The sequence below is a fragment of the Eucyclogobius newberryi genome, unplaced genomic scaffold (assembly GCF_026437365.1).
Source record: "Eucyclogobius newberryi isolate DKJ021-1_F unplaced genomic scaffold, fEucNew1.0.hap1 SCAF_6, whole genome shotgun sequence".
Lineage (NCBI taxonomy): Eukaryota > Metazoa > Chordata > Actinopteri > Gobiiformes > Gobiidae > Eucyclogobius > Eucyclogobius newberryi.
The window spans coordinates 26062775-26308973 of record NW_027316278.1 but is presented as its reverse complement, the minus strand read 5'-3'; the positions used below and the strand labels follow the sequence as shown (position 1 = coordinate 26308973).

The following is a 246199-nucleotide window of genomic DNA, read 5'->3' as shown; positions in this document are numbered from 1 at the left end:
TGAATATTGGGGAATGATTTCTCTGTTGTTTTATTGTGGTGTCAATAATCGTTACGTTGTGATGTTATGTACAGTGTCTAAAGAGAAAATCCCCAAATCATTGTGTGGTAATTATTAACATTTCCTTTTCCTGTGTTAATTTGTGTTGACAGAGTAGACTTTGAATTTCAAATATTTACAGGCCATACTGTTAAAACCATAAAGTTATATGTGTGTTAGAGGAAATAGACTTAAATAAACACAATTACAGTACTTCATTACAGGTGTTTTTTTTGTTATTTTTTAATATACAACTAAAAACACTTGCCTAACAAAGACATGACCTAACAAAAAGTTTAGTTTTAACGTTCCATCTCAAATTGCTTTAAAAAACACTGTTTAGTTGCTTTCTTGGATTAATTACTTTGATGAGCCGCTATATTTCCTTTCGACTCAAGTCACATCAGGACAATTTTGATTGTGAAATTCAGACTAACATTATTATTGAGCCTAGTAGGAAATGACTGGAAATGAAATGCTTAATTAGAAGCAATACAATAGTTTGAACGTTGAACGGAGACAAAGGAGAAACATATTTTGCATTTTGGTGCCGAGGGACAATAGACACAGCCTTTTCGCATCATTTTAACAAAACACTTTTCTGATTGTTCTGACTTTGGTCCTGCTTTGAGCCCAGTCGTGACGTAAACCTGGTTCGGACCTGTTCTAGTTCCAGTTTAGTTCTGCCATCTCATCCATGTTTTGCTCACATTTGAATGCGTGTGAGGGTGTGCAAACTGTGGATACGCACTCAGTCTGTGCAATAACAATAAAGTTCACTTCCAATATCATAAACCCTTACTTTAACAGATGATAGGCGCAGACAGGTTGGTGTGTTTAACCTGTACTGACCGTTTCATTGCACAGTGCACATTAAATGGAACATGGTAGAGCATGAAACAGGCCTATCCCCTTACCACCATATGCTGTCCACATAAATGACGTGTTACTGTACGGGACGACATACGCCACAGCTGACTTCCACTCAGCGTTACGAGGGGGAATACCATTGCTTTAAATACTTTGTTAATACATAGGTACACATGGGAGCAGTTACGTACGAGCCCAGATGCTAGACCCTCTAATTTGAATTGCAGGGCTATAATTAAGAGACAGAAAAAAACAAAACAAAAAAGGAAAGCGCACGGATTTGGTGCTTTGACATGAAACGCGGCGCAAATTACAGCGAGAAGAGGCTCGGTTTGTGCGGTCGCCGTTATTAGACGTGCGCGTTTCAGGGGGAATAAACACGGGGGGCCCTGAAAAACACGGGGCCCGGGCAGAAGAGGTTAAACGTGTTGCACAAACGCGTAAAAAGGAGAGCGTGACGTGAATTAGTCTGAACTTGAAGGCGCATCAGAGGCGTATAGAGTGTCTGCGTGCGCATTTAAAGTTCATTTCAGGGTTAAACGTGTCTGAAAGGATCATTGTCATAATCATAATGAGAAAAAATATAGAAGATGACACTTAATACACTGTAAAAGGGCATGACAAACGTGAACATGCATACCTACTATATAAAGCTACATGCAAATCATTTTTTTTTAAGTTTTTTTTTTTTATCAACTAGTGCGTAAAAATCAGGAAAGATTATCACGCCTTTGAGATTGCTAAAATATGAAATAGGGAAACAGACGTGGAGGGGAGCGCAGGTCTGGAGTCCGGCCCGGCCCCTCGACACTCCGCTGGGTTGGATGCTCCGGGGGGGAGACGGGGCATTGAACCCTCGTCCTCCTATGATTCTACCGGATGATGTAGAAGTCGTCGCTCCCGGTACTTTCAGCCTGTTTTGGCAGCGGAGGCTTTCGGGATCGATCGCTTACGCAACCCACCGCTCACTCACACAAGCACATGAGCATGATTTATCATTTCTAGCATAATCCATAATCAATTAATATCAATATACGGAAGAACATGAGCATAATTATCATGGTGGCGTTATTCATATACTTCAATTCTAATTCATGTTGACTGGAGTCCAAATGGGACGTTAAATGATTTGTTCTGCAAGAAAAACAAGAGCTGATTGGTGTTCAGACGTAACACACGCGTTATAACAACGTAATTACACCTTTAACAATGTCAAAACTACATGATAACGCGTTTTATCCGTTTTTTTGCGCGTAAAACGTGACGATCTCCCCCGGTGCGTAAAAGACACCGCGGGACCATTGTCACCGGGGGAAATGGTGACAGCAAAGTTTAGACTCACCCGTGTCAAAATGACTGAAAGCCGCGGAGGAGACGAGCCCGGCCAGGAACAGCGCAGAGGTCACCGTCCAGGGATCCATTGGTGAGGCGGTGCACGGCGCAGGGTTTGCGCTCCTCAGGTGGACTGCGGTCCGGGGAAGAGATGCGCGCGCGCCGGCTGACCCACGGGCAGAAGGAAGGAAGGAAGGAAGGCAGGAAGGAAGGAAGGAAGGAAGGAAGGATTGACTGGGGGACTTCGTGTCGCTCCCTCCGCAACCTCGTTACAAGTCCAAGTGAAAAGTTGATACGTCTCCAAGCTGCGTCTACTACGACTCGACTGACACCAGCGCGGCGACGGGAGCAGATAGTAGAACGCGGGGATCCGATTTCCAAGCCATGTGACAGGAAACAAGGGCAAACTGATTCAACCTGCAACTGCGCTGGAAGTGTGAAGCCGAGGGAGAGGAGGAGGGATCGGGGAGGGAGAGGCAGGAGGCAGGAGGCAAGAGGCAAGAGGCTGGGCTCAGGGTGCGAAGAGTGTGGAAAGTTCACATCAAGTGCTTATTTGATCCTAAATGTGAGTCCTGATGTGGGTTTGTTTTCTGATTTAGTCCTGGTTTGGTGCAAGTGTGAATGCGCCATCACTGTTGCACAGGCAGTTTTTGGCATATGTTGCATGGCTGTGTTTCTCCTGGAATGCCAAAACATAGGCAGGGGCACATGTTAACTCCTGCACACAATCATCACATCCACAATGAGTCTAAAGTCAGGATCCAGGGCAAAACCAGGGAGCAGAACAACCACAAAAAACAAGTGTAGATTAAGACTCGATATCGGTTCAAACCAGGACCAAACGATGCAAAGTGTGAACGTGAATAAGCATCTATGGATTTATTTAACCTGGATAACTGGGTGGGCAACACCAGGTAGCCAATAGAAAAGGGAAAAAGTAATTTAAAGGGAAAATCAGAATAAAACATTGTGTACTTTGACTATTTGGGGCATATGTGTCATGTTTTGCTCTTCTAGTACCCCAAACTTTATATTTCCATTCATAAAAATACGAGCAAGCCTGGAATGCCAGTGCACCTGAACGTGTGTCAAACAGCGCCCCCTTATGGAGTGCAGAAGCACATTTCACACAGCAGAGGAAATGTCCAGAATGACCAAGCCCAAGTCATTAGAGCTAAAAACAAGAATGACCTCATCGGTGTTAGGAAAAACACAAAAAGACCCGACGCAGAAGTGACAGGGCTGAGATGTGGTGCACTACTGGGAAAGTCATCTGTGACCAGTGATGTGGGTCTGCTGTGGTCTAAGGCGTGGAAGCTGCAAGAGGAAGTCCACTGAAATAAATATTTTTAGTCAACATTATCCTTTTATGGGACCGCAAATGTATAGTTTTGGTTATGAAAGTATAACACTATGTCTAATTGTAATAACAGCTTTTTTATAATATACATAGATGACTAGATAAAACTGAAGAAACATTCATAAAGCATCTATCTAGGCTTTATATGCTGACTTGGCTCAACTTGCTGTGACTGATAAGATGCATTATACATGTACATACATATGGTATTTTGCTCTCAGATCAAGATAACTGCAGAATCACATCAAAAAACAATATGCAAGATTTAAAGTGCATATGACAGGTTAGACAAGACATTTCACTAAAACATCATGAACAAAATCATCGTGATATAAAGTTTATGATCACACTTCCTGGTTGGATATGAACAGTAGACAAATGTAGAGGTAATATCATAACTGATACCTAGCAACCATATTGTAAACAATTGGCAACGCTCATCTGATTTGCACAATAGTTAGACAAATAAAAATATATGTCACTGAATTTTGGATGGAATTTTGTGTATGAAAATTATGTTAGGACAATGCCAAACAATTCATAATCCAAAACCAAATATAATATCGTTTGATCGGGCCAAAGTCCTGAACTCTCGCCTACAAACAGGAAGCTGAAAGACATAAATTGCACATAGAGGGATTATTTTTGAGAACTCGTCACTATTTCCAGTATTTTTCAGCTTTTTTCCGCCCAACTTTTCACTCGACCGGTGTAAAACTATTGTAAATATTCACGTTTTTAATGCAGTAAAGCTGGACTTAATGTATTACACCTATCTACATAAATAATATACTGTTATTGGACTGGATTCAGGAAAAGGTAGCCTGGTTTTAGGGAATATATTTCAGAACTAACTTTAGTTCATCTAAATCTCAGCATATATCTGTGTCATAATTACTAGAATGCATGACCCATTGCCCTCAGACAAAGCAGAACCATTGTAGTCTATCAGTGCTTTGTCCTCTACATCCAAGAGTGTGTGAGGACTGCTGGGCTTGTCCGTGCACGCTGCCTGGCTACATTCCTCCTGGTCTGCTGGAGTTACTGTAATTCTTCTCTTTGTACAAGTTACACTGGTCAAATATATCAAATGTGGAATATCTGGCTCGCCTGTCAATGAATGAAAAGTTATGCATAGTTGAATTAGAAGTTGGCCCGTGAGCTCCAAATTCACAGAAGGATTTGGTGAATGTCATGTCCTCGTTCAGCGTAAACAGTAAATGTCTGGCCCTGAATCCTAATGCGCCATTTCTCTTCTTTGTGGTCGGACCGCTCTTTGCCTCGCTCGCTTTTCTCCTTGGACTTCAAGAGAATGAGTGGCTGTAATTTATCTTAGGAGAAAATGCATTTATTCATATCCTACAACTAGAAGGAATTGAAAACCAATAGCGAGGCTTGTAACACTTTATCTTCTAGTCGTCTATACTGTATAACAATGCATTGAAATGATATTGTGCCACTCAAAGACACATTCCATTGCATTAGACATTCCCTTTCAACCAACAGAGAGTTAGAGAATCAAACAATAAAACAGTCACCGGATTGTAAATTGACCAACCAAAAACAAGCGCATCAATAGCTGTCCCCAGATCGAGTTGTGGATGCCCACGCCAGCCAACGGCCTTTACGACCACCACCTATCGCTCACTACTGCGTCATCTTCATAGAGGTCGGGATCGAAAACGCCAACAAGCGATCGACAAAATCTGTGTTCAAAGTCCATGGAGATGCATCAGCCAAAAGAACGTTAAAAAGTCGACAAAAGCGAGATGGAACGGCAGTGGAAATGGTAAATACAGTTATGACCCAGTCTGTAGTGCCAGAATACTTTTGAATGGCAACTAAACTATGTATTGAGTGCCTTAAAATCTCGATTGGTTTAAGATAAGGCTAACGGAAAACTCTGATGTGTGTTGATAATCCGAGCTCTAAAAGGCAAGGACAAAACAGCCATCCATCTTTATAAAGAGAGAGGTAAGGAACATGCAGATTACACTTTGAAATGTCAAACTACCACCAGTTAATTACAACAAATAATGGATCTTCAGTGTATTGGCTCAAGGAGTCGCAAGGGGACTTAAGTTGTACCCAAGTTCTTCATTTTTTACATTATGTTGACTTTTGGGGTCATCTTTTTACGCAAACAAATCAACAATGCATTTCAAACCTGCAGCGATAACCTTCAGGGACCGAAATGTCTTTGCACAGTTGTTTGCCTCTGTTCCTCTCATCTAAAATCCCTCTCATTTTAGAAATTTGTCAATTATTCATAAGTCAATCCGAGTCTCTGAAAGCCCCATTGAGCTGTTGTTTGCTGTCAGATTCATTCGCCGTCACTGTCGTTGTAATCGCTGCATCGCTTGCCTCAATATACGGTAATTAAAAACAAAAGAGGTTGGCATGGTGACGCACAGCTCCTCCCGCTCTCTCCTACGGGGCACACATTTGGGGAGTCGATGTGCTTAGTCAAGGCAGCATCTGGTTGTTGTCTGAAGTGAATTTTACCGCAAACCAGACTATAAAACTCTGTAAAAAGTTCAACACAACTCATCTTAAATTATCCAGCACAAGACGATTCACCTACATCTGCATCTGAGAACACATCTGATGACGATAGGGATGTAAAGGGCATGAAATATATAAAAAGATAAAGAATAAACAGCACATGTGGTCCATACGATAAAGAAATAAAGCAATTTTTAGCTTGATTTTTGTTGCGTGTTTGATATGCTCTTGAAAGATATTGTATGATATGCGCATTTTTTATGCTGCAATAGTAAAGATGTCAGATTCAGGACCTAAAATAACCATTAAACCACGAAAATAAAGATACTAGAGCCAGTTTAGTCCTGCTGTAGATCTTTTTAGGTCCTTTTCTGGTCCTGTTTAGTCCAGGCTTAGCGAGTCTTGAAGTGGCAGTGCACCCCAACAACATATCTTTTATAATCAAGTGAAAATAACACATTTTCTTCATTAAGATTCACCAAAGAGTTCAAGAGTTTACTAGAGAGTCTGACCCCAGCACCGCCGTCACTGCTGGTGGCTCTTCTATGACAAATGGCTCCTGCCCGTGGCCTTATCTGGACCAACCCTTCATCTCCCTTTAACTGTGCACACCTGAACAGCCCCTGAGCTCAGCCATGTTCAAAGCTAAAGATAAAAGCTAACGTTTTGGATCCAGCCACCTGCAGCAGCCAGCAGCAGCCCTCTTTCTCCGCCTCCTCTGACACACACAGCCGTCAGCCCTGGTCTCTAATCAGGCCCGGCTGAGGGTGTCACCCCCAGGAATGTCTTACCGTAACGCGAGGCAAACGTGGAAACAAAAGGGAAAAACAGGCTGAAAGATTAGTCAGACAGAGTTCAAGGTTTCATCGCAACAACAAACAGCAACAAATAAGTAAATACTGAAGGCAAGTAAACATTTGATATAATCCAAAGCATGATGGTGGTAGATTGTTATCAGTTGTTAGCCATCAGATAAAGCGTAACATTGTTAAAACACTGGAAACAAACGTAAAGATCAGAAGAACTACAAATTCATGGCAAGGCAGTGAACACATGCCTTTAATAACGCTTCAGCCTTCAAACATGCTCCAGGTCAAAGGTCAACTAGAAAGTTCAAAACAATTCCGAACTTTACAAGTACATTACTGTTTTTAACCAGTGTACTCATCTTTAGAAAAAAACATCTTTATAAGAGCTGGGAACAACAATGGCGCGTTCACACTTTCCCTGATTTTTGGTCTTGATTTGGCAAATCTTGTTCAACCGCATATTCACAATGTCTGGATAGTAATAGATTGTTGAATTGTTATCTTGCCATGTGGAGGCCATTGTAAAGGATCACGAGGAAATATGAGTAGAATACGATTTGGTACAGTCAGCATACTTTACATTTCAAAAAGAAGAACATTTATATATCTATGCCTCGAGTGGTTAATAAAATAAGGTAACCCACAGTGGATTTGCAATAATTAAGACAAGACCAACTGGAGGAGCAGCGATGATAACATTACCGTATTTTCCGGACTATAAGTTGCACCTTTTTTCATAGTTTTGGCCGGGGTGCGACTTATACTTATATAATACTTATACTCCGGAGCAACTTATATGTGATATTATTTGTTATTTTCACACTTGCAACCGCATTTTATACTCCAATGCAACTTATGTATGTTTTTTTCTTCTCTATGCATTTTTTGGCTGGTGTGACTTATACGGTACATCCACTAAATGTGTACTGACTACAGAATCAACACCTGATTTATGACACAGCCTGTGTTTTTGGGAAATAGTTTTGCAGCGACTAAACAAATTGCATTATGTTCCCGTCTGAAATACTTTTTGACAACCGAGTGAGAATGATGTGCTTTGGAAACCGGTCAGGGCTGCATCATCTTCAAGCCAACAGCGCTCCGGTTGGGTAACTCCTGGGGGTGAGCTGTGTTTGAGACCAGACTCAGATCCCTCCCTATTTTTCTTCCAGTCAAAACCCCACTGAGGCCGGCCATGCGAGGATAACAAAGTGTAAACCCGCTGATGAGAAACACACTTTTTGAGGCCGTTTTGGCACAGAAATGACAAGTGCCAAAAAGATTAAAACCATCTTGACGTAACGTTTCGTCGCAGCGGCTGAATATTTTATGGAAACCGAATGGGAATTGTGTACATTGTGACACATACGCACGTTCTTAGCCCGCAGAACCTGTAAATAGATGTATGTTTAGAGCTGTGCCTGGCCGGAGCCGTAAACAGGGGAGTCCCAAGTTGACCTCTCACTCTCACACACTTTATCAAACCAAAACAGCCGGGCCACACAAGCCACGCGGGCCACATGCAATATACCAGACCAATACAATACGAGCGCGGAGTGGAGCAAAGGGAGACAGTGATGAAAACAGGCTGTCGGCGTATTTATCCGGCACAGATGGCACAGAACAGTGGGTACACTTCAGGCCAGCACATCGTGGTGACAGGAGTAAATGGTTGTGTCTGTCAATGCTTGAAACAAAACAGTAATAAAGTATTACAATGTTTTTTTTTTTCCTTGCTGTCTGTCCGTTTTGTATTAAAATGATGGATTAGATGTTGAATCAAAAGATATGGAATTATTTGCTCATGTTGAAGAAAAGGTGAAGGTCATCCCGAGTTGTTATTTTGGTTCTTTATATTCTAAGTTATCACGTTGCCAACTTGGAAAGAGATGTCGGTTTTTGTTGAAATATTAAACCACAGCCTCAACAAGCTTAAAAAAATGTCCACTTTGAACTGGAGTCATAATCTTGCCAACATCTGATTTGACATTTTTGATTAAAACTGAATGAAGCGTCCTCGGAAATGATTGTTCCCAGATGATAATGATAATGTTATATCAAATAGCTACTTTTCAGGACGTTTGAAACATTTTCGCCACATTTACCATATATTTCACACTTTACAACATCTATCTTTTTGCATCAGGTACGGTAAACATTCTTATTATGTTCAGGTCAAAATACAAAATACATAAAACTTTAAGTTACCCAGTGATATGAATCTCCCCATCACAAGAGAGAGAACGGGGAGTCTGCCCCAGAGAAACACTAAACAAAATCTCTATCTCTGTTTTCATCTCACAGATTTATATAGTAAGACGTGGGCCTGCAGGTAAGACTTTATCGTGAAAGTAATATTGTCTTGTTTATATTTTGGAGCATTGGTTGACCTTTACAGGAATCGCACAGTAATTTGTGCAGTTTCCAATTAATTGCCAAGAACAAAAAGTTTGGCAACTTACATTCTTCACAGTGGGTTAAGATTAATATTATTAGCATGAAATTAAGTAGAATGACTAAGTATACTTTATAAAAGGAACTATGACTGCTGCTGATGAATGGACTTGGATCGGTTATGAATTTGCATTAAAAGTTAGACAGTGTGACATTAAACTTACCGTATTTTCCAGACTATAAGTTGCACCTTTTTTCGTAGTTTGGCCAGGGAGTGACTTATACTCCGGAGCGACTTAAGTGATATGATTAACTTGTTATTTTCACAACCGCATTTCACTTGCCTGACCAGCCATTCCCAACAGACAGAATGTGGGAGGGACTGGCTGGTCAGGTAAGCATTTCACATGTTGATTATTTTCACATGACAACCACAAGAGGGCGCTCTAGGCTCTAAGCGACGCAGAAGAAGAATCAGCACTTCCTCTTCCTCCAGAGTTTGTGGAGTTGTTTAGAAGTGACAGAGGAAGAAGAATTCAGTGGATTTAATGATTTGGGGTAAAACTGATGCTTTGGTAAAATTGTTAGCATGTTCTTTATGCTATAGTTATCTGAAGAACTGTTATTATGTTACGTTAACATGCCAGACACTTACCACAGTTTGTTACAGTTTGTTGTCTATACTTCATGTAGCTGAAAGTGTTACGTTAGCATACGTAAACCTATTCACCGTGTTGTTCTCTAAACTGTTATTATTTTGAATTGCATTTCAAGATGAAATGTCTGTTCTTGATCTTGGATTTTATCAAGAAATTTCCACAATTTTTTTTTAATTCTCTATTTTGCATTTTTTGCTGGTGCGACTTATAGTCCGCAAAACACAGTATCATACTCATACGTAATTGAATAAATAAGATCTATACATTTACGTAGATACTGTGGCAAATTCCAATAACATTCCAAGTAATAACATCACGGAGTCAAGCAGCAGAAAAGTTACATAGTGCAACTTTAAAACAAAGTGTAAAGGCAAACAACAGACTAAACACTCACAGGAGACTTGTCTGGGCCAGCTCTGGCAGATCTTCGCCCAATCTGTACCATGCTTCTTGTGTGGCATGTTTACCACTGATTAGTCCACAGCGCTGCGAACACAGAGATTACTACATGTACACACAAGTGCTGTTTAATTCCCCTGTATCAGATCTGGTATCCTACAAGCCCCTTGGATGGAGCAGATAAGCAGAAGAAAGGGGAAAAACACAGGACGAGATCTGTTTGAAGTCATAAGGTCTTCTTGGAACTGGCTTTGGCGTAGCATTGCTAGTTAAGCAGGTCATTAAGTCTAATAGTTGGGAAGAATTGTAAAGAAAGAACAAAGTTGTGGAGGATCTGGGGGATTGTGCAGCTGGATCGGATGGGACTTCCCGCACTGAGCTGCACTAACAGACAGGTGCTATCATAAATCTTCAATCAGTTTCACCTATAGAGGGATTGAAATGCCATGGGAGAGTGTTCAGAGGAGGGGGTATAGGCATTCTAAATTGGTATTAAAAGTACTGTAGTTAAATGTATTACTCAATTCGGATGAAATGTATGGTATAAACTTCCATAACAACTTTCCTGTCCAGCTGAACTGTCACTATGCTGCACTATGCAATACTTTGTATTTCAAGTATTTTAAATAAGATAAAAACAACTGGAGTTTCCAAGAGGCTGTGTAAAGTTTATATTTGGTTCTGATGGCGTGGTGCACTTCCCTGCCCTGGCAGCGTGCCTCTCCACAGGCCCTCCACGGAGGCTTCCACGCTGGAGACTGATTGATTGGCGCTTTAATGGCTTCCTGTGTTGGCCGGGTTTGGCTGCGGGTGAACATCTGTGCGGGCACACGGGCACAGCCTGAGGCTGGATCCGAAACCCTCATGTGGTTTAGTAAAGGGAGGATTCTGACTTTTTCTGTGGTTGGTCAGAATTACGTGTGCCAGTATAAAAAGATCGGACATCGGTGAGAAGAATGACCAAGTGGAGGGAACTGCTGGGGCGGCCATGTCTGAGAGAACCAAGCTGTACTTGTACTGAGTTAGTCATTATTTAGAACTGTCTTATCCATGGTTTAGTCACAATTTTTACCTGGTTTAGTTGCATCTTAGACCATGTTGAGCCGGAAAAAGTCTAGGTTTAGATCCGGTGGTTCTTGGAAAGCAAAATATGATCTTATGTGGTACTTATTAAAGTTTGAGACCCACTGACATGTTCAATATATATTTGGGAACCAATCCTCTATCTGAGACTTTGCAAAAGACTTTATAAATATTTATTTTCTAACAGTTGTACTTATACCTTAGCATTTTAACTCTACGTTTGATTCTTACTTATCTGGATGATTAACTTGACTATATGATGACAAGACAAAACACATTAATCTCAGCCCACGGCCCCGTTAAAAGCAGAGTTCTAACATCAGAGGGGACTCGTAAACCACAAGGAATTAGCCTTAAAGGACAATGCACACCTGCAAATCTGGCGAGAACATGAAACAAAAGAAGCACACCCAAAACAAAAGACTCATCCAGAAAAGCCACTTCACAAGACTTTGTTCCTAATCCAAGGATGTACGGCAGAGCTGAGGGGGAAAATCCCACGTGAAAGCTCCAGGCCTCCAGTATGTAGCCCGTTTGCATCTATAGTTTGAGCTTGATTGAGCTAATTGCGGCGCGTTGCTGTGACGATAAGCGCCGTAAACACTGGGGCGCCCACAGAGATGAAAACGTTCCACTTTCATCTCTCCACAGTAAATCAGAGTTTGACTTTGCAAATAAACACGGGAGCCTGCCCCATTGCCTCATTAAAGCAGTAACATTAGGGACCATTCAGTCGGAAGATTACACAGAAAAGATCTGATCTAATACTGCGAGCGAGACTGCACGCAACTGAGGCTAATGTGGACTTTAGTGTTTTGAAAAGTAGTAGTATGTTCTATGTAGGCCTAAAAACAAGTCTTGTAATTAGCAGCAACACTAGCCGCTGAACTGGCCGAGGTAAATTTAATCAAGAAGACCGTACCCAATTTCTTTCTTTTTTTAGCTGTACAGTAATATTGCCCCAGTACAGACATAGCCTGTTGTAAAAGCAGATCCTAGGATCAAAATCAGATTGCTGTGTGCCGTTGGATTCTAATTACAGTATAAATCTATTTTACAAATCACAAGCCTGTGAGTAATACTGGTGCAGGGACTCACTAAATACTCTGCATTTTGTCCGGGACCTTGACATTCTTTCTTTTCTTTCCTTTGCATTATTGGTTATGTCAGCACATTTATCATAACCAGGTTGAGGTTAGGTGTTAGAGTTAGGTTTAGGTTAAAAAACAGTTCATTTTGGTTAAGGTTATTGCTTTGTCACAGGATTCTTCCCTGTGGATGAAATGCTGAATACAAGTAAGAATGCTTCACTAGGGCCAAATACATACTAAAGCCAGTATAAATAATATTTGCTGAATATTTAGGGAGTCCCACTGGTGCACTGAGAGTTGTTGTTTGCATTTCAGTAATTGCAAGACTCCGCTTTGACCTCTGAAAGTTGTGAAGCACGCTTAAAAATGTATCACAGTGAATAATTAGGATGCTAGTGTGTGTATTGAGAAAAAGAAGAATGAGCTTCAACTCCTGCAAACTATTCTGTTTTTCACTTTTTTGATTTTGATTTTATGATATTGTTTTGTATTCCATGTAATCTACAGCTGTTTGGAACTTAATTCTCCTCGAAAACTGTAATGTAGAGACAACAGATCCCACAGTCCCCTAAAGGCAAGACAGCACAGCAACAATGATCCGCTGCAAAAGCCGGTAATGGCTACAGCGTTGCACAAGAGCTAGTAACATGCGCCCACACAACTTCAAAGTCTATAAAGTACAGGTTCTTTCAATTAGACCTCATCACACGAAGAGCTGTTCCTCTCCAGCTGGACCCCCTCCTATCTCTGCCCGGGAGTGGACACATGGGACCCCGTCAGTGGCCCCTCCAGGGATGTGTTTTGGAAAAAGGCCACTCGGGTTCAAAGTGTCGGTGAGGTCTGTCCAGAAGTGCAGCTGTGTCAAAGGAAAGCTGCAGAGTGGGATCACAAACAAACTACACACAGTAAACAGTTTGTATAGAAAGTGTTCATGTTTGCTTTTTATTTTTTGTTTTAATCCATTACAAAGGAAAATGTAAGCGTATGCTGCCAATGTGGGTAAATCTTCACAAAAATGCTTGCAAATATGATCGCAAACAATGTATCTAATAAAAACTCTGAGGATGAATTAGATAAACTCTAAAATGAATGAAAATTGTAAGAATGCCACAGTTACTTAAACTCCAGTGAATTTACATAATACAACATTTTTGGAAGTTTTGAACGGTAACTGAATAATTGCAAGATACATACATACTGTGGAACATTCCAAGTGAAGCCATAACAAGCAGGAGGCAGACCAGTTTGTTTGATGGTTTGGTTCACATATCACCTTTCGAATTTCTAACTAGGTGAAAAGTTAACATTTATTGTAATCCTGAAGGTTTTTCACATTTCACTTTTATTACGTAGACCCAAAAGTTACAAGTGCTATTTTGGACACCACAGTAACAATTTAGATGTATGAACACAAAAAAATAGGCCTATAAATCATCAACAGAGCATGGTATTTACAAAGACATGTCTGTCTAAAACTTTGCCTCCAATTTCATGCAACTTTGTTACATTTTTAAATGGTACAAAGAAGGCATATGGACATAGTTATGATCATAGAACATGTTTAGTCCCTCCGCCAAGGGGCAATGTCAAAGTAGATAACCGTCAAAAAGAGAATTCTTTGTTGGCCACATAATGATATATTTAAAGTATGTTTATTAATGTAGACTATTCCCTAGCAAATAAACAAGATAAAACATAAAATAAACAAGCATAAGCAGTAAAGATAAATATTTGAAGAGATATTTTAGCCTCATTGAAGCAAAGGGAGTTAGTCAAAAGCAAAATAAAAACACATAATGTCAAATTAGCCTTTTAACAGTTTATTTTTTAATGATTTTTTGGAAGAGGAGCAAAAGTGTATTTTTTTTGGATACTGGCCTATAGATCTTGAAAATGTATCTAGGTCCTGTTTCATCAGAGTATTCGAGTTAGCCGCAAGCAACTCCTTCTCATTCATCGCAACTAGACAGCTAATTAAAATCATTAATTGAATGCTATTGGACTGCGGAAATAAATGGCTGTTGTTTTATTTACTTGGAAAACATTACAGTTAATTATAGCACCCAAATCTATTAGTCACTTTAAAGTTGCATTTGTGAAAGTTAACTTTGGTCAGTAAAGCAGGTACAAACGCAGATTAAAAAGAAATGACACGACTGGAGAGATAGGTCCAGGATACTGTTGAATTTTTTTAAAGGGGACTAATTATGCTAATTTCTGATACTTAGTAAACTATGACATTAACGTAATACAGAACCATGGATGGGATGATATAAGCATGCAGGACGATTACTAAAACATGCATGAATAAACAAGGTAATGATGAGAAAATATGGTCATAAAAGTCTATCTTGTGAAATAAATGTCCAGTTGTCCAGGTAAGATTTATAGCAAAAGAAGGTTAAATTAAGGACACTGTTTTATGCTTTTCTCCTTTTCTGAGGCTTTTTTGGTTCTACTTGTTTATAGTAAGTCTTACATGCATGTGCAATTCCACTCACAGATGGCAAGTTAAATCTTCTGGAATCCAAAATACTCTTAATTCAAGTAACTTCCCTAGTTACTTGAATCTCCTCCTCCCTAGATATACCATCTCTCTGATACAACCTGTATAATACTTGTGTGTCATGAAAATTCAGTCTTTGGTGCTTTGGTGCAAGCCCCCGGTGACATCTATGTAACGTTTTCCTCAGTCAAAGCTCCACACACAAAGAAACTAGCAGAAAAACAAGCAGAAACTACAGGGTTAACGTTTGACATGAGCGTGAACGCATCTGCCACTGTTTACAACCCAAACAAGACAAGTGCTGATTTTTATAACGATTTTTCTACACACAACATTTACAACAATCAGAAAGTTTTTCAAAAAAGAGAGAAAACAATTATTTCTCAAAAAGTTGTGCAATCTGGAAGAAGTTGAGATCTTTGTTTGAAACGTGTGTTGTTGTTTTAATACTGAGTTAATAAGCTTTTTGGAGGATTTGTTGGACGGCAGAAATGAATGCGTGTTGTTTTATTTGGTGACATAACAATATTCACACTCCAACCTGCCTGTCTTTTATTAAAGCTGACATATTATGCAAAATCAACTTGTAAGAGCTTTTAACCTGATTACAATAGTTTTTCATTTTCATTTACACACTCAAAGTTGTATTCTGAGTGATTCATGCATGTTTGAGTAATTTTTATTCTCAAACAGTAACATTAAAAGTAGAAAAATGAAATAAAAAGTTTGAAGTGCTCTAACTTTACTAGTGGAGGCCTGCCTCCTGTGTGCAGATGAATAGAGTTATTGCTTTGTCAGAAATGTTCCACACAATGAACTTTAGAATGACCACCAGGGCAGGTTACAGGTCAGATCTGTAACGAGGTGAGTCTGCTCACAGCAAGAAAGGTATTTTTTTTGCAATGAAAACAACTGTAGCAAGATGGATAAGTGCACTTTGGAACAATCCAGGGAAAGTATTGGAGATACATAGATGGCAGACCCACCATCAATGCACACTACAACTGTGTAGAAACAAATCACGCTGATTATGTACATGAATTGGTGTCAGTTACCAGTTGCTTCAATATTACCATTGGCTAAGAGGCTGGTTGATGTTATTTTATCATACATTTGGACACAGATAGTTAGTAATAGCAACTACAGGATCATACGAGGAAGAGATCAAAGTTGTCTGTAATCCATCTGTGTATCAGGGTTGTCCTCGAGTCTCTGCTCCAGTTCTGATTTTCTTTCTCTGGAGACAAAGAGGTGCAAAAATAGTCAATTAAATAATTCAAATGGCAATTTTGTATCTTGTCTATCTTAATGGCATTTCATGGACAACAATTTACAGATCAATTAAATGTTATAGCAGCTCTCAACAATATAAAGGTTGAGATCTCAAAGAAATTCAACAGAAAACCCAACAGGAGCTGGAAGAATCACATGAATACAGATCTCCAGGAGAAGCTTGCAAAGGAGAAGGACAAGAAGGAAGCCCTGAGGAGTCAGATGGAGGAAACGTGCAGGAGAAAACAGCATGAGAATGAAAAGCTGCTTTAACAAATAGAGGAGACCAAACAAAAGGCAGCCACACGACCATACGACCATGGAAGGCACCAAAGAGCTAATGAAGAAGAAACTTGACAACTGCAGACAGAGAAATGTGAAATTGTAGACGGATATACAAAGATTAAAAGAAGTAGAAGGGAAGCTGAAGCCCACTCAGGATGTAAACAGAGATTTGCAACAGATCTTGTATGATCTTCCTTTCAAAGAAATGAAATGAGAAACTCAAGCAGGACATTGATAAGATGAGATCATGTTGAAAGAACAAACCAGCAAGGACATGAACAAAGCAAAAGAGCAGAGAGAGAAGTTGGCCGCAAAGGAAAACTATATCGAATGTTTGAGGAAACGCTGACCAAAAAGTTAAATGAACAAAACAACAAGAACATTGCATTGTGTAAGAAAGAGGAGCAGAGAGAACATCGAGAGGTCGGGTCATGTCATAGGCAAGAGGAGAAAAGAAAGTGGTACAACAGGCTGTTCGGCCATCCTAATCCTAATACAACTTCAAAATAAAATACACAAAGACACATTAAGAAGCATGGGTAAACAAAGGTGGATCATCTGAAGCATGATTCTTTTAATAAATATAAGTAGTGTTACGTGGTACCATACAGCAAGTTAGTTACAGTTACTATCCAGATACTAATAAATAATAAAACTAGTATTGAAATTATACACCATTTTTTTCAATATTGACACAGAAAAAACATTGGACCTTTGCTGAATAATTTTAAATAGTCTTGAGCTCTAGACTAGTAGAAGACCTCACAATAATAGTAGACAAAGCATTTGGAAGTATTTTTTAATCTGACGGAGTGTTTCATTCACAGAGAATAAGCTGTCAACATTTTTGGCTACACAGACTTGAATATCTTTTTTGGACAAACAAAGGTCAAATTATATATTCAACATGCATATATATACTGTACTTACTGTACATACAACATATTCTTAACCATACTGCTCTCAACTTTTCATGTCCTCAGAGGCTTGAAACTGTATATTTCTCTTCATTTAATCCGTCTGTTTAATCTGTCTAAAAGATAATTTCCAAGTTCAGACAGAGCCCCCTATGGCTTTTGATGTGTCATGTATAGATGCAGCAGTGTACATACAACATATTCTTAACCATACTGCTCTCAACTTTTCATGTCCTCAGAGGCTTGAAACTGTATATTTCTCTTCATTTAATCCGTCTGTTTAATCTGTCTAAAAGATAATTTCCAAGTTCAGACAGAGCCCCCTATGGCTTTTGATGTGTCATGTATAGATGCAGCAGTGTACATACAACATATTCTTAACCATACTGCTCTCAACTTTTCATGTCCTCAGAGGCTTGAAACTGTATATTTCTCTTCATTTAATCCGTCTGTTTAATCTGTCTAAAAGATAATTTCCAAGTTCAGACAGAGCCCCCTATGGCTTTTGATGTGTCATGTATAGATGCAGCAGTGCACAGTGGCTCAGGTTGTAATGACTTTCCTGCCCCTGTGGTGAGAGGGTATTTAAACCTGCTTGAACTTGCATTGTTCTCTTAGATGTGGAAATAACAGAAACAGCCAGGTTTACTGTGGAAGAGGAGTACACTAGCTTCTACACACCAGCGCAAATGTCCACAGACAATTTTAGTGTAGTCTTTAGGAAACATTGTAGTTTTAATCAAGATTTAATCAATAATTTAAATTTAGTTTTAGACCTATATGGATATTGTAATACTATATATTTGTTGATTGAAAATGTTTATTGTTTGATTCAAGTTATAATTTTTTGTTTTTCACAACTTGAACATCAAGTTTGTATGGACTATAGGCTTAAGGGATTGAAAAGGAATAAATGGCAGGCTACACTTTTACACTTCAACAAAATATTTAAAGGGCCCATATCATACAAAAACGACTTTTCAGAACTTTTAACCTTCTCACTTCTTGCTATTGACATATATGTGCCCAAAGTGGATTTTTGATGGATTCTTGCAGTCTTTGGCTAGAGAACAGTCTCTATCCTTCGCCTTGGATGAGCAGAGAGACGGGGCCAGACGGCACTCACCAGGATGAGTCAGCCTGGTGAGTGCCGTCTGCATTTCCGGGTTTGTGAGCCAAGATATGGGTGATACTCTATAACTATTATGTTATGGGTGTTGCACAACACTTTATTATTATCAAAATATGCCCTTAGGGTAGACTATGAAATGAGAAAAATAGCATAATATGGGTCTTTAAACTTTTACTCCTAGTTTCCTGATCACTTAATACGTTTTAATTTCAGTTTTTATCTGCAAAAAGTTCGATCAACAACTATGTATATCAGTCAACAAAACTGCTAAGCACACACAAACTCAGTGTTATACTTTCTTCCGGAAGTGATTTGAAATAGGGTAAGACCTTCATCTCTTAGTAACGGGGCACTTCTACTAGAGTGTATTGGCTAATGTTTGTATGTATAATGTTTTCCAGATTTACCCTTATGCAACTGAACAAAAGTTAAGAAATATACAATGTTTTCAATATAAGAAAACGTATAAATCATGAGGAAAATTAAATAAACACATTCATTATCTTTAGATATCTTTTTAAACTAGTCTTTACACCATGTGACATTTACATTTAGTCATTGAAAACTGCACATATATGATATTAAGAACATTGATTGTATTTTAATCTGTGAATAAATGTCCGTGATTTGATAAAAAAAAGATATAATAATGTATTCTATTGTGATACTGTTATTTAATTTAGTTTCTTCTTGTTTTTTGATAACTTCTATTTCTTCTGCAGGTCGTTTGCACGTCTTCAACAAAAGTAATTTCTGATTCTGATTCTAAAGTTTGTCTCAGTCTATAAGTCAATTCTAACAATTCTAACAGATTTCATACATTTATTTATTAATACATTATAACTTCTAACATCAGAACTTGTAGGTTTTGTGAGGGTTCAAAATGCAAGTCAAGTCAGACTCGAAAACAGGAAAGGCAAGTAAAAGCATGCAATAAAAAAAAGCACATGTTGCACTATTTGGCAGTTTTTGGAGTGACATGACATCAGCTCCACCTCCTGGATCAAGACTCCTTCAGAGGCAGGTGGGCTTTGGCCTGCGGTCGCTGTAAAGAGGCGCGGTCTCAGGGGGGGACGTGGCCCTTTTGACTCTGACAGCCTGGGTTATAAAGTAGGGGAAAGCCCATACGAAGTCTATGAGCCCATAAAACAGGCCTTTAATTTGCCCGAGCGCAGCCTGGAGCTAGCACTAGCGTTAGCCTCTTGTTTTCCTGATGAACCCACCGGCTGCACTGATCCAGTCAGAGGAAATATTTTATGAGTGGAGCTTGTAACACAGGGATCTGCTGGACTACAAATACAACACATGTGGAAGGAATAAAGAGGAACACGTCCTGTGGCAATTTAGTCTTGCCTCTTAAATAGAGAGTAGTTTATTAATATCCAAAGATGGAAGGGTCAAATGCAGGACAAAAATAAAGTAAACCTCAACCATGGACGATGTAATGTTTCTGCTTGTCTCCATGGAGATGTTTCTGCTTTGCTTGGAATGTTGCACAGTATGGCATCTGCGTTACAGATCAGATCAGTGGAGAGATGACCCAGCTCCTATGTTTAAATGCAGGTGTTTTTGTAGCAATCAATGATATGTTTAATGTCATACTGTGGAACATTACGAGCAAATAAATAACATCTCCATGGTTACATAGTGCACCTTTAATTTAGGTGAAGGTAATTTGCCCATATTTCTAAGCAGATCATCTTTATAGCAGCCTTATATTTTACAACGATATATTTTTTCAAAGCGGTAAAAAATAAAGAAACAGATGGAGATTGCAGCAGAGTTCAGTTCTTGAAAATACACGCAACTTGATTTCTCAATAATACCGTTACATCTTTTTTTTTTTTCATGTCAATGCTTCAGGCTCTCTCAAACAAAATGATTTATGACATATTTTAGTGCTTAAAGTAGAATGTCTTCAATTGAAACGAGCGGAGGAATGACTTGACGCCAACATTTCTCCAATGCCAAACGTGATCTAATCCTTCAGCAAACAGCACGTAATACAAAGGCCAATTCAGAGCTGCGTGATTAGCCGCACAAAAAGACATTCATTTCTCAAATATTTTTTAGATACATAACTCGATCAAGCTCTATCAAAAATCCAGTAAAGATATACAAAGGTAGTTTTTTTTTTATTCGACCAAGGAAGGCCTGTTAAGCCAAGGAAGGCCTGTTAAGCTGTTGGCTCTGGTGGACACTGAATTGAGACTTTTGAAATAATGCTTTTCTCCAGTTAATCCAAGGTGTAAACTCACCTTTCTTGCTGTTTGAGATGTCGGTGAGTCATTATAATCATAGTGACAAATGTAGCGATGACTCCAATACCACCAAGTATGAGGTTCAATGGGTTATCTGAAGGAAATACAAATAAAATTAATCGTTAATATAGCCCAGTTCAAAGTCTGATTCAATATAGTACCCCCACCTCGCTCCTGGTTCTGTGTTCCCTTTTAATCATTACTATTTATGTGTAAATATTTTGTTCCGCACAGTTATGGACCGTTTTATGTTTCATGTTTTTGACTGAATATTTCTAACTCGTTTACATTGTAGGTACCACTTTATAATAACTACAACTTAATTTTTCTGAACAAAAACCTAATTCATAGTTAACAAATAGTTTATTAAGATTTTTTCAGGCTTTCTAACAACTTAATTTACGTTACTTACGTTATTTAGTTACTAAGCCTGGATGATTCTTAATACATTTTTGTACATTATGAATTAAGTCTTTGTTCATGCTTTATTGAGGCTGATAAAAGTGTAGATAAAGGGTTGAAAAAGTGAAGCTTGTTGAAGTGAACCTTTGTTAATATCTATATTATTATCTACATTTTTATTGCATTCACAATTTCAACTTATTTATTCCTATCTGCACTTCACTCTGTACTAAAACTCCCCTCACAAATTACTTCCTGCACCATGAAATTAACAAACTTTAAGCTCTTCTGTATATATTGGTGCACTTACTTCAAATTCGAAGGATTCAGATGAGAACAGAATTTACAACATGGTTCTTCCCCGTTCATTCTTGGCAATGCAGATCGAGCACAATTGTCCCATTTTCTGTTTACATTCATCTTATTAAGGGGATTTAAAGTTACGTCGATAATGCAAACATGCTTGAGCAAATATCATAAACACGTGACCTAATATAGCCTATAGTTAACAAGCATTTCCCTGCTGTTTCTGCAAAATACATTGATGGAATAGCACTGCATTTTCCTTGGGGTCTTGGCAAGATGTATGAACAATTCTGTAATATATTGGACTATTCAAACAGTGACTGAGCCAGATTCCCCCCCATAAAATAACAGGATAGCAAGGTAATGGAGATACATCTTAGGTATTGCGTTTGCTAGTTGCATACAAAACATATGCAGTTGTTTTGTAACTGTTGTTTTGTTTCTAATTGTATGCAACTAATAACAGTTAATAGTAATTCCTTTCTTTATTTGTATTTAAGGATGTTACAAAATAAAATGTTAGTGTTACGATTATTCTAATTTAATCTAATTTCCATTGTAACACATTACTATTCCTCAAGATTGTGACCAGCTACAACATTTAACTTTTAAACTAACAAAACCAAGTTGAAGTGACACAAGTTAGTTGTATTTATTTGGATTACAGATTGAAGTAAAATATTTAATTTTGCGTCTAGAATTGTCATGCTTATAATTTTTTCAGTTGTATTGTATAGTGATTATTTTGTGACCTGAATAATCACAATTATTGATTAACCAGATAATCTTGACATCCTTGTTTTCTATTGCAGATTCTAGTAAACTGTCATAGAAACACATAGACGCTGTAGCAGCTCTGCGCAGTGGCATAGTCAGTACACCTCACAGTCAGAAGGTCACAGGTTGTAATGGGGCTTTTCTGTATAAACTTTGCATGTTTTCAATCTGTCTGGCAGATTCTTTCCGACTCGGGAACGCCTATTTCCCCAGTTTATCCAAAACATCCAGGTATGAACGCCTGATCAAGATAAAACTGAAACTGTGGTATGAGTATCACAGGGGGGTTATTCTGATCTGGTGGTACTGAGGAGGAGGAGGAGGAGGAGGAGGAGGAGGAGGAGGAGGAGGATGATGATGGGGACCTTTAATTTATCCCACCAAATGTCAGTCTTGTAGCAAAATATAATAAAAGAAGCACTTAAGTTAAAAAAAAAAAGTACCAGTACAACAATAAGCAGCATATACCGGTATAAGGATTCAATATCAGGCATTAAAAGTAGGCATTTAACAAGACTATCAAATATACTTTGAATAAATTAAGATACTTAACAGGGTAGATTAATAAAAAATAAATAAATAAAACATATGTGGATTAGTTTAGTCCTGATTTAGATTTACTCTGTGGAATATTTTGACTTTGTTCATTAAAGTGACACTTGTAAGGCCATATTTGAGGTGGTACTTGAGAATCACCGGTTTAACCTGTTTAGTATACAGCACTACGCCAGTTTTTCCATCACTTTATCTCTCCAAGACCCATTAATACATTTGCACTGACAAACATCAAGACATGGTTTATATTTGAACTGGTTGACCGCAAACAATGGCGAACTGACTAAAATGTATGTTACTCAATCCAACTATGGTTTTACCTGCAATGTTAGTCAAGGATGGTTAAATAAATACTAAATATACAAAGAAAAAGTGTTGTTTTGTGGCAGAAAATTACACTTGAATTTGCTCATGTTTGGCAGTGTAGTTAAGCGTAAACCTTTTTCATATTTGTTGTATCCGTTTACAACTCTCAATTTTTATCTTAGCTTATAATCTCCTGAATATATACAATAGATTGCTTTAAAAAAAAATAACATAGTGGAGACAAGATAAAAATCCTTCGGCAGTTCTGTGGCGAGAACATCATCTGACAGCACAGACGTTTTTTCTTCTTGGTAACACTATTTATTTCTAAAATACGCTACTCTTGTCATCGAATATTATGCCTTGTCTGATTCTGAAGTATTCCTGGAATGTATCGGGGAACTTTTGACTTTAAAAAATCCACGTACTACGAGCTGCAATTGAGATCTAATCACACATGAAGAAATATGCACCTATGTTTTCTCACGTGACATTAAACTTCTATTACACAATACTTTCACACAATAACTTTATAAGATATTTCCTATTTTGGAAAGAAATATCCAAATAGAAACGTCACAAAGGATGAGCTTTATGATGAAATGTGTGGGATTGCATTTAAATCTTATAGTTTTAAGTCCTTTCAACCGACAACAATCTCGCCTTTGAGATTGAATATTGGCCCCACTTTTTGAAGCTATTGTGATTTTAAAAAATAAAATAAAAATCACTTCTTTATTTATACTGACAAGAGTTTTTTTGTTTCAGGGAGATAAGCCCAGTAATTACAAAGATATTAACCATAAAACAAATCTCAAACGGACAGTTAAAGAGCATAATAAAAATAAATAAATAAATAAAAATGATATACTGACTTTACAAATTAGAGGGTTTGAATACATTTGTTTCAACATATAATAACAGCTTGTCCCTATTCCTTTTGCAGACACATTCCCTTGACTTTCTAATAATATCATTTTCAGACACTTGCAAGTCATCACCACGAGAGAGAAGGCCATATTGAGCTGACGAATTAGTAGAAAAAAAGACAAAAAGGGATGATTAAACCAGCAGAGCCGCTGCAATGATCATGTTCAGCATCTTAACAGAAAACGGTCTTCAATCACAGGAGACGAGAAATTTGAACAACGTGCTTCAAAGTTTACTGATGCCCTTGGTTGGCATTTCATCTCGCAACTTCTCTTCTGTACGCAACCTGCATTATCGCGCACTTCAGTGACTCTCTGCGCTGTGCTATCTCTAGAGAAATCTGAGAACAAGACTGTGGACAGAAATTTAAACACGCTTTTTATCTTGCATCCGAAAATGGCCGCCTTCTTCCTCTCTGCTCCTCCATCTGTCATCTTGCCTTTAATCTCTTTCTTCTCCTCTGTGCATTAAGTCTGTTAAAGTTAAAAAGTTGTATTAGCATGGACAATATTGATAAAATACCAGTTGTTTCTGGGATCATGCTGTAAATGTTTTGAGGTTCAAATATTACACAAATACGTATGAACAAAAATGTCACTTTGCACCTTTTTTTTGTATATTTAATTTGCACTGCAAGTTTCTGTGTGACACATGAGAAAACAGCGCAGTGACAGCTGATAAGGCCAGATCTGTTTTAAAAAGTTTGATTTAGTTTTATTCAGTGCCACACTTCAATCTGTCCATTCACCAGTACGTTTGTATTGGCTGAACTGGTGGTAGGGTGCCAGCCCCTCAACCAGCAGATTGTACGATCAAACCTCAAAGAAGGCACTTGACTACATTGGAAATACAAAAATGCTTTGTTTGTTGTTACAATAGTGACACAATAGTTTACATCCATCCATCCATCCGTCCATCTTCTGCCGCTTTATCCGGGGCCGGGTCGCGGGGGCAGCAGTCTGAGCAGGGACTCCCAGACTTCCTTCTCCCCAGACACTTCCTCTAACTCCTCCGGGGGGATCCCGAGGCGTTCCCAGGCCAGCCGAGAGACATAGTCTCTCCAGCGTGTCCTGGGTCTTCCCCGGGACCTCTTCCCGGTGGGACATGCCTGAAAAACCTCCCGAGGGAGGCGCCCAGGAGGCATCCGGAACAGATGCCCGAGCCACCTCAGCTGGCTCCTCTCGACGTGGAGGAGCAGCGGCTCTACTCCGAGCTCCCCCCGTGTGGCCGAGCTCCTCACCTTATCTCTAAGGGAGCGCCCAGCCACACGGCGGAGGAAACTCATTTTGACCGCTTGTATCCGCGATCTTGTTCTTTCGGTCACTACCCAAAGCTCATGACCATAGGTGAGGGTAGGAACGTAGACCGACCGGTAAATAGAGAGCTTTGCCTTTCGGCTCAGCTCCCTCTTTACCACAATGGTCCGATGCAGCGACTGCATCACTGCAGCCGCTGCACCGATCCGCCTGTCGATCTCACGCTCCATCCTACCCTCACTCGTGAACAAGACCCCGAGATACTTGAACTCCTCCACTTGGAGCAAGGACTCCCCACCCACCTGGAGAGGGCAAGCCACCTTTTTCCGGTCGAGAACCATGGCCTCGGATTTGGAGGCGCTGATTCTCATCCCAGCCGCTTCACACTCGGCTGCAAACCGTCCCAGTGCATGTTGCAGGTCCGGGTTTGATGGAGCCATCAGGACAACATCGTCTGCAAACAGCAGAGATGAGATCCTGTGGTCCCCAAACCGGACACCCTCCGACCCCTGACTGCGCCTAGAAATTCTGTCCATAAAAATTATGAACAGAACCGGTGACAAAGGGCAGCCCTGGCGGAGTCCAACATGCACTGGGAACAGGTCTGACTTACTGCCGGCAATGCCAACACAGCTCCTGCTCCGGTCATACAGGGACCGGACAGCCCTGAGCAAAGGGCCCCGGACCCCGTACTCCCGGAGCACCCCCCAAAGGACACCCCGAGGGACACGGTCGAAAGCCTTCTCCAGATCCACAAAGCACATGTGGACTGGTTGGGCAAACTCCCATGAGCCCTCGAGCACCCGATGGAGGGTATAGAGCTGGTCCAGTGTTCCACGACCGGGACGAAAACCACTCTGCTCCTCCTGAATCCGAGGTTCGACTATCGGTCGGATTCTCCTCTCCAGTACCTTGGAATAGACCTTACCCGGGAGGCTGAGGAGTGTGATCCCTCTGTAGTTGGAACACACCCTCCGGTCCCCCTTCTTGAACAGAGGGACCACCACCCCGGTCTGCCAGTCCGGAGGCACGGTCCCCGAACGCCACGCGATGTTGCAGAGACGTGTCAACCAAGACAGTCCTACAACATCCAGATACTTTAGGTACTCAGGGCGGATCTCATCCACCCCCGGAGCCCTGCCACCGAGGAGTTTGCGAACAACCTCAGTGACTTCAGCTTGGGTGATGGATGAGCCAGCCTCCGAGTCCCCGGTCTCTACTTCCTCTTCGGAAGACGTGACTGAGGGATTAAGGAGATCCTCAAAGTATTCCTTCCACCGTCCGACGACATCCCCAGTTGAGGTCAGCAGGCCTCCACCCGCACCGTAAACGGTGTTGGTGAGACACTGCTTCCCTCTCCTGAGGCGCCGGACGGTTTGCCAGAATTTCTTTGGTGCCGACCGATAGTCCTCCTCCATGGCCTCCCCGAACTCCTCCCAGGCCCGGGTTTTTGCCTCTGCGACAGCACGAGCCGCGGCTCGCTTGGCCTGCCGATACCCGTCAATGACCTCCGGAGACCTACAAGCCAGAGTGGCCTGATAGGCCTCCTTCTTCAGTCTGACGGCATCCCTTACTTCCGGTGTCCACCACCGGGTTCGGGGGTTGCCGCCACGACAGGCACCGGAGACCTTGCGACCACAACTCCGAGCAGCCGCATCAACAATGGAGGCGGAGAACATGGTCCACTCGGACTCAATGTCCCCAACCTCCCCCGGGACATGGGAGAAGCTCTCCCGGAGGTGCGAGTTGAATACCCTACTGACAGAGGGCTCCACAAGACGTTCCCAACAGACCCTCACAATGCGCTTGGATCTGCCAAGTCTGTCCGGCTTCCTCCTTCGCCAGCGGATCCAACTCACCACCAGGTGGTGATCGGTTGACAACTCTGCCCCTCTCTTCACCCGAGTGTCCAAAACACGCGGCCGGAGGTCTGATGACACGACAACAAAGTCGATCATTGACCTCCGGCCTAGGGTGTCCTGGTGCCATGTGCACTGATGAACACCCTTGTGCTTGAACATGGTGTTCGTTATGGACAATCCGTGGCTAGCACAGAAGTCCAATAACTGAACACCGCTCGGGTTCAGATCGGGGAAGCCGTTCTTCCCGATCACCCCTCTCCAGGTGTCACTGTCATTGCCCACGTGGGCGTTGAAGTCCCCCAGTAGAACAACGGAGTCCCCGGTCGGTGCACTGTCCAGTACCCCTCCTAAGGACTCCAAGAAGGCCGGGTACTCTGCACTGCTGTTCGGCCCGTAGGCCGCCACAACAGTGAGAGACCTGTCCCCCACCCGAAGGCGGAGGGACGCGACCCTCTCGTTCACCGGGGTAAACTCCAACACGTGGCGGCTGAGCTGAGGGGCTATCAGCAAGCCCACACCAGCCCGCCGCCTCTCCCCGCGGGCAACACCAGAGAAGTGGAGCGTCCAGCCCCTCTCGAGGAGATGGGTTCCAGAGCCCAAACTGTGCGTGGAGGTGAGGCCGACTATAACTAGTCGGTATCGCTCAACCTCCCGCACAAGCTCAGGCTCTTTCCCCCCCAGCGAGGTGACATTCCATGTCCCCAGAGTTAGTGTCTGGAGATCTGGTCGCCGAGGCCCCTGCCGTCGACTGCCGCCCAGATCTCTCTGCACCGGCCCCTTATGGATCCTCCTGCGGGTGGTGGGCCCACGGGAGGGCGGCTCCACGTCGCTCTTTCGGGCTGTGCCCGGCCGGGCCCCGTGGGGTAAGACCCGGCCACCAGGCGCTCGCCATGGAGCACCCATCCCAGGCCTGGCTCCAGGATGGGGTCCCGGTGACGCCGATCCGGGCGACGTAAACGGCCTTGTTCTTGTAGTCATCATAAGAGGCTTCTGAACCGATCTTTGTCTGACCCGTCACCTAGGACCTGTTTGCCTTGGGAGACCCTACCAGGGGCATGAAGCCCCGGAAAACATAGCTCCCGGGATCATTCGGGCACTCAAACCCCTCCACCACGTTAAGGTGTCGGTTCAATAGTTTACAATTTAGCCAATTTATATAGATGACTGTTCTGGACAGGTGCAGCAGGTGTGGGAGGGGCCGGTTCCAGTCATGAGCTCTCAGACTGAGCCACAAAGGCTCCATCCACACGACGCTAAACTCAGGCAGATCTGCAAAGATATTTAGAGTAAAGGAGGTATTATCCACATGGAGCGGGCGTTTCTGGTGTCTAAAAACATTTTTGATACCAGCCCCCAGAGTGCAAAGATCTCAAAATAGCGGTTTGGTGTCTCTGCTGTTATGCCGTTATATATATAATGAATATTGTCCTCAATATTACACAGTGCCACTTTAAATGACAGCTGTTTGATTGCTCAAAAATTACATGCCAAAACATACATTCTTATTATGTGTACTGGCTTGCCTCTAAACTGATCTGACCTGTAACTTGGCCTGGTTTTGCCACTTACTTGTCTCTATGGAGATTGATAAGCACAAGGCCATACTGTGGTGTGGAACATTTCAGGCCAGAACATCTCCTTAGAGACAAACAGGTGGTGAACTATCCATTAGAAAATGTGTCTAGTGCACCTTTAACAAACCTGGTTTATGGTTAGGTATTCTGACACCTATCCATAGGTGATTGGACCAGTTGCAATTGAGATGAACAATTAACAATGATAAAACCTAAACATAAACCTAACTCTAACCCTAATCTTACCCTAATTATGGAAGAATATATTGTCAAAAGTTAACATTTGTGAAGAAAAGGCCAGACTTCATGTCCCTATGTAACTTAGCATTGGAATTGTCAATGACTGTGGTATGAAATAATTTATGCTAAAATATGTTTTTACACACTATGTTAAATTTTAACATAGTATACCATTAAACAGATTTAAGGACAATATCTATACTTTGGTGGGGGTCGGTGTAAACCCCCCCCTCGTCTAGATCCATGTTTCAAAGGCAGTATTAGGAAAAAATATTTCAAAATATTGTCCATATGAAACATTTCCCAACATGTACTTTGGGGTTTATTTTTCACAGTAAACTGGGTACAAGTTTCCCATAGTCATGATTACATTAAAACACTTGAAGGACGTCTATTGAAGCCACACCCTCATTCAATTTTACACTCCCTTGAGTCCGGCCAAAGATATTAACATTGATCATCAGAACTCACCGCGCCCCTGTCAAAGCTCAAGGTCATAAAAAATGCTCATTGACAAGTATTGCGGTTCATTCAAATCAATCTTGTAGGTGGAGTTTGACTAAAAGAACCTCCATCACCTCTGTAACAGCAAAAGATGTTAGAACTCCAGGTCATAAACGTTAACGTTCTGAGATGGGAAATCCGCCATGTTTTTATTAGCAGGCAAAATATGCATAGAAACACAACATAAACAAGCAAAGAAAAGATCTATAGAACAAGCTTTAACTGCTGGGTCGCTTTTGGTATTGCTTTAGTATTTGTACTACAGCGTCTGAATATATTTGGGTGAGAACAGACTCAAGTAGGTAATAAATATTGAAAACTAACTAGAAATTCTTGGTGTGAAGACACAATCCAGGGTACAGAGCAAAGCATGAGCTGATCGACAAAATAATATATATATATATATATATATATATATTGAAAATGTGCTTTTGAATATTCAAAACTCGAAGAGCAAGCATGTTATTTTAAAAAGAAAATGGTCTGAAAGGTTCAAAGGAATTTGATTTGTGAGACATAAAATAAAAATAACAGATCATTGCAGTGTAATCTTCCAAACAAGAGCATAAGATAATATTTATTTATTTTCTTCTCTTGCATTTATGGAATTACAAGAGCTTTTATTGCTTATAATATTCCCTTCCAAATCCAAAGTTGTATTGCACTTCTTATGAACACAGGGATTAGTCACACTGGCCGTTTAGGACCCTGACATGGCCCAGGGTCACTGAGGGGAATGACAGGGGTAACACCTGCTGCACACCTCTAGGCTTGTTGTTAGCTGTTAGTGCTGATTTGGCTAATGAGAGTTAAGAGTGAAAAGTGTGATCATGGTTGTAAAGGACAAGCACTACTGTGAGCACTTTGAACAACTTTTAATTGTCGTAATAAGTGAGAACATATAATGAGAATTCTCACTGAGTCACTGAGCATTTTCAATTCAATGGATTATTAAACTTACATTCAACAGTTATTCATATCAATAATACAAATTTCCCATAAAGTTATACCAGCCCATGCCCTCCATATGAAATCATGACATAATCATATTTAAGAACTTGAATGCCAAGTATTAGATGTAACATAAAATGATATACAATACTAAAGTTCAAACATCTAAGACCTGCAAACCTTCCCCTGACACACATTGTCTTTGCTTTTTATACTGTCTATATTTAGCACAAAGGCGAAAGAGGAGGGCATACATCTGATAATTTAGAAGAAGAACCGCTGTGGAGACAAATGCAGAAGAGCGAAACGACGCAATAAAAAGTTGTAGTGTCTGTCTCTGAATTAAAAGCCTGTGACAGAGAGAAATATCACATAGAGTGTTAGAGAGAAATAACACATTGAGGCTAATAAAAAGCACTTTTAAACAGTGACATATTCATGATAATAAACCTGCTGAATTTGATTGTGTGTTGCCGTGCACAGTGACTAGGCCTTACAGATGCAACCTATTACCAATAAAAAATGCAGTAATTGTAATGAAGTAAATATGGAGGACAGGGAGCCAAGGACAATTAATCATATACACACATGCTACTTTCTATTTCCTTCTATAACAGTGTTTATAACGTGAATACAAATAACTGATCACTCTAGATTTTAGTCATTATGGTAATTTGAAGTTGACTAAAACATTCCACAGGAAACACTGCCATCTGTAGACAGAAGACTAGAACTACAACAAAATGCAGAGACTAGTTCCAATTCCTCGCTACAACTTATCAAAGAGGGGAAAACCAGAAGTCAGGGTTATTAATTTAGGTAACGAATATTTGGTCAAATCCGTTCACACTCTGTTTGATACTCTAATTTAAAGATGCATTACAAAACTTTTCTGATGGAACAACTACAACTACTCTCCATGGATTTCATTGCTTTACCTTAACAAACCTGTAATGTGCTTCTGTGATATGGCACAAAATGTTTTATGTTTGATCCCATTAAACGCATCTCTATCCTAATCCGATCTGTGGAGAGGTGTCCCCACTCACAAAAAGAATTAACGTTTTCATGTATTTTGAGCAATAAAAACACCTTTAATTGAATGAATGCACAATAGAGGTGTTTAATTGCATACATACAATATTCCAGTCAAAGCAATAATATCTTCATGGAGGCAAGTTCAGTATGCTACATTAATCATCATGCTAGAATTTAAAAACATTAGATAAACTCAATAAAAATAAAATGTCACCATAAGCTCCAAGTTAAACCCTGTACCGGTCATTTGATTCAACAGCAGGTATCCAAACTAGGTAAGATATGACTCTTTTCATGACACTGGGGCAGATGGGACAGACGTAGGAGGGTTTCTGTATTTTTCTTTGAGATGGTCCTTTTCTTTTTGATTTTACCTTTCGCCCTCTGGTTTTTGTTCTGCTTGTTTGTGTTTCAATGTAAAAATGTTGAAAAAAGTACTCTTTTCAATATTTTTTCTGAACCAGTCAAACTGACCTGTTATACAGTGAGGCCGGCTTCCTGTCCACGCCCCGTCCTCATGACACGTACGCTCTGCAGATCCATACAGCACAAAACCCAGGTCGCACGTAAAACTGACCACGTCCCCCTTCAGATAATGAGTGCCGTTCTTTCTGCCATTGTTAGGTGTCGGGAGCCATCCACATGAAGCTACTAAAATACAAAGAATACATTTGACTAGTTATTATTTTAAACAAGCACTGGAGGATATCAATAAATCTTGTTTAATTGGAATATTTGCGGACAGATTTTGACAGTTTGCTACACTACTAAAAGAAGCCCATTCATTTCAAAAGATGTTTGTGGATGTATAAACTATAGGCTTAGCAGCTTTTTTATACACAGACATAGTTGCACATATACATCATTGCGGACGATATTACTTTACTTAAATAATTATAGCTTGCGATTTAGCTGATCCCGATTCAAACTGACATTTTTGTAACTGACCATACCTGGTTTCAAGTCTTTAACTAGGGCGAGGTGCCTTTGGAGGGACATGAATGTGGAATTTCCGATGACCAGGCTGCGTGTGAGCAGTGTATCGTATTTACAGAAGAGTGCTCCTTCTCCAGAGCACAGAGTCCACATGCTCATCACCAGAGGGTCCCCAGGGTCCTCCGACGGGTGAAAGACAGGCACAAGAGCAGGTCGTCCAGCTGCAGGAGCGTGGTAGGTCTCCAAAAGATATGTGGAATCATAAGTGAAGAGGGATGACGTCTGTGAAATTTCCCCTGTCAATTAAAGCCAAAAACAATGTAAGTAAAAGGCACATTTAATGGATTTTTGATGTTGTAGACCAGTGGTTTCCAACACTTTTTTCTCGAGCACCCCCTAAACGTTTTCTCACACCTAACTTGAGTATGATGATTATTGAGTCTGTTTACCGGTCTATTGTCAAAGATTACAATTAAATGTTCTTGTTTTTATGATAAATATGTTCAAATCTTAAACATTCCCAAAAATGTTAACGTGTTTATTTATTTTCAGGCTTTTTCGTTGATAACTTTATTTTCTCAGTTCAACAACTTTATTTTAACTTTTTATCACATCATAACAAGTTAACGTTCACATTTTAATGAAAATGAAAAAAAAAAGTAGCTAAAATGACTTGACTGATATTAGCCTGTCAGGCTATTATCAGGAGGTTCTGCCCGGTGGGCGGGGTCCTACTCAGAGCAGGAGAAATATCTGAGTTCTCAGACTAGATCCACAGATTGAGAATGACTCTTGGATGAGAGTCGAAAAGTCTTGTTTTTCTAAACACATTGTTCAGTTGACTACAACTGAATCTTTTTCTACAATGGAACGCTCCTGGACAATGAGGGATTACACCGACTTGTTATGGAAATAAAGTAATTCAAATGTGAAACTTAACTAAATAATATGGCTTGTTTTACTTTCTCGTTTGACATTCACTACAATTCAAAAGGTTTTATATTTCAAATTCATAAAAAATGATTAAATAAATAATCAATCGTTTGTTTATTTATGTATTCTTTTCTGAAAATGTTAATCTTATACAACTGGGTTTCTTAAGACCTCTAAAGTGTGCATTCTTACAGAAAAAAAATGCTTTATTGACACAGAATTTGTCATTAACCTATTCTATTATCTGAAAACAGTCAGAAGTAATTTACACCAGACATACAGTAGGTAAATGTAGAGTGCTATTTAGTTTAATACTCACACTCTTCTCCTAATTTGAAGATATTCTCTGGGGTGTCCGGAGCTGTGAGGAGGGCTTTTCCAGGCTGGGACATCATGTCGCTCGAAGGATCAAAGTTCATGACACCGAGAAGGCCTCTGGTGTGAATGATGTACTCTGACAACAACAGCACCCTCACTGCCATCATTCCTTCATTCAAATGGACTTCTACACCAACACCAGAGGAGAACATAACCCTGACGTGCTGAGGACTGGCCGAAAAGAGGAACAACCCTAAAAGAAAGAAAAATATATAGAATATGTAAAAAACAATGACAAAAACTAGAGATTAAACCAATGACACTATGTAACTTTCCTTGTGACCCAGATGATAGTAAGAATGTATGTTTCTCTAGGTATTCTTGAGCAATAAAAGAAAACATCGTAATAACACAAATGCTAGATGTGTTAAATGCCTTATCGGGGAGCACTTTAGGCAAAGCAAAGAAAAACTCTATGGAAACAAGCAAGTATCAGATCTTTAGGCCAAAAAGTTACATTATGCACATTTAAAGCAGAAGTGACCCAAACCCTAAACCTGAGAAATAATTATAATGCCATTCACACTATTTACATTGTTTTGGACAAAATAACATATACAAAATTCCTATGTTTTACTAACAGAGTGTGTCTTAGTACCGTGTAGGTCCATCCATGTTTGTTCATTGAGAGGTAGGATCTTCTTGTTCCTCAACACTTGTAGATAATCCTGCATGTGACGTACTTCAACAACATCAGAGGATCCTTCCTTCATGGCCACTGATGACACGTGTGTAGCATTGACTGAAGAACCTGTGGACAAAGACACATCGAGTGTTCTGTACATACAAATAGGGATATCAGGATTATTTGGTTCATCGATAATCATAATCGATTCAGATTACAGCATCATTTTGACCATTTCAGGAGCAAAATTTGGTAATAAAACAGAATATAATATAGTCCAAAAAGGTAAACCAAAATGTAAACTGCCCTTTTATCTATAACTCTACTTTGTGATTCAGGACGTATCTCCACTGATCCTAGTCAATTGTTTAACATTTTAGTGCAAACTAGGTTAATTTCCAGCTTTGTCGAGCCTGAGTATGTTCCGCTAAACCCGGTCACTCCCTTTTAAGAGGCCTGAGACATCACATTCTCTGATGCCGTGAAAGGCTCAGTCAGACACACACCTGCTGGGAGTTTCTCCACACAATTACTATGGTGTCATTCCTACTTATGAATCGTTTTAACCATTCTGTGTTAAACCGTCCAGATGCATGTTTTTAATGGGCTAATAAGAACATCATCAGTCACTTGGACAAAGGGGATTAGGTAATGCACGTTTGGCAGAAATTCGCACCAGTGAAGCTAACATCTGCTCTCCCTCCTCGCATCACTAAAATACAGAGGTAAAACAGAGAAACATGGGACATTCCTATGGTGCACTGTGAATAAATGATGTAATTATTTTTCATAATAGCAAAATGTGAAACTGTTTAATGTAATAATACAGAAGGTTCATCATTTAATTTATTTTAACTTATTAAGCAAACCCAATTCCAGCCGACTGCATTTGAAAATTCAAAGCTAGAGCTTAATAAATTGTTTAATAATTTTTTATTTATTTTATGCAAACTAATATTTGGCTGATGCTATGAGGGCCAGAAGATGAGATCAGCACTGAAACAGAGACATTAATCAAAACAAAACACAATAGAGGTATGGTGTGAATAGAAAAAACAAAATAAAGTAACAAACATTTCATGAATTGTTGTATAGTATATAGTGTAATTTAATTGTCAACCCAGGAACAGTGACACTCACCGTTTTTAAGTTTCATCTTTTCAGTTCTGGCCTGAATCTGCAGTTCTTTATGTGGGGATGAAACCAGGCTGTACTCTCCTTCGCCGTTAAAAGTGTAGTTGATTCCATCAAATGTAATGAAATGTGGGTCTCCAAGGACAACAGCTGTGAAGCATTCAGAAACACAGCACTGAAGAACAATATCATGCACAAATTAAGTTATGGGTGAAACGCAGACAACACAGTTTCCTGAAAACTGCAGGAATGAGTATTTTAACGTTTGCAATAGTCCCCTCCAGGAGGACCCTCAAGTGACACCCATCAACAGGTCCCTGACTATTTTTAAGTAGTTTACTCTGCAAAAGCCATTAAGATGGAGTCGAGCTGCAGTGTCATGAGATCTGACATGCACACAAACCACTCGACCACCACAATGAGTTTTCACAAACACAAGACACATGATGGTGATGAGGTCACACATGATGTAAATATAGCACATGGGATGATAAACGTTATAGTTGTAATTTGTCTGTCTGCATGTGTCTGATTAGGATTAGGCACAAGTCTGTTATAGTTAAGGTTAAGAAAAGGGTTTGGGATTGTTTATTGGTTAATCTGCTTCTCTATTATTGACCAATGACGGTTTCATTGTTTGATTTTCTACTTTCTGTTGGTTTAATCAACATATTTGAGAAACTGCTTTATGAAATAAATATAACTGAATTGAAGGACACAACATCAACAACAACGAAAATCAGTATTCATCCACAACAACACCCAGGTAATTAATTAATAAATAATAAATATAATCCTGCCTGCGTGTGGTGGTTGGTAGCTTTGACATCCACTAGAGGGCCGATTCTTTAGATATATGGGGCAATTGTCTGACCAAAGGCAGCAGTAAAAGAAACTCATGACGTCATAGAGCCAGTGGGAATAGCCTGGAACTCGCGGGGGCTTTCCATAAGGAGGAGAGCCCCAGTCGTGAGCCCGATCAGGAGTGCTGCCGCCAGTCGAATCTCCCGTTAGGACCAGATTACCAGAGCGATCATAGCAGCACTGCTGGCCAGCACCATATGTTGGGCTGTGAAAATGACAAACAAGGAGTATATTATAAGAATATCATTATTATTATCCAGACGTGTTAATATTACCTGGCTTGGACTGATCTGACACAGTGGACACAACCTGGGTGATAAGTGCACACACTGCCTGTCTCAATGTTACAGCTATAGTCAGTCTGAAATAATAGAACATATTATACTGTAATATTCACCAGCACAAATTAGAGCAGGGCGATATGATGACAAAAATCAAACTGTATTCTGATTCCTAAAACGATCAAATATTCTGGTCATGTCGTCATTGTGATTCCGTGTGTCTCAGTTTAATGCATGGAATTTATTTTTTGTATTGTTGTGATTTAAGCTCTAAGAAAATTGTGATATACCGGTAATTTTTTTATGATCACCCGCCCCTTGCACAATTAAAAAATTATAATTGACACACATGAAACCTTCCAGTGTCTGCTCGGGCCTGAGCTAGCGTACAGGGACAGTCCATGAGTTCATTCAGGAAGTTGGGTAAGGTCTTCTCCAGGACGTCCCACTGTAGACATTTACTCTCGGCCCACGCAGCAGAATTACGTCTGAAATCTTCCTCCAAGTGCCAGGCTAAAACATGGCCTCTGCTCCACAGAGCTGCCACATCTCTGTAAAGACACACTGAGAGGTGGGCAACACATCCTCAATACAATACATCCTGTTCTGTTGTCCTAGAGATATTAAACATTTTAATATTGAGTAAATTGTCTGTATATTAACCTTAAATTGTACCTAATACCTGCCACTATTCTCATATATAAATTACTGTCTGACAAGCTAGGCCCAGTTAAACAAGACCACACTGACTGAAACAACTGGACAACTCATATAATCATGGTAAACAAATATGGACATATATAAATAAATATAAATATATATAAATTGGGATGAATTAATTATCCATTCAGGCATTATTCTAGTGTACCCCCTTCATGGTCTTGCCCCACGCCCATTGAAGTAGTTCTTACAGTTAGTGATGAGTTTTGCACACATTACAATCATAGGCAGTTAGAATCCAAAAGGCAACAGTGAATTGTAGGTCTATACATACATAATTCTACTCTTTACCTTACTCCATTTGGGACAGAACTTGCAGTGATTCGAACGTTGCCCAGCTCTATGCCTGAATAGTTGAGTGAAGACTCTGGGAAGAAGCTGAACAAACCGTTGTTGGAAACCTTTGTGCCGAGGGAGTAGAGGTAGTGGATGCTGGCTTCTTTAGAGAACGTCTTATTTGTCTCTTCCGTCCCAGTGTCGAGCTCTTCATACCCCCACAACTCAATGTTCACTGTGTCTGCTCTAATAAGTGACTGGTTCCAGGTCATCTCAAGCTTCCCCGTGATGTTCTGAGACCCATAGTTGTGCCATTTTGTTCCATTCACCAGAACAACTTCAGAAGTGGGGTCAGCTTTGCTCGGGTGGACTGGCGTGGAAAGGAAATCAATTATTTAAGCGTTGACCCCAAAAATATAATGCCATACACCAACTATTGAATACAATTTACGACAAAAAAAAAAAAAAAAACAGTCCCAAATACATGTTGTGGGTTGTTATTAAATCAGAATTGCACAAAATATGTTATTATTTTTATTTTATTATGATAAAAACACATATTCTTTCCATTCTAGAAGTCCTCAGTCAGCACATTTTTACTTAAATGTGGGTAAAGGTTTATGGAGAAACTTTAGAAATTATTGCTTGACTTTCCAACAAGTCAAAAAACAAATCGCAGACTAGCTGACTAATAAAATAATCATCAGTTGCAGCTTCTTACCAGACAGGTACTCTCCACTTCTGTTAAAATGACTCCCTCCTGTAGAGATGTCAAACTGAATCCAGCCTGTCTCATACAACAAAGGAGAGACACAGAAAGCTTGACCCTCAACATCAACAGTCCCAGGTCTAACTATTTCACCTTTGAACCTAACACAAAAAGTAATTGGTAACTTTTCAATTTTGGCCACGTTGTAGATATCGATGCGTGACAAACCTGCATATTAGCTGCCCCCATGGTGGAAGAAGAAGGTTGATGATCCTGAGGGGTTTTCCTCCTAACATGGAGCTGGAGTACGGGCTCACCTGAAAACAGAACTGGCTGTAATCCACACAGCAACTCTTCAAAGACTCACAGGTCGCATGGCAGGAGCACTCAGCCAGCTTAGATCCACACACTCCCCTACACAAGTCACCTATTTGAGATTTGAGACAAAAAACATTTAAAAAGCAAAATATAATGAATTTACTTAATAAAAATCTAAATAACCAACTCACCAGCAGCAGAGGAAAACATAAGCCATATAATTGTCCATAAAAAATAGCTTGGGTCCATTTTTTAATCAGACTTTTCTGCATTCAAAGCCTGAATCCTTGTTAGTAACAAAAGCTACAGTCAAACACTGTTAGGTTTTCTGATTAGAGGTCATTCTAACAGAAAATGACTTTCAGTGTGCAGTTTCGAGGTTATTTTTTAACCCAAAATATGTAGCCTATTAAGAATGTTAATGAACATAGACCAAACTGTTGGTTTTAAAGTTAGATAAGTTTAACATAGGCTCGCGTGTGTCATTGCCAAATGATATGACACTTTCTGTCAAACTACTAAAGAGAAAATAAATGGAGAATGTTATGCTCCCGTTATTATCACTTCACTCGTGAGTTTGTTTATTTAGCTTTTGTATTCTCGCGAGATAAGGATTTTATGCGCATGCGCAGAACCGTTTTACATCTCTGAAACATGGATATTGAAAGGACCAGCTCAGCTTCATCATGATTGAGAAGGAAACAACATCTTTATAGTCTATGTAAAATACATATGCAAATGAAGGTCGATCATTTGTAGCGAGACAAAAAGATAGGGAAGTTAATATACCGTCAATGTATAGCTGTTAGCACTCTATGCTAGATAGTGTTAGCCTTTAGCTCAGCGGCAGCAGCTTAGCTTCTGCAGCTGTGGTATTAAAATGTATTATCTGTACACTATTATTGCGTCTTTAGTTTCCTTTCTCGTCTTAAAGTGGATGAAAAAGAGGAAGTACTATATCGATTCTAAAAGACTGGATGGCAAAACTGTTATCATTACAGGTAACAATAAGTATCTCTGATTTGACATACTAGTGTATATGTATTCATGGTTGTGTAGCTGTTTTGGTGTTTTTTATCAGGGTCGACCACTGCTATTCAGGCCCCTGCCTTTTTTACTGATTCCACTTGAACTGTATTAAAAGTACAATTTAAAATAAACAAGAATATAAACCTAATTCATTTTGAAAATAATTCAACTTAATATTAATGTGAATTGGACAACAAATAAATAAAAATGCATGAGAAACCATCTTACAGACATATGTATGTATATACATCAGTATGCATGTATGCAGTGTTCGGAAGTAACTGAATGTACCTAAACTATAGTCTATTTATTCAGAATACTGAGTTACTGTATTCTAGTACAATTACTCTTTCTTTTGGTGGTATTCAGAATACAGTTACTTTTCTAAAATCAGAGGACTACATTATGGTATCTGAGCACCCAGTTTAGGCTTCAAACATCACTGAATTAGTGAGAAAAGTAGAAACTGCAGCTCAGTGGGTGCATGTACATTTTTTCCTTCTCTAATTAGTGATAAAGGTTCTCTTAGCTTATAAATAAATGCATAACAAATGGTGAATCCAAAACAGTTGTATTCTTACGTTGTGTTTTTACACTATAATTGAATGTAACTAAAGTATTAAACTATTCAGAATATAGTACTCTGACTGGACCATGTAACGGAATATATTACAAATACATTTATTGCAGGTATTCTGTAACTAAATACCTTTTTAAAATGTTCTTCCGATCACTGCATGTACAGTATGTAATCAGGCGTATGTGTATCTTTATATGCATGTATGTTTTGAATGCTCCGATATGTGTGTGTCAGAATCAGTGTGTACCGTATATATTTATATGTGATACAGTGGAAAATAAAATGATTGAAAATTGATATAAGATTGATAAAACTGGAAAATCACCTGCTGTTATTGAAGTTATTTTCTATGAGTTTGTCCCTCTGTGCATTACCCCATTTAACAATTTGTGCCTAATTTACTACAATTTGCGATGGTCTCTAGTTGTTATTGATGTTATTTAATTTCTGCATTGCAGGGGGAAATTCTGGCATTGGAAAAGAGACAGCTGTAGCCCTGGCAACACGAGGTGCCCGGGTTATTATCGCCTGCAGAGATGTGGAAAAGACAGAGAAAGCTGTGAGGGAAATCAAGTTCAAAAGCCACAGTCTTAACGTCCTGCACATGGAGCTGGACCTGGCCAATCTGCGCTCAGTGAGAGAATTCTGCAAAAAGTTCCTCCAAGCTGAAAAGAGGCTTGATATTTTGATCAATAATGCAGGTTAGATATGGCATTCATTTATTTATTATGCTGTGTTTTAGACCAGGCTTTCACAACATTTTTCTCCCAGCAACCCATATTTTACCAGTGGCTACGTACACCACTCCATTCCCCTTCTACCTGACAAAACCGTAATGATTATAAATACTTACAGAAGCATTTTATTAGCCTTGTCAAATTGATCATTGATGGATGGATTATTTCAAAATAAAATTAGAAATATTTGACACTGGGAAGCTGGAAAAAGTAACTGCTTTATTATTATTGTTATTATGTATTATTATTATTATCATCATCATCATCATCATCACCATCACCACCATCATCATTATTATTTTTATCTGTCCTGTTTCTGCTCCTCAGGCATGCCCAGTATTCTTGACTGGACCGACGATGGATTCAGCATGTGTTTTGGCGTTAACCACTTGGGTCACTTCCTCCTGACCAATTTGCTTCTGCCCCGTCTGAAAGAGTGTTCCCCCAGTCGAGTGGTCACACTGACTTGCTCCATTTACAAATACCAGAAGCTGGACTTTCAAGATCTAAACTACAATCTCCTGCCGTTCTTCACCTACTGCCGCAGCAAACTGGCAAACATTTACTTCAGTCAGGAGCTGGCACACATCACAGAGGGCAAAGGAGTCACCTCGTATGCTGTTCACCCAGGTATGCTTCTGAAATGAAAGATGGCAACTACAGATGGTATCACAATTGAAGGTGTGCCAAATTGTGATAGAAATCTAGTATATTGTCTAAGAAAGCGCTGTAAAAGAAGGTATAAGGTTATATTTAGGCACAAATCACATTCACAATTCACATGTTTTAAATACAAGACACTTACAGGCACCTTTTTGTGCTTTCTGATTGCTAAAATTTTATCTGGTTATTGTTATTGTGAGAATCTGAAGTCATTACCGCCCACTGCTAATTGCAACCCTATTTAGTGTTTGCAAGTAAACAGTTCTTATGTATGGCATACCTTTTACTCAGAACTTACAGCTCGCCACTCTTTAAATGTCCTGCAGGTTTTGTTCGGAGCGGCTGGACGTGCCACTACTCCTTCCTGTTCCGCATGCTGATGGAGGCGGTGATGCGCATGTTCTTTCTGTCGTGTGAGGTGGGCGCACAGACCGTGGTGTACTGCGCCGTGTCCGATGAAGCCGCCAAACACAGTGGAGGATACTTTGTGGACTGCAGAGCGGCCAATCTGCGCCCTTTTGCTAGAGACGCCGGTGTGGCTAAAAAACTGTGGGAGGCCAGCGAGAGACTGGTAAATTAGTCTGGAGTACGCCCAAACATCTGGTTATTTATTTTGTCTTGTTTATTATATTTATGTCAATTGCAAATGTTTTAACTCAACATGTTTAGTTTGGCAATATAGCCTAACCCTTGTAGCCTGCGTTCACCTTCAAGAATTTGATGTCAGATTGAGGACAGGGGCCGATGTAACTCAATGGGAGAGTCACAGCTTTTGGAAGAAAGCTATGAAGAGATTTGCTCTACAAACTTCTGATGACTTTTGTGCTTGTGTAACGACTTCCTGAAGTTATTCCAGTTATGTTTTTGTTTCATGGAATATTGACCATTATACAGGTCAAAACAGCTGCATTTTGAGTCACGGTTAAAAGTCTCACTTACTGAATTCCTGAACCACTTTTTATAATTTTGTTTTATACTTTTGGAAATGTTATTTATTCAAGTCAGCAGCCTGGTTGATGTCTTAACTGATAGTGGACGTTCCTTGTCTCAACATAAATCACTTTTTTAACATAAATACCACATTGAAGTAATCTATGAAAACCAATATGTACTGTTAACTACTACATGTTACTACAAATGATAAAAAAGTGAAGCCTTGTGGTCGACAGATTTCTTTTGTCTTTTTATTGATAATACCGTAACACATTTTCTTGAAGTTAGAGAAACACATGTTGCACATAAGAGAACAGAGCAATAATCTGCAGAATGGAGAACAAGAGGATTGTTTTACAAGATAAACCCAAACTGACAAAAAAAAAGTTCAGACAAAAAGATAAAATAAAAGCAGAACTGGTTGGAAAAAAAAAACTTTGAAGGGTCAGGAAAGAGTGTACAAAAGCAACACAACTCAGTGTTGTCAGTGCATTGTAGTCAAAGGCAGTTCAAAAGCGTCTGTGTGATTCTTCAATCTGATTTAACAGCGGCACTACTCCAGCAGGTGGCGGTGAAGTTGAAAGAAATACATATTGGTCACCCATTTTATATTATGACCATGTTTTGATCTAAAAAAAAAAATCAATAAAAACATTGTTGGAAGTAGAAATTGTGCTGGATTGTCTCATGGTCTTGCGTTAATAGAGTAAACATTGTGCTGTTTTTACCTGTGCTTTATATTGAACGGCAGTGCCCCCTGCTGGAGATCACGATGTATTACATTTTTTATTTCCATCACCTTTTCCCTGCTGGACACAGAAGGCAGCCAATTGCACTGAAAACATAGAGTACCATACAAGCATGCATTATAATCATCACATCATTATTACCATCACAGCCCCCCCAGAGTCCCCAGAGTCAACCTTGGGGCCACAGTCAATATATAAACTTTCTAAACATCTTCATTATATCTTGAGACAAAAATAGTTATATGCACTTAAAAAGCTCCGAAAATACATAGAGAAAGGTTGAGTATACCAGCATTCAGTAGAAAATAAACAAAATTAAAAAGCATAAAATAACAAGTGCCCCCGTTGACAGTCATGCACAAAGAAAAACGCCAGCTACACGGCTAGCTACGTTGTATGTTTATGTAATACTATGTACTCCTTTGTTGTACTGTGACTCTTATACGGATTTAGAAGTAAACACAGAAATAAGCATATGAATAAGTGAAGGACAACACGTTTGAACTGTACATGCTGCGTATTGTTCACCATTTTGAGTTGGGGTCAAGTTGAGTTAATCACAAACACAAACTTTGACCTTTTAGTAACAGACCACATCTACTGTATGTAACAATGCTACTGTGAGAGACAAGTACCCGGTATTATGGTGGAGTGGTTATCCTAAAGAATGGATGATGTGCAATTGCCCTGTTCAATCGAAAAAAAAAAGTTCAAAAAGAATTACACTTAAAACAATGTCATAACATAGTAAAGCAGAAAAAGCAGAAAAGGTGTACTCATCACCAAGTTGGTCGTAACAAAAACAGTACATGCAGTGTCCAAACTGGGTGCAGGACCCCTTCATAACAGCCATACACAAAGCAGTGTCCCTTTGAACAATCACATACAATTCTTGTACAAGTGCATGGGTTGTACAGTAAGAAAAAAGCACACATTCAAATAAACTCTAAAATAAATACATATTCTAAATAAATATAAACCTGAGGATACCAAACCGACAGCTCACTCTTTTGAATTTGGGACAGACAAACAGCCTGTCAATGGTAAATGAACAAAACAGGAGCTCAACACATTTATCATACACAGGTTTACAGTGAGCAAGCCCTCTGGCACAAGCACTTTGTATCATAAACAAAATTTAAATATGAACAAAAACATGATAAACATGTCATATGAAAAAGTCCAGGGCTAAAGGCGGAAAACTGATATGTCCTAAAAAATAAAGCATTTATGTTTCTTTATCATAAACATCTTCACACTTGTGCCCCAGGCATGTGGAGGGCACACACAGACACACAGCAGTCAGCCACACCATCAGACACATAAACACAGCTTTGATTATTCATCTCAGAGCCTTCTGACATGTTTGGACACATACAAGTGCTTCATGTTATATGACATTAGCACATTTTTAGTAGATACATTTTTGCCACTCATTTGTATATTTGACCACTGATCACTGTTACTTTTAGAAAAAAGTCAGCTTTAGTAAGCACCAGCCAAACTCCACCCCTTCACTCCAGTGCATGCGATGAGTTAGTCAATTAAATAAAGAATTCAGGCTTTGGGAATCTAGTTAATAAATAAAAATAAAAGAACTAACATTTGTGTAACTATTTAGACAAACTATTTGGAATTCTCCACTAGTTGTATAAATTTTACATCTAAATAAATTTGATGACCATTGCATGTTATTACACATTTCACGTTTCAGCACTGGAGGATACTGACCATAGGCAAAAGACAATCTCTGGGCTCGACCGCATGAGTCCCAGACTTGTGCTTGGACTGGCTCACATTAATGTTGCCACAAACCACAAAAATCAAAACACAAACCTTGTCTTGTCTTGTAGTGCACCTCATTCAAATAGTATAGACAATAGTAAAAAAATATGAATGAACAATGCAAACAAACATGTTGACTTGAGTGTGGGCGCTGTAGAATACCTATCAAACAATAAGCAAATTACAAAAACTGCCAATATAATTTTCCACTTAAGCCACAATAGAAAACAGCCACTGGTAAAACATGCTTCTTAAAAAGAACAAATAACCCTTGACTCTAGAAACCACTGGCATTAAGAATTTTGAATTATACAAATTACAAATACAATTGCAAATGTGAAATTATAATAATTCTAATAAGTATGATAGTAATTATCTTAAAACTTTACATACTGTACTTCCAGTGCAGTGTTTATGTCACACTGAGTGTGGATGATTCACGTGAGGACAAGAGGGCTGTTTGGGAGGAGACCACAGGACGAAGGAATCATGGACGAGTGCTGCTCTCCTCAGTGTGTCAGAAGAAGAGGAGGAAGTCTGGAGCCAGTCGCTTCAATTGTCGTCAAAGGCAGGTGATGGTCAGGTACAGGAGCAGGAAAGAAGAGATGCATGCTGGGATTTTTAACCCGTGTCGAACAGGAGTCAGTCCCTAAAACGACACTGCACACCTCCCTCCTCTTCTTTCACTTTTTCTTTTGTAGAGCACTCCTTTCAGACACAACATGGCATTCAACCTAAAAAGAAAAACACGTTGAGTGTAGTGAAATGTTAATACTGTTGATAAGCTCAAACAGCAATATTTTGAGATATGGTCAACCAGAAACGCAGACTTCTGCCAACCAGTGGCTGCACCAAGACAGAAGAGCTGTGGCGGATTGTTTGGACAGAGATCCCACTGAATACAGAGAGTTGCCAGCAGCTGACCAAGTGTGGGTGCAAGTCGGAATGCTGCGGTCGATGCAAATGCTACTGCTTTGGGCTGACCTGACCTGCAGATGTGAGGTTTAAACGTATTGCAGTGATGGTGCCAATGACAGGGGCACTAATCATGGGTCCCCTTATGATTTCAGGACTGATATTATGGTACAAAGAAACTAGAGAACAGTTACAGTAAATGTAGGAGAGCATTTTCCCATTGCCCTGCCGTTGGCCTGTACCTCACTGGAGCGGCGCGGCGGGTGCCCCGGAGCAGTGGAAGTGGATGTTCTGCCACTTGCTGTCTCTACGTTGCCACACTCGAGTCTCCTCTGATTGGCTGGAGCGTGGTCGTCCCTGGCCGTCCACATACTGTGTCAGGCGGATGTAAGCGATGCAGGCAGCGTCCTCCCCGATCAGATGCACATGGGGATTCAAGATGGTGGTGTGGATGGGTTTGCTGTTCTTGGCCAAAACTGCAAAGTATATGATGTATGTAGATGAATATGTAGAGCTCAATGTCAAGAAAAGCATAAATAAACCATGATTAATACAAGTGAGGTAGGATATAAGGTTCGAGGCGCAATCCCCCACTTCTGCAAAGCCTTGCTATGCGTGAATGTGTGAGTACAGATGTCAATTGTTGAACTATTCCATGGTAAACACTAAAAACAGCAAATGAAAGCAATAAAATACTCACGGTTTTCAAAGTAAAATCTGTGGAAATCCATTCCTTCTACCAGGTTGCCCAGGGCCTCCGGTTCAAACGATGTCAGCCCAGGATCACAAATCTTGCTGAGGAACAAAAGGAAACACATGTTATTCATAAAATCAGTCAGTGTTTCATTAAGAACAGGCATTTTCCTGGAGGTTTTAGAGTATAGATGTCAGTCATTAGGATTCAGTAAAATGTGTGGGGTAAAAATAAGTACTCACGCATAAGCTTCAAAGTCTCCATTGTTGATGGCTTCTATGAGTTGTTCTGTGATCTTGATAATTTCTTGTTTGCGTGCTGCGGAGAAATGGGTACATTTAAATTAAACCATGGTTACATAACATATATACATAACATTACAACATAGAGGTACAAAGCGTTTGTGCTTCAGCAACTCTTATGAAAACATTACTTACACAATTTGTCACCAAGCAGCACGTGGGTAAATGGTAAGTAAAATAACCACAATTCCCAGACACATGTCCACAACCGCATTAAAAAAAACAACTCAAATCAAATGTTATATCCACAGGCGGATTCAAGACCACTGCATTAGGATTCGCGGGGCAACAGTTTGTTAGTTGGATCATTGCATGCCTCTTCTGTGATCAAACCCATCAATCCAAACAGGGCCATGTCTGAACTCCATACTCACTCTGGGCGGAGGTCGGGAAGGGGCTGGAGGGAGGCTGAGGAGGAGGTGGGGGTGTGGCATGGGCATGAGCTGGGGCAGAGTTGGACCTGGGACTGGGCACGGGCGCTGGTTCACTGTCAGGGGGAGGGGCCGCGGGGGCCGGAGGGGGAGCAGACACCTTGCGTACACTGCTAACCAAGTCTGTGAGCCTCGACACTGAACCAGTTTAAGGGTGGAAAAGACAAAGAAGGAAATGAGAGGAAAACATTCACGTAAATGTGTGTTGTTGTTGTTGTTGTCGTCGTTGTTGTTGTTGTTTTAAACGTTTTGTTGTAATTTTATTATTAATATGATCATAATGCTCTGAATGTAAATAAAGGTTTGTATTTATTTTACTGAACTATTGCTTCTAATCAGAAATTCATGTTGGTAACAAAAATAATATTCTCTTTGAGATATAGTAATTCTGATTTTGATTCCTTTAGATGTAGAAAATATAACTTCAAGATACAATAGGTACTGATTAAAAGGTTTTAATAGCTTAGAGTTAAGTTAATATCTTGTATATTAAGGGAGTCCTGTAATTTACTGAGGGAAATTTATGGGTCCAACTTTTGGGTGGTGTACATGTGGCACATGGACAGCCACAGTTACCGTTTGACACATTAAACAAAATAATGAATATTAATAGTTTATCACTTTGTTTTTTTCATCTGTTTGCAGATATATTACTTATAAAGTAAATAGTGAAACTAGCCTCTGTCTTGAGCTCGTCTTACTCACTCTGCATTGGGACAGCAGGAGTGTGAGGGGGTGAGGGGACTGAGTAGGCTGAGGGGGGTGGGGTGGCGGATCTGGCCTCTCCGTCCGGTGTGGAACCTGAACCTCTGCGCACTGAGCCCAGAAGGTCAGCGAACTTTGCAGCCGCTGAGTCGGGATGAAAACAAGAATGACCACACTGAGGATGACAACACTAATGACTGCAGACATCATTTATACTGATGGTGATAATGACAAAAATGAATATTGAAATATTTTGGGAAATTATACTGATAACAAGAATACCCTGAGAATGTAATGAATGGATTAAAATTAGACAGAAAAGGGCAAGAATGTCACTTAACACACTTTTGGAACGATTGGAAGATTACCCAGCAAAATGTTTTCATTCCGTTGGCAGATCATGGGTGTACTTTCAACACACTAATATGTTTCATATTGTTTGATATTAAAACATACTTGTAGCGGAGGGCCACATGCCCAGTAGTCAGTACATTAAATCATTTAAAATGTAACATACCGGTAATTTTGAAGTAGCCACTTTACCTTTAATAAGGCTTGTAATCTTAAGTAGTCCATGATCATTTGGGCCAATTTAGCAATTTGTCTGAGGCATTTTGCCCCCGGCTAGTGTGAACACCTCTGCTCTAGTCCATATATTCCCCGTCTCTATTGCAGATATGTAAACATGGGTAAAGCAACCAGCACACAAACATAATGGTGCATGATTTGGTGGCCTCTCATCTCTGATCATTAGATGGAGCTAGGGAGTTGTTCTAATCACTTGATGCGTAGGCGAAAGGTGGGAAGGATGCCAGAGAACATGAGTAAAAATACTACAAAGCCTCTAAGTGTTCATCCAAAAATGTGTGATTTAGACTCTCACCACGCAATTAGACTTAATCTATTTGATAACATAAAAACCAAATGAATACATATAATATCAGTGTAATACAGTGACCCGAATCCACAGACCTGTTCCAAAACAATATGAAACATGTTGTTTGGGACCATATTCATTGTAGTATGTTAAAGGTACATTCAATTTCTTTTCTGATGCAGTTCTGCCGTTCAATGGAGAACGGACATATGACCGCTATGTCTGCATTTTGTATGGAATTAAACGTGTTTATTTTAATTTTTTTAAACTACCTTAAAATACATGCATCTTACTGTACAAAGCTATAAAATGGAGAAAAGCAAATGTCGGACCCTCCAAAAAAAGTGACATAATGCACATTTAACATTTGAGGAGCAGAGGGTTATATATAGTTTTATCTATGACTATATCAGTACTGTGGCACTACTGTGCCATTTATTATTAGCAGCTCATGCTTTATTTAGACAAATGTTTGCTGGGATTATCATGCGTTTATTGTGTCAGCTTAAAATATTTTCTATAGCAATACATCACACTTAAATGTGTTGACAGGCCTATATGGTTTAAATGGGGGTTGTATTAAGCTGCAGAGGCCATGCCGACTTACAGTGCACAGCAGTGGATGCAACCTGACTCACAGACTGGGAGCAGGGGCTGGGCTGGGCCTTAACTGAGCAGTTTCCTATAGTAACACACATGTACACAAGTGAAACACAGAAGACAATAGAAATGTGAGACAGTGATCGCAAACTGCAAAGCAAGCGTCAGGTCAGATATCAAACTATTTAAATGTTTCATCAGGAACAATGCACAAAAACATTAGAAATAAGAACATATGCCAGGTTGTTATGGGAGCAAAGAGAGCAAATGGAGGAAGTTTAAGCTTTTAGAAATATGCTCAGATTATACACTATAACAAACATTCCCGTCACTAAGGATGTCAAGATGAATCAATCAAGTGTGTACAGACGCCATAATAATTGCACGAAATGTTAAGTGAAATTGTGATATTGAAGCAAAAGTAAAAAAACTATGTTGAAAAGTAAGTAATGTTACATGTTTCAGACACAGACATTTTAATTCAGAAAGTTTGACTTCATAAAGTGTCGTCGAACGTTCCGAGAGCCTGACAATGACAATAATTTGACATTGTGACATTTACCCATCGAGAATCTTTTTAATTGTTCCGATTCATTTGAGTGGGGTTTACAGTTTTAGTTGGTCAGACTTGTGATGGGAGAGGATGGATGACAACACTGATGGATAATGAGAAATGTATCTGATACTTACTACCGCTTATTTGTCTAATAAGCGTCCTCAGAGGGAGACACACACACACAATACACACCAACTCAAACACTGACTAATATTAGAAAACAAAAACTGGTTTGGGAAAAAGTTAATTTCAAAGACAATGGCTTCTTTTATATAAGAAAGATACAAAACCAATAACACAAACGGCTGTAAAGGGTCTAAAAATAAATAATGATGTAATGTAAATGTTGTTATAATATATATTATTGGTTCATAAAATGTCAGTTGAGAATGAGTCACAGCAGGCCCCAGAACAGCCACAGTAAAGTTATGCTTCGCTATAAAAGCATTGACAGCAATAACACAGATTTGTCGGATGCTCCAAACGCCACAGAGGCATTAGGTTTCAAACCAGCTGCCCAGCACTCACTGACCCGACGAGAACCCCCTGAAAACATCCACATGACTCAAGCATTCAGCAGAGTCCTATACTCTCCCACACTCACCTGGTTCTTGTAGTTTTCTCCTCCTCCGCTAAAGGCCGGATGTGTCTTAAGGAGCTCTAAACTGTGTTGGTCTGGAGTTAGCCCGCGGTGGCGCTATCAGGACAGTGTGGCTTTAACCCTCCACTGGGGCACTGGCTAAATTTAGACGCCTCCCTCTTTAGCAATGACCCTCCTCCCAAGGTGTCCGTGCCCTCTACATTTTTAACAGTGAGAGGTGGGACTGCGGGCTCCAATGTGACAACTTTGAAATATGTATCTGCTTTTTAATTATTATTTTTTAAATCAAATCAGTGTTTTTTTATTTTTTTATTCACTGGTTTACATTAAACTTAACGTAGATGCAATTCATCAACCACACTAACAATTTAACAGTTTAAAATAATTCAATTTAGCTTTTTATGTTTGTGCCTTTTATGTTCTTTAATATAAACTTCAAGTTTATGCCCAAAAGTTTGAAAAGTTTGAAAAGGGACAGCACTGCCATCTGTTGGACATTTGAGATATTTGTGTTTACAAAGTTACCATAGTCTCTTCTGTTGTTTGATATGCAATATGAGTGATAGATGCACTACGTCATCAGTATTATATGCACTAGTTGTCTGATACTGTCACATTATATTTGAGATAAAAATTATTAAAAAGGTAAGGTCTATATTGAGGTCTAGTTTTAGCTCATGTCCAATTTGGGGCATACACAGTGTGAATGCTTTACACATTTCAGGCCCTTTGCTTTTTTACAGGTTATTTTAGCATAGTGTAAAAATAAATGGGATAAAAAAACAGTATGACCTCATTAGACTGCAAACATGATAATAGTGTGATAGACCTAATAGGAGGCCACACACCAAAGGCCACATTTGTGTTGTACCAGACAAATGGAGGCCACGACCCATGAGACATGAGCTAAAAACAGAGCATTTGGTGAGATATTCACACCACTCGTACATTACCATATTATTTCACAATATTACACATGTAAAATATAGTAATTTCCTTATTCTTTTACTCCTTATCTCTCCAATAGCGCTGATCCTGCTTCATGAAGAATGACACACCTGCAAAGCCTCATGGGGAGATGAGGAAAATGGAAGCGCACATTTTGTTCTGTATGCTTGGCACAGAATCCCTCTATTCCTGACCTGTTTTAGACGCATTGTACTCAGCCTAGATGTGGAGAGCGCGCCTGTTTGAGAGTAACCGCAGTAACCGTTCATTCTTACAGCAGCCCTGGCATTGGCACGCAGCTTAAAGATCGACACTGGATATTTGTGATGCCTGACGCAATGTCCTAAAGATATGCCCAAACACCAGGCGCCTGCTGTGACAAAATGTCTGGCACGCCGACAGCACACGGATCGGGGGCATTTGAGAGGTGCGATTCTTGGTACTGGGGTTACAACAAACATTTTGGGAAAGCCAGGGCACACAACTTCCAGACACACAAACAAATGTCTCTTAGGCGCTTGCTCCAAACAACATTGCAGCAGAATCAGTGTACAGAAGCACCAACAGGGGTCACTAACGGGTCGCAAAAGAGCAGGGACGCCGGTGATTCTTTACTCACCAATGCAAGACAAGCCCACACATGCAGCTATAATCTGTTTTCATTGCATTTTATCACATTTTATCACATTTGACATGGTAGCATCCGAAGTCTAGACAACAATTCCTTCAATTTCAACACAAAAAACTCTTAACCAGCGCTCAACAAGTTCAACAACTGCAAAACAATCACAACTGAACTTGGGTTGCCATTTTCCCTTTTGGGTTTAATGCAAGCCAGTTTTAGTCGTAAAATCTGGCAACCCAACGTGAAGCGCTAATTCTGCTTTCTGATTGGATAATAGATAACCAAAAGACACATAAAAGTACACATAAACAATACTACATCCATTGAAAATGTTTTTTGTTTAATTCAATATTTGATTTCAACATGTTTACTTCAAAACAGAGGACACATATAATTATAAAAAATACTTATTGGTATTTCGTGCTTTAACTTGAGCGTTCAAAGAGTAAATAGTTTTAGTTTATTGTGATCTTACCTTTCACATCTTCATCCTCCACTGTGGTGTTGCTGCTGTCCGATGATTCCTGCAACAAAAGTGCAAGTTTGGCTTTGCATTGACCACATATACAGATATATGAATGAAAGACAAAACTAGAACGTCCACACAAACCAGCAAGTATGTTACAAAGCAGATAAAAGCAGATAAACACCTTCTTTATGGAGGATTAAAGATGACCATAGAAATAAATTAAACAATAAATGTAGAAATAAATAATAAATAAAGTCAAACAAATTGTACATAGTGAAATATAATATAAAAAAAATATTTACTTTTTATATCAAGGTTGTATGCATGAATATACTGTATATTATTATTTAGACATCTCTCTAAATTCATTAAAAAAAGAACACATTTCTGCATTCATTGTTGTAGCTAATTCATGTCCACTTAAATCACTTTTAGTCCTCCATAAATCTTTCATCTTCGTTAGTATTTGACTAAATGGTTGTCTTAGCTGTAATTTTCTATGGGGCTTGACCCTGCTGCTCGGCTGATTCATCGGCCTAAGCCATTGAAGCTGTGAGCTTTAAACTCCAATTAGCAGATAAAAAGGACCAAACTCCTCGGCACATCAAGGAGCGACAAGGAGCGCTTGTGACCTCATTAAACCAACATGAGACTGGGAGACAAATTACATGCACCGGGAAACGTGTTTTACAGCAAAGCGATAAAGAGGACTGTGACACAAAATGACAGGTGGATTACGAGGAAAAATGTCATCAAATACAATAAAACATGATTTTCCCCAAGGCATATGTTACTCTACAGCCTTATATAGATGTGTAAAAGTAAAGGCAACACTATTTTTCTATAAAGGTGAAGCTATAGGTATATTTTCCTCAGCATTTGACTCATCCATAAATGCAGCTTGGTCAACAAGGAGCAATTGGTTACCATAGGCACAGTCAGCACCCGTATGCTGAGAACTGCTCCAGAAAAGCTCAATTAGTTAACCCTGGTTCATTTTGTTGTTATGCAGGAGCTGCATCTGTTTGGAAAAGTCAGTGAGCATCCAGTTTAAGGTGGATTTCATATCACGTAAGTAGCCAGATCCTAAAGGTGCATTGTGTATCTTTACTGAAAGAGGGTATGTTACCTGCTCTTCTCCAGAGAAATGTTAAAGCTTTGCCTGGAATACTGCACATTGTGGTGTTGAATCTATTTAGAATTTACTTCATGACTCGGAGTTTTATTCAAAAAATGAATAAAAACCTCCCACTTTCCACAGATCTAGAAGCAAATTTAAAGGCGGTATGGACGATTTTTCGGCGATTTGAGAACGCAGGTGGAAGTGCGCATGCGCACTCCCCCGTGCGGCCTGATACAACACACACGTGCGTTTGTTTATTAGCGCAACGGAGCGCATCGCATCGCTCGTCTCCCGTAGATTTCTGTCCACTTCTGCGCCGGCTCGAACTGTCTTTCTCCGTCTTCATTTTGCCCCGTACACTGAGGGAACTATATTATGATAGATCCATGCACTTAGGCACGCGGAAACGTGGGGACGAGCCTGACGCGGCTGCAGGTGAGCAGTAGGTGCGTTTTATGATTGATACGTGGCAGGACTAATGATTTATCCACGCCACGAGGAAATATGATACAAAATTTGCTAAAAAAAATCGTCCATACCACCTTTAAGTGTCCAATATATAGTGCAAACCCCCCCAATAAATATAAAAACTTATTTTATCTGACAGCTGTTATTAATTATTACAAATTACATGTTGTAAAGGAATAGTTCACTGTTGTTTCGTCAGAGTCTCAATGATCGTGAATAATCGTTAAATAATGATGTATGTAACACTAAAATTTGATATTGTGACATCCCTAGTTACCATTCCCTAGTTTCCCTTACCTTTATTAAAAAGACAACTTGTCCTGGGAATATGCATTAAAAAAGTCTGAACTTTTGGAGATGAAGAAGTAAGCATTCTGAGCTTAATTAGAGAATAAAAGAAGCTTGAGTATTTGCATTTTATCCGTACGTACACTTTAAGTCTGAATTCTACGTTAACCTTTATTCAAGAGGTACTAGCCTGTAACTTGGCCTTGTGGCGTCAAGCAAAAACATTTCCAAAGAGACAGGCAGGTGGCGAACCCTCCACCGAAAAAGTTAAGAACAGCTAAGCTAGGTTTTAGTCAATGTCTTGGTGGATAGCGCCTATAGCTTAAATATTAGCCTTCTGTGCATGCTGATGTTGGTGGTGAAACCTGTGGAAACCCAACCAAACAAAAATGAAACCTCAACATGATCTGGGAATCAAACCTTCAATCTTTCCTGATTAACTTAAAGTCTGAATCTACTGAAAAATGTCACCATTTTATGCAATTATACACAAATTACGCAGGTTAACTCTTACCCAAACCAAACTGTTATTCTTTATCACTGACAATGTGTCTCGAGCGGGAGTGAGACAAACGCTCAACACAATTAAAATGCTTTGTTAGATACTGCATGAGTCACTCCACAAAACCTAGCAAATCCATGCGTTTCTCCGTAATTGGGCCGCGTATAACAAGATTAGATGTCATTTCTTTGCCTCAACATTACGAGGTTAACTTGAATCTTCCGTTTCCCTATCCACAGCAGGACCCAGGCAAGATAGTGTGACCCCAATGTCGAAGGGAGATAGACATAGAAGAAGAGAAGAGCGAAGGTACAGAAAATGCCTGGGCAGCTTGAATGGCGTGTACCTTTGTCCCGTCCACTGGGTTATGGATGACAGTTGTCTGAGGCTCCTGGAGGGGAGGAGGAGAAGGGGCAAGTGGAGGAGCATGGCACATATGAGATAAAGGAGAAAATAGGGAAAGTGAAGAAAGAAACAAATACATACTTATGACAAAAAGGTATAAAAGTGAGCAGCGAGGAACAAAGATAGTGCTGTGAATGTTCAATGGAAAGAAAGAGCTCGTTAAAGTTGTCAGAGAAGCGAGTCGTTCTCTCAAGTGATGGAGGGGGCGGATGAGCTGAAAACTGTAATTTGAAAGTCACTTGTGTTCTCATCCCAGTCTCACGGCAGAGGACATAGAGAAAGAGAGAGAGAGAGAGAGAGAGAGGCAGAAAGGGGTCAGAGAGAGAGAGAAGGAGCGAGGGAGAGAGAAAGAAAGAAAGCAAGCGAGAAGGAGGGACAGAAAGGGGTCAGAGTCAGATCGTAGGGAGAGATGAGAGAAGGGGAGAGGAAGGGGGAAGAGCAGGAGACGGGGTGACATCGGAGGGTGAGATATCGAGTGGGTAGAGAAGGGTCAGAGAGAGAAGAAGCAGAAAGGACAGAAGGAGAGAGAGAAAGAAAGAGAGAAAGAAAGAAAGAAAGAAAAAAAAGAGAGATAGAGAGAGATAGGACAGAGAAGGCTTAGAGAAAGACAAGGGAGGAAGAGGGGCTAAGAGAGTGACATGAATAGAGATAGAGGAAGAGAAAGAAGAGAGAGGCAGAGAGAGAGGAGGAGAGGGAGAGAAAAGGAAGAAGGAAAAGGAATGGTTAAAAGAGTAGAGACAGGAAGAAACAGGAAAGGAGGGAGAGAGAATAAGAGAGGTCAAAAGATAGTACAGTGAGATAGAGAGAGGGATAGAGAGAGAGTGAGAGGGAGGAGGAGAGGGACAGAAAAGGAAGAAGGGAAAGCAGTGGTGAAAAGAGTAGAGACAGGAAGAAACAGGAAAGGAGGGAGATAATGAGAGAGGTCAAAAGAAAGTACAGCGAGAGAGAGAACGAGATAGACATAGAGAGAGAGAGATAGGGATAGAGAGAGAGCGAGAGAGAGTGAGAGAGCGAGAGAGCGAGAGAGAGACATCGCCCCGGGTCAAGTGTCTGCCATGAGGACATTCATGTTCACACAGCCGACAGCGAGACCGTTCTGTCACTGCCCCGGGACAAAACAAACAGCTCTTTAGCCTCCGTTTTTGCTCGTCTAAGTTTAATAGAGCACAGAATAAGCACATTTGATACATGACCGTCGGAATACGCCAGCGCCACACACTCGCAGGCAAAAATGACAAAGAATATGTCTCGAAAGAGTAAAGACGTTGCATCACAAAGAAAACAAAACCTCCGAAATGCCAGCAGTGTGCGGAGATCTCGCTGAGTCACTTCACAAAACGACAATTCTCACGTTCTCGTTTGTCTCTTTGGTTCCACTCGTTAGCACATGTAGTAGGTTCTTTGAAATTAAATTGACGTGTACTCGGGCTGATGCAGTATTAAAACACGTATTGAACACTTCAATTGTATGGTGGATGGAAATTTGAAAAGATGCGAGCGTGACTTTGCCCGGTTTATGGTCAATGACTCTGAAAACTAATTACGGAACCGAACATCACGGAGAGAAAAGGACACAAGGTCGAACAGAAATGTCAACACAAATTATGTGAGGAGAAAATATTAGGTGAAATGAAATAAGGTGCTTTAGGTGAAATAGTGGGCAGTAAGACCTGTAATTTTCTGTTTCTTTCAATAGTTAGACCCTATCAAATCTGAAACGCTATAATTAAAGGGAATGAAACACATTAAAAGTACCAATAGAAAGATCAGGTCTAATTTGAAGCCAGATATATAACAGGACTATACCAGGTCTAAAATAGGACTTTTACCATTGCTACAGAAGTTTTCAAGATGGACGAACCCCAAAAGAGGAAAACATTTAGATAAAATCTATCCTAAATTAAGTTAAAACTAAAACTGAAGGATCATCTCCGCAAAGCCAATCCATTTATTTATTTGTGGTTAATTCTCGTCACAAGAACGGCAGTAAAACATTGTTAGAGGTGCACTAGGTCATTTCTGGTCTGGTCTCCATGGAGATGTAATATCTTTGCCTGAAATGTTCCGCAGTGTAGACTTATCTACAGAGACGCCAGCGGGTCAGATCTGTGGAGAGACGGGTGAGAATGCGGGCTTTTCAAAGCATTAAAAGTGCTTGTAATACTGTGCCATACTGTGGAGATTTCGTATTGGACACAAGCTACAGAAAAGTTACATAGTGCATCTTTAAAGCAATGGTATCTGCATAAAACATTATGTAAGACATAATTACAGCTTTTGTAATTAGTGATAAACCTTGTAGCCCAAACCCAAACTATAGACCCTTTAAAATCTTACGTTAATTCTTCAAAATACACTTTATTAACTGTTATCAGAACTAAATGGTAATTTTTAAGTCTTTATAACAAAAATAAGCCTTTTTTTCTTTTCCAATGTGAACACATCAGTTAGTTTGTTTTTCTATTATAAAGGACGGAAAAAATTACGTTTTCTAGTTTCAAAATTATAATTTAGCTTCACAAAGAGTATAATTTGTGTAGATTGACAATGAAAAACCCAGAGTGGGGTCAACATTTAAAAATATATAAATCAGGATTCTGCCTTCATCATCTCAAAATCTCAAATAAATAAATTAATAATGTAACATGCAATGTAACAGCTTTGAGTTTTCAGATTTTGTGGTATTCTGAGGTTGGTCCCAGTTTCTTCATTAAAACCCACTTCCACCTGTTCCACTTCACTTTTACTTTCCTTTGCCTCAGTTTTAGAGTTTAGAATGTATTTGTAAACTTTTAAAGGGTTTATACATGTCATTTCTCCCATGTCTAACTGATGCCTCTCTGCACAGCTTCCTTCAGTCTGACAGGATGTGCCTGCTCAAGCACTGCTCTCACTCGCTCCGTTTACAGGAAGTGACACCTCTGTGATGACCAATCCTCCGCTGTCTCCCCCATAAAGATGAGACTGTCACCCTGGGCAACAGGAGCTGCAGCAAGAGATAATGCTATACAAGAGAACAAAGTACCTGGGGTCTGCAGATTAGGAGAGGAGGCCAATGCTGATGATGTTGTATAATTAGACATTAAGGCATTAATGGAATCAAAACCAATGTTTAGTCTGGTGGACCAGGGCCGGTCTAAACAAGGCTTTTGATTCCATTGTAATGCAATAGGAGCACTTCGGTCGCTCTTTTAATGGCCGAATGCATTTCCATGTAAGGGCATGACTTGGGTCCAGGGCGGAGTTTCAAATATAACAATATTTTTTTTTATTATAAAACCTTAATGATACCCAAATTATACATTCACAAACACATTTTAACATCTCTATACTGCATTGGATTGGGTTAAAGGTGCATGATGCACTGGAAACATAATATTTTCAGTCTTGTTGTGAGTGCCGTGCATTGATAAACAGGAAACCGTTGTTGCTAATGTGCTAGCTTTGTTTTGCTAACTTTGTCGGCTCAACATATAAGTTACCATCACCGTAAATACAGAGGTTTATCACAAGATCAAGCCAGCGTTTGGTGAGAAATTATCATCTTCTATTAATAGCTGCTTTTTTCTGTAAGTCTACACTCTTATCCAATCAGATTTCAGAATATCTTTGTAGAAATGTAAACTACAGGGTTAGCCAGATTTATACCATCCCCAAACACAAGACATTTTGCAGAGGACATTACCAAAATAATTACAGCCTTTGCGATTGAGATTAGAATGCAGCGATTCATCTTTCAGCTCTACCTATAATTATAACCATGTATACATACATACACACTTTACTGACTGTTGCAAAAAATGTCTCTTAAGAAACATAATGGATATAATCAGCCCTGCAGTGGAAATGTTGCTCACGTGCAGAAGAGCTACACAGTAAATAGCTGACGTCCCTGGCAACAGCTTTAAAGATCAGAGCCTTCCCACACTCTTATCCCTTCAAGGAACAGAAAGAAGCTGTGTAGCCTCAGCGGATGTGCCCACACTTCTCTGCACACTTGTATGCGCCGCCATATCAAATCCAGATTAAACACGACTGGGCTCATATTGCACAGGCAGCAAGGACAGACATTCTCAAACCAACATCACCACAACATGCACACTAAGACAGACCAAAAGAGCCTGAGGAGAAAGAACATCATTTATATGCTGTTTAGACAAAAGCTCATGTGTTTTTTTATGTCGTGTTTGAAAACTAAAATAAAAATGTACTATTTTAACATAAAGATGTGAGTGGTTTGGGTAAATGGCGATCTAATTTGCACAGAATTAAGAACCAATCACCAATCATAATCATTAATCACAAATGATTAATGATCTTTGGGCTTTTTAATCGACAGGTCTAAAGTCAATGTAGTGCCAGTGTAAGCATGTGGTTTGGAGCAGATTTAAGACTTAGGAAGACTAGGTGCATTTGTGTTTAGCTGCGCCTCGTCTGGGTGATTGATGAAAGCTGAAGCCTCCAGTGAGAGGGTAGAAAAATGCCCAGCAGCCTCATGCACCAATTGAGTTAAACCGGAAACTGCCCCGTCGATCAACACCGTTTGGATCAGCACTGTTTTTGCTTATCCCAAACACGCCTAATAACTCTGACTAGTCTATATGTCTAAATGTCGTATGTTCATGAAAAACATATTTTAGGTGTTTTAATAAGTCAAGAATGAATCAAAAATAGTACTCAATCAAATACGACATGCATGTGGAAAATATCAAATGACAATGATCCTGCAAAAGTCGTGTTTTCAAATCTACCGCAGTTTCTTAAATGTCTCTCGCTGCAAATTTCCCACTTTTCCCCAGGTCCTCGAAAATTAAGTTTCAATCTCAATAGGTTTTTTACCTGGTTAAATAATAATAATAAATATTTAAACAGCTTTTGCAATTCCGATAGCTTTTAAAAACCTTTGTCACTATAAAGGTTTCTCTTTTTTTACTACTGGGTTTTTTGTAGTTTTTTCCGTGCTGAGAAGGAGACTGCTCTAGGACAGTGATCCATTTGCTTATTTCCTGTGAATTTGGATTTGTCTGCTTGTTTGCATTGACCAATGATTGTGTCATAGTTTGATGTCTGTCTGGGCTTTAAATGTTTAAAGCCCGGCGAGGGAACTGTGATTTTGGGCTCTACAAAAATAAACTGAATTGAAATCAACTATATATATATATATATATATATATATATATATATATATATATATATATATATATATATATATATATATATATATATATATATATATATATATATATATATATATTCCATTTTTATTCCATTTTATTTCCATAATTTAGTTGTACTCCTGTTTGATCACAATTATCCAGTCATGTGAAAAGCTCTTCTCTTGACAATAAATAATAAATAATCAACCATTAAACTGCATGAGCTCATGAAGTTAAGTTGCATGTGTGTCACTCTCCTGTGACAGACACATTGTCATGACATGCCTGGAGCCTTGTAGCTTGAGTGACAAAGCTATATTTAGCCACAGCAGAGGCAATACACATAAACGTCCGCTCGTCCTAATCTTCAGCTGTGTGGCATGTGTAAGTGGGTGAGGTCATTAGTTAGGCATGGACTTCCTCTCATGGACAGATATTTATTCCTGAGCAGCTTCTGGGCTTATATAAATGGCACTGGAGTAGTAGACTAATGCAGTTGTTCTGCTCCAGTAGTTGTGGTGGGAACTTACTCTAGCTTTCTTCAACAACAACAACTGTTTTTCTAAGGCACATTTCAAAAAAAGGCCTAAAGGCTTTATTGGACAGGACAGCTGTTGCATGAAATGGGGCGAGAGAGGGTAGAGACAATTAGCAAACGGTCAAGGCAGGCCGGGAGGCAAAACCCACAACATCAATATTTGAAATCATTTTTTTAGTTTCCATTTTTCTAGTTGCATTTATAGGTTGGCCTTCACATCTTCTTCATCACAAGTATATACTGTTCCGTTTATTATTATATATATATTTTTTTTTACTATAGTTAAAGTAAAATTTCTGGACAACGTTAAAGGAATTCAATAGAAAATACCTTATATTTCTTGCATACATTCAAGAAAACGTACATCATTAAAACAGCTCCACAGTGTATCATGCCTAAACAAAATGATGTGCAATACTTAAGGACGTTTAGGACCCTCAAAATGTTAATGTTAATGTCATGAAACACCAAAAACACAGAAAAGCGCAGATCTACCCTCTTAAATGTTCAACTCCAGCACTACATTTTACAACAGCAGGAGAAGTAGACTTGTCATCGCCTCAGTACCTACTGAAGCTGGCTGTCTGCTCCTCTTTCCCAAACTTTCATTCAACACTCAGCACAGCAGCAGTGTATAAATCTGAACTGTGTCACACTTTGGCATCTCCACCTGTCAAAGCCAAATATTCTATGACACTACCTGCTGCTTCTCCAACCGCTGTGGACCAGAGCAGCAGGCAGAGACCGGCACACATGAACCGTGGTTAAAAGTGCACTATGGAGCTTTTCTGGTGGAGGGTTCGCGAGGCCTGGCGATATAGATATATATATATACTCATCATTCTCTAAAGACGAGAAAGAGAGGGAAACCTTATTTTATGTACTACAAGCTGTCGAGGCTTGAATAAATAACATAAATGACTCATTATAGATAATAACTACTTAAATGTTTAATGTTACCGATATGTATCTACCCCAGTTCATGTTTTGTAACAACAATGTACTATAAATTATCCTGCTTTAAGTTGTATGAAGTAGTTTAAATATGATCGTGTATTGCATTATCTTTTGTAGCAATCCCCCTAAAAAAGTGTTATTGTGACAGGTCTAAGTTCTGTTGTTTTTTGTTGCTTGTCTCCAGGGAGATGTTATTGCTATGGATTGAATGTTCAACAGTATGGCAATAAACAAACGTTAAATCTGTTTATACGCGTTGCCAATCGTCGCAACAATGCATATTTTTCTAGGTACTTATGACCATTCATTTGATCAATAGAAACAACGATAATAGAATAAATGGCAGACCAGTTCAACACCCACCAGAAGAGTTACATAGTGCACTTTTAAATGCAGAGTAGAAGGGAAAGGGGAACAGGAGGCAAGGTGCTGGAGGATGAGGACGGACAGATATATGCACAGACTTGGACACAGAGGTGAAAGGGTGGAGGCGGTAAATACCAGAGCAGGTGAAGGGATGTTTCCTTTGGGGCTGGTGACTATGCTGTTTTTGGTGCTGTTTGTCTGGGGCTGTGCAGGAGAAGGAAAGAGGAGGGAGGGAAGAGAGGAAAAGAGGAAGAGAGGAGGAACCACAGTGTTAACAAGAGCAAGGAATCTACAAGAGACAGACCATGCGAGTAGAAACAGAAATCTTCCCACATTGGACACATTATTGGAGACACAGTTTACATCATGGTTGTGCCAAAGGCTACATTCATATATATATATATATATATATATATATATATATATATATATATATATATATATATATATATATATATATATATATATATATATATATATATATATATATATATATATATATGTATGTATGTATGTATGTATGTATGTATGTATGTATGTATGTATGTATGTATATATATATATATATGTATATATATATATATATATATATATATATATATATATATATATATATATATATATATACAGAAGCCTATACAGTATATGGTGCTCAAGATGCCCCACAAAATCTAGAGCAGAATAACTTGGCGAATCTACAGAGACTTTTAAAACATAAATAATAATTAGGAGTGGGTGATATCAAAATTAAAATAAAAACAAAAAAACAATAGTGATCCTGTGAGAATCTTCTATTTTGATGAGAGACAGATAGATTTAACCAAGCGTGATCACGCTTGAACATATGAGAGCTCATATGACTGGATCTCTGCTCCAACAAAACGTGACAGGATTTATTTTAATGATAATACACCTATAAATGTTCTAGAGGTAAACAATATTGTGACCAGCACCCCTGGTTCATATTTTATTTGGTAAGACTAGACCTTTAGGTAGTATGAAGAAAAGGGTTGAGATAAACATATAATGGCAGGAAGATACCACAAAATACATTTTTAAAAGTAGTCATTTGTATGGTAGAGTACAAAATTACAAAGTATTTTTAGGCATGAAACACTTAATGGCAGAAGGCAGAAAAAAATTCTTTTCTAAGGTCTTATCTTCTAGAGAAATATAGTCAGCCGCCACTAAGGGCTGAGCTATTAGCTAAATGCACCAAAGCTGTGTCTTGTGAATTAAACAGCTGTACCAATTACACGACCAGACTGAGTTTGTAATACACATAATACACAACATAATGGTACTATATGTCATAACACTCATGTGTTTGGATACACCTGATTAAAGATCTGGGTTGATTTCTACAAACAGACAACAGATTTTTACCTTTAAAAGCCTTCATCAAATGCCGCTTTGAAGGCCGTACATCAAAGTGTGGAACATCTTTATTAAAATGCACTTCTGTCAAAATCCTCACCAGCGGTGAATATGATTATAGATAATTAAGCCTTGTAACTAAATTTAGTTGTGTCTAGTCAAATTTATGCACTGCAAGATCTACAAGATCAGAAATCAGACAAAGTCATTGGCGTTTTGTTCATGGAATTGGATATTTGTTGTAATGTCGTTTGTAAAAGTTGTGAAAGAGTAACATGAAGACGGAAGGGAATAATGACAATAAATATTGCATACTTGAGTTCTCAAACACACTCACTAATATCTCCAGTAAACAAATGACATTTTTCCAAGTTGAGAGGTGAATGATAAAGAAGAAAGAGGACATTAAAGGTGAATTGGATGAAGATTAGGAAAGTGGTATGGACTTTTTAAATTGAAGGAAAAAGAAGAGGTGTTTTGGGAGTCTGCTTAGGTTCCATTATCACATAAGAACCAACATAACACAACTCACTGAATAAACATGCCACAATTGGAGAGTGACAAGAAAAGTAAAAAGGTGTAGCTTAAAACAGGTAAAAGGAGGAAGAAAAAACCCAAAGGGAAAAATTTAAAACTGACACATTGCTCACCATGTACTGGACGGTTGAGCTGGACTTGCGTTTCTGCCCGTGATGAATGGATTATTTAACAATGATGTGACAAAAATGACAAAAAATAAATAAAAATGAATGAATGTATGTAGAATACAATCATACCAATGCTAACTTTACACATTTGGCACACTTTGCTGCCTTCTTTTTTTAAAAACGTCATCTAGACAAGAGTTCCTTCTCCACTGGGTCGTTCCAAAGTGCCATTGAGAAGTTAGATTGAGTGAGTTGAGGAAAAAGTAGGCAGACGATAGTGCTAGCAGCAATGAAAAAGTAAAAGATTAGTGCGAAAACATAAATGCCGGGATTAGTTTGAAAGCTGCATGAATTGTTGATTTGCATGGTGCTTACATTGTCTGGGTATTTGAAAGGATCAAGCCAGAAGGGGGCTGTCAAGAATGGAAGGTGATTTCAGAGGATTTGGAGTGAAGTGCTGAGCAAGAGCTAAGTCAACAAAAATACAAGGTACAGTTTCTCCCGGTCCCAGTGGCTTAGCGTGGTGGTACTGCACATGAGTGGGGAGGGGCTTTATTACATGTGCATTTCAATGATTTACAGGTATTACTGTATTAGAACTATAGGCCGACTAATTATTAGTAAGCCCATTTTAAAAGGGCAAATTGCATTATTATCATCATCCTTAAAACATGCTTCTGTGTACCTCTGCTTTGGCCTCTCATGTTTCTGAAAATAATAATGTGTCTCCAAAAAAGGAACATTGGCAAATAAGTGTTTTTTTGAGGCTGAGTAGGGAGAGGACTAAACGGGATGAATAAAAGTAAGCAGATACATCTCCAAGTATGTTTTTGATTAGGGATGTATTAAACTATGATATGTGTTATTATGGTAACAATAGTGTGATATTTTAAACTACTTTTCACACAGAAAAATTAGTAAAATCTTTAAAAAGTCTAGTCAAACGGTATCAACAGAAACACTTTAAGATATGATTATGTAAGATAAGATATTCCTTTATTGAAATTCACCTGCTTGTCTCCATGGAGATGTTATTGCCTTGCCAGGAGTGTCTTACATAAATTATGACATTAAACATCTCTATTTTGCATTTAGAGATGGGCCATTTTAATACCACACTGTGGGACATTCCAGGCAAAGCAATAGCATCTCCCAAACTTTTTTAAAGTCGCATAACCCGACGTTTGCGTACCCTCTACTACACACTTGATTGTCTGTTGACGATGCACCCGTCATACAATATCAAATTATTTTCCCCAAAATATTATTATTTTTATGTTGAAGCATGTGAATTAATTTCAAACATTTAGCCTAGCTAGGGAGATAAACATTATTTACATGTAATACTTATTGTCTCTCTTATGACTAGATAGATATTTTCATTGTTTCCCTCGTTTGATTGTTCCACAGTTTGAGATCCTCTGTCTTAGGAAACAAACAGGTGGCAAACTTACCACAGGAAAGTTTTTAGCAGAGAATAAACCAAGATTGAATCAAGTCAAAATTAGGAATAATCAAGGGACAATATGACTACAATTTAATATTTGTTCATTTGATATGGATATTGTGTTTTCAGCTTTTTAGGGCTGCACAATAGTATTGCAAAATTATTGTCAACTCACTATTTGATAAGGGAAAAAACAGTTTGACGTGGTGCAGGGGGTTTCAGAAAACAAAAGAACATTGAAGGAGGGAAAACTAGAACCACGAGATGATACAAGCGGAAGTGAGCGAGAGAGAAGACGTCTTTGGGAGAGTTTCAGGCGAGTGTGTAGGGAGCCTGTTGCTAAGCGATGAGGCAGTGCAAGTACAAGCGTCTATTTCTGTCATCTGAGTTTCCAGGGTCCAGACTGGCAGCTATTCCTGGAGCGGAGAGTCGCATTCCCGGCTGTGCATCGCTTGTAGAACGCACACAGCTGCGCAGGAGGAACGGGCACATGCACACACGCTGTTTCTTGTGACAAACAAATGCGACGGCTGATTTTTAAAGAGTCGAAAGCAGGCCTAGGCACAAGATGTACGGAGCTAAGAAAAGCCTTAAGGACTCGGGGTGGCGATGGTAGTTGTGGAGATGGTGCATGCGCGATGAGGATGTCGAGTGGGATGTGTTACCGCGGCGATGTGGATGCGCGAGCGTGGGATGCAGTGAGGGTTTCGTTGAAGGGACGAGGAGAGCAAGGATGAGGTTAAAGAACAGATGGGGTGAGCAGGAAGAGGGAAGCAAAACCGCGAGAGCAAGGATGGGTGAAGGGTTAGAGAGCGGACAGGGTGAACAGAAAGAAGGAAAAAAGAGAGGAATAAAAATATGCATACATTTATGGGAGGATAGATGCATATAAACTAAAATATATGAACATGACATGTAAATATGCCAGATTTACTGAATATTAGCAGTTGGCGATATTGACAAAAATGAATATCTCAATAACAATATTTGGACAATATATTCACATTTACGACACATATATCTTATTTCTTTTTGTCAGACACATTTGTAGTGATGCAAAGGTAAATACAACTCACTGCAAAGTTGTCCCGATTAAAAGAAATAAGATAGATGCATCAGAAAAGTGTTAAAATGTGCCGTTAAATGTCTTGGTGGAAGTTCAAGTGTCGCACTAAACGTGAATGAACCATAAGTTTAACCACATAAGTGCAAAAAATGTTTGTTTGGGAAATTACACAAACTATTTCTTTCTCTTTTTGATACTTTCAGTTATAGATGATAAACTCTATATCCAAAAACAACAATTGCGATATCATAAATCAGATGGATGGTATATATATATTACACATTTTTGATGCATTTCCACCTGTACTGAAGATATCTAGACAGAAATACAGACATAGAGAGAATCGGATCGATTAGACAGATAGAGAAGAGGGAGTAATTGAGAGGGAGGCAGCGTGGCACAGATGGTTACGCTTGATAATGGTTACAGATGGAGAGGTGGCAATGAGCTGAATAATGCCAGAGAAAAGAAAGCTTTGACAAATATGTGCTGCAGATGAAGTTTCTCTGCAGCACACTGATTAAATCTTAAGTAGAACAAAAAAGGAGATATTTTTTGAGTATTAATTTTGTAGAATGGATACTTGGGTGTTACACTTTTGATGCAAAGAACCCTGAATTGAGCATGGAGCATGGACTTCCAGACCAATTTATCCATGATTGCAACTGGTTCATACCGAAACGATTCTGTAATAAAATAACATATATTTGGCTATTTCTTTAACTATTTTTGAGACAGTATGAAATTACTTTAAAGCAATTCATTTACTCTTTTTTATTAAACATTGAACTTATTAAAAGTCTCGAATTTAACTGCCACAGAGTTCTTTTTTTTTTAAACAATTATGATTTAAATGTTGACAAAGATTTTGCATACCATTTGGAAAACGATCCCTAATCTTCTAAATGTCGTACAAACATGACAACACCATTCTGAACTGCACAATTCCATCACAATTCACAACACAGAATACAGAAGTCATAAGTTCAAGAGCAGTTCAAAGGTCAAATAGAGAGTGTGTGGACAGAACAAAGGTATGTGTGATCCTTACCTTGACATCTGCCTTTTTGTTCAGCAAAGTCTTGGCTGCTGCAATGATAAAACACAGCACATTGTCAGTTGAAATGCCACAAAACCAAAACTTATTTAATATCTGAGGTATTTTATTATGGAGAGAAAAGAAAGAGCTCTTTTTGCCAGGATTTGTTGACCTTCTTTAACAAAATACTTCAGCGCTGAAGCACAAAAAATAGAGAGAAAATTTGTTCAAATCCAAAAAGTCTGAGGTGAACTAAGGTGAACATTAAATTAGTGTATTATTTAACCTTTTTCCATTTAAATACTTAAAGTTAAAGTAACACCAAGGAACTTTCTTACCAGAATTATTTCATTAAAATAAAAAAGTGATGTTGGAACATTCTCCATGGAAATATGTTTTATGGAATATTATAGCCAGAATGGAGCAACAATCTTCCACTGAATCTAGAATTCGGCTTGTGGAGATGCAAACCCACTAACAGAGAGGATGCTTGTTTTTATAGGTTTTTCAGTGCAATAAAAACATGCTTTTATTTTAGTCAATTTTCTTGGGTAAAAAGTTACACGGCAGGGCTTTAATTGAACATTTCAGTCAGTATTTGTCAATACCTGATATTATTTCTAATTTCTATTATATAATATGTAAATAATATTATATTAAAACGAGTTATTATTATAGTCATTTAAGTAGTAATTTACTCTGTAAATAACTATAAATCCCCACTGCATTAAAATATTCGGAGACCAACAATCGACCAAAAAAGTTTCAATGCGTTAACTCATTTGACCTAATTATATTTTCCTGGATCAGAGCAAACAGATTATACAATTGGTTCTGGTACATCTCGGATTTTAAGCAAACTGACCAAAAATATAAAATATAATACATAATATATTTATTTTAAAAGTCATACTTTTCTTTCTTTTTGACAAGTGTCCCTGGTTGAGACATGTGGTCTGATTGGCATTAATATAACCACATTTCCACTTCTCAAATTAGTGCTGCAAGTAAAATGACACACGCGTGACTCATATCTGGCACATGGAACAAGAAACTTGGATATGATTAGAGGGAAATTGCACTCAAAATTGGATATTGAAGCGGTAGGATAAAAAGAAGTGTGTGACAGGTATCAAGAAGCAACTAAAGTTCTAAAAACTTTTAACAAGTTTCTATTAAAATCCTTGCAAACTCCTAAGCATTACATAGTAGAGTAAGAGTATAATATGTCTTACACACCACAGCAATGCTGTATCATAGAACAATATTCAGAATTGTTAATCATCAAAGCTGTTAAGGGTATGATCTATATTCAAAATTACATTAAGAGGCAGAGCAGAACAATAAATACAGTTTAACAAACACAGTACGTGCCACTTGATTATCATAAAATTGCCAGTTTTGTCGCCTCTATGAGCTATGATAAAGATAATGATTGTCGAAAGCTCGGACCAGATAACGTTCATGTTTTCTAAATGTTCAAAAACCCCTTCATATGTTTAATAGTGCTTGGCGTTCATTTATTGCACTTTCAAATTAACCCATAGTGCTTTCTCACACAGTGAACTTTGATAATAGCCCAAACTTTACAATAATAGCCTCCAAAATAACCGTCAGCTCAAGTTGTTGTCAGTGAAACAAAACCCATTATTGTCTTGCACTGCTGTGCTGCGTCTCTTTGTGCCTGTGCAGCTTGAGGAGCGAGGAAACAAAGATGGCGTTTGCGCGAGGAAGTCATTTAAAGCCCAATAAGCCGTGCCTAAAGGACCTGGAGGAGGATTACTTAGTCAGTCTGCAGTCTAATGACGATAATACTGCCAATGTACTTCTCTAATGACTGTATTTGGCCTATTCAGCTAACATGGAAAAAACTGTACTGATTGGGAGCAATGGACTGCGGGGCATCTAGCATAAAAGGGCTTTGGTGATTGTCTGGTGTGTGTCACAGGCCTGTGACGGTTACCAGTTAAACTGCATATTTACATGGGTAAAAATGACTTGAATTCACTATATTAATCTTTATATTCATCAATTTGTAGCGATATTCTCCAACACAAGAATGGACAGTAAACTTGAGATCATATGCGCAGAAATATCACTAAATACTTTTATTCAAAACCTAGAAGTAATGTGTATAAGTAATTATTATTTGGGGGAAGTTAATTTCACTAATTTAGTTCTTGAGTAAAATAATTAATGTAACAACTGTTTTTTTTCAAGAAAACTAAATTAAATCAGTCAACAATTCTAACCACGTGGTAAGTGGTTATTGAGTTAAAATGTAGTGTTACGTAAAAGCCAAAATATGAATTTACCAACATTTGGCTGGTAGTATAATATCACGCCCACCAGTAATCGTCAATCTAAAGAGGCACTTTTTTATGTTTGATTATCCAACAATTTAAAATAACCCATAAACAAAAAATCAAAAAATAAAGCATCACAAAATCTAAAGAGAAACAAAATACCACATTTTGTCAAACCTAGAGTTAGAAAAATATTGAACATTCCTAGATTGCATGTGGTCTAAGGGTGGACCCTACTTTGAGCAGGGTATAATTTGGACAGTTGTCACCTCCTCACAGCCAGTCCTGCCTCCTGGACCTGATCCTTTTTGGGAATGTGCCGTTTCAGACTAATCAGATGCAATCACATCACCAGCCCGCCATGTTACATAAACACTATTTTTGGCTGTATCACATTCCTCATTCCGTCGCATCCTTCTTTATTTCTTTATATTCATTGCTCGTCTCAATTGCATTAAAATAAAGTATGCTTTAGGAAAATTTGATGTATTTATTCAATTATTTCAGTGTATGTACTTGTATAATGTGAAGATTTCAAGCAATCCACAGAAATTTAAGACCATTCAAGTCTAGTTTTCTTCCTTGTAAACTAATTATACGTATTAGAGGCTCCAGAAGATGAAGCTCCATGTAACTACTCTGAGCACTGAAAAAGCACATTGGGACATGGCCCGTAATGCGTAGAGCCTGAATTCAATGGTGACTGAGGAGGAAAATCTGCAGGAGCTTTCTTGATGCCGGCGTTAGTTGTCCATGGGTCAAACTTTGGCTCTGGTCTAAACTCCTTAAGGCTCTTTCTCACCGGTCCGACCTCCCCACCCCGTAACAGAGTCAGATATACAGCTCGTCTCTCCAAGTCTCCTCATGTTTCCCCTGTGAAAAGCTTCTTTCTCATTGAAGCAATGATATACCAACAACGCAATACCTTTCTAAAACAGCAGGCGGCGGCAATAGTGGATAAACTATGCAATCGGACTATTATAAACAAGCTAGTTATCAATACACTATAGTACACAATGCGACATGAGCACATGGCCGCACATAAATGGACTAAATTAATACAGCTTTTGGGCATAAAAAGAGGCACTTATGCTTGGATTTACATAAGGCTAAAATGCAGCGCATTGTGATAATTACAGACAAAAGTGTTGTTTGATTCAAAGTTGAGTTAAATTTTGTGAATGGAGCCTGGGCCAAACAGAGCCCTCCTCCTGTGGAGACTGGGGATACAGATTCTATACAAATAGATCCTCCAAAATTCAGCACTCAAGACGTCCTCTGCTTTCCTCTGAGGCCGATGGCGTTATTCACACTAAACACATGCCGGCACCTGTCAATTATCTCTTTAGTGTGAAAGAGCCTTTATAGGTGCACAATGTAACTTTCTATTGGAAGGTCTGCCACCTGCAGGTCCCCGTAGAGATGCTCTTGCTTTGCCTTGAATATTCCACAGTATGGTATAAAACTTATATCGCCATGGAGATAGGCAGCAGTTTAAATATGTGGAGAGGCAAGTGTGCTCATAGAAAGAATACATGTATTTCAAGCAATAAAAGCATCAAAAGTTTAATGTCATATTTTGTAAGATTCCAGGCAAAGCAATAACATCTCCATGACGACAGGCAGGTAATGGACCCCTAATCAGAAAATGTAATTATTTTTGCTTCTAATATACTGGACAGAAGGTAACATGTTAACTTGGTGCCCAAATATATTCCACTCTCTAACAATGAACATGATGATTAACTAGCTTGTGTTATTCACATCATCATCATCATCATCATCATCATCACCATCATCACCATAATCATAATGAACAAGGGTTTATGCCAGAGCTTCTCAAAGTGGGGGGCGCGCCCGTTTGGATTAAAAAAAAATCTCCTAAGGGGGCGTGCCAGAAAACGTTTGAGAAGCTCTAGTTTATGCAATAGAATGATACGCATGTAAGTCAAGTTTAAAATGGCATTGATTTCAACAATGGAGTGAAAAACCTCTGAAGATACCTGGGAAAAAAACAATCAAACATATAGCTTAATTAGCAGGAGAAGAATCAAGGACTCTCCTTACCTTGGCACAAATAGACAAGAGAGCAAGAAAAGAAAGGAGGAAGAAATTAAAAAGTACCAGAGTGTACAGTGTTTTTACCAAGGACACGCAAGATGCACCACTGTGAGATCAAAGCAAGGACAGACATGGATTTACACCACGGTCCCAATCAGAGCACTCCTTCAAGTCTATTCTTGCCAGAGTTTGCCGAGGGGGAATCTGTATTTGTATGCAAGATATAGCAAGGTCGGTAGTGCGGGTGAGCCAGTTTGAGCCTGATGAGCAGCGGCGGCCCCATTATAAATATTTGATTGAAGTCTACTGGAGGCAGGACACAAGGAGGGCTGCAGAATCCCACAGGAAAGAAAAAATAAGGACACCACCTCGTCTGAACACGGGCTACTGTCACGTGAAGATTTAGAGCAGAGATACTGCTGTAGTACTGCCCACAGACATGGTTTGGATTTGGTTTAGTCTGTGGGTAGTTCTTGTTTGGACATAATGTTGTCAAACTAGCAATCAATTATCAAATGTTTGTGTTCTGATTATTGTAAGAAGAAACGTCAACAAGTCCTCACTCTATTGAAACTCTATTCACTTTTATTTAGTCAAATAGATCAAGTTCTTTAGTTTGTGCCCAACTTTATGAAATAAAACTTTCTGAATGATAAAGTTAATGTCATATAAACAAATAAGTCAAAAGCACCTTATCGTATATAGTTCTGCTTGTGAAATTATTATTTTTTTGTTCTTCTTATCGTATGATCAAGATTATTGATTACAGAATCTTAACATCCCTAATTACTGGTTTAGTTTTGTTAGTGGGACTTCCAATTCTGACACTTCAAACCCACTTTTAATTTGCCCTTCTTATCTAGGTTTCATTGTTTAGTGTCCGCACCTCATAAATTCATAGGTTCTGTATGGATGATTTCCCATAAATGTATGGGAATATTAAAAGGGAGCCAATGCAGCTACGAGGAGAACATGCAAACCTCGCCGGGGATCCTCTTGCGATGATGTGAGATTGCTGGAAGCCACTGTTATACTAATCTATTATTGACCTTTATTTAACCAGGAAAGTCCCACTGAGATTTAGCATCTCTTTTTCAAGGGAGTCCTGGCCCCAGAGGGGAGGAGCCTATTGTACATGTTTTTAGTGGTGGAGCACCTGGAGGAAATCTCCACAGACAGGAGGTAAACGTGCAAACTTCACACAGAAAGGCTTTTGGTCAGTAGACAATGTTGTAATATTTGGGCCTCAATCTGACTTTTATTTCTTCTAGTTTAAGGTAATGCTTTTACAGTGTATAGTAAAACTGAGCCCAGCAGCACATTAGTAAATCAGTTTTACACTCATGATTCAAAATCAAGTACAGGAAGTACTGTACAGGTCCTTAAGGCATAAAAACATTTGAGTGTTTGATTGGCCAAGCTAAAAGAAGTGCATGATAACTTGACTTTTTAATGATATTTGCTTAAGTTTTGATCCACCCAGGCATTGCTTTGTCCACAGAGTTCACCATGCACCACATCCTTGTTTGGCAGCACATGCAGCTGCCCAGTGCCCCATGCAGCATTCACCAACAGCTCTAGGCCTTTCCATCCTTTATGTGACAGGGAGAACGTTACAATCATTTTCAAGAGAGACAAAAGAGAAGAAAAGAAGAGAGACAAAAGAGAAGAAAAGATACTGACAAAGATATGATCAGTTGATTAAATGGAAGTGTTTTTAAATGAAAATGTAAATTGAAGACTGGATATGATAAGAGATGACAAAAAGAGAGATGGTCAGAAAGAGAGGGATGATGCAAATTGATAATGTGGGGAGTGGAAAGAGGTAGAAAGGGGTGCAGAGAGACAGCAGAGCAGAGAGGCCGGGTGCTGGCAGGTCATGCTCTGTCTGGACGATGTGAGGGTGAAGTCAGTTAGTGGTGATTACGCAGTCGCCCAGGAAATCTCAAACAGCAAGTGCCACATGAGTGGAGATGGAAGAACACTGCAGTAGCTGGGTTTCCATCTTCGCCAGATAAAGCTCTTTGGAATACTTTGTGTACAAATTGTGCTCTACAAATAAATTTGTCTTTGTCTGTGAATAAAATAAATAATATAAAGTAATTTCTTATGTGAATGAGTAACAGTTTGGTAAAATGACAAAACATCTTTGAAAAAGCTATTATGATTTGACAGTTATTATAATGATCAAAGCTGTATCTTTTAGTCAGCAAAAAGCAGATGGAAACAGCTAAAGCGAGTGATGAAATGATGAATGTAGCCACCATGCTGCTGTGCTCCCATGAAAGAATAGATGAGAAGAAGAAGAGAGGAGGAGGAAGGAGCATATCAGCAGGGGCAGGAGAAGGTCAGGGAGGGCAAAAGAAAGATCAAGTCACAAGGGGCAGAAGAGACAGGCGCAAGTCAGGAGGAGCAAAAGGTCAGGAGGGGAGACAGGAGCAGGCCAGGAGGGGCAGAAGAATCAGGAGGGGCAGGGGTGGCATGCCCTGTGTGTGCCACCGGTCTACCTTGTTCCACCAGGCCTGTTGCGGTGCCTGCCGCAGCTGCAGCAGCTACAGCAGCTGCGGTCACTGAGGCCGGAGCTGTGGTCTGCCTGCTGCCCACTGTTAAAGCCCAGGCACAAAGAACAGACAAGAGCGCATGTCAAGTTGAGTGTGGTGGGGTCAAGAGGAAGGAAGGATAGAGCCAGAAAAGCTTTCAGGATTTAATAAAAGGGATCCCTTCTTCAAACATACATAATGACTAAAGATATTAGAAGATATTATTAGGGCACAATAGTGAATTGAATTGCATATGGAACACTGAAGCTACATCAACACAGATGTGTTCTCATTTCATACTTGGTGCATTTTTACATAGCAGACAACAGTGTTGTTGTCTAGCTGATAGATTGGAGGATGTTGCCAGTCCTAATTATGGACATTATGGAGTCTCAAATACACCAGATTTGTGAGGATTAAATTTGAACTTGGCTAACAAAATGAAAACACATAAATGTGGACTTGCGGCATTTGAAGGTCCTGCAAACAGTACAATAGATGTTAATAGTTAGTGTTGATGGTGATCTCAACAGACTTTGTGTTCATGTTTCATGTTCAGTATGATCAGCACAGATGTACAGTTGCTTGGATCCGACGGCATATAGGCCGCCTACTGTAAATGAACGGATGATTTGTTAAGCCTCCATGTGACTGCAGGCTAATGGTATTATTTGCCTTCATCTGACGACCTCACACTGAAAATTTAGAGGATGAAAACGAGCGTAAATGGTAAGATCTGTGCGTGAGGGGCTGGCTCGTGCACGTGAGGGCAGTTTCTCTTTGCAGAGCTTGCAGTGGCAGAACAGAACATTGATTTTTGTTAAAGCAGCAAGCTGGCAGCACACACAAACATGAAGAGACGTGTGGATGCTTTAAACAGGGGCTAATCACTAATAATTATTATTTCACTGACAACAACAATTGAAGTGACTGACTTATTTTGGATCCCACTGTGTCTATTTTAGATCTTGTCAACACTGATGTGGACAAGATGTAAAATGAACTGTTAAGCATTTTTGTAAGTAAATACATAGACAAAAAGGACACTGAGCAGGCAATGCAATTTCAGTGCTCCTCTAAGTGAGAATGTTCCCACAGGTGACACACCAACTGCTCTTGTTACAAAACATATTTTTTAGACAATCAAAGACTTTGACTGGGGCCATCACAAAACAGGGAGAAACACTGAAGATGCATTGAGTAATGTGATTTTTGACATGTTTCATAAGCTATAAGACAAAGACAATTTAGATATAATGGCATTTTTAAGGAAGTTAACAACACATATGAAATATTAAATACTCTTTAGAACTACCCACTTGCATTGTCAAGCATCAAAATTGAAATCCTGAAAAATCTATTATTTAGAACAAAAACCTCCACCTGTTTATACCATAAATTAGAAGGCAAATGTTCATCACTAACTATATGGACGCATTTTATACACTGCTTTTCTACTTCCATTCGGCACTCAGGGCCGTTTATATCAAGGCATCTGTCTTGCATTCACACAGGGTTCATACACCAGTGTGCACAGGTTTACATGTACACAGGTTAAATGTCTTGCCCAAGGACATAACCATACACAGTATGCAGTGGAGGGGTCAGGTCAAGGTTTGATCTACTGAGCAACGGCTGCTGCACTAACATTATGAAACTATCAGGAGCCATAGAAAGGAAATCATCTACCAAAGAATTGGAAGCAACAGCTAGAAAGAAGAAATGTGCATTAAAGTTTGTCCATTAAAGCAAATCAGATCAAAGTAACTTGATAGTTTGTTATCAATTAGTAGTCTTAGATGCACAATACTAGCAACATTAACACAGCATGTTCATAATTGATATATCACTTTGTAAAAATAAACCAAAAAACTCCATCATGCTCCATTCTAATATTGTAACAGTGACATGAATAATAGTGACAAGTTCTCACTAAAGGGTCCTAGTCATTCATTCCACACTTACCAGAGAAATTTCGAGACACCAGCATGGTTGTGAGAATGGCTCCCTGAAAGACAGAAAATATTTAGTTATGGTTGTGATGAAGTTGTTGAAGCAAATATTAAAACCAGCTGAAGTCAGAGGAAACGAGCAAGAGACCACAGGTGATAGAGATATTAGACATGACATTAGTAGTTCCTTACTTAAAGGTTGAATGGACGATTTTTTTGGCACAAATCTGAGTCTTATTTCCTCGTGGCGTGGACTGCCGATTAGTCCTGCCACGTATCAATCATAAAACGCACCTACTGCTCACCTGCAGCTGTGTGTGGTTCGTCCCCACGTTTCCGCGTGTCTAAGCGCATTGATCTATCATAATATAGTTCCCTCAGTGTACGGGACAAAATGAAGACGGAGAAAGACAGTTCGAGCTGACGCAGAAGTTGACGGAAATCTACGGGAGATGAGAGATGCGATCCGTTGCACTAATAAACAAACGCACGTGTGTGTTGTATCAGTCCACACAGGGGTGTGCGCATGCGCACTTCCGCCTGCGTTCTCAAATCGCCGAAAAATCGTCCATTGCGCCTTTAACCTATTATACTGAGGTCTGGGGCAAAACTTATAAGACTAATACAAAACCAGTCTTCACCTTGCAAAAAAGGCAATAACAGCAATCACATCTTCCCACTTATTTTTTTTATTAATATTTATAAAGCTTCAAAACTTGAAATTGTATGATTTAGTTGAGCAATACACATGTTTTGGATAAAGAACAACTTTCTGTCAAAATCACTACAGAATTATGTTAAAAATCAGAGCTAGCCAATTCAAACTTAGAGGAACAATGTTTGTAAAAAATAGAACAATTTTTGTCTGCAACAGTTAATAATTGAGGTACCACTCTTAAAAATAAGTTCAATTGTATAAATCTCAGTAGATGCATGAATTCTGAGTACCGTAGTTAGTTTTACGACAATAGATAATTTACTGAGGATTGGCTGTGGAATAAAAACAACTGTGTTTTAAAATAAAATCCTGATTTCAAACTGGACCTTAAGAATGTATGAGGGTGAACTGAAAAATGAACAGAGCTAAACTATTAAGACTGGGTGTGCATTCACACAAAATTGAGCCCATTTTAGTCATGATGTGGACTTTGGTTTGGTCTTGTTCTAGTCTTTTAGTCCTGATCCATGTCCAGGTTTATTTTCGAGTTTAGTCCTGCTTTAGTCCCAATTATGATGTGAATTTGCAAGCATGAACGCACCCGATGGATCCTATGCATTTCCGGGCTTAGCAGGATAATGAAATATTATGTGAATTTTAACAGAAAACAATAGTCGTTTCTATAATATTATCATGTGGTCTTTTACTTGATCAGAAGTAATAGTAAAAAAGGATCGGTGAACACACGATTCAATTAACTGTATGCACGTAATATTTATTTTATTATTGTGTTGTGATTTAGTGGAATAATATGTCAGACAAAACATGAATTGAAGATGAAAATGAAGATTACACATAAAAAAGATTAAAAAATATACATTATAACTGAAAGTAAAGTGCATGAAATCTTTTGTTAAGGATGAACCAAAACCAAACATCTACTCAGGTAAGAGTACTATTATTTAAAATGTATACTCTCAAATAGTTAAAGTATGGTGTCAGACCAAAGTGATATTATCTACAATATAAAAATGGTGTGGGAGGCACAGACCTTGAGTTTCCTCCTGGCGTTGAATTTCTTCAGGCACTCCACAGTCTCCTGTCTGTGCATCATAGAGGCCACTGTAGAACGTTGCTGTAGAAAGAAAAGGGAATGGACAAAATATGTAGGTAATGAAAGAATGTTAGAGAATGCTAATTGCGTTTTGGTCCGAGTTTTAAAGATTTGTGACTATGAAGGTTCAGGGGCACTTACGCAGACCCATGGGTGCTTGAGGGCCTCCTGAGCAGTGATTCTTTTGGCTGGGTTAATGGTCAGCATCTGGTTGATCAGGTTTTTCGCCTCGGGAGTCACTGTGTCCCATTCTGGGGAGGGAAACTGCGTACACAAAGAAGAAGGTTTCATTAGCCTTTGAGAAGTATTAGGAAATATGACTTTACATATTAGTTTGGATCATGTAGCCCAATTAAGTCCTGATGTAGACTTGGTTTATCCCATTCTTGTCCTGGTCTAGTCCAGGTTTGATCTGTGTTTAGTCTGAATTTTCATATGGTTTGTGTGAAGACAGCACCAGTGGTTTTGTCTGTTGTTTGAAAATAAAATGTTAATGACATTTTGTATTCAAATTTCTTTTTTTTTTTTTATTGTTGAACTAAAATGACTTGGATTTCCTGCCTCTTTACAGTGGGTACGTCACCACTGTTGACGGCCAGCAAATACTTGGCCGTTGTCCAGGATGTACTCATAACACCCACGAACACTCCCCGCTGTGACCCTTAACAGGAAGAGGCAGTGGAAAGTGAATATTTCCTCCTCTGGTGCATTTTCTATGAATCACTGCGGCAGAATCATTGTCCTGCTCCATCTCCGTATTCGCCTTTGCAGTTAAACACGCACGTAAGTACGCCTCACTATCTTGTACCCCCTGAAATATGAATGAGGTGACAGTTGCGTAACCACAAGCAAAAGGAATGAGGCCAGTTAGGAGAGTTGGGAAGGGGGGGGCAAGATAAGAGGGAAAGAGGGTGCGGGAGAGAGGAAGGGTAAGGGAGAAAGAGGGCCGGGAAGAAGAGAGGATAATAAAAAAAGAAAGGTCACAAGTGTCTTGCCCAAGGACACAAAAGCAGTATTCACCAGAGGCAGCTGTAATCGCACTACCAATCTTTGGGCCAGTGGATCTGACCGCTCTACAAAGAGGAGGAAAGGAGGCGAAAAGAAAGAGAGACCCCTAGGAAGGAAGGAGCGAGGGAGAAAAGGGGAAGGAGAGGGGGACCGAGAGGGAGAGGGAAGGAGAGAGCAAAAAGTGAAAGAGGACAGGGGGGCAATAGAGGACCACTATTGCCACCTTGTGCCATTTCCAAAAATAAATAAATTAAAGTATTTACATTTGTTTACACAAAAACAAAGTTCAAAAATGGGTTACTTGCAGATTGCCTTTTACATCACTTCGGTTCACTGCAGTAAATTTTTGATGAACGGCACGCAGACTCACATGGTTTTGTGCGAGATAACTTGTTTAATGACCTGAAAGCTGCGCCAGACCGCTGCGGTCTCCGGGCAAGATAGACTTGGGGTCGGTGTAACAGGGCACATTGATTTTAAACCTTTTCTAAGTCTAGTGGGACCCGTGCGGGTCCCGAACCGCACCCAGACTGGAATTAGTGTACACGCAGTGTTAGACCTCTCCACCAAACCCTTCAGCGGTCCAAACCCACCTCATCCCCATTCATAGACAAGAGCTCAAACTGCAGCCCGAGCCGAGCTGAGGGAGGAGAGAGAGCGAGAAAGGTGAGGAGAGACAGAGAGAGAGAAGAGCAAGAGAGTGAGAGTGAAAGAAGAAAAAAGAGAACGAGAGAATGAGGGAGAAGGAGGAAGAGAGAGCACTCACGTCGTACGCCCCGGCCTTGATCTGTTGGTACAGCTTGTGCTGGTCCTCGTCCCAGAAAGGAGGGTACCCCACCAGCAGGATGTAAAGGATCACCCCTGACACACAAACACGCCAGAAAAAGGCAAATATGATTCAATATGGAAGTGACTGTACGTGTTTTCTGTGTGTGTGTGTGTGTGTGTGTGTGTTGTGTGTGCGCTCTGCTCGACTCACCACAGGCCCAGATGTCCACAGGTTTACCATATGCCTCCTTTCTCAACACTTCAGGGGAAAGATACCCCGGTGTGCCGGCAAACCCTGTATGGTAATGACACAGTTGAAGAAGCACATAAGGTCACTTGAATTCCTATTAAGTTAATAAGCAAACATTTACTGGTCTAGAGGCCATATTGTGTGACATTCTGGGCATAGGACTGACATACTGGAAAGAAGGTGGTGGACTCTTCAATAGAGATGGGAGATATTAGGTACAATTGGTCATGTTGCAATGTTAAGTATATCGTCTGTAATATAAACCATTAAAAAGGCAGAAAAAAGAAAAGAAAAAAATGAATGAAATGAACTTTCAGTGTAATGTTTCAACAAATGTCAAAGAGTGATATTTCTGCACTTTGATTTTAGATTTTAGTTTTAATGTTGAACCTTAACCAAGACACTTACTGGCAGGTTTTAGCACATTTCTAATGGTTACCAAAACATTGTATGTAAATCATAATAGACATAATCCAAAAAAATAGAGATTCATTCCTATTAACTTCAACTACAAATGTATTGGTCTCACAGTAAAGACAGATATTATTCTACACCTAAAGATAAACAATGAATGTGCCTGTTCACCAACTATAACTGTCTTCATGCCAAAAACCTCAAACTCACCATATAGTCAATGATTAAGATCTTTGATGTGATATTGAGGTGGTTGTCATAGCAAAGAAAATCCCTGATCAGATAAGGATTTGTACATAGACTATGCAATAATCCATATTATTCATTAAGATGTTAGTTGACACTTCACACGGATTGGTTTAATCCTCCTGTCACTCAAGAGTATGGAAGAGGCTGAACAATAGAAAGGGTGGGGACAACAACAGTAAATTAGAACTATACTTTATAATGCTATTTCACACAGCTCTACAATCCACATTTGACCAATTCGTGGTCGAAATAAGGATGACTGGTCGACTAGTAAACTAATTGCAATCATATTTTGATCCGTAATTGTAAACTGGACTTTACAGACTCTTAAGCACATGCCAAAAAATGTTTTAACACCAAGACTGCGGCATTATTAAATCAAAATGTGAAAAAGTTGCAACTCTCACAATTTACATAATGGATACATAGTATTAAGGAATTCACAACTTAACATCTTAAAAGCAAAAACATTTACAAATATCATCTTTATACCCACCAAACCAAGCCTGTTGGTCTCCCTGAACCTCAATGGCCAGGCCAAAGTCAGCCAGTTTTACCGCTGCGTTCTTGCATTTACTCGCCAGGAGCAGGTTCTCAGGCTGGACAGATATTGAGACAGAAAGTTACATTATTGACATTTATATCACACATTTGTGGCGCTTCCGACGGACCATGCAAAAATGTACAGACACTGATGCCACTGTCCTGGATGGTACTGCATTGAAACAGTCAGCGCTGCAGCAGGTTAAATTCAGGCAGTTCTTTTTGTCATACTCTCCTGTGGCTGCTGCTGTGGTCTACAGGCTGGATCTGATCTCAGTGGCCCAGATAATGCAGCTAGCCTCATTATTCTCTGTCAGTAGAGATGTCTAATAATGGGACACTATTCCCGGTGGTGCACGCAATTTCACTTTCCCCTTTTATAATTCAGTAAAGCTCTTTTAATCAATGACTGAGGAGCAATGTGGCAATCGTGAGTGACAAATAATGCACTAGAATAATAATAAGTAATAAAAAGTGAATGACATTATAGAAGTTTCCCGGGGAGAAAGATTATCTTCAGCACGCAGAGACAGTTTGCGCTCCCAGATTATATTTAGGCTTATGTCACTTGCCTCCCCTGCACTGCAGCGAAGCGTCTTTGTATGCCATCCTCTCACTTCAGCTGCGATACCTATTTACTTTGCAGTTAATCGTGACATTTAAATGGAGCTGGAAAAATATAAAAATATCTAAATGCTCTCTAAAAATAAGACAAGAATTACTGTACATGTTTGTGGAGGTCTACTCTAAAGTACAAGGTTAACAGGATGCAAGACCCGAAGGAGACTTGCTGCTTGATTATGGGATAAAAATAACACTATTACTCAGGCATAATTGAAATCATGATTATTTGAAATTGTCATTTATGGATTGGAAAATTTGACTTGCAGAGGAAAAAGAGACACAATTTATTAATAATGTTGTGAAATTCATGTAGATTTGTGCGTCAGGTTTTTGCCATCTCTTTGACTGGAATGTTCCACAGTATGACATTTAACGTATCTATATTGCATTCACTGAGCTACTGGTGTTTTTATTTCTCAGTGAGCGGGCTCGTCTCTACACAGATTTTTCATCACATGTTTTTCTCAGTGGACATGAATAAAGTTAATGCCATATAGTTCAAAAACAAATATTTTTTACAGAAAAGTGAGAGGGGACAGTATATTTATGTAAAAAGGCAGATTCAATTCATGATTCACTTCCAAATCTTTAGCTAAGTAATTCAATGCCTTCTCGTTTCTGCTGCCGTCTCATAAATTAAAAATATCATGTTTTCTATTAATACAAATTTTGATTGAGTAAACACATTGTGCGCTTTTAAAAACCCCAAACCGGTGCTAAGCCTAACTCTAAAGTAGAACTTGTAAACATTGCAGCAGGAAAGATCACGTCTGAAAGCCGCTGTGGGTGGATTTACTGAGGTAAGCAATAATGTCACCAAGGCACAGAAATGCAACGTAAAACAAGCAGGGGAAGCATCCGTAAACAGGCAGCATACCAATATTTTCAGACAGAGCAGAGCCAGAGACACGTGCAACACAGAGCAACACATATTTACAGTCAAAGTCTATGTAAAGGTGCACTCGAGCGCCTGACCTGAGTTAGAGTTCCAATAAAAGGAATGTAAAGATAAAATCAGGAAGGACATTTATACAAAGGCATTTTATTCTATATTTTGATGGTTTCATGACATTTTATAACTATATAAGTTTCTGATCATTTCAGATATCAAGATTTTAAGCAGTTTTGTCATTAGTTCAGTTTGTGCAGGGTTTAGCCAATCAAATGCTCCAATATACTTTAAATAAGAATTGCACAGATGTTGGTCAACACTTAAGTGTCCTACACAACTGGCACCACAAGAAGCAAAAAACAGACTAAATCTTGTAGATAAGTTCAAAAATGGGGACCAACAAGTTTATGGGCTGAATTCTCTGAAAGCAAAATGGTTCAACGTTTCAATACAAGAAAGTTCAGAGGAAAAGTATACATAAGTTCAGTATTTTTTAATGCAGACTTGCATAAATCTATTTTGATTACTGTGTTGACTTTTCATTTGCCATAACCTAATTCCTAATTTGAGTGATCTTGTCACCCAGGCTGTCCTCAGTCATCACACTATGACCTATTGCATGAAATGCTCCCCAATGCTCGGGTGTGAAACCAGATCGGCGTCTCGGCTAAATAAAGAAATAGCCACAACAGTCCTGATCAACACAACACCCTTTGCTGGAATGCCGGGATTGACATTTGCTTGGACCAGTTCAAACTGACAAACGGACATGACATACAGAACACTATATATCAAATCTGATCTCTCCATCATGTTGCAACAGGCTTCCACAAGGAGTAAATCAGCCCTTGATATGCCACTTGGTAATCACTTTATTCTATCTTAAATAAATGACCTTCATACACAACCACAACTGACTGATGACTGTATAAGATTGGATATTCTGTTTGAAGTATTGTGGCTGTTCACTGATCTAAAGAAGCAATCCAGCTCTCAGTGCATCTGATAATCGATCCTAAACTACTCCCCCGGAGCAGTAAATGAAGCAGTGTCACATTAAGAGTCCTCGGGGGCTGCGCCAGATGGATTTATCGACCGAGGCTCTGAAAAAGTCTGTTCCTAAATGTTACAGTGCAGGAGCTGTCTGTCAGCTTGACCAGGAGTGCAGAGGATGAGAATCGCACCGGAGAAAGAAGGATGATAGAAAGACAGTCGTAAATGCTGTATGTAAGAGCTTCTCAAAATGGAGATACTCGATGTAGAGCAGATGCGATGCTTTCAATCAGAAAAGATAGATATAAAATGTGATAAATTATAGAACAATGACTTGTGGCAGATAAAATGTGTTTTGGGGAGATTTGGACTTTAATCTGACTATTTACAGACGGTGTGTAATTGGCTGTGTCCTAAAGTAAATCTTTCTTCAAGAATATCATATACTTTATCTCAGAAGCACCGTTTTATTTTAGTACTGTCCTGATTTTGTACTTGTTATGCACACAAACAGATAAGTTGTCAAATTCACTTCTAAACCGTAAATAGCCAAAACAACAGATTTCTGAACATTGCTTTAGACTAAAATATGTCTTAGTTTTGTGTGACAGTGTCTCAGCGTTGAGCCAACATTCAATCACAAACATACTCATGTGTGTGCTCTTGAGTGATTGAGGTGTTTCTTTGAGTGTCATAAAAGTGATTTGGTGCTGATATTTTTATAAGCAGAGCAATGAGTTAAGTCTGAGCAATTGTGCTAAAAATATGACTGCTACAAATGATTTCATATAGTGGTTCACAGCATTTGATCATATCATCTGAAACAGAGCGACTGCATTTATAAGGAGTGCGACATACAGACGACACAAACATCACAACATACATACAGACGATGACATCACACAGGTACAGACTGGCCCTTGAACTCACCTTCAGGTCCCGGTGCACCACGCCCATTTGATGGCAGTGAAGCACCGCCTCCAATATCTGCTGGATGCAATGACTGCATGCAAACATCAGGGGGCGCATGTTAGTATGAGCAGAGTCACAACTCTCATGCACAGGCCAGGTCCGAGGGTGAGGGGTGCTGAGGGGCACGATATGGGCCATAATGGGCTCTTCTGTTTCGTCCAATAAGAGCCAAAGTTAAAGTCACTTAACGGTATTGTAATCATAGCTTTATGTTGTAGTAAAGTATTTTTGGACAAAACTAGGGCAGAACACTTTAAATGTATTTGGAATTGAATCTTCATTTCCAAAACTACTGCATATTAAACACAATTGTTTACTGAATTCTACCTCTGTTGCAAATCAAGTTCAGTATGTCCAGTGGCTATGTTTACATGCACACCAAAAATCTGTTCATTATCTGATTTTTAGAGTTATCTGATTGAAATGTCATGTACAAATCTGATGGGAATAATCAGATTCCTTTTTGCTTGTTCCCATGCAGGTTTTGACAAGGAAATTATGCATACATCTAATGTGACAAAGACTAAAATGAAAGAGAAAATGTTAAAAGGCTGAAAGAGTTATTTCATTCTTATTATTCTAGTTATCTGAATTTACTGGCCATGTAAACAATGTACCCAATGTATTATCTAGGAAGACAATAACCGGGCAAATGGCAGGTATTTTATGTCTGCTTTTTCTTGCTAGTGTAAAAATGAAAACCAAAATGATCCAACTGTATTAGTGCAAAGACCAGGTTAGATAAGATCTGCACAGTGGATGAAGAGGCAGAGACGCCTGATATATGTATGAAATGTAATAACACTGAAATGTATACAGACAGGCAGCTCATTGTTTGGGCTGCTCCGGACTTCCTGTGCAGTAATCAGTTTAATAAATTGTAAATGCTTGTCTTCTATAGAAGTGAAAATACAATAGATACTCTAAACAATAGACGGACTAGCTGGTGCTTTTGATTCATCAAAATAGGATTAAATTCAAAATACTAAATACAAAAACAAGCACCTGTATAGTAAATGCTAATGCAAACTGGCAGAAATGAGTCTATTTAAATTGAAAATTATGTTATTTAATGCATTTATTTGGTTTTATTGTATTGTATTGTATCTTATATTATAAACAGAGACATAATTGTACTCAAGTAAGTGTAACGTTACTTTCCAAATAATATTACTCAAGTGTAAGTGCAAAGTAAAAGAGAAAAGGAGTGGAAAAGTATTAGGGGGAAACTATTCAAGTCAGAGTAACTGTGATGCAAAATCTGATTTATAGTTAATGATTGAAAAACTTAAATAATGCACAAAGTCTTTGCAAAGGATATACCACACACAAAAAAGAAAGAATCATATCGGAAGAATCAGGGCAATAAATACAAAGGTTCAAATCATGTAATATTGTCAACATGACATCTAGTCAAGCATGAGTATTGTTACATGTCAAATATATTAGTCATGTAGGAGTAAATTATGGTATCTGAAAACTATTCATTAAAGTACAATTTCTTTAAAAAGTTATTCAAGTAAACGTAAGTAGCACTAACCACCTCGACTTAAATATTATATTTTGTCCTCACTGTCTAGAACTGATGTAGCAATGGTGTAGTTTGGCTCTAGTTTAGACCTTAAATAGTCCTGTCATAGACCCAGACCTGGTCTAGATCTGATACTCGCAAAGCCAAATCTTTTCTTAGGTATACGACGGTGAGATTAGGAATCTAGAACAATTTTCCTTCAACGAGCAACTCATTAGAGGAGAAAAGCAGCTCGACTTGTGTGTGGGTTTGTACTATTTTTAGTCGGACCACGTGCAAAATGGATACTAATTAATTTGCAATATTAAACAAAAACAAACTATTATTTTGAGATTTTGAATGCCTTTCTTTGTTTCATAGATCTTTTGGGTATTGATATAGGCTTGAAGGCCGTAAAGAAGAAAAGTCCACTCTTTATTGCTGGGAGAGTAGGAGGATAGAGTGATATTTACAGGGGCTATGTATTGATTTGTGTTTTTAGAGCCCCTATGGCAGAAGTAACTGCTGTGTGGTAATAGCAAACTGATATTTATTACAGCCGCTACAGGTTTGTTCATTGATTCGTCAGTGCAACGGGAGATTTGTGTGTGACTGCGTGGGACGGGGAAATGTCCGGAAGGCGGAATTGGAGAACTATTAAGTTTTTAAAGGAAAACGTGAACGAGCATACACAGGCAAACAGGCAGTAAACAAGACAACACAGACAGAGGGGGAGGCAGAGGGGAGAGAGCAGGCAGGAGAAATCGGGGTGGGTGCGATGCAGATGCCCCTGAACATGTACTAACCTTTAGGTCTCTGTGCACTATGTCATGTTGGTGAATGTGATGGACACTGTCTAGAATCTGATGGATACAGTGACTGTGAAGACAAAACAGAGAGGGGGAGGGGGCATTGGAGGGGGTGGGCAGGGGCAGGGGTGAAGGGTATAGTGGTGAACAGGTGACGATGGGGGAGAGACAAAGTGAAGATGGAAGGTGAGGAGTTTAGAAAGAAGAGGTGCACGTGAAGAGGAAAGGAGCGTAAGGGGGCAAATGGGGACAGTTTGTTTTGCTTTTTAAAAAAGATGTGCAGCAGAACATCATGCCAGACAATACCAGAGAAGGAGAGAAGAGAAAGGGGGACAGGGGAAGGTAAGAGAGAGGGGAGATCGAGGAAGGTGAGGCTAGAAAGTAAGGGGGGGAAATAAATATCCATATACAGATACAAATCAATACTAAAACTAGTAATGAAACTAAATACTCATTTGAACAAGCATTGGTGCTGAAAGAAATCCCATAAATAGGACAAATTAGACCTTTCTTGAACTGTTTTATAATATAAAAACAACTAATAAGTATCAAAATCGAGTTTGAAATGTACTGTGTCAACACTAGTAGAACGTTATATGGAGTCTTTGTAGAGATAATAATAGATTAAGGTAACATGAAAAAGTTATGTTTAGGATGAAGATGAGTCACGGCTGCTGGGGAGATGTCAAGCTGTTTCACATCGCTTTGTCCTAACCTGCTATTCATGAATGTGCAGTGTCTAATGCTCCGGTCAGACCGCGGCGTCTAGTTGGACACCTACGGTATGCTTTTGAGGGCTGACACTAGAGACACGCATCTTTGACGCACACATGAAACACACTCAGGATCTGCATCTTTCTGCCTGTGAAATGACGGCTATTCAGAGGAACGAGCTAGTTTGATGGAAGCACCTGATTGGTTGACGCTACGTTAGGTTCAGTCGTTCAGATCATATAATATCACCATATTCCTTTATTTAACGTCACTTTTTTCACAGTTTGAATCATCTCCTTGTAGCAGTTTGTTCTAAAAACTGATAAATTATACATTCAATATTCAAATTTTGTACATCTTCAAAACAACATTCACATTATTATTTAAAATGCAACATATTGTCCCCCACTAGTTGACGTGGCACGTATTTAGCAAAAATGTCTGTTTTTCTAACGCTAAATTCACTTCATCTACAGCACATTTATGAGTTACTATGCAACTTTTATTTTGGGGTCCGCCTCCTGCTCGTCTCAATGAAGATGTTAATGCTTTGCTGGGAATGCTCCACTGTATGATGATAAATGTACTTTTTGTGTTCTCATTGCACAAAAACACCTAATAATTGTGGCGTCACCTGTCTGTCTCCATGGAAATAGAAAGTTAAAGAAAAATAATAATAATTTGAAACATTCTGTATGCCATAGAAACATTCTGAGCAAAGCAATAGATCACCATGAAGGACAAGCAGGTGATGGGCCCCCACCAGAAATGTTACATAATCAAGATAAAAAGCATATGACAATGGCAGAGTTATGTTCAGCTTTCACGTCAAACTATTCTAATGACTGACATATTATTGCTTGTAAGATGTTTGGATGGACTGCGCATAGTATCGGGTTTCTATCCAGTTGGTTTTGTGCGAAGCCCACACTAACCTGATTCTGACAGACAATATATTTGTCACCGTCCCTTTCAGTGTACACTTTGCGCCTGTCATTTCAAGACTCCTGTATTTCTGAGCGGCTGGTCGGAAAATGTGCTTGGTTTATATATTTTTATCACACAGGCTGAGCAAGATTTGAACGGCGCTAAATCTATAGTGACAGGAGGAAAAGGCTAAGTGCTAGTTGACATGTCATTAGTGGGAAAAATACCAAAGGTATGATTTCTGAGTGCATTCTCTTTTTACCGCTGCCTTAAATTATGATTTTAAAAACACTGATGATAGCAATATTATTTTATATATTACACCTATTAAAGTCCAATAATAAAACTTATAAAACTCCACCTGCAGGGGGAGTCAAGTGCTAGTGCATCAGTTGCCATAGGAGGCAATTGCGATTTGGGAAAAATATCAAATTGCCATTTTTCTGAGAATTACAATTGCAATTAGATTTGCAATTAGATTTTAACAATAGGATTCTGTTAAAAGTTCACATTTAAATGCAAATTGATAAAAAGACTGAAATAGGCCTACGTATCTCAGAGCATGTAAGTACAGATCTAAACCACAGTTAGCAGTTTTATGCAGAATTAGACAGGCTATTGTGTTCATGGAGGAAATTATGGCACTTCAAAAACTGCAGTCGGTTTGATTTGCTAATTGTTGGATTCATTATAAAATACAATATATTTAAATTATAGCCAGTTGAGCAATGATCCTCCTGAAAAAGAGATTCTAAATCTCATTGGGAATTTTGTGGTTAAATAAAGGTTGATACATTTGTGATATAACTAATTCGTATAATTCTTAAGTGCAAAGATTTTTCTAATAAGCAAATGGTATATTATGTTTATTGAAATTAACATTTCTGTGTGCAAAGCAACTAATTGCCAATCAAGTGAATTATTTATCATTTGTCTCCTTTAATCCTGTTGATTGGCTGAAACATCAGGTGGAAAATCAGTTTGATAGGGGGCGACAAACTGAGAAGTGGCACAGTTTTCAAAGGTGTGTGTATGGCTAATTAATGTCACTAATTAAAGTCCTAGTTCGAGCTGGTCTCCAGGGGTGTGAAAGGAGCAGAGAACACTAATGGCCTCAATGACTGACATTCAAAAGGCATGGAAACTGTGCATGTGCTACAGAAGATATGGCCATAAATAAACAATAGATCAATAAAGATCATATTAGCAGGACAGTAAATCCTTTTGAACCATATTATTAGGTAAAATATTACCTGCTAGAATATAGCACTAAAGGGCTAAACTTAAACAACTTAATACATTCTTGATTGACTAAATCCCTGCCTGTGTATTGATTAGTTGACTAAAGTGGAGTGACGCGTGGTGACAAAAGGTCTCTAAACTATTAAATATCTCTGTGTTCTGAAAATGTATATGTCCCAAACTGCACTCACAAGACCACAAGCTCAAAGGAGTTTGCAATTATGTACAGAAAAATACTACTGAACAGCCACTTATTATGGAAAAAGAAGATCATAGTTGTCAGAAAGACTAAGGGGGGAACCAAAGTTTAGTTCCGTGTTTCTGGACGGCCCTCTTTTACTGTTACTATTCAAGCTAACTATTCAGCAGCACCACATATTGTGTGCGTAATTACTATAAAAGTGAGTATTTGGTCGTGTTAATGTTTATCAATTGTATATTGTTGATGTTTATCCTTATCTTTGACAGTTAATGCACTGTATTCAGCTAAACTGCCGCGATCCATTACTTATCGCTGTTTTCGCCGTCAACTAGCTTGTTCTAAAAATAGCTCCGTCATCGGCGCATATGTAGGTTACTAATGTAACCCGAGTTCTATACCGCATATACTGTGCAATGTAGAAGTTTAGTAATGTGACTTAATTCATGTTTACTGTCTTTCTGTTCCCAGACCACACACACCACCAATTTGTAATATGTACAAATTAAAGGACATTCTCAATCAATCCAGTTTCCCCTGATTCTCTAACCGGAATCAACGGCCCATACTGTCCGCTCCAATCAGCGTTATTTCCCCTTGGCTAATGTGGATATTTCTACATTAAATTCTGGTCCTTCGAGCCTGGATTGGAGCTACGCTTTAGCAGTATGGACCACGCAGCACCCATGGAAGAGGAACTTACCAGGCCCCAGAGAGAAGCCCGTCTACCCTCACATCTGATGGACTATGAAGTCAACTATGGCGTACACAGCTCACATCCTCCAAACGCTTCATCCAGCTACAGCAGCAAACACAGAAGCACCTCGAGGAGAGCCCACAGCTCTGTATCTGGCTTCAGCTCACGCTCAGGGAGACACACGGCTTACTCTATTGGTCATTACCCACAAGATGGTCTCTCTCCCATACAAGCTGCAATACTGGAAGAGAATGCTAAACAACTTGAACTTGTTAACCTCCGGAGACAGATGGAAGAGGATGTACAGGCAGAGCGGGAACTTCATCAACTACAGACCCAAGCTAAAGCTGCTCAACGAAAACAAGAGGAAGCCCTTCAAGCTAAAGAGGCCCTGAGCAAACGCCTCGACCAAAGCCGCAGACTCCAGCAGCTACAGACTGATGTTGAACTAGCCAAACTGGTCACGTCAATGCTCAGTACTAACAGCAACTCCTCGAGCCCCTATCAGCCTCAACCAGCAGCTACAGCTTCACCTGCGCAGCAGCAAAGTACTCTAATTCAAGCAACAGAGTTAAACTCTGCATCGCACCCCACTCTCGTCAACACAAACGCAGTGCAGCCAAAACCGCCAATAACATATTGCAAGTGGGAGCAGCCTCCGGCCACATCTCATCCCATCCAGGCTCCCTTACCAGCACCTGCGCCCTATCCTGGTCTACAACCACAACTCGGAGCAGAAATGCTAATTGCCTCTGCCTTTGGCATCCCCAAGCCCATGCTGCCTGTGTTTGAGAGCGGTCGTGAGAGTGACTTTGCCCTCCTGAAGATGGCACTGGATAGTCTGCTCAGTGACCACAGCCATCTCAGTGAGCAATACAAATACCAAGTGTTGCTAAGCCATCTGAAGCTTCCGAGCGCTCTTCAACTCGCAAAGGCATACATGCATCACTCAAGCCCGTATACCGCTGCACTCAACGCACTACAAGATAAGTATGGTCAACCAAGGCAGCTTATCCAGTCCGAGCTCGGCGCCATCCTAAACTCTCCTGCACTTAAGACAAGTGATGCCAACAGTTTCGACCTCTTTGCTCTGTCCATCCAAGCCCTAGTGGGTATGCTGAAAACTCTTGAAGGACACAACGGCGTGGAGCTCATGTGCGGGTCGCACGTTGACCGGCTGCTAAGTAAGCTGCCCCCTTCTTACCGTGACGGCTTTGTGGAGTATTGTCTTAACCGAGGGATTCTGCAATCAGGTTCAGACCGCACCTACACGCTTCCTGACCTAGCTGACTGGCTCCAAGTCAAGTCTCAAGCCAAACGCATTTCAAGTCGTGCCGCAGCCCTCTACCAGACTGAGTCAAGTAAACCAGCTAAATCTACAAAGAGCTTCCCCTCTACAACCTACAGAGAGCGGTCCACACCTGTGCTTCTCACAGTGAAGGAAGAGTCAACTCACTCTAAACCTGCCCAGTCCAAGCCGGCTTCAAAGTCACAGCCCTACTGTCCGCATTGCAACAACAAAGATCACTACCTGAACTCCTGTGATAACTTTAAGAAGCTCACACCCAACCAGATAGTCAGTTGGATCAAAGATGGAAACCGCTGCTGGAAATGTGGGCGCAGTCATGCGGTAGAGAGCTGCAACCTCAAACGGCCCTGCAAAATGTGTAAAGAGCAACATCTCACAATACTTCATGACTCCATCCGTGACACCTCCAATGCTGTCCTGACAATGAGCCCAGGATCAACAAAGGTCTACCTTGACCAACCCAACCGTACGCAGCGAGTGATGCTAAAGGTGGTAAAGATCCTCATTCACAATGGCAAGCGGTCAGTGGAAGCACCTGCAATTCTAGACGACGGCTCTGAGAGGACAATCGTCTTATCACCAGTCCTCCAGTCCCTCAATCTTTCTGGAGTTCCAGAGACTCTTCCCATCCAGACAATACACCAGAATGTCAAACAGTTAGAAGGCCTGACAGTTTCCTTTCAAGTCTCTCCTCTTTCCAAGCCCAATGAGAAGTATCTCATCTCCAATGCATTTTCAGCTGATGGACTATGCTTTGCGGAGCACAACTACCCTATCGCTGCTCTCCAGCGGGCTCACAGACACTTACAAGGCATCCCACTTCAAGCTGTCGACCGTGTGCGTCCACTCATCCTCATTGGTTCGGATATGTGCCACCTCATCAGTCCTGTCATGCCAATTATACAAGGCTCTCCAGATGGCCCTGTTGCTGTCTGCACTCGTCTCGGCTGGTGCCTTCAAGGTCCCATGACTCCAATCCAAACAGCTCATAATCCGACCCAATGCCTGCATATTGCTACAGCTGCAGCCAACACGGAGTTACTCCAGCACGTGGAGCGCCTCTGGCAACTTGACACCCTGCCTTTCTGTGAGAAAGCGGTAACCAGGTCTAAGCTTGACCAGCAAGCCCTCGACCTTCTCCAAACATCTACAGTTAGAATAGACAATGAGGGTACCCTGCGCTATGCCACACCGCTCCTCCGCCGCTTTCCACCGATCCCTCTTCAAGCGCCCAAAGAAGCAGCACTGCCAAGTCTCCGCAGCACCGAACGTAGACTTGCCAAAGACCCAGTAAAGGCCGCCACCTATTGCTCAGAAATCCAGAAGCTCAAGGCAGCAGGCTATGTAGCAAGGATCTCACCTGAAGAAGCATGCAAGTCCACAGAGTCCTGGTACATCCCGCACCACATTGTGCACCATAACGGCAAGGACCGTATAGTCTTCAACTGCTCATTTCAATACAAAGGCCAAACTTTGAATGAGCAACTGCTTCCAGGGCCAACCCTAGGACCAACCTTGCTTGGCGTGCTTCTTAGATTTCGCCAGCACAGTGTGGCAATCAGCGGTGACATTCGAAGTATGTTTCACCAGGTACTCCTGCTTGCTGCTGACAAACCCATCATGCGCTTCTTGTGGAGAAATATGCAGCGAGAGGAGGAGCCCGACATCTATGAGTGGCAGGTCCTGCCTTTTGGGACCACCTGCAGTCCATGCTGCGCAACCTATGCTCTGCAGCGCCATGTCCAAGACTCTCAAGCCAACCCATCAGGTCTTGCCGAAGTAGTGACCCAGGCATTCTATGTTGACAACTGTCTCTACAGTACACCAGACCCTGCTCATGCCAAGGCTGTCGTGGATGGACTGTGCCAACTTCTCGCAGAAGGTGGTTTTGAGATCAGGCAGTGGGCAAGCAACCTGCCTTCAGTCATTGAGCACTTGCCCACCGAAGCTAGATCTGTCAGCAGTGAACTGTGGCTGTCCCGCGATAGCGCTGATCTGAACGAGTCTACACTTGGACTGCAGTGGAACTGCCTTGATGACACCATGGGTTATCGACACCGCCTACAAGAGCCTCTTCAACTCACGCTCAGAAACCTGTACAAGACTCTTGCAAGCCAATATGATCCATTGGGGTTCATAATACCATTCACAACTAGAGCAAAGGTTCTAATCCAGGACCTCTGGAAGCAAGACCTCAGCTGGGATGACCCAATCGAACACCAACAGCTTAAAGAGCAGTGGCTTGCCTGGGTCAAAGAGCTCCCCAATCTCCTTCAAGTGCAGTTCCCCAGAGCTTACATGCCTCCAAATGCTGATACTTCCACAGTGACCAGGGAGCTCCATGTGTTCTGTGATGCTTCGGAGAGGGCATACGGTTCAGTCGCTTACCTGCGAACCACTGATGACCAAGGTAATGTCCATATTGCCTTCATCCTAGCCCGTTCCAGAGTAGCCCCGAAGAAGTGCCTCTCCATTCCTCGCCTTGAACTCAGCGCAGCACTAACTGGTGCACAACTTGTCAAGCTTATTGAGACCGAGCTCACCATTCCAATCCACCAAGTCATCTGCTGGTCCGATTCCACCACTGTACTCCACTGGCTACAATCAGAGTCCTGCCGCTACAAGGTGTTTGTTGGAACGCGGGTAGCGGAAATCCAGACGTTGACCGACCTTACAAGCTGGAGGTATGTTGACTCGCCTCGTAACCCTGCAGATCACATAACCAGGGGCCTCACCTTGAAAGAGCTGCTGTGCCATCGCCAGTGGAGATTTGGTCCTACATTCCTCACTGAAACTCAAGACCGGTGGCCAACTATGCCTACCGCTGCTGCTGAACCTGATCAACGCGAGCTAAAGAAAAGTGCCTTCATCGGAGTTGTTACAGTGCCACCTAGCCCCCAGCTTCCTGACTCCAGTAAGTTCCACACCTGGACAGAATTAGTTCGAGCCACTCAGCAGTCCCGTCACGGGGCGGCTACGCCTGAAGTCAATATCGAAGCTTCAGACTTCATTGCAGCTGAAAGAGCCCTGCTAGTTCAAGCCCAAGTTGAGTCCTTCCCGGCAGAAGTTAAAGCACTCAAGACCCTTCGTCCAATTCCTAGAGATAGCAGGCTCAGTTCCCTCGCTCCTGAGTACGAGCAAGCAACTGGTCTAATCCGAGTTGGTGGCAGGCTTCGACGGGCGGCTGACCTCGAAACTGAAACCATCCATCCAATTGTTTTAGACTCAAGACACCCTATCACCAAGTTGCTTATCAAAGACGGCGACGAACGGCTCCACCACCCGGGTGCTGAACGTGTCCTTGCGGAGTTGCGACGCCAGTACTGGATCCTAAGAGGACGTGAGGCTATCCGCAAACACCAGTACGGCTGCCGTGAATGCCAATTTTGGCGTGCCAAACCCCAAACTCCAAGAATGGCAGATCTCCCACCGGCAAGACTGCGGCTCTACAAACCACCATTCTACTCTGTGGGAGTTGACTGCTTCGGTCCATTCCTTGTGAAGACTGGTCGCCGCCAAGAAAAAAGATGGGGCATTCTATTCAAATGTATGACAACAAGGTGCCTTCACTTAGATCTACTTGAAGGCTTGGACTCTGACACTTTCCTGCTTTGCCTCCGCCGCTTTGTTGCCCGTCGTGGGAAGCCATTTGAGATACTCTGTGACAATGGCACAAACTTCACTGGTGGCTGTCGGGAACTTCAAGAGGCCTTTCAAGCCATGAACCCTCAACTCCAAAAACATCTTGCAGAACATAGAATCAAGTTCCGGTTCAATCCCCCAGCTGCTCCCCACTTTGGAGGGACGTGTTAGAGGGAGGTCAAGTCGATAAAGGCTTCCCTTAGAGTCATTCTAAAGGAGCAAGTTGTTCCTGAGCCGGTCCTGCGCACCCTACTCATCGAGGTGGAAGGCATCCTGAACTCCAAGCCACTTGGATATGTCTCAGCCGATGTCGCAGATCCTGACCCGGTAACACCCAACATGCTGCTTATGGGACGCAAAGATTCGTCACGTCCACAAGCTCTCTACGACAGTGAAGACCTGCTGGGAAGACGCCGATGGAGACACAGTCAGGTGCTCGCCGACAACTTCTGGTCATCCTTCATCCGCCAGTACCTACCTGGTCTACAAGATCGACGAAAGTGGAAGACTGACGTGAAGGAGCTCCGCGTTGGACAGGTGGTCCTCATCGTAGATCCTCGCTTCCCGAGAGCATCCTGGCCCGTGGGCACAGTGACAGAGACATTCCCTGCACCAGATGGTCGGGTACGTACAGCGGCCGTGAAGGTGAGAGAGAAGACCTACACCCGTCCGGTCGTCAGGCTGATTCCTCTTCCTCCGCTGGTGGAAGAAGACGACAGCGCTCCTGATAGTCTTTCTGGTGATGGACAATTATCCTGACTGACAATTGGGGGCGGCTGTGTCAGAAAGACTAAGGGGGGAACCAAAGTTTAGTTCCGTGTTTCTGGACGGCCCTCTTTTACTGTTACTATTCAAGCTAACTATTCAGCAGCACCACATATTGTGTGCGTAATTACTATAAAAGTGAGTATTTGGTCGTGTTAATGTTTATCAATTGTATATTGTTGATGTTTATCCTTATCTTTGACAGTTAATGCACTGTATTCAGCTAAACTGCCGCGATCCATTACTTATCGCTGTTTTCGCCGTCAACTAGCTTGTTCTAAAAATAGCTCCGTCATCGGCGCATATGTAGGTTACTAATGTAACCCGAGTTCTATACCGCATATACTGTGCAATGTAGAAGTTTAGTAATGTGACTTAATTCATGTTTACTGTCTTTCTGTTCCCAGACCACACACACCACCAATTTGTAATATGTACAAATTAAAGGACATTCTCAATCAATCCAGTTTCCCCTGATTCTCTAACCGGAATCAACGGCCCATACTGTCCGCTCCAATCAGCGTTATTTCCCCTTGGCTAATGTGGATATTTCTACAATAGTCATATCATGTCATAATTTACTTTTACTTTAATTATAACCTCACCTTTCTGCTGCTGTCCTTATAAATCCTTGTAAATAGTTAAGTGATACAAATTTTGGTTGGGGAATACTCCATTGATTAATTGTCTAAAGGCCTAAAAAGCAGAATGAAACGCACTAAATAATTTGCATCAATGAAGCATTCTCCTGACGTTTAAAAAAAAAAAAAAAAGTTGTCTGTAATATTAATTTCCTAAACATAAACTCAGACTTTTAATCAGTGCATTTAAGACAAACAATAGTTAACATTCTTCCTCCAAAGTCTGAACTCAGCTTCAAACCACATTATTTTCCACTGACAATAACAAATGACTGACTCTCAATCTCGATTAAAATGATCTTAATTGCACAACACAACCACAAACTAACACCACCAAACCAACTCAAGCTCATATTGTTTTGCCAAATCGCTGTGAGTGAAAAGACGTTCTGTCGTCTATCCAGTATGGTTTACTAAATATTCATATGTATTGTCTACTATTAACAGGAGCGAAGCTATTGTTAAGAACAGATAAAATACTGTGGTGACCTTTTCACTGAGCGACATGTGAGCACAGGCTTCTGCTGCCAGGCATTACAGCGGCGCACACTACCACCAGACATTCTGATGCACTTACTTTAAACAACAAGACCAATGTGCTGGAGGTAGTGTGTCTTCTCCAACAAACCACACTAAACGCTAAAGTGGGGGTGTCAAGGTTAATCTTCATAGTTCAGGTCACAATATATTCATAACTGTAACCATTTTAGTAGCAAAAATAAGTTTATACTCCAAAAAAGTAAGCCAAAATGTAAAATATTTCTGGTTGTTTTTGTCACGTTAGCTTTACTTTAATATCCAAAACATTTAATCTTATAAATTAGTCCTTTACTAGAGGAATGGTAAAGTACTATAAGACAATATATATTCAAGTAAAAATAATACATAATTAACTTGACTAATGTCTTGTGGATGGAATAAATTAGGCTAATTCCATTTTCATGACTTCCTTGCAGTGAAACCAGTGAAACAACAGCTCATTACATTATAGCTAGTTACAAAACCAGCTAGAGGCAGTTTTGTTGCATTTTTTACTATATATTATATTATATATTATTAACATTTTGATATAATGCCCACCTCCAATTAAAATAGTTGTTATAGGTGCACTATGTAACTGTTGAAGTGGGGGTCTGCTAGATGCATGTTGGAGATGTTATTACTTCATCCAGGAATGTTCCACAATATGACATTACACTTAATAATTCATGTTTTTCCAATGTATTTTTGGCAATAATAAATGCAAGTTAGATGTTGCCATATTTTAGAGCAGTAAAGAGTGCCCCTTTAGTGAGAGGAGTGATAGATTATAGTTCTCAACCTCTACGTAGTGTGCGAGTGTAGGCTACACTGCATGAGGGTTACTACTACACTATTGTGCTATAATGCTATGCTCTTAAAGAGGCCGTACCCTGTCGTTTGTTTTTTGTTTCTTCAGTGGTGTGACAGCAAACCTCTACTCTGGCCTGAAAAGCGCTTCTAAACTCATCGCTGTGCATAATTAGAATGATGGGAATGTGTTAGGGAATGTGAGGAATAGATTGGGACCGCTGCACACAGTTTAAAATGAACTAGTGTTTTTGTTTTTCACATTTAAGACTAAAAAACAATTTGAAGCTGTAGATGATTTATGGAAGGAAGCAATGTCATCATCAGGCAAGGGGTTTGTACAATAACAATGTTGGAAGAGTAATACAAAAATCTTTGTGAAGTTGTGAGGGAAGAGGGAACGGGAGTAGAGAGAAGAAAGGAAAAGGGAAGTACACAACAACACAACAACAGTAGACAAAGACTTCAGCACAAAGCAGTGGCTCAGGAAGTCGGCCTTGTACCTTGCATCTGCTTCACTGTAGTATTCTCTGGCTACAATGTCCTCAAAGAGCTCCCCTCCGGTCACCCTGCGGCCAGAACAAGAGTCACAGTTAGAAAAGAATATCACGACTTACAAATAAAAAGACAATTCTGGTCATTGGCAGTCCACTATGCATATGATTCCTCAAATCAATAATATTGTTTTTACTGATAACGATTGTAATGCTGATTTATTTTTGTTCTAAAAAGTGTTAAAAAATGTTTTGTACTAGATGCCAATTGATACTGAAACTAGTATCAAAAATGGTTCACTTCAACAAGTATATACTGAAAAAGCACTTTAAAAGGACAAGATTTTTTACTTTTCCTGATAGTGGCCTTGATCTACATCAGAACTAGTAGACCACACACACAGTAATATCAAATAAATTTCAATTAATTTGTACTGAATTATCAGTATTGCAGTGAGAATGGTGTATTTCTGTGTGTATATTGACCATAGACCAGAGGGCACATGGTATTTATTTTGCTCCATGAACATAGCAAATACATTCATAGGTTCTGAATCAGAGCCCACAACTCGGATCCTGCCGTACACAAGAGCAGCCGGTGATCAATGCGACTGCTGGAAACCAGCAGCATCCGAACAAAAAGCCCCAAAATATATGTTTTAGTCGCTGCACAGAATACGACAAAAAGCAGCATTTATCTGAACAGAAAATAAGCAGATCTTTTTTTTTTTTTTTTTTTTTATTAAAATGTTGTTTTGGCTCATTGGATATCAAGGAAAATACAAATAATAGTAACGATAATAAAAAGGAATGCAACAAATTAATAGCCTATATTTGCAATGTAAGAATGTATGAATTATTATTTTTAGGGCCTATAGCCTCATCAACTTTAACAGCAAAGGCAGGGGTTACAGTCACACTAGATCCAGACCCCTGAACCAGCGGAGAGCAGCTCTGGTTCAGTCCGGGCTTAGATGACTTTGATGCTCGCTGGGAAGCAACAGGCGCCTGGAGCTAGAAGTTATTTAAAAATAAGACTCAAATTGGATATTTTCTAACTACGCTATACCATTATGCAGCAGGACAAGCCAGGCTCAGCTGTTATTGTAGAGACACTTTTGAACTACTGCACGTGCACTAGCTTTACGCCTTGTAGTTGGACAACAGGACGTAAAGGTCCTGTTTAGTCAAAGCGCGAACGCCAGTAGAAATAAAAAACACACGCAAAATAAACCATGCAAATTGCCCTCTTGATTTAGTAACCCCCCATCCCCCCTTCATTTCATACTGCACCGTCGCCATGGAAACTAGAGGGAAAGATGCCGAGAGAGGGATGAATGTGGAAGGCGTGGGTGGAGGAGGGAGAAGGGGAGGTGGGGTAGTTCAAATACAGGAGAGGATTATGTAAGTGTGTATGTTAAAATGGGCGTAGAAGCAGAGTATCGTATAGAAAAAACGTAATGATGACTTACAGGTCGAACAGCAGGTAGTGGAAGCCCTCCTCTGATATACTGTCATGGAGACGCACTGGGGGGAAAGAGGAGGAGGAGCAGATTATTTTTGGTGCAGTTGTTGCAGAGATACATTCCTTACATAATCTGTTTTTAAAATACATGAAATAATGAATATTCAAGAAGCTCAGTCCAAGCAGCATGAAAGACTTTTGTGTCATTTCACAACTATTCTTGATTTTTGACAACAAAACAGTCCCAAATTAATTTATATTCACACTGTCAAACAATTTTATATTAATATTCCTCTAGTAAGTGATCAGCTCTATGAAATACAACTTTCTGATTTAAACACCTAGATTAAAAGCCCTAAACATTTTACCTTACCTTTTTGGACTTTAGATTAACAACTTGTTTTTTCTTCTAAAATTCTAGCAATTATTATTTTTTAGCTCTTATAATAATATTTTGACCTGTACAATCATGATTATCAATTAAGCTCGACATCCTTAGGTAATGTAAAAGTGTAATAATGCATACTATAATAACACAGAATACACGATGCTTACCGATGTTGGAGTGTTTAAGGAGGCGACAAATTCGGGCTTCTCGTTCTAGCTTCTGGTGATCTAAACAACAGAGAGAAGAAAAGAAGAAAACTTTAAAATGCGGGCTTCATTTGACAAAGAAGCAAATGTAGGAGTTCAGGACCATAAGAAAAAGAGATGAACGTGTAGAATGATGGGATGAGATCTACAAGGGAGTTTAAATAATACCCATGAGTAAAACAGCGTGGACATAATGTACTGTAAAACGTTTCAAGACATTTCAACTGAAAAAACAAAGAATATATTGATTTAATGATAAGCAACTTATATAATATATACATAACCGCCAAACAACAAAGGTTTAGAGAAAAGAAAGACACCAATACATGTCTTTGATGTCAGTGCTTACATAAAACACATTAGCAGGTAAATTGTTCATTAGCACAAACTAATCTAGACCTCTATAGCATATCCTGTTGTGTTGCATCAAGGAGTTAATTCAAAACCAATGGAAAGAACTACTACTGTCACGTCACGTAGCTTGAACAAAGTTGATTAAGTCACTCTAGTACAACGTATGAAAGTTTACCGCTTCCAGAAAAGCAGATATTATGGTTGTACAGTAAATGCAACATATCCTGATGAATGTACTTGCTTGCTGGAGCTTATACAACCACTTAATGATGCTAGTCAACCTGGATTCCACGGCGATCGTCACGCAGCAGCGGCAGCAGCAGCCTAAGCCCACATAGTGCACGGGCTCGGGCGCCGTAGGGGGTGGGCCACAGCGGGACAAAGAAAGGCACATGATCTTCTCTGTCGTGTTCCCTGCCACACACGGGCCAACACACCCACACTGACAGCGACACTGGGGAGTGACAGTCAAGTGTAAGCCCTGTGATTATAGTCTTAAAGATGAGAGGAGCGAGGCGGAGACGGGAGCCCCAAAGAAGAGAGCAGGTGTCGTCTGCGGCGGCAAGAGTCATCGCAATTTGTACTTAAATTGCAATTCGGATGGTTGCGCTTTCGGTTTGTTTGGTGACATTTTGAGGACGTCTGACAATTGGGAAGTCGGATTTGGCTGTTTGGACTTTTTAAATAATTTGGTCCCAGATACACGTGCCAGGTTGGATTTGTATAGCGATTTCCGGGGTAACTCAAAGACAATTTACATTAGTTAGAATAGCAAAAGCAAAAGCAGTCATTAGTGTGGGTTGTAGCGTGAGGAAAAGGTGACATCAAGGTCATATCAAGTCGTGTCGCTCGATGGCTCCACGTGCCGCCGCCCGCAGCGTCGCGAGTTCCATTCTGACTCGATTTGCTGAATGTCCTTCCTTCTCTCATCCACGTTACACTGTCTGCTTCTGCTGCACTACAAGCGAGTTCCACAACATATTTAAGAGTGAACAGTAATATACAGAGCTATTTAGGAGACAAGAGGGTGCAACATGATATATAAGCATGCAATTAAAATTCTAAACGCTGCCCTGCACTAAAAATACATGTATGAAACACAAGGTAAATGTTGCACTTTAGTGAACTCCAGTGAACCCAGCTGTAGCACACACAGACAGGATGCTTGCTGGAGACGAAGCGAGCCCAATTACTGCGATTGTTTGACTGAACACAACTCTTTATTGTTCCGAATTTTCAGTTCATTCTACTCTGCAATCAATAGTTCATGTCCTCTTATGCTCTACATTTGCATCTGTTAACATCGTTTTAAGTAAGTGCCATGCTTGATCCAAGCCGAGCCAACCAGATGGCAAACTGTTGACATTGATGATAGTTTGGCCATCAAATTAACCAGAAAGAAATTACTTCTGCAAAAATTATTCTTTGGATAATTCTTTGGAATGGTCTTGTATTGCAGCATTTAGCAGTGGCCCCTTTTGAGTTAGTACTTGTATTTAAAGGTGGAACATTCCAGGCAAATCAATAACGTCTCCATTTAGACCAGCAGGTGGCGAAAGAAATGGTTTGTATTGTGCCGTTGTAAAGTGCTTTACTGCTTTACAGAAAAGTTCCTTAGTCCTACAGTGAGCTTAGACAAATCCTCAGTAAAACAATAGTGTCTGTAAATTATAGGTTGAGAATTTAAAGCAGGATTTTTAGCTAACTTATTCATTTAACCTTTATTGATCCATGTAGATCAATAAGAGAACCAATTCTCATTTACGACGACGACCTGGTAAACTTGGATGACTTAAGATAAGAGACATAACCCGCCTAGTACCAAGGAGGTCACTGTTCAGCTCTTTATCCCTGCCTTTTTAAGCTTGTGAATCAATAAGAGCTTCGTCAATACTTTCAAATGGCAAGTGAGAGCCAGAGGACCACTAAAAGGTCTAACAATGTTGTCAACAATGACTCTGATGACATTATTTCCCCTTGTTTTTGAAGTGTTTGTTAGTCCCCTCCTGACTGTCAATGTATGACACACACGGAAATTGCAGACCTGCACCAAGACATCGGTCCTTCCAAACAATGGTGCCGTGCTCAAACCTTTAAAGGATACATTTTAAAAGGTTAATTTGAGCTGAATGAGTTAGGGAAAAGTGTATATTCTGTTTTTCTGACACATATTTTAATTGTGATCTAACTATGATATACGTTATGAAGATCCAGTTCAAGCATATTGTATTACCTAAAATAATTCCATGCATTTTGAATTTGCTAATTACAACAATTTATTTCGGGCTCCTGATTTTGAAACCGTGAAAGGAGGAAGTAGGTATTCTAACTTGTTTCTAGCTCTCACAAACCCATTGGCTCATCTCTTTGACCACCAGAAAAGCTTTAGAAGAGCTTTCTCAAACACAAAGTTCTGCCTATACAATACACGACAACACAATTTTAGACCACAACCAAGGCACTGGTCCCGTCACATAATGGTGTCATGTATAATACAACTTTGGTACTAAACAGGGACCAAACCAGGAACTACACCCAAACTAGACTAGGACTCAACCAGGACTCGAACACCCTTATGATGTTACCAGTATACTCTAGTTAAGCTCTTTAAAATGTCATTTACCGTACATGGATACCGTTTCTGATGCATGCACGCATAATGATGGTGTGAGAAAAGTTACTCATTTGTATTGCAAAATTACCGGCAAACCCAAACATGAATCTAACGTAGATATATATTTCTAGACAGTACTATACAGTTTGTTTTATTGCCAACAGACTATTTACCTGCTGGAACTAATACTGATGAAGACTTCCCGGAGCAGTAACTGACACAGGAAACGGGGAAGGAAGATGGAGAAGGCAAGGTGAGAAGAGCAGACTGCAATTTTGTGACTCATTTCATAGGGCGCTTATCTGTGGCAGAGGATATGAGATCAAATCACACAGAATGGATTTTGTAGATGACCTGGGACGAGAAATATGGCCCATCTTAAACAGCTTGTGCGCATTTGCTGTTCATGTTGTACCTGTGTGTCCAGAGTTTTGTCAGTCATCAAATAGAACAGAGAATCGCACAAGTTCCTCGAGAGGGTCCTCGTCACCAACTTCAAGGGAACAGTGGCGGTAATCTAGCGGTACACGCATCACCAAACACGGACAAAACAAGAACATTAACTGTAAATCAAAGCGACGACCTTGGTAGAATGCAACACACCCTGTATCTTTGGCTTGAGCCTGTAGTTAAGACCACCGGAGACAAACATGCCCTGAAATGGACTGACATTTCCTTCTCACCAATTTGAATGCTTTTGGAAATGCTTAAAATATGCACTGAGAACTGGTTTCATAACTGTCAAGGACTAGTTCACGTTGTGGATATGTGAGTATAACGCTTAATTAAAAAGTGAGAAATAAATTAGTAATTACATTTTTTTTTGACGTCCATTGCCAAAACGGTATGTGTGAACGAGAGTGATTAACTGATGGCATTGATGTCTCACCTTGGATGGTTTTTTGAACATTTAGCCGTTATAGGGACATGATTCAACAGCAGGCGATCATTGCACTTCATGAACAGGTGTTTGATTTACCAGACGTGTGATTCAGACTGTTATTATGAAATCAGAGCGGGAAAAGGACGGTTAAAACAAAATGGTCCGTTTGGGATGTGGCGTTTGAGGAGCGCGGTGCTGTCCACATCTGGGCTCCGTCACTGACACACAAACCAGGTCAGACCTCATCACAGGCCACTTTCCACTCTCTTCTACAAGTCCAATACAAGTCCGATACAAGACCGATACAAGACCGATACAAGTCCGATACAAGTCCGATACAAGTCCGATACAGGACCGATACAAGTCCGATACAAGTCCGATACAAGTCTGATACAAGACCGATACAAGTCCGATACAAGTCCAATACAAGTCCGATACAAGTCCGATACAAGACCGATACAAGACCGATACAAGTCTGATACAAGACCGATACAAGTCCGATACAAGTCCGATACAAGTCCGATACAAGTCCGATACAGGACCGATACAAGTCCGATACAAGTCCGATACAAGTCTGATACAAGACCGATACAAGTCCGATACAAGTCCAATACAAGTCCGATACAAGTCCGATACAAGACCGATACAAGACCGATACAAGTCTGATACAAGACCGATACAAGTCCGATACAAGTCCGATACAAGTCCGATACAAGTCCGATACAAGTCTGATACAAGACCGACACAAGTCCGATACAAGTCCGATACAAGTCCGATACAAGTCCGATACAAGTCCGATACAAGTCCGATACAAGACCGATACAAGTCTGATACAAGACCGATACAAGACCGATACAAGTCCGATACAAGACCGATACAAGTCTGATACAAGACCGATACAAGACCGATACAAGACCGATACAAGTCCGATACAAGTCCGTGTTGTATAAAGAAAAGGTAAATCTCCATCAACCAAAATAAATCACAATCTATTCCAGCAGTAAACCAACTCCCTTGGCCTTCATTTGTGGGTCTAGTGCTGAGGCAGCTGTCAGGGACAACAAGCAGGGTCACGAGAAAACACTTACCTTGAACTAAACTAAAAATAGATTGTCGTCTTTCATATGTAGTCAATCAATCTCGGACTTTGAATGGAGCTCTTAGTCGTTTATGAGCATCAATCATTCAAATACACGCGTGAACTAAACCAATTTTCTGTTTTATCTTCTGAAAAATGTGTTTTGATACAAATAATTTGAATTGTACAGTCATACACTTCCAGCAATAACATTTTAGAACCTTTCCAAAAATTACCACAATGTGAAAAATGCCCGTAGTTTGATGAGCAACTTCATTCTGCATCAGTTACGAAAGCTACTCAGAACCTTTTTTTTGGACTTTACAGTTTCAGAAAAGCCTCATAATGTCTTCGTTTATTCCTCTGAACCCTGAATAAGACGGTGCGTGGAGTGGAGGGCAGCTGACAGGGTTCACCGGGTGTCAAACTCGTGGATATATGCGCCTGCAGTGTGAGCCGAGGGGCAGATGAGCCCCCCCGCCTCCTCCTTTGCACCCCCCTCTCCCCTTCATCTCCCATCTGCCCACCCCACACACATGCTTTCAGCTCACTAAACTTATCACAATTTGACGACATCTTTGACTTAAAAATGTGCCGCAGGATTACATTTTTTTCAATCAGGATCTAAATTCTGCTTTACTTTTTCGAATAGCAATGGATTCATGTTAAGTCTTACTACCGAGCCTATGTGGGGATCCATGTGTGATAGGTCATGCAGCTATAAATAGATGTAGGAGTTGAAGCTCGGGCCGTTTCTCTGCCGTTTCTCGAACACGGCTCATCCATTAGTCAAGAGAAGTAAGAGTGTGCCACTGGTATCGCGCACTCGGCAGTCAGGTCGGATCAGCGCTCGGAGCCGATGAAACGGCCCGAGTATCGGAGCGCTCGACTGGCCCGAATGAAATGTATCTCGAAAACGAAGCTAAACTGTGCGGGTGAATTATTCATCATGTGTGTGTCTGCGCGTATACTGCTCTCGTAAAGCTCGGCCTGCCAAGAAACGAACGTAGAACCGCTGGATAATCTCACGCAGCTTTAATCGCCTAAATATGGTGAGGTGTACTGTATTGTTTGGGAAAAATATGACCGACTTTGCCGTAAACTCTGAAAAACGTCCACAACCGCTCGCAGGAAGAGTGTGAGATTGGCTACGGCGCTTCGCTTTTGATGCGCTGAAAACCAAAACTGACAAAGATTCTTTCAGGGAAGGCCAGCAATCAGCAAGTACTTAATGAGAAATGGATCGTTAGTTCTGGCTTGAGCTTCTAAACGTAAAGCTGTGAAAAAATGAATCAATATTGATCCGATATATATGGAAGTACAGTATCTCAAACCCGGAAGTAAGAGTCTGATGCGTCACTAAAGGGATTTGTATTCATTACGTTTCCTTCTGTTCAATTTAAAGATATTTTTAAAAAGAAATCGAGGCCGTCGAGGTATTTTCACACAATCTGAGGACTTTTTTTTTTTTTTTTTTAACGTTATTGTTAAAAGTAATAATCTGGATTCACGTACACTTCCCAGGCTGTCCATGTGTGAGCGAGAGAAGTGGACCAGTGCTGTGGCCGTGTGAAGACCTCAGGGCTCCGGTTACAGCGCTGGAGATTTACGCGGCGCAAGTGGTGTAGTGAAGGGCCACAGTGACAGGCCACAATGAAGTAGTGCCATATTGAGAATAAACTAATACTGGATATGCTGGATATATTTGGAGGATTATGCCGTAAGACATTCAGGCAATATTTTCACAATCTTAGTTTTGTTCACTAGCGACAAAAGTGAAGGTCAAATCAACCTCACAAATGAAACAAAAAAATCCTCTTATTTGAAAGATTACACGACAAATGTGTTTCATTCCATCTCTAAATCAATTATTTTGCAGCCTGCAACGTGAAGGCCGTTTGTTTTTATCAAGCTTTATCGAGCTTTTATCAATCAATCAATCAATCAATCAATTGATCAACCTTTTTTTCATAGAGCCCTTTACAACACTCAAAGTGCTTCACAATGAAAATCAAGGCAATACAAAACATAAAACTAAGTAAAAACAAACTGTACATAATAAAGTGTCCCTACATTACAGAGTTTTAAAAGCCAGTCTGAATACAGGTAAATAAGTTTGAGCCTGGACTTAAAAAGGCTCAAATCTGTGATGGCTTTTTAGAGTTATAGTTGCCCCAAACGGGAAGAAGGTGATGTCATGTGTCGGGCAACTCGCGGTGGATTTAGTATTCGACAATTCATCAATAAGTTGTATTGATTTGTCAATTATTCAAGTCCATGTAATGTGCCTTTGAGATCTGAGACACAATTTAAACCAGATGAAAGGAGAACAAATTATTGACAGAGAATGAATCAATTGTTGATTTGTTGGCACACATGAACATTGGATATTTTACACGTTTTAGAATCAATTTTGTGGTTTACAATGAACAAAATGTAAAATATTGATCTACGTGACTCTAAATATTCCAAAAATATAATTATATGTCACCTTTACTAAAAAATGATGGCATGGCATGTGTGCAAGTCCAGATTATGTTTTGTTTTTTTTATCAGTTAGTCACAATTTATCTGTAGTTGCCCTTGTCAATAGGCTTTTTTGGACTTTTTAGGGCCAATCCAGGACTAAAAAGGTCCCAGGTTTCTACAGACAACTCAAAAAATACCTCTTGTAGCCACCGAACTAAACCGATTTGTGTCTTCTTGTCATTCAGTTTTTGCGAGAAACAATCACAACTCTGAGCCAGCCTGTTTATGCTGTCAAACTTGTATGAATACTCCATTGTCTTTTGTCATGCTCCAAACTCCATTGTGATAAAGTCTCCTACGCGTTGCCATCTGAGAGGCTAACAGCTAACTCTTACATAAGCGTCTACACTGAAAGTGGAGGCCATTCCAACGGGGAAACTCGGCACAAATTAACCATCTCTTTGTCATCCACAACTGATGAGAAGTAGTGTGTCTTTTCTAAACTTCTAAAAGGTCTAAAACACGTCAAAACGACGATAGGGAAAAGGAAAGCATGTTTAAAGGCCAATGGCAGTTTAAATAATGTACTACACACTTTGGGACTGGTGTGGTGGACTGAGGGAAAACATATTTATGCATTGACAAACACTATTACAAAATATAAGATTTACCATACAAGCTGAGAAATAGATTTTCAAAGTTAGGGGCCCCCAAGCAATTTCAGGGGCCCACAAGCGCGCGTGGCATCGCGGTGTCATAAAAACAAGATAAAATGTGTTGTTTTAAAACTTGTTCCTGCGTAAAACAATTTAAAGTACTTTTATCTGTTATTTGATATGAAGAGCACAAATACTGAATCATATAAACCAGAGATCATGATCTTTAAAACTGTTAAATTCAATATAATTATGTTTCTTATATACAAAATAAATACTGTTTACAGTATTTTCCACAAGATCTCCTTGTGTCAGCATTGACACAAGGAGATCTTGTGGAATATATGAAATCACGTCCTACAAAATAAACTACTAACATATATACATTGCCCCAAAAATTAGACCGGGCATTTCCGAGGACATGTGAACGCAACACGAACGCAGCGGCCAATCAGATGCCCGCTTTCATCGATATTACATCACGGAGACCGCTCGGCCAATGAGAAGCGAGAAGACGTGCAACGTGAGCATGTCTGTCAAAACGAAACTTAAGCTATGAAAATGCCCCGAATATGGCCAAATTACTAGTTAAATCTTGATTTTTTTAGAGGAGGGGCACGGCGGGCCCCCTCCTATTTCAAACTGCGGGCCCGCCGGAGATTCAACTGCTTGCGGGCCCCCGGGCCCCCGTCTATTTCGCAGCCTGCCATAACTTGCCGATAAACGTGAATGGACAAAATGGTTTTGGCAAATGAGTAAATGCACTTCATCTATTGAGCAACAAAACACTGGTTGCTATCAATTTACAGAAATTACTCCATAATTCCATCAATCTCCTGTAAAACCAATCCTTCACTCGTGAAAATGAAAGAGCATTACACTGACAATGTGCTTACCTCTCGCAGACAGCTTTTTAGTGTTGATAATTTTGGCAGCATGTTCTTGTCCAGTGCACAGCTTGACACATCGGCGGACGACAGAAAAGGCTCCCCTGTAAGCAAAAAGAGGAAACACATCAAGCATGGTATTTAGGGCAATTTCCTAAAAGCGTCAAAAAAATTAAGCTTCATGTTGTTAAATTAAGGGCATATTCTGCACAGGTGGCACTTCATCAGCACAACAAAGACGACTTGTGTTGCAAGAATCCTGCTTGTTAATAAGCTCCCACGAGAATTGCTCTCACAGTCAGCACGGCTCAGCCTTAGAAGGTATAGAAAGGACACTTTGCCTGTATTTATTGTTAATTAACAATAGTTTCAAACAGGGCTGACGCAAAATGTTATCAAGATTGAGGATTAGTTATCTCTGTAATTATCAAAATATGCTTACACCATCTTGTCAAGGCAAGATGGTACACTGGTGCATGAATGAGAGTGTGTTTGTGAGACAACACATGTTTACAGCATGTTTATTTGTTCATTAACATGCACTGTCCTGACCAAATAAACAAATAATAATGAAGAGCCAATTCTGTACCAGTAACAGTATGTTGTTTGGAGCAGAGTTAAAGTTCTCTCTTGTTTAAGTAAGAATAGGTAAGAATAATATATAATAACTAGAACATAATCATTTTTCAAAGCATCGACTGCAAACATTTTTGTTGATCAACTCATAGGTCTGTGTGCAGTGCATCATTCAAACATTGGTGACGTTCATCGAGTTGTGAAAAACTAATCTGGAATAATGATACAAAAGCATTTTTTATTATAAAGATGCTTATTTTTGCTTTGGTGAGAGTTGCTAAATTAATATTCATGTTCATGTTCATATTGATGCTGGTTTTATTTTTGTTTATCCACAGCAGCCAATGACGACTGATGAGCTCTGCCAATATTTTGAGGACAATACATTTTAATAATACATGAACAGAGACAAAACAGACTAAATCAAGGCTAATTTAGATAGGAAAATCATGACCTCATATTTATATATATTCATAATTACATTTCTGTCAGCTGGAGGACCCTGGTGTCATTTTGTTGCTATGAGAATTATTGTGTCAGCCGTCAGTCAAAATAGTGACATACAGTGCAGCCCTAATGTGTGCTACATGATGCTAATGTACCACCTGTTTATTTAGATTATTTGTTTGTTTGTTTGTTTTGCTAAATCCCATGTTGCATTTCTGGTACAATTCTGATATTTGTACAGCAATTTATTGTGTTTTCTTTGTCACGTATTTGGCAGTGACATTCAAAAGGCAGTGCCGACATTGTGTTTTGTGTATCTATGACAACAGCAGCAGATAAGCGCAGCAACGAGGGAGGGAACATCATGCAATCTATGTAGGAAATTAAACCATAAGACAATCATATGCTCTAAAAATATAAACAAATGAACAAGGGGCCCTTTAATGAAAAAAAAGGGTTAAAAGAGTGTGATTATCCACATCCTACATCATCACATTAAGTGTAAAAGTGTATAGTAATATTGAAGAAAAATGTAAAAATACTACTAATGTGAACGTAATTATGGCACAGATGTAGTTGTTATAGCAACACACATGATCCTTGGCCATATTGATTTAACCAGCGTAAGAAAAAGAAAAAAAGATTAAAATGCGCTTAATTAACAATACAAATTAAAATGCAAGGTTAAAAAGACCTATTCCAACAAACATAATAGCAGATATATGATAATGAGAGGCTAATATATCAACAGTAGGTAAGGTAGTTAAGTTGTTTGGTATAGACTAAAACACAAATTGCAGAAAAAGAGGGGCACGCTGCTGCAATAAGACACCCAGGTGACAGAGGTTTTTGTTTTTATCAATCGAGAACTAGGGGCCAAACATGACAAACTTCAAAGCCAGTGCACCCAAAAAGTATCAATAAACAAGTATTTGTGAGAAAGAAAAAACATTGTACTCTCAGTAAGCCAGTGGTACAAGAGACAGGGGCCAAAATATGCAAGGCAGCCAAAAGAGGGAGGGGGGGTCACTTAACCTACACCAAGATACATTCCACCAAGAGGAAAGATAAAAGAAGGATGTGTGTGCACTGCCGGTGACAAAGTAAAGGTAAACATACGAGACTATGGTGGTACAGGAAATCCTTATTGATTTATTTTTATGTCACTTATTGCCCCCACTACTAATTGACAAAAGACTGTGTTTGCAGAAGCCAGGGGCCTGAATGTATACTATGGGGGGGCAAAGTAGTCTCCTCTAAGGGGAAACACTGATAGTTGTCATATATCATAATTTCCTAGGAGACCTATGGTAACGGGACACAAAAGTTGATTTAAATTTACCAGTCAAATAGTAGTAAATGTGGGACAGGCAAAGTGGAGGGACGGACATGATACATCAAGTCTTACAGGTAAAGACAGCTATAAAAGCGTTTAATATGTCATGTTTATCGTTTAAAACTCAGTTAAAATTGTTTGGAATGGCACTAAATCACACCTTAATAGAAACAAAAGCGCAGAACCCCCAACATGAATGAATTTTGTTTGCTGGGAATATGTATTTTATGCTGTTTTCTAGGTCAAAATCACCATTTTTACAGCCTCCATGTGGCACCAGTGAAAAGGTGATAGAAGTGAAAGTTACCGGGGGGGACAGGGGCCGACATGCCGGACAATCGAAAGTGGGGCAGGCGGTCGTCCCCCTTTTATCGATGACGGACAATAATAGCTGGATAATAACACTTGTGTCACCGTAACATGTGCTCGGGGAGGGCGCGAGAGGCGAGGCGCGCGGGGCAGCGTAATGTTATTTTGAGAGCTGTCATCCCGAAAAAGCGCGCGCACACACACACACACACACACACACACACACACGCACGCGCACACACACACACGCACACACACACACGCGCACACACACACACACACACACACACGCACACACGCGCGCGCGCGCACACACACACACGCGCGCGCACACACAGCGCTGCGGGCCAAGTCCCCCCCCAAAATCTGCACGTTAACACCGACGGAACCGAAGCATCTCCGCGCGATACTCACTTCCCCAGCTCCTCGTACAGCTGGTACTCGTCCGTGAAGCGCGTACAGGTTGTCGTAGCCATTTCGCTCCAAAAACAAACAAAAAACAACAACAACAAAAAAGCGCACAGCTGATTCTGGGTTCAGGAGGCGGACAGCGGGAGGGCAGCGGGAGGAGCACGGGTCCGCCCAGCAGCTAGACGTTCCGGTGGAGCGGGGGAGACGTCTTCTAAACGCGGGGCTGAGAAAGGGGCAGACGCGGCGGCGGCAGGGGTTGTGCTCGGTGCCCGTCTCTGCGCTCACTGGCGGAGAGACGGCAGCGCGCCACCGACTCCAGAGGTGAACTGCGCGGCTGACGGAGCGCTCTGTGACTTCCTGCGAGCGCTTTCAGAATAAAAGGGACACTGACAAGCGGGACGGCAGAGGCGAGAGAAGGAGACGCGTTGTGAGGTTTTTTTTTTGGAGGTATTTGGTGTTAAACTACGACATACATAGATTATTATTTTACACTTTGTTCATTATAAAACAGCATTGTTCATTATATAACAGCATTGTTCATATAAAACGGTTTGGTGACAGAAACGGGTCCATTGACTAGTTAAAAACTGTACAGTTTTAATTCTATTTTAGCATAGTGCACAGCAAAATTTAGTGCAAGTGTTTTTATTGTTGTGAAATGGCTGTGTGGCTTTTTTTCATAATCGCAGTGCAGATCTGTGGGTGTAGATAGGGGGCACGTAGATACTGAAGTTGTCTGTGCACTCAAGCCTCAAGTGTAAGACAATGCAGCATTAGTCAAACATGCATGAATCAATCAAAATACAACATTGAGTAAGATAATGATGAGGGAACATTATAACTGGATTTGTTAAACGTCATGTCTAAGTTTACATTATGTCATTTGATTTGAAAAAGCGACACAACAAAATATCCACAGATACACAATTAGAAAAATGTTGCAACAAAAACCTACAGGGCCATCTACCGTGTTTTGGCTTGAAGTTGACGTGAAGCTGTCTAACTCTTTCTAACTTGATAGAATCCACCTGATGTGGTACAGTAGACGCTGTAATAAACTGCCCCCTGGCGGAGGAAGTGCGTAAAGCCAATGCGGAGTGTGGACTTCCAAACATGGGCAAATCTGAGAGAACATTTATGTGAGTGGAGACTAGTGTCAAACCATGTGAGTGAATGCTTAATGACAGTGACAGGTTTCAGTAGCATGCTTAGTACTTTGAGGCCTTCACTGCCAAATAGAAATGTAGTATTTAGGTAAGAAGATTAATAATAAAGAAAAAAAATGAACTATTTTCCGAACATTGCTCCTTGATATTGTTTACCCCAAATTACCATAACAAAAACAAATGCCTTAAATTAAAAACGTTATTGCAACAACAAATATGCTTCTCTTCAGTCACATATTTTCCCACAATGAAAACAAGTCTACTTAGTTAAAGATTCATGTCGGTTTATTATAAGGACTGCACACAGAACATACTTCAGGCATCATACACCCACACATACTTCAGTAAAGAATTTAGACCCATTTGGAAAATAAATATACAAACAACTTCAATTGTCACACATCACACACAAACAACATGTCAGCAGCTTTTAAATAATGCATAAATAATCCTTCTGCATTGTCTGTTTATGTATCGAGGTTTGTTTTAGTCCATGATAATGGCTTTAACCTGGACAAGAGTCAAATGGTTTAGGTCACTGCAGCAATCGGACAGAGTTAACGTGGAGATGGTAGAGAAAGTCTGCATAAGATGCGCCTCCGTTGGGACTCTTATCCTCCACTAGATGACGCTGTAGAGCCTCTTCGCAACTGTCCCCTTGCTTCACCACCCACAGCTAGACAAAAAACAGAGATAATAGTGGTAACATCTGCTGCATCTAGTGCGAAAACGGCAAACAAATGGTTATTTTCGTGATCAAACAATAATTTCTTTCTTTTTGTACATTTTTAACAAAATATTAACGCTGCCGTATTTGTTATAAAGGTCTTTTGTATTTGTGTAGTCCAGTTAACATTTCAGAAATACGATCACGATCATTTTAATAGTCTACTAGTCACGATTATTCAGATTAATTGTTGCAATCCAAGCTCTCATAAACTGAGGTCACATCTTATTCAAGTCATTTTGAGTTAAATCCAAACTCTTCAGAGATCATCTTTACTGGACTAATGAGAACTTGAAACTCTCCATGTTGAGTATCTGGCAACACAAAGTGAAGAGCTCGTTCATCTTTTTGTTGGAGCTTGGGACCAAAATAGACATTGAAAACATACTTATGTGTAAATGTTAATTTTTTTTTTTTAAATAACCATATATTACCATTATAGTCATGTCCAAGCACAGAGCGGGTTAATGTTTTTAATATTTAAAACCAATCCTACACAAACCACTTTTAGATTGTTCTGTGGTGTAATTACACACTTGTAGTTTGACAACAGTGCAAAAAGGAAGAATAGTTATTACCATGTTATTACTGTAACTACCGGGGATTTAGAATATAGAATAAAGAATGAAGTTAGAGACCGTTCACCTTTCGAGCAGTAGGAAAGTGAGAGCTCAGTGTGTTGATGACGGACCGCACATAAATAGAAAGGGGGGTCTCGAAAACAGGAAGCTTTGTCTTGTAAAATAGAAACAAAACACTATTATTTTCCATCCCAAGGTATTAGATGTATGAAATCTGCCCCTTTCCCCTCACCTCTCCAGAGGGCAGTGAGGAGAAGCAGCTGGTGTTGAAGAGCTCTATTAGGGCCCTTGTTGGTACCTGGCGGCCCACCCAGAGCAGCAGGGTGAGAGGGGCGTTCACCAGGTACAGGCCGTCTGGTTCAAGGCTGCCTGAGCTGCACCGCACGGCCTCTTCCAGCTTAGGAGGGTCCGAGCGCTCAACCGTCAGCGGCTGGAAGGAAGACACGCAAAACTAAACAATCCTTCTGGTCCGGGCTTCACATTCACAATGGTCAACAAGCAAAATGCAACTAGATTTAAAGAAGCTTGTAACACCAAGTAACAGGAAGTGCTAAACTAACACACAAATCACATGCATTTACAGAATATGTGTGGAGTGTGTAGGTTTTTTACTCAAGAGAAACTGATTTTTGAAGTTTGCAGAAAATATTATGTTGAATTAACTTCTAAGACACATTATACATTACACATTACTAACTAACTATTTAAGCCTTTCATTCTACTATTTATTTGTTTTTAATATCTTGTACATTTGGTTTAGGTCATTTGAGACTTCAGGGTTATTGTTTCAGTGGCATAAATATTATCATATATAGTCTATATTTTTCATCACAACTCTTTAATATTGCAGGTTCAAGTTCGACTGCTGTCACGAAAACCTTTTCTAATCAAAAGGAGACAACTGGCCATTTGGGAGTAAGACATTCTCACATTTTGGGAACTTACCAAAGGCAGGAGCTGAGGGTAGAAGTGTGTGGCGGTGCTGGTGGGGTCCATGCTGAGGACCTGGCATCTCTGCTGGAGCCTGTGGGGCACAGAGCTCCTCAGCCCTGGCAGAAGCACCTCACTCTTCCTTAAGCTGTTGACGTAAACTGGTAACGCCCGCAGGTACTGAGGGAGCACCAACTGTACCCGGCACAGCAAGCACAAGTCAGAAAAACGTTAATATGCAGCCAAATATGACAGAATATGAGACTCACAAATATTAAAATCTAGGTTCAAATGCATCGTTTTTAGGAGAGCGTATAATAAAAAAATGTCTTCTATAGATTTTTTTTGGCTTGTAATTATACTAATTTGGTGTAATTTGAAACACACTTCTTTGTTCTTTAAAGCAATTGCATTACTTTACACAAAGTTTTGATGCCTGGAGTGCCAGTTCCACAATAATATGATAAAAATACACCATAATACTTATTTGATAATGACTGGATCAGCTTTCAGATACTAGTTTTATAAACCATGCACTGTTTACCTGTCCAGCAGAGACTGAGGCAGAGCAGCAGTGTTTTCTGTAACACGCCAAAGCTTCTGTGATCTGTGTCTGCAGTTCCTCCCTCAGCTCCTGCAGGGGGCGCTCCAGCACTGCACAATACACTTCAAAAACATGTGTAAATGGATATAATTTCATGTATAATATATTGGTAATGTATACTACTGCCGTTTGGGAAGCATACCTTTCTTGCTGTAGAAAGTGAGAAGTGTTTGGGCCTGGTAATGTCTAAAAGCATCCTGTAGGTGGCGTGAGCACTTTACTGCGATCGTGTGAACCCTGGTCCTCCTCTCCCCCGTCCATGTGCTGTAAGACAGAGCGGTCTGGAGAGCAGAAAATGTTAAAAATGCCTCGAAAGTTACTGAATTGTTTACATTGGACTTATAATCACCTGTATGGCCACGCCTTTCGTCTCATCCAAGGTTCTGGTATGTTCCACTTCCAAAGCTAACGTCGTCCACCAATCGACACTGGCCATAGGTACGGTCACAGGGTTAGGGCCGGGCAGGAAGAGACCATAACAACCCAAAACACGCATATCTGCAAAAACAAAACACTTTCACAAAACATTCACCAATTTTCTCACAACTAACAATGTCTAAAAATATAATGACATTTATGTAAAGGTGTTGCTGGAGCAATGGCGTTGTTATTAGTTTACCTACATGCGGTACACTTGGATTCTTTACTTTCAGGCATTTTTTAATTGTCCTCGCGGCTATTGGACTCTTATTGGCTCGAGCCTTCCAGAATGGAATGGCCGAGACATTGTTCTTGCCATGGTTTCGTATTATTATTGTTTTGCATGGTAAAATTTTGCCACAACTCGGGAATGTTTGACCCCCTGAACATTGATGAATGTCACACATGGGGTCATAGGTCACACATGGGGACATAGACGCGATCGGCTCGGCCCGAACTCCAATAAAATGCAGGTTGTGAGAACGCCCGTCGCAACAGTGCCGACTAGTTCAAAAAAGAAAAAACATGAAACGCTTAATCTTTGGCCCAGGCACATGAGACTTTGGACAGTGATAGAGCTACCTTTGACCTCTGACCTTTGAGGAGTAAAACACACCTGGCAGCATCGCTCTATGATAAACAGGAAGTCAGCCATGTTGAATCAAAGTTGCACCGCCACGCTTGACTTTTTTTTTTTAGCTCAAAACAACACCTTTTGCATCTAAAGACATTGAAATTTAATAAATATTCAAAAGAATGTTGATATTCTTTACGGTCTCTGCGTGACACGCCCTCAAAAAAGGCTTAATTTTCTGTTTTTTCAAGGACAAGTCACGCCTAATGGTATTGATCTGCGGAGCTCATATTTCACTCACTAATGCGTTTTTATGATCTGATTGGAAATAAATACCCATGTAACAAAATTTACTCTATAGCGCAAATTGTCTGATTTGTTTGAAACTCATGGTTTATATTCTCCTCGAGACGCCATGAAAAAAGTGCATTGCAGATATTGTGTATTTTCACAATTGGCCAGCAGAGGCACAATGAATGCCTTCACTTCCTCTTCCGCTTTTATTTTGATGGGACATTTTCTCTCGTGCTGCATTAGAATTATTATTCTTTAGGCTTTATTCTTTAGACTTTATTCTTTCTGCCACAACTCGAGAGGGAGAGAGAGAGGGAGAGGGGGAGAGATTGTAGGATTGTTGACGCGTTTCCACTCTGTAGCCCGGGTCATTTTGTAGTCTCACTACATTTTTGTACTTCCTCCTCTTTATTTTCCTGCCTCTGGACAGGCGGGAAGGCGGTCGCGCGGGAAGGCGAAAGTCATCATCGCCGCTGCCGCAGCATTCATTTTGAATTGTATTTGGTTTGGTTTCACTGGATACATTTACCAGCAAAAAACAGATAGAATAAGTATATAACCCAGTCATTAGATCTGACTTTCGGTGTTTGTGTTTACATTCCCAAGAGAAATCACATCAGGATTTTTCAGGAGTTACGGAGTAACTGTTTTTTTTCTCTTTGCCACATTAGTTTGTCAACAGCTGCACAGGTGTGAGCAATCAGAAAAAAATCAGATTCCTCACAGCAGATGTAACATTTGAATAATCTGTTAACTCCAGAATGTATATGATTATCAGATATTCTGTGAGCACGTAAACAAAGCCACTTTGGTCAAATGGATAGTACTCTCAAGAATGATAACCCGGTTCATACTGTAGGATGGACTCACCTTTAGAAACAAATATTTTAAGCTCAGCCCTGAAGCCTGTATCCATGGAAAACGTTCTCTTCAGATCAGCAGAAAAACGCTCTTTGTCCATTTCACCCTGGAAATAATGATTGAATATTAAAGGAGAAAATATCAAAGATTTTAATGTTTTTGAGATAAGATAGTGATTAAATTGGTAGAATGAGTTTCAAAGAGAGTCATCTAGTTATGTAGACCAGGGGTTCCCAAACTTTTTCTGTCCGGGACCCCAAGAATAACCGTGAAACCGGCTCAGGACCCTCACAGCAAAATGAAATAGATGTCTGCAATATTTCCAACTTACAAACCATTTAAAAATTAGGTTTAATTGTGTGTTTTAGTAGTTTATTGTGTTATCTGACCCAATTTCGCTACAACTGACCGTTTTCAATTGAATCATTCTTAATAAACTGCTTGCTCACGCAGGTCTTTGTTCAGGCCTTATTAAGACTAGTCAAAGTGTAGTTATCGACCGTGTTTTACCTGCAGGTGGCTGTAGGTGTTCAGAGCTCCTCCTGTTAAATAAGGAATGTGTCCCGGCCAAGCTCCTCCCACCAGCTCTTGCGACAGGTGAAACAGGTGAACGCTGCAGCCCTGACGGACACAGTCTCTGACCAATGACACGGCTCGCTCCGAAGGCTGAAAGATGGACTGGAAAAGATGACGGTAATGCCATTATCAGAGGCGGGCAGAGTAAAAATGGTACTTAAATAAGTCAGTGTTGTTGCTTCAAAATAATATTACACGAGTAGAAACCCAATGCAGACTCAATTTATCCGTCTGGGTGTAAAATCTGATTCATAAATTGAAGATACTGCAATAGAAAGGACAAAACATTAAATATCTATAGCAGATCTGAAGGAGCGGTGCAAAAAAAAACACATTTTCTTATCTCTCATAATTTTTTACCTTTTTCCAATGTAAAAAAAAAATACTCTTGTTAATGTAACTGAGTACTACCCTCCACTCGCCATTAAACAACATGACCTCAAGTTTTATTAAGATTTAAGTGTTTTATAACCCTCACCTTTGGTTTATTGGTGCTAAAGAAACCTGAAGATGTCTGTGTAGTTTCCGTCTCGATTAAAGGAGCAGCGTGAAAAATTAACAACTTTCCAGGACAATTCAAAGCCTGAAAAGTTATACAAAAGGAAAAAAACGATGAGTAAATTCACAAATAAACAAAACAAAACATAAAAGGTTTGATCATTGTTGTATACATACCTGGAATATGGCTAATGCTGTTTGAACAGGCAACTCCATGGGAACGCCATTGGCCTCATTCTGTTCTGGACTGAATTGAGGAATAAGTTGCAAGACACTGAAAAGAAAACACAATCAAATCTTAATTTATAGAGCACTTTACAAGGTGCTTTTCAATCAAGTCAAGACAAAATAAATAATTACATTTGCTCTTAAAACTGTATTAGTAACGTTTTACAGAAGTAATGTTTATCAGTAATAGAATATGTTACTGTAAAGACTACATTTGAACGGGATCAATGTAGGAATGTGACTTTTATCGTAATTATTCGGGTCACAATATAACCGTCATAACTTAAAGTAATCATATTTTGTCCATGTCTATACTCTGGAGTGTTTCTGGAGATATAGTAGTTATTCTTGGATTATTAAACACTTGGATTCTTTACTTTCAAGCCTTTTTTTAAATTGTCCTCGTGGCTATTGGCCTCTTATTTTGAAATTGTTTTTTTAGTTTCTCTGGGTACATTTACCAGTAAAAAACAGATAACTAGAATAAGTAGATAACCCAATAATTAAATCCGACTCTGGTGTTTGTGTTTACATTCCCAAGAGAGTAACTTGTATCTGTGAGACAAATTACAATAAATGAATACAAATATTCTTCAATCTTTAACATTTTCTCTTTCATTTTTGTTTTTGCCACATTAGTTTGTCAATAGCTGCAATAGTGTGAACAAACAGAAAGAAATCAGATTACTCACAGCATTTCAATAATCTGTTAACTCCAAAATGTCATCTAATTTCACATACTATTAGACAACGAGAATGAAAGAAAACTATGGATTTCACTGTTTCTTTGTTGTCATTGAACGTGAATGATCATAAAATGGCGCTGTTCCTTCTCACGGCGATTGTGACCAAAACATGATTATAGTGACGTCCCTAAATGCAGACGATGCGGCGCGATCACCTGTTAATGGCATCCACGCAGTCTCTCAGAGGAACCAGGAGCCCACTCGACACGGGCAGTTGAAGCTGGTCTGACTCGGTGATGACGAGCATGTGTGGGCGGGACAGGGCGGGGCTCAGGTCGTACAGGTGAACTCTGCCGTCGTAAGTGATCAAACCCACCCGGACGTCATCATCCTCGCTGAACAAAGGCGGAAAAGTAGTGGCATGAATAAAGTCTTTGGGATCAGTTTTATTCAAAGAGCCGTTCAAAAGAGTAGATTCATTTCATATTATTTATATCTGATTGTTCATTTAACTCATTTAAATAACCAAGGCTAAGATTTTATTTAAAGATGCACAATCTAACATTTCTGATGGACGGTCTGTGACCTGTTTGAATCCATGTTCCACAGTATTACATTAAACTTGTCTGTTTTACATTTCTTAAACTGCATGTGTTTTGATTGCTCAAAGAAAAATATCTAATTGTGAGCAGGCTCGCCGCTCCACAGATGTGACCTGTCACTTGGTCTGGTGACCTGCTTGTTGGAGAATATGCTTCACCAGGAAAGTTACACAGTGGAGCTTCAAATGGTTCAAACTGAGGGTGGGATTGTGTTAAATGCCAAATAATTTCAAGAGTAAAACAAAAAAAAAAAGCAAATAATAATGTCACTCATGTTGCCAGTTCTGCTTCTATGTCATTTCTCGTATTTGTTGAGCATAAATCTGCGTTAAACTGCACATAAAAGAGAAATATTTAGCTCCTTTCAATCACTGAGATTCAGTTTGAACCACTTACATTAAAGAGCTGTGAAATAAATAAAAATCAACACACACTAAAGTCATATTTTAATTTGGCTCTGGGTGTTTGATAAAAATGTATTACCCATTCAAAGAGGAAAGCAGAGTGCGTATTTGATGCGTTATGAACTCTAAATGACCTCCTCTTAGCGCTTGGACGGAAACATCTACGGCCAACAACAGTGCGCCGGCTTCACCCTAAGAATTAACAATACAAATACATAATAATATAAGAGCGAGCAAACCACAAATCACTCTGAACACACAAAATAAAAAACGTGTGAACCTTTTGAGAGTTGATGACCTCATATGAGCCCATACAAAGTTCTGGTCTTTTATTGTTATCCACGCGAACGCCTTCGGCTCCTTTGGTTGGTTGATAAAACTGCCATGACACTGCAACATATAATAAAGCATTGTTATTATTTTATTTTCATCATCATTTATCATAAGAGGTGGAGGAAATGTGTTCTGCTCTAGCAAAAAGAAGGTTCACTTTTCATGGAATACTACCTCAACTGAAGACATTTTACAGTCACTGTTCTGCCCTCAGTAAAAGAGTGTTCCAGTTCAGGGTTGAAAATGGTTGATTATAAATGTATTAATAAATAGATCTTAATTAATTTGTTGCCGTTTATGCTGAAAAGTTATTCTTCGCACATCGTCTCGAGCAAAGAATTATTTTTGTTGAACGCAGTGATTGTTTTTCAGCATAAACACCAACAAATGAAGTAAGATCTATTTATCATTATTAAATTATAATCAACAGCTTTTAACCCTGAACTGAACCACTCTTTGACTGAGGTCAGAACAACTGAAACACTCTTTGACTGAGGACAGAACAACTGAAACACTCTTTTACTGAGGGCAGAACAACTGAAACACTCTTTTACTGAGGGCAGAACAACTGAAACACTCTTTTACTGAGGGCAGAACAACTGAAACACTCTTTTACTGAGGACAGAACAACTGAAACACTCTTTGACTGAGGGCAGAACAACTGAAACACTCTTTTACTGAGGGCAGAACAACTGAAACACTCTTTTACTGAGGGCAGAACAACTGAAACACTCTTTTACTGAGGGCAGAACAACTGAAACACTCTTTTACTGAGGGCAGAACAACTGAAACACTCTTTTACTGAGGGCAGAACAACTGAAACACTCTTTTACTGAGGGCAGAACAACTGAAACACTCTTTGACTGAGGACAGAACAACTGAAACACTCTTTTACTGAGGACAGAACAACTGAAACACTCTTTTACTGAGGACAGAACAACTGAAACACTCTTTTACTGAGGGCAGAACAACTGAAACACTCTTTGACTGAGGGCAGAACAACTGAAACACTCTTTGACTGAGGGCAGAACAACTGAAACACTCTTTGACTGAGGGCAGAACAACTGAAACACTCTTTTACTGAGGGCAGAACAACTGAAACACTCTTTTACTGAGGGCAGAACAACTGAAACACTCTTTTACTGAGGACAGAACAACTGAAACACTCTTTGACTGAGGACAGAACCACTGAAATACTCTTTTACTGAGGGCAGAACAACTGAAACACTCTTTTACTGAGGGCAGAACAACTGAAACACTCTTTTACTGAGGACAGAACAACTGAAACACTCTTTTACTGAGGACAGAACAACTGAAACACTCTTTTACTGAGGACAGAACAACTGAAACACTCTTTTACTGAGGGCAGAACAACTGAAACACTCTTTTACTGAGGGCAGAACAACTGAAACACTCTTTGACTGAGGGCAGAACAACTGAAACACTCTTTTACTGAGGACAGAACAACTGAAACACTCTTTGACTGAGGGCAGAACAACTGAAACACTCTTTTACTGAGGACAGAATAACTGAAACACTCTTTTACTGAGGACAGAACAACTGAAACACTCTTTTACTGAGGGCAGAACAACTGAAACACTCTTTCACTGAGGGCAGAACAACTGAAACACTCTTTGACTGAGGGCAGAACAACTGAAACACTCTTTTACTGAGGACAGAACAACTGAAACACTCTTTGACTGAGGGCAGAACAACTGAAACACTCTTTTACTGAGGGCAGAACAACTGAAACACTCTTTTACTGAGGGCAGAACAACTGAAACACTCTTTTACTGAGGGCAGAACAACTGAAACACTCTTTTACTGAGGGCAGAACAACTGAAACACTCTTTTACTGAGGGCAGAACAACTGAAACACTCTTTTACTGAGGACAGAACAACTGAAACACTCTTTTACTGAGGTCAGAACAACTGAAACACTCTTTTACTGAGGACAGAACAACTGAAACACTCTTTTACTGAGGACAGAACAACTGAAACACTCTTTTACTGAGGACAGAACAACTGAAACACTCTTTTACTGAGGGCAGAACAACTGAAACACTCTTTTACTGAGGACAGAACAACTGAAACACTCTTTGACTGAGGACAGAACAACTGAAACACTCTTTGACTGAGGGCAGAACAACTGAAACACTCTTTGACTGAGGGCAGAACAACTGAAACACTCTTTTACTGAGGGCAGAACAACTGAAACACTCTTTGACTGAGGTCAGAACAACTGAAACACTCTTTGACTGAGGGCAGAACAACTGAAACACTCTTTGACTGAGGGCAGAACAACTGAAACACTCTTTTACTGAGGGCAGAACAACTGAAACACTCTTTTACTGAGGGCAGAACAACTGAAACACTCTTTTACTGAGGACAGAACAACTGAAACACTCTTTGACTGAGGGCAGAACAACTGAAACACTCTTTTACTGAGGGCAGAACAACTGAAACACTCTTTTACTGAGATCAGAACAGTCTGGATTGAAATTCCATTTTTTCGTTGTCGTCAATATTGCCGACCATTACCTTCACTGAGCTTTCCACAGAACGGGCAGGAGTACCTCTGCCCACAGTCCTGCCAGCCCATAGCAGGGCACATGAAGGCACCGCATGAACCGCAACCTGCAATACACTCGGACTCCGTGCAGTCGGGTACAGTATTCTGAGTGGGGAAAAAATATATATATGTACAATTTAGTTACTTTAGTCAAACAGATGCATACAATTACAGACGTGTGAAGCGATTTTGTGTTATTTAGTAGTAATCAAATGTGTAGATCCAATTCAACATTTTCTTCATTGTAAACTGTAACATTGAGCTAAAAACTACTCAATCAATGAAAACAGGTCCATTGACTTCCTGTTCAGAACTCATGAAGCAAAGAACAACTCTTGAGTGAGCTAATGATAGGGAAAAATGATTATAAAGGAAAACTACTATAACATCATTAAAAACCCACAAAAGTTTTAAATTGACTCCTTTCTCATACCAACATGTTAAAAATACACCTGTCCAAAGTTGACTCCGGCCAGTGGGGAGATGAGCGCCCCCAGTGGTAAATGGCTGAGCTGCGTGGTCTGACCGTCACAGGGGAAGCAGTACGAAGTGGCCCGGATGGCAAAGGGACTAGCGCCACCTGCGTTCAAAAGGCGTAATGTGAGCAGAGGGTTTACTTAATGAAAGTGTTGACAGCAGAGCAGATGTGTGTTACCACGGTTACAAGAGTATGTGAGCAATTAACAGGTGCTACTAGGAATTATTAAAAAAAATTTAATGCAAGTTTTTCTCTGTGGTAAATTGCATGACTGATCCAAGACTATTCCTTTACTATTCATGTTTTAAATATTGCATAAATCACAATCCTAAGTGGGATCTGGGGGCTTGCAACAAAAAGGTTTTCAACAACAAGCACTTCATTTTCAGTTTTTTACATTATTTGCAACTCAGTTTATTATGAGGGCCCCCCACAGTCCCAAAATGTCCTTGCTCCGCCCTGCTGCAGCATCGCCCTGAGCCCGAAACACTACAGGCAACAAACTATTAAAGCTTTCTGTTGCATTTATGAAAACATTATTTAAGCATTTGTAAGAAGTTGAACCACTTTGTCTCATGCTGCGGCGTCAGCTCCACGGTTCACCGCGCCAGCTCGACATATCACACTTGTTTCATTCTCTCTTTTTCACAGTTTCTAATTAAATATGAAGCAAATATTCATCATCTAAAGACCGTTTTGCTCCTTGTGGTGTAGAATGCATCTGCAGATATAAAGTGTTCCCAGCTGTGCCCCTGATCTGTCTGTGTCTGCTGTAACTGGGGCTTGTGTGGCGGCCCCTGCGCATCTCAAACTCACGAGGAGAAACATGAGTCCTAGTTTGAAGACAGGCTATACCTACTGAATGCTCTTTGTTTATTGTTATTATTTTAAAAGAACAGTGCAGCTGCAGCTTTGAGTTATGCTGCTCCCACAGCTTGGAACACTTTGCAAACTGAGATGAAACCTTGTGAGCTGGTTCCTCTGAGGGTTTTTTTAGATTAATTTTTCAAAACAAAGTGCAAGAATTCAATTAACATTGTTTGTGCCTGTAATTGTAACTGTTGTAATGTTGCTTTTTTATGCCAGTGTCTACGTAGTTTGGAGGTTCTCTGATCAACTTACAACTGAAAGAATTACTAAAATATACAGTAGCTGCTGATTTGTGTTACCTTTGTCCTCTACAGTACAAGACGTCGTGGCCAACGGAGGAAGGCGAGAAAGAGGCTCAGAGACATAAACTTTCCCCTCCCATTGGGCCTGGTCCTGGTCCATTACCTTTACCTGTGCCAAAGATACACTTTAATCAGATATTGATAATAACTCCTTCTATGAAATAGGGTTGTCAAAAACAATTAACACCAAGATACTAAACAGTACTAAAACTCTTGTCAAAACTAGATAGTGAAAAAAGGACAAAAACTGAGCTTTCCTGAGTCTTGATTTATATCAGAAGTAGTAAAAAGACACGTTAACAGTAAAGGTACACTGTGCACTTTTCCTGCAGAGAGTATTGCATCAGCTTGTCTCTATGGAGATATTACTGCACAACCTGGAATGTTCCACAGCATGACATTAAACGTATCCATCTTCATGAGACCAGCAGGTGGCACCAAACAGGCCAAGTTACACTTCTGATTTTCGAGCAAGAAAAACACATAAAATGCTATAAATACTTGGTAGATACGTTTAATGCTCTACTGTAGAACATTCACAGTGTATCTTTAAATAAACTGCTCTATTTTGAACAGAGATATGCGAGTGCTACAGGGGTCTACGTATAAGTAACACGTTAAAAATCAGGTGCTCTTCAAGAATCCATGGAAAATAATCATTCAGCGAAAAACGTAATAGAAAAGCGTGACACTCACAGCACTGGGAAGAGACTCAGGGTCGAGGCCATAACGAGACTCAGAGATCGGCGACTGCCCAACTGCATCAGGAACAAAGTGCTTCACTGCTCCTGTACGGGAAAGAAAATGTCAAGTTTCCTGCCTTTACATGATGTTTTACTGCCTTTCCATTATGTTTTACTATCAGACAAATGGAAACAATTATCTTAGTAGTTGACTATTGTTTCGATTAGTCTGCTGGTCAAAAAAATATTAAAAACATTCAATACATTTTAAAACAATATAAAGGTTGGAATAAGGTGACAGAATGCTTCTATTTATTAAGTATATTATTGGTGAAAACCAGAAATAAGTTTTTTGTCATTTTGATTTAATAATGACACTGTCTTTGTTATAAAATGCCTTTTGGTATGTATTTTAGAGTCTATACAGTCTAGTTAAAAATAATGATGATGATTATAAACATTTTATTATGATTATTTTATCTTCTATCTTCCGATTAATTACTGCATTACAAATCACAAACTGACCTGAAGTTGGAGCCGTCCACTGGGGCTGCTGTTGAACAGGAGATGCCGGTGATGATGAATAATTATTGATATACCCAGTGGACTCCACACCTTCTTGCTGCAAAGGACTGTGGAGCTGATTTAGATATGTACTTTGCTCATTTGAGTATTGGTTATTGGGGAAACAATTCTGAAGCGGAGACTGAGGTCTGTTCAGTAGCCTCTGGTCTGTGAGATGCTGCTGCGGCACAGGGGCATGTACGGACTGGAGGTTGATGTGAGCTGGATGGAGCGGCAAAGACCCATTGGAGGTTAGGGGAAGCGAACAAGGAGGTTTACCAGGATGGACGGGAGAATCGTAACAAATACCCGGCCAGTTTGTTGCATTGTTTGACTGTGGATAGTTTAAGGGTGACGGGTGATGGGGCGAGGTCAGGGTGAGATGCTGAAAGGCTGAAACTGGGTTGTGATGATGGGTTTGAGGAGGCGAAAGTGAGGACCAGCTGTTTTGTCCCGCCCACTGCTGAGCGGAAGCAGCGCTCTGATTGGCTGAATTGTCCATCTTCCTCCACCATCACCTTCGCACTGGAGATAAAACAGATCGAACAGAACAAACTATAATAATAAAAAAAACATATATATTTGATAGTGCGCAGGAAGAAGTCAAAGAAGCTAAATTCTGATTGGTGCACGGAAAGTAGCCTTGCAAAAATGCTTAGCTCTGCAGAAACCACACCAGCACCGCATTAAAGTAAAAGGTCACTTGAATTTACCTTTACTTCAAAGCCTGTTAATTAAGTTAGATTATATTATCTTTGAGCTGAGGTGGTATTAAAATGATCCCTGCTACATACCTTTAGCGGAAACAGATCTTCACGACATGAAAAGGACTCGAGCCGACCATTAGGATATCTACTCCGGTATATTCTTTACATTTCCAATATGTCGGGTTATTCGTCTAATTTAAATGACCATAACCCACACCTGTTATAAAAGTCTTCTTGATCACAACGAGTAAACGAGGCCGATACCGCATTTTCAGTTTTACGTCAAGTTGCAGTATTGGAGACGCTTACAAAACAACTTCCGTCATTCCTTTCAACATAAAACTGGTGGGCTTGTTTAAATGTGCAACATGTGACTTTCCTGGTGGAGGGTTAGCCACCTGCTCGTGGCAGTTTGGCATTAAACCTTTCTATAAGTATATATTATTTTGGGTCAATTTCCATCTATTGTGCTGCATAAACTTTCAAATACACACCCTCATTAATTCATCAGCTGACTTCAAAAACAATGATTCCCAACTATTTCTGTCTCATGTACTTGTCTCACACGCTGAGCATCCCCTAGGAAAGTAGTGGAACATTGTCAATTATTACTATTGCCTTGTTTTATTTATATTTATAATCAAAATCCTTTATGTTGTTGAGGATGTAAAACTTACTAGCATTAACTTACATCTTAAGTACAATTCAAAAACTATTAAATGGTGCATTTTTAAAAAATCTGAAACCATTCAAAGTACTTTTCTTGTGGTTTGGGGGTTATTTTTATAACAGAATAGAACAGAATCCAGAATAGAAAACAACAGTTTATCGGTTTGCATGAAAAGACAACTGCAAATAGTATTTTACACAAGGCTGGATTAACAAAACATAAATAAGAAATACAGTTTCGGCAACTAAAAACAACAGCTCTTTTATTTAGAGCGATGAAATACAACAAATGCTAATACACTTCCAGAATATGAACACAATTTGGCTACTACAGGTTCATAACTGATAAAAACCAGTATCCTGGGAGGGCCAGTTGGTTGGTGGTAGGTTTTTCAAAGCGCTCCTGCTCTCCTCTCTTTTCAGGGCAGTGATACGGTTCCTGACAAAGTCCTTTACACCCTTCCAGGAGCGAACCCTCAGAGCCTCAGGTTCAGCCTCGAGACACTGGAGGCAGTCCATTTTCTGAGGCACTTTATGTCCGTGAATGAAGCGCGTCATGTGCCTTTCTACAGCACGGATCTCAGTCTCATCCCATTTCTGTTTGCTGTTCTTCTGAGATACTGGGAGCAAGAGGTAAAAGTAAGTTCACAGATTGTTCAAAAGAGAAAAGAGTGAATGTTTAGTTACCTCTCTGTGGTTTGTCTGTGGCAGTGCGCTTTGGGACAGGACTCTGGACTGGTGTCTGTACATGTTGACTCTGGTCAGGATAATATGTAGCCGGTCGGATGTAGTTGCAGGCAAATTGATTTTGACCCCACTGCGCAGATGTTTGGGTCCCTATATTTTCAAAGGTCCCTATAATAAAGACGCCAAAAGCACAAATTCACTTTTTGTGTTTCAGAAAACTGCATTGGTCAGATATACTTGATTTTACCCACCTTGTTGTTCAGTGACATCTGTTCTACTGTTTTGTAAAACTTGATAGTTGGGTCCAAGAATCTGGTTGGCCTCATTCTCATCGAGGTTCAACATCTGCAGCATTGCTGCATAGTGCAACCTGATTTTGGCTGTGGTGAGTGTTTTGGGAGACTCGGCTCCACAGTCTTTCACGTAGCTCTGCAGGATGGTGGAGCCGCTGTAGGCCGTCAGAGCAGTGGGTCGGGCAAACAGGAAGGGATTCTCAGCAGGGACCCCACACACCTCACGATTCTTCACCAGGAGCTCTAAGCCAAACACAAAGGACTGCTTCAGAAGCACAGGAACTATTCGGCCACAATTCCCTCGAATTTCAATCCGAGTAAAGAACCGGCACATGGTCCTCTCTAGGTCCGTCAGGGAGACTCCAGAGGAGTTATAAGTGTCATACATTTTACGGGAAAGAAAATCTTCTAGCTTTAAGCTTGACACTTCTCCAGGCTTTCTCCGATTGAACAGAATGACACGACCGAGAATCACCTTTGCCAGTGCTGCATATGTTTCCGCAGAGACATGCTCTCTGAACTTGTTTTCAGCAACAGCGTGGGCATTGGCCACGTAGGAGTTGAGCTGTTTGACGTCTTGGACAGAAGGCACACTCTTCTCCTTAACACGTTTAGTCTCTCTGAGAGTGGTTAGTGCACTTGCAGATACAAGCGTATTCCATTTCTTCTTGTACACTTCAAGGAAGCTTTGAGCAGACTTGGCTCTGCTTTCATCACCACATTTAATAGCATTGCCCTCAACAATACTGCAGAGCTTTTGAAGCTGGTATCCTAATTTAATTGCAAGTGAAGGGCTGCTGTAGGAGTTACTCTTGGAATTGTAGCCTGCTACAGTGTTGACAGCAGAGACAACATGTTTGAAGTTATCTGGCACAAAGAAGTCCTCCATCTCCTTTAGAGGCGTCTTCTTTTGGGCTTCCAGCACAAGTCTAGCAATTTGTCGAAGGTTTTGTCTAATGTTTTCATGTCGACTAGGATCAGCTCCTTGTTGCTCAAACATGCTCTCTCCAAACTGTAAAATGACCTTATGATTTAGAATGGCTTGTGTGACCGGGTCATTTATCATTGGTGATAGAAGCCCTTTAAACCCTTCACTGATGTCGGGCACCAACGTTTCAAGCACACATCTAAAAGCCAGGCGTCTTTTTCCTATTTTAGGTTCATCTCCATTCTTGATCTTCTCTGGACATTTCTTCATGTGCCTGAACAAGCCTTTGCTGATGTACAGTCCCTGACAATACAGACAATGGACAAACTCATGGTCTTGGACTGGTAATTTTGGTCTTTTCACAGCCGCCAAAAACCCCTTCCCCGTTTTGAGCACATCCCTGTTGTGTGCAAAGTTTCCTTTATTTTTCAATCTATTCCAAGTGATTAGTCTCTCTTTGGAATGTTTGGGATGTTGCAACGCAACAGCAACCTCTTCTTGTTGACTGTGAACCATTTCAAGATGTCGAGACAGCTTACTGAACGGTTTGGTGCAAAACAAACAATAATTCTTCTTGTCGTATACTCGTTTGCCTTTCTTGCTCACACATTGCAAAACCAAAACTGATGACTTGGTTGTGTACCTTCTCTTCAGAGTTCTTTTTTGCTTGGCCGTAGACGCAGAGTGAATCTTTGATTTGGCTTTAAGTCTGGTATTACATGAGGGTTTTTTATGGGAAGTTTCGTCGGATGAACCGTTGTCTGTGGAAATGACGTCTTCACTAATGGGTAAGAATCCAGGACTATGTTCATCCTCCGAAGGAACATCTGCTCCCTGTAAATGCAAATAAGCAATTATTCTGTTCAGGTTTAAAGTCAGTTTGTTCAGTGTGAGGACAAGGTGGATTGTAATAGATTACATTTACTCAGTTACAGACATTTGAAGTAAGGTATACTTCACTGTGCTCGAATAGCTGGGTTTGGTCTGGAGTACTGGAGGCTTTTCCTACTGTGCATGTACTTTTATCTTGAGTGCATTTATCACACCAGACTTTTTATCTCTTACTTGAGAAAAGGTAACTATTTTACTTCTACATTAAATAGTTATTAAAATTTAAACTATGTATGAAACATGTAATATTCTTTCTACCAACCTGTGTTAAGACAGCGACTGCACTAACCTCTGAGAAGTCACTGGACTCGACATGTAATTCTTGAGGCGTGTTATCATTTGAAACAGGAGTCTAAAATGAAAAAACAAGATGATCAATAAAATGTATAGAACAAATACTGAATCAAATTATACTCGTACCAGGTCCGCAGCAAGTGATGCCTCGTCCCTCGGAATTTCCTCTGAAGGCATGGTTTTCAGCTAGTTAGGAACATTCATTTAACATGTTAGATGTTTACTGAAGTGAAAAAAGGTGAAATAACGTTATTGATGTGATGAAACCCTTACAAGTGCATCCAAATCTGACAGTTTTTTAAGGAGTTCCTCTCGCTGCTGGATAAGCGCACTACGTGACTCGTTACTGGCCTGCAAGGTTATTGTAGCTTTGTAGTAAGTAAATAAAATACATTTCTACTTAAATGAATAATGAGAATTTATTTACCAGAGAAACTGTATTTGTGCTTTCTGCTGCGTGAGTATCTGGAGATTTCTTATTTCCTGAAAAAGAACATATATGATGATTATATACTTTTATATATATATATATATATATATATATATTCTTATTATATACTATTATGTAAAATTGGCTGTAGTAAGTAAATATTAACTAGTTATTACGTATTAATTCAACTTTTTTTCTTTCTTTTTTTAAGCACAATTACCAATGTGGTATTAATCACATTAAAGGACGGTCCAAGATGATTCATGGCGCCAGGACCAAAACATTTTGCATTTTCTAACTAACAGATTCCTCTTGTATATGACCAACTTTCTGATAAAAGTATTAATAGTTAAGTTAAAGTAACACTAACAGCCAGAAAAAGTTTGTTTTTTAGATTTTTTTAGATTACATTTGTATTGCAACCTGGATATGAACCTTTTTGACACATTTATAAATATATATATAAATACATGACAAATATGTATAGGGACGCATCAATATTTTGAGTAGGGCTGCAACTATTATTTTAGTAGTTGAGTAGTCATTATTTTTTATCTTACTTGGAAGTAGATTTGAATAAACATTGATTTTAATTATGTATTAGTGTAATGTTCTGAGTGTGACTGTGTGTGGTGTTTGTGTCATGCAGCTAAGGGGCCCTGTAGCCCAAGACAAATTTCCTCTGGGAGACAATAAAGTTTACCTTATTTATTTCTTTGATAAGTCGATTACTCACATTTCTATAGTGCATCGTCTTTTCATATGCGTTTTAGAGTCTGTATAGTCCAAATGGCAATAAAGTCGATCCAGATACGCTTATTTTTGTAATACCCGACTAGTCACGATTAATAATTGCAGGCCTAATTTTGTGTTTGTTTTATTTGAACACGCTACCAAGTCTTTCAGAACAGCTTACCCCTGCGGTTTTGCCTCCACGGAGAGAGCGCCTGGACAGGAACAGTGGGATCGTTCTCATGTCCACCAACAGGAGCAGAGTCTACACCAGTGGCTTTGCTCTGGAGACCCTGGTTTGATTGTTGTGAGCACAACGGCAGATTGACAGGCCCGTTCTGTGGTGGACTTGATAACCCTTGATTTGACAACAAGGGCTGGAATGAGGCCAGCTGTTGTGTCGTCTGGTAAAGAGAAGGCTGTGTCGCATTCTTGCCATGATTCGTAGTTTGCATTAAAGGTGTTGGACTAAGTTGAGAAAAGGAAAATACATTGGAAATACAGGGGGAATTTGAAGTGTTTGCAAAAAGGGAGGCTGACGTGGACGTGTTGCAAATCTGGGCAGTTTTATAACTAGAAGTGGACTGAGAATTGACTCTGCAGGGCAAGGTGTTCAGGCAGTTTAGACCAGATGCTTGTAGTTGATCGTAGACTTGTCTTGAGTCTGGGGAGGAACCCAGGCCAAGCTGCTGGGAAGTGGGCAGAGAGATCAGAGGACCGCCTTGAGAGGGGTCCACGGACCAGTTGAGCTGTCCTGCCCACACTGGACAGGGCATGTGGTTCTTATTGGCATCTGGGTCATCCATCCTCTTCCTCTGCCATCAAATCTCTGCCAAAAGTATACAATTAACACAGAAATTAGATCATGCAGTAGCAGCAGGTAGAGTCATTGTAACAGCAGCTTGGAAATGACATAGCATAACACATACACCCAGGTTGCAATTGTTTATAGATATGAAAATATAGTATGGGAATAGCATGAATCAAGTATAGGCCTATGTATTTCCAACGCATTGCTGAGAAAACTGCAAACAATTGTGGGCCAAAAACATTTGCGTATCAAACTCAGCGACAAGCATTAAAAATCCTCGTGTCGTTAGTCTATTTAGCGTTTAACAGCAAAGTTGCATACCTGTGAAAATTAAAGTAAATCCACTGTGTTTTTGTTTAGAGATTGTGGTGCATCCGACAGTGACAAGAGCCAAGATGGCGGCCCAGTTTCTTGATAGATTACTGCCATCTGCTGGTGAGGAGTGGGAACTGGCTTGAGTAGTAGTTCCCATTCCCAACCTTTTTGTCTCTAGTACCGAAGCTTCTTGCCTCACACTCCTCAACTCTGTTTTGAACAGGTTTAATAGTGGTGTGTTATCAATGACTATTATCATTAATTGGTTTATGATGTTCACGGCCAAAATTCTCCAAAAAATATATTATTATTATGTTATTAATTCATTATTTTATTCATAATGGCTCACCATTATGATTAAAATAATGAATTAATAACGATTCAAATACTTTTCAAGTCCACCTGTATTTATATATGTATAAATACAGGTGGACTTGAAAAGTATTTGAATCGTTATTAATTCATTATTTTAATGAATTAATAACGATTATACTCAGTATACGTAGTGATCGGAGCACTTGGGGCAGTGACCCCCAAACTGGAGGTGTGGCTTGGGCAGATCCAAGGAAGGACGTCTGAGATCTAGGTCCAGAAAAGTGCAGTGCTAGGAACAGTAAAGATACTGCGCAGAACCCTCAAGCTCCCAGGCCTCTGGTAGAGGACCAGAGCTTGAAAAAAGGGACCACCCGCTGAGGGTGAGGTGAGAGTTTTATATATATATATATATATATATGTATATTAAGTTATTCCAATTACCTCCTGGCAAGTACACATAAAAATGTTCCCAGAAAGAAGCAAATGTGGTCGAATTTAAAAAGAATTTTTGAACAATTTTAATGTTGATTGATGATGACATGTTATGTTTTTGTTTTTATGTTTTTCGCTTGGTATTTAAGTATAACATTATGTAGATATTTAGTTTGCATTAATTTCATTGTAAATAGCAATATTATTCTAAAAATCTAATAAAAGAAACGGGTCCATTGACTTCCTGCTCATGACTGCAGGATTGATAGCGGCATTTCATTGTAGCAAGCTGAGCTTTATCAATAACTTTCTTGGTTCAGAAGATAAATAGGTACAATACAAGGTTAAACTTATTATTGGGTTAAAAGTGATGGATTTATTTAATTTCTATTACAAATTGTTTAAATATTTACCGGTACAGAATACCGGTAGTAGACAGACTTAATTGTCTGCTTGAAGGATATAAAAAAAATGCTTGACACTTCTTAACCCTGAAAAAACTGATGTTGTTGCATTGTTGTTGTCTGCAAGACACTTTATCTGAGCAGATAGTCCCACTGGACAATGTCAGTGAAGCCTCCAGTTCTACTGTAAGAAACCTTAGTCTTATTTGACCTGGAGCTCTCATAAAAGCGCATATAAATCAAGCCTGTAAAACAACCTATTTTCATTTGTATAATACAGTATACAAAGTTACATCAAGGTTAAATTACTGTAACTCCCAGTGTGTCCTATCTCTATAAAAAAATGTTAACTGGTTAATAATGTAGCAGCAAGATTACTAACAGGAACTAAAAGAAGAGAACACATTACACAGGTGCTCAAGTCTCTTCACTGGCCCCCTGTTGAGTTTGATGGCCCAGCTCATCAAAAGAGAGAACTAGCATTTCCTCTCATCTATGAGTTTGACATCATCACATTCTAAAGCTGAAAACCACCAACTGCAGAAAATATTACGCATGACTTAAGTGCAGTGTGTTACACAGAGACCCTCTGTGTGACCCTTTACCCTGAACGTCACATGAGTGGACCTCAGGCCTGAACCACAGACTCAGCTGAATGAATATTTGATTCGGTTTGTCTCTGGCCCAGTGTGTTGTATTATTGATGTGGCCCACAGGCCACGAGGACAAGGACTTGATGGTCCTGCACATAGGCCTGTACTGAGGGGTTCACTGACCTCTCAATGCCCGGACACATATCAGGCTACAGCTGTGGAAACAAGCAGACGTGTCAGGGATGTGTGCGCTTAGTCATTGTCCAAGGCAATATACATTTAGAATAGGCTATTAGATAAACTTGTTATTGATGAACCTATATCTTGCATGGCATGCACAGTGTATTTTCCAACAAACTAACTTTAAAAGCCTAACATTTAAATTATGTTTCTTCAGCATCTTTAGTGTCAAACTATAATAAATTGCACAAACTCTTCTTTTTAAAATGAGACTGTTTAAATGTGCCTATATTTGCTCCTGGTAAATAAATAGAGGCTTTATTTCTCACTTGAAGCAAATCATTTTGGGGATTTTAGTTTTACCAAAGCTGTACTATTTATCAACACAAGATGGCAGTGTGGTCTGCTGCAACGTTCAGGAGGACAACCACATTGACAAACCAGAGGCCACAGATCCAGACTGAGATTAAAGTGAAGAAAGTCCTCACAGAGACAGAGGAGAAAGCACCTGAGACCAAAGAGCAGGACCTTCAGACTGTGATGCTTCAGACTGTGATAGCAGGAAGATCTTCACAAGCAACGCCAAGATACTCCTAACCCCTAACATTTTACCTGCAATAAAAAAATATCTAGCATAATTATATGTTTTATGGGATGCTTTACACTTCAGACTGTCTAATGTTATTGTGAAAGTAAACATCTTTCAGAGCTGTTCACAAAATTGATATTTAGATACTAATGCTAGTACAAAAAATTAAAATATAAACTTTCAGAAGCTTGACATGTGGTAAAAAAAAACATTATATTGTTTTTCATACAGTATGATTATAAGATGGAGATGGTAAAGGAGACAGGTTCAACTTTTCTTTATCAAAGACCATAACTATCACAGATTTGTACATTTTGTCCATTTTAAACCCTCATATTGATCTAAAACAGACAGAAGCCCCGCCTCCTCATAGTGCCATAGCAGATGTGTTTTTATTCTTGACAAATGTCTGATACATTTTGATCAACGTATGGATGGAGCCGGACTATACATTTTTCAGATACTCGCAGCAACAAAGTACAAGAATGTGGGCGGAGATAGGGGGTAGGTGTAAACAGGAATTTTCTAAGCACTCAAGCCTCAAATGGAGGACAACACAGGATTACTCAAACATGCAGGGATCGGTTGAACTTTAGTAACGTTATGATATGGGCATGGTTAAAATCTCAAGTGGATTTGAGTTTTTTCTTACGTCTTTTCCTTGGTTTGGTCCTGGTTTGATGCTGGTTTAGTCCTGAGGTAAACAAGTCCTGTGTTTTGTCTTTCATCCTCGTTTAGTAGTTGTGATTTAATTTGATAATTACTATGGGCTCCACTACAAGGTGTTGCTCTTTTACGTTACCTCTTGTCTCTGCTGGTTCACATAGAAAGCCATAATTACATAAGACACTTAAACCAGATTACACATCACTGTTTGAGCAAATATGCCAACAAAAAGACATTTAAGTCAACTCCCATGAATCTGTGAATTCATGACAGTAAAGTAGTAGTCATTATTTCTTATCAAAATATCAACAAAGCTGCGCCAGATTTTAACAAATCTGCCTTGAAAAAACCCATATGTCTAATTTGAATGGTCACAACTTTTCTGGTCGTCTCAATGAAAATACTTTGAGGCGTGTTCGAATTTAGCTGCTCCTCGTCTGGATGGTCAACGAAAGTAGACGTGTCCAATGGGAGCATAGAAAAAACTCCCAGCAGCCTTGTGCACCAATAGGGTTAAATATGTTTACTGATTATCATTATTATCATTATTAACATATCAGTATATCATAAAAGCGATTTCCTGCAAGTGGGTAGGACTCATTTACCGAGGGATATTTGTTTTGCAGCATACATTGAGTATACATTTTGGTTCCTCTTCCAACTATTTCATCATGAACTGCTTCTTGCACCGCTTCTTCAGATGTTATTTAATTGTTTCTCATTTTTGTGGAGAGTCTATTGAAAATATCAGATTGTCTTCTTTATTTACTTTTTTTTTTTTTTTTCAATTACATTAACTTAATTTATCAGATGTTATGTCCAGTCCACTCTTAAAATGACTCTTACTATATACAACACTATATACATCAAATGCATTATTATTTTTACACTCATACAAACATAGTAAATAGACAAACAGAAATAGGCTGCATCAATTCTGAGGAAAGAAAAGAAAAACATAACTACTGCTATAACGTAATGCCTGATGAAGTAAGAAATTAAATATGGCCGACATACTTCCTGTTCCAGTCAGGTGCAGTGACCTTTAACCCTGTGTATATGACATTGTCGTTGTCGATTAGTGTTTTATGACAATCTCCCAAACCTTGACCTGTGACCCTTGAAAAAACATGTCCTCTCTGGCAGCTCGCTTGAGTGAATTCTGTTCACTTCCTCAGCGCCTCGATTCCTCAGCTGCCAATCACATCTACTGAGAGGAAAACACATTAGTGAGCTGGGTTTACTGACGAGTCCAGGAATGGAGGAGATGAGATGGTAGAGATGGAGATATCTAAATAGTTGTTCTGAAGACGAATATGAAATTGGAATACTGAATATATCAGTGTAATCTCTCATTCGTCCATAGTAGAAAAGGTTTCAGAAGTATACATCAGGAAATTGAGATGTTTTGACGGCCATTCGGAAGCAATTTTCAATCTGAAGGGTCTGAAGAGCGAGAATATATACTGGCCTATAGTTTCCATCTCCTTAGGACAGTGAACTATATCTAGCTCCTCAGACCAGGCTCTTCAGATTGAAAATGTCTTTTTGATGGGAGTCGAAACGTCTTCGTTCAAAAATATACCGGTACCTTTGAAACATATTGTAGTCAAAAAACAAATAAATAAATGTAGCCTTCAATGTAATCGTGATATTGCTGCATTTTCCAGTTTCATACAACAGCATTTACATATGTGCAATGCTTCAACCTCAACCACGACGCGCACATTTTGTTTTTATTGCTATGATTGTTGGAAGGAGAATCTAAAATAAATGTTGATATTCATTTCGGTCAATATCGAAAGAATCAGGATATGGTTATATTAAGTGTTCATCAAACTTGAACCTGATCAGGTGCAGCAGCCTTCACCTGGAAGCAGCTCACCGAATAAACCTAAGGTGTAATTTGTGGTGCAAGTATGAACTCTAGCACGTGGACAGAGGCAGAGCACAAGGCCACGGCTAAAGCGTGTTTATATGAGCAGATTTATCATGTCAGCACACAACCTTGCACTCAGGTGGTTTCTGTCATCCTATTTCCTCCACCTGCTATTTTAAGTATCCCCATTATCCAACATTAAGGTTCATTGCAGGAGAAGGACACAGAACTCACCACTGTCAATTATATTCTCAAGTAGAATGTCAACCAGTGGATGCAAGAAGAGAACAACACAGTCTTTTGTTAGTGTATCAGGCTCTATAGTGGCATTCTGCCTGATTATTTATCAAGTTTATTGCACATCAGTTCAAGTATTCACTGTTTGAGATCTCAGGAGATTTTCATCTTACAATCCCATCGTGTCAACACCGAGACAGGAAAAAAGGCTTTCAACAACTGTGCTCCTGTGGAAGAAAACACAGCTCTGGAGGGAGGCAAAGTATCACATTTTGTATTTAAGTACTCATTTAGAAATGTACTTGAAGAGTATTAAGTATTTCATACAGGTTTTGAGAACTGTGAAAGCATTAATAAATGTCTTGATTTTGGTTTAGCAGTAGCAATTCAAATCAAATTCTCTGAATGAACAATGTGGAAAGTCATTTTCAGTCCAGTTTAAAAACTTAGGGAGTAGAAAGTACATGCTCTTAAATGCTGTAAGGAAGGAAGTAAAAGTAAAATGTATCCACAGTTAATAAGTACATGCTTTGTTATTTTCCACCGCTGCATCATCACTTCTGTCCCTTCGGAGCCGACCATCTAGCACTTATTTCCACTGCTGTATCTGAGGCTCACACGTATAAACCATAGGATATGACGGATCCTATTGTTCTTTATATCCTATGTAGGATATAAAGTATGATCAAGCTCAGTAATGTAGTGTCTCAAGTTCACATTTCTGACAAAAAACTCCAAATATACTGTATATTATGTATTTCTAATGTTATTGTTATTCTTGTTTTTTCATACTTTCAAATTGATGTTATTATTTGTCAAACGCTTAAGTATCACAATTTACTAGAACGTTTCTTTGTACCCTTTCTGATGGAGTCCACCACCTGCTGGTCTCTATGAACACATTTTTGCTTTTCCTGAATGTTCCACAGTATAGCATTTAAACACCTTTCATTTAATATATTACATACGTTTCTATTTCCAAAAAATACTTTGACAAACATGTACAAATTCTTGCTGTGAGCTTGGTCGCCTCTGAACATACAGTATCTTTATCGTAACTTGGCCCAATGATGTCATAGATACATAACTACTGTGGAACATTCCAGGCAAAACAATAACACCTCCAGGAAAACAAAACAACCAACAGAAAAGTTACAGAGCAATAAGCATTGAGATTTTTAAAGCAAAAGCATCATGTTTGATTTACATATGAACGTGTGTTTTCCTCTGGCATTACATTATTATAGATTCTGCTAATGAATCGCTCACCTCCTACTTCCTCGTCCCCACCCTCCTCTTCTCCTTTCCCCTCACTTCCTCCCTCCTTGTCCCTTACTCGTGGCCTCAGAGGCTCTCATCGGCGTCATAGTGGAGCGTCTCTAGGCTCAGGGCGCCGACAGCACCCGCCCCGGTCGCTCCTCTGGGAGGCAAAGGCCCTGTCGCATAGAATTAACAATGAGCAACATTGACAACAATAATAGCAGCCCCACCATCATCAGGACGCTCTCATATATACATCCTACTGGTCTCACTACTGAATGGACTACAAGTGCAAAAACAACTGAATGTGTAATACAACTGTCTGTGTGTTCTAATGTCTGGCTACACGATTTCAAAACAGTGAAATGAGGAAATATTTAGACGGGTCGAACATGCTCCTGTCTCTCACAAACCCTTTTTTACAGTGCAAGTATTCATACACTACATGAATTGTTCAGGACCACCAATGGACCACCCATTTGCTCTTATCCCAAAGTGTCACACAGAGACGAACGTGGCTCTTTCATCTGTGTTTGCGATTGATAAAATGTTCTACAATTAGATACGGAGAGCACACAGCGGTCTGATTCTGTCACAAAGTACTGCTTTTACAATGTACTTTATGGCAGGTGAACAAAATCCACTTGTTTACAAAAGAACAGCGATGTAATGCAGCTTTATTAAGAGCATAAAAAACAGATAACATTTAGATTAACTCACTAAAGATGATTGTTTTTATTATTGTCTTAATGCAATATCAAACTTCTGTCAATAGTGGCATTCATAGATATATTTTGTAGATAATTGTGAGAAATGTAAAATCTAGCAGAGTTTTATGTCTGAATGAGTTTTAGGGGCTTTGGGGCTTTGGTTTCACCCATTAACCTTAAACATATAGAACAGGGTAATCCTCCAGCGCAGAACTTCTAACTTACTGTAAACCTAGCTCAACATCAGGAGTCTCTATAGATTTATACACTTTACTGCAGTTCAGAGAGTTTGTTTAAGACAATATATGCTTTGACAAGTAGTTTTTCCATGATCCCCTCGGGCAGGTCACACGGACACCAATTTGGACAATTCTATCACTGTCTTATTGTGCTGTAAGTCCATCAAAGGCGCCTCTTGTCAAATCATAAACTAATTCATCAGAAACATGCCTGTGAGTTTCTTTTTTGAGGTTCAAGAATTGCTAAATAAATGTACAGACTGTAAATTTTAACACAAAAATGCAGAAATATAACCTTATACTCAGAAGGATTTCACATCTTCAAAACAACAATTATGGAGATGATATATTGCTCACTTCAAGATTCCTCCATAGAGATAGAATATTTAGTTTATACATAGGTGGGTACTCAAATACTATTACTTCAAAATATTACTACTAAAGTACAAGTAAGGGGTCAAGGACATTACGAGTAAAATTGGGCCCTTTGTGTCCAAGAGAAATAAATCATTATAAAAAGTCTATCACCGCACATTTTTAGTTGTGAATTATTGCATAATATTGTTTTGACTATATTTTGTTACATTCAATAATGTGTAACCAATTTGAATGATACTGACAAAATCAAGTAACCACTTTTTCTTATTGCTCTCAATGTAATCTCAATGTTTCAGTAAAAAAAAAAAAAACATGCATTTTATAATATTGACATTTTTACATCATGTTTTTAAGTTGTTGATTTTTAGACTTAATAATATTGATGTACTATATGTGGCTCTGTAGTAGCTAGCATGAACTAGCATTGTCAAGTTCAACATAAAGCTTTTGTCACTTAATCACAGTGGGAAGTTAACACTGTATAATGGATTACTCAAGAAAAAGGTGTCTGAAACCTACTCCGAGGAGTACAGTTTTATTAAAAAGTTACTAAATCATGTAGAGTTGTGCTGTGTTGTTGTTGTTTTGTTGTTGTTGTTGTTGTCGTCGTCATCAAAAATGTGGGGCCCAAAGAAACACAATCTGTTTCATCTCTAATTCCTGGTCCGGGAACATTCCTTGCAAGTGAGATTTTAACACCATTAAATGCAATACTTATTATACTTGGGATTTATTGCAGTTGTGCAGCCCGAGCAAATTGTCCCTCATGATTTAAATTACCATTACTGGAAGTAGTTGTTAATTGGTTCCTTAAATGAGGCTGAGTTTTAGACAAATACAACCTAAAGTAATATAGATAATTTCCCCTGAAAAGAAGAGCGATCTGAGCAATCCTTCAGCAGCACTGTGAGAAAACTCCACTGACAACCATATAATGAGGATCTCCCACAACCTCTTTGTGTCTTTATCTGCTCTTCAAAACCAAGAGGCTAAAAAGAAGCAAGAGCAAGATAAAGGACTGCAGCTTTGAAGTAAATTACCCATGCTTATTTATTCAGAGATGTGGCCACGTACAGCACCCACCCCCCGGGTCCGTTCACAGGCCCCAGGGAGCGCCAAATCTGTGCTCCAGGGAGAAGGCCCGAGCTGATCCGAAAAGAGAAAGACAATGACGCAAGAGCATAGAAGATTTGCAAAATAAGAGGTAAAAAGCGTCGGGATGAGGTGATGCACTCAAAAAGCAAAATGGTTTAAACTACTTGAATGCAGACACAGACGTTTTTGTTTGTTTTGTAGTATTTAGATGTGTTTAGTTTGTAGGTCTAGATTCTGGGACTTATTTTCCAAATTTTGAGAAAATAACACAAGCTTGAAAACACATTGAAAAGCAAGAAGGTCCAGGGATCAATTTCCCATGGGGCCTCTCTGTGTGGAGTTTGCATGTTCTCTTCATGTTCGCTTGCCCCTACCACTAAAAACATGCACATCAGGCTCCTCCCTTCAGTGGGACCTAATAACATACATCAGCCTGTTCAGGGACAACAGGTGGAAATTAGCATTTGAGCTACAACTTAGTACAATGCTTCTCTCCTGATGAGGTTAATGTATAGTGTGCACTGTCCCTGTCTCTAACTTAATTTAAATTATGTCATTTTAAAGGTGCATTATGTTACTTTTCTGGTAGTGGTCTGCAACCAGCTTTTCTCCATGGAGATGTGATTGTTTTGCCACAGTTTGTTCCTCAATATGGCACCATCCACCAGGCTAAATTACAGATCAGATTAGAAAATTGTGATATTTACATAGAAAACAGGTTAACATAACTATCTCTCATAAAAAAAATATATAAATAGTACAATACGTATAATAATAAATATAACCTTTGGGTGTCCTGTGTTTCTGTATTTTAACTATTCCAAGCTCTCCAAGTGTGTTTGAAGTGGTAATCATTGAAAATCATATGGTTTTACAGCCTTAAAGCCTGAATTTATCATGTCGTCCCACCATGAGGTGGTCACCTCAGAGCAGATCTGTGCTCACAGTAAGACTGCCTGGAACATTTCAGACGAGTAATAACACCTCCAAGAAGGTCGTGTACCCCTCACCAGAAAAGGTATGCAGTGCGCCTTTACCTTTTCCGTTTGATTTTGCTGTGCATATCTATACCTTATTTTACGCTCTTGACCTCCAACTTTTTGTATGTAGTTTTTGCAGTGCAAGAGAGGAAAGACCCTGAGGTGGGGAGGGGTGAGGAGGAGGAGGGCTGGTGGAGTCTCCCAAGGGTCTCAGAGGGAGAGGAAGATGGCACCCCCGCATGCTAAACTCCACAGGGGGCCGGGTTTTTGTTTTGCTCAGAGAAAGGCTCCGCTCTGCAGGATAACAGACACACACTCCACAAATGAGCTTTGTTTGAGGCAGCGCTGTCTAATTTAGGCGGAGGAACAACAAAGAATTCAAATTACAGAATATATTTGTTGTAGCACAAAAAACATGTAACACATACAGTCTGCTTCGTTTATGTGGAAAATAGTGATGTTTGAACTTTTGACTTGCATATTCGGAGCTGTCAAGGTTGTGCAATGTTAAAATCTTTGCTAAGTTAGACTTTCATGACAACTATTATGCCATAGTGAATTGATGCTCATGCTCTTGAATCATGGGACAGAACACAAATATATGTAGGTAAAAAATAAATAAAAATACAAACCTGAACCTTTCAGGCTGATAAAGGAGACATTTAATGCAATTTAATTTAGATATTTTGCCTGTGAACATGCAGCAACATAACGATACTTGTAGCTTGTGGTTTTGAATAAAAATGTTATTCATTGCACTTAATACATTTGTACGTACATGCTTTTATTATTGTATCGTAATTGTAGAACTATATTTACAATAGTGATGAACAATGTTTAAAAGTACAAGTGCAGTACCCAAAAAGTTAAGGCGCTACTTGTAGAAATGTTGTTAGTCCTGGACAAATGAAAAATTACTCAAATGTTGTTCTCCAAAAGAGTCAACCCCGCCCTTATAAAGATTGATCCATTTATCTATGCAAGTAGAGTTAGAAAAAAATAAGTATATGTGTATGTCACAGATAAACTCAAAATAAACACATTTAAAAAGTGAATTGTCTTAAACAAACAGGTCACAATATTGAATTTTTATTATTGACATAAAAATGTAATGTTGTTTTAATTTTGAGTTCTAATGATATTGTCACCTGAATAATCACAATTATCAATTACCATTTTGACATCCCTACTCTTAAATAAGGAGACTATAGCCAAACAGTAGGTCTATTTACCACTCTGTGTTTTGTATTTACTGTCTCTTGTTTCCCCCATTGATAATGTAGGTTCAAGGGCACAAATTATTATCCCTCCAGTGAGTGTGGCTCGATGTCCCGAGGAGAGCTTTAATGTGATGTGGAGCAGATTAGAAGCTCTACATACATTCTGCAGTCACTGTCATGGGTTTAAACCAGACTGAGGGACAGAGGGGGTTTTTCAAGGTTAAACTGACTGCTGTCATCACCAATCAGCTCTTGAGAACTATTCAAGCGCTACAAATTTGTATAAGAGGATATACCATTTATAAGTATGGATGGCTGGTATTGGCGAGAAATGAAAAAAAGCAAAAATCTATAGATTGAGGATTTCACGATATCAAATCTTTGTGTTACGCTTATTGTGAGAAGAAATTTCACACTTATTATACAGTGAACATTTTGAATTCACTTGCATTTGTCTGGTATAATACAATTTCTCCTGTTTTATTACACCGAACTCTATGAATGATAACGTATGAAAAGGAATTAACATGCACATTTTACTTTTATTAAAAAAAAACATTGACAAAATTACTTTATTGTAATCCTAAAATTCAATAAATGTTCTTGAGTGTTATTCTTCAGTCCTTGCGATTATGACCTGAATAATCAAAATGTTGTTTACCAAATGATCTTGACATCCATAATCTCAAAAATAACAAATAAGATAAAGGCTTCACAGCTAAATTCAAGGTTATATCAGGCGCAGTTTGATATTTTTTCATTCCTTTTCTTCAACACAGGAATAAAAGCACTTTTCAAAAGGACTGACGGAAATAAGATGAAAACCAATTACGGTTGCTACTATTTAATTAATTAACGCTTTTGTGCAATAAAAACCAACACAAGAGCTACCATATGTAATCTGCTTGTGCCGGTTTGTGCCTGCTGCTCTTTGTAACTTATTTATGACTTTATGAACCAGCGGTAAACTGGTGCGTGGGGGTGGGCGATAATGACAACAATGAAAATCCTGGTGGGTTTTTGTTCGTTTTTTTGCAGGGGGGATTACCACACACACATTAAACAGATCACAATTTTGCAATCCATCGGAAATACGCAAAAAAAAAGTGCAGTTACACATACGTTACACATAAAAAATTTGAACTAAACCTGAACTAGACCAAAACTTGAACAGGATCAAACCAAGTCTCTACAGTCGTTCTAGTATCGCACAATAGACTGCAAAATGTAAAACAAAATTGTACATCCTTTTTTTTTTGGGGGGGGGGGGCATTTCACTTTCTACACATCTTTTTGCAGCTTTTCAAAAATGTTGTTCAAATGACAGACGACATACTCAACATTTGAATCGATCGGGAGAGGCTTGGAGACGGCCAGACGGAGGCGTGGCACAGCTGAGGAGAGAGGTGTAAAGACAGACGGGGCAGGACGAGGGAGGTTTCCCCCAGGCCGCATCAACGCACGCCATTCAGCAGACGTACCAGCCTCTCCGTGTGGTCGTTCAGGCGGTGGCTCCAGTGCGCTCGGCGAGGACAGGCGCGCACACCTCCCTCCCTCCCTCCCTCTCTCGCACTCTTTCTCCGTCTCTCCATCTCTCCCACGACGACTCCGGCAGACGCTCAAGACACGAGAGGAGCGGAACATTCTAGAACGCAACAGAAGACAGGTACGATACTTTTAATTGACTTACTTACTGCAACTGCTAAATGCATTTCACAGTGAAGACAGTTATGATGTTTGTGGTCTATTTCTGGAAGTTTGTGTTGTACCATTAGTAACATGTTAATCATCAGCATTTGGGGAGTTACAGGACAGCCTTTTGACTATTAAATGTATTATATTATCATGGTAATTTAAGCTGAAAAGCAATTTTATCATGCATTCCAATATCAACTATGCATTTGGGAGACTTAATTTCATCACAATATACCATTTATTTATTGTAGATTACAACGTTGTTGCTGAAATGGTGCAATTTAATGAAAAACGTTGCGTTGCCTGGCATGTGTACCAAATTGTATATATCTTGTATTTGTTAACTACAGAGTGGTCTCGCCTCTACATAGAACTGGCACTGAATCAGATACATTTATTGTGATTAGCTGTGGAAAGATGCCAATGGTGATAAAAAACATGCCTGAAAATCCCACCAAACTTGTATGCACTTTATTGCCCTTGTCAATTACTGTAGTTGTAAAGCTGCTGTAGCCAGGCTGAGGAAATCTCCAATGAACTTCTCAACTTCATTACCAGTCAGTCTGAAAGCTCTAAGCTGATAACGCTGGTGGTAAGCATTAATAATGATGACAGAGGCTGGATGTAATGAGTTAAGAGCATGTGCCACCAGAAGGAGCAGGGAGAGAGTGGGACGCAAATGGACAATAATCATATATATATATATATATATATATATATATATATATATATATATATATACATATGTATATATATTTTTAAGCAATCCATTAGAAATGTGTTAATACCTGTCTGTAAATGCTTTGGTTGAGGTTCAAGTATTCCACAATAAGTAAATGGACATTAAAAATAAACACAAGTACGTGGGGAATATTGTTAAATAATACATATTTAGATTTTTTAGTTTTTTGCAGAATCCTGTAACAATTATTAGAGAACATTTTGTCGATTAATGAGAAAGATTTTGTTTGAAAGATTACAGCATTAGTTTATTCCATTTTTAATTTTGATCAGCTCTTTTTACTTCAAAACAACTATCACAATATTATGACGATAGTTTCACATTCTTTAATTGTCTGAAAGATCACATTTCAAGCTTTTGGTCCTTTAAATTTTACTTAGCACGTTTTATAGACTTAACATAGTGTAAGATGTATCAATCACTATTCTAATTTACCACAAAAATGTTCATATTATCTTGCAAACTAGTTATTTCCAACCTGAAAGAGAAAGTGAATAGACACGCAGGGAGGCAGGTTGGAGGCAGGTCGGGGGCAGGTCGGGGGCAGATTGAGGGCAGAGTGGCGGCCATGGCACTGCCGCAGATTTCCTGACCTTCGCCGCGTTGATACAGAAAGAACACAGCGGCAGACGAGGCGGGAGAGAGGGGGAAAGGGAGAGTGAAGGATGAATGGCTTCATTGTGAGCGAGGTCTGTGCGTCTCAAAAGAAGCTGAGAACAATCGGTTTTATGCCAAAGGTGAATGTAACATTTAGACTAAACTGGTGTAGGTTGATAGACACAACATGCTCACTCTGCTGTACACGCTCCTCATGGCGGTGCATAAGGTTCTCTGCATTAAACATGTAGCGTTTTCGACTTCCCTGACCGCAGATATCGTGCTGTTGACGTCAGACATCTCTTTTGGGTACGTCCTTGATGTAGTTCATATTAGGCCTGTGTATTGACCTTATATTCAGCTGGTTGTCCTCATGAAGCCACTCACGTTCCCATTATACTATGCAGGTATACCAGCTATACACTGGTAGAATGTAACAAATGACATAGGAAACAGTACTATATGTAAGTAAAATGTTTAGGTTCATGTACTTTACTTAAGTCATATTTACAGTGGATACTTTTTACTTTTAATTCATTACATCTAATAACAGATGTCTACTGCGCTACAACTGAAAAGTAATTTATTTTTCTACCGGGTTTGAGACCATCTGAAATGGCCATAGTGACAGATTTAGAGTTCAAGACTGGGTTTTTACAAAAATATATGAATTAAAATAACTACTACTTACTCTAAAAGTCCACTGGTACTTGAATGTACCCCCCTGTACTTTAATAAACTTGAGTACTTACTTACTGATTTTTTTGTTTTTGTTTTTAGCAAGTTAACATGTAAGTAATAGACAGTAAATATATGAAAATATCTATGACTGATGATTTGGTGTTGTTTGAAAAGCTCTTTGCTCATTGGGATGATGCAAAATGTAATTTAGTTTCAATTTGAATAAATCTTACAGCACTAAGCCACTTGAAACACCATCTTATCCATGCATTAGCACCTCAGCAGACACAAACCGTGATGTTGAGTAAGTGCGCATCGAAAACGTTAAAGTGCTTAAAGAAAACCCAACCACACCAGTAGTAGAATCAACCAATTACAACAGGCAGCTCAAAGGCAAATCAATTACAGTGAGTGATTGCGACATAAAAACAGGGACAATAAAGTGAAACTTAAACCAATTTGACGTTTTAAGAGGAATCTACACAGGAAACTATGTCCGAACTCAAATCCAAAGCGCTTAAGACGACAAGCTTTATTGCATGAAAAATCCTTGTTTGGTTTAAGTCCTAAAATTCAGAGGAAAGCTGGTTCTGCTGGGCCAATATTTGGTTTGAAAATGTTCAGACAAAGAGCGTGAAGAGACAGTGAGTATTCACAGTTGTTCTTGCAATGATATTCAGAGCATATTTTTGCATGCCATCAGAAATGTGCAAAATGTTACTGTAAAAGTCTTCGGAGGTTTAAGTTTAGCACAAAAAGTGAATAGACCGGAAAATTAGACACCCAAGTATCACGTTATGCCCTTGCTTAAAAGAGTACAGGGCATGTGTCTGTATTTTTCCTATTTTGTCTATAATGAAATAAATAAAATACAAGAGTAAAGAGCTAAATGAGAATAAAATAAATCTTGCAATCTGTATTGAGATTTTACATCCACTTTTTCTCTCATTACATCTCAGCACATTTACATTTACATTTTAGCACATTTCAGCTGAATTTCAAAAATATCTTGATTATCGTAATTGAGAAAATCTTTAAAGTACCCTCCATCCTAAAGTCAATAACATTCCCACCTCTCGGGACAGGACAAGACACGAATCAAGCTGTAAAAGAAGACCTGCACCCATAACTTCTTTAGGCTAAATGCAGCTAAATAACCGACAGGGGGGCGGTTTGAGAGGCAGATTAGAGGCATCGAGTGGCCCGGACAAAGACAGGCAGCGTGTGAGTGCCACCCTGCATGGCGCGCAGTACATTATGGCTGTTAGGCACATTAAGCGGCATTAGTTGAAGGAGGAGCACTGAATAATGGATGGCTTTTATTTATGAGCAAAGAGCATATGAAGCCCACTGAAGCATGAACTCTGAAGAGGTCTTAATTTGCCTGGACCCGCTAAAATCTGGTGTACGCAGTCGCCGCATGTACAAAGTGGAGTGCGTGTGAGTAACCGCGTCTCGCTTGGGTGTAGTTAAGGCATATTATTCTGATTGTGTGGCCAGGGAGTCTTTCTGACACTTCTCAAGTCTGACTAGTGGAGAGCAGATTAAGTAGCTTCACTGAACAGTAAGAGCTGACGGAGCAGTGAGACCATTAACCCTGAATACTATACCTACTGTACATTCAGCTGACTGCCCACTGCTGCAACTTTTGCGTGCCACTTTTGAGTATTTATTCATAGATCCAGGTCAGTTCATGAAAAGAAAACGTCAGAGTTGCGTGAAAGCCACATAATCTTTTTCAAATTGTACTGTAATTGCGCAATTTGCATGCATTTTATAGCTTTTTTATTGCTTTTAATAGGTAGTAAGTCAAATCCACCTGTCAATCAAAACGTGATTGACGTTGACCCATATGGAGTAGCTTGAGTCTCTGCGATTTGCAAATTGTCACTTTTTAGTTTGCCATTTTGATTTGATTGTTATCACGCAGCCGTAAAGAATAGTCTAAAGTATTGCCTTTGTTGTTCGGAAACGTCAGGGAAGAAGCTGATGAGGCTAAAAACAGCCACCTGCTTTGTCCAGGGTGAAGTTCAGACTGGAGCGGTTTTACACTTGGCTTTGCACCTCGGCTCCAGGGAGAGTGGTGACAAGAGTCCTGCAGGTGTCCAGATGGAGGAGCAGCAGGGCAACACCTTTGTCTGTGCACTAAAGTGTCTGGGAACAACATGTGCTTTGGACTAAGTATTAGACCTGGCTGTGGGTGCTGCAGGGTGCTGATTGATCGAGTCTTGCAAATAAAAAGAATTGTAGGCCTATTGAAAACTGGTCCATAAAAAGTAATGATTATTTTTGATGCAATATTGTTAAGGCTTTTAAGTCCTGACTAATCTGTATTATCCAAAGTTACTGAGCACAAATTAGCAATAAAAAGTATTTGATTTTGTCCATATTTATTTTAATTTTATTTTTTCTAAATGTTTCTGGAATATTTTGATTAACACAACTTAGATATCATTCCAGAATTGTAAACCAGGCATGTTTCAGTGTTGTCAGCATCTTTTTCATCCTTAGCGTTTAGTGTTTAGGGCAAAAAAAACTCAAAAAGATTTATGTCATCTTTCAATTAGTCATCTCATAACAGTTAGATAACAACGCTTTTTGGTGTGAACTATGATGCCTGAAAGCTGTTGTCTCATGTGTTAGTTCCCTGCTTCTTCAAAGTGCATAAATTATGTTTAAAGGTTTTCGTGAGACAGTCGATGCTGTTTACCTGTTTACAAGACAGAAAGAACAAGAAGAAAGTATTTACACATATTTGTCATTATTTTGTTAAAGATTCCTTATATTTCCTTGCCTATACAGGTCATCTGCATTGAGAAAACTCCTATGAAACATACTGGTTGTGACATATTTCCAACATTTGACACAAGGTCCATGCGATCGAGACAAGATTTTGCTGTCATTGTTGCACTGCTTCAACCAATTCGTTCTCCAATCCAAATGTAAACACAGAAAAAATGTGCGCACAATCTTGTCACAGTATTATTTTGTGGCACAGATCTTGTCCCGTCCCTTATACTGTCACAATAGTACAATAGTATGTTGGCCTGCCACGTGGCCTCCAACCAATTGCAATTCATCTATCCTATTCCATCAATCGCCTTCCACCGCACAGATAGAGTCGTTAGAGCAAAACCCTGGCACCCCACTGAACTCAAATCTAGAGCGAGGTCATGAGGCCGTCCAGAGGGAGAAGTGTGTTTTGGACTGAGCGTGACCTTGATGCTTCGCAGGCGGAGGAGGGGCGCAGGGCACGAGTTTGGAGGCGACACGCCACGGATGGCTCTCATTAATGTGCTGTGCTGCGGTGAGGCTGAGGGGAAGCGGATGCTGTAGGAGTTCAATATGGAGGAAGTTAGGACGTTAACAAAGCCTTCTGCTTCACATATGTGCTCCTTTAGCGTGTCCGTGAAACATAATGACGTGTGACATTGGGCGGACAAAACGGACAAAATATTTAAAGGTGCACAGTGTAACTTTTTCTGCCACCCGTCCCCATGGAGAGTGTATGGATTTACTTGAAATTGAAACTCGAAACACGGTGCAGTTCAATAGATGTATCTATCGACATGGAAACAGGCGACGCCACCAGGTCAAGTTACAGGTTACATCTGTGGAGAGGCGCCCCAAGAATGTATGTTATTCAAGGAACTTTCTAGCAATAAAAACACCAGCAATTTAATACAACCAAGATATCCATCCATCCATCCATCCATTTTCTACCGCTTGTTCCCTTTCGGGGTTGCGGGTGACTGGAGCCTATCCCAGTGACTTCGGGCCTTAGGCGGGGTACAACCAAGATGGATACGTTTAATGCAATAGCGTAGAACGTTACGGAAAAGGCAATATCTTCTGGAAAAGTTACATAGTGCATTCTTAACAGCATTTTTTGTTCACTTTTTTGTGTTTGTTAAGTTCACAGTGCATATTTTCAACAGGAGCAATTGTAGAGGTCTATACATAATAATACTTCATGAAGACAGGATATGTTGGTGTTTGCACCTTTTTAATGCCCAAAGAATTGCCGTATTTGATATTCACAAATGATTATCCCTAACCCATATTGTGATTTAAATGGTAATAAATCGCCGGCTCTATAAGTAGTACAGGGCAGTGATTGTTAATTTATTTATGAGGCAGTCTGCTGGTGCACTGAGTGTGTCACCAGCAGACTGCTCACTCAGGGGGAGGTCAAATAGAAAAGCGTGCCAAACAGCATCACATGGACCGAGCTGATTTTGTGTCATTTGTCATTTTGTTTTTGTTTGATCTCAATTTGAGTTACGGAATTTGTGCCAGATTTGAGAGAAGCTGTTGGACCGGAGTTGTCTTCTGGGTTTGACAAGTTTGTGGAAAATAAGTGGAATCTGTTTGGACGGAAAGTTTTGATGTAAATGTCCCAAAAAGTTATACTGGACTTTTGAACTTTTAAAAATAGGGCTTTAAATCTTACATGCTGGCATACAATACAGACAATGTAATAATGCAAAATTGCACATGGTATTCTATGATTCATTTATTTTTTTAAAGAAACAAATACATTTCCACAACTAAATTTCTGTGTGAAACCATTAAAGATTCAAGATGTTAATGAAAAAATGTGAATTCTCAAGCTGTATCACAAACATATTTCCTTTGTCCAAAAAAGCAACACAATCAAAGTGCTGCCACAACAACAGGGTTTGTCATATAATTTACCACAAAATATTCATGATGATATAACAATACAGCAGCCGGTGGTACAGATATCAAGTCATCAAATAAACTATCAAGATATTTTGAAAATATGTCACACAAGACTCTGAGGCTGGGACAAATCGAACTCATCGCTTATTTTGGCCCTCAAATCCAGCAGCTTCCACTTTCGTTTATTACTGTCGCCACAGGGCATCGTTTGGCCAAAACGCTGCACCAACTGTGGCTTCATCTGTACATCCCTCTCTGCTTGTGTCTTTCATTCCCTCTCTCTTTTCAAACCCCTTGTCTTCAATATCCCCTGCTCTCTGGGGAGAACAGCCAGGTGAGTGGGATTTGAACAGCTGTTGCCATGGTGCGCTGCCAGCGGGCGACCAAACACACCTGATGAGACAGGTACCACACCTGCTCTTTGTCACCCCTCTCTCTAGTCATAATCATTACTATATTGACTTATTGTTCAATAAATGAAAGAGGAATAATATATTTTGTGGTAAAAGTTGTTGTACTGCCTGTTGTACAATTTTGGGTTGCACAAAATATCCCCAACACTGTCTCACACAATTTAATAACCACTGATAGATTAGATTTTTGCTTGACAAAAATTGATTGGCAAAATTCCCATCCATTACTGAACCAGAATAGTACCAACCAAGTCTAAACCCGGACTAGTGCCAACCCAGAATCAAACCAGATTTTGGTATTTATTTATTGCTGGGCTAGTGTGTTCACACATGTCCTGGTCTGAGTTCAGTTTAGTCCTGATATAATTTTTAGTCCTGGTTTAGTACTTTTCCAAGTTTAGGTTTGAGTTCCATCTCAATTTAGTCTCAATTTTAAAGTTAATGTTAATGTTAATTTGTGGTGGTACATTTGCACCTCGCCATTTGAATGTGTTTAACCTGATATTGGGTTTGTCAGTGGCATAAAGTGGTCTTCAATATCATCATAATCATAATATTCTCTGCCGAAATAGATCACGTTTCAAAATATGCTTTTGTGACAGGGCTACTTCATAAATTCTTTATTGTATACAAATGTCTGTTTCAACATCACACCAAGAGGTTGTCAATAAATCAAAGTATAGGGCTGATTGAAGTTAACAAATCCTGTTGTAATCTTTCAAACAAGGGTATAAAGTGACATTTCTGCTCTTTTGTGATTCATTTGACATGTACTTTCTAAAGACATGTTTTAGACCATTTCGGTCAGACTGCCAAAATAGCTTGGTTTAGTTTAGTTTGAAAACCACATTAGTTTAGTTTGAAAACCACAGAGTGCACAGTAAAACACCACAATGCTACAAAACACTGATACCAAGAAACATTTTGACCCAGTGAAATAAGTGCTAGATCAAAGTCCAAGTGCATTGTTCAAGCTCGAGGGAAGAAGCTTTGAGTATGATGAAATGTCTTGCATTCAAGGGAGCAATATCTTCTTCCTGAGGGAACTGTTAACTGATTATTGTTATGAAGATATTCCAAAAAATAATGAGATATAATTTTTCTCAATATAGCTCAGCCCATTTCACGCCTGAACACTTTTATATAACCCAGACAAAACTCGTGGCCCACATTATATTTGGACTCAGTGGCCCATGATGATATTGACCAGACGCCATGAGCTCGCCCCATCTGTCCACTTTCCCTGAGCGCAGACGCCCTTACGTACAAAAGTGTGCCACTCAAATGTGCGGGACGCCGTGTTCCCCCCCATAACAACGCCACACGACCCCAGGACAGATTAACTGACGCCCTCGGAAAGTGGGCCTGGTCACAGTGGGGTTAAGTCCGTTTTGACAGGTCAGGATCATCTCACTGTTGAGCCAAGCTGTGATACAGTCACCGAGCGGCCGGCCAAACACGTCTTGACCAAGTGTGGAGGATTTTACACATTCATTGCTCCAGGTCACAGATTATTATAATTTAAAGTATTAGTTCAATATTGGATTCATGATTATATGCTTTTTTTCAACTTACATATTTTGTCCCCTAAGAAATACAGGGTTTTATCTGCATTCTAAGATATTATGGCTTAAATTACTGAGCATACAGCATAATGGAATGTAGAAATAAGTTGAATCTTTTTTATTTTAGGGTTCTTTGAGACTAGTCGACTATAATTGTTGTTGTAAATAATCGTAATTGTTGTCTGGACTATACAGACTCTAAAACAAATAGACAATGACAAAAACGTCCAAAAAGAATGAACAATTCTGGATTTTCATCATTAATAAACTTTAGTCATACATATTCTCCAATTAGAAACCATCAGTCAGTATTTATTTCAGCCTTTATTTGGTTGATAATGTATTTAAATGTCTCATTGCACAATAAAAATAATCATTTGACGTGTTGACTAATCAAAAAAATAATAGCTGAGTAGTCAACTGCTAAAATAATAGTTAGTTTCTGCCCTAATTTTATGTAAGAAAAATCTTGATATTCAGATAAAAGACCATAGGAATTTTTAGAGACCTTTGTAGAGAAAGATTCCCTTGTAGTCATCTGTACATGTTTTGACTCTTACATACATCTTGTTTTTTGTCGATGTCCAGATGACTACAACTGAATCTTTCTCCTGGACGAATGGGGCCAATTTTGTCTTTCTTGTCCTTTCCTCACTCGTACAGGAGTAGTGTTGACCCATATCAGTAGTACTAAGAATTGTTTAAGACCATGCATGTACAAATTATTGTTTTATACTAAATTTAGTACAGGTATCAATTTGTATCCGGGTATAAAACATTTTTGCCCTGTCTAGAAGTATTCCAAACAACTTAAAATCTACTTTAGATGACAACTTTTTGAAACCTTTGTTGACTACTATCAGCAGATATTATGTATTTTGAGTAATTTCTTACATAATAATAGCTAAATAGCCATTTCTTTGTGGGTTGCCCCCCACAGAAGTTCATGTGTCCAAGTACTTTCCCCTGTGGATCAATGATATTTGTTAAGGGCTTTATTGTAATGAAATATGACTAAACATTCAAACCACAATCAATTGGACTATTGCTTCATTTAATAATTGTAATAAATTAAATCATAATAAACAAAACAGGGATTGAGCAGTTTTCAGATTGCTACATAACTGTTTAATGTGCTTAGCTGTAGGTTTTAAATTTGGACTAGAAACCTCTGGGAACTGTCGCTCATAATATTGATACTTAATACTTGAAATACATGAAACTGATTATACAGCAATACTGTGATAATCTATATATTTCACAGAATAACTTACAGTACATCACAATTTGTATTTTTAGGAAACAAATGCATTTGACCTCAATATCGGTTACAAAAAACACCTTATTTTGCAAATACACTGGTACCACTTAAAATAACAACAAGGCCTCCACCTTTTAATTAGTCTTAATAACGTTTATTAAGAATGCTTTAGGCTTACTAACTTACTAACTACTTCATTATGGGGTTTGGTTATTAATTCAGTAGTTACTAAGCCTGAATCATATTTGTTAATATAAAAGTGTTCAATACACTTTTGTGAATAAATACCTCAACGGTATCACATAAACAGGTTTCCAAATAAGCAACAACATAGTTTGTTTGTAATATTGTTGTCACACCTCTAATTATAACAACCGTAAATAATGTCTGTCAGATGGAGAACCTGTTAATGCGATATACATTTTGTTACGATATGCACGATTGCGTTTTGACTATTACGGTTGACTAATTATTTTGCAATCCATTGTCCATCCCTATAGCCCTGTAGAATGTTTTAAAACATTGCATTCCTTAACTTGGCAGAGGAACCTTTCTGTTTTACTGGGACTCCCTACAATATTCATGAGACATTTAACCACACCCCCAGAGCCTCCACCATGCACCATCCACTTTCATAGGCAAAGCAAACCCACACATGTTTTGGTGTTTAATGGTTGACCCAGATCTAGTGTGCGACTGAAGACGTGAGGATGGGGAGGGAAAAGGAAAAGGGGGAGGGGAGGGAAGCCGGATAGAAAAGTGTTTTGTGTTCGCGGATAAAATGATGAGGGGTGAAAGTATGGTGGGCCCGGGTCTTTTCTGAAACTGTCTCATTTGAAAAGCGACGGGGGGCTGATGGGTAATCGACGGACAGAGCTCAGAGCGGGTCGAGTCGTGAGTGATGTGTGCGAAATGGAAGGAGGAAAAAACTCGGACTTGAGCTGAAGGCGTAATAGATTCAACACAGTGGCTTTTATCCAATCAGACGTGTGTGCAAAACGACTGTGTCTTAACATTTTAACATGCGCTGGTTTTTTTGTCTGCCGATCAGACTACTGCTGAAACACAGCTTGCATGGCTAACACACACATACATGCATAATTTGTCTCATTTTAAATAAAATAAACATAAACATTCAAGAATGATTTGGGCAATTCAATTTTGATGTGTTTAGAATTCAATTTAACACAAAAATTCTATAATTATCAAGATTTTGTTCTTTTTTCCATTTCTTTTCAGTCTGATTGTCTAAAAACAAAAAAACAAAAAGTAATTTCATGAATTTAGATAATACAGATTTTTAACCATTGCCATTTCACTGACAAGAATAGTCACATTTCTTCCTCCAACGTTTGAATAATGTAAAATGTTTATATTTTAGATGACAATTTTAAATGCAACATGATGTAAGTTACTTGTGATGCATCAGAATAATTAATTTTGGACCATAACTTTTGAATATAGATGGATTTAAAAACAAAGTTGTTATCTTTACATTAATTGACTTTACATTTAATTACTGTTATTAGAGTTTTATAATGTAACTTAAATTCCTGGATCATCACAATAACCTTCAATATATGTAAACCTTTTTACTCTTGAATGAATTCAATCAATGTTGTAAGATTTACATGCATTGAAATTGAGATGTGGATTTCTTTTTTTAAACATTGGTTTAATTAACACCAATCCAGAGTATAATGTTTGAGGAGCAAATCTATTTAAATGCTGCTAATTTTCACACCTGTATATGAATAACTGTGTTTGTGTGTGAATACAAAGAAACTGGAAGAAAAACTAAAACTTGCTTTTCTTAGATCACGGCAAAGATCAGAATTGTATTTATTGTACAATATGGCACGATGAGCAGAACATTTTCTTGCCATTGCCAAATCTACCTATATCAATTAAAGCCGTGGCTGGAGAGCCACGGCGCGGTCAAATTGCCGCGCAGTTTCAGGGACCGCGGCATTTCCCTTATAGCCCGTTATAGCCTCATGGCTAACCCTAACCATAACCATAACCCTAATCCTAACCCTAACCTTAACCCTAACCCTAACCTTAACCTTAACCTTAACCTTAACCCTAACCCTAACCATAACCCTAACCTTAACCCTAACCCTAACCCTAACCTTAACCTTAACCTTAACCCTAACCCTAACCTTAACCCTAACCTTAACCCTAACCCTAACCCTAACCATAACCCTAACCCTAACCCTAACCATAACCCTAACCTTAACCCTAACCCTAACCCTAACCTTAACCCTAACCTTAACCTTAACCTTAACCCTAACCCTAACCTTAACCCTAACCCTAACCTTAACCTTAACCTTAACCCTAACCCTAACCATAACCCTAACCTTAACCCTAACCCTAACCTTAACCTTAACCCTAACCCTAACCTTAACCCTAACCTTAACCCTAACCATAACCATAACCCTAACCTTAACCCTAACCTTAACCCTAACCCTAACCATAACCCTAACCTTAACCTTAACCCTAACCATAACCCTAACCATAACCCTAACCTTAACCTTAACCCTAACCTTAACCATAACCCTAACCATAACCCTAACCCTAACCTTAATCTTAACCCTAACCCTAACCTTAACTTTAACCCTAACCTTAACCCTAACCCTAACCCTAACCCTAACCTTAACCTTAAAGGCGGTATGGACGATTTTTCGGCGATTTGAGAACGCAGGTGGAAGTGCACATGCGCACTCCCCCGTGCGGACCGATACAACACACACGTGCGTTTGTTTATTAGCGCAACGGAGCGCATCACATCGCTCGTCTCCCGTAGATTTCTGTCCACTTCTGCGTCAGCTCGAACTGTCTTTCTCCGTCTTCATTTTGCCCCGTACACTGAGGGAACTATATTATGATAGATCCATGCGCTTAGGCACGCGGAAACGTGGGGACGAGCCTGACGCGGCTGCAGGTGAGCGGTAGGTGCGTTTTATGATTGATACGTGGCAGGACTAATGATTTATCCACACCACAAGGAAATATGATACAAAATTTGCTGAAAAAAATCGTCCATACCACCTTTAACCCTAACCCTAACCTTAACCTTAACCTTAACCTTAACCTTAACCTTAACCTTAACCCTAACCCTAACCCTAACCCTAACCCTAACCCTAACCCTAACCCTAACCTTAACCCTAACCCTAACCCTAACCCTAACCTTAACCCTAACCCTAACCCTAACCTTAACCTTAACCCTAACCTTAACCCTAACCCTAACCCTAACCCTAACCCTAACCCTAACCTTAACCTTAACCTTAACCCTAACCCTAACCCTAACCTTAACCCTAACCCTAACCTTAACCCTAACCCTAACCCTAACCTTAACCCTAACCTTAACCCAGTGCGGTCTAAAACGCTAAACCGCGGTAAAATAACGGCGCAGTTTCAGGAGCCACGGCGCGCTGCCGGCACAAAAATAACATGGCAGTTTCGGCCGCGCGCCGTGGCACTGCAGACACTCCCATCAATTAAAGGTGCACTATACTTGGTGGATGGGTTTGTCTAGAATGTTTCCTAAACCGTTCTACAGAATTACATTAAACCTTTTCCATGGAGACACAAATGTGACAACACCAGGCCTAGTTACACATCAGGGGCCTCATTTATAAAGCTTGCTTTCACATTAAGCATTGCGTTGGCCACCCTCTGTGCCACTGCACTAGGCGCAGGACTTTGCTTATCTCTGCACAAATTGTGACCCACCATGAGCTCTGCGTAAGAGATTTTGAGAAAGTGCAACTCAGAGAGGATCCGTGGGATTTGTGAATGGATTTATGAAATGACGATTGGACCTGAGAGGAAAACCCCTCCTTCAGGCGGGGAACATGAGCGAGGTTTGGTTTAATGAAGCACTGAGAGAACACCACACACTGGAGTTTAGATTACCCAATGATCCAACCTCAACCAAGCCCGTGCACAATGCTATCCGAACCTGACCCAGAATATTCCCTTCATTATTTTCTAACAAAGACCTTGCTCTTAAGATCCCTCCCTGTCTATATGAATGAAATAATAGCCTAATCTATGCCCAACCCAATCTTAAAGAAGTAACTGAAGTTTTTACATTCCATGCAGAGACTTACTGGCAGAATCAGAGTGTCTGATAGAGCTTCATGTGTTTTCATGTTTTGTGTTTTACCTGCACTTGTCTCTGCTGCAGCCGAAGCATTTATCCTTCAGCCACTGATCTATCACTTGCTCCTGGCACAACTGTCGCTCATGGGCGCTCAAGTCCCCCTCTTTTGACCAGCATGTATCTACCGGTATGTGCGTGAACAGGGCCAATCCTCAAGCTCGCCTCATTTAGCCTATATTGTGATAAGAGACTGACGCACAAGGAGAAGACTACTATATCTGGAAAAATGTAGCCCACAGCCCAAATATAAATGTAGGCAACTAAAACACAATTTATTCTGTCATTTTAATGGTCAAATTCAGTGGGAGTCACTTTTATTTTTATTTGTTAAGAACCCTATGATGTGACTGCTGCTATGTGGAGTGCCCCTCCCTCTCTGTCCGGTGTCTCGGTCAAACCTACTGATTAACGGCTCATGTAAATCTCATTCATAAGTCACCTCTAAGACGCCCTTTTATGGCGTCTTAGAGGTGTGGAGAGGGCATGATTCCAGTTGCAAGTGGAATTTATAAAGCTAGCGTTGCGTAGGCCTCTAGTGGCCAGTAGGAGTATGCACTTGCTCAGCAAAATTCCTATGCCATCATTTATAAATTAGGCCCCTGATCTGTGTAAAGGTAAGGTTTTCAAGGTAAATAAATCTTACATGTTAAATAAAACATTGCAGAATGAGAGTGAAAGTATAAGCAATAACACCGGCATGGAGACAAGCAGGACCCTATAGCAGAATGGTTACGTAGTGCACCTTTAAGTAGAATCTCATACATACATTCATACATTTTCTACTGCTTGTTGTGAGTTTGGGCCTTGGATGGGGTACACCCTAGACAGGGGCCAGCTAGTCGCAGGGTTAACAAAAAGTTATCTCAAACATGCCATTCATTAATGCATTGGATTGCATTGTTTTGGTCTGTTTGGGAGCTAGACCAAATTAGTATGTCTTTTTTCCATAGCTTTATCTCCATCTGACTGTTGGCCAGTTCCTCCTCAGGGGAACAATGGGACGTGGATAAGAGACGCATTGTTACACTCTCTTTGTTATTCTGGAGGCAATCATCTCTGTGGCTGTAATAAGAATGTGTGGTGTGTGATTGGTTGTGAGCCAGATCAAGACACATGGATGTGTTTGAGCAAATATGAAGCTACAAAGCTGAAAGTAACATGGATGTTATGACAAAAATGGCGGTGGAAAAGACTGCAACCCTGTAGTTCCCGACCTTTATTGTCTCAAGTACCCATAAGCATTACCTTAGAGATTCTTTAGTATGCACAAACAACAATTGTGCACATTTTGCCTTATCTTATGTTGTGCTTATACACTTATTTTAACTTTAGTTAATTTATAAATTGCCATATAGTTTCAATAATCGTAGGCAAAATATTGATTATTGCCAATGGCATCAATAATGTGAGCCATGTACCACGCAGTGAATCGTTTAGTGTGATTCCCAGAAAAGAGAGCCTGTGCCTTTCATCTGTTTCCTAGTACAGAGACAACTATTACTATACTATATTTGGATTGTTCAAAATAATCCTACAAATATATTCAGGATGGCAAAAAAATATTTTCATTCATTATTTTCAATTGCATCTTAACAATTCCAAACAGGTTGCTAGACTATAGTGTTGTCACTGTACAAAAAATAGTGTTTTTTGAATTTGCTACAGAGAAAAAACCCTACAACAATAGTAAAAACAATCTTTCAATAGAATATTGTTGATGTTTGTATGTTTAGTAGAACCATGTGGTCTGAGATCAACACTTTTCTAAATTCATCCAGAAAATTTTCCATCCAGGTGATGCTTTTAAGTCTTGTTAAAAACTGGCATTTTACCCGGCATGAGAATTTTTGTGGTCCTCTGTCTGTCGTTTATTGTTCTATATAATATAAGATATAAATCATGTTATATTGTTTTTCATTTGTTTGTATTTGATTTTGTATTTGATCTTGACCTATTTATAGACTTTGTGCTGATTAAAAGTGCTATACATTTAAATAAAGTAGGATTGGATTGAATGTATAATTTTTTTCAGTATCAAGACAAAACTTGCTCAAAAGAGTATCTAGTTCATAGTTTCACCGATAAGATTTAGATGATCAAAGACCAAATCCCTCTCCTTTTGTGTGGTCGCCCTGTTTCTGTGGAGCCTGTTTGCTAAATTGGTCTTTTAAGCCTGTCACTCTAGGGGACATCTCAGCTCTGGTGACCAAGATGAAACCCTCCTCTTGTACATCAGATGCCCTTCCCTGCAGGCTCTTCCTCAAAGTGTTTGATGTAATTGGCCCCTGGGTTACCAAAATGGTAAATCTCTCTCTTTCTACTGGTGTGTTTCCTGGTCCATTTAAACATGCCATAGTTGAGCCATTACTGAAAAAGACAAACTTGGACCCAACAGACCCAAAAAGTTTCATAGCTATTTCAAAGTTCCCTTTCTCCTAGAGAAGGTGGTGACAATTGTCAGACTTCCACCTGGGAAAGATCATTAAAGAGTTTAGTGAACGACTACCTGTTTGCTGACAATATTCCGCTATATTGTGTGTTTAAGCCTTCTGAGATCCAGAAGCTCCAACTGACTCCTTAGTCAGTTGTTTAGTGCAATTAAAGCAGCAATGGCTGAGTAAAAACTCCCAGCAGCTAAATGCAGACAAAACGGATAATATACGGATATTATTGCCCCTGATGATGTCATTCCAGAGATAAACTTGTATTTGGGTGATCTAGGTCAGTCTGCTAAACCAAATCTTAGAAATGTGGGTGTTATCTTTGACAAAGACTTTAGAGCATCACTCTGAGCACTTAAGGAACTGTTTCTTTCAGTTGAGGAAAATCTCCTGCGGTCACTGGATTCTGTTGTTGCTTTCAAGGGTCAGCTCAAAAGCTTTTTATTCAGTCAGGCCTTTTAATTACAGTTGCTTTAGGGCCTGATTTGACTGTATATTATGTGTTCTGTGTTTTATTATTTTATGTGTTTTTATGAACCACTTCGTGACGTCTTTCTGTGAAAGGTGCTATACAAACATAATTTACTTACTTACTTACTTATTTACTTATAGTTTCAGTATTGATTGGCTAATATGGGTATTGATTTTTCTGACAGCATTAACTAGTTAAATGCTTGCATACCCGTGAACCCTTGGTTGGGAAACATAAACCACAGACTAGACAGCAAAGGCAGACGACCAGTGGAAAAAAGATGGAAGAGGGGACAGAATTGGAGAAAAGAGACGGGGCACGGCAAGTTTATCTGTCTCAAGCAGCCTGTGCCATTTCACAGTTTTGGCAAAATCTGCAGTCTTTCTTCATGCCACCCCCTACCAGGGCAATCTTCCTGTTAGCCTCGTGCACATGTTCCCTCTGTACCTTAGGCTCCCTCCTGCTAGGACGCGGCTCGGAACCATAATCCTCTCCCTGCCCCCCAAAATACCATTGCTTATACAGACTGATATTTGTAAAGAGCAGCACACACACAGACAGATGACAGAGCGATCGTGACACATTGGAAGTAAAGATGAAACCGGAAGAACACACTCTCAATAGAAAATTCCTATAGTAATCTTGTATGTGATATTGCTGAGTGATGTGTCAACGTGACATTTGTTGTATCTTTAACAAAAAAAAATTGTTTCTACATCCGTTAACTGTACTGCACGTATCTTATTTGACGTTGTGCTAATACAAAGTCAAACTGTTAAGATAAAAGTTCCTTTATAAATTGCCATAACGTGTCAATTAACACGTGCAATATGTCGAATCGTGAATCATACCTTGTGACTCCCAGCCCTTCAGGACGAGACAGCATCTGGCTTTCACAGATAATTGCGCTCCGCTGCTCTGATTCCCATCTTCTCCCATTCGTCTGTTTTCTCTGGTGTTTGTCAATATGGCAAATTCATGCATCATTGACGGCTCTGGCTTTGTTCTGGAGTTATTCCTGAGTTTGTCCACGCGGGCTAATGGAAAACACATGGAGAAGTCAGGAGGGACAAACTTCAAACAATGTCGCACAAAAGCGTCCTTGATCTGGCAGAACGTCAAGCCCAAGCTCAGATGGATATAACTTTCTGACGTCTTTTTAAACTTCTTTTCGGCCAGATTCCTGTTAACCTTACCAACATAAACTAAACCTCAAAACATGCACAGTAAGCAAATCCTGCAGCTTTCTAATCCAGCCCATGATTCTAGCTCAAAACCTGAAGATGGGTTCTTATAAACTGCCGTTTCGGGACAGGTAGTAAAAGGATGGGTAAACATGTTTGATTCTAATATTCCAGATGCAAAAAGGTAGAGGGGGAATGTCATTAGATGCAATGCAAAAATTTAATGTAAAAAACAGCAAAAACCGTGAAATAAATGACATGAAAGAAATCCTCTTTCTGTCTTTAAAAGCTAGAAAAGATTTCACCAGTCAAGCCATGACACGAAACCACAGTTCAGCAGTGTTCATGAGTTGTATGGCCATCCTTCATAAACTGTCTCATTTCCTATTCACAGATTAAAAAGTTAATTTAATAGAAATAGTTCAAGTCGGAAAGGTGTAGAGCTGGTGTTTTATTTATGAGCAGCTGAGGGGGTGCTGCAGGGCATCCCCATTAGCATGGTGCTGGGGTTTGTTACAGCAGGGACACATTCAAACACATGGAGTACAGAGGTATAGGAGCAGACTGAGAGAGTTCTGAGTAGGATGCATAGAGGTGAGAGAGAGAGTAAAGGGGAGGGTAAAGGAGAGGGTAAAGGTAAGGGAGAGAGGTCAGGATGCGGGGAGAACCTGACAGACAGGGAATAATCCGAGCAGAGAGACAAGGGACTTACACAAGCACTTAGTAACACAAAACATTAGCTTTGTGACTGGCATCAGTCACAGTTTGACTTCCTGCATCCATACATAACTGCTGCACTGAGGCTGCTTCATCCTGCTTTGAGGAAGTTCATGTGTAGAGTCAGATTCAGAAAACTTGATTCATCCCCAGCCATGAATTCAGTCAATACATGACGGTACCTGAATACATAAGTCAATGGAGACAAGCTTACAGTGACAAGATCAAACCATTGGAGTGGTTACTTTTATAGCACCGTATTTATATGATACAGACACACTGTGCTTTTTTCATTTACTTAGTATTGAACTATGACTTAAGGAGATTATAATTTGTCTTGTTGTTCATTGTAAACCGCAATATTGAACAGCTTTTAGAAACAGGTCCATTAACTCCATGTTCAACTGCAGAACTGATAAGTTCCACCTTCATAATGACATTTCACCATAACAAGCAGCGGATTGTCATTTTTATGTTTTTAAATTTGAAAAGTGGCTACGTGCCATTTTTTAACTACTACATGTGTCACTCTGAGTCTTACTTTTTCATTTAATTACAAAGAAGTACAGGGATGTGGGCAGAGAAAACTAATTTTCTGAGCACTCGAGCCTCAGTTGCAGGACAAAAGAGGATTACTCAAACATGCATGAATCAATCAAAATTCAACATTGAGTAAACTAATGATGAGGAAACACAGCTGTAACAAGGTTAGAGCTCATTAAAGTTGATTTTGCATAATATGTGCCTTCAGCAAAGCTCGGCAACTGACAATAATGAGCTTAGATGGGTAAACAGAATACAATACATTAGTAATTATGTGGTAGGCGGATTTGTTATTTTACTTCGACAGAAGTAATAAATGGGCTTGTATGTGCATAGGCTATTTAAAGAACACTGTAACTAATGCTTGCCTAGGATCCAGAATATGCACTTCTTCAACTCTTTCTGAGGAGTGATACTGATCCATATACAAATACATAGAGATATAATCTGGGATTTTCCAAGACTAATGCTACTTTGTTACAATTTAAAAAAAAAAATATGATTATTTGAAACACAATGTCTCCGATGCAGTTGAAACAAGGTTTATAACTATTGTAAAACATCAACCATAAAAAGATGAATAAGCATTGATTATAAATATATATATTGATTATATTTATTAAACATTTATTAAATGTATTTACCCTGTCCTTGCGTGAACAAAAGTTAAGTTAAGGTGGGACAACATTCTGTATTTAATCTGCAAGAAATTATCTCATAATTGCAAATCAGACCTGAATGTTCCTCACAGTATGTTGAAATAGGCCACACATGAACTACACATGGTCGACAGCCTGTTCTGCTGTGGTGGAGTCTGGTCAGCACAAAGCTTTGGTGAGCCACAGGAATGTAAGGCCTTGTCAAGGATGAATGTAATTATTCAATATTGCATTATTTATTGCAAAATAATATATTGGAACTATCATTTTTCAGTCTTTCGATATAGTGCACTGTGCATCCATAAAGGCTATTTTTATTTGTTTTACTATTGACTTATATATAATGTTGAAAACTATTATTTAGATGTACCACAGGCATTATCCCACCAAACTGAGTAATATTTGGAAAAACATACAAACCTGTCACTTAGAAAAATTAGGCTATTGACACTTTACACAAATCATTAGCTGCAACTGTAAGAGTAATCAAAATCACAATTTGATTATATATTTTTAATGATATTCTTTTTAATGTCTGTAGGCTTTATTAGACAGGAAAGGACAGTGTGAAATGGGGATGAGAGAGAAGGGAGGACATGCAGTAAACTGTCAGAGTCGGGATTCTAACTCACGACACTGCAGCCGGCTGCACTTGGAGACTGGCATACATGTGCTTTGCCATAACCACTCGACCAAAACATAAATCTTGATAACAATTGCAAATGTGATTCATTTTTCTGATATTGTTCAGCCCTGCCCATGAATGTGAATCTAGTCCTTATATGACGTAACCATCACCAGGCCAGGGGATAGTGCAGGAGGTCGAGGTGCGCTGTGCTCTCCCTAAAGGTGCAATTAGGGCACAGCTTCAGGAACAAGCCGACACTTCTGTTCTCTAGCACAACACTGTTACACTAATTAATAAGTCTGTCATATGAGCACTACAAAAGCAACAACAATATGACTAAACTATGACTAGAATGTATCAACTACAGGAAAATGCCTCCCAAGCTCCTTTCCAGCAAATGATGTATTGCAAAATGTGTTTGGCTCTTTGCTGACTATTGTGCACCGGTATTTTCTTCTTTTTTGTTGTTCCCACTTTACAAAGGCAAAGCACCCCAACAGGGAACATGTTTTATGTAGGCTATTACTGACCGACAATTTATCACAATCAAACCCTTTCATTTTCGAGAAATGTTGATTTATGACAGAGTAATAATAATAGCTACTCTCCCGATACATTAATCCTGATGAGCTCTTTTAAGTGCCACTTTCACCGCCCCTAAAAACAAAAAAGGTTTAAGCAAGAACATGCAATTGTTTTGGTACAAGAATCCAGCTTCAGCCTATGCAAAAATTATAAAAAAAATTCTTTGGGGGGAATGTCTGCTGAAAAAAAAAAATAGAAGCCTAAATAATCATCTTTATATTTAATAACATGGGTTATATTGTGCTCATTAGTATGTTTTTGCAGTGGTTTTAATTTTATTTATTCATAAAATGTCTCTTAAACTGTGGCGTGGCTATGTAACACTCTCTATGTACAGCATTTTTTTGTAAAAACAGCTCAGATCTTCTCAGATGGGGGTTGGTGCTCTTTGGGGACGACCTAAGCCTCATAACAGCATTAATTTTACAAGCGTTGCATCTCTGTCTGCTTTAGCTGAAAATAAATATTTAAACATATTCTGGCAATAATCACACCGAAGGCCAATATTTGGAGCTACAGCCAGCAGTGCTTTGACTGGCACTTTGTAGATGGCACATTTGCACAGAGCACATATGTGATCATGAAACAGCAGAGCACAAAGCAGCTGCTGTACACTAGAGCCTCACCAGATAAAAGAGTTCCTCTCTGCATCCTCCCCCGCCGCAGAGAAAAAATTAATTTTACCCATTTACATCAGGTTTGTAATTGGCTGCCACAACCATAACCGATATGAAAAAGCTATTCATACCAGATAATGATGACTTTTTTAATTGCTACCTGTAAAATGTATAGTTGTTGGCCATATGCTAACTGTGTCTGTTTATCTATGCATTATGAATAATAATGCTACAACAAGGTCACAACAGAATGAATCCTATAACTTCATGTGCCTGATGGTTTTAGAAAGTTTAGAGAGGGTAAAATTGCGATGCGATGAAGCAAAAGCTGGATTATGTGGTCGTGTCAAGCAGATGAGAAAAGTTCTAAGTTCATGCCTGTACAGAATGAAAATATATACAGTACAATGAAGAGGTGGGGGATTTATCAAAAAATAGTTAATGTTGCAATTGTTGTTTTGGAGAGATGCACAATTAGAATATTGAGGATGTGATCTGTTATTAAAAATGACCTTTAAAAGAGATAGAAGTGTAATCTCACTCCAAACAAGTGTATACGGTGATTTTTCTGTGGCTCATTCACATTTCATGCTAGGATCACTTAATTTGGCCTGAGTATAAAATTGTAAAAAGGTTGCAGGAGAGTAATAACGTGTTCTCTCACAGGTGGTCCAGTCAAGGCACTTCCTTTGTGGCCCCCCGCTGACGGACAACAATCTGACAGCTTCATGTGTGTGTGCTGATAAGCTCATTCAGTGTGCGAGAGGCGTCATGCTGTGGACAGTGCTCCTCGCGCTGCTGGTGCTCGTGCTGCTGCAGACTCAGCTGACGTTGTGCCTGAGGGGGTTACGCTCCGGGAGCTCCAGCCCTCATACCTCTTCCTCCTCCTTCTCATCTTCTTCTGCCCCGTACAATGGCACCCAACAGCGCCTGCCCGGGGCTATCATCATCGGTGTTAGAAAAGGGGGCACCAGGGCTCTGCTGGAGATGCTCAACCTGCACCCTGACATCGAGGTGGCAAAGGCTGAGGTAAAATACTCCACTTATTTACAGCTCAGGACAAGTGGGATAGCATAAGGTTGAGATGTGACCTACATTCCTGAATTGTAATAGCCCATCATCAATAAAATCATCAATAACAGATTTGAAACAGCTTGTATTTTAGTCATGACTGGGTGTATGTATGTGAAACAGAGCAAAAAAAGGCTAAAAATTAAAATTCCCTTACTTGTCATGTAAAAGTACTCACAACCCGCAACAATTAGAATGTGCAAGACACTTTTCAAAAAAAGAGAAGTGTCCAAAGATTTACAAATACCCGTACGTATCTATATTACATTTCCTCTCAGTAAAATCAATAGGCTATTTCATTTGAACACATTTGCATATCCAAGGACACAGTAATGTTTATGAAATATTATAGAAACATATATATTGACATATTTTCAAACACAAGGCTTTTGTTTTTGCCAGGTACATTACTTCAACGTGGAGGAGCACTTCCGCCGTGGCCTGTCCTGGTACCGTTCCCAGATGCCCTTCACCATCCCCAGCCAACTCACTGTGGAGAAGACCCCTGGCTACTTCTCTGCCCCCCTGGTGCCTGCTCGCGTGTGGGACATGAACCCAGCCGTGCGTTTGCTCCTGATCGTCCGAGACCCCGCGGAGAGGGTTGTGTCCGACTACACCCAGGTCCTCCACAACCGGCTGACACGCCATAAGCCCTACCAACCTCTGGATGAGCTGCTTCTGCATATGGGCCATATCAACCCCAAATACAAAGCACTACAGAGGAGTCTATACCACCAGCACCTGTCTCGCTGGTTGGAGGTCTTCCCCAGGGATCAGATTCACGTGGTGGATGGGGACGCACTTATTCGGAACCCCTTTCCAGAGCTTAAAAAAGCTGAGCGCTTTCTCGAACTGCCTCCAAAAATTAACCCCAGCAATTTCTATTACAACACCACCAAGGGTTTCTACTGCATGCTAACTGCAGGACATGACAAGTGCCTGGATGAGTCAAAAGGCAGGCCGCACGCCCCGCTAAGCACCCAGGCCTTCAAGAAGCTATGCCACTACTTCAGGAAGCCAAACAAGCTCTTCTTCGAAATGGTGGGGCGGTCCTTTTCCTGGTGCTGATCCGGGAATTATGACTAAAGACATTTGTGAAAATTATAAGACATTCAGGGTCACATTTTGAAAATGTAATTTATTCACTCAGGTATCAAAGTGGCCAGAAAAGAGAGGTGGTAACGCTAGAATGCAAATCTTTACAATGTGATCATTCTGGTGCCTCTGATGACGGTGGCTTGAACTCAATGACCCCTGTGCCATAAGTGTTGACTGAATCTTAGTGCAAAAACGTGTACAGGGGAGCGTGGAGAAATAATTGTTGCACTATGGACTTCGACTGTCGTGAACTAAGTGGCTTTTCTAGTAGAGGGTGCGCTCCCTGTTTCTCTCTATGGAGATGCAATTGCTTTGCCTGAAATATTCCACAGTTTGGCAATAAATGACTCAATGAAGGCAAGTGACTCCAACAGATAAAGTTACAGGTCAGAAAAGGAAATTATTAAGAATTAATGAGTTTTTTAAAAGCACCTGTACTTGATGCAAGTTTAATTTATACTTTATTGTGGAGCATTCCAGGTAAAGCAATAACATCTATTGAGACAATCAGATGGCCGAACCTTTATTTTTGTGGGTTGCTAGAAGTATTTTAGCTTGATTGTTTTGTTTAGGTTTGGCAATTCACTTGATCTGTTTTTGTTTTTCGAGTTTACGATGGTGATTTGCTTTGTCTCTTTTTACTTTCAAGGCCAGTGCATTGGTACATTTTGTGCCTGTGATTTTTTTTTGTAAATTTCCAATAAAGATAGTTTAGACTTACACTCGCTTTGTGTTTGCACAATGTCTCTCAGAGTAAATAATTACGGTAATAATACGTTTAAGTGGTGCTAATAGTATATCTGTTGCAAATACAAGCAATACCTATTCTGCCCCGGGGCAGACTAGCAGAAGCTGGCGGCAAATTTGAGCAGCCACCACCAACCACTCACTCATGCAAGAAACAATGGGGGAAGTGTCTTGCACTAAAGACTTGATAAAAGTCAGTGGAAAGTAACAAAGCAAAAAACAAAAAAAGACTGCATTTAAGTTTGTTTTTTAAAATTAGGTTAATAACTAATTTAAGTCTTAAATTAAGTAAACTTTACTATGGATAACTTTTACTTCACTACTTCTGTACTTTCTACTCCTCTACATTTTTTAATTGGACTGAAAAGTAAAGAGTTTGAAACCACCTGAAATAACCATGGTGACATCCTGATAAAAGATTTTAAGGAATTTTTTATCACTATATTTTATGCTTTAATAGTTTGCAAATCCAGTGTGAAATACTATTGTCATCTGGTACTTCCAAACTTTTACAAGTAGATTTTTATTTGGTTATTTTATATGATACATTTCATTTTAATTTAGTAATTTCTTTGCCCCTGTATCTGTACTTTTATACAGTCTGTCTATATGACCTATGGTAAAACATAATTTTACATCCTTAAAGCTGCAGTTTGTGAAGAAATTAAAAAAACTAAGAGTTTAATTTACAGGAAGTAGAGCGAAGAGAGTTCTAAAACGGAATCCTCTGTGATGTCATCAATATGCGACATGCCATTGAAAAGACAATTGACTTAACACTTAACGGATACAATTTTCTGACAGTTTAAACAATCATTCAAGAAAATAAAGGTGCTATCAGATATTTTTTATTGTCAAATCATTAGTGTAATTTATATGAAGGATAATATAGTTGCTTGGTAACAGTTGTGGAATTACCTCAACCTACGTCCTTGCTGTTCATGTCCAACCAGGAAGTAAAATTATAAACTTTACAAAAATGGTCAAACTGGGGACAACAGGACAAAATGTTTAGTAAAATCTTAAATATAATCATGTTTAAGTCTAATCTATCATATGCACTTCAAGTAACAAAGTGCTTCTTCTACCACTTCTTCTACCACTGACGACAGTATGAACATAGTTTGGAACTGGGTTTGAACCATAAACCTTTGTGTCGGTGGACTAGTAGTAGTAGTGTGCTAAATGAAGATAAGTTTGTTATCTTAAGTTCGGGAGCAGGCCCACACCCCTTTTACGCTCCTTCCTGCAGCTACACTATTTAAGCATCCAGGTCACACACATCATCGTGTTGAGAGTCTGAGGACTACGACAAAGTCTGAGGAATAAAGTCTGGCGGTAATGCAACACTTGGATGCCAACCGCCATAAAACAACAACAACAACAACAACAACATCATCGTGTTTGTGACTTCGTGCCCCTCCCACCCTCGTTTAATTATTCTATTCTATTCTAATTTGTCTCCTAGATGGGGGTATCGAGGCCCGGGAGCCTTCAGCCCTCATCGCCAAAGGCCCCAAAACGGAATCAATTTCTGTACATTTGTTCATGTGTCTCGAATGCCAATAAACGCTTTGCATTGTAGCTGGTTTTGTGGTCCTTAATAGTGAACCACTGAGCAACTGTACAGCCCTGTGAATCCTCTGAAACTATGACTTTTCTCACTGCTCAACAACTTTTCTCACTGCTCAACAATGTATAGAATTGTGTTTGTTATTATTATTAAGAGAACATGCCCCTTTAGATGACTCAGGGTGGTGCTCCTCAATACAAACAAATGTCCAAGACAAATGTAACTGTAAAACACATTTTGGTTATTGAATTGTATAATGAATCTTCAGAGTAACATCTTGCAAGCAATTTAGGCTATAACAATAGAAAATATGCTAACATACGAAAGCAGTGATCCACAACCTGTTATCTTATAAAGACCAGTACTACATATCCAATTTTTTCAGACACCAGAGGAAGGGAATAGGGTCCTTAACAGCAGCACAAAATGCATATATCCCCTAAACCAAGTTTGTAAACCGTTAAACAGGTTGACTTGCTCTATATTCAGCGTCAGACACGGGGAAATTGTGGTAGACTATAATATAAAACTGCATTTTAACAGATATTTTCCTCTGGGGCTAGGTACGAGATGACCCGATGGTTGGGGAACTCTGTACTATTTAGTAAGCAAATAATATATAGTATACAATTAATATGACAGTTATAGTTATATAGTCAACCGAAGTCTCAGTGCAAACTTAGATGTAACACAAGGGTTTACTGGGTTTAAAGGCATCTCATAACCTGTGCCTGTCAGAGATGGATAAAGGCGTAGTCCTCAGAGGAGGTAACTGCGTTAGATGAAGTCATCCTCTGTCAGCTTAAGTTCGGCGTGTTCTTTACATTCGAGATCAAAGGAAGGTTATGCTTACTTCCCTCATCAACTAATTATCTACGCAACTTTGTAAACTACAAAGGCAAAAGGAGGTAGGAAAAAGGAGAATGTGTTGAGACAGTCAAGGGTAGTAGGTAGGAAATGTTGTAGGAGTGTCACTTATTGATGTGACGCTCATATATATAACGGCTGTTTAAAGGGTAAACAACACAAAGACATACTTTTAACCCACCTGACAAAAAGATGATAAATAGGTGGCGTACAGTGAAGAACAGGACAAGTAGACTCCGCAAAAGGCATGATTTCTGAAGTCCACTTCTACGAACATTTTAGGACCGTCTACTACGATATTGTAGTTAGTTAAAAAAAAAAAAGTTTCTCCATTTGCTACGCGGATAGACCCGCTAGCAATCTGTCAACCAAAAACTACGGTATATGCATGGTTACCATGAAGTCTCCATGATGGGATTTTGCCCCCTGCTGGACAAAAGTAACTACATCCTCCTGACGCCTTATGGCAGTTTCCCAAATTAAAATGAAGACTTGAAACTTATTAAAATGAAGACTTGAAACTTATGGAACTTGAACAAATATCTAACAAAACAATTGTAATGAGCAGAATGGGCAAATACAAATTTAGATCCGATCTTATTTTAAATACACTTTTGCATGTGCAATTGCATTATTGTAGAAACAGAAATGTTTCAGGAAACACCGTTTGAAAAAGTCATGTTTTAATACAACACTATTTTGTGCAGATCAAAATATTACAGTCAAGGTCAAGAATAAAACAGAGCACCATTTCATATTTGCCGTTTTGTTTTTTTCTGTCCAAAGGTTTCATTTAAAAAGTGTGTATTATAGTAAATATAACATAAAAATAACCACAGGAACAAGTTCTGTATATAAAAATGGTTTAACAATTTCTTTTTCAGTATAAAACATTACAGAATCCAAAGCCAATCAAACAAATTCACGGTAACCAACTGAAACGGTCATAAACTTCCCAGTCAAACTCTAAATGACATACAAAAGGGTTGAGGTTTCTGTACTTGTTTTTCCTAATATGGGAGTAAATAACACAAAGTCTAACAATCAGTCTTGGTTTGCTAAAATAACAATAAAAGGACAAAAGTGAACTCTTGGCCCAAACAAAACATCAAGCCCAAATATTTGTGGTCAATGTGACGTCTACACAGTCTTCTGCTGGCCCTTCTTCCCAATAAGGGATTTGTGGATGTGAGGAATGACACCTGAAAAATAAAGTTACGCATTTAAGTCAATAGGCAATTATTGAAACCATATTTCCCAAAATGAACCAAACATTAATAAACAAAATTATAAACAAAATAAATAATCAAAATCTTACCTCCTCCAGCAATTGTTGCTTTGATGAGGGAGTCCAACTCCTCATCACCACGGATCGCCAACTGCAAGTGACGGGGAGTAATACGCTTCACCTTCAAGTCTTTGGAGGCGTTGCCAGCCAACTCTAGCACCTAAGATAAAACAAAGCATGACAAACATAAGTAAATCCATGAGTAATTCTAACAGCATGCACAATGTAGAAGATGCTTACTTCAGCAGTGAGGTACTCAAGGATAGCTGCACTGTACACCGCTGCTGTGGCTCCAACTCGACCATGGCTGGTTGTACGGGTCTTTAAGTGCCTGTGAATACGACCCACAGGAAACTGCCCAGAAACAGTTGAAATGTAGATGATAAATAATGATGTTTAAGATAATAGAAAATAACACATTCTACATAAAAATGTGTACAATCCTACCTGAAGACCAGCTCTCTGTGAACGGGACACTGCCTTGGCCTTGGCTTTTCCGCTGTCTTTTCCTGCTTTTCCACCAGCCTGAAATAATGAAGAGCCATGTCAGAAATAAAAAGCCTGTAATAAACAAGTAGGTAAGCATGTGTCCTTGTATTCTCCTACATGGTCATAAAAGTGCCCCATAAATGTTACCAAGTCTGTAGAGGTAATATCTTAATTTATAAAACCATGATGGGTCAGAGGGCCACATGTCCTGGTATTTACGGATGCCCCATGGAACTGTCACGCTTTCCCGCCAATAAAAAAATAAGAGCGTTCAACAATATTCTTCTGCACACAACACTAGTCCTCCAATATGCAATTATCAAATGTCTAAAATTAACCAAATAATCAATCTGCCTTATTGTTTATTTTGAAGGACAAGTGTCAATCACAAAAGAACGTGAGTGCGGCTCAAAACCAAAACAAACCCGTGGCGTCGATTTTAAAACGCCAATTTACACAATAATCTTGTTGAAAATTATTTATAAAAATTACATTGGGGGGGGGGGGGGGGGGGGGGGGGGATGTGTCAGCTTCTAGAAACCTTCTTACGTTTCAGCCCGTTTGATGAAAAGTTCAAAGCGAGACATCCAAACAACCCGCTTTTCCATCCCCGGTAAAACATTGAAGCGGCTAAACTTAGCTTAGCTAACACTACTAGCTAAACCGCCCAGACGCGAAGCAGCGAACGTTAAACAATGCACAGTTTAGCAGTGCATGGGTTATAGCTGTTCTTAGCAGCACCAGAGACCACGCGCTTCAGTGCTGAACCTCACTTTATTACGAAAATATTTTAGCCTTTGGACTATTATCGATAGCCGGGCTAGCTCCAAGTTAGCGCTTTAGCTCCCATTGTAACTGCATACCTTCTGTTACAATACCGTTCATAAAACCAAGCCACCGTTTCAAATTTTGGGAAACACTTTGAATGCTTTGCTATGACAGATTTAGAAGGGCCCGGGTGCACGTACCATTTTTTCCGTTTCGTTATTTGATTGTAGAACCAAATCGATGGCCAACAATTTCGGCTCCAGAAGGCAAAGAAACAATAAACCTCTTAGGAAATCTTTTACATGCAGACCCTCGTGGGGGGCTTATTGTCCAATCAGGATTACTGTTCTTGCTTCGAATGTTGCATCTGACCAATCCGCGTGCACTTTGCGCAGTGTGCCCATCCCCCACCAACTCAAGGCTACTTTGCGCACGAACCCGAGCTGTGGGCCGGACCTTCAGAGTTGCCAAGTCCGCTTCTTTATAGCGACTTTGGGCTTCTTTTTAAGATTTGTAAAAAAAAATATATATCTATAAACGTTGAAAGTCACGGGTAGAGATGGGACTGTAAACAAAACAAAACAAGTATAAACGCCACATTCTGCAGAGAAAAGCTACTTAGCCATAATGTTCTCCTCTATTTTCTTATTCATAATTTTACAATTACAATAATTCTTATCCAAAACATTTTAGACGGTCAGTATCGTTGAATATCGTGATATTTTAATTAATTGACCATAATAGTAGTGACACTAAATCTGAATATTGTGCCATGCCTGGTTGTTGCTTGGGATCCAGAAATTCAGAATATACACTTATTCAATTCTTTAGGAAGGATGAGTCTAGTAACCACACCCTACGTTACGCCTCAAGCCAAACTCTAACGGAACCGTGCAATCCGATTTGGGTAGTTCAGTGATCCGTCAGTGATGCATGTGAAACAAAGGAGCACACTGGTTCTTTATGATTAAGAATCAAACTTCTTTCACCTCAGATTAATAGCGTTTGGTGCTTTGGCTATAGGGTCAGCAGAATGTGATGTTTCAGGTTCAGGTTTTCCCTTTCTTGTTTTGATAAGGACTGGCATCCCTGATTGTCTGTCAATCATTCATGTGAACTTGCAGAGATAAAACACTGACCAGACCAATCTGTATAAAACTACAGAGATGTCATTCTGGATTTTCCAGAAAAGCCTCGCGGTTTCATATCATAAGAAGGTTCTTTTAGCCTTGTTCAAGTCTGTTCCATGATAACAGACCCAGTATGACTGAAATGTAGGCTTTCAACAGTTAATTCATTGATTTAAAAATGCTTAACATACTGTTACAATATGTGCATCTCCTTCGCACTCATTTAAATAGTAGTTTCTGTTATTGAATTGTTTTGTGGAGCTGTGGTTGCTTGTTATAAGCTTTTTTTTTTTTTTTTTTTCCAAAGCTGGGTCGCTTTTTTCTCTCTGAAAATATGGCAACACGGAGGACTGTGCCGGAGTGTCCTTCAAAAGCCTCTGTGCTGCCCCCAAAAAAATCAGAAAATACATAAATATTTGCCTTGCCATAGTCCCTGTGCTGTTTAATGAAAATATGCAACACAGTCTATAGAAATGTAAATTTATTGTGGCAACATTTTTCATTCATCATCTAAAACAAACGGGCCACACACCTCGTTATTCTAATTTTGAATATTATAAATCAATAACCTCAATAGTCTCAGACACTTCTGAACTCCAGCAACGTGTAAACGCTGAACTGTTAATTACAGACAGGGAAATAAACCAATCAAAGCGCACAGTTGTCATGCTATGGTTAAACTGACATTTCCCTGGGCCAATCACACGGCTGTAGTCCGTGTCCGGTTTCCTCAGTGGGCTCGGCAGGCTCTGCTCGGGGGCGCGGGTCACAAACGCAGAGAGACGGGCTGCTGGTGGCGAAGATGGCGGATGGGGACAGTGGCAGTGAGCGCGGGGGCAGCAGCGGCGGTGGTGGCGGCGGCGGCGGCGGCGGCACCGGTTTCCAGCACTACCAGCGGGAGTCGGAGACCCAGGAGCTGGCCTCGAAGCGGCTGGACATTCAGAACAAGCGCTTCTACCTGGACGTGAAGCAAAACGCTAAAGGCCGGTTCATTAAAATCGCCGAGGTGGGTGCCGGGGGCTCCAAAAGTCGACTGACCCTCTCCATGTCAGTTGCGGCGGAGTTCCGTGACTACCTAGGGGATTTTATAGAGCACTACGCCCAGCTGGGGCCTAGCACTCCGGAGCAGATTGCTCAGTCATCCGGTGGGGACGACACCGGGCCTAGGAGGGCCTTGAAGAGCGAGTTCCTGGTGCGGGAGAACCGCAAATACTACCTCGACCTTAAAGAAAACCAGCGGGGTCGCTTTCTCCGGATCAGACAGACCGTAAATCGAGGCCCGGGGTTCGGAGTCGGAGTGGGCGGCATCCAGGGTGCAGGCATGCAGGCCGGGCAGACCATCGCCCTCCCGGCGCAGGGCTTAATTGAGTTCCGTGACGCTCTCGCCAAGTTAATAGACGACTACGGGGGAGATGAAGAGGAACTGTCCGGTGGCGGAGGGGCAGGGGGCTACAGCGAGCTCCCTGAGGGCACCTCCATCATGGTGGATTCCAAGCGTTTCTTCTTTGACGTGGGGTCTAACAAGTACGGAGTGTTCCTGCGAGTGAGTGAAGTGAAGCCCAGTTACAGAAACTCTATCACTATCCCGTTCAAAGCATGGAGTAAGTTTGGAGGCGCGTTCAGTCGTTACGCAGAGGAGATGAAAGAGATCCAGGAGCGGCACCGGGATAAGATGTACGAGAGGAGAACCGGAGAGGAGTCCGAGGGCGACGATGTGGACGACGATTGAGCCAGCGCTGCTGCTCGGGATGAAGCTGACAACATGATGCAAAGCCTGGAGATTAACAGAAAGAGAGGAGCGACTTATGTGCATGACGAACTTTAAAAACAACGGAGTTAATTAAAAGTATACTTGACTCAGAATTTTACTGTCTATATAAGAGAATGATGTTTAAGTGTAGGTGGATGTTATAGATAAAAGAGTACAGACTGCATTAGTCAGCTCCTGTTTGAGAATCCCCTTAATTACATAATATATAAGTATATGAATATAAATGATTGTCCGATTGATGACCTCAAGCAGCCCAACAAATTAAGCTTGGCTCTGCTGGAGACATATGTAAAGTAGTTCCACTTCTTGGTTGTGCAGCAGTAGAGCTCACCTGGTGCAGGTGAAGGGTGGTGGAGATCCACAGGAAGACATCCTGTCCTGTCACCAGAGCTGTGTGTGATTTTCTGTCCCATTTGTCTCACCTGCACCAGCCCAGATCAACCACAACCCAGAGAGCCAGCTTGAGGAGGCAGTGCTGGGCATGGCAGGGCAGCCACAACCGTTATGGTGATCTGTTACAAGCACACTGCTCATTTGGATTTTGAGGACAATCCAAATGAGTTTAAATGGCCCTGCATCCCTAGTCGCCCCTCCCTGGAGTGCTGATGTCCTATCTCACTGCTTACCGTGTCTCAGGGTTGGCATGTTCCACCTTATTTGGGGTATATCAACACCTCTGCATCATTCACACTTGTCAGTTGCTGATATCTGGCTTGATGTAGGCCCAAGTGTTGTGTGACCTCAAAGACCTTTGTCTCCGTAGGGCAGCAGGTCTCTTGCATCGGTCTCCAAGATAAAGCTTAATATTGCTGGGCTTGAACGACAGTCTCCAGGGAACTGGCCTTGTTGACGTACATAGGGTGCACCATTTGGAATCCTTTAATCTTGAACTTAGACCAATAACGACTGAAGCAGGTTCAGTCTGATTGTAAGAATTTAGGTGCTTTTGGAAAACAAAACCCATCAGCCGGGTGCTATAATAGAAGAAAATTATATAGGCCTATATAGCTTACTGGGAGAGATTTACTTACAAAAGATCAATTATAGATATAATTATTTTTCAAAAGAGATTTATTGCAATATGTCTTAGAGATATAAGACATTTATTAGATACTGCTGCCTAAAGTGGCCTATTTAAAACACTAAGCTTGGATGCAAAAGTCCAGGGTAATATTTCATACTTGCTTTTTCCTAACATTTCTGTTATTCCTTAGAGGAAGTAAAAAAAAAAAAAGAGTACACAAATTGATAACAGTATGTTATTGCAATTTCTATTAAAACAAATATGACTTCATTGAAGTAGTTTGTCAGCAAACATTCAGCACTCCAGTTCACTTTACAAAGCATCAAGTTGTCCCCTTGTTTCAGTCCACCTTCATGTTTTCTCACTGTTCGGCTTTACATCGGTTGCCATTCGATGCAAACATAAACATCTGCAACATTTAGTCTGTAGTGTTCCTTTCCAATATGGTCATATTTTGCATGCCTGCTGTGCTGCGGAGCTGCCTTGTGTTTTTTCTTTAGCATATTCTGATTGCTGTATGATGGTATTTATCCATTTGGAGAGCGGTTTTAAGATTTCTTTATGTATTGCATTGGAAAGTTTATTCTCAGTCTAATAAAAAGCCACAAAGTTCCCAAGCTTTGGGGAATGTCACGCTCATTGTCCCGCTTCCTTTGACACTTTGTTGAATTTTACTTTAGTCAGGCCGACACAGCAGAGAAATGCCATACTAAAAAGATACACCTGGGAGCAATACTTTTCTTTTCTATTTAAGTGTATATGATACTACACATAAAATTGATCTTCATCCTTCCTGTACTGTGTTATGTGAAATGGCAGCTGTTTCAGTCATGTGTGTTCTGCTGTAATATTCTACAAAGTTACTTTCAACGAGAAATAAAACAATGTTTTTGCTCAGGAGAGGTGTGATCTTTGGATTTTACATTGAATCTACTGTTATAAAATGCTTAATGTTGGGAGAAGTTAAAATAATAAAGGCATGAAGAAAAAATAGACAGAGCCAATCCAGGATCACATCCATAGAATCATTTTTGCCTGCTGTTTGAGTGACAATGCATTAATTGGTTGGATAATTACAAAATTAAGGAGAAGATACCACTAGGGGGAGCTCCTCTGAAATCCTGAGCCATGACCTTTAGGAGGATTCAACATATTTTAGATTTCAGGTGTAACTTATGCACCACTATTAGACCCAAATCACACACTTTAAAAGCTATGGTATTAGTAAGATTATTTTGAGTTATCAATGAATGAGGAGTAACCTTGATTATAGCTTTTTGATGGATGGAGTAAATGTAGTAATGAGAACTGGAATCCACAAGGGTTATGGTCAAAACATTTTCTCTTCTCATCCCAAGTCAATAAACTCCTTCAGTACCATCAAATTTACAATGAAATTTGATGGTACTGACATGCACACAAATGCATAAAGAAGGATTGATGCATTCATTACGCACACCACAAAAATACACTGGAAACTGATTTTCAGAAAAACATTCACTATTGCAATTGCCACAAAACTAACAACATTGACTAAAGTTGATGCTGTTATAAGGAGGCTATATGCACATGCTTCAAATGCTGAACGATACAGAATTACACACATGTATGAATCAATCAAAATACAACTTTTATATAACACCGTTAAAACCGTTTAAAGCTCATTAAAGAAGTACATCTTACATAATATGTCCCCTTTAACTTACCTGTTATATCTAATATTAGCATTTGAGTTTGACATACATTTTACAATACATAATTACTGTATGCCTAATTAGTCAGTGTAATTCCTCATTCGTCCAGGAGCGTTCCATTGTAGATAAAATTCAGTTGCATCATGTGGACTCTGTTTTCAGAAAAACAACCTCTGTAATGGGCTAACAACATCCTATTGTAACCTGACTTTCACTCCCTGATGTGCCTTATTGTCATGTTCTGAAACCGTCTGACTATAAGGTCATTACAGTGACTATCGTTTTAATGCATTACTTCACCAGCATTAGTCATCCTAAAACTTTCTAAAAACGTCCTTGTTTGAATCAACTGTCATATATATATTTAGAAGAGGCGTACTGTGTACAATTATAGACCTAAGTCATCAATGACACAAAATCCAGTTAACTATTGAACCCACTACTATATGTTATATAAAAGCGTACAAAATTGGTTTTACAGAAAAAAAGTGACAAAAACATGAACTATACAGAAAAAGTGCCAAAATAATACTTTAATTATCCATCATAATTTCAATTTGTATTCCTGCTTAGGGTGCGGGCTCTTTTTCAGCCTCTGATGATGGGGTAAACATTGGATCAAAGCCACTTATTACATAATAGTGTACAAATAATGATTTTCTTGACATTCATTATAGGAGCTTCACAAAACGTTTTAAAAAAAAACAGTTTTGGCTTTTTTACGATGCTCACATAAATACAATACTCTCATATTTATTGTGAATGTGGACAACTTGCCAATTCAGAAATACTGCCGGTATGCCATGAGTTAACAGCTTCATCTATTTTTACGTCATCCCTGCACAGCCCCCTTCAGTGGGCAGTTTTCACTTTATAAAGGTCATCGTGCCTAACATCTGCCTTCAGCTGCCATTTTTTAATCCACAAAAAACAAAATGCACACAAATGCATTTTGTTTTTTCAGCCCCATGTCAATCCAGCACAGAGATTGTGAGCAAAGGCAGGAGAATGGAGAGGAACAGGGCAGTGATGTGCGTGAGAGAGCGAGCGTGAGGACAGCTCAAGGGCACAGTAGTATTACCACCAGTGTGGGCGAGCTGCCAGGGTGAGGAGGAGAGAGGGAGGGAGAGAGAACAGGATCAGAGAGGATGGGAGAGAGTAGAAAGAGAGAGTGAGGAGAGACAGTGAGAGGGAGACTCAGACTGACTCAGGTCCTGGTCCAGCAAAAAAACAATCATCACAAAGACACAGAGGATGATGCACTGCTCCAGCTTTTCCTACTTTGCACCAAACTGGACCTGATACTAACTGATTTACCAAAAACTGAAGGCATATGCCATTTTTGTTTCCTTAGTTTCATCTCGTATTTAAATGTATGATTTATTCATTTTTCTCTGTGGATTAATTCAAATTCGGCACCAACAAGTTAAGAGTCTTAAGTAAAACCAAATAGATACAAGTGGTGAAAAGGATTTTTAATAGAAAGAATCTCATCTTTCAAAACCTTTGTAGACTTTTTTCCCCCAGGAGCTTCATAAGGATCAGAGTCAAAATGTTTATAACACCTACAATGACTCCTTGATATGGGTCTCTATCTTCAAGACTGAATGGGTCTAAAAATGAAAGACTACCGGTTTGATGATGTCTTTTAATGTATTTACAGGCATAAAAAAACAAACAAATCAGAAGTACAGTAACATCTTTAATAGTGCTATAAAAACCTGCCTTTATTGACCGCTACCTTTGATACCTTTGAACACATATTTCAAGAAAAGTCACATTTTCTCCATGGTTGAAGCAATCAAGCTGCTCTGTTTCCTGCTTTGAGCGTTTTGTTTTTAAATCCATGTAGAATAAAGAGACAAAACATAGCATGACGATCAGTGGTGACAGAAAAGACTGGACATGGCAATGAGGAGGTGCACTGCATAACGCCATCATGAGTTTACTTGCAAGTACTGCAGCAGATACTGACTATCCTAAAGCAGCAGATTGGGTATCCCTGTTCTACCCAGCTAAAATCCTATAGTGATGAATGAGGGGCTGCATGGGTTCTATTTTTAGCCAGTGTTACCATGTGTGGTGAATGTTATTCTTTGCTTGCACGCTAGGCACACAGTATAATCTTCTATCATGCAGCACCATAATCCTATATGCATGAATAGAGGACAAAATCAGCTCCATTCCACACTCACACTCTCAAAGATGCAGAGCTGACACACACAAATGCACATATTCTTATCTGTCAGTATTTCTTCTAATATAGCCTATAATAATGGAAACAACTGCAATGAAGGTATGGGTTTCGGCTTTCTGTTGTGGACATCATTTTGAGATATTCTATTATCTTCAAGAGGTATTAGATTTTTTTACTGCTTTGGTAACAATCCAAAAATAACTCCCCATCTCTGCATTGAGGTTGCAACAGATCAAGGAGTAAAACATTGCAACAGTTTAAAGGAAACTCTGATTGATTTATACCAGTTTAAAGCCTTTGAACCCTGAGTAAGGGCAACTATTCAGTTTGAACCGTTAACTCTTCCCACTTCGTCCCCTCTCGCACTGTGATGTTGCCCCTTGCTTTCAGCTGGACCTTACATGCCCAGATGGATAATAGGGGACATAAGTGTTCAGATCTCCATTTTCAAAATTGATCACAAAGTTTTTATATTTTTTAAACCATCTTCTACGTATATTCTTAAAACAGCATCGTTGAGGGGATTTGCTCAAGAAGGGATGGAATAATATTTGTATTTTACTGAAAGCGATTTGGCTTTTACATTTTTTGGCTTTTGAAATTTTCACTTCATTTTTGCTAATTAACTCAGCCTTTCCATAAAATGGCTATTTATATTATAGAGCTTAATTTAAATATTCAAACAGTTGCTTTTATAACGTACAGCATGGTTCAGATGGCGTTTTTTCCTTGAAGAACTTGAAGAAGTGACTCGAAATCAATACTTTTGCAATGCCTGCAGTATCACTTTCACACCACTTGAGCGCAGCAAAGATCAAATTCTATCCACCAAAAAACCTGTTCATATCAGAAGTTCATTTCAAACATTTCAATATGACAAATTAATGCACAGCACTTGAGAATCTACCCAAGTGCATACTAGATACCTGCACAGTCCCAATAGGCAAATCACGAAGGAGGTAATGTATGTGTGGAATTTTAATCCTTTACAAAATAACTAAATATCTCTCTAGTGTCAGAACAGATATGAAAGCAGCGTAATTTCAAACGTAACAAACATTCTGTTTTTTATATTTCTTTCGCAATTCATCTCCCTGCTGTTAATTCAAAAACTGTATTCACCTAATTCGGGAATTTGCCTTTAGCACCTCCATCTGGCGTAATCCTCGTTGTATTAGTTAACACAGGGCTGCTGACCCGTGCTGACCTCAAGAGAAAATACATTCTACAGACTAAAAAGCAGTTTTCGGAAGAGAAATATATTGGTGACGTTGCCTAGCTCCGGAGGCAGAATATGGCCCCTGATGTTTGGTAACAAACCAGAACAAATTCTCAAACACTAAAAACTAAAGTGGGCATTTTAAAATTCCCCAAATTCCCATCTAATTTGAATGCTAAAATGAATTAAATCAACTAGTGTGGTGTATTTTCTGGTGTGGTGTACTCTCTGGTGTGGTGTACTCTCTGGTGTGATGTACTCTCTGGTGTGGTGTACTCTCTGGTGTGATGTACTCTCTGGTGTGATGTACTCTCTGGTGTGATGTACTCTCTGGTGTGGTGTACTCTCTGGTGTGGTGTACTCTCTGGTGTGATGTACTCTCTGGTGTGATGTACTCTCTGGTGTGATGTACTCTCTGGTGTGGTGTACTCTCTGGTGTGGTGTACTCTCTGGTGTGGTGTACTCTCTGGTGTGATGTACTCTCTGGTGTGGTGTACTCTCTGGTGTGGTGTACTCTCTGGTGTGATGTACTCTCTGGTGTGGTGTACTCTCTGGTGTGGTGTACTCTCTGGTGTGATGTACTCTCTGGTGTGATGTACTCTCTGGTGTGGTGTACTCTCTGGTGTGATGTACTCTCTGGTGTGATGTACTCTCTGGTGTGATGTACTCTCTGGACACTGGTGTGGTGTACTCTCTGGTGTGGTGTACACTGTACTCTCTGGTGTGGTGTACACTGTACTCTCTGGTGTGGTGTACTCTCTGGTGTGATGTACTCTCTGGTGTGATGTACTCTCTGGTGTGATGTACTCTCTGGTGTGGTGTACTCTCTGGTGTGGTGTACTCTCTGGTGTGGTGTACTCTCTGGTGTGGTGTACTCTCTGGTGTGGTGTACTCTCTGGTGTGATGTACTCTCTGGTGAGGTGTACTCTCTGGACACTGGTGTGGTGTACTCTCTGGTGTGGTGTACTCTCTGGTGTGGTGTACTCTCTGGTGTGGTGTACTCTCTGGTGTGATGTACTCTCTGGTGTGGTGTACTCTCTGGTGTGGTGTACTCTCTGGTGTGATGTACTCTCTGGTGTGGTGTACTCTCTGGTGTGGTGTACTCTCTGGTGTGGTGTACTCTCTGGTGTGGTGTACTCTCTGGTGTGGTGTACTCTCTGGTGTGATGTACTCTCTGGTGTGATGTACTCTCTGGTGTGGTGTACTCTCTGGTGTGGTGTACTCTCTGGTGTGATGTACTCTCTGGTGTGGTGTACTCTCTAGTGTGGTGTACTCTCTGGTGTGATGTACTCTCTGGTGTGGTGTACTCTCTGGTGTGATGTACTCTCTGGTGTGATGTACTCTCTGGTGTGGTGTACTCTCTGGTGTGATGTACTCTCTGGTGTGATGTACTCTCTGGTGTGGTGTACTCTCTGGTGTGGTGTACTCTCTGGTGTGATGTACTCTCTGGTGTGGTGTACTCTCTGGTGTGGTGTACTCTCTGGTGTGATGTACTCTCTGGTGTGGTGTACTCTCTGGTGTGGTGTACTCTCTGGTGTGGTGTACTCTCTGGTGTGGTGTACTCTCTGGTGTGGTGTACTCTCTGGTGTGATGTACTCTCTGGTGTGATGTACTCTCTGGTGTGGTGTACTCTCTGGTGTGGTGTACTCTCTGGTGTGGTGTACTCTCTGGTGTGATGTACTCTCTGGTGTGGTGTACTCTCTAGTGTGGTGTACTCTCTGGTGTGATGTACTCTCTGGTGTGGTGTACTCTCTGGTGTGATGTACTCTCTGGTGTGATGTACTCTCTGGTGTGGTGTACTCTCTGGTGTGATGTACTCTCTGGTGTGATGTACTCTCTGGTGTGATGTACTCTCTGGTGTGATGTACTCTCTGGACACTGGTGTGGTGTACTCTCTGGTGTGGTGTACACTGTACTCTCTGGTGTGGTGTACACTGTACTCTCTGGTGTGGTGTACACTGTACTCTCTGGTGTGGTGTACTCTCTGGTGTGATGTACTCTCTGGTGTGGTGTACTCTCTGGTGTGGTGTACTCTCTGGTGTGGTGTACTCTCTGGTGTGATGTACTCTCTGGTGTGGTGTACTCTCTGGTGTGATGTACTCTCTGGTGTGGTGTACTCTCTGGTGTGGTGTACTCTCTGGTGTGGTGTACTCTCTGGTGTGATGTACTCTCTGGTGTGATGTACTCTCTGGTGTGATGTCCTCTCTGGTGTGGTGTACTCTCTGGTGTGGTGTACTCTCTGGTGTGGTGTACTCTCTGGTGTGGTGTACTCTCTGGTGTGATGTACTCTCTGGTGTGGTGTACTCTCTGGTGTGGTGTACTCTCTGGTGTGATGTACTCTCTGGTGTGGTGTACTCTCTGGTGTGGTGTACTCTCTGGTGTGATGTACTCTCTGGTGTGGTGTACTCTCTGGTGTGATGTACTCTCTGGTGTGATGTACTCTCTGGTGTGATGTACTCTCTGGTGTGATGTACTCTCTGGACACTGGTGTGGTGTACTCTCTGGTGTGGTGTACACTGTACTCTCTGGTGTGGTGTACACTGTACTCTCTGGTGTGGTGTACTCTCTGGTGTGATGTACTCTCTGGTGTGGTGTACTCTCTGGTGTGGTGTACTCTCTGGTGTGGTGTACTCTCTGGTGTGATGTACTCTCTGGTGTGGTGTACTCTCTGGTGTGATGTACTCTCTGGTGTGGTGTACTCTCTGGTGTGGTGTACTCTCTGGTGTGGTGTACTCTCTGGTGTGATGTACTCTCTGGTGTGATGTACTCTCTGGTGTGATGTCCTCTCTGGTGTGGTGTACTCTCTGGTGTGGTGTACTCTCTGGTGTGGTGTACTCTCTGGTGTGGTGTACTCTCTGGTGTGATGTACTCTCTGGTGTGGTGTACTCTCTGGTGTGGTGTACTCTCTGGTGTGATGTACTCTCTGGTGTGGTGTACTCTCTGGTGTGGTGTACACTGTACTCTCTGGTGTGATGTACTCTCTGGTGTGGTGTACTCTCTGGTGTGATGTACTCTCTGGTGTGATGTACTCTCTGGTGTGGTGTACTCTCTGGTGTGATGTACTCTCTGGTGTGGTGTACTCTCTGGTGTGGTGTACACTGTACTCTCTGGTGTGATGTACTCTCTGGTGTGGTGTACTCTCTGGTGTGATGTACTCTCTGGTGTGGTGTACTCTCTGGTGTGGTGTACTCTCTGGTGTGATGTACTCTCTGGTGTGATGTACTCTCTGGTGTGGTGTACTCTCTGGTGTGGTGTACTCTCTGGTGTGGTGTACTCTCTGGTGTGATGTACTCTCTGGTGTGGTGTACTCTCTGGTGTGGTGTACTCTCTGGTGTGATGTACTCTCTGGTGTGGTGTACTCTCTGGTGTGGTGTACTCTCTGGTGTGATGTACTCTCTGGTGTGATGTACTCTCTGGTGTGGTGTACTCTCTGGTGTGATGTACTCTCTGGTGTGATGTACTCTCTGGTGTGATGTACTCTCTGGACACTGGTGTGGTGTACTCTCTGGTGTGGTGTACACTGTACTCTCTGGTGTGGTGTACACTGTACTCTCTGGTGTGGTGTACTCTCTGGTGTGGTGTACTCTCTGGTGTGGTGTACTCTCTGGTGTGATGTACTCTCTGGTGTGGTGTACTCTCTGGTGTGGTGTACTCTCTGGTGTGGTGTACTCTCTGGTGTGATGTACTCTCTGGTGTGATGTACTCTCTGGTGTGATGTCCTCTCTGGTGTGGTGTACTCTCTGGTGTGGTGTACTCTCTGGTGTGATGTACTCTCTAGTGAGGTGTACTCTCTGGACACTGGTGTGGTGTACTCTCTGGTGTGGTGTACTCTCTGGTGTGGTGTACTCTCTGGTGTGGTGTACTCTCTGGTGTGATGTACTCTCTGGTGTGGTGTACTCTCTGGTGTGGTGTACTCTCTGGTGTGATGTACTCTCTGGTGTGGTGTATTCTCTGGTGTGGTGTACACTGTACTCTCTGGTGTGATGTACTCTCTGGTGTGGTGTACTCTCTGGTGTGATGTACTCTCTGGTGTGATGTACTCTCTGGTGTGGTGTACTCTCTGGTGTGGTGTACTCTCTGGTGTGATGTACTCTCTGGTGTGGTGTACTCTCTGGTATGGTGTACTCTCTGGTGTGATGTACTCTCTGGTGTGGTGTACTCTCTGGTGTGGTGTACACTGTACTCTCTGGTGTGATGTACTCTCTGGTGTGGTGTACTCTCTGGTGTGATGTACTCTCTGGTGTGATGTACTCTCTGGTGTGGTGTACTCTCTGGTGTGATGTACTCTCTGGTGTGGTGTACTCTCTGGTGTGGTGTACTCTCTGGTGTGATGTACTCTCTGGTGTGGTGTACTCTCTGGTGTGGTGTACTCTCTGGTGTGGTGTACTCTCTGGTGTGATGTACTCTCTGGTGTGATGTACTCTCTGGTGTGATGTACTCTCTGGTGTGGTGTACTCTCTGGTGTGGTGTACTCTCTGGTGTGATGTACTCTCTGGTGTGATGTACTCTCTGGTGTGGTGTACTCTCTGGTGTGATGTACTCTCTGGTGTGATGTACTCTCTGGTGTGATGTACTCTCTGGACACTGGTGTGGTGTACTCTCTGGTGTGATGTACTCTCTGGTGTGATGTACTCTCTGGTGTGGTGTACTCTCTGGTGTGGTGTACTCTCTGGTGTGGTGTACTCTCTGGTGTGATGTACTCTCTGGTGTGGTGTACTCTCTGGTGTGGTGTACTCTCTGGTGTGGTGTACTCTCTGGTGTGATGTACTCTCTGGTGTGGTGTACTCTCTGGTGTGGTGTACTCTCTGGTGTGATGTACTCTCTGGTGTGGTGTACTCTCTGGTGTGGTGTACTCTCTGGTGTGATGTACTCTCTGGTGTGATGTACTCTCTGGTGTGGTGTACTCTCTGGTGTGATGTACTCTCTGGTGTGATGTACTCTCTGGTGTGATGTACTCTCTGGACACTGGTGTGGTGTACTCTCTGGTGTGGTGTACACTGTACTCTCTGGTGTGGTGTACACTGTACTCTCTGGTGTGGTGTACTCTCTGGTGTGGTGTACTCTCTGGTGTGGTGTACTCTCTGGTGTGATGTACTCTCTGGTGTGGTGTACTCTCTGGTGTGGTGTACTCTCTGGTGTGGTGTACTCTCTGGTGTGATGTACTCTCTGGTGTGATGTACTCTCTGGTGTGATGTCCTCTCTGGTGTGGTGTACTCTCTGGTGTGGTGTACTCTCTGGTGTGATGTACTCTCTGGTGAGGTGTACTCTCTGGACACTGGTGTGGTGTACTCTCTGGTGTGGTGTACTCTCTGGTGTGGTGTACTCTCTGGTGTGATGTACTCTCTGGTGTGGTCTACTCTCTGGTGTGGTGTACTCTCTGGTGTGATGTACTCTCTGGTGTGGTGTACTCTCTGGTGTGGTGTACACTGTACTCTCTGGTGTGATGTACTCTCTGGTGTGGTGTACTCTCTGGTGTGATGTACTCTCTGGTGTGATGTACTCTCTGGTGTGGTGTACTCTCTGGTGTGGTGTACTCTCTGGTGTGGTGTACTCTCTGGTGTGGTGTACTCTCTGGTGTGATGTACTCTCTGGTGTGGTGTACTCTCTGGTGTGGTGTACACTGTACTCTCTGGTGTGATGTACTCTCTGGTGTGGTGTACTCTCTGGTGTGATGTACTCTCTGGTGTGATGTACTCTCTGGTGTGGTGTACTCTCTGGTGTGATGTACTCTCTGGTGTGGTGTACTCTCTGGTGTGGTGTACTCTCTGGTGTGATGTACTCTCTGGTGTGGTGTACTCTCTGGTGTGGTGTACTCTCTGGTGTGGTGTACTCTCTGGTGTGATGTACTCTCTGGTGTGATGTACTCTCTGGTCTGGTGTACTCTCTGGTGTGGTGTACTCTCTGGTGTGGTGTACTCTCTGGTGTGATGTACTCTCTGGTGTGGTGTACTCTCTAGTGTGGTGTACTCTCTGGTGTGATGTACTCTCTGGTGTGGTGTACTCTCTGGTGTGATGTACTCTCTGGTGTGATGTACTCTCTGGTGTGGTGTACTCTCTGGTGTGATGTACTCTCTGGTGTGATGTACTCTCTGGTGTGATGTACTCTCTGGTGTGATGTACTCTCTGGACACTGGTGTGGTGTACTCTCTGGTGTGGTGTACACTGTACTCTCTGGTGTGGTGTACACTGTACTCTCTGGTGTGGTGTACTCTCTGGTGTGGTGTACTCTCTGGTGTGATGTACTCTCTGGTGTGGTGTACTCTCTGGTGTGGTGTACTCTCTGGTGTGGTGTACTCTCTGGTGTGGTGTACTCTCTGGTGTGATGTACTCTCTGGTGTGGTGTACTCTCTGGTGTGGTGTACTCTCTGGTGTGATGTACTCTCTGGTGTGATGTACTCTCTGGTGTGATGTCCTCTCTGGTGTGGTGTACTCTCTGGTGTGGTGTACTCTCTGGTGTGATGTACTCTCTGGTGAGGTGTACTCTCTGGACACTGGTGTGGTGTACTCTCTGGTGTGGTGTACTCTCTGGTGTGGTGTACTCTCTGGTGTGGTGTACTCTCTGGTGTGATGTACTCTCTGGTGTGGTGTACTCTCTGGTGTGGTGTACTCTCTGGTGTGATGTACTCTCTGGTGTGGTGTACTCTCTGGTGTGGTGTACACTGTACTCTCTGGTGTGATGTACTCTCTGGTGTGGTGTACTCTCTGGTGTGATGTACTCTCTGGTGTGATGTACTTTCTGGTGTGGTGTACTCTCTGGTGTGATGTACTCTCTGGTGTGGTGTACTCTCTGGTGTGGTGTACACTGTACTCTCTGGTGTGATGTACTCTCTGGTGTGGTGTACTCTCTGGTGTGATGTACTCTCTGGTGTGGTGTACTCTCTGGTGTGGTGTACTCTCTGGTGTGATGTACTCTCTGGTGTGATGTACTCTCTGGTGTGGTGTACTCTCTGGTGTGGTGTACTCTCTGGTGTGGTGTACTCTCTGGTGTGATGTACTCTCTGGTGTGGTGTACTCTCTGGTGTGGTGTACTCTCTGGTGTGATGTACTCTCTGGTGTGGTGTACTCTCTGGTGTGGTGTACTCTCTGGTGTGATGTACTCTCTGGTGTGATGTACTCTCTGGTGTGGTGTACTCTCTGGTGTGATGTACTCTCTGGTGTGATGTACTCTCTGGTGTGATGTACTCTCTGGACACTGGTGTGGTGTACTCTCTGGTGTGGTGTACACTGTACTCTCTGGTGTGGTGTACACTGTACTCTCTGGTGTGGTGTACTCTCTGGTGTGGTGTACTCTCTGGTGTGGTGTACTCTCTGGTGTGATGTACTCTCTGGTGTGGTGTACTCTCTGGTGTGGTGTACTCTCTGGTGTGATGTACTCTCTGGTGTGATGTACTCTCTGGTGTGATGTCCTCTCTGGTGTGGTGTACTCTCTGGTGTGGTGTACTCTCTGGTGTGATGTACTCTCTGGTGAGGTGTACTTTCTGGACACTGGTGTGGTGTACTCTCTGGTGTGGTGTACTCTCTGGTGTGGTGTACTCTCTGGTGTGATGTACTCTCTGGTGTGGTGTACTCTCTGGTGTGGTGTACTCTCTGGTGTGATGTACTCTCTGGTGTGGTGTACTCTCTGGTGTGGTGTACACTGTACTCTCTGGTGTGATGTACTCTCTGGTGTGGTGTACTCTCTGGTGTGATGTACTCTCTGGTGTGATGTACTCTCTGGTGTGGTGTACTCTCTGGTGTGGTGTACTCTCTGGTGTGATGTACTCTCTGGTGTGGTGTACTCTCTGGTGTGGTGTACTCTCTGGTGTGATGTACTCTCTGGTGTGATGTACTCTCTGGTGTGATGTACTCTCTGGTGTGGTGTACTCTCTGGTGTGGTGTACTCTCTGGTGTGGTGTACTCTCTGGTGTGATGTACTCTCTGGTGTGGTGTACTCTCTAGTGTGGTGTACTCTCTGGTGTGATGTACTCTCTGGTGTGGTGTACTCTCTGGTGTGATGTACTCTCTGGTGTGATGTACTCTCTGGTGTGGTGTACTCTCTGGTGTGATGTACTCTCTGGTGTGATGTACTCTCTGGTGTGATGTAATCTCTGGTGTGATGTACTCTCTGGACACTGGTGTGGTGTACTCTCTGGTGTGGTGTACACTGTACTCTCTGGTGTGGTGTACACTGTACTCTCTGGTGTGGTGTACTCTCTGGTGTGGTCTACTCTCTGGTGTGATGTACTCTCTGGTGTGGTGTACTCTCTGGTGTGGTGTACTCTCTGGTGTGGTGTACTCTCTGGTGTGATGTACTCTCTGGTGTGGTGTACTCTCTGGTGTGATGTACTCTCTGGTGTGGTGTACTCTCTGGTGTGGTGTACTCTCTGGTGTGGTGTACTCTCTGGTGTGATGTACTCTCTGGTGTGATGTACTCTCTGGTGTGATGTCCTCTCTGGTGTGGTGTACTCTCTGGTGTGGTGTACTCTCTGGTGTGATGTACTCTCTGGTGAGGTGTACTCTCTGGACACTGGTGTGGTGTACTCTCTGGTGTGGTGTACTCTCTGGTGTGGTGTACTCTCTGGTGTGGTGTACTCTCTGGTGTGATGTACTCTCTGGTGTGGTGTACTCTCTGGTGTGGTGTACTCTCTGGTGTGATGTACTCTCTGGTGTGGTGTACTCTCTGGTGTGGTGTACACTGTACTCTCTGGTGTGATGTACTCTCTGGTGTGGTGTACTCTCTGGTGTGATGTACTCTCTGGTGTGATGTACTCTCTGGTGTGGTGTACTCTCTGGTGTGATGTACTCTCTGGTGTGGTGTACTCTCTGGTGTGGTGTACACTGTACTCTCTGGTGTGATGTACTCTCTGGTGTGGTGTACTCTCTGGTGTGATGTACTCTCTGGTGTGGTGTACTCTCTGGTGTGATGTACTCTCTGGTGTGATGTACTCTCTGGTGTGGTGTACTCTCTGGTGTGGTGTACTCTCTGGTGTGGTGTACTCTCTGGTGTGGTGTACTCTCTGGTGTGATGTACTCTCTGGTGTGGTGTACTCTCTGGTGTGGTGTACTCTCTGGTGTGATGTACTCTCTGGTGTGGTGTACTCTCTGGTGTGGTGTACTCTCTGGTGTGATGTACTCTCTGGTGTGATGTACTCTCTGGTGTGGTGTACTCTCTGGTGTGATGTACTCTCTGGTGTGATGTACTCTCTGGTGTGATGTACTCTCTGGACACTGGTGTGGTGTACTCTCTGGTGTGGTGTACACTGTACTCTCTGGTGTGGTGTACACTGTACTCTCTGGTGTGGTGTACTCTCTGGTGTGGTGTACTCTCTGGTGTGGTGTACTCTCTGGTGTGATGTACTCTCTGGTGTGGTGTACTCTCTGGTGTGGTGTACTCTCTGGTGTGATGTACTCTCTGGTGTGATGTACTCTCTGGTGTGATGTCCTCTCTGGTGTGGTGTACTCTCTGGTGTGGTGTACTCTCTGGTGTGATGTACTCTCTGGTGAGGTGTACTCTCTGGACACTGGTGTGGTGTACTCTCTGGTGTGGTGTACTCTCTGGTGTGGTGTACTCTCTGGTGTGATGTACTCTCTGGTGTGGTGTACTCTCTGGTGTGGTGTACTCTCTGGTGTGATGTACTCTCTGGTGTGGTGTACTCTCTGGTGTGGTGTACACTGTACTCTCTGGTGTGATGTACTCTCTGGTGTGGTGTACTCTCTGGTGTGATGTACTCTCTGGTGTGATGTACTCTCTGGTGTGGTGTACTCTCTGGTGTGGTGTACTCTCTGGTGTGATGTACTCTCTGGTGTGGTGTACTCTCTGGTGTGGTGTACTCTCTGGTGTGATGTACTCTCTGGTGTGGTGTACTCTCTGGTGTGGTGTACACTGTACTCTCTGGTGTGATGTACTCTCTGGTGTGGTGTACTCTCTGGTGTGATGTACTCTCTGGTGTGATGTACTCTCTGGTGTGGTGTACTCTCTGGTGTGATGTACTCTCTGGTGTGGTGTACTCTCTGGTGTGGTGTACTCTCTGGTGTGATGTACTCTCTGGTGTGGTGTACTCTCTGGTGTGGTGTACTCTCTGGTGTGATGTACTCTCTGGTGTGATGTACTCTCTGGTGTGGTGTACTCTCTGGTGTGGTGTACTCTCTGGTGTGGTGTACTCTCTGGTGTGGTGTACTCTCTAGTGTGGTGTACTCTCTGGTGTGATGTACTCTCTGGTGTGGTGTACTCTCTGGTGTGATGTACTCTCTGGTGTGATGTACTCTCTGGTGTGGTGTACTCTCTGGTGTGATGTACTCTCTGGTGTGATGTACTCTCTGGTGTGATGTACTCTCTGGACACTGGTGTGGTGTACTCTCTGGTGTGGTGTACACTGTACTCTCTGGTGTGGTGTACACTGTACTCTCTTGTGTGGTGTACTCTCTGGTGTGGTGTACTCTCTGGTGTGATGTACTCTCTGGTGTGGTGTACTCTCTGGTGTGGTGTACTCTCTGGTGTGGTGTACTCTCTGGTGTGATGTACTCTCTGGTGTGATGTACTCTCTGGTGTGATGTACTCTCTGGACACTGGTGTGGTGTACTCTCTGGTGTGATGTCCTCTCTGGTGTGGTGTACTCTCTGGTGTGGTGTACTCTCTGGTGTGATGTACTCTCTGGTGAGGTGTACTCTCTGGACACTGGTGTGGTGTACTCTCTGGTGTGGTGTACTCTCTGGTGTGATGTACTCTCTGGTGTGGTGTACTCTCTGGTGTGATGTACTCTCTGGTGAGGTGTACTCTCTGGTGTGGTGTACTCTCTGGTGTGGTGTACACTGTACTCTCTGGTGTGGTGTACTCTCTGGTGTGATGTACTCTCTGGTTAGGTGTACTCTCTGGTGTTGTGTACACTGTACTCTCTGGTGTGGTGTACTCTCTGGTGTGGTGTACTCTCTGGTGTGGTGTACACTGTACTCTATGGTGTACACTGTACTCTCTGGCGTGGTGTACTCTCTGGTGTGGTGTACTCTCTGGTGTAGTGTACTCTCTGGTGTGATGTACTCTCTGGTGTGATGTACTCTGGTGTGGTGTACTCTCTGGTGTGGTGTACTCTCTGGTGTGATGTACTCTCTGGTGTGGTGTACTCTCTGGTGTGGTGTACACTGTACTCTCTGGTGTGGCATATTCTCTGGTGTGGTGTACTCTCTGGTGTGATGTACTCTCTGGTGTGGTGTACTCTCTGGTGTGGTGTACTCTCTGGTGTGATGTACTCTCTGGTGTGATGTACTCTCTGGTGTGGTGTACATTGTACTCTCTGGTGTGATGTACTCTCTGGTGTGGTGTACTCTCTGTTGTGATGTACTCTCTGGTGTGGTGTACTCTCTGGTGTGGTGTACTCTCTGGTGTGGTGTACTCTCTGGTGTGGTGTACACTGTACTCTCTGGTGTGATGTACTCTCTGGTGTGGTGTACTCTCTGGTGTGGTGTACACTGTACTCTCTGGTGTGATGTACTCTCTGGTGTGGTGTACTCTCTGGTGTGGTGTACTCTCTGGTGTGGTGTACTCTCTGGTGTGATGTACTCTCTGGTGTGATGTACTCTCTGGTTTGGTGTACTCTCTGGTGTGGTGTACTCTCTGGTGTGGTGTACTCTCTGGTGTGGTGTACTCTCTGGTGTGATGTACTCTCTGGTGTGGTGTACTCTCTGGTGTGATGTACTCTCTGGTGTGGTGTACATTGTACTCTCTGGTGTGATGTACTCTCTGGTGTGGTGTACTCTCTGGTGTGATGTACTCTCTGGTGTGGTGTACTCTCTGGTGTGGTGTACTCTCTGGTGTGGTGTACACTGTACTCTCTGGTGTGATGTACTCTCTGGTGTGGTGTACTCTCTGGTGTGGTGTACACTGTACTCTCTGGTGTGATGTACTCTCTGGTGTGGTGTACTCTCTGGTGTGGTGTACTCTCTGGTGTGGTGTACACTGTACTCTCTGGTGTGATGTACTCTCTGGTGTGGTGTACTCTCTGGTGTGGTGTACTCTCTGGTGTGGTGTACTCTCTGGTGTGATGTACTCTCTGGTGTGATGTACTCTCTGGTTTGGTGTACTCTCTGGTGTGGTGTACTCTCTGGTGTGGTGTACTCTCTGGTGTGGTGTACTCTCTGGTGTGATGTACTCTCTGGTGTGGTGTACTCTCTGGTGTGATGTACTCTCTGGTGTGGTGTACATTGTACTCTCTGGTGTGATGTACTCTCTGGTGTGGTGTACTCTCTGGTGTGATGTACTCTCTGGTGTGGTGTACTCTCTGGTGTGGTGTACTCTCTGGTGTGGTGTACACTGTACTCTCTGGTGTGATGTACTCTCTGGTGTGGTGTACTCTCTGGTGTGGTGTACACTGTACTCTCTGGTGTGATGTACTCTCTGGTGTGGTGTACTCTCTGGTGTGGTGTACTCTCTGGTGTGGTGTACTCTCTGGTGTGATGTACTCTCTGGTGTGATGTACTCTCTGGTGTGGTGTACTCTCTGGTGTGGTGTACTCTCTGGTGTGGTGTACTCTCTGGTGTGGTGTACACTGTACTCTCTGGTGTGATGTACTCTCTGGTGTGGTGTACTCTCTGGTGTGGTGTACACTGTACTCTCTGGTGTGATGTACTCTCTGGTGTGGTGTACTCTCTGGTGTGGTGTACTCTCTGGTGTGGTGTACTCTCTGGTGTTATGTACTCTCTGGTGTGATGTACTCTCTGGTGTGGTGTACTCTCTGGTGTGGTGTACTCTCTGGTGTGGTGTACTCTCTGGTGTGGTGTACACTGTACTCTCTGGTGTGATGTACTCTCTGGTGTGGTGTACTCTCTGGTGTGGTGTACTCTCTGGTGTGGTGTACTCTCTGGTGTGATGTACTCTCTGGTGTGGTGTACTCTCTGGTGTGATGTACTCTCTGGTGTGGTGTACTCTCTGGTGTGGTGTACTCTCTGGTGTGATGTACTCTCTGGTGTGATGTACTCTCTGGTGTGGTGTACTCTCTGGTGTGGTGTACTCTCTGGTGTGGTGTACTCTCTGGTGTGGTGTACTCTCTGGTGTGGTGTACTCTCTGGTGTGATGTACTCTCTGGTGTGGTGTACTCTCTGGTGTGGTGTACTCTCTGGTGTGGTGTACTCTCTGGTGTGATGTACTCTCTGGTGTGATGTACTCTCTGGTGTGGTGTACTCTCTGGTGTGATGTACTCTCTGGTGTGATGTACTCTCTGGTGTGATGTACTCTCTGGTGTGATGTACTCTCTGGACACTGGTGTGGTGTACTCTCTGGTGTGGTGTACACTGTACTCTCTGGTGTGGTGTACACTGTACTCTCTGGTGTGGTGTACTCTCTGGTGTGGTGTACTCTCTGGTGTGATGTACTCTCTGGTGTGGTGTACTCTCTGGTGTGGTGTACTCTCTGGTGTGGTGTACTCTCTGGTGTGATGTACTCTCTGGTGTGATGTACTCTCTGGTGTGATGTACTCTCTGGACACTGGTGTGGTGTACTCTCTGGTGTGATGTCCTCTCTGGTGTGGTGTACTCTCTGGTGTGGTGTACTCTCTGGTGTGATGTACTCTCTGGTGAGGTGTACTCTCTGGACACTGGTGTGGTGTACTCTCTGGTGTGGTGTACTCTCTGGTGTGGTGTACTCTCTGGTGTGATGTACTCTCTGGTGTGGTGTACTCTCTGGTGTGATGTACTCTCTGGTGAGGTGTACTCTCTGGTGTGGTGTACTCTCTGGTGTGGTGTACACTGTACTCTCTGGTGTGGTGTACTCTCTGGTGTGGTGTACTCTCTGGTGTGGTGTACTCTCTGGTGTGGTGTACTCTCTGGTGTGGTGTACACTGTACTCTCTGGTGTGATGTACTCTCTGGTGTGGTGTACTCTCTGGTGTGGTGTACACTGTACTCTCTGGTGTGATGTACTCTCTGGTGTGGTGTACTCTCTGGTGTGGTGTACTCTCTGGTGTGGTGTACTCTCTGGTGTGGTGTACTCTCTGGTGTGATGTACTCTCTGGTGTGATGTACTCTCTGGTGTGGTGTACTCTCTGGTGTGATGTACTCTCTGGTGTGGTGTACTCTCTGGTGTGGTGTACTCTCTGGTGTGGTGTACTCTCTGGTGTGATGTACTCTCTGGTGTGATGTACTCTCTGGTGTGATGTACTCTCTGGACACTGGTGTGGTGTACTCTCTGGTGTGATGTCCTCTCTGGTGTGGTGTACTCTCTGGTGTGGTGTACTCTCTGGTGTGATGTACTCTCTGGTGAGGTGTACTCTCTGGACACTGGTGTGGTGTACTCTCTGGTGTGGTGTACTCTCTGGTGTGATGTACTCTCTGGTGTGGTGTACTCTCTGGTGTGATGTACTCTCTGGTGAGGTGTACTCTCTGGTGTGGTGTACTCTCTGGTGTGGTGTACACTGTACTCTCTGGTGTGGTGTACTCTCTGGTGTGATGTACTCTCTGGTGAGGTGTACTCTCTGGTGTTGTGTACACTGTACTCTCTGGTGTGGTGTACTCTCTGGTGTGGTGTACACTGTACTCTATGGTGTACACTGTACTCTCTGGCGTGGTGTACTCTCTGGTGTGGTGTACTCTCTGGTGTAGTGTACTCTCTGGTGTGATGTACTCTCTGGTGTGATGTACTCTGGTGTGGTGTACTCTCTGGTGTGGTGTACTCTCTGGTGTGATGTACTCTCTGGTGTGGTGTACTCTCTGGTGTGATGTACTCTCTGGTGTGGTGTACTCTCTGGTGTGGTGTACTCTCTGGTGTGATGTACTCTCTGGTGTGGTGTACTCTCTGGTGTGATGTACTCTCTGGTGTGATCTACTCTCTGGTGTGGTGTACTCTCTGGTGTGGTGTACTCTCTGGTATGGTGTACTCTCTGGTGTGATGTACTCTCTGGTGTGGTGTACTCTCTGGTGTGGTGTACACTGTACTCTCTGGTGTGGCATACTCTCTGGTGTGGTGTACTCTCTGGTGTGATGTACTCTCTGGTGTGGTGTACTCTCTGGTGTGGTGTACTCTCTGGTGTGATGTACTCTCTGGTGTGATGTACTCTCTGGTGTGGTGTACATTGTACTCTCTGGTGTGATGTACTCTCTGGTGTGGTGTACTCTCTGGTTTGATGTACTCTCTGGTGTGGTGTACTCTCTGGTGTGGTGTACTCTCTGGTGTGGTGTACTCTCTGGTGTGGTGTACACTGTACTCTCTGGTGTGATGTACTCTCTGGTGTGGTGTACTCTCTGGTGTGGTGTACACTGTACTCTCTGGTGTGATGTACTCTCTGGTGTGGTGTACTCTCTGGTGTGGTGTACTCTCTGGTGTGGTGTACTCTCTGGTGTGATGTACTCTCTGGTGTGATGTACTCTCTGGTTTGGTGTACTCTCTGGTGTGGTGTACTCTCTGGTGTGGTGTACTCTCTGGTGTGGTGTACTCTCTGGTGTGATGTACTCTCTGGTGTGGTGTACTCTCTGGTGTGATGTACTCTCTGGTGTGGTGTACATTGTACTCTCTGGTGTGATGTACTCTCTGGTGTGGTGTACTCTCTGGTGTGATGTACTCTCTGGTGTGGTGTACTCTCTGGTGTGGTGTACTCTCTGGTGTGGTGTACACTGTACTCTCTGGTGTGATGTACTCTCTGGTGTGGTGTACTCTCTGGTGTGGTGTACACTGTACTCTCTGGTGTGATGTACTCTCTGGTGTGGTGTACTCTCTGGTGTGGTGTACTCTCTGGTGTGGTGTACACTGTACTCTCTGGTGTGATGTACTCTCTGGTGTGGTGTACTCTCTGGTGTGGTGTACTCTCTGGTGTGGTGTACTCTCTGGTGTGATGTACTCTCTGGTGTGATGTACTCTCTGGTTTGGTGTACTCTCTGGTGTGGTGTACTCTCTGGTGTGGTGTACTCTCTGGTGTGGTGTACTCTCTGGTGTGATGTACTCTCTGGTGTGGTGTACTCTCTGGTGTGATGTACTCTCTGGTGTGGTGTACATTGTACTCTCTGGTGTGATGTACTCTCTGGTGTGGTGTACTCTCTGGTGTGATGTACTCTCTGGTGTGGTGTACTCTCTGGTGTGGTGTACTCTCTGGTGTGGTGTACACTGTACTCTCTGGTGTGATGTACTCTCTGGTGTGGTGTACTCTCTGGTGTGGTGTACACTGTACTCTCTGGTGTGATGTACTCTCTGGTGTGGTGTACTCTCTGGTGTGGTGTACTCTCTGGTGTGGTGTACTCTCTGGTGTGGTGTACTCTCTGGTGTGATGTACTCTCTGGTGTGATGTACTCTCTGGTGTGGTGTACTCTCTGGTGTGGTGTACTCTCTGGTGTGGTGTACTCTCTGGTGTGGTGTACACTGTACTCTCTGGTGTGATGTACTCTCTGGTGTGGTGTACTCTCTGGTGTGGTGTACACTGTACTCTCTGGTGTGGTGTACTCTCTGGTGTGGTGTACTCTCTGGTGTGATGTACTCTCTGGTGTGGTGTACTCTCTGGTGTGATGTACTCTCTGGTGTGATGTACTCTCTGGTGTGGTGTACTCTCTGGTGTGGTGTACTCTCTGGTATGGTGTACTCTCTGGTGTGATGTACTCTCTGGTGTGGTGTACTCTCTGGTGTGGTGTACACTGTACTCTCTGGTGTGGCATACTCTCTGGTGTGGTGTACTCTCTGGTGTGATGTACTCTCTGGTGTGGTGTACTCTCTGGTGTGGTGTACTCTCTGGTGTGATGTACTCTCTGGTGTGATGTACTCTCTGGTGTGGTGTACATTGTACTCTCTGGTGTGATGTACTCTCTGGTGTGGTGTACTCTCTGGTGTGATGTACTCTCTGGTGTGGTGTACTCTCTGGTGTGGTGTACTCTCTGGTGTGGTGTACTCTCTGGTGTGGTGTACACTGTACTCTCTGGTGTGATGTACTCTCTGGTGTGGTGTACTCTCTGGTGTGGTGTACACTGTACTCTCTGGTGTGATGTACTCTCTGGTGTGGTGTACTCTCTGGTGTGGTGTACTCTCTGGTGTGGTGTACACTGTACTCTCTGGTGTGATGTACTCTCTGGTGTGGTGTACTCTCTGGTGTGGTGTACACTGTACTCTCTGGTGTGATGTACTCTCTGGTGTGGTGTACTCTCTGGTGTGGTGTACTCTCTGGTGTGGTGTACACTGTACTCTCTGGTGTGATGTACTCTCTGGTGTGGTGTACTCTCTGGTGTGGTGTACTCTCTGGTGTGGTGTACTCTCTGGTGTGATGTACTCTCTGGTGTGATGTACTCTCTGGTTTGGTGTACTCTCTGGTGTGGTGTACTCTCTGGTGTGGTGTACTCTCTGGTGTGGTGTACTCTCTGGTGTGATGTACTCTCTGGTGTGGTGTACTCTCTGGTGTGATGTACTCTCTGGTGTGGTGTACATTGTACTCTCTGGTGTGATGTACTCTCTGGTGTGGTGTACTCTCTGGTGTGATGTACTCTCTGGTGTGGTGTACTCTCTGGTGTGGTGTACTCTCTGGTGTGGTGTACACTGTACTCTCTGGTGTGATGTACTCTCTGGTGTGGTGTACTCTCTGGTGTGGTGTACACTGTACTCTCTGGTGTGATGTACTCTCTGGTGTGGTGTACTCACTGGTGTGGTGTACTCTCTGGTGTGGTGTACTCTCTGGTGTGGTGTACTCTCTGGTGTGATGTACTCTCTGGTGTGATGTACTCTCTGGTGTGGTGTACTCTCTGGTGTGGTGTACTCTCTGGTGTGGTGTACTCTCTGGTGTGGTGTACTCTCTGGTGTGGTGTACTCTCTGGTGTGATGTACTCTCTGGTGTGATGTACTCTCTGGTTTGGTGTACTCTCTGGTGTGGTGTACTCTCTGGTGTGGTGTACTCTCTGGTGTGGTGTACTCTCTGGTGTGATGTACTCTCTGGTGTGGTGTACTCTCTGGTGTGATGTACTCTCTGGTGTGGTGTACATTGTACTCTCTGGTGTGATGTACTCTCTGGTGTGGTGTACTCTCTGGTGTGATGTACTCTCTGGTGTGGTGTACTCTCTGGTGTGGTGTACTCTCTGGTGTGGTGTACACTGTACTCTCTGGTGTGATGTACTCTCTGGTGTGGTGTACTCTCTGGTGTGGTGTACACTGTACTCTCTGGTGTGATGTACTCTCTGGTGTGGTGTACTCTCTGGTGTGGTGTACTCTCTGGTGTGGTGTACTCTCTGGTGTGATGTACTCTCTGGTGTGATGTACTCTCTGGTGTTGTGTACTCTCTGGTGTGGTGTACTCTCTGGTGTGGTGTACTCTCTGGTGTGGTGTACACTGTACTCTCTGGTGTGATGTACTCTCTGGTGTGGTGTACTCTCTGGTGTGGTTTACACTGTACTCTCTGGTGTGATGTACTCTCTGGTGTGGTGTACTCTCTGGTGTGGTGTACTCTCTGGTGTGGTGTACTCTCTGGTGTTATGTACTCTCTGGTGTGATGTACTCTCTGGTGTGGTGTACTCTCTGGTGTGGTGTACTCTCTGGTGTGGTGTACTCTCTGGTGTTGTGTACACTGTACTCTCTGGTGTGATGTACTCTCTGGTGTGGTGTACTCTCTGGTGTGGTGTACTCTCTGGTGTGGTGTACTCTCTGGTGTGATGTACTCTCTGGTGTGGTGTACTCTCTGGTGTGATGTACTCTCTGGTGTGATGTACTCTCTGGTGTGGTGTACTCTCTGGTGTGATGTACTCTCTGGTGTGGTGTACTCTCTGGTGTGATGTACTCTCTGGTGTGGTGTACTCTCTGGTGTGGTGTACTCTCTGGTGTGATGTACTCTCTGGTGTGATGTACTCTCTGGTGTGGTGTACTCTCTGGTGTGGTGTACTCTCTGGTGTGGTGTACTCTCTGGTGTGGTGTACTCTCTGGACACTGGTGTGGTGTACTCTCTGGTGTGATGTACTCTCTGGTGTGGTGTACTCTCTGGTGTGATGTACTCTCTGGTGTGGTGTACTCTCTAGTGTGATGTACTCTCTGGTGTTATGTACTCTCTTGTGTGATGTACTCTCTGGTGTGATGTACTCTCTGGTGTGGTGTACTCTCTGGTGTGGTGTACTCTCTGGTGTGATGTACTCTCTGGTGTGATGTACTCTCTGGTGTGATGTACTCTCTGGACACTGGTGTGGTGTACTCTCTGGTGTGGTGTACACTGTACTCTCTGGTGTGGTGTACTCTCTGGTGTGATGTACTCTCTGGTGTGGTGTACTCTCTGGTGTGGTGTACTCTCTGGTGTGATGTACTCTCTGGTGTGGTGTACTCTCTGGTGTGGTGTACTCTCTGGTGTGATATACTCTCTGGTGTGGTGTACTCTCTGGTGTGGTGTACACTGTACTCTCTGGTGTGATGTACTCTCTGGTGTGGTGTACTCTCTGGTGTGATGTACTCTCTGGTGTGGTGTACTCTCTGGTGTGATGTACTCTCTGGTGTGGTGTACTCTCTGGTGTGGTGTACTCTCTGGTGTGATGTACTCTCTGGTGTGGTGTACTCTCTGGTGTGGTGTACTCTCTGGTGTGGTGTACTCTCTGGTGTGATGTACTCTCTGGTGTGATGTACTCTCTGGTGTGGTGTACTCTCTGGTGTGGTGTACTCTCTGGTGTGGTGTACTCTCTGGTGTGATGTACTCTCTGGTGTGGTGTACTCTCTGGTGTGGTGTACTCTCTGGTGTGATGTACTCTCTGGTGTGGTGTACTCTCTGGTGTGATGTACTCTCTGGTGTGATGTACTCTCTGGTGTGGTGTACTCTCTGGTGTGATGTACTCTCTGGTGTGATGTACTCTCTGGTGTGATGTACTCTCTGGTGTGATGTACTCTCTGGACACTGGTGTGGTGTACTCTCTGGTGTGGTGTACACTGTACTCTCTGGTGTGGTGTACACTGTACTCTCTGGTGTGGTGTACTCTCTGGTGTGGTGTACTCTCTGGTGTGATGTACTCTCTGGTGTGGTGTACTCTCTGGTGTGGTGTACTCTCTGGTGTGGTGTACTCTCTGGTGTGATGTACTCTCTGGTGTGATGTACTCTCTGGTGTGATGTACTCTCTGGACACTGGTGTGGTGTACTCTCTGGTGTGATGTCCTCTCTGGTGTGGTGTACTCTCTGGTGTGGTGTACTCTCTGGTGTGATGTACTCTCTGGTGTGGTGTACTCTCTGGTGTGGTGTACTCTCTGGTGTGGTGTACACTGTACTCTCTGGTGTGATGTACTCTCTGGTGTGGTGTACTCTCTGGTGTGGTGTACACTGTACTCTCTGGTGTGATGTACTCTCTGGTGTGGTGTACTCTCTGGTGTGGTGTACTCTCTGGTGTGGTGTACACTGTACTCTCTGGTGTGATGTACTCTCTGGTGTGGTGTACTCTCTGGTGTGGTGTACTCTCTGGTGTGGTGTACTCTCTGGTGTGATGTACTCTCTGGTGTGATGTACTCTCTGGTTTGGTGTACTCTCTGGTGTGGTGTACTCTCTGGTGTGGTGTACTCTCTGGTGTGGTGTACTCTCTGGTGTGATGTACTCTCTGGTGTGGTGTACTCTCTGGTGTGATGTACTCTCTGGTGTGGTGTACATTGTACTCTCTGGTGTGATGTACTCTCTGGTGTGGTGTACTCTCTGGTGTGATGTACTCTCTGGTGTGGTGTACTCTCTGGTGTGGTGTACTCTCTGGTGTGGTGTACACTGTACTCTCTGGTGTGATGTACTCTCTGGTGTGGTGTACTCTCTGGTGTGGTGTACACTGTACTCTCTGGTGTGATGTACTCTCTGGTGTGGTGTACTCACTGGTGTGGTGTACTCTCTGGTGTGGTGTACTCTCTGGTGTGGTGTACTCTCTGGTGTGATGTACTCTCTGGTGTGATGTACTCTCTGGTGTGGTGTACTCTCTGGTGTGGTGTACTCTCTGGTGTGGTGTACTCTCTGGTGTGGTGTACTCTCTGGTGTGGTGTACTCTCTGGTGTGATGTACTCTCTGGTGTGATGTACTCTCTGGTTTGGTGTACTCTCTGGTGTGGTGTACTCTCTGGTGTGGTGTACTCTCTGGTGTGGTGTACTCTCTGGTGTGATGTACTCTCTGGTGTGGTGTACTCTCTGGTGTGATGTACTCTCTGGTGTGGTGTACATTGTACTCTCTGGTGTGATGTACTCTCTGGTGTGGTGTACTCTCTGGTGTGATGTACTCTCTGGTGTGGTGTACTCTCTGGTGTGGTGTACTCTCTGGTGTGGTGTACACTGTACTCTCTGGTGTGATGTACTCTCTGGTGTGGTGTACTCTCTGGTGTGGTGTACACTGTACTCTCTGGTGTGATGTACTCTCTGGTGTGGTGTACTCTCTGGTGTGGTGTACTCTCTGGTGTGGTGTACTCTCTGGTGTGATGTACTCTCTGGTGTGATGTACTCTCTGGTGTTGTGTACTCTCTGGTGTGGTGTACTCTCTGGTGTGGTGTACTCTCTGGTGTGGTGTACACTGTACTCTCTGGTGTGATGTACTCTCTGGTGTGGTGTACTCTCTGGTGTGGTTTACACTGTACTCTCTGGTGTGATGTACTCTCTGGTGTGGTGTACTCTCTGGTGTGGTGTACTCTCTGGTGTGGTGTACTCTCTGGTGTTATGTACTCTCTGGTGTGATGTACTCTCTGGTGTGGTGTACTCTCTGGTGTGGTGTACTCTCTGGTGTGGTGTACTCTCTGGTGTTGTGTACACTGTACTCTCTGGTGTGATGTACTCTCTGGTGTGGTGTACTCTCTGGTGTGGTGTACTCTCTGGTGTGGTGTACTCTCTGGTGTGATGTACTCTCTGGTGTGGTGTACTCTCTGGTGTGATGTACTCTCTGGTGTGATGTACTCTCTGGTGTGGTGTACTCTCTGGTGTGATGTACTCTCTGGTGTGGTGTACTCTCTGGTGTGATGTACTCTCTGGTGTGGTGTACTCTCTGGTGTGGTGTACTCTCTGGTGTGATGTACTCTCTGGTGTGATGTACTCTCTGGTGTGGTGTACTCTCTGGTGTGGTGTACTCTCTGGTGTGGTGTACTCTCTGGTGTGGTGTACTCTCTGGACACTGGTGTGGTGTACTCTCTGGTGTGATGTACTCTCTGGTGTGGTGTACTCTCTGGTGTGATGTACTCTCTGGTGTGGTGTACTCTCTAGTGTGATGTACTCTCTGGTGTTATGTACTCTCTTGTGTGATGTACTCTCTGGTGTGATGTACTCTCTGGTGTGGTGTACTCTCTGGTGTGGTGTACTCTCTGGTGTGATGTACTCTCTGGTGTGATGTACTCTCTGGTGTGATGTACTCTCTGGACACTGGTGTGGTGTACTCTCTGGTGTGGTGTACACTGTACTCTCTGGTGTGGTGTACTCTCTGGTGTGATGTACTCTCTGGTGTGGTGTACTCTCTGGTGTGGTGTACTCTCTGGTGTGATGTACTCTCTGGTGTGGTGTACTCTCTGGTGTGGTGTACTCTCTGGTGTGATATACTCTCTGGTGTGGTGTACTCTCTGGTGTGGTGTACACTGTACTCTCTGGTGTGATGTACTCTCTGGTGTGGTGTACTCTCTGGTGTGATGTACTCTCTGGTGTGGTGTACTCTCTGGTGTGATGTACTCTCTGGTGTGGTGTACTCTCTGGTGTGGTGTACTCTCTGGTGTGATGTACTCTCTGGTGTGGTGTACTCTCTGGTGTGGTGTACTCTCTGGTGTGGTGTACTCTCTGGTGTGATGTACTCTCTGGTGTGATGTACTCTCTGGTGTGGTGTACTCTCTGGTGTGGTGTACTCTCTGGTGTGGTGTACTCTCTGGTGTGATGTACTCTCTGGTGTGGTGTACTCTCTGGTGTGGTGTACTCTCTGGTGTGATGTACTCTCTGGTGTGGTGTACTCTCTGGTGTGATGTACTCTCTGGTGTGATGTACTCTCTGGTGTGGTGTACTCTCTGGTGTGATGTACTCTCTGGTGTGATGTACTCTCTGGTGTGATGTACTCTCTGGTGTGATGTACTCTCTGGACACTGGTGTGGTGTACTCTCTGGTGTGGTGTACACTGTACTCTCTGGTGTGGTGTACACTGTACTCTCTGGTGTGGTGTACTCTCTGGTGTGGTGTACTCTCTGGTGTGATGTACTCTCTGGTGTGGTGTACTCTCTGGTGTGGTGTACTCTCTGGTGTGGTGTACTCTCTGGTGTGATGTACTCTCTGGTGTGATGTACTCTCTGGTGTGATGTACTCTCTGGACACTGGTGTGGTGTACTCTCTGGTGTGATGTCCTCTCTGGTGTGGTGTACTCTCTGGTGTGGTGTACTCTCTGGTGTGATGTACTCTCTGGTGAGGTGTACTCTCTGGACACTGGTGTGGTGTACTCTCTGGTGTGGTGTACTCTCTGGTGTGGTGTACTCTCTGGTGTGATGTACTCTCTGGTGTGGTGTACTCTCTGGTGTGATGTACTCTCTGGTGAGGTGTACTCTCTGGTGTGGTGTACTCTCTGGTGTGGTGTACACTGTACTCTCTGGTGTGGTGTACTCTCTGGTGTGGTGTACTCTCTGGTGTGGTGTACTCTCTGGTGTGGTGTACACTGTACTCTCTGGTGTGATGTACTCTCTGGTGTGGTGTACTCTCTGGTGTGGTGTACACTGTACTCTCTGGTGTGATGTACTCTGGTGTGGTGTACTCTCTGGTGTGGTGTACTCTCTGGTGTGGTGTACTCTCTGGTGTGGTGTACTCTCTGGTGTGATGTACTCTCTGGTGTGATGTACTCTCTGGTGTGGTGTACTCTCTGGTGTGGTGTACTCTCTGGTGTGGTGTACTCTCTGGTGTGGTGTACACTGTACTCTCTGGTGTGATGTACTCTCTGGTGTGGTGTACTCTCTGGTGTGGTGTACACTGTACTCTCTGGTGTGATGTACTCTCTGGTGTGGTGTACTCTCTGGTGTGGTGTACTCTCTGGTGTGGTGTACTCTCTGGTGTTATGTACTCTCTGGTGTGATGTACTCTCTGGTGTGGTGTACTCTCTGGTGTGGTGTACTCTCTGGTGTGGTGTACTCTCTGGTGTGGTGTACACTGTACTCTCTGGTGTGATGTACTCTCTGGTGTGGTGTACTCTCTGGTGTGGTGTACACTGTACTCTCTGGTGTGATGTACTCTCTGGTGTGGTGTACTCTCTGGTGTGGTGTACTCTCTGGTGTGGTGTACTCTCTGGTGTGGTGTACTCTCTGGTGTGATGTACTCTCTGGTGTGATGTACTCTCTGGTGTGGTGTACTCTCTGGTGTGGTGTACTCTCTGGTGTGGTGTACTCTCTGGTGTGGTGTACACTGTACTCTCTGGTGTGATGTACTCTCTGGTGTGGTGTACTCTCTGGTGTGGTGTACACTGTACTCTCTGGTGTGATGTACTCTCTGGTGTGGTGTACTCTCTGGTGTGGTGTACTCTCTGGTGTGGTGTACTCTCTGGTGTTATGTACTCTCTGGTGTGATGTACTCTCTGGTGTGGTGTACTCTCTGGTGTGGTGTACTCTCTGGTGTGGTGTACTCTCTGGTGTGGTGTACACTGTACTCTCTGGTGTGATGTACTCTCTGGTGTGGTGTACTCTCTGGTGTGGTGTACTCTCTGGTGTGGTGTACTCTCTGGTATGGTGTACTCTCTGGTGTGATGTACTCTCTGGTGTGGTGTACTCTCTGGTGTGATGTACTCTCTGGTGTGATGTACTCTCTGGTGTGGTGTACTCTCTGGTGTGATGTACTCTCTGGTGTGGTGTACTCTCTGGTGTGATGTACTCTCTGGTGTGGTGTACTCTCTGGTGTGGTGTACTCTCTGGTGTGATGTACTCTCTGGTGTGATGTACTCTCTGGTGTGGTGTACTCTCTGGTGTGGTGTACTCTCTGGTGTGGTGTACTCTCTGGACACTGGTGTGGTGTACTCTCTGGTGTGATGTACTCTCTGGTGTGGTGTACTCTCTGGTGTGATGTACTCTCTGGTGTGGTGTACTCTCTAGTGTGATGTACTCTCTGGTGTTATGTACTCTCTTGTGTGATGTACTCTCTGGTGTGGTGTACTCTCTGGTGTGGTGTACTCTCTGGTGTGGTGTACTCTCTGGTGTGATGTACTCTCTGGTGTGATGTACTCTCTGGTGTGATGTACTCTCTGGACACTGGTGTGGTGTACTCTCTGGTGTGGTGTACACTGTACTCTCTGGTGTGGTGTACTCTCTGGTGTGATGTACTCTCTGGTGTGGTGTACTCTCTGGTGTGGTGTACTCTCTGGTGTGATGTACTCTCTGGTGTGGTGTACTCTCTGGTGTGGTGTACTCTCTGGTGTGATGTACTCTCTGGTGTGGTGTACTCTCTGGTGTGGTGTACACTGTACTCTCTGGTGTGATGTACTCTCTGGTGTGGTGTACTCTCTGGTGTGATGTACTCTCTGGTGTGGTGTACTCTCTGGTGTGATGTACTCTCTGGTGTGGTGTACTCTCTGGTGTGGTGTACTCTCTGGTGTGATGTACTCTCTGGTGTGGTGTACTCTCTGGTGTGGTGTACTCTCTGGTGTGGTGTACTCTCTGGTGTGATGTACTCTCTGGTGTGATGTACTCTCTGGTGTGGTGTACTCTCTGGTGTGGTGTACTCTCTGGTGTGGTGTACTCTCTGGTGTGATGTACTCTCTGGTGTGGTGTACTCTCTGGTGTGGTGTACTCTCTGGTGTGATGTACTCTCTGGTGTGGTGTACTCTCTGGTGTGATGTACTCTTTGGTGTGATGTACTCTCTGGTGTGGTGTACTCTCTGGTGTGATGTACTCTCTGGTGTGATGTACTCTCTGGTGTGATGTACTCTCTGGACACTGGTGTGGTGTACTCTCTGGTGTGATGTCCTCTCTGGTGTGGTGTACTCTCTGGTGTGGTGTACTCTCTGGTGTGATGTACTCTCTGGTGAGGTGTACTCTCTGGACACTGGTGTGGTGTACTCTCTGGTGTGGTGTACTCTCTGGTGTGGTGTACTCTCTGGTGTGATGTACTCTCTGGTGTGGTGTACTCTCTGGTGTGATGTACTCTCTGGTGAGGTGTACTCTCTGGTGTGGTGTACTCTCTGGTGTGGTGTACACTGTACTCTCTGGTGTGGTGTACTCTCTGGTGTGGTGTACTCTCTGGTGTGGTGTACTCTCTGGTGTGGTGTACACTGTACTCTCTGGTGTGATGTACTCTCTGGTGTGGTGTACTCTCTGGTGTGGTGTACACTGTACTCTCTGGTGTGATGTACTCTGGTGTGGTGTACTCTCTGGTGTGGTGTACTCTCTGGTGTGGTGTACTCTCTGGTGTGGTGTACTCTCTGGTGTGATGTACTCTCTGGTGTGATGTACTCTCTGGTGTGGTGTACTCTCTGGTGTGGTGTACTCTCTGGTGTGGTGTACTCTCTGGTGTGGTGTACACTGTACTCTCTGGTGTGATGTACTCTCTGGTGTGGTGTACTCTCTGGTGTGGTGTACACTGTACTCTCTGGTGTGATGTACTCTCTGGTGTGGTGTACTCTCTGGTGTGGTGTACTCTCTGGTGTGGTGTACTCTCTGGTGTTATGTACTCTCTGGTGTGATGTACTCTCTGGTGTGGTGTACTCTCTGGTGTGGTGTACTCTCTGGTGTGGTGTACTCTCTGGTGTGGTGTACACTGTACTCTCTGGTGTGATGTACTCTCTGGTGTGGTGTACTCTCTGGTGTGGTGTACACTGTACTCTCTGGTGTGATGTACTCTCTGGTGTGGTGTACTCTCTGGTGTGGTGTACTCTCTGGTGTGGTGTACTCTCTGGTGTGGTGTACTCTCTGGTGTGATGTACTCTCTGGTGTGATGTACTCTCTGGTGTGGTGTACTCTCTGGTGTGGTGTACTCTCTGGTGTGGTGTACTCTCTGGTGTGGTGTACACTGTACTCTCTGGTGTGATGTACTCTCTGGTGTGGTGTACTCTCTGGTGTGGTGTACACTGTACTCTCTGGTGTGATGTACTCTCTGGTGTGGTGTACTCTCTGGTGTGGTGTACTCTCTGGTGTGGTGTACTCTCTGGTGTTATGTACTCTCTGGTGTGATGTACTCTCTGGTGTGGTGTACTCTCTGGTGTGGTGTACTCTCTGGTGTGGTGTACTCTCTGGTGTGGTGTACACTGTACTCTCTGGTGTGATGTACTCTCTGGTGTGGTGTACTCTCTGGTGTGGTGTACTCTCTGGTGTGGTGTACTCTCTGGTATGGTGTACTCTCTGGTGTGATGTACTCTCTGGTGTGGTGTACTCTCTGGTGTGATGTACTCTCTGGTGTGATGTACTCTCTGGTGTGGTGTACTCTCTGGTGTGATGTACTCTCTGGTGTGGTGTACTCTCTGGTGTGATGTACTCTCTGGTGTGGTGTACTCTCTGGTGTGGTGTACTCTCTGGTGTGATGTACTCTCTGGTGTGATGTACTCTCTGGTGTGGTGTACTCTCTGGTGTGGTGTACTCTCTGGTGTGGTGTACTCTCTGGACACTGGTGTGGTGTACTCTCTGGTGTGATGTACTCTCTGGTGTGGTGTACTCTCTGGTGTGATGTACTCTCTGGTGTGGTGTACTCTCTAGTGTGATGTACTCTCTGGTGTTATGTACTCTCTTGTGTGATGTACTCTCTGGTGTGGTGTACTCTCTGGTGTGGTGTACTCTCTGGTGTGGTGTACTCTCTGGTGTGATGTACTCTCTGGTGTGATGTACTCTCTGGTGTGATGTACTCTCTGGACACTGGTGTGGTGTACTCTCTGGTGTGGTGTACACTGTACTCTCTGGTGTGGTGTACTCTCTGGTGTGATGTACTCTCTGGTGTGGTGTACTCTCTGGTGTGGTGTACTCTCTGGTGTGATGTACTCTCTGGTGTGGTGTACTCTCTGGTGTGGTGTACTCTCTGGTGTGATGTACTCTCTGGTGTGGTGTACTCTCTGGTGTGGTGTACACTGTACTCTCTGGTGTGATGTACTCTCTGGTGTGGTGTACTCTCTGGTGTGATGTACTCTCTGGTGTGGTGTACTCTCTGGTGTGATGTACTCTCTGGTGTGGTGTACTCTCTGGTGTGGTGTACTCTCTGGTGTGATGTACTCTCTGGTGTGGTGTACTCTCTGGTGTGGTGTACTCTCTGGTGTGGTGTACTCTCTGGTGTGATGTACTCTCTGGTGTGATGTACTCTCTGGTGTGGTGTACTCTCTGGTGTGGTGTACTCTCTGGTGTGGTGTACTCTCTGGTGTGATGTACTCTCTGGTGTGGTGTACTCTCTGGTGTGGTGTACTCTCTGGTGTGATGTACTCTCTGGTGTGGTGTACTCTCTGGTGTGATGTACTCTTTGGTGTGATGTACTCTCTGGTGTGGTGTACTCTCTGGTGTGATGTACTCTCTGGTGTGATGTACTCTCTGGTGTGATGTACTCTCTGGTGTGATGTACTCTCTGGACACTGGTGTGGTGTACTCTCTGGTGTGGTGTACACTGTACTCTCTGGTGTGGTGTACACTGTACTCTCTGGTGTGGTGTACTCTCTGGTGTGGTGTACTCTCTGGTGTGATGTACTCTCTGGTGTGGTGTACTCTCTGGTGTGGTGTACTCTCTGGTGTGGTGTACTCTCTGGTGTGATGTACTCTCTGGTGTGATGTACTCTCTGGTGTGATGTACTCTCTGGACACTGGTGTGGTGTACTCTCTGGTGTGATGTCCTCTCTGGTGTGGTGTACTCTCTGGTGTGGTGTACTCTCTGGTGTGATGTACTCTCTGGTGAGGTGTACTCTCTGGACACTGGTGTGGTGTACTCTCTGGTGTGGTGTACTCTCTGGTGTGGTGTACTCTCTGGTGTGATGTACTCTCTGGTGTGGTGTACTCTCTGGTGTGATGTACTCTCTGGTGAGGTGTACTCTCTGGTGTGGTGTACTCTCTGGTGTGGTGTACACTGTACTCTCTGGTGTGGTGTACTCTCTGGTGTGATGTACTCTCTGGTGAGGTGTACTCTCTGGTGTTGTGTACACTGTACTCTCTGGTGCGGTGTACTCTCTGGTGTGGTGTACTCTCTGGTGTGGTGTACTCTCTGGTGTGGTGTACACTGTACTCTCTGGCGTGGTGTACTCTCTGGTGTGGTGTACTCTCTGGTGTAGTGTACTCTCTGGTGTGATGTACTCTCTGGTGTGATGTACTCTCTGGTGTGGTGTACTCTCTGGTGTGGTGTACTCTCTGGTGTGATGTACTCTCTGGTGTGGTGTACTCTCTGGTGTGGTGTACACTGTACTCTCTGGTGTGGTGTACTCTCTGGTGTGGTGTACTCTCTGGTGTGATGTACTCTCTGGTGTGGTGTACTCTCTGGTGTGATGTACTCTCTGGTGTGATGTACTCTCTGGTGTGGTGTACTCTCTGGTGTGGTGTACTCTCTGGTGTGGTGTACTCTCTGGTGTGATGTACTCTCTGGTGTGGTGTACTCTCTGGTGTGGTGTACACTGTACTCTCTGGTGTGGCGTACTCTCTGGTGTGGTGTACTCTCTGGTGTGATGTACTCTCTGGTGTGGTGTACTCTCTGGTGTGGTGTACTCTCTGGTGTGATGTACTCTCTGGTGTGATGTACTCTCTGGTGTGGTGTACATTGTACTCTCTGGTGTGATGTACTCTCTGGTGTGGTGTACTCTCTGGTGTGATGTACTCTCTGGTGTGGTGTACTCTCTGGTGTGGTGTACTCTCTGGTGTGGTGTACTCTCTGGTGTGGTGTACACTGTACTCTCTGGTGTGATGTACTCTCTGGTGTGGTGTACTCTCTGGTGTGGTGTACACTGTACTCTCTGGTGTGATGTACTCTCTGGTGTGGTGTACTCTCTGGTGTGGTGTACTCTCTGGTGTGATGTACTCTCTGGTGTGATGTACTCTCTGGTTTGGTGTACTCTCTGGTGTGGTGTACTCTCTGGTGTGGTGTACTCTCTGGTGTGGTGTACTCTCTGGTGTGATGTACTCTCTGGTGTGGTGTACTCTCTGGTGTGATGTACTCTCTGGTGTGGTGTACATTGTACTCTCTGGTGTGATGTACTCTCTGGTGTGGTGTACTCTCTGGTGTGATGTACTCTCTGGTGTGGTGTACTCTCTGGTGTGGTGTACTCTCTGGTGTGGTGTACTCTCTGGTGTGGTGTACACTGTACTCTCTGGTGTGATGTACTCTCTGGTGTGGTGTACTCTCTGGTGTGGTGTACACTGTACTCTCTGGTGTGATGTACTCTCTGGTGTGGTGTACTCTCTGGTGTGGTGTACTCTCTGGTGTGGTGTACTCTCTGGTGTGGTGTACTCTCTGGTGTGATGTACTCTCTGGTGTGATGTACTCTCTGGTGTGGTGTACTCTCTGGTGTGGTGTACTCTCTGGTGTGGTGTACACTGTACTCTCTGGTGTGATGTACTCTCTGGTGTGGTGTACTCTCTGGTGTGGTGTACTCTCTGGTGTGGTGTACTCTCTGGTGTGATGTACTCTCTGGTGTGATGTACTCTCTGGTGTGGTGTACTCTCTGGTGTGATGTACTCTCTGGTGTGGTGTACTCTCTGGTGTGGTGTACTCTCTGGTGTGGTGTACACTGTACTCTCTGGTGTGGTGTACTCTCTGGTGCGGTGTACTCTCTGGTGTGGTGTACACTGTACTCTCTGGTGTGGTGTACTCTCTGGTGTGGTGTACTCTCTGGTGTGATGTACTCTCTGGTGTGGTGTACTCTCTGGTGTGGTGTACTCTCTGGTGTGGTGTACTCTCTGGTGTGATGTACTCTCTGGTGTGGTGTACTCTCTGGTGTGATGTACTCTCTGGTGTGGTGTACTCTCTGGTGTGATGTACTCTCTGGTGTGGTGTACTCTCTGGTGTGGTGTACTCTCTGGTGTGGTGTACTCTCTGGTGTGGTGTACTCTCTGGTGTGATGTACTCTCTGGTGTGATGTACTCTCTGGTGTGGTGTACTCTCTGGTGTGGTGTACTCTCTGGTGTGTTGTACTCTCTGGTGTGGTGTACTCTCTGGACACTGGTGTGGTGTACTCTCTGGTGTGATGTACTCTCTGGTGTGGTGTACTCTCTGGTGTGATGTACTCTCTGGTGTGGTGTACTCTCTAGTGTGATGTACTCTCTGGTGTTATGTACTCTCTTGTGTGATGTACTCTCTGGTGTGATGTACTCTCTGGTGTGGTGTACTCTCTGGTGTGGTGTACTCTCTGGTGTGATGTACTCTCTGGTGTGATGTACTCTCTGGTGTGATGTACTCTCTGGACACTGGTGTGGTGTACTCTCTGGTGTGGTGTACACGGTACTCTCTGGTGTGGTGTACTCTCTGGTGTGGTGTACTCTCTGGTGTGGTGTACTCTCTGGTGTGATGTACTCTCTGGTGTGGTGTACCCTCTGGTGTGGTGTACTCTCTGGTGTGGTGTACTCTCTGGTGTGATGTACTCTCTGGTGTGGTGTACTCTCTGGTGTGGTGTACTCTCTGGTGTGGTGTACTCTGGTGTGGTGTACACTGTACTCTCTGGTGTGATGTACTCTCTGGTGTGGTGTACTCTCTGGTGTGGTGTACACTGTACTCTCTGGTGTGATGTACTCTCTGGTGTGGTGTACTCTCTGGTGTGATGTACTCTCTGGTGTGATGTACTCTCTGGTGTGATGTACTCTCTGGTGTGATGTACTCTCTGGTGTGGTGTACTCTCTGGTGTGGTGTACTCTCTGGTGTGGTGTACTCTCTGGTGTGATGTACTCTCTGGTGTGGTGTACTCTCTGGTGTGGTTTACTCTCTGGTGTGATGTACTCTCTGGTGTGGTGTACTCTCTGGTGTGATGTACTCTCTGGTGTGATGTACTCTCTGGTGTGGTGTACTCTCTGGTGTGATGTACTCTCTGGTGTGATGTACTCTCTGGTGTGATGTACTCTCTGGTGTGATGTACTCTCTGGACACTGGTGTGGTGTACTCTCTGGTGTGGTGTACACTGTACTCTCTGGTGTGGTGTACACTGTACTCTCTGGTGTGGTGTACTCTCTGGTGTGATGTACTCTCTGGTGTGGTGTACTCTCTGGTGTGGTGTACTCTCTGGTGTGGTGTACTCTCTGGTGTGATGTACTCTCTGGTGTGATGTACTCTCTGGTGTGATGTACTCTCTGGACACTGGTGTGGTGTACTCTCTGGTGTGATGTCCTCTCTGGTGTGGTGTACTCTCTGGTGTGGTGTACTCTCTGGTGTGATGTACTCTCTGGTGAGGTGTACTCTCTGGACACTGGTGTGGTGTACTCTCTGGTGTGGTGTACTCTCTGGTGTGGTGTACTCTCTGGTGTGATGTACTCTCTGGTGTGGTGTACTCTCTGGTGTGATGTACTCTCTGGTGAGGTGTACTCTCTGGTGTGGTGTACTCTCTGGTGTGGTGTACACTGTACTCTCTGGTGTGGTGTACTCTCTGGTGTGATGTACTCTCTGGTGAGGTGTACTCTCTGGTGTTGTGTACACTGTACTCTCTGGTGTGGTGTACTCTCTGGTGTGGTGTACTCTCTGGTGTGGTGTACACTGTACTCTATGGTGTACACTGTACTCTCTGGCGTGGTGTACTCTCTGGTGTGGTGTACTCTCTGGTGTAGTGTACTCTCTGGTGTGATGTACTCTCTGGTGTGATGTACTCTCTGGACACTGGTGTGGTGTACTCTCTGGTGTGATGTCCTCTCTGGTGTGGTGTACTCTCTGGTGTGGTGTACTCTCTGGTGTGATGTACTCTCTGGTGAGGTGTACTCTCTGGACACTGGTGTGGTGTACTCTCTGGTCTGGTGTACTCTCTGGTGTGGTGTACTCTCTGGTGTGATGTACTCTCTGGTGTGGTGTACTCTCTGGTGTGATGTACTCTCTGGTGAGGTGTACTCTCTGGTGTGGTGTACTCTCTGGTGTGGTGTACACTGTACTCTCTGGTGTTGTGTACTCTCTGGTGTGATGTACTCTCTGGTGAGGTGTACTCTCTGGTGTTGTGTACACTGTACTCTCTGGTGTGGTGTACTCTCTGGTGTGGTGTACTCTCTGGTGTGGTGTACACTGTACTCTATGGTGTACACTGTACTCTCTGGCGTGGTGTACTCTCTGGTGTGGTGTACTCTCTGGTGTAGTGTACTCTCTGGTGTGATGTACTCTCTGGTGTGATGTACTCTCTGGTGTGGTGTACTCTCTGGTGTGGTGTACTCTCTGGTGTGATGTACTCTCTGGTGTGGTGTACTCTCTGGTGTGGTGTACACTGTACTCTCTGGTGTTGTGTACTCTCTGGTGTGGTGTACTCTCTGGTGTGATGTACTCTCTGGTGTGGTGTACTCTCTGGTGTGATGTACTCTCTGGTGTGATGTACTCTCTGGTGTGGTGTACTCTCTGGTGTGGTGTACTCTCTGGTGTAGTGTACTCTCTGGTGTGATGTACTCTCTGGTGTGATGTACTCTCTGGACACTGGTGTGGTGTACTCTCTGGTGTGATGTCCTCTCTGGTGTGGTGTACTCTCTGGTGTGGTGTACTCTCTGGTGTGATGTACTCTCTGGTGAGGTGTACTCTCTGGACACTGGTGTGGTGTACTCTCTGGTCTGGTGTACTCTCTGGTGTGGTGTACTCTCTGGTGTGATGTACTCTCTGGTGTGGTGTACTCTCTGGTGTGATGTACTCTCTGGTGAGGTGTACTCTCTGGTGTGGTGTACTCTCTGGTGTGGTGTACACTGTACTCTCTGGTGTTGTGTACTCTCTGGTGTGATGTACTCTCTGGTGAGGTGTACTCTCTGGTGTTGTGTACACTGTACTCTCTGGTGTGGTGTACTCTCTGGTGTGGTGTACTCTCTGGTGTGGTGTACACTGTACTCTATGGTGTACACTGTACTCTCTGGCGTGGTGTACTCTCTGGTGTGGTGTACTCTCTGGTGTAGTGTACTCTCTGGTGTGATGTACTCTCTGGTGTGATGTACTCTCTGGTGTGGTGTACTCTCTGGTGTGGTGTACTCTCTGGTGTGATGTACTCTCTGGTGTGGTGTACTCTCTGGTGTGGTGTACACTGTACTCTCTGGTGTTGTGTACTCTCTGGTGTGGTGTACTCTCTGGTGTGATGTACTCTCTGGTGTGGTGTACTCTCTGGTGTGATGTACTCTCTGGTGTGATGTACTCTCTGGTGTGGTGTACTCTCTGGTGTGGTGTACTCTCTGGTGTGGTGTACTCTCTGGTGTGATGTACTCTCTGGTGTGGTGTACTCTCTGGTGTGGTGTACACTGTACTCTCTGGTGTGGCGTACTCTCTGGTGTGGTGTACTCTCTGGTGTGATGTACTCTCTGGTGTGGTGTACTCTCTGGTGTGGTGTACTCTCTGGTGTGATGTACTCTCTGGTGTGATGTACTCTCTGGTGTGGTGTACATTGTACTCTCTGGTGTGATGTACTCTCTGGTGTGGTGTACTCTCTGGTGTGATGTACTCTCTGGTGTGGTGTACTCTCTGGTGTGGTGTACTCTCTGGTGTGGTGTACTCTCTGGTGTGGTGTACACTGTACTCTCTGGTGTGATGTACTCTCTGGTGTGGTGTACTCTCTGGTGTGGTGTACACTGTACTCTCTGGTGTGATGTACTCTCTGGTGTGGTGTACTCTCTGGTGTGGTGTACTCTCTGGTGTGATGTACTCTCTGGTGTGATGTACTCTCTGGTTTGGTGTACTCTCTGGTGTGGTGTACTCTCTGGTGTGGTGTACTCTCTGGTGTGGTGTACTCTCTGGTGTGATGTACTCTCTGGTGTGGTGTACTCTCTGGTGTGATGTACTCTCTGGTGTGGTGTACATTGTACTCTCTGGTGTGATGTACTCTCTGGTGTGGTGTACTCTCTGGTGTGATGTACTCTCTGGTGTGGTGTACTCTCTGGTGTGGTGTACTCTCTGGTGTGGTGTACTCTCTGGTGTGGTGTACACTGTACTCTCTGGTGTGATGTACTCTCTGGTGTGGTGTACTCTCTGGTGTGGTGTACACTGTACTCTCTGGTGTGGTGTACTCTCTGGTGTGGTGTACTCTCTGGTGTGGTGTACTCTCTGGTGTGGTGTACTCTCTGGTGTGATGTACTCTCTGGTGTGATGTACTCTCTGGTGTGGTGTACTCTCTGGTGTGGTGTACTCTCTGGTGTGGTGTACACTGTACTCTCTGGTGTGATGTACTCTCTGGTGTGGTGTACTCTCTGGTGTGGTGTACTCTCTGGTGTGATGTACTCTCTGGTGTGGTGTACTCTCTGGTGTGATGTACTCTCTGGTGTGGTGTACTCTCTGGTGTGGTGTACTCTCTGGTGTGGTGTACACTGTACTCTCTGGTGTGGTGTACTCTCTGGTGCGGTGTACTCTCTGGTGTGGTGTACACTGTACTCTCTGGTGTGGTGTACTCTCTGGTGTGGTGTACTCTCTGGTGTGATGTACTCTCTGGTGTGGTGTACTCTCTGGTGTGGTGTACTCTCTGGTGTGGTGTACTCTCTGGTGTGATGTACTCTCTGGTGTGGTGTACTCTCTGGTGTGATGTACTCTCTGGTGTGGTGTACTCTCTGGTGTGGTGTACTCTCTGGTGTGGTGTACTCTCTGGTGTGATGTACTCTCTGGTGTGATGTACTCTCTGGTGTGGTGTACTCTCTGGTGTGGTGTACTCTCTGGTGTGGTGTACTCTCTGGTGTGGTGTACTCTCTGGACACTGGTGTGGTGTACTCTCTGGTGTGATGTACTCTCTGGTGTGGTGTACTCTCTGGTGTGATGTACTCTCTGGTGTGGTGTACTCTCTAGTGTGATGTACTCTCTGGTGTTATGTACTCTCTTGTGTGATGTACTCTCTGGTGTGATGTACTCTCTGGTGTGGTGTACTCTCTGGTGTGGTGTACTCTCTGGTGTGATGTACTCTCTGGTGTGATGTACTCTCTGGTGTGATGTACTCTCTGGACACTGGTGTGGTGTACTCTCTGGTGTGGTGTACACTGTACTCTCTGGTGTGGTGTACTCTCTGGTGTGGTGTACTCTCTGGTGTGGTGTACTCTCTGGTGTGATGTACTCTCTGGTGTGGTGTACTCTCTGGTGTGGTGTACTCTCTGGTGTGGTGTACTCTCTGGTGTGATGTACTCTCTGGTGTGGTGTACTCTCTGGTGTGGTGTACTCTCTGGTGTGGTGTACTCTCTGGTGTGGTGTACACTGTACTCTCTGGTGTGATGTACTCTCTGGTGTGGTGTACTCTCTGGTGTGGTGTACACTGTACTCTCTGGTGTGATGTACTCTCTGGTGTGGTGTACTCTCTGGTGTGGTGTACTCTCTGGTGTGGTGTACTCTCTGGTGTTATGTACTCTCTGGTGTGATGTACTCTCTGGTGTGGTGTACTCTCTGGTGTGATGTACTCTCTGGTGTGATGTACTCTCTGGTGTGGTGTACTCTCTGGTGTGGTGTACTCTCTGGTGTGGTGTACTCTCTGGTGTGATGTACTCTCTGGTGTGGTGTACTCTCTGGTGTGGTGTACACTGTACTCTCTGGTGTGGCGTACTCTCTGGTGTGGTGTACTCTCTGGTGTGATGTACTCTCCGGTGTGGTGTACTCTCTGGTGTGGTGTACTCTCTGGTGTGATGTACTCTCTGGTGTGATGTACTCTCTGGTGTGGTGTACATTGTACTCTCTGGTGTGATGTACTCTCTGGTGTGGTGTACTCTCTGGTGTGATGTACTCTCTGGTGTGGTGTACTCTCTGGTGTGGTGTACTCTCTGGTGTGGTGTACTCTCTGGTGTGGTGTACACTGTACTCTCTGGTGTGATGTACTCTCTGGTGTGGTGTACTCTCTGGTGTGGTGTACACTGTACTCTCTGGTGTGATGTACTCTCTGGTGTGGTGTACTCTCTGGTGTGGTGTACTCTCTGGTGTGATGTACTCTCTGGTGTGATGTACTCTCTGGTTTGGTGTACTCTCTGGTGTGGTGTACTCTCTGGTGTGGTGTACTCTCTGGTGTGGTGTACTCTCTGGTGTGATGTACTCTCTGGTGTGGTGTACTCTCTGGTGTGATGTACTCTCTGGTGTGGTGTACATTGTACTCTCTGGTGTGATGTACTCTCTGGTGTGGTGTACTCTCTGGTGTGATGTACTCTCTGGTGTGGTGTACTCTCTGGTGTGGTGTACTCTCTGGTGTGGTGTACTCTCTGGTGTGGTGTACACTGTACTCTCTGGTGTGATGTACTCTCTGGTGTGGTGTACTCTCTGGTGTGGTGTACACTGTACTCTCTGGTGTGGTGTACTCTCTGGTGTGGTGTACTCTCTGGTGTGGTGTACTCTCTGGTGTGGTGTACTCTCTGGTGTGATGTACTCTCTGGTGTGATGTACTCTCTGGTGTGGTGTACTCTCTGGTGTGGTGTACTCTCTGGTGTGGTGTACACTGTACTCTCTGGTGTGATGTACTCTCTGGTGTGGTGTACTCTCTGGTGTGGTGTACTCTCTGGTGTGATGTACTCTCTGGTGTGGTGTACTCTCTGGTGTGATGTACTCTCTGGTGTGGTGTACTCTCTGGTGTGGTGTACTCTCTGGTGTGGTGTACACTGTACTCTCTGGTGTGGTGTACTCTCTGGTGCGGTGTACTCTCTGGTGTGGTGTACACTGTACTCTCTGGTGTGGTGTACTCTCTGGTGTGGTGTACTCTCTGGTGTGATGTACTCTCTGGTGTGGTGTACTCTCTGGTGTGGTGTACTCTCTGGTGTGGTGTACTCTCTGGTGTGATGTACTCTCTGGTGTGGTGTACTCTCTGGTGTGATGTACTCTCTGGTGTGGTGTACTCTCTGGTGTGGTGTACTCTCTGGTGTGGTGTACTCTCTGGTGTGATGTACTCTCTGGTGTGATGTACTCTCTGGTGTGGTGTACTCTCTGGTGTGGTGTACTCTCTGGTGTGGTGTACTCTCTGGTGTGGTGTACTCTCTGCACACTGGTGTGGTGTACTCTCTGGTGTGATGTTCTCTCTGGTGTGGTGTACTCTCTGGTGTGATGTACTCTCTGGTGTGGTGTACTCTCTAGTGTGATGTACTCTCTGGTGTTATGTACTCTCTTGTGTGATGTACTCTCTGGTGTGATGTACTCTCTGGTGTGGTGTACTCTCTGGTGTGGTGTACTCTCTGGTGTGATGTACTCTCTGGTGTGATGTACTCTCTGGTGTGATGTACTCTCTGGACACTGGTGTGGTGTACTCTCTGGTGTGGTGTACACTGTACTCTCTGGTGTGGTGTACTCTCTGGTGTGGTGTACTCTCTGGTGTGGTGTACTCTCTGGTGTGATGTACTCTCTGGTGTGGTGTACTCTCTGGTGTGGTGTACTCTCTGGTGTGGTGTACTCTCTGGTGTGATGTACTCTCTGGTGTGGTGTACTCTCTGGTGTGGTGTACTCTCTGGTGTGGTGTACTCTCTGGTGTGGTGTACACTGTACTCTCTGGTGTGATGTACTCTCTGGTGTGGTGTACTCTCTGGTGTGGTGTACACTGTACTCTCTGGTGTGATGTACTCTCTGGTGTGGTGTACTCTCTGGTGTGGTGTACTCTCTGGTGTGGTGTACTCTCTGGTGTTATGTACTCTCTGGTGTGATGTACTCTCTGGTGTGGTGTACTCTCTGGTGTGATGTACTCTCTGGTGTGATGTACTCTCTGGTGTGGTGTACTCTCTGGTGTGGTGTACTCTCTGGTGTGGTGTACTCTCTGGTGTGATGTACTCTCTGGTGTGGTGTACTCTCTGGTGTGGTGTACACTGTACTCTCTGGTGTGGCGTACTCTCTGGTGTGGTGTACTCTCTGGTGTGATGTACTCTCTGGTGTGGTGTACTCTCTGGTGTGGTGTACTCTCTGGTGTGATGTACTCTCTGGTGTGATGTACTCTCTGGTGTGGTGTACATTGTACTCTCTGGTGTGATGTACTCTCTGGTGTGGTGTACTCTCTGGTGTGATGTACTCTCTGGTGTGGTGTACTCTCTGGTGTGGTGTACTCTCTGGTGTGGTGTACTCTCTGGTGTGGTGTACACTGTACTCTCTGGTGTGATGTACTCTCTGGTGTGGTGTACTCTCTGGTGTGGTGTACACTGTACTCTCTGGTGTGATGTACTCTCTGGTGTGATGTACTCTCTGGTGTGGTGTACTCTCTGGTGTGGTGTACTCTCTGGTGTGGTGTACTCTCTGGTGTGGTGTACTCTCTGGACACTGGTGTGGTGTACTCTCTGGTGTGATGTACTCTCTGGTGTGGTGTACTCTCTGGTGTGGTGTACTCTCTGGTGTGGTGTACTCTCTGGTGTGATGTACTCTCTGGTGTGGTGTACTCTCTGGTGTGGTGTACTCTCTGGTGTGGTGTACACTGTACTCTCTGGTGTGATGTACTCTCTGGTGTGGTGTACTCTCTGGTGTGGTGTACACTGTACTCTCTGGTGTGATGTACTCTCTGGTGTGGTGTACTCTCTGGTGTGGTGTACTCTCTGGTGTGGTGTACTCTCTTGTGTGGTGTACTCTCTGGTGTTATGTACTCTCTGGTGTGATGTACTCTCTGGTGTGGTGTACTCTCTGGTGTGGTGTACTCTCTGGTGTGGTGTACTCTCTGGTGTGGTGTACACTGTACTCTCTGGTGTGATGTACTCTCTGGTGTGGTGTACTCTCTGGTGTGGTGTACTCTCTGGTGTGGTGTACTCTCTGGTGTGATGTACTCTCTGGTGTGGTGTACTCTCTGGTGTGATGTACTCTCTGGTGTGATGTACTCTCTGGTGTGGTGTACTCTCTAGTGTGATGTACTCTCTGGTGTGGTGTACTCTCTGGTGTGATGTACTCTCTGGTGTGGTGTACTCTCTGGTGTGGTGTACTCTCTGGTGTGGTGTACTCTCTGGTGTGATGTACTCTCTGGTGTGATGTACTCTCTGGTGTGGTGTACTCTCTGGTGTGGTGTACTCTCTGGTGTGGTGTACTCTCTGGACACTGGTGTGGTGTACTCTCTGGTGTGATGTACTCTCTGGTGTGGTGTACTCTCTGGTGTGATGTACTCTCTGGTGTGGTGTACTCTCTAGTGTGATGTACTCTCTGGTGTTATGTACTCTCTTGTGTGATGTACTCTCTGGTGTGATGTACTCTCTGGTGTGGTGTACTCTCTGGTGTGGTGTACTCTCTGGTGTGATGTACTCTCTGGTGTGATGTACTCTCTGGTGTGATGTACTCTCTGGACACTGGTGTGGTGTACTCTCTGGTGTGGTGTACACTGTACTCTCTGGTGTGGTGTACTCTCTGGTGTGGTGTACTCTCTGGTGTGGTGTACTCTCTGGTGTGATGTACTCTCTGGTGTGGTGTACTCTCTGGTGTGGTGTACTCTCTGGTGTGGTGTACTCTCTGGTGTGATGTACTCTCTGGTGTGGTGTACTCTCTGGTGTGGTGTACTCTCTGGTGTGGTGTACTCTCTGGTGTGGTGTACACTGTACTCTCTGGTGTGATGTACTCTCTGGTGTGGTGTACTCTCTGGTGTGGTGTACACTGTACTCTCTGGTGTGATGTACTCTCTGGTGTGGTGTACTCTCTGGTGTGGTGTACTCTCTGGTGTGGTGTACTCTCTGGTGTTATGTACTCTCTGGTGTGATGTACTCTCTGGTGTGGTGTACTCTCTGGTGTGGTGTACTCTCTGGTGTGGTGTACTCTCTGGTGTGGTGTACACTGTACTCTCTGGTGTGATGTACTCTCTGGTGTGGTGTACTCTCTAGTGTGGTTTACTCTCTGGTGTGGTGTACTCTCTGGTGTGGTGTACTCTCTGGTGTGATGTACTCTCTGGTGTGGTGTACTCTCTGGTGTGATGTACTCTCTGGTGTGATGTACTCTCTGGTGTGGTGTACTCTCTGGTGTGATGTACTCTCTGGTGTGGTGTACTCTCTGGTGTGATGTACTCTCTGGTGTGGTGTACTCTCTGGTGTGGTGTACTCTCTGGTGTGGTGTACTCTCTGGTGTGATGTACTCTCTGGTGTGATGTACTCTCTGGTGTGGTGTACTCTCTGGTGTGGTGTACTCTCTGGTGTGGTGTACTCTCTGGTGTGGTGTACTCTCTGGACACTGGTGTGGTGTACTCTCTGGTGTGATGTACTCTCTGGTGTGGTGTACTCTCTGGTGTGATGTACTCTCTGGTGTGGTGTACTCTCTAGTGTGATGTACTCTCTGGTGTTATGTACTCTCTTGTGTGATGTACTCTCTGGTGTGATGTACTCTCTGGTGTGGTGTACTCTCTGGTGTGGTGTACACTGTACTCTCTGGTGTGGTGTACTCTCTGGTGCGGTGTACTCTCTGGTGTGGTGTACACTGTACTCTCTGTTGTGGTGTACTCTCTGGTGCGGTGTACTCTCTGGTGTGGTGTACACTGTACTCTCTGGTGTGGTGTACTCTCTGGTGTGGTGTACTCTCTGGTGTGATGTACTCTCTGGTGTGGTGTACTCTCTGGTGTGGTGTACTCTCTGGTGTGGTGTACTCTCTGGTGTGATGTACTCTCTGGTGTGATGTACTCTCTGGTGTGGTGTACTCTCTGGTGTGATGTACTCTCTGGTGTGGTGTACTCTCTGGTGTGGTGTACTCTCTGGTGTGGTGTACTCTCTGGTGTGATGTACTCTCTGGTGTGATGTACTCTCTGGTGTGGTGTACTCTCTGGTGTGGTGTACTCTCTGGTGTGGTGTACTCTCTGGTGTGGTGTACTCTCTGGACACTGGTGTGGTGTACTCTCTGGTGTGATGTACTCTCTGGTGTGGTGTACTCTCTGGTGTGGTGTACTCTCTGGTGTGGTGTACTCTCTGGTGTGATGTACTCTCTGGTGTGGTGTACTCTCTGGTGTGGTGTACTCTCTGGTGTGGTGTACACTGTACTCTCTGGTGTGATGTACTCTCTGGTGTGGTGTACTCTCTGGTGTGGTGTACTCTCTGGTGTGGTGTACTCTCTTGTGTGGTGTACTCTCTGGTGTTATGTACTCTCTGGTGTGATGTACTCTCTGGTGTGGTGTACTCTCTGGTGTGGTGTACTCTCTGGTGTGGTGTACTCTCTGGTGTGGTGTACACTGTACTCTCTGGTGTGATGTACTCTCTGGTGTGGTGTACTCTCTGGTGTGGTGTACTCTCTGGTGTGGTGTACTCTCTGGTGTGGTGTACTCTCTGGTGTGATGTACTCTCTGGTGTGGTGTACTCTCTGGTGTGATGTACTCTCTGGTGTGATGTACTCTCTGGTGTGGTGTACTCTCTGGTGTGATGTACTCTCTGGTGTGGTGTACTCTCTGGTGTGACGTACTCTCTGGTGTGGTGTACTCTCTGGTGTGGTGTACTCTCTGGTGTGGTGTACTCTCTGGTGTGATGTACTCTCTGGTGTGATGTACTCTCTGGTGTGGTGTACTCTCTGGTGTGGTGTACTCTCTGGTGTGGTGTACTCTCTGGACACTGGTGTGGTGTACTCTCTGGTGTGATGTACTCTCTGGTGTGGTGTACTCTCTGGTGTGATGTACTCTCTGGTGTGGTGTACTCTCTAGTGTGATGTACTCTCTGGTGTTATGTACTCTCTTGTGTGATGTACTCTCTGGTGTGATGTACTCTCTGGTGTGGTGTACTCTCTGGTGTGGTGTACTCTCTGGTGTGATGTACTCTCTGGTGTGATGTACTCTCTGGTGTTATGTACTCTCTGGACACTGGTGTGGTGTACTCTCTGGTGTGGTGTACACTGTACTCTCTGGTGTGGTGTACTCTCTGGTGTGATGTACTCTCTGGTGTGGTGTACTCTCTGGTGTGATGTACTCTCTGGTATGGTGTACTCTCTGGTGTGGTGTACTCTCTGGTGTGATGTACTCTCTGGTGTGGTGTACTCTCTGGTGTGGTGTACTCTCTGGTGTGGTGTACTCTCTGGTGTGATGTACTCTCTGGTGTGATGTACTCTCTGGTGTGATGTACTCTCTGGACACTGGTGTGGTGTACTCTCTGGTGTGATGTACTCTCTGGTGTGGTGTACTCTCTGGTGTGGTGTACTCTCTGGTGTGATGTACTCTCTGGTGAGGTGTACTCTCTGGACACTGGTGTGGTGTACTCTCTGGTGTGGTGTACTCTCTGGTGTGGTGTACTCTCTGGTGTGATGTACTCTCTGGTGTGGTGTACTCTCTGGTGTGATGTACTCTCTGGTGAGGTGTACTCTCTGGTGTGATGTACTCTCTGGTGTGGTGTACTCTCTGGTGTGGTGTACACTGTACTCTCTGATGTGGTGTACTCTCTTGTGTGTGTACTCTCTGGTGTGATGTACTCTCTGGTGAGGTGTACTCTCTGGTGTTGTGTAAACTGTACTCTCTGGTGTGGTGTACTCTCTGGTGTGGTGTACTCTCTGGTGTGGTGTACACTGTACTCTATGGTGTACACTGTACTCTCTGGCGTGGTGTACTCTCTGGTGTGGTGTACTCTCTGGTGTAGTGTACTCTCTGGTGTGATGTACTCTCTGGTGTGATGTACTCTCTGGTGTGGTGTACTCTCTGGTGTGGTGTACTCTCTGGTGTTATGTACTCTCTGGTGTGGTGTACTCTCTGGTGTGGTGTACACTGTACTCTCTGGTGTGGTGTACTCTCTGGTGTGGTGTACTCTCTGGTGTGATGTACTCTCTGGTGTGGTTTACTCTCTGGTGTGATGTACTCTCTGGTGTGATGTACTCTCTGGTGTGGTGTACTCTCTGGTGTGGTGTACTCTCTGGTGTGATGTACTCTCTGGTGTGGTGTACTCTCTGGTGTGGTGTACACTGTACTCTCTGGTGTGGTGTACTCTCTGGTGTGGTGTACTCTCTGGTGTGATGTACTCTCTGGTGTGGTGTACTCTCTGGTGTGGTGTACTCTCTGGTGTGATGTACTCTCTGGTGTGATGTACTCTCTGGTGTGGTGTACATTGTACTCTCTGGTGTGATGTACTCTCTGGTGTGGTGTACTCTCTGGTGTGGTGTACTCTCTGGTGTGGTGTACTCTCTGGTGTGGTGTACACTGTACTCTCTGGTGTGATGTACTCTCTGGTGTGGTGTACTCTCTGGTGTGGTGTACACTGTACTCTCTGGTGTGATGTACTCTCTGGTGTGGTGTACTCTCTGGTGTGGTGTACTCTCTGGTGTGATGTACTCTCTGGTGTGATGTACTCTCTGGTGTGGTGTACTCTCTGGTGTGATGTACTCTCTGGTGTGGTGTACTCTCTGGTGTGGTGTACTCTCTGGTGTGATGTACTCTCTGGTGTGGTGTACTCTCTGGTGTGGTGTACTCTCTGGTGTGATGTACTCTCTGGTGTGATGTACTCTCTGGTGTGGTGTACATTGTACTCTCTGGTGTGATGTACTCTCTGGTGTGGTGTACTCTCTGGTGTGATGTACTCTCTGGTGTGGTGTACTCTCTAGTGTGATGTACTCTCTGGTGTTATGTACTCTCTTGTGTGATGTACTCTCTGGTGTGATGTACTCTCTGGTGTGGTGTACTCTCTGGTGTGGTGTACTCTCTGGTGTGATGTACTCTCTGGTGTGATGTACTCTCTGGTGTGATGTACTCTCTGGACACTGGTGTGGTGTACTCTCTGGTGTGGTGTACACTGTACTCTCTGGTGTGGTGTACTCTCTGGTGTTATGTACTCTCTGGTGTGGTGTACTCTCTGGTGTGGTGTACACTGTACTCTCTGGTGTGGTGTACTCTCTGGTGTGGTGTACTCTCTGGTGTGATGTACTCTCTGGTGTGGTTTACTCTCTGGTGTGATGTACTCTCTGGTGTGATGTACTCTCTGGTGTGGTGTACTCTCTGGTGTGGTGTACTCTCTGGTGTGATGTACTCTCTGGTGTGGTGTACTCTCTGGTGTGGTGTACACTGTACTCTCTGGTGTGGTGTACTCTCTGGTGTGGTGTACTCTCTGGTGTGATGTACTCTCTGGTGTGGTGTACTCTCTGGTGTGGTGTACTCTCTGGTGTGATGTACTCTCTGGTGTGATGTACTCTCTGGTGTGGTGTACATTGTACTCTCTGGTGTGATGTACTCTCTGGTGTGGTGTACTCTCTGGTGTGGTGTACTCTCTGGTGTGGTGTACTCTCTGGTGTGGTGTACACTGTACTCTCTGGTGTGATGTACTCTCTGGTGTGGTGTACTCTCTGGTGTGGTGTACACTGTACTCTCTGGTGTGATGTACTCTCTGGTGTGGTGTACTCTCTGGTGTGGTGTACTCTCTGGTGTGGTGTACTCTCTGGTGTGATGTACTCTCTGGTGTGATGTACTCTCTGGTGTGGTGTACTCTCTGGTGTGATGTACTCTCTGGTGTGGTGTACTCTCTGGTGTGGTGTACTCTCTGGTGTGATGTACTCTCTGGTGTGGTGTACTCTCTGGTGTGGTGTACTCTCTGGTGTGATGTACTCTCTGGTGTGATGTACTCTCTGGTGTGGTGTACATTGTACTCTCTGGTGTGATGTACTCTCTGGTGTGGTGTACTCTCTGGTGTGATGTACTCTCTGGTGTGGTGTACTCTCTAGTGTGATGTACTCTCTGGTGTTATGTACTCTCTTGTGTGATGTACTCTCTGGTGTGATGTACTCTCTGGTGTGGTGTACTCTCTGGTGTGGTGTACTCTCTGGTGTGATGTACTCTCTGGTGTGATGTACTCTCTGGTGTGATGTACTCTCTGGACACTGGTGTGGTGTACTCTCTGGTGTGGTGTACACTGTACTCTCTGGTGTGGTGTATTCTCTGGTGTGATGTACTCTCTGGTGTGGTGTACTCTCTGGTGTGATGTACTCTCTGGTATGGTGTACTCTCTGGTGTGGTGTACTCTCTGGTGTGATGTACTCTCTGGTGTGGTGTACTCTCTGGTGTGGTGTACTCTCTGGTGTGGTGTACTCTCTGGTGTGATGTACTCTCTGGTGTGATGTACTCTCTGGTGTGATGTACTCTCTGGACACTGGTGTGGTGTACTCTCTGGTGTGATGTACTCTCTGGTGTGGTGTACTCTCTGGTGTGGTGTACTCTCTGGTGTGATGTACTCTCTGGTGAGGTGTACTCTCTGGACACTGGTGTGGTGTACTCTCTGGTGTGGTGTACTCTCTGGTGTGGTGTACTCTCTGGTGTGATGTACTCTCTGGTGTGGTGTACTCTCTGGTGTGATGTACTCTCTGGTGAGGTGTACTCTCTGGTGTGATGTACTCTCTGGTGTGGTGTACTCTCTGGTGTGGTGTACACTGTACTCTCTGATGTGGTGTACTCTCTTGTGTGTGTACTCTCTGGTGTGATGTACTCTCTGGTGAGGTGTACTCTCTGGTGTTGTGTAAACTGTACTCTCTGGTGTGGTGTACTCTCTGGTGTGGTGTACTCTCTGGTGTGGTGTACACTGTACTCTATGGTGTACACTGTACTCTCTGGCGTGGTGTACTCTCTGGTGTGGTGTACTCTCTGGTGTAGTGTACTCTCTGGTGTGATGTACTCTCTGGTGTGATGTACTCTCTGGTGTGGTGTACTCTCTGGTGTGGTGTACTCTCTGGTGTTATGTACTCTCTGGTGTGGTGTACTCTCTGGTGTGGTGTACACTGTACTCTCTGGTGTGGTGTACTCTCTGGTGTGGTGTACTCTCTGGTGTGATGTACTCTCTGGTGTGGTGTACTCTCTGGTGTGATGTACTCTCTGGTGTGATGTACTCTCTGGTGTGGTGTACTCTCTGGTGTGGTGTACTCTCTGGTGTGATGTACTCTCTGGTGTGGTGTACTCTCTGGTGTGGTGTACACTGTACTCTCTGGTGTGGTGTACTCTCTGGTGTGGTGTACTCTCTGGTGTGATGTACTCTCTGGTGTGGTGTACTCTCTGGTGTGGTGTACTCTCTGGTGTGATGTACTCTCTGGTGTGATGTACTCTCTGGTGTGGTGTACATTGTACTCTCTGGTGTGATGTACTCTCTGGTGTGGTGTACTCTCTGGTGTGGTGTACTCTCTGGTGTGGTGTACTCTCTGGTGTGGTGTACACTGTACTCTCTGGTGTGATGTACTCTCTGGTGTGGTGTACTCTCTGGTGTGGTGTACACTGTACTCTCTGGTGTGATGTACTCTCTGGTGTGGTGTACTCTCTGGTGTGGTGTACTCTCTGGTGTGGTGTACTCTCTGGTGTGATGTACTCTCTGGTGTGATGTACTCTCTGGTGTGGTGTACTCTCTGGTGTGATGTACTCTCTGGTGTGGTGTACTCTCTGGTGTGGTGTACTCTCTGGTGTGATGTACTCTCTGGTGTGGTGTACTCTCTGGTGTGGTGTACTCTCTGGTGTTATGTACTCTCTGGTGTGATGTACTCTCTGGTGTGGTGTACTCTCTGGTGTGGTGTACTCTCTGGTGTGGTGTACTCTCTGGTGTGGTGTACACTGTACTCTCTGGTGTGATGTACTCTCTGGTGTGGTGTACTCTCTGGTGTGGTGTACTCTCTGGTGTGGTGTACTCTCTGGTGTGGTGTACTCTCTGGTGTGATGTACTCTCTGGTGTGGTGTACTCTCTGGTGTGATGTACTCTCTGGTTTGATGTACTCTCTGGTGTGGTGTACTCTCTGGTGTGATGTACTCTCTGGTGTGGTGTACTCTCTGGTGTGATGTACTCTCTGGTGTGGTGTACTCTCTGGTGTGGTGTACTCTCTGGTGTGATGTACTCTCTGGTGTGATGTACTCTCTGGTGTGGTGTACTCTCTGGTGTGGTGTACTCTCTGGTGTGGTGTACTCTCTGTGTGGTGTACTCTCTGGACACTGGTGTGGTGTACTCTCTGGTGTGATGTACTCTCTGGTGTGGTGTACTCTCTGGTGTGATGTACTCTCTGGTGTGGTGTACTCTCTAGTGTGATGTACTCTCTGGTGTTATGTACTCTCTTGTGTGATGTACTCTCTGGTGTGATGTACTCTCTGGTGTGGTGTACTCTCTGGTGTGGTGTACTCTCTGGTGTGATGTACTCTCTGGTGTGATGTACTCTCTGGTGTGATGTACTCTCTGGACACTGGTGTGGTGTACTCTCTGGTGTAGTGTACACTGTACTCTCTGGTGTGGTGTACTCTCTGGTGTGATGTACTCTCTGGTGTGGTGTACTCTCTGGTGTGGTGTACTCTCTGGTGTGATGTACTCTCTGGTGTGGTGTACTCTCTGGTGTGGTGTACTCTCTGGTGTGATGTACTCTTTGGTGTGGTGTACTCTCTGGTGTGGTGTACACTGTACTCTCTGGTGTGATGTACTCTCTGGTGTGGTGTACTCTCTGGTTGATGTACTCTCTGGTGTGATGTACTCTCTGGTGTGGTGTACTCTCTGGTGTGATGTACTCTCTGGTGTGGTGTACTTTCTGGTGTGGTGTACTCTCTGGTGTGATGTACTCTCTGGTGTGGTGTACTCTCTGGTGTGGTGTACTCTCTGGTGTGGTGTACTCTCTGGTGTGATGTACTCTCTGGTGTGATGTACTCTCTGGTGTGGTGTACTCTCTGGTGTGGTGTACTCTCTGGTGTGGTGTACTCTCTGGTGTGATGTACTCTCTGGTGTGGTGTACTCTCTGGTGTGATGTACTCTCTGGTGTGGTGTACTCTCTGGTGTGATGTACTCTCTGGTGTGATGTACTCTCTGGTGTGGTGTACTCTCTGGTGTGATGTACTCTCTGGTGTGATGTACTCTCTGGTGTGATGTACTCTCTGGACACTGGTGTGGTGTACTCTCTGGTGTGGTGTACACTGTACTCTCTGGTGTGGTGTACTCTCTGGTGTGGTGTACTCTCTGGTGTGACGTACTCTCTGGTGTGGTGTACTCTCTGGTGTGGTGTACTCTCTGGTGTGGTGTACTCTCTGGTGTGATGTACTCTCTGGTGTGATGTACTCTCTGGTGTGATGTACTCTCTGGACACTGGTGTGGTGTACTCTCTGGTGTGATGTCCTCTCTGGTGTGGTGTACTCTCTGGTGTGGTGTACTCTCTGGTGTGATGTACTCTCTGGTGAGGTGTACTCTCTGGACACTGGTGTGGTGTACTCTCTGGTGTGGTGTACTCTCTGGTGTGGTGTACTCTCTGGTGTGATGTACTCTCTGGTGTGGTGTACTCTCTGGTGTGATGTACTCTCTGGTGAGGTGTACTCTCTGGTGTGGTGTACTCTCTGGTGTGGTGTACACTGTACTCTCTGGTGTGGTGTACTCTCTGGTGTGATGTACTCTCTGGTGAGGTGTACTCTCTGGTGTTGTGTACACTGTACTCTCTGGTGTGGTGTACTCTCTGGTGTGGTGTACTCTCTGGTGTGGTGTACTCTCTGGTGTGGTGTACACTGTACTCTCTGGCGTGGTGTACTCTCTGGTGTGGTGTACTCTCTGGTGTAGTGTACTCTCTGGTGTGATGTACTCTCTGGTGTGATGTACTCTCTGGTGTGGTGTACTCTCTGGTGTGGTGTACTCTCTGGTGTGATGTACTCTCTGGTGTGGTGTACTCTCTGGTGTGGTGTACACTGTACTCTCTGGTGTGGTGTACACTGTACTCTCTGGTGTGGTGTACTCTCTGGTGTGGTGTACTCTCTGGTGTGATGTACTCTCTGGTGTGGTGTACTCTCTGGTGTGATGTACTCTCTGGTGTGATGTACTCTCTGGTGTGGTGTACTCTCTGGTGTGGTGTACTCTCTGGTGTGGTGTACTCTCTGGTGTGATGTACTCTCTGGTGTGGTGTACTCTCTGGTGTGGTGTACACTGTACTCTCTGGTGTGGCGTACTCTCTGGTGTGGTGTACTCTCTGGTGTGATGTACTCTCTGGTGTGGTGTACTCTCTGGTGTGGTGTACTCTCTGGTGTGATGTACTCTCTGGTGTGATGTACTCTCTGGTGTGGTGTACATTGTACTCTCTGGTGTGATGTACTCTCTGGTGTGGTGTACTATCTGGTGTGATGTACTCTCTGGTGTGGTGTACTCTCTGGTGTGGTGTACTCTCTGGTGTGGTGTACTCTCTGGTGTGGTGTACACTGTACTCTCTGGTGTGATGTACTCTCTGGTGTGGTGTACTCTCTGGTGTGGTGTACACTGTACTCTCTGGTGTGATGTACTCTCTGGTGTGGTGTACTCTCTGGTGTGGTGTACTCTCTGGTGTGATGTACTCTCTGGTGTGATGTACTCTCTGGTTTGGTGTACTCTCTGGTGTGGTGTACTCTCTGGTGTGGTGTACTCTCTGGTGTGGTGTACTCTCTGGTGTGATGTACTCTCTGGTGTGGTGTACTCTCTCGTGTGATGTACTCTCTGGTGTGGTGTACATTGTACTCTCTGGTGTGATGTACTCTCTGGTGTGGTGTACTCTCTGGTGTGATGTACTCTCTGGTGTGGTGTACTCTCTGGTGTGGTGTACTCTCTGGTGTGGTGTACTCTCTGGTGTGGTGTACACTGTACTCTCTGGTGTGATGTACTCTCTGGTGTGGTGTACTCTCTGGTGTGGTGTACACTGTACTCTCTGGTGTGATGTACTCTCTGGTGTGGTGTACTCTCTGGTGTGGTGTACTCTCTGGTGTGGTGTACTCTCTGGTGTGGTGTACTCTCTGGTGTGATGTACTCTCTGGTGTGATGTACTCTCTGGTGTGGTGTACTCTCTGGTGTGGTGTACTCTCTGGTGTGATGTACTCTCTGGTGTGATGTACTCTCTGGTGTGGTGTACTCTCTGGTGTGGTGTACTCTCTGGTGTGGTGTACTCTCTGGTGTGGTGTACTCTCTGGTGTGATGTACTCTCTGGTGTGGTGTACTCTCTGGTGTGATGTACTCTCTGGTGTGGTGTACTCTCTGGGGTGGTGTACTCTCTGGTGTGGTGTACACTGTACTCTCTGGTGTGGTGTACTCTCTGGTGCGGTGTACTCTCTGGTGTGGTGTACACTGTACTCTCTGGTGTGGTGTACTCTCTGGTGTGGTGTACTCTCTGGTGTGATGTACTCTCTGGTGTGGTGTACTCTCTGGTGTGGTGTACTCTCTGGTGTGGTGTACTCTCTGGTGTGATGTACTCTCTGGTGTGGTGTACTCTCTGGTGTGATGTACTCTCTGGTGTGGTGTACTCTCTGGTGTGATGTACTCTCTGGTGTGGTGTACTCTCTGGTGTGGTGTACTCTCTGGTGTGGTGTACTCTCTGGTGTGATGTACTCTCTGGTGTGATGTACTCTCTGGTGTGGTGTACTCTCTGGTGTGGTGTACTCTCTGGTGTGGTGTACTCTCTGGTGTGGTGTACTCTCTGGACACTGGTGTGGTGTACTCTCTGGTGTGATGTACTCTCTGGTGTGGTGTACTCTCTGGTGTGATGTACTCTCTGGTGTGGTGTACTCTCTAGTGTGATGTACTCTCTGGTGTTATGTACTCTCTTGTGTGATGTACTCTCTGGTGTGATGTACTCTCTGGTGTGGTGTACTCTCTGGTGTGGTGTACTCTCTGGTGTGATGTACTCTCTGGTGTGATGTACTCTCTGGTGTGATGTACTCTCTGGACACTGGTGTGGTGTACTCTCTGGTGTGGTGTACACTGTACTCTCTGGTGTGGTGTACTCTCTGGTGTGGTGTACTCTCTGGTGTGGTGTACTCTCTGGTGTGATGTACTCTCTGGTGTGGTGTACTCTCTGGTGTGGTGTACTCTCTGGTGTGGTGTACTCTCTGGTGTGATGTACTCTCTGGTGTGGTGTACTCTCTGGTGTGGTGTACTCTCTGGTGTGGTGTACTCTCTGGTGTGGTGTAAACTGTACTCTCTGGTGTGATGTACTCTCTGGTGTGGTGTACTCTCTGGTGTGGTGTACACTGTACTCTCTGGTGTGATGTACTCTCTGGTGTGGTGTACTCTCTGGTGTGATGTACTCTCTGGTGTGATGTACTCTCTGGTGTGGTGTACTCTCTGGTGTGATGTACTCTCTGGTGTGGTGTACTCTCTGGTGTGGTGTACTCTCTGGTGTGATGTACTCTCTGGTGTGGTGTACTCTCTGGTGTGGTGTACTCTCTGGTGTGGTGTACTCTCTGGTGTGATGTACTCTCTGGTGTGATGTACTCTCTGGTTTGGTGTACTCTCTGGTGTGGTGTACTCTCTGGTGTGGTGTACTCTCTGGTGTGATGTACTCTCTGGTGTGGTGTACTCTCTGGTGTGGTGTACTCTCTGGTGTGATGTACTCTCTGGTGTGGTGTACTCTCTGGTGTGATGTACTCTCTGGTGTGATGTACTCTCTGGTGTGGTGTACTCTCTGGTGTGATGTACTCTCTGGTGTGATGTACTCTCTGGTGTGATGTACTCTCTGGTGTGATGTACTCTCTGGACACTGGTGTGGTGTACTCTCTGGTGTGGTGTACACTGTACTCTCTGGTGTGGTGTACACTGTACTCTCTGGTGTGGTGTACTCTCTGGTGTGGTGTACTCTCTGGTGTGATGTACTCTCTGGTGTGGTGTACTCTCTGGTGTGGTGTACTCTCTGGTGTGATGTACTCTCTGGTGTGATGTACTCTCTGGTGTGATGTACTCTCTGGACACTGGTGTGGTGTACTCTCTGGTGTGATGTCCTCTCTGGTGTGGTGTACTCTCTGGTGTGGTGTACTCTCTGGTGTGATGTACTCTCTGGTGAGGTGTACTCTCTGGACACTGGTGTGGTGTACTCTCTGGTGTGGTGTACTCTCTGGTGTGGTGTACTCTCTGGTGTGATGTACTCTCTGGTGTGGTGTACTCTCTGGTGTGATGTACTCTCTGGTGAGGTGTACTCTCTGGTGTGGTGTACTCTCTGGTGTGGTGTACACTGTACTCTCTGGTGTGGTGTACTCTCTGGTGTGATGTACTCTCTGGTGAGGTGTACTCTCTGGTGTTGTGTACACTGTACTCTCTGGTGTACACTGTACTCTCTGGCGTGGTGTACTCTCTGGTGTTGTGTACTCTCTGGTGTAGTTTACTCTCTGGTGTGATGTACTCTCTGGTGTGATGTACTCTCTGGTGTGGTGTACTCTCTGGTGTGGTGTACTCTCTGGTGTGATGTACTCTCTGGTGTGGTGTACTCTCTGGTGTGGTGTACACTGTACTCTCTGGTGTGGTGTACTCTCTGGTGTGGTGTACTCTCTGGTGTGATGTACTCTCTGGTGTGGTGTACTCTCTGGTGTGATGTACTCTCTGGTGTGATGTACTCTCTGGTGTGGTGTACTCTCTGGTGTGGTGTACTCTCTGGTGTGGTGTACTCTCTGGTGTGATGTACTCTCTGGTGTGGTGTACTCTCTGGTGTGGTGTACACTGTACTCTCTGGTGTGGCGTACTCTCTGGTGTGGTGTACTCTCTGGTGGGATGTACTCTCTGGTGTGGTGTACTCTCTGGTGTGGTGTACTCTCTGGTGTGATGTACTCTCTGGTGTGATGTACTCTCTGGTGTGGTGTACATTGTACTCTCTGGTGTGATGTACTCTCTGGTGTGGTGTACTCTCTGGTGTGATGTACTCTCTGGTGTGGTGTACTCTCTGGTGTGGTGTACTCTCTGGTGTGGTGTACACTGTACTCTCTGGTGTGATGTACTCTCTGGTGTGGTGTACTCTCTGGTGTGGTGTACACTGTACTCTCTGGTGTGATGTACTCTCTGGTGTGGTGTACTCTCTGGTGTGGTGTACTCTCTGGTGTGATGTACTCTCTGGTGTGATGTACTCTCTGGTTTGGTGTACTCTCTGGTGTGGTGTACTCTCTGGTGTGGTGTACTCTCTGGTGTGGTGTACTCTCTGGTGTGATGTACTCTCTGGTGTGGTGTACTCTCTGGTGTGATGTACTCTCTGGTGTGGTGTACATTGTACTCTCTGGTGTGATGTACTCTCTGGTGTGGTGTACTCTCTGGTGTGATGTACTCTCTGGTGTGGTGTACTCTCTGGTGTGGTGTACTCTCTGGTGTGGTGTACTCTCTGGTGTGGTGTACACTGTACTCTCTGGTGTGATGTACTCTCTGGTGTGGTGTACTCTCTGGTGTGGTGTACACTGTACTCTCTGGTGTGATGTACTCTCTGGTGTGGTGTACTCTCTGGTGTGGTGTACTCTCTGGTGTGGTGTACTCTCTGGTGTGGTGTACTCTCTGGTGTGATGTACTCTCTGGTGTGATGTACTCTCTGGTGTGGTGTACTCTCTGGTGTGGTGTACTCTCTGGTGTGGTGTACACTGTACTCTCTGGTGTGATGTACTCTCTGGTGTGGTGTACTCTCTGGTGTGGTGTACTCTCTGGTGTGGTGTACTCTCTGGTGTGGTGTACTCTCTGGTGTGATGTACTCTCTGGTGTGGTGTACTCTCTGGTGTGATGTACTCTCTGGTGTGGTGTACTCTCTGGTGTGGTGTACTCTCTGGTGTGGTGTACACTGTACTGTCTGGTGTGGTGTACTCTCTGGTGCGGTGTACTCTCTGGTGTGGTGTACACTGTACTCTCTGGTGTGGTGTACTCTCTGGTGTGGTGTACTCTCTGGTGTGATGTACTCTCTGGTGTGATGTACTCTCTGGTGTGGTGTACTCTCTGGTGTGGTGTACTCTCTGGTGTGATGTACTCTCTGGTGTGATGTACTCTCTGGTGTGGTGTACTCTCTGGTGTGGTGTACTCTCTGGTGTGGTGTACTCTCTGGACACTGGTGTGGTGTACTCTCTGGTGTGATGTACTCTCTGGTGTGGTGTACTCTCTGGTGTGATGTACTCTCTGGTGTGGTGTACTCTCTAGTGTGATGTACTCTCTGGTGTTATGTACTCTCTTGTGTGATGTACTCTCTGGTGTGATGTACTCTCTGGTGTGGTGTACTCTCTGGTGTGGTGTACTCTCTGGTGTGATGTACTCTCTGGTGTGATGTACTCTCTGGTGTGATGTACTCTCTGGACACTGGTGTGGTGTACTCTCTGGTGTGGTGTACACTGTACTCTCTGGTGTGGTGTACTCTCTGGTGTGGTGTACTCTCTGGTGTGGTGTACTCTCTGGTGTGATGTACTCTCTGGTGTGGTGTACTCTCTGGTGTGGTGTACTCTCTGGTGTGGTGTACTCTCTGGTGTGATGTACTCTCTGGTGTGGTGTACTCTCTGGTGTGGTGTACTCTCTGGTGTGGTGTACTCTCTGGTGTGGTGTACACTGTACTCTCTGGTGTGATGTACTCTCTGGTGTGGTGTACTCTCTGGTGTGGTGTACACTGTACTCTCTGGTGTGATGTACTCTCTGGTGTGGTGTACTCTCTGGTGTGGTGTACTCTCTGGTGTGGTGTACTCTCTGGTGTGGTGTACTCTCTGGTGTTATGTACTCTCTGGTGTGATGTACTCTCTGGTGTGGTGTACTCTCTGGTGTGGTGTACTCTCTGGTGTGGTGTACTCTCTGGTGTGGTGTACACTGTACTCTCTGGTGTGATGTACTCTCTGGTGTGGTGTACTCTCTGGTGTGGTGTACTCTCTGGTGTGGTGTACTCTCTGGTGTGATGTACTCTCTGGTGTGGTGTACTCTCTGGTGTGATGTACTCTCTGGTGTGATGTACTCTCTGGTGTGGTGTACTCTCTGGTGTGATGTACTCTCTGGTGTGGTGTACTCTCTGGTGTGATGTACTCTCTGGTGTGGTGTACTCTCTGGTGTGGTGTACTCTCTGGTGTGGTGTACTCTCTGGTGTGATGTACTCTCTGGTGTGATGTACTCTCTGGTGTGGTGTACCCTCTGGTGTGGTGTACTCTCTGGTGTGGTGTACTCTCTGGTGTGGTGTACTCTCTGGACACTGGTGTGGTGTACTCTCTGGTGTGATGTACTCTCTGGTGTGGTGTACTCTCTGGTGTGATGTACTCTCTGGTGTGGTGTACTCTCTAGTGTGATGTACTCTCTGGTGTTATGCACTCTCTTGTGTGATGTACTCTCTGGTGTGATGTACTCTCTGGTGTGGTGTACTCTCTGGTGTGGTGTACACTGTACTCTCTGGTGTGGTGTACTCTCTGGTGCGGTGTACTCTCTGGTGTGGTGTACACTGTACTCTCTGGTGTGGTGTACTCTCTGGTGTGGTGTACTCTCTGGTGTGATGTACTCTCTGGTGTGGTGTACTCTCTGGTGTGGTGTACTCTCTGGTGTGGTGTACTCTCTGGTGTGATGTACTCTCTGGTGTGGTGTACTCTCTGGTGTGATGTACTCTCTGGTGTGGTGTACTCTCTGGTGTGGTGTACTGTCTGGTGTGGTGTACTCTCTGGTGTGATGTACTCTCTGGTGTGATGTACTCTCTGGTGTGGTGTACTCTCTGGTGTGGTGTACTCTCTGGTGTGGTGTACTCTCTGGTGTGGTGTACTCTCTGGACACTGGTGTGGTGTACTCTCTGGTGTGATGTACTCTCTGGTGTGGTGTACTCTCTGGTGTGGTGTACTCTCTGGTGTGGTGTACTCTCTGGTGTGATGTACTCTCTGGTGTGGTGTACTCTCTGGTGTGGTGTACTCTCTGGTGTGGTGTACTCTCTGGTGTGGTGTACACTGTACTCTCTGGTGTGATGTACTCTCTGGTGTGGTGTACTCTCTGGTGTGGTGTACACTGTACTCTCTGGTGTGATGTACTCTCTGGTGTGGTGTACTCTCTGGTGTGGTGTACTCTCTGGTGTGGTGTACTCTCTTGTGTGGTGTACTCTCTGGTGTTATGTACTCTCTGGTGTGATGTACTCTCTGGTGTGGTGTACTCTCTGGTGTGGTGTACTCTCTGGTGTGGTGTACTCTCTGGTGTGGTGTACACTGTACTCTCTGGTGTGATGTACTCTCTGTTGTGGTGTACTCTCTGGTGTGGTGTACTCTCTGGTGTGGTGTACTCTCTGGTGTGGTGTACTCTCTGGTGTGATGTACTCTCTGGTGTGGTGTACTCTCTGGTGTGATGTACTCTCTGGTGTGATGTACTCTCTGGTGTGGTGTACTCTCTGGTGTGATGTACTCTCTGGTGTGGTGTACTCTCTGGTGTGATGTACTCTCTGGTGTGGTGTACTCTCTGGTGTGGTGTACTCTCTGGTGTGGTGTACTCTCTGGTATGATGTACTCTCTGGTGTGATGTACTCTCTGGTGTGGTGTACTCTCTGGTGTGGTGTACTCTCTGGTGTGGTGTACTCTCTGGTGTGGTGTACTCTCTGGTGTGATGTACTCTCTGGTGTGGTGTACTCTCTGGTGTGATGTACTCTCTGGTGTGGTGTACTCTCTAGTGTGATGTACTCTCTGGTGTTATGTACTCTCTTGTGTGATGTACTCTCTGGTGTGATGTACTCTCTGGTGTGGTGTACTCTCTGGTGTGGTGTACTCTCTGGTGTGATGTACTCTCTGGTGTGATGTACTCTCTGGTGTGATGTACTCTCTGGACACTGGTGTGGTGTACTCTCTGGTGTGGTGTACACTGTACTCTCTGGTGTGGTGTACTCTCTGGTGTGATGTACTCTCTGGTGTGGTGTACTCTCTGGTGTGATGTACTCTCTGGTATGGTGTACTCTCTGGTGTGGTGTACTCTCTGGTGTGATGTACTCTCTGGTGTGGTGTACTCTCTGGTGTGGTGTACTCTCTGGTGTGGTGTACTCTCTGGTGTGATGTACTCTCTGGTGTGATGTACTCTCTGGTGTGATGTACTCTCTGGACACTGGTGTGGTGTACTCTCTGGTGTGATGTACTCTCTGGTGTGGTGTACTCTCTGGTGTGGTGTACTCTCTGGTGTGATGTACTCTCTGGTGAGGTGTACTCTCTGGACACTGGTGTGGTGTACTCTCTGGTGTGGTGTACTCTCTGGTGTGGTGTACTCTCTGGTGTGATGTACTCTCTGGTGTGGTGTACTCTCTGGTGTGATGTACTCTCTGGTGAGGTGTACTCTCTGGTGTGATGTACTCTCTGGTGTGGTGTACTCTCTGGTGTGGTGTACACTGTACTCTCTGATGTGGTGTACTCTCTTGTGTGTGTACTCTCTGGTGTGATGTACTCTCTGGTGAGGTGTACTCTCTGGTGTTGTGTACACTGTACTCTCTGGTGTGGTGTACTCTCTGGTGTGGTGTACTCTCTGGTGTGGTGTACACTGTACTCTATGGTGTACACTGTACTCTCTGGCGTGGTGTACTCTCTGGTGTGGTGTACTCTCTGGTGTAGTGTACTCTCTGGTGTGATGTACTCTCTGGTGTGATGTACTCTCTGGTGTGGTGTACTCTCTGGTGTGGTGTACTCTCTGGTGTGATGTACTCTCTGGTGTGGTGTACTCTCTGGTGTGGTGTACACTGTACTCTCTGGTGTGGTGTACTCTCTGGTGTGGTGTACTCTCTGGTGTGATGTACTCTCTGGTGTGGTGTACTCTCTGGTGTGATGTACTCTCTGGTGTGATGTACTCTCTGGTGTGGTGTACTCTCTGGTGTGGTGTACTCTCTGGTGTGATGTACTCTCTGGTGTGGTGTACTCTCTGGTGTGGTGTACACTGTACTCTCTGGTGTGGTGTACTCTCTGGTGTGGTGTACTCTCTGGTGTGATGTACTCTCTGGTGTGGTGTACTCTCTGGTGTGGTGTACTCTCTGGTGTGATGTACTCTCTGGTGTGATGTACTCTCTGGTGTGGTGTACATTGTACTCTCTGGTGTGATGTACTCTCTGGTGTGGTGTACTCTCTGGTGTGGTGTACTCTCTGGTGTGGTGTACTCTCTGGTGTGGTGTACACTGTACTCTCTGGTGTGATGTACTCTCTGGTGTGGTGTACTCTCTGGTGTGGTGTACACTGTACTCTCTGGTGTGATGTACTCTCTGGTGTGGTTGTACTCTCTGGTGTGGTGTACTCTCTGGTGTGGTGTACTCTCTGGTGT

The 246199-nt window shown here is 42.2% G+C and overlaps 9 protein-coding genes across 58 annotated transcripts in view; 3 read left to right on the top strand and 6 right to left on the bottom strand.

The window, feature by feature from the left end:
• Nucleotides 1–2348, bottom strand: part of kremen1 (kringle containing transmembrane protein 1) — a 79075-nt gene extending 76727 nt beyond the window's left edge. The window contains exon 1 of the mRNA XM_072432631.1: nucleotides 2252–2348. Within this exon, the coding sequence (XP_072288732.1) occupies nucleotides 2252–2330 (79 nt within the window). The 5' untranslated portion in view covers nucleotides 2331–2348. The remainder of the gene's footprint in view (nucleotides 1–2251) is intronic.
• A 12051-nt stretch (nucleotides 2349–14399) lies between these two features.
• On the bottom strand, nucleotides 14400–39477 carry susd2 (sushi domain containing 2). Its single transcript, XM_072432914.1, has 14 exons — nucleotides 39425–39477; nucleotides 38700–38963; nucleotides 38484–38632; nucleotides 37778–38132; nucleotides 37116–37317; nucleotides 36761–36846; nucleotides 36421–36690; nucleotides 35628–35767; nucleotides 34461–34613; nucleotides 33804–34055; nucleotides 32569–32847; nucleotides 32090–32266; nucleotides 20912–21008; nucleotides 14400–16284 (listed from the first exon to the last, which is right to left on the bottom strand). The coding sequence occupies exons 1-14, from the start codon at nucleotides 39475–39477 to the stop codon at nucleotides 16212–16214; spliced, it is 2550 nt and encodes an 849-aa protein (XP_072289015.1). The 3' UTR covers nucleotides 14400–16211.
• On the top strand, nucleotides 39458–43416 carry LOC140346944 (retinol dehydrogenase 14). The gene is made up of 4 exons (XM_072433220.1): nucleotides 39458–39790; nucleotides 40857–41099; nucleotides 41463–41765; nucleotides 42125–43416. Exons 1-4 carry the CDS (start codon nucleotides 39670–39672, stop codon nucleotides 42376–42378), a joined length of 921 nt encoding a protein of 306 aa, XP_072289321.1. The 5' UTR covers nucleotides 39458–39669; the 3' UTR covers nucleotides 42379–43416.
• camk2b1 (calcium/calmodulin-dependent protein kinase (CaM kinase) II beta 1) lies at nucleotides 42955–114222 on the bottom strand. Of its 50 annotated transcripts, none has more exons than XM_072433167.1 (25): nucleotides 114072–114222; nucleotides 110999–111093; nucleotides 102010–102069; nucleotides 101462–101516; nucleotides 99999–100064; nucleotides 88028–88100; nucleotides 82184–82286; nucleotides 80986–81069; nucleotides 80773–80867; nucleotides 79140–79262; nucleotides 78936–79019; nucleotides 77240–77282; nucleotides 75242–75337; nucleotides 68380–68417; nucleotides 64819–64851; nucleotides 62927–62995; nucleotides 55716–55760; nucleotides 52995–53043; nucleotides 49797–49871; nucleotides 48313–48456; nucleotides 47551–47745; nucleotides 47117–47192; nucleotides 46881–46975; nucleotides 46423–46656; nucleotides 42955–45999 (listed from the first exon to the last, which is right to left on the bottom strand). In XM_072433167.1, exons 1-24 carry the CDS (start codon nucleotides 114131–114133, stop codon nucleotides 46424–46426), a joined length of 2091 nt encoding a protein of 696 aa, XP_072289268.1. In that variant the 5' UTR covers nucleotides 114134–114222; the 3' UTR covers nucleotides 42955–45999; nucleotide 46423. The 50 variants fall into 50 exon arrangements, with proteins under 50 accessions (XP_072289268.1, XP_072289267.1, XP_072289269.1 ...); XM_072433166.1 differs by lacking the exon at nucleotides 88028–88100 and adding an exon at nucleotides 85670–85742; XM_072433168.1 differs by lacking the exon at nucleotides 88028–88100 and adding an exon at nucleotides 85670–85742 and having other exon boundaries at nucleotides 68380–68414.
• Nucleotides 114223–115501: 1279 nt separating this feature from the next.
• Nucleotides 115502–130023, bottom strand: LOC140347143 (protein transport protein Sec24C). Its single transcript, XM_072433482.1, has 20 exons — nucleotides 129812–130023; nucleotides 128983–129539; nucleotides 128471–128562; nucleotides 127772–127883; nucleotides 126577–126704; nucleotides 126094–126229; nucleotides 123500–123609; nucleotides 123299–123411; nucleotides 122429–122608; nucleotides 121477–121573; nucleotides 121280–121384; nucleotides 120736–120903; nucleotides 120235–120331; nucleotides 118426–118574; nucleotides 118219–118357; nucleotides 118017–118138; nucleotides 117488–117667; nucleotides 116775–116972; nucleotides 116607–116696; nucleotides 115502–115910 (listed from the first exon to the last, which is right to left on the bottom strand). The coding sequence occupies exons 2-20, from the start codon at nucleotides 129521–129523 to the stop codon at nucleotides 115770–115772; spliced, it is 2898 nt and encodes a 965-aa protein (XP_072289583.1). The 5' UTR covers nucleotides 129524–129539; nucleotides 129812–130023; the 3' UTR covers nucleotides 115502–115769.
• A 473-nt stretch (nucleotides 130024–130496) lies between these two features.
• LOC140346910 (uncharacterized) lies at nucleotides 130497–133969 on the bottom strand. Its single transcript, XM_072433135.1, has 7 exons — nucleotides 133918–133969; nucleotides 133764–133841; nucleotides 133617–133676; nucleotides 133486–133548; nucleotides 131336–133139; nucleotides 131085–131252; nucleotides 130497–131017 (listed from the first exon to the last, which is right to left on the bottom strand). The coding sequence occupies exons 3-7, from the start codon at nucleotides 133665–133667 to the stop codon at nucleotides 130734–130736; spliced, it is 2370 nt and encodes a 789-aa protein (XP_072289236.1). The 5' UTR covers nucleotides 133668–133676; nucleotides 133764–133841; nucleotides 133918–133969; the 3' UTR covers nucleotides 130497–130733.
• A 37286-nt stretch (nucleotides 133970–171255) lies between these two features.
• Nucleotides 171256–173116, top strand: hs3st1l2 (heparan sulfate (glucosamine) 3-O-sulfotransferase 1-like 2). Its single transcript, XM_072433931.1, has 2 exons — nucleotides 171256–171638; nucleotides 172083–173116. The coding sequence occupies exons 1-2, from the start codon at nucleotides 171381–171383 to the stop codon at nucleotides 172746–172748; spliced, it is 924 nt and encodes a 307-aa protein (XP_072290032.1). The 5' UTR covers nucleotides 171256–171380; the 3' UTR covers nucleotides 172749–173116.
• Nucleotides 173117–176631: 3515 nt separating this feature from the next.
• h2az2a (H2A.Z variant histone 2a) lies at nucleotides 176632–178881 on the bottom strand. Its single transcript, XM_072433506.1, has 5 exons — nucleotides 178711–178881; nucleotides 177701–177778; nucleotides 177494–177607; nucleotides 177284–177413; nucleotides 176632–177167 (listed from the first exon to the last, which is right to left on the bottom strand). Exons 1-5 carry the CDS (start codon nucleotides 178711–178713, stop codon nucleotides 177106–177108), a joined length of 387 nt encoding a protein of 128 aa, XP_072289607.1. The 5' UTR covers nucleotides 178714–178881; the 3' UTR covers nucleotides 176632–177105.
• A 1513-nt stretch (nucleotides 178882–180394) lies between these two features.
• On the top strand, nucleotides 180395–183332 carry LOC140347159 (transcriptional regulator protein Pur-beta). The gene has a single exon (XM_072433504.1). It carries the CDS (start codon nucleotides 180443–180445, stop codon nucleotides 181367–181369), a length of 927 nt encoding a protein of 308 aa, XP_072289605.1. The 5' UTR covers nucleotides 180395–180442; the 3' UTR covers nucleotides 181370–183332.
• Nucleotides 183333–246199: the final 62867 nt, after the last annotated feature.

Bases quoted from the DNA above. Each gene is read 5' to 3' on its own strand.
- LOC140346910 (XM_072433135.1), bottom strand. From the start codon at position 133,667: ATGCCTTCAGAGGAAATTCCGAGGGACGAGGCATCACTTGCTGCGGAC. The intron at 133,140-133,485 runs GTTAGTGCAGTC...TTGCATTTACAG, and splicing joins AGTCCAGTGACTTCTCAGAG to GGAGCAGATGTTCCTTCGGA. The intron at 131,253-131,335 runs GTGGGTAAAATC...TCTTTATTATAG, and splicing joins AGATGTCACTGAACAACAAG to GGACCTTTGAAAATATAGGG.
- camk2b1 (XM_072433167.1), bottom strand. From the start codon at position 114,133: ATGGCTACGACAACCTGTACGCGCTTCACGGACGAGTACCAGCTGTAC. The intron at 82,287-88,027 runs GTTAGTACATGT...ATATCTGTCCAG, and splicing joins TAGTGCACAGAGACCTAAAG to CCTGAGAACCTGCTCCTGGC. The intron at 68,418-75,241 runs GTAGACCGGTGG...TTATCATTGCAG, and splicing joins AACAGGCCTGGTGGAACAAG to CAGCCAAGACTTTGCTGAAC.
- LOC140347159 (XM_072433504.1), top strand. From the start codon at position 180,443: ATGGCGGATGGGGACAGTGGCAGTGAGCGCGGGGGCAGCAGCGGCGGT.
- h2az2a (XM_072433506.1), bottom strand. The intron at 177,414-177,493 runs GTAAGCATCTTC...GTTTTATCTTAG, and splicing joins TTGAGTACCTCACTGCTGAA to GTGCTAGAGTTGGCTGGCAA. The intron at 177,168-177,283 runs GTAAGATTTTGA...TTTATTTTTCAG, and splicing joins AGCAACAATTGCTGGAGGAG to GTGTCATTCCTCACATCCAC.
- LOC140347143 (XM_072433482.1), bottom strand. From the start codon at position 129,523: ATGGACAATTCAGCCAATCAGAGCGCTGCTTCCGCTCAGCAGTGGGCG. The intron at 126,230-126,576 runs GTGTATTTTTAA...TTCCCCACTCAG, and splicing joins CCGGAGTCAACTTTGGACAG to AATACTGTACCCGACTGCAC. The intron at 122,609-123,298 runs GTAATACATTTT...GCCTTTGTTCAG, and splicing joins CTGCTTTCCTCTTTGAATGG to CGAGGATGATGACGTCCGGG.
- hs3st1l2 (XM_072433931.1), top strand. From the start codon at position 171,381: ATGCTGTGGACAGTGCTCCTCGCGCTGCTGGTGCTCGTGCTGCTGCAG. The intron at 171,639-172,082 runs GTAAAATACTCC...TGTTTTTGCCAG, and splicing joins TCGAGGTGGCAAAGGCTGAG to GTACATTACTTCAACGTGGA.
- susd2 (XM_072432914.1), bottom strand. From the start codon at position 39,477: ATGATGAAGCTGAGCTGGTCCTTTCAATATCCATGTTTCAGAGATGTA. The intron at 36,847-37,115 runs GTGTGTCAATTA...CTATTATTTCAG, and splicing joins CAGACACTGGAAGGTTTCAT to ACTGACTATAGCTGTAACAT. The intron at 21,009-32,089 runs GTCAGTTTGACT...TATTTCCTTCAG, and splicing joins CCGGCCTCACTGTATAACAG to ATAACCCATTGAACCTCATA.
- LOC140346944 (XM_072433220.1), top strand. From the start codon at position 39,670: ATGTATTATCTGTACACTATTATTGCGTCTTTAGTTTCCTTTCTCGTC. The intron at 39,791-40,856 runs GTAACAATAAGT...TCTGCATTGCAG, and splicing joins CAAAACTGTTATCATTACAG to GGGGAAATTCTGGCATTGGA. The intron at 41,766-42,124 runs GTATGCTTCTGA...AATGTCCTGCAG, and splicing joins CTCGTATGCTGTTCACCCAG to GTTTTGTTCGGAGCGGCTGG.